This window comes from Anabrus simplex, chromosome 2 (assembly GCF_040414725.1).
Source record: "Anabrus simplex isolate iqAnaSimp1 chromosome 2, ASM4041472v1, whole genome shotgun sequence".
In the NCBI taxonomy this organism is placed as follows: Eukaryota; Metazoa; Arthropoda; class Insecta; order Orthoptera; family Tettigoniidae; genus Anabrus; species Anabrus simplex.
The window spans coordinates 1,018,575,010-1,018,863,367 of record NC_090266.1 but is presented as its reverse complement, the minus strand read 5'-3'; the positions used below and the strand labels follow the sequence as shown (position 1 = coordinate 1,018,863,367).

The 288,358-nt window shown below is 39.5% G+C and overlaps 1 protein-coding gene across 1 annotated transcript; it reads right to left on the bottom strand.

The window, feature by feature from the left end:
* Positions 1 to 94,035: 94,035 nt before the first annotated feature.
* LOC136863763 (uncharacterized) lies at positions 94,036 to 276,457 on the bottom strand. The gene is made up of 6 exons (XM_067140115.2): positions 276,440 to 276,457; positions 268,829 to 268,964; positions 213,460 to 213,593; positions 176,892 to 177,132; positions 101,886 to 101,954; positions 94,036 to 94,283 (listed from the first exon to the last, which is right to left on the bottom strand). The coding sequence occupies exons 1-6, from the start codon at positions 276,455 to 276,457 to the stop codon at positions 94,036 to 94,038; spliced, it is 846 nt and encodes a 281-aa protein (XP_066996216.2).
* Between the last annotated feature and the right edge of the window lie 11,901 nt (positions 276,458 to 288,358).

Below are 288,358 nucleotides of genomic sequence, written 5' to 3'. Positions count from 1 at the left end.
AGCGGCAATAACGTTAATAGAACATACGGCAATGATAACGAGACGGAATACAGAAGTGGATAAGACTGGCATTAGTGATTGGCGCAGTGAATGGAGTAGGGAAAATTAAATTTAAGTAAGGAAAGTATAAAATATATTTAAGGCAGAACATTAGATGGATTTGAAACAGGATTAACATTTTGCATAACGGCATAACGGTATGTCAATCAGAATTCTTTAGGAAAGTAAAATGAAACGATGATCTGTAGGAAGAAGACGTCCATCATCATGATCATCATCATCATTGTCGTCATCGTCATCATCCTAGTCACATAATGCAGAGATAGAGCACCTGCTTCTCACCTAGAGGCCTTGACGTCAGGCCAAATTTAATTCTGAACTGAAGGATGGAACGAGGTTCTCCTTGCTTCGTGAGATCAACTGAGAGACTGGCTGAGACCTGGATGCCCTTCCTGACGCCAACCTCAGTTGTGTAGCAAATGAACACGAAATGAATGATCGTGAATGAAATGGGGTAAGGAGGTGGAAGGAATCGGCTGTGGCGTATGAATATAAAATGTCCCGGCATTTGCCTGGAAGTGAAACTGGGAAACCGTAGAAAACAATTCTCAGGTCAGCCGACGGTGAGGCTCGAATCCAGGCGTTTCCAGAATTCAGGGCTTCGCTCCATGGCTGCAGCGCGTTTACACGAGTGGACACTACACTCAATAATAATAACAATGTTACCGGGGTTTGGTGGATCGCAGAGTGGTGAAAGAAGGTGCTGGGGTGAATGGGCCTATCTACAATATCAAAATTAATTTAAAACTTGAACTGAAGGTTGTATTTCTTCAAAACAACAAACTGAACAAATTTTCACTAGGTGACAATAACAATGTTATCTTAGGTACAATGCCAAACAAGGGTGGGACACCCCAGAATAGGGAATGTAACAATTTTGGGCTTCAAGCCCTCGATTTACAATTTCTGAGCTACGAGCTCAAGTTTACGAAATTTACAAATGAGGAATAATTTAGGCAAGGGCAGAAATACCCTAATTCAAGAGCACGTGCTCCAAAAATTACAATATCTAGCCTTCCAGAGGCACCATTCACTATTACAAAACCTTGAAAAGAGCTTATATGCTCTCGATTTCTTACAGCCTACTCAAGGCAACATCACATCACAATCTTACATACTCTGGCCTCATAAGGCACGATGTACAAATGGAAGTAGTTTTACACAGGGGTATCTAGTACCCAACCTACTGGGACTTTGCGGAAAAAGAAAAGGTGAAATAAATGGCCAGAACACAACCTGAATAGAAGCGTACACAGCGCTCCCAGATAATTAAATATTTAAAACCTACAGGGATCTCGGCCGATGAAACTGGGGCTAGTTCCAAACTACTGAGGTGACTCGCATGGATAAAACTTCAATATATTACAGGAAAGGAAAGGTGCGAATTCCTAGTCACCTCAAACCAAGATGAAAGGGAGCTCGAGAGGGTAACTCACTCTCTATCCGCGATTTACAGTTAAAGACTTTAATTTACGTGGCCATTACCTGGTAGATGTTCTGCCGGTCGATGAAAGAGGCGCCTCGCCCCCTGCCTTAATACACACACTCAGAAAGACGACGGTCAATAGGCAAGCAAACTCGAAAAGCCGCCTCTTATATACCCTCAGGGAAGGTTCGGGAGGATTCTGGGTTAATCCGTACACACCCTCTCATTTTTATTGTTTGAACCCAAAAGTACACTCAAAACCGAAAAAGAAGCCTGTGATAGGCTGAAAATTAATTACAGAAAATTTACGTTGGCTAGATTCAAAACTGGCGGATCGAGGCAGAAGTGTTGCAAACCTAGAATTACATTAAAAAAAACAAATGGAAGTTGAGAAAACCTATAAACACAAAATTTCTTTCAATAACACTTCGTTTACCTTGCACCAGAGTGCATGACTATAGTTTTTGGTAGTGACATCTGTGGAAAAACGTCCACACTTCTTGATGTAAACAAACATACAGCAAATAAAGCCAGTCAGTTTAGGCAACTTCAGAATAACACATTTAATACTTCGGTAGTGACATCTTCTGATTAAAGTCTCAACTTTATGTAGTAGCAATTTCCCATTTTGGTCGATAGAGGAGTTTATTAAGGCGCTTATTTTGAATGAGCGGTGTTGTGGTGTACCTCCCGGTGCTAATAATAATATAATATAATATAATATAATATAATATAATATAATATAATATAATATAATATAATATAATATAATATAATTATTATTACTATTATTATTATTAATATTCCGGGCATTCCGTGGCTCACAGAGGATTAGGAAACGCCTGCGTTAACTGGCTGGACGAGGAATTACTTAGAGAAACTTTTAGGATAACAAATTACAAAATATTATTTCCCTCCTTTTTAAAAATTGAAAGAGAATCTGACCAGACAATAGAACAGATTATTAATAAGCACGTCAGCTCTAACAATGTGTGGGATTTAAAAGTCCGAACATCAGGAACAAAACTTGCAAAATTTAGCAGGCAGTTGCATAGAAAAGTGTCTTATTGCCCTTGACTGACACAGAATATACAAGAGCATGATTTGCTCCGATCATTTACGCTACATGGGAGTCCGCGCTACCAAAATGCCATAGTCCATTTTCTTATACAGAAACTCGCTATCAGTATTATACAAATTGTTGGAAATAAAAACCCGAAAACCAAATTTGAGGGCAGAAGGGATAAAAGAGGTTTATATTGGATGGTAATAGGACTTCCTAAAAACAGGGGATGGGTTGGACGAGAAAATAAGGATAGATGTATTTTGTGTGGGAAGGGTTGGTCGGACCTGCATGTATTTAACCAACGAAGAGCCTCAGAGGAGATTAGAAAGAAAGTGCTGAATAAGAAATAGATGGAAGGTAGAAAAGAGATATAAGATCACAGCATGGTTGTGTAGAGAGTTGGAGATGGGAACATATATATCAAAATATTTAGATGCGATTAGAGCCAGATTTTTAAAGAAATTGAGGGAATAACAGGAAGAATGGTGAGAGCGAAAAAGGACAATAAAAAGACGAGAGTGATAAGATAGGAAGAAGAGGAAATGAAAGAAAGAATGAGCAAGGAGGGTTGGAGCTATGATTAGGAAATGGGGTAGTAGGTGAGAGAAGCAGGGGGAGATGAGTAGGAAGACTGGAGGAGATAGGCGAAATGGAGAGTTGAATATGAAAATGAAGTCTTCAGAAAAAGAGGTAGTAAGATTTAGATGAAGGAGGGAATTATCTTGCCCAGAGGAATGGTTACCCGCCGTGAGCAGGTTCTGCTAAGTAGAATGAGAGAGTGTATTAGATATAAGGATAGGTAATATGAAGTGATTATTATAGTATAGTGTAGTGAAGTAGTGTAGGGAATTCAAGGAGGAACAATTGGCAGAGAGTTAATGTAAAGGGAGAAAGAGTGAGTGGGAAAGAATGGATTGTTATATATCAAGAGTAGTGACTAGAGAGATGGATTGAGCAAGAATTTGGTGAGTGGAGAAGAGCATCTTCCTGAGAAGAATGGTTACCCGTCCTGAGCAGGATGATGGTCAGTAGACTGAGTGTCATATTATACACAATGTAGATACACTAAGAAGAGATTTGTATATATTGTTAAATGAATGTATTAAGAGACGTGCAGGTAATATCTAGATAGGGATGATGATGGAAAACCTTGTTATAAATAGGAATTAGGTAGGAGAAAGAAGGCTGAGAGAGTAACTGTAAAGAGGTTGTATAAAATATTAAGTTTATGGTGCTGTTTAAGGAAATGTGCAATTCGTGAGTGGATTGTAGGGTATAAGATGTAAGCAATGTGGAAGAACTCTATGAAGATGTTGTAAATTAGTAGAGTAGTAAGGAATTCATTGGTATGTTTTTGAGGTGGATGTTGTGAACTGTGGGGAGAGGACATGGAATGTTGGAGGTGTATCTAGAGTAGTCGACTAGAAAGATGGATTGAGCAAGACTTTGATGAAGGAGGAAGAGTATCTTGCCCAGAGGAATGGTTATCTGCCCAGAGCAAGATGATGGTCAGTAGAATGAGTGTTTTATTATATACAAGGTAGATATTATAAGAAAAGATTTGTATAAATTAGTGATGGAATGGATTAAGAGACTAGTTTTAATATTTTGAGCTGGGGGATGTGAAAGACTTTGTAAATGTAGAAATTAGGCAGGAGAAGGAAGGCTGAGAGAGTAAAAGTTAAAAGGTGTATAAATGTTAAATTTATGGCATAGTTCGAGAAAATGAACAATTAGTGTGTGGAGTGTAGAGTATAAGATGTAAAATATGTGGAACAAGTGGAATGTGGAATGATATAAGTGAGAAAGACTGGAAGATACGTGATGGGGTGTGTGAGGTATAAGAGGTGAAACGGTGGGGTGGGACTGAAACACCCCAAGGTAAAATAGATCAAGCATGTCCGCACGTGGGGAAAGAGGAGAAGCTAGGATGGGTGCTGGCGATGTAAAAGAAATGTGACTCGTATACAACAGGGTGGACAGACGATAAGAATGTGACGGGTCACATGATGGACTGGCTTCCCCCTCATGTGATCTGTCACGTAAAGAATGGGAGGAAAACACATTGTCAGCTAATTACCGGTGGAGTCCGATATCTGACCACACGAGGCGGGGCTGGGATTGGTGTTTCGTGCTGGACGGGCAGTTTTCCTTACCAGGGGAGATACCACGACCAGCCAGTTCTTTTAATTTAATTTTAGGCAGTAGAATACCTAGTTAGGATATTAGTGTAGATTGTAGTTAAGGTAGCATCTTATATGTGGTGCTGGATATCCGCGCATGTGTGGGATGCTACAGAGTAGATTTAATAGATTCTGAATTTAGATATAGATGATTTAGATTAAATTAGGCATAGAATTAGTTGTAGATAAGTTATTAGTCCAGTCAAGTAATATTTTCTTTATTTCCTTATACCGATGGTTTGTAACTATGGTGGGGTAATAAAAATGTAATGTAATAAACTATGTAATAAACTGTCCCTTTGCAATATCTTATGGCGCACTCAAGTTTCACCTGACAACCTATCGGTTCTCCTCATATTAAAATACCTGGTGAGTCAGCCGCGCCTGACATTTTATGCTGTTAGGCATCCCACCAGACGTCAATGGTGTCGTTATGGTCCGTTCCTCTTTGCAATATACCAAACAACAATCGCCATTAATGGATCACTGCACCACTACCGTTGCCAAAACGTGGATCGTATGCGACAGGGTGCGCTTCTGTGGTGTAGTGGTCAGTGTGATTAGCTGCTACCCCCGGAGGCCCGGGTTCGATTCCCGGCTCTGCACGAAATTTGAAAAGTGGTACGAGGTCTGGAACGGGGTCCACTCGGCCTCGGGAGGTCAAATGAGTAGAGGTGGGTTCGATTCCCACCTAACTTTAGACCACGGCCGCTTCCATCCCTCTTCCTTATCCATACCTTCCAATCTTCCCACTCCCACAAAGCCCCTGTTCAGCATAGCAGGTGAGGTCACCTGGGTGACTTACTGATCCTTCTCCCCAGTAGTATCCCCCGACCCAGAGTCAGAAGCTCCAAGACACTGCCCTTGAGGCGACAGAAGTGGGATCCTTCGCTGAGTCTCAGGAAAAACCAAGCCTGGAGGGTAAACAGATAAGGAAGGATAAGAAGAAGAAGTATGCGACAGGCATTCACACAATGCATCAATCTGTCATACGGTTATGTAAAAAGTACGTGCCAATCAGGAAATTTCAGTAGGGTTTCAATAAAACTACGTATTTGGATTCTACTTACTCAGGATTGTGTTATCAGGTGCATATGATGTCATGGTAATCACATGGAGTTCGTTTTTATAGCAAGATTGTTCTGAAATATTTTCGTTAACATTAGGCCTGTATACAAGAAACGTTTAAGAATATGCTATTTCCGTTTCTTTATGCAATGTCCGTATCTATCGTACGACAGATAATAACGCAGATGATAACGAAAAATAAGATTTCAGTCCAAGTCCCGTGGGGCATGTCGTGCATGTCACTTCAAGGTGGGCAACGGGAAATACTTAAGAGCTATTTTACTCTTTTCGATAGGAGAGATATTAAGGGAGGTATCACAAATGTTAGAGCGCCACGCCAGTGGTCAGAGATACAATATGCCACCTGAGAATTTCGCGCATCTTCGGACCAGGAACTGTACCGTAGAATATATTCGGAAATCATCATCATTCTCTCTCGACTTTGTTCAGCTTCATCATATTTCACGTTACTGCCACACGCTTTCGTACGAAATATCATTTTAATATGTCGCATTTAACTTCGCATAAATTTCATCATTATCATCATCATCTGTTTACCCTCCAGGTTCGGTTTTTCCCTCGGACTTAGCGAGGGATCCCACCTCTACCGCCTCAAGGGCAGTGTCCTGGAGCTTCAGACTCTTGGTCGGGGGATACAACTGGGGAGTATGACCAGTACCTCGCCCAGGCGGCCTCACCTGCTATGCTGAACAGGGGCCTTGTGGAGGGATGGGAAGATTGGAAGGGATAGGCAAGGAAGAGGGAAGGAAGCGGCCGTGGCCTTAAGTTAGGTACCATCCCGGCATTCGCCTGGAGGAGAAGTGGGAAACCACGGATAACCACTTCGAGGATGGCTGAGGTGGGAATCGAACCCACCTCTACTCAGTTCACCTCCCGAGGCTGAGTGGACCCCGTTCCAGCCCTCGTACCACTTTTCAAATTTCGTGGCAGAGCCGGGAATCGAACCCGAGCCTCCGGGGGTGGCAGCTAATCACGCTAACCACTACACCACGGAGGCGGCTTCGCATAAATTTCTGAAGGTAAAATGTAATCCACTGCAAATTCCCGTGCGAAGAGCTGGTAAAAATGCCATTAGCATATAAGAATATATTTTATTTCTTGTATATTTTCTATTTGAGGGTGAAGAAGATGAAGGGTATTGTGACGCTTCTCTTGGAGCAAGTTATAAAATTGCTGTATATTCAGCAAAGGCTGGCAAGCCATTTGTGGTAGGGACACTATTAAAGAGTATTTTGTTGGACGTAGTAATGAATCCTACGTTAGCTCCAGCATACAGCAGAATATCATTGTCCAGTATGACAATAACGCGGCGAATCAGCGACATTGCCAGGAATCTGCATGATTTTCCTGCATGGCGTGATCGACCACATACATGTAACGAAAGAGCTTCTAGACACTACTACAGGGGCAGATATTTTAGAAGCGGCAGAAACGGCAGCTGAAGGACTCACTTGGTAAAAGCCATTTTCCGTAACAACAGAGAGGAGTTCTACCGCTTCTGCGCTGTAAAATAAGAATGTTTATTGGCTTTCCGCGGAAGAGGCTTAATGTGCCGAATTTGCCTTCAATTCATTGTTTCGCTCACCAAGAGGCTCTTTGCCCAAATGTTACCGGCCTTAAAGACGTGGTGCGTATCGTGAACTATATTCGGTTTCACCGGCCAATCTGTGTCGGTGCGACGTAATTCAACTAGAAAAGGTTACTTCACGCTGTGGTGATGTTTCATACCGGAAGACTGAGCAAGCCACAGGGAGATCTGGTCGTACATTCGGGAGATCTTGGGTTCGAGCCCCAATGTCGACAACCCTGAAGATTGTTTTCCATGTTTTCCTATTTTATCACCAGGCAAATGCTGAGGCTGTACCTTGATCAAGGCTACGGCCACTTGTTTCGCACACCTAGCCCTTTCCTATCCCATCGTCGCCATTGGACCTATCTGTGTCGGTGCGACATAAAGCAACAAGTAAAAAAAGAAAAAAAGAAACTGAGCAGTGCTCTGGTAAGTTACGTTGAACCCATTCTAAGAAAGGTTTATATCGCCCAAGGAACGATACCGAGTCGGGATAGAATTCTTCTTCTTCTTCTTCTTCTTCTTCTTATTTCGGATATTACAAAGCTGATAGAGGAATAGGAAGCACCTGGGTTGAATGGCTGGACAGGAGACTACTTATAGTATCTTTGAGTATAACAAATTTGGACATTTTATTTCTTTCCTTTCTAAAATTTGAGAAAAAGGAATTTAATGCTATAACAATGAACGGTTGAAAATGTTAGCAACGAGCTCGTCAGCTCTAAGGATGCCTTGGACTTATAAGTCCTAAATCAGGTACAAAATAACTTGGGAGAAAACTCTCAGCCGTAAAATCACATACAAAGGGGCATAATTGCCCCTGACAGGTACAATATTGTGAAAAAGCGTAGGTACTTCAAACAGGGATATTTTATAGGAGTCTCAGCTCAAAAATACAAGAGTCTAGCCTCGAACAGGGAATCAGTTGCTTTTTTATTTGCTTTACGTCGCACCGACACAGATAGGTCTTATGGCGACGATGGGACAGAAAAGGCCTAGGAATGGGAAGGAAGCGGTCGTGGCCTTAATTAAGGTACAGCCCCAGCATTTACCTGGTGTGAAAATCAGTTGCTTTTGACACATATAATTGCATTAGGCAACACATAGGGTGACCCAACTTCTAAGTCTTCATATACGGTTGTCCCGTGTTGAGCTTATCAATTGCAAGGCTCCACAATAAGATTCATTACTGTTCCCAAAGGGAATCAAAACGAAGACAGTTACCCTAAGAATGATAGGAATATACAAGGGCACAATTGCTCATTCTACAGGGCCGTAAGGATAAAAAGAAAATGTTATACATAGAAGGCCATTAACAAAAGTCTAGCAGGCGAAACACCAGTACTCCTTATAGAAATTTCAGGAAGGACGGGAACCTAAGTGGGCTTAATGCTCAATGAAACAGAGGACAATCCCATTCTAAAAAGGGTGGCTAAAGGTGGAAAATTTAAAAGCCGAGACAAGATTTCCAAAATGGAGGTAAGTGCGGCCAGTATCCAGTAATCGGGAGATAGTGGGATCGAGCCCCACTGTCGGCAGCCGTGAAGATGATTTTCTGTGGTTTCCCATTTTCACAACAGGCAAATGATGGGGCTGTACCTTTATTAAGGCCACGGCCGCTTCCTTCCACTTCCTAGGCCTTTCCTATCCCATCGTTGCCATAAGACCTATCTGTGTCGGTGCGACGTAAAGCAAGTAGCAAAATGGAGAGCTTGAAAACATTAGTTACCCAACTCGAAAATTGAAGGAGAGACAGCTGAGTGTCACCACTCGTGCTCCTTTACATTAAATATTTCCCAGTAGGAAATAGAAATACAATCCGAAGTATGCGCAGAAGGTCCCACATTTCAACTCCCAAAAGACAAAAATACATTAAGAAACGGCTGAGACCATCCCCTCGAACTACCCGTAGGCAAGATCGCATGTCTAGGTAAATTCTGCCATTACATTGTATTGCTGAATCTTCTTCAACTGGCTACGCCCCTGCCTCCCTAGCCCTCTATGGCCTCCATCAAGTCGCAATCTCGAGCAATGGCGCAAATCACACAAGACGTAGTTCAGTAAGGGAAAATTCAAGACTAAATTAAAATACAATATGTTGATAGACTGAATTTCCATACACACCCCCGGGTTTGATTAGCTAGAGAACATAGTTACATGCATGTGATAGGTAGATTACAATAGAGGAGAAACCAGCTGAAGTGTTGGCATCTTCGGTACATTAAAAAATCCTCAGAAAAAGGTTTACCAATTACAAACAACAAACTTTCCTAACTTATTAATTTGTGTCTAGCCGAAAGATTGCGCTAACAAATAGATGGTAGAGCCATCTAACCGTGCAAGAAGAAATTATTTTTGAAAGTTCATGTCCGCTGTCTTGGATGGCCGTAGATAATGAGCACATTTTAAGTAGCCGGGGAAGGTGAACCCCTGGTAAATTATTATTATTATTATTATTATTATTATTATTATTATTATTATTATTATTATTATTATTATTATTATTATTATCGCCTCTGTGGCGTAGTGGTTAGTGTGACTAGCAGCCACCCCGATTCCCGGCTCTGCCTCGAGGTTTGAAAAGAGGTACGAGGGCTGGAATGGGGTCCACTCAGCTTCGGGAGATCACCTGAGTAGATTTCCACCTCAGCCATCACCGAAATGTTTTTCTCTGGTTTCCCACTTCTCTTCCTGGCAAATACCGGGAAGGTACCTAACTTAAGGCCACGGTCGCTTCATCTCAGTTCCTTGTCTATCCCTTCCAATCTTCGCATCCCCGACAAGGCCCCTGTTCAGCACTGAATGTAAATGCTAGTTGCTTTAACTCGCACCGACACAGATAGGTCTTATGGCGACGATGGGATAGGAAAGGCCTAGGAATGGGAAGGAAGCGGCCATGGCCTTAATTAAGGTACAGCTCCAGCACTTGCCTGGTCTGAAAATGGGAAACCACGGAAAACTATCTTCAGGGCTGCCCACAGTGGGGTTTGAACCCACTATCTCCCGCGTGCGCGCTCCTAACCGCACGGCCTGAATGTAAATGTGTAAGTGTCATCAACATATTATTATTATTACTCGTTTACAATTTATGGTCTTAACATGTCCCCTTTAACACATTTCAGTTCTCGGAATGAAAATATATTTTGTTGATAGTATTGTCCGGTGTATTAAAAGTCATTCGAACATTGGAGCTTTCCACGTCGGTCTATTCCTTTAAGACTCAGATAGTTTAAGGCAGTTCCTTGCTGTAGGGGCGGGCTGAGTTCCCTTTCATCGGAAATACCACCACGTCAACTCGACTTGCTAGACAGTTAATCAAAGAAACACTTGAAGCGTCTGGGAATGGCTGTTAGAGACTGCTTCGGATCATTTTCGATACAACCACCGATTGGTCTACCGGAGATCTAGTGAGAAACTTTAATTGATTTCAGTGGAATGTAGATCTAAGGATTACCACTCATAACGACTTATTCTTGGAATAATGATACTTTCATTATAGGCACGGATGGAGATCTGAAGACCGTAGGTAATGAGACCTTGGTTTTGTATTAAAGCGTCATATATTTTTGTTCCTTATCTCATTGCTCTCCCTCAGATAACTGTGTAAGTTCATTTCTAAATAAATAATTAGTGCCTGATAGAACGTGCTTTACCAGAACATTGAAATGTATAGCTTTTAGTGCCGGGATATCCCAGGACGGGTTCGGCTCGCCAGGTACAGGTCTTTCAATTTCACACCCGTAGGTGATCTGCGCGTCGTGATGAGGATGAAATGATGATAAAGACAACACATACACCCAGCCCCCGTGCCACTGGAAATAACCAATTAAGGTTAAAATCCCCGACCCGGCCGGGAATCGAACCCGGGACCCTCTGAACCGAAGGCCAGTACGCTGACCTTTCAGCCAACGAGTCGGACTGTACTAGAACAGTATGATGATGATGAAAATAACGATAATGATGATGCGTTTCTAAAATTCCCTGATTTTGATATTGACAACATCAATTCATGAACTAATATTTTTATTGACAAATTATGCTCCTCCACCCAATTTGTGTGTGAGGGACTGCAATGATAAAACAAGAAAACAAATAATGGCTATTTTTGGTATTTTATTCGTGACTGGAGTGAAAGAGAACGATACCATTACACTGAAGGACTATGGAAAGTAGACGGCACTGGTATGCCTATCCTAGTCTGTACTCAGTCTGAAGCCGTTTCGTTTTTTGATGCGAGCACTTCGATTTGGTAATGTACACACTCATCAAGAATGACAACAATGTGATAAGTTAGCAGATGTTAGGGAACAGCATACGAGCTTCCTGAACAATTGTCATTTCAATTATTCGCATAGTGAGTGGACGAAATGCTCGTATGATTTAAAGGGCCCTGGGGTTCTGTGATGTATATGCCAAATATGCCATAACGTATACGCCCTGTGTGACAGCAAATCATATTGCATATCTCATTTTGAGCTGCATTCCGGAATTCAGAAACCAGTTCCTCTTGTGACGTCCAATAAAATATTTGACAATTTAAAAATTTTGACTGTTTCGATGAAAAATTCGAACGGAAACGTTACCACCGACAACTACCACTTCAGTTATGAGTTAGCGACGTATCTTCATGAAAATGGCCTCACATTTTTTCATTTTCCCCGAAAATGTGTCTTAAAGTGGAATTTTGTAGGAGCAGCACTCCATGCGGCGAGCCCCCGTCCGTGCAATTTCTCAAGGCGCGTCCACCGGAGGGTTAAGGCTGGATTTAGACAAAAATATTAGAAGAAACTAAACAAAAACCAAGACAAAGAATGAAGAAGATATGTGCAAGGAAGAAAGCTGTCAAAAGCGCAAAAGCAGCTCCAAGCAACCTAAGCCGTAAATCATTTTGATTAACTTTCGTGGTCCATTATTGGAACATGGCAACAGAAGGAGAAGAAGGGTAGTGTTTCTTCTATCGTTTTTCTGACGCTCAAAAGTGGGGTCACGGGTACGATTTTTGGCGTACATTTAGACTAGGCCCAATTTCAAGCCAGTTGCTTTCTTCTGAAACCAACCCTATTTCGAGTGATGGATTGACTCATCACGTGCTCCTGTGGTGGTTGGTAGGTGCGTTGTGCGTAGATGAAAGAACGCAGTGGTCAGGTCGGTAATAGGACCCAGGACTATCAGAATAGGAGGCATCTACACTGACCATTCAGCCAAGGAGCTGTTTAGCAATAATAATAATAATAATAATAATAATAATAATAATAATAATAATAATAATAATAATAATAATAATAATAATAGTGTTGCCCCGTAGTCTTTCCTTAATACACTGGAAGGTAACTATCCGGAATTTGCGCAAATACCACCCACCTAAGTCGAGATCGATCCCGATATCTTACGAACAGAGAAACGACGATTGACCAACTGTGCCCGGTTGACGTCACCCTTTTCGGTGCAACTATATGTCTTGGAATATCAATTTTACAGATCCAATGAGATGTGTACTTGCGTTAAGTTATTCAGTAATATATTTCCAACTGATATAAGTAAAACAAAATGTCGAACATTTAAACATCTTACCACGTGTTCAGTTCTATTTTGCATCCAACTTTCCTGTTCGTCTCATAAAATACATATCACGTGTTCATGGGTATTCATGTCACAAGTGCATATCTACTAACAGCAGCTTGAACTGTCAGTCATTGTATTCCTTATTCCCTAAACGAGACAGATTCCACGCACCTTGTCGGATTCACGCTGGCTGTCGTAAACTTCATGGTGACAGACGAGTGTCATCATCAATCGGTTTACTCATTTCTGAGCGCCGTGACCTCATTTCTTCACTTCATTAGTAACTGCATCCTTAACGAGTGTACATGGTTCATGTTCTGTAACAGGAGAAGGAAGTCGATCGTGTTATCTGAAGGTACTGTACATCCTCTAAAACCATCTGGTTATGTATAAATGAGCGGAAGGTCTTCTTTCCTTTTAACAATGAAGGTGATTGCATACAAAAAACCTTCAGAAACGACAGGAACATCATTTTTCTTCTTCCGATTTTTCTCTTTCCTGAACATTTTACCAGTTTTTTACGGTGGGCACTTGATGTATATTTGGCTCATGTTTTGCGGTATATTTCGTATATGTAAAGAGGTGTGTGTTAAGGCCAGCAGAAACATTTAGTCCCCGAGCCAGAGGAATTAACCATACGCAGATAAATAATCAGCCCGGCCGGGAATCAAACCCGGGACACTCTGATGTGAAAACCACTACGTTGGCAGACCATTCAGCCAAGCCTCCGGACAGAGAAAGAAGGAATACAGGCTACTGTATATGGGAAAATAATACATATCCCCAATAAAAATCCCATACCTTAAGGAAACATGATATAAAAGTAAGTACAAATGCATTTTATTGCTATTAAACACCTACCTTTCATTTTATAGGTTCAAATAGTGCAGTGTGCCAATACATTTCCTTCGCTACTCTATCATACTCCTGTTTTAGAGTTACTGCCCATTCCTCCCGTAGTATTTATCAGTTACATAGCCCAGAATTAAGTTGTGATTTTGACAGCCGTTGTTTTACGGCATAAAACTTGCATCATTTCTTCTTAATGTCCACAAGTGATTGTGCCCCCTTTTCCAAAATGCGTTTAAATATTTTCCTCGACATACTGGTTGAATAAATATATGGGTAGTTCGATAACTGCTTTAATTCAGTTGGAAGTTATTCATTCCATGCTGATCCAAATACTCTCTAAAGCTATTTTGAATCACTTCCTTTTCTTCAAGCGTGATTAATTTAACACCCTTCCATAACGTTTAAAATTATTTATTCTAACTTCCCAACATATCTCTACGATATTCAATGTGTCTTCATGACTTGTCTAAAATGCGTTGTATTTTGACAAAACCAGTAAGTTTTTGTGATGTACTGGCGTACTATTAAATCTAGTGCGAAACCGGTTAGCTAGTGTAAACAAGAATCACGGCATTGATAAAGCATGCAGAATTGCCAGATTATTTGTTACTAGTAAATTTCAATAAGAGTATATACGCACTTAAAGTGCAATCTACTGTTGCAAAATAATAAGATCACACCTTCTTACGAATGCTGCTTCAACCTAGAGTTCCTTATAGGCTATAGTTGCAGCGATAACTTCCTTTCAAATTAATGTGTGTGTGTGAAGGTTATAGGGTGAAGTGGTAGACAGGTGGGCTAATTTCTTAAGGTAAAGGAAAACGAGGACTAAGGGTTTAAGTCCGGGAGTGGGCACAGGAGAGGTATCGTGAAGAATCGTATGAGTCACTGCAGGAAGATCACCAGAGGGAAGGTGAGGATCAGGGAAGTGTTACAGCGGAGGGGCGGGGCAAGTGAAAAGAAGAGGGTAGGGAAAGGGTAACGTAGATTAGAGGACAGGAAGACGGAGGTGGAACAGAGTAGTGAGAGAGAGAAAAGGGAGTAGGAAGTGAGTTCTGCAGGCGTCAGGGAAGTTAAGGGAGACCAGGAAAGTGGGTATCGAATGAGGAGGGTGGAGTTGAAGCTCTAGTCATGGGTAATTCAATGGTCGGGCACGTGGGCAAAGTATGTACGGAAAAGGGAACAAGGGTATAGTGATATCCAGGAATTAGGTTAAGGCAGATATTAAGGAAAATAGAAGGGCGGGAGGAGGGTAAGGAGTAGGTGGTAATTTTGCACTTTGGTACCAGTAACGTAAGGCAAGCGGGGATAATTAACATAGTTGGGGATGTTTGGGATCTGGTTACGGTATCAATGAAGACGTTTAAGGAATCAGATATGGTTACTAGTGGGATATTGTGTAGGTTGGATTGATAAGATTTCTGTGGAGATATTAAAAGCTATGGGTTAGAAAATAGTGCCATATCTGAGATACTTACTTGATTACTGCTTGCATGATGGAGCGATACTGAATGAATCGAGAGTTGCAATAATAGCCCCAATGTAGAAGGGAAAGTGTGATGCAAATAAAGCTGATATTTACAGGCCAGTCAGCTTGGCATGTGTTATTTTTAAGTTCTGGGAAAGCATTCTTTCTGATAATGCTGTACACGTTTGCGAAATTACTAACTGGCTTGATAGAAGGGAGTTTGGGATTAGGAAAGGTTATTCCAATGAGGCTCAACTTGTAGGATTCCAGCAAAATATAGCAGATATTTTAGATTCAGTAGGGAAAATGGACTGTATCGCTATTGACATCCAAGGCTTTTGATAGGGTAGATCAGGGAAGATTACTGACGGAAATGAGGGCTATAGTACTGGAAAAAATAGTGGTGAATGGGTGGATACATTTCTAGAAAACAGAACTGAGAAAATTAGAGTAGGTGAAGGGTTGTCTAATCCTGTAATGATCACGTGGGGTGTCCCTCCGGGCGGTATTATTGGACCTTTATGTTTTCTTATATACGTATAAATGTTAGGGGTACAAAAACTGGAATCACAGATAAGGCTATTTTCGGATGATGCCATATTGTATAGAGTAGTAAATGAGTTGCAGGGTTGTGACGGGGACTTACACAATGTAGTGAGGTGGAATGCAGACAATGGTATGAATGTAAACGGGTTGAAGAATCGAATCAAGTTGTAAGTTTCACCACGTTGAAATATTCTCTCAGCGTTTATTATTGTCTTGATGTCCGACTCGTTGGCTGAATGGTCAGCGTACTGGCCTTCGGTTCAGAGGGTCCCGGGTTCGATTCCCAGCCGGGTCGGGGATTTTAGCCTTCATTGGTTAATTCCAATGGCCCGGGGGCTGGGTGTTTGTGCTGTCCACGACATCCCTGGAACTCACACACCACACATAAATAAGACCACGCCCGCTTCCTTCCCACCCCTCTCCCTTTCCTATCCCATCGTCGCCACAAGTGTTATATTAATTCATATATTTTCAAAATGTGGGGTCAGGGTGCCTAGAAAATAACTAATTGTATATTTATTCCTAGTTTGTTATCTTACGCATGCTCTGATAGGACGAACTCTAGGTCAAGGTCGATTTTTGATGCCTTAGCTAATTCTATTACTAGGAAGTCCTCATGTTCAATTTCGGCTGATGTAGTGTATATAACACTAAAGGACACGTTGCAGAAGTGGAGGTGGGGGATAGTAAAGTAAGACGGGAGCTTGGCGTGGAGTCAACGTCTCAAGCCTGATGCTTCATCGGTTCATACGTGTTTGTATGCCGAGGTGTCGTGTACCGACCTCCCACGGACTCGAACCGGCGGACTGCCAGGTGGAAGGCAGCCGGGATTCGCAGCCGAGTCTAGAGCTCAAGGTGTCAGAGGAGATTAATTAGTGTTAGAATAATGATAGTCATCGACATGAGACACCTTGTAGTACTTGAGTAACTGGTAATAATTATAGTTAGATTTAATAATTGGAAAGCAGAAGGAAGCTTTCAGTTAAGTATTGGAGAGCGGTTTGTGAAACGCGCTAGCTTACGAAAGCTGTTGACTACAATAAGATATTTACTGTGTGTCAACAAACAAAGCTGGTATGCGGGCCAGGCGGACCGCCTGACGCCCGACAAAGAGACAAAACTAAGTACACGGCCAGTCAAGGCCATTACAGATGCGCTTTAGGAAAACAAGGAAAGATGAAGACAAAGTAAGACAGAAGACAGTAGTGCCTAGGTAGCAGCACTTACTGTGACAACTATTGAGAATAGCCACTTGAGGGCGCTAGTGACTGGATGATCAGTTTAGCAATGCCTGTAAGACCCAATCCCTTAGTAGGAGGTAGGGATAGAACTTTGAGTTCAGGAGCGCAGATATAATCCCTGGCCAAGATGGCGCGGGGCCTTCTTCCAGCTAGTAGTTGGTACTTGTCAGAACGATATTCTGTTCGGGCGTAGCCCAAGTGCCGTAGGGCAAGATTCAGATAGACGCGTAGTAGGACAGTAGGCGCGTGGATCAAGCTCGCTCTCTCTTTAGATCTTCACATTCAGACTTGTAAATATACTGTACATAGTAGTTTTAGTGTCCTCAATAATAAAGGACGGAGAAATAATTTCATCTTTTATTTCGGGAGTTGCGGGACGAGTCATACCTACAATTACCTCCCTACATTCCGCTCGGCAGGACAGGTAATACTTCAACATCCAACGGCCTGGTGACCAACCTACGAGATCGTCTCACAGGACAGGTAGGTCACGACAGGCACGTATAAAAATTTGGTGTCAGGTAGTGCAGGGTCCCGAGTTCGATCCTCGAACAGTGTCAACTCACCGAAATAACGTGAGAGAATCGCGACTTCGTAGAAGATTGTCCGTAAGAGAACCGCGACTTCGCAGAAGATTTCCGTGTGAGAAAATCGCGACTTCGCAGAAGATTGTCCGAACCGCGCTACCGCGTAGTTTCGTTCGTGTGCCGCGCATCGCAGAAGAGGAGCATCACTACCGCAGCCTACTAAGCCAGCCCAGCAGAGGGGTAGCAGTCCAGTAGCAGACAACGCCATCCGGTGGAGACGCAGCACTACAGCCGACTACTCATCCAGCCCAGCAGTGAAGCAGCATTGCAGATTAAGGTAAGCTGAATATTTATTTCAAATGGCACGACAGAACAGTTCAGTACCAGCAGACCAAGGCACTGAGATGCTTGACGAGGTGGAATCAGTAAGTATGAGTGGGCCTTTTGTTACAGTAGTAGAAGGACATCGCCTCATTGGACGAGAGTTTGATGGCAGTCAACCAGATAGATTGCATGAGTTCATAGCTAACGTAGATGCTGCTGTTCGTATGATTAAGGATGAGGATCAAGAGTTGTTTTTCAAGTATATTTTAACTAAGGTTACGGGCAGAGCCCGAGATAAGTTGTTGTACAGACGTGATATACATAACTGGGAGAAAGCCAAGCGGGCATTGATAGAATATTATGGCCAGCAAGGCACGTTAGATTTGTACATTTGTCAAATGTTCCAAACAGCGCAGGACCCGCGAGAATCAGTCGCACTTTGGGCGCACAAAATAGAAACATTGTCAGCTTCTTTTAGAGAGGCAATACTTGAGGATGAATTAGAGGAGGATCGTGACGCGCAGTTGAAAATAACGAGAAAAATATGTGTTGCTAGTTTCATACAAGGGTTAGCTAACCCTCGAATACAAGCTAAGGTTCAGTCAGAAAAGGGCATTACCTTCGAAAAGGCAGTTGCACTTGCTCAACAGGAAGAAACTGTAATATTGTCAAAGAAGGCACGAGAAGGTCTACAACACAAACGTAGCTCAGGGTTTAGCAAGCGCAAACCAGAACAGGAGCGCAGTGCAGCACCAAAGTGGCATACTAAGCCAACACATGCTAGTGTTAGGGTGGTCTGCTACAATTGTAGCAAGGAAGGCCACATAGCAAGGAACTGTAAGAACACAGGAACGCAGGGGGCTCACACCACACAGACCGCTAGTTCCAATACAACTACAGGGGGCACCTTCAGTAAATTAAAATGCCGCTATTGTGGGAAGTCAGGGCACATTGACCGTGACTGTAGAAAGAAACAGAGGGACAAGGAAAAAGAGGTACGAGAAACAGTGCGCATAGTATGCACACAACCAAACACAGTGACAGGTGAAAACAGAACTTGTTATCGTTGCGGCCATAAAGGGCACATACAGGTGAATTGTCGACAAGGTGTACGCACACAAGGTGCACACACTCAAGGTGCACGCACACAAGGTGCACACACTCCGGCGATGCGAACGGATAGCCGTAGATGCTATTCGTGTGGCCAACAGGGCCACATTCAGAGAAACTGTCGAAAAGCCCAAGGCGAGTCCACAGGCAGTAGGGCCATGAAAGGCCAAGCTCAGGGTGGACGCATAAGGGGCAAGGCCGTAATATACCGAGCCCAATGCGAACATTGTGATAGGTGGTCACATCGAACCCAAGACTGTTGGTTCAAAAAGAAGGGTGGCAGTACGCACGCCACGAAAACCTCCGTGGCTCAGGCGGCAAACTAGAACGGGCCCGTAGCAAGGGGACAGTTACGGAGGCCCGCACACCAGAAGGTCCCAAGAATCCTGACGTAGAAGGCACGGTGCTGATCCAGGTCGCAAACCAAGGAAGACCGTTGAGATTTTTGATAGATACTGGGTCCGATGTCAGCCTAGTTAAGAGGCAATCGGTACCCAAGGAATGCCTGATTGACGGGAGTAAATCAATTGAATTAGCGGGTGTAAGTAAGGGAATAATTTACACCCAGGGTACTGTACGTTTTGCCATTGGAAACACAAGTCACACATTTCATGTGGTAGGGAGTGACTTCCAATTAACACAGGATGGTATAGTTGGGCGAGACCTCCTGACAGATAGCGTGATTGACTATAGGGAAGGTCATGTCACCATAAGAGGGCGACAATACCCTATGGGGGCACGAGAGACGAAGGTGATCCGTCTCGAACCAAGGACCCAGAAGGTCGTTGTTATAGAAGTAGATCGGAATCTACCCTTAGGAATTATTGAGAAGGAAGAGGTGATACCAGGGGTGTACCTCGCAGGGTGCCTGACTAAATCAGCGCACCACGAAGCAGTGGTTAGTATGATGAATACCACTGAAAAGGTAGTGACTTTACACAGCCCACGAGTGCACATACAGGAGGTAGATAAGACCTGCCTAGCACAAGTGCGAAAGGTAGAGCAGAACAGTAGAGTGGCAAACGGAGAACCGGCCACACAGAAGCCCCGATCACAGCGGGTGATAGACTGTTTGCGAGTTGATCACCTCACGCAGGTAGAAAAGGAAGGGATATACGCCATCTGTGCTGAGTACAATGATATCTTCTATCTTGAGGGAGACAAACTAACTCACACTAATGTACTACAGCATGAGATCCCTACACCCCAATATCAACCTCCAATTAATGTACGACCATATAGACTTCCCGAAGCACAGAAGGGGGAGATACAAGCTCAGATAGACAAGATGCTAAGTGATGAAATTATCACACCTAGCACATCAGCCTGGAATGCGCCATTACTTTTAATTCCGAAGAAATTAGACGCCTCAGGGAAACAAAAATGGAGGGTCGTGATCGACTTTCGTAAATTGAACGAGATAACGATAGGAACCAGTTATCCCCTGCCATTAATTTCAGAACTGCTAGACGCCCTTGGCAAGGCGAGATATTTTTCGACCTTAGATCTCGCGAGTGGCTATCACCAAGTGTTGTTGAAGCCTGAAGACAGGCCAAAGACAGCATTCTCTGCGCTAGGACGCAAGTACGAATTCAGGAAAATGCCCATGGGTTTGAAAGACGCGCCAGCCACGTTTACGAGGCTGATGAACAACGTGCTCACAGGGTTAACGGGTATAAAATGTCTGTGTTACCTGGATGACGTCATTGTGTACGGGAGTTCAATCCAGGAGCACAATGCGAAGCTAAGAGACGTATTTCAAAGGCTGAGAGAGAACACGCTGAAACTCCAGCCAGATAAGTGTGAATTCCTAAGAACTGAAGTAGCATTCCTAGGACATGTAATTACTGACGAAGGTGTCTTACCAGACCCACGTAAAGTACAGGCCGTTAAGGACTTTCCGAGGCCTACCACTAGCCGCCAGATCAAGCAGTTCTGCGGACTGAGTGGGTACTATAGGAAGTTCATACCTAACTACAGCAAAATCGCGAAACCGCTGTATCAGTTAGTGAAGAAGGACGTTCCCTTTGTATGGGGAGACGATCAGGAACAAGCGTTCCAGACACTAAAGCAAAAGCTAATTGAGGAACCTATATTGCAGTATCCGGATTTTGAAAAACCATTCGTTGTTACCACTGATGCGAGCAACGAAGCGGTTGGGGCAGTATTGTCACAAGGACCTATCGGAAAAGACCTTCCAATTGCCTATGCAAGTAGAACGCTTAATAAAGCAGAAATGAATTATAGCGTAACTGAGAATGAATTGTTGGCAATAGTGTGGGCAGTAAAGTATTTCAGACCATATTTGTTTGGTAGAAAATTCACTGTTGTGACAGACCATAAGCCGTTGAAGTGGGTCTTCAACGTGCAAGATCCGTCTTCACGCCTGCTAAAGTTCAGACTGAAGCTGGCGGAATACGACTTCGACGTCGTATATAAGCAGGGCAAACAGAACTGCAATGCAGATGCCCTGAGTAGGAATCCCACTGAACCCAAGTGCCAAGCGCGAGTGGTTAAATCGGCTCAGCACAGGTCTCACTCAGAGACAACAGTAGAAACTCAGGCCTCAGATGAGAATAGAGAGGAGGTACTGTCTTCAAAACCCGAGGACGCTACGGCAGAGGGAATTGAAGCGGACGGTAGCGAGGTTTCCGAGGACGCTAACGCAGAGGAGATTTCGCCCGAAGGTAGCTTATCTGAGGAAGAGAACGAATTAGACGAAGCTGAAAAGCTAGCCATTTTGAAAGAATGTCATGATTCTTTGGTGGGAGGCCACCAAGGAATAGCGCGCACGTACGCCAGGGTACGTGAACGAATTCAGTGGAAGGGCATGAAAGGGGACATTGAGCGCTATGTACGCACATGTCCCTCTTGTCAAAAGAATAAAGGGACCAGACCAGACGTCAGGGCTCCCCTGAGAATCACGGATACCCCGAACACAGTCTTTGAGAAGATATCCCTAGACGTAGTTGACCTCTTCCGTTGACAGAGGCAGGAAACAGGTACATACTGACATGCCAAGATCAGCTGTCGAAGTACCTAGTAGCGAGTGCCATGCCTAATCAGGAGGTAGAAACCGTGGCACGGACGCTAATCAATAACGTAATAAGTATCTACGGGATACCAGAGCAGATTCTCACTGACCAGGGTAGTAATTTCATGAGTGACGTGCCTAAGACGCTGTGTAAAACGCTGCGCATTCGGAAAACACACACTACGGCCTTCAGGCCACAATCGAACGGTAGCATAGAAAGATCCCATAAGGTGCTCACGGAGTACCTAAGGCATTATGTCTGCTCAGGGGAGCAGAATGACTGGGACAAGTATTTGCCTACAGCTAGCTTTGTGTATAATACCACAAAGAGCACAAGTACAGGGTTCACACCCTACGAATTAATTTTTGGAAGGAAGGCAAATATCCCAGGTGTGCTGCAAAAGCCACCTGAAATGAATTACAATGAACACCAGAACGTGGTGGAGGAACTGACGGCACAGCTTAGGCGAAATCACGAGGCCGCCAGAAAGACTTTAATAGAGCGAAAGGAATTAGAGAAAGAACACTACGACAAAAAGCAAAATGAGGTCACCTTTCAGGTAGGTGATAAGGTTCTTTTGCACAATGACGCATTGCGAAGAGGAAAATCCAGAAAGCTAAGCCCACCATTCGAAGGTCCGTACGAAATAGTAGATGTTTCAGGGGTGAACTGCACCCTACAGATGAATAAGAAGGGGAAAAGGGTTAAGGTACATAAGAACCGTTTGAAATTGTACTTGTAGATGTGTGAAATGGGAACTGGGAAGCGAATGGTAACACACATCCTGTCTTTACCTTGCAGGTAGACAGCAGATATGGCGCGAATGCTAGAATTGTTGTCCATCGTAGTAGCAGTGATAGTCGTGACGTCACACCGCTACAGAATAGCCGGAGAAGTACTGGATGTCAAGGTGACACCATATGAGAGTACTCCAGGGGCATACTTCGACAATCAGGGTGAGATACAGTTATACCATACGGAATGGACACTAGTTACCTATGTAAACCTGAATAAATTAAGTGATGTATTTTCAAATGTCAACAGACACATACACTGGACTCAATTAATATGTACACAGTTAGAAAGAAGTACTAACCTAACATGTCAACAGGATGTTAAAATGCTAAGTGCACAATTAGATAGAATTAGGGAATCGAAGGAATTAATTACGAGGATTACTAAACCAATAGGGGAAACGGATAACACTAGGCGAAAACGAGGCCTAATTAACGCAGTAGGTTCCATCGCAAAGGCATTATTTGGAACATTAAGTCAAGAGGATGCCGATAAATATGAGTCAAAAATTAGTGAGTTAGAGCAGGAACAGATTTCAATTATGAAAATTGCAAAAGACCAGATGATAGTAGTAAAATCAACATTGCAATCTATGAACAGCACCATTTACGATGTCACAGCCAATGAGCAGAGATTAACTCAAAACATTGCAGAAATTAGATCTTATCTTGCCAATAGCACGCTTCAGATTACAGAAGCACTTAAGCAAGTTGAACTAGAAAACTCAGTGAATAGGCATTTAATTGAGATTGAAGGCCTTCTCATACAACTGTATGAGCATTACAGTGTTGTATTATCAGGTATAATGAATGCTCACGTAGGAGTCATTCAGGTGCAAATAATTTCACCAGATGATATTATTAAAGGTTATAAGAAAGCTCAGGGAGATTTCCCTAAAGGATTGTCCTTGCCATTTGATTTAAAATCAGCTTACGGCTACTTGATTTACAAGGTAGCCACAGTGGAAGTGTTCGCCAACAAAAATTATCTAGTGTACGTCATCAAGACACCCCTTACAGATAGGGTAACTTATACAATGTTTCACATGATTCCATTCCCCACGTATATGAAGAGTAATCCACACCATTTTGTTTATATTCAAGAGACCAAGGATTATATCCTTATGGACAAGGAGAAACAAACTTATGTTCAATTAGACAAAGATCAGGTAAATCAATGTAAGGTAGTAACACCCAGTTGGAGACTATGTCATGTTAAATTCCCTATTAATACAGTGTACACTCAAAAGAGTTGCGCGATCCAGTTAATTATTGGAGTTAGTCAGATTCCAGATAATTGTGATAAAAGAGTGCTTCCCGTTCAACAACTCATGTGGATACCTATCAGAGCTAACAGATATATATACGTATCCCCAGAAGAAGTTAAAGTAACATGTATGTGTAAGGATACCACCAGTGATATCAGGTTAACAGGTACTGGTATTCTTGTTTTAAGTGCAGGTTGCACAGTATACGGGCCACATAATAAAATACAAGGTGTAGGTGAAGTGAACACTACACAAAGTAAAGACTTTGTACCAGAAGTCACACTTGATTATGACTGTTGTGAACAGATAGGTAGTGAAATCAAGTTAGAACAGATACCCGAAATGAATAAGTTGTCATTAAACAATTTACTAAATCACATTAACGATTTACAATGGGCTACCCATAAGACACAAGAAGTGGAAGATATGGTGAGACAAAAAGAAGAAGAACTGCAAAGACAAATGGTCTATCAACATATTAATGTGTACAGATATATTGTGTGGATAGTTGTTGGTATCATAAGTTTAATTTTAATTTGTTACTGTTGTAATTGTTGCTGTCCGAAACTAGGGTTTCCAGCAAAGAGATGGTTTGATGATGCACGGGCTCATTGCCCTAATATATGTATAAAACAAACGGTAATCACGAAGGGAGATAAGGTTAAGACATCAGATGAGGATTTAACTATATTCCAACGTCCCAGGCGGATCCGGGGACGCCCGGAGATGTCTGCGGAGATCATGGAATTACACTCCAGGCCTGCTGGGGGACGCCCTAGTACGCCTGTGAGATCTATAGAAGCAATAGAAATAGACGCAAGTGATAATCAGAGTAGAGAACAACCTTCCCCTTCACCACAGGGTCGCCGATCCTTACGTACCGGCAACATCAGAGTATAAATAGTGTAGGACAGAAATGGACGCAACGTATGGTTGCATCCATTTCTTCCCTAAGGGGGGAGATGTCGTGTACCGACCTCCCACGGACTCGAACCGGCGGACTGCCAGGTGGAAGGCAGCCGGGATTCGCAGCCGAGTCTAGAGCTCAAGGTGTCAGAGGAGATTAATTAGTGTTAGAATAATGATAGTCATCGACATGAGACACCTTGTAGTACTTGAGTAACTGTATAATAATTATAGTTAGATTTAATAATTGGAAAGCAGAAGGAAGCTTTCAGTTAAGTATTGGAGAGCGGTTTGTGAAACGCGCTAGCTTACGAAAGCTGTTGACTACAATAAGATATTTACTGTGTGTCAACAAACAAAGCTGGTATGCGGGCCAGGCGGACCGCCTGACGCCCGACAAAGAGACAAAACTAAGTACACGGCCAGTCAAGGCCATTACAGATGCGCTTTAGGAAAACAAGGAAAGATGAAGACAAAGTAAGACAGAAGACAGTAGTGCCTAGGTAGCAGCACTTACTGTGACAACTATTGAGAATAGCCACTTGAGAGCGCTAGTGACTGGATGATCAGTTTAGCAATGCCTGTAAGACCCAATCCCTTAGTAGGAGGTAGGGATAGAACTTTGAGTTCAGGAGCGCAGATATAATCCCTGGCCAAGATGGCGCGGGGCCTTCTTCCAGCTAGTAGTTGGTACTTGTCAGAACGATATTCTGTTCGGGCGTAGCCCAAGTGCCGTAGGGCAAGATTCAGATAGACGCGTAGTAGGACAGTAGGCGCGTGGATCAAGCTCGCTCTATCTTTAGATCTTCACATTCAGACTTGTAAATATACTGTACATAGTAGTTTTAGTGTCCTCAATAATAAAGGACGGAGAAATAATTTCATCTTTTATTTCGGGAGTTGCGGGACGAGTCATACCTACAATTACCTCCCTACATTCCGCTCGGCAGGACAGGTAATACTTCAACATCCAACGGCCTGGTGACCAACCTACGAGATCGTCTCACAGGACAGGTAGGTCACGACAGAGGTCCGGTTCAGTGATTTCGACCTTCATCGCTTAATTCGGCAGGCTCGGGTACCTTGTGTTTCTACCATTTTCAACATTAGGTTTCGTCCTAGGTAGATCCCCACTCTCGCAGATGGGCAGAATAACCATGGGTGACAACCCAAATAACCTGCACGAGGGCCTCTCCGACGGGCACATGCCATTATAAGTCTTCAGTCATTATTCCGTAAGGTTATCAGCATAGAGGCTGGTTGGATCCTCAGATAGCATCACTAAAGGTCATGTAGTTTTAGAGAAAAAGCAAAAATCAATAGCGGCATCAAACTGGGGCGTTATAGGTAATAGTAGGAGTGAAGTATTTTTCCAGGGCCTTAAGCCTTCAGCATTATCCTTATCTCCATCCTAACGTGCCGAGCATAAGCAGTGTAATGATGTCAGCGTCTCATGTGGAGGCGAAGGTCCCTTAATTTGATGCTAAAGTAAGCACAGTAGGCCTTTCTGACGAATTCTGTAACAATCGACCGCTGTTTTATCGGCACGAAACTTCCACACACACACCAGAATATACCTGGACTATCCATGCAGCAACGACGTGACATGTTGAGATAAGTTGAATATAAGGGTTAACACAGTATGTCACTCACTTACAGCAAGCTATGTACGGCACTGAATGAAGCGCAGAAAGCACTGCAACAGAATGGCGCTAATCAACAAAACCCCCTGTGTTGTACAGCTTTGAATGTTAATATGTAAGGTTGCCAGATGGCACAAATTCAGAAGCTTATTCAGGGCAACTCTTCTCTTAAGAACGTAACGTATGCATTGGTGTATGTGCAGAAAAGAAGAAATATCGGCTTTTTAAAGAAGAAATATAGGATTTCTAAAGAAATGTGATATGATGCAGGGAAAATATCGCCGTATACTGTTTCAGGATACAAAAGCCATTCTAAAAATTATACAGGATGGCGGAAATGAAACCATGGCAGGTAAGTGAATCGTTAATTTAGATTTGATCTGAGATGCGAGAAAATGGTTGAACAGAATGTAATAAAATTTGCAATGTAGAGGTTAGGAATAAAGTGCTAATACGTAGACTACATAACTAATTTCATTCATGCTAGCTGAAATGGCAGTTTACGGGAAGTCTAACATTTCATTATCGTATAATTGGTTTAATAGCGGTTCTATTTAAAAATACGGCAGAAACAAAGTTGTGGAAAATTACATTTCTTAACTTTTTATCTTAACGTGTTTTTTGTAGAGGCCATCATAACAGAGGTAATCATAATTTATATTCTTGAGTTGTGAGAAAGTAGTTGAATATGATATAGATATAAGTATATACATACTTGCAATGTACTGCTCATTAGCGATTGCTCATTGTAACCTGCTGGTTAGCGACTGTCAATAGCCCTTGCTCATTAGCTCGCGCTCATTAGCAACTGATTATTGGCGCATATAGGCAATAAAGGCCTTTGACCTGCCAAGGAGACTACTGCTTAGCCAGATGATCTGAAGACATTGGAGTATGATATGGTGAGGGATGCTTGCTGCGTGAAAAGCTAGGGTTCTATCGGGTGGCCTTGACTTACAATAGATAATAGTACAAAATTTACCTCAATTCAGTGTAGAAAATCCAAGAAACGCTTCACACAGTATATCATCTATCAGAGCTAGAATCTCCAATGAACCACTTTCTCAGCGCCTAATCTAATTTCACTTCGTTTGCCGAGTTGTTTCTCAGAATCTCTGGCCTATAAAATAGTACGGAACGCTACCACACGCATAGGTCCGAGGCTTACTTTTAATTTTGAAGCCCCACATGCATTGGCCTGGATTTGAACTGATACTACCTGGTAAATGCCCGTGGTGATACGACTCAACTATCAAAACCAAAGTACTTGGCGTATATAGAAATTAAGGCCTTTGGCCTGCCAAGAAGACTTCTGCTCAGCCAGATGAACTGTAGACATTGGGGTAGGATGCAGTGAGGGCGACGCCATCCTTAACCTTATGCTAGGCTTGCACGACTGGATCCGCTACGACTCGTGCCATATGCCTGTTTAGATGGTCTTCTAGTGCCTCTGAGTAAGAGACAGGCACGCTACTCCCACACTACTCAGGTATCACAAGGTGTTAATTATATGTGAATGCAAAAGCTTGAAGAGGAAGGCATGTCCTTCCTCCAAAGAGACATCCAATGCTTACTGCCAAGTCATGCGATCATCATATCAGCCCTACTCATTCATACTTAAATCTATAAACAGTACATCGCATTCCTTATCCAGTACTCACCAACCTACACAGAAATAAGGCAAAATGTAGGTCTTAATAAAGTGAAATCAAATTAAATTGGAAATTACCGAGACTAGACAATTTTCTACAAGATAAAACCGTACAATGTACTTGAGGAAATATTATCTCGTCTGCTAATAATGCTTGCTGGGTTCCGTCGGGTGGCCTTGACTTCCAGTCGATAATAGTACAAAATTTGCCTCAGTTGAGTGTAGAAAATACAAGAAACACCTCACACAGTACACCCTCCATCAGTGCCAGAATCTCGAATGTAACACTTTCTCAATCTTACTATGGAAGGAACTAAATGTCTCATGTATCTCATTTACGAAGGTGAGTCTCTAAAATTCTTGGATTCATATCAGTGTAAATGCACAATACAGGATAACATGAGTTGGAGTGCATTAATTTTAACAGACAAACGCTCTGCTACATTGATCCTGAAAATGTCATCACATTTCATTGAACTATTTTGATGTATTATTTTATTCATCTGCCTCACAACGTTTCCTGAACTGTGGTAATACTTCTGATTGCTTGTTTTCCATTCATGGTTTATGTATAGAATCGGAATTTATTTGAATCTGTTTGTAGTAGGTTGAATTCAATCATTAAGTCTTATGGATTCGGCGATTTAGGTGATATCGTGTGGATATACAGACCTCTCTTTCCAATTCGCTATGGTTTTACATTTTAGATTTTTACACCTGATGATGGGAGGAAGATTATCGATCCACTCCTCTGTTACACCCATCACGACGCGTTTTAAAACTGTCCGATGTCTCCAACAATCCGTTATATGCTGTAATATCGTTCTTTGTGTATGTGATCACTTGTGGACACCGTCATCAGAAAATCAACCACTGTAATGTGGCATGTTTTAGTCCTTTAATCCTTAATCTTTTCTTGGGTAGCATGAGATCTAGAGCAGTCAAACACTGTAAACTTCCTTACTGGCCCAATGGCTACAAGGGAGACTTGAGAAACGTGTGTATGTATGTTCAGTCCACAGCCTTAAGGCTGGTTGGATCCTCAACAGCTCCACCATCAGCTATCATAAATGGCCTGGGCATCACTGAAGAGACGTACTAGGGAAATGAGGAGTGAGGTAGTTTCCCGTTGCTTTCCTCACCGAACCAGGAATTGCGATTATATATCAGTCTGCCAAGCCCTCTGAAATGCATGCACTAACTGACCCTATGAGCAACATTTTCACACCATTCATAGTAGGGACTGGCTGCATAAGGAAAGGTATTACTAGCACCGCTCATACCTCAGTCCCTTTCATATTGTCAAAGCCAAGGATAAGACAGAGACAGATACATGAAAGTAACAAAAATGCAAGCCTATACCAGAAGACGTAGTGCACTGTAAGCACTAGGTCCTGCCAGAAGAGGCATGAGAAACGTGTATAATCCACTAAAATGTAATTAGAATGGAACTAACTACCTCCAAATTTTTGAGGGTAAAAATATGTTGAGAGCCTAAATTAATAGGGTAAAATATATTTAGGATACACCTGTAGGCCTTCATGGTCCGTGCTAGTATTGTTTACTTATAAAGAAAGGAATTGTGCCTCATAAAGTAATTCCTTATGTGAAAATTGAATCTCAATTAATGGCAGAAATTTGAATGTTTAAAAATGATTGACTGATATCTAAATCCGTATTGACGAACTAATGGAGAAATAAAGTTCAAATTAGGCATGTGTTTTGCTCTAGTTAACATTAAGATGAACCTAGGAATAAATACAGTAGTTTATTAGATGTGAACCTACAAAATAAGGTCTTCAGACATGATGGTTTCACGTCCAGCCAGTCTTAAAAGGAATCCTATACCACAGTACTCGACACACGGTGGAATATTGGCCGTAATAGTACGAGCAACTCTCAAACTACGTGATTAAAATCCTTTCAATTTTCCATTAATAGAAGTGTGCAAAATATTCTGAATTTTTATTACGGTAGCTCATGAATAGTATTTCACTGAAAAACAAACATGAATTCAGTGAAGCTATAGTGTATTAGATTAGATTTTATGAGAAAATTATGATATGCAAATTTATTCATGGAAAGGCTTATATTTCCAATAATAGACCTGATAGGTTTATTACCTGTTCAATGAAAGGTAAAAGAAGACTAGAGAAAGTTAAACTCTTAGGAATAAGAAAGGTAGAAGCGTTCATTTCATGAAACTGAAATTTTTGTGTAATTGGCTCTCGCTGGCTCTTCAACACGGGTACGTCTGTCAGACTTGCAAACCCTTGACCACGATGAGTAACAGAGAAAGTCAGTACGCATGGTTAATGCTCTGGATTCCAAGAATATTTTTGATGGATACTCAGAATGTAAAAAAAGTATCAGATGGACGAGGAGAGTTTATCAACACTGTCAGGCTAGTGATTCTTGAACATAACTTCACATCTCACACCCTGATTGCATTCTACTTTGTAGAATAGGCTGCAGTTATGGTACTTTGTATCTCAGAAACGATCCTTTGTATGGAATAAGAATTGATTCAAGTCTGCTTTCTTTGTATGAGAGTTAAGAGTTTAATTTTCTCTCTGGAATGCAGTGTTTCCCAGAGATGTTTCGCTTTTGAACACATAATTGACGTTCTATCATCTTCTCCTACTACTGCTACTAATATTACTGGGATTCTTTATTATTATTTATCATTATCATTGTCATCATCATTATTATCTAGATTCTTAGCGGGAGTTATTTTTGTCGTTCGTCCACAGCCGATTGCAACCGCCGCAGGGCCTAGGGCATGCCAGTCACATGCCATAGTAACATCCAAATCTCGTGCCAATGGCCGCACATAGTCCGTCAGTCAGTAACAGTTTACTGTTACCAGAGCAGCGATAATTTCTGTCCTACTGTTTTGTTAGGAAATCGGTATAATTCAGGTTTTGTTTTCTTACCACGCAACATACTAATACTGCATCAGTGTTATTAGTTACATTGCGTTAGTGTGGGAAATATTACTGTAGATACTACAGCAGAGAATTATTTTGTATAACACTTATATATCAGCAAGGTCATGTTGTGAGGTGTGTTCCGCACATTTTGGTTATTAGATTTAGGGAAACAATGACAGAATTCTTAGGTGAAACTTCTTACTCCTTCCTTTATATATTTTGTATCTCAGTAACGTAATTTTAACTCCTTTTTTGAGATATTTTCTTCCTTGTGTTTAAAGTAAATGAATATGTTTAATCCCTTTACCGTTACTTTCCCTTCATATTACAAAGAATCTATTAGCCCTTTACTCATATTTTGTTATTTGGTAATGTGGGGATGCTTATTGATTATACCTGGTCATAAAATTATCCAAATCCATCCATCCATCCATCCATCCATCCATCCATCCATCCATCCATCCATCCATCCATCCATCCATCCATCCATCCATCCATCCATCCATCCATCCATCCATCCATCCATCCATCCATCCATCCATCAATCAATCAATCAATCAATCAATCAATCAATCAATCAATCAATCAATCAATCAATCAATCAATCAATCAATCAATCAATCAAAGAGCTAATATTTTCCTAAATCTACAGACAGTTCCCAATCCCTGGAGTATTCTTTGGGTTTGCTGGCGAAAAACTTCTCACAGAATTAGGAACTAGTTCCGTTATCAAAGATAAGAGTTCGCTAAAAGTATTCACGGAAAGCAGATCCAAACCACGAGACCCTTAGCAAGAGTCGAGTACACTGGAAGTTGTAGGATCTTCACCACACCTACCATACATATTATCGTCACACCGTCACAATTCCACAAATAGTTCGAGACCATAAAAAGAGACAAAATTAAGTCTGGAATTGTCCCTCTTATCCATCACCTCCTCGGTTTATATAAATATATACAGTCCTCTACCATCCATTCTCACTGGTCTCTTCTACCAGGGACTGGTAGTTCCCCGTCTGGTCGCTCAAGAGCAGATCATGAGGCAGTATCACGCCTAGATTTAGACCCATCTCTTGTAACTCTATCAGCTAACATATATTTACTAACGAAACAAATTATTTTGATGTTAAATTTTGAGGGATAGTGTAGGATTGGTCGCAATAGCCGCCAAACAGATTATCCACTATGGAACACTTCATATCAATCGAAGTACCTTCCTGAAAGTATGGACCTTTCTGTAAACGTTCCACGTCCAGAGAAGAATATCATTCAGTACCACTGGCCCAGTGGTCAAGGAGTAGCGTTCCTGCCTCTCTCTGAAAGTCCATTTTTTTGCTATTTGTTTTACGTCTCCCCGACACAGATAGGTCTTATGGCGATGATGGGACAGGAAAGGCTTAGGAATGGGAAGGAAGCCGCCGTGGCCTTAATTAAGGTACAGCCCCAGCATTTGCCTGGTGTGAAAATGGGAAACCACGGAAAACCATCTTCAGGGCTGCCGACAGTGGGGTTCAAACCCACTATCTCCCGGATGCGAGCTCACAGCTGCGCGCTCCTAATCCCACAGCCAACTCGCCCGGTTCTGAAAATCCAGCGAGCTCGAAAATCCTAATGTGAGTTTGGAAGTCGGGTCATTCAGTTCAATTGAAGGGCTATCTGATAAGAGAGATAGCGAACCCGGCACTCAAATGCTAAGTATTACGACAGCGGAAATCTTCACACTCGCCATGTGCTATCTCGATGTCTACGGGTGATTTGGCTGAGCGGCAGTAGTCCTGGCAAGCTTAAGTTCTGAAACGGCGGTATGAGCCACATTATGTTTGTGAGGTGGGGGTGGGGGGTAGTTGTCATTAATTTTCATTACTGACTGCGCAAAAATGCAATAGAGTACAAAATGGATTAGGAGTGAGGATAGATCAATGGACGAGTCTGTTTTACAAGTTTTATTTTCACATGCGGAAAATTGTGGGATAGGGTAGAATTTCTCGCAATATCCGGCAAACAAATTATCCACTATTTAATTCTTAACTTCTTCACTGTGTATACGAAGTGAGAGCAAATGACTCTCTCGTACAAATTGTACTTCTTTTGCTGATCTGGGCTCATATCCAAAACTTATTCTCTTTTTAGAAACTGTCCTTAAGAAGCAATTTTATTTTAAATGTAGTTGTTGACCAGATAATGTTTCGAGAGGATTTTTGTTACTCACAAAGCTCATTGTTCAAGAAATCTGGAATTAAAAATGTAGATGAGACTGGAATTTTCTCTTAATAGGGGCCGATGACCTTCGATGCTAGGCCCTTTTAAACAACAACAATCATCATCATCATCATCATCATCATCATCATCATCATCATCATCATCATTTCTCTTAATATTTAAATGATTATATTAAAATACCCTTTATTTTTAGTTTCAGAAGAAAAGGATAAATTGAAATTAACAATGAACGCTTTAGAAACATTTGATTATATTCTGATTATGAAAATGTGTTTTGAATTCACGAATGCCTCTGATGCATTTTTACAGGTAGTGTCCCTGCTACCAAATTTTTCGAAGTGGAATATTATTTTTTTGAAGATCTTCCTTGAACCGTGATGTACACAACTGAAATGTAAACATTTTGCTTAGAGTTATTCGATAACGATTGCTCTGATGAACGTTTTGCTAAAAATATAATTTAGTAGTACGAAATTGGTAAGAAATATCACGAAGAGGTGATTAAAGACCATACAAGAATGTTCCTGTTCCAGAATATAGCATTCTAAATACTCCAAAAGGACCCCTGATCAATGTGCTATTCCTTGCTCATTGTCTTCAGAGATGAGCTCCATTTAGGGTGGTAACTTATCTTGAATCACTGTAAATTGGAAGCAGCGGAACGTCGTTCAGTGACCGCATGTCTCCAAGAAAGGGCATGATGAATCATAATACGACGGATAAAATTTACAATTATCGATGGCTTATTTTATTGTCTAGTCTGTAATACTGCAACGACCTGACTAGGATATGTACACGTGTGCGTAGTTATTCAAGAAGATGTTGGCGACTTATGACCTGCTATTCGAGCTAGGATGCCACACTTCACCATGGACAGAGCTCGGAATAATTAACTTTCGCTTCTGGGTCCCCTCAACACTGGGTAAAACATTTCATAAGGTTACAGAGGGAACGAAGGCACTCTAGCGGTAGATAAGGGCATAGACATAAAATTGTAACTAGTTCAGATAGAGTATTTAGAAATGTATTTATAATTAAAGTATTCTCTGGACTGATTCTGAAGTTTCAGTGTTGTAAGGCCTTTGTTTCTCATATTTTGGCCTCGGGTTTTAATGTAGAATATTGTAAAGAAGAGGAAACATCGTCAATGCCATCGAATTTCATACCAAGACAATGAGGCCAGACTGTTATTTCGTTCCGCTGCACTTGTTGAAGTTCCTCTTTGATTACATCCAATAGACCGTGATATTTTAACGAGCCAACCCCTCCAATAAAACACATGGTTTAAAATTGGCTGCCTAATGGAAATAATCAAGTTGCGATGGACTTATTTACTAGTCTGGAGTTTTCAATATGTGCTCCTAACTGATTTCATCTTCTATCGATGGATTTCAATATTAAAAACTCTTTGTCTGAAGAGTCAGCGTGGCTTTTGGTTCAGATGGCCAAGGGTTCGATTACCTGCCGGGTCGGAGATTTTAACCTTAAAAGGTTAATTCTCTTAGCTCTGGGGACTGAATGATTTTTGCTACCACCAACATTCCTGTAACTCATACACCATACATAACATTATCCTCCACCGCAGTCACACGCACTTTTGTATCACTTACACGGCTGGTGCCATCCACAATCTTTGGAGCGTCTGCCTTACAAGGGCTACACCAGGCTAGCAACATCCACACGAAGTTATTATTAGTTTTAAAAGCTATTTAAATAAAAATGAATTTACTGTTAGCGCTAAGAAGCAGGATTTTACATTAGCGCAGTGTTTACAACTTCACTAATTAATTAATTTAATATTACTATCGTCATTCCTGATTAGACAACTAAACATTTCCCGTTGCTTAAGTATGCAATCTTGCTAAATCTAATTTCGGTATACACAATGGACAGCTTAACTGCGGAAATACAATATACTAACTACACTGCCTGACAAAAATATTGAAGCACAGAGAATGGAGAGGTGAAATGAAACGAAACTTCACGTGTTCAGAGTGTATGTAATGTTATTTCAGTGATTACAAAACCGAGTTAAATTTACGAAAAACTTAACAGTACGAGTTCACTTATCAGTATTACGTTGCACCGCATCTGGGCTGGATGCATGCACTGATTCGATTTGGAAGGGTCTTGTATTCTCTCCCCAAGCTTACTGACCTACAACTAATGTAACTGGTCATTGACACCCAGGATAGTGGCACTGGGAGGGAGTTGACCTCCAAGCTAGTACCTTACATATTATATCGGGGACAGATATGGGGAACTTGCTGGTGACAGGAGTACCTCAACACCCCGCAGACAGTTCATAGAGACACGTGCCAAGCATTGTCTTGTTGAAGAATCGCACACGATACTGCCATATGAGAGGTAATAAATGAGGACGCAGGATGCCAGTGACGTACCGTTTACAGTCAGATTTCCCTCCGTCACTACCAACCGATAGCTCCCCACACAATGAAGCCAGGAGTAACACCGCCGTGTCTCTCCAAAACATTGGATGAAAGGGAGCTCTCCCCAGGTCGCCGCTATACTCGCAGACAATGGTCATCCGTGGTAGTTCAGAACCACGATTCACTGCTGAACACAATGCGACGCCTTTAATCAGCAGTCCACGTTTCCTAGTCACGGCACCACTCCATATGCAGCCCTTTGTGTTGTGGTGTTAACTGCTGCCCACGCATGGGACGGTATTTCCCTAGATCGGCTGGTGCTAGTCTCCGACCAATGGTGAGGGATGGCAGAGAATATTCTCGGATGGCAGGCACGGATGTGAAGGGGTTACGATGTGCTTGGTGCGCAATACGGCGATCCTCCATTGTGGTGGTCAGAAGTGGTCGACGGGAACCTTGACGACGAGTATGCCTGTCCTCACGTTCCCATGCTGTGTACGTGTACGATGTTACATTGACATCCGACCATTTCTTCTGAGTGCTTCAAATTTTTTGTCAGACAGATTGGTTTGTCTCACGTGTTATGGCATTTTAACTCTGATGACCAGAACGGCCACAGTTTTCAGATCAATTCTTTAAAGTCTGCTGCATGTTGTTCGAGGATTGTAGTGAGTTAGAGTTATCGAATCTACTGCATCTGTGAGACCATATAATAAACTGAGGAGACATCTCAATGCATTCCATGTATAATTTAGCGGATTTTAACACTTTGAAGACATGTCGTGGTATCAGGCCTGTTACTCAAAAACCAGATGTCTGGACAGAAATGGATTTGAAAGCATCTACCACCGTCTACCATGAATTTGTGAGTTTCTCACCTGAACTTGACGACATGGGGCAGCAAAAAATATTACTGTAATTTGAGAAACTGTTCTCGATGTTCTTAGTAAGAATCCTGGAATCGGCACTAGATGATGAGTTACGCAGAAAAATATCTCTCACGTGATTTCTCACGAGGAATGTCGATATAACAACATCTGTATCCATACCATCTAAAACGTACATAAACCTTTTCACTTCAAGACTTTCCTGCACAAATAATGTTTTGTCAATGTTTTTGGTGCAACGTTGCACTAACTCTTACTTTTCAACATTTGTACTGTGAATTGGTAATGCAAATTTTGATAGATATAGAACCTTGGATTGTTGTAACCATCAAGTGTAAGTTGGAACAGATATCCACGAAATCAATCTTCCTTTTAATAGAGATTCCCCATTAACTTACGGGCCAACATTGAAGGTGACCATCTACTTCTCAGCTGGCTCTGTGCATGGTAATACGGAGATTTCCTCCTCAAATATCGACTAATTTCTTGTATGAATTACTATTGGAACACTTAAAGCATGATAGCGCTCAAGTATAATTTATTCATTGTCTCATAAGGGTCTTAATGCATACCTTCTTGATCGATGGACAGATGTAGATCGATTATATGCCCTCCTTGATATATTCATTTAAACTCATTGGACTTTAGTATTGAATAATATGGACTATTTCTTATATTCAACGACTGTGTTTCATGCAGCAAATTGTGGACTGCTCGGATTTATTCACTAATAAATAATACAACAAACGAAAGCCTTCATTCAGTGGGTGGGTTTTCGACCATTTTATGTTATTCAACGGAGTGTGGAATAAATTTTCCACTACATAACCTACTGGAGATTTGGGAAGCTCAGAAATTTCTGGACCTATATTTATGTTAACTTTTTCTATACTACATATGCAGATTCCGTTATTAAAATTGCTGTATTATCACCTGCAATAACCATGCCAGATACTCGTCATCACTGCTGTTCTACCTTTGTTTGAGTGTGAGAATCCGAGTTAATGTTAACCAGCGTAAAATGTTTTTCAACCTGTCCACCTGCCAGTTCTGCAACAGAAGATAGAACAACACGGGCCCAAGGGCTGCCTCCCTTCAGTTACCATAGTCTCCATCGTCAAACCCTTCTACAGACCATTCTCCTTTAAAACGAGTGAACTTCGTGAGATGCGATAAGTTATTTTTCTTCGACCATCTGTAACAACTCAGATGTGTTTGCAGGATGATTTTCGTACTTCGTTCGACACCTCTTTCGCAGAGTGCACTTATTATGTTGAGTACTGTATGAGAATCTTGTACCAAACCTAATATGTGAGGGACTCCGGTTCAAAACCTGCTTAATGCATTTTGGCCAATTTGGGTTATTAGTGGCGTCTGGAAATTCGGAACATAAGTTACTGAACTGCTCGAATGTATGAATCAAACTCATTTATTTAGCCATGTTAAAAGACTGTTGAATATGAGGCTCTGATGCAAAACCTGCTTAATCCACGAAGGAAGAAACGAATCTCCGTACGAAAATCTGCCTAATTAACTTACAGTTAGTAGCCATCTGTCAGGCTTCGTTCAAGATGGACGATAACAGAATAAGCTTCACTTTTTACGGATATTACCCACAGAATGGTGCAGCACGTTGGTGTGCAAGCTTTTAAAATTATGAAGGGAGCATCAAGCCACTGTCTGCAAGTCCCAATGACTCCAGAAGTAGAGACGGAATTGAGGGAAGGATGTACAAAAAATATGGATAAAGGAATAAAGTCTAAGGACTATGCAGATGTGAGGAAACGCTTTGGAACTTTACGAAAAATGAACGAGGAATGGTTTCCTTATGATTGGATATCAGAAATCAATCACGAAAATTTCATCAGTATTGCCCTTTCAATTATCAAAGTGCAAAATTATATTCTTCATGCTAGAAAGAAGATACCTTCTTGTCAGAGGGGAAAGCATCTCTCACGGCCATATTGAGGTAGCTCAAAATTCTTCAAGGAAAGGACAGACTTTTACATGCTTGTCCCCGAAACGATCCCGCATTGGAATGCCCGTCTCAGCAGCAATTTTTTTCTTATTACAAAGGCGTGGTAAATGGAGAGAGGAGAAATTTACAAGATAAACTGACCGATGCTGTTTGCGAATTACCTAATCCAGAGGAGGGTCCTGGTATTAATACACAGTTTGTGTAAAGTGTCTTGATTGTATTAAAATAACACGTACTTGGACTAAAACAGTTTGCAAACAGTATCTAAAACAGTGAAGCGCTCTTCTTTTGCATCTGATAATGGTAGTAAATTTGAAATATTACAAGCATATATTAAACCCAAAGCGGTTTTTAATGTTACTTCTGAAGTTATTTGTATGAACCCCGTAGTAAAATTTAAATGTAAATTTTTATCGATTCATTACAACTAATCTCATGTAACATACCATGAACACAGAACAAAAAAAGTACAAATAATTGAAAATTGGAATCAATTCTAATATTAACAATTATCCTGCTATACGTTTTCTTTGTTTTTCTCAAATCTATACATTATACATTTGGCAGGTTTTTAACCGGAGTCGCTCGCATATCCTCAATAGCACATGCTCTCTGACAAGACTTGAAGTGAGCAGTTACGTACCAAATCGTGATGCATTCTATGTGCAGTATTGGATTTCACCTGAGTGTTTTCACCCGTTACGCCAGGATCATTCGTGTGGATTGCCTGGTTCTAAATACCTGTTTCGATCCTTGCTGCAAGTTCTTTAAGTTACAAACACACTGCTAAGGTTTTCAGACAGTTAGATTTTGCTTGTTACCATGATCGTGTGTAGCTTCTAAAGGATGACACCAGTTGTTGTGTATTCGCGTTAATCAGTGGGAAACAGACTGAGGAAATCATTTAATAGAACTCGTTGTCGCTGTAATAAAGATTTGTTGGCTATTTGTCTTCCAAGATGTTTGAATTATATTCAAGAACTATGAAGAAACGAGCATTGAAGCATGGCACAGACGACTGACCACGTAAATCGGAACACAATTCCTCGTTGTATTATGTACGACAAAATCTGCAAGCTGAGGTAGCAGAAACTGACAGAGATATCGAACGGCTGGACGCTGGACACTGGCCGACTAGGAATAAAAGAAAATACGCTGATACCGACAAACCATTTCTCGCTTTGTGCGAAATTACGAACATTTTAAGGAGGAAGGAAACGTCCTGGACTATCTCCTGGCATTAGGCCTCAATGTAGCAGGAAATTTACAATAATATAACAGAAAATATACTATGTGACTAATAAATAATTGTGTTAATTAATTCAAGAAGTACTCCATTTCAAATTTTAAATTGTTACCAATTATCCACCAGTGACCAATTAAAATTATTACTAATAAATATACATATTTGACGAAAATGAATCAGTTACGAATTAAGGATGATCAATTATAACGACGGTAAAAAATTGTGAGGAGATACCCTGAACCCAGTTCTCATATTTTTTTCTAATGACCACTAGGGTCCTAACTACAAGTGTGTAAATTTGGTGACGTGTTACTCCTCTCTTTATCCCGTTCTTCGATCTGCTAGCTGCAAGGCACAGCGGTACCTGAGCGCTAAGACGTTGCGAATGGAGCGCAACCTCGTGTGTTCGAAAGCACCAGACATCTTGAAGGTCCTTTGTTTGTCACTTTTCCTTTTTATATCACTTAGTTATGTCTTATTATTGATTATATGTTACATTATTTTCGGTAGCAGGAATAAGATAATGTTTCAAGTACGTCACTTTTTCACTGTCGTTATTAGTGAATGAATACTCGTATTCTGTGTTTCCGATGGTACAAGGCATAAAAGGCAACATAACACAAGAATCATTTTATGAAATAAAAGTTTCCACACTGCATTTCTTCAATGATAAATTCATAGGAAGACACACTTAATTGACGTTCATGAACACGTTTCGTTCAGGAATTAATTCTGAAGCGAACCCTGATTGTGAGCAAGTGAATACATTTTCACTTTGTTATTCCATTTACTAATCTCTAGTCCTCCTTGTAATAAATATGGGCTATTTTTACCTTGATTATGAGGAGCTTTAGTTATTTAGGAGGGTAAACATCGTGTGGTTTTTAGAAGTTAGTTATAGAATTGCGTGTCCTCCCCAAGAAAAAACAATATTTTATTGCTCCCGCAAATCAGCCGAATGCTCATTTATTAATGATATCCAAATTTTCTACTCTTGTTTAATCATTGGTAATATCATTTTTCCAGACCTCTAATTGTTCTTCTCGTTTTGATAAAACTTCCACCGTATTTCTGTAATGTCTTGTACTCCAGTTACGGTGTTGTTTTGAAAGGTTGCGTTTAAAGGCACACTACGGTGTTTTCTCCGTTACTTTGTTGTTGTATTATGTATGCTACTTTGCGTTGTTGGATAACTTGCCGTGGAGGACGATTCATCGTCAAAGCAGCTTGGTTTTTATTTATTTATTTGATGCATTGTTCAACAGGCAATTCTGCCCACTTGCAGAACATTTCTATTTGTTATTTATAATGTTATAATTGTTGTTGTTGTTTAAGTCATCAGTCCATAGACTGGCTTGATGCAGCCCTCCATGCCCCCCTATCATGTGCTAACTTTTCATTTCTATATAACTACTGCATCCTACATCTGCTCTAATCTGCTTGTCATATTCATACGTTGGTCTACCCCTACCGTTATTACCACCTACACTTCCTTCAAAAACCAACTGAACAAGTCCTGTGTGTCTTAAGATGTGTCCTATCATTCTACCTCTTCTTTTAGTCAAATTTAGCCAAATCGATCTCCTCTCGCCAATTCGATTCAGTATCTCTTCATTTGTGATTCGATCTATCCATCACCTTCAGCATTCTTCTGTAACACCACATTTCAAAAACTTCTATTCTCTTTCGTTCTGAGCTAGTTATCGTCCATGTTTCACTTCCATACAATGCCACGCTCCACACGAAAGTCTTCAAAAACATCTTTCTACTTCCTATATCAATGTTTGAAGTGAGCAAATTTCTTTTCTTAAGAAAGCTCTTCCTTGCTTGTGCTAATCTGCATTTTATGTCCTCCTTACTTCTGCCATAGTTAGTTATTTTACTACCCAAGTAACAATATTCATCTACCTCCTTTAAGACTTCATTTCCTAATTTAATATTTCCTGCATTCCTGCCTTCGTTCGACTGCACTCCATTACTTCTGTTTTGGATTTATTTTCATCTTGTACTCCTTACTCAAGACTTCGTCCATACCATTCAGCAGCTTCTCGGGATCTTCTGCAGTCTCAGATAAAATAACAATATCATCGGCAAATCCCAAAGTTTTGATTTCCTCTCCTTGGATTGTAATTTCCTTTCCAAATTCCTCTTTGATTTCCTTTACTGCCTGTTCTATGTAAACATTGAAAAGGAGGAGGGACAAACTGCTGCCTTGCCTCACTCCTTTCTGGATTGCTGCTTCTTTTTCCAAGCCCCCGATTCTTATCACTGCAGACTGATTTTTATATAGATAGTAGATAATTCTTCGTTCTCGGTATCTGATCCCAATCACATTCAGAATCGTAAATAGCTTAGTCCAATCAACATTATCGAATGCCTTTTCTAGATCTACGAATGCCATGTACGTGGGCTTGTCCTTCTTAATTGGATCCTCTAAGATGGGACGTAAAGTCAGGATTGCTTCACGTGTTCCTGCATTTCTTCTGAAGCCACGTTGATCTTCCCCCAACTCAGCTTCAACTTGTTTTTCCATTCTTCTGTAAATAATACGTGTTAAAATTTTGCAGGCATGAGATACTAAACTAATGGTGCGATAGTTTTCACACCTGTCAGCACCGGCTTTTTTGGGAATAGGTATAACAACATTCTGCCGAAAATTGGATGGAACTTCTCCTGTCTCATGTGTCTTACACACTAAATGGAATAACCTTGCCATACTGGTTTCTCCTAAGGCAGTGAGTAATTCAGAGGGAATGTCATCAATTCCAGGTGCCTTGTTCCTATTAAGGTCACTCACAACTCTGTCAATCTCTGACCTCAAACTTGGGTTTCCCATTCCATCAGCATCAACAGCCTCTCCTTGTTCCAGAACCAAATTATTTACATCCTCACCTTGATACAACTGTTGGATATGTTCCTGCCGTCTTTCTGCTTTGTCTTCTTTCCCTAGAAGTGGCTTTCCATCTGAGCTCTTAATATTCATACACCTAGATTTCCTTTCTCCAAAGGTTTCCTTGATTTTCCTGTATGCAGCATCTACCTTTCTTAGGACCATTCAACCTTCAACATCCTTGCACTTCTCCTTCAGCCAGTCTTCCTTAGCTACCTTGCACTTTCTATCCACTTCATTATTCAATCGCCTGTATTCTTTCCTGCCCTCTTCGTTTCTAGCGTTCTTGTATTTTCGTCGTTCATCAATCAGGTCTAGTATCTCCTGAGTTATCCACTGATTCTTAGTTGATCTTTTCCTCCTTCCTAACATTTCTTCGGCAGCCCTGCGGACTTCATTTTTCATGACTATCCAATCTTCGCCTATTGTGTTTCCTTCAGCCATTTTCATTTAGTCATTTGCAACATATTCCTTGAAACAATCCCTCACCCTCTTTTCTTTCAACTTGTCAAGTTCCCATCTTTTGGCTTTCTTTCCTTTCTTCAATTTCTTCAGCTTCAGATGGCATTTCATGACCAACAAGTTGTGGTCAGAGTCCACGTCTGCTTCTGGGAAAGTTTTGCAATCCAACACCTGGTTTCTGAATCTCTGCCTAATCATAATGAAGTCTATTTGATACCTTCCAGTGTTTCCACGTCTCGTCCACGTATAAAGCCATCGTTTGTGGTGTTTGAACCAAGTATTGCCAAGGACTAAATTATTATCAGTGCAGAATTCAACCAGCCGACTTCCTCTTTCGTTCCTTTGTCCCAATCCGAATTCTCCAACTGTATTACCTTCTTTTCCTTGGCCTACCACTGCATTCCAGCCTCCCATCACAATTAGATTCTCGTCACCTTTTACATATTGTATTAAATCTTCTATATTGTGACCGTTCGTGGACGCCTAGTTCGAAGATGATAATAAATTTTATAATTCACTCGACTGGAATTCAGTGGTTTACATGATCCTCCACTCAGGGCATGGCCCTTCGGAAAGAAAGCGGTCACATCCTATCAATAATTAACCTGGTAATAATCCAATATCAGTCTCGAAATAATGAGTTCATTTAAATTAGGCATAAATGAAAGTTGCAATGAGAAATTGGAAATATAATAATTTTAATAAAATGAAATTAACTGACTACAATTGAACAACTGAATATGCAACGTAAAATAAATTATCCTTGTGCATCTCTTATCGCACCGTATTAAAAGAATCAAGTCCATCTTGAAAAATAATTGTCAGTCATTAAATTAAAATCTCATCATTACATAACACTGATTCACTTAAATAAATGTAAATTAATATAATGGAAAATCAGCAATTTCAGTTTCTATTCATTCATCTTGTTTGTTCATTTGCTAACGTATTTTTTAGACGAACCTGTCCTCCCTGCTCTACTTTTCCTATTACTTCATTATAACCTTCTAACTAACTGAATAATGACTTGAATTTTCTAACGGCGCATGATAAACACAGAAAATCCTTAAAATATATAATAATAGTATCATTGCTCCATAAATAAATAAATGCATGTCTCCATCCAACCAACGGCATCATATGGCTGCACCTGAAATAAAGCACCAACTACTGTCATAAATAAGTGAACGATCAAATGCCAGACGATCTGCGTTGCATCGGCTCAACTCCATCCTGCTGGAAAATACTTCTACAGCGCCAACTTACTACATCTAGCAATGCTACAAGTTGATCTACAGTACAGGTGACAATACTCCCACAATCTAATTATCGTTCGAGTAGCTTGTCCAAGATCCTACTCGTGTGTTCGTAAAATACATTCCGCTATCCATGTAATACCAAATTAAACTCAAATCAGCTCGTATGCCTAAACAATCTCTTCGAAAAGCATTCAATCAACGCTACGAAACTCGCTCATCTAATAAACTCAAACATACGCGGCGGAAATACTTCTCAATAACACTACCCTAACCATTGGCCATCTCAAAGAATTGAATTACTACCGCAATTCACCACTCAATAAATCATTCTCTAATTATACCGTCAACTAAACCTTTAGATGAACCTACATATTTTACGCCACACAATGTCCACCACATAACGAAAATACTCATCATTTCCTACATAAATGGGCTAAAATATCTTTGAAGAGCTTCACTATTATTCATACAACCATCACTGAATCGATCCACAAAACATATCACAACACTCCGCGGAATTATTCATATTATAAGATCACCACATCAAATATCTCACACATCGGTATCTCAAACTTACCTGTAGCATTCAAGATCACACTCGCTTCACAGCTGTTCCACTAACACGGTAAACAACGCAGGAAAGATCGCCTAACCCTAATATTCACCGACGGAAAACATTATTCTAATATACGCAGTAGCATTATATGACGTTAAACCAACACCGTTAGCACGTTAGAACATTCAAGTTATTTCACTTTATATCACCTGTGTGACATTTAAAAAGATCTACTTCTGCTATAAGCATCTACAAGTAAACAAGAAAGGCAAGGCTCGACTACTCATCTGACTTCGTCGCTTCTCCACAGGTATTGGTCGTCAGGTTATTTTTTCAGCCATCTCATTCATCTCGGCAGGGAGCGGATCTACCAGGATCCTACTGGTTTACTCGAACATCTCCTCTATATGGACTTTCTTATTCACAAATATAGGCAACATCTTGGGTTCAATCTGAAACTCGAACAAAATAATTAGAGCGAATTCATACAGATTTACAAGTCCACAGTTATCGATTAATACTGGCCTGTATAAATCAGTGTCGCTCAATGCTATATTTAGTTTATCAATCGTTATTTAGGCCTCAGCTTCTTAAATTTAAAAGACTTTAACTCGCATACAAGAGCTGTGCTCATTATTTGCTTTCCGATCTTTTTCTGCTACTCAATAATTAACATTGAAACAAATTCTAACTTCATTATTTACAATAATAATAATGAGGCTGCTTTCCATGAACCACATAACTATGATCCTGACTTCTTTACATATGATTTTGACATTTGAGGAAACGTTATCACGGAGATTCACAAAGGAACACATGCTACTATTGTTTATTCTTCTCCACTTGAAGTACGTCACACCACACGCCTGTTAGATGATTAACTTTATGTAATTCCCGCTCAATCCATGGCCTCCTTGACGTCTGTAATACTAGATGTAATGTCTGGCCTTTCTTCTTCTCAGCTGTTACTGCAAATATTTCTTGATACCCGCTTGCGACTACACTGTTTTCATGCGGTCCGATGTATACCACGGTGTTCTGAGCTCGATCTACCGATTCTCTTCCATAAGATCTACCATCAATTCGCGAGTTGTGTCGGCTCATATATTACGAATATATATAAATTCGCCGTGCATCAACAATTTATCTTACATCTATGCCGTCCATATGCATTTATCATAATTATGACCTTCAATGACTCCCTGACATGTAATTACACGTCATTGGAAGGTCATATTCCCCCCTTAGTTGGAGAAGAAATTTCGAACATAGGGGGAAATTTCTTATCATGTGATTCTGAATAACAAAGTTCCTTTTCTTTTTCCTCTAATGTTACCCAATTCTACCTTCATGACCGAACAACTTGCACTTATCTTCCCGATCAGAACTTATCCATTCTTCTATTAGCCCGTCATCCTCATCTTAGAGTTATCCATTGCAAAACTTAACAGGTGTCCTCTTCTCCGTCCATGGGATTTTCTTCACTCAATTCGTCGTCTGTCGTGCCATCTTCAAACACGAGATTAGTTTCCTCTTCCTCTCTGGTGATAGGAAAGTAATATTGTCGCAAATTGGCAGAATTGTATATTGACATGTTCTTTGAGTCTAAACTTTGAATCCTATAGGCGTTATTGCCTAAATCTTCTACGATCTTAAATGGTCCAATGTGTTGGTGAGCAAACTTCGAGAAAAATCTTGCTTTGGGATCGGAGACAGCAGGCTTTTCAATTAAGACATAGGTCCCAATCAATTACCAATATCTTATATTCGAAATTCTTAATTGCACCAGGTTGTTTCTTAAAAGCGCTGTCATATTTCTTCAATAGGCTTGTTATTACTTGCTTTTGTCCAGCTGTACCTCCAATTCCTTCTTCAGTCGTAGTTTCTCGCAGGTCCTCTGGGTCGTATTTCTCCATGATTTCCTCTGCTAACTGCATCACCTTTCCGGCCGAGATGTTCATGGTTTTATGTAACTCACATACACTTTTATTTTCAATTCTAGCAGTAACGTGCGTTTGTTCCTCATTATTATATCTGATCCGAATCTCCTCTCTGTTCAAATCGATAACGATGTTGTTTTCTCTTATAAAGTCTGAGCCTATTATTACATTGTGTTGGATTTTATCCATTACCAAGAACGGATGTTCAAATGTAACCCTTGCAATCTCCACCGGTACAAAAGTTTGCACCTTGCAACTGGCAACTTTGTCGGGTATGATCCCTCTTATCCTTACGTTTGCCACCGGTATGATAGGAATTTGTGCTTTGCCTTGAAGTTCCGTGAAAAATACCCTTGAAATAATGCTGATGCTGGCACCTGTGTCTAACAAAGAGTATACTCTGACGCCCAATATTGTTGCCCAGATGATAGGAAGTCCTCTTTTTATTTCAGATTCGCCCGACTGGCGGTCTTCTAATAGCTCTTCGGGCTCGAATTCCCAAGACTCAATATTGCTGATAATCCATTCTCGTTGCTTATTCAGCTGTTCACCAAAATCTATCTTATCCTCTTCAAATTCTAAGTTGGCGTTTTTTTCACCCCGTTCCTCTCTTTGGGGTTATCATCAAACGAAATTGCACCAGGATTGATTTAGAGCATCATTCCTTTGCTGTTGCTGTATTGGAGACTTGTCGCACCTACACAGTCCGCATTAATTTCCTGGTTCCTAATCGCTGCCTCCCAACGCTTTGCTTCTTGTTGGTGTTTCAATTCTTCCAGGTATTTCCTTTTTTCCTGATCGACGTCTCCATTTCGATCTTCACTCCTCTGTCCTGGTCTTGCCTGGCTTCTATTTCTCCGGTATGGCCATCTATCCCGATGATAGTTCCAGTGTGCCATTGTCCTAAATCGCGAGTACCTTCCATTGTTATTCTGAGGCGACGTCCATCCTCTATGTTGCTGGTTACTATCTTGGTCATTATATCTCTCTTGCTTCCCTCTCTTTGCACAATGGCATTGATTATTTCCTCGACAGTCTTCCTCTCGTTCCTCTGGTGTAGCGACATTCACCGATGGCTCTACGTGTCTTATTATTCGGTTTCCAACCTGCGTATTCGTACTGTCAAGTTGTCTCAGTACTGCTTCAGCATGTACTGCAGATTGTACATTTGCTGCAGTCAACAGTCGCTGAACGTCAGGCGGAAATTGTTTAATTATAGCTCGTACCATTTCTAGTTCTGTCGGTGGTGAATCTAGTTCTTTTAGACGGTGGAATTGCATAGTAAAGTAATCTGAAAAGCAACTTGGTCCACCGAGAGAGTATTTCTTTGAGTATAGCTCCAACCTAACATTCTGTTGAACGTCTATGCCCCAGCATCTCTCTAAAAACGCCTCTTTAAATCCGGTATAATCCTCGAAAACATATCTGAACGCCTTATACCATATCAGCGGCGCTCCGTCCAGGTGACGTTCTACCGCATTGAGTTGTCTTTCAGGCATTATTTTCGCCTCACGGAAATACTCTTTAATTTCTCGGATAAAACCTTGAGGAGTCATTCCAGACTTAATGTTCCCAGTAAACTTCTTCGGTCTATCCTCATTAGTGCGGATCACATTAATTATCTGGGTACCATTTCCGGTATGCGTGGCGCTGTTCTCGCTACCATCAATATTGCATATCGGTATCTCAAATTGGTAATCTATTTCGGTCTTCCCTTCGTTATCCGCTGACGATGATTTTTCTAAGGTCGTCAGTACGAGCTTCTTCGTCGTTTCGCCGTCTATTTTCATGTTCTGAATGTCCTTTTGTACGTTCTCAAGCTCATCGCTCAATTTCTTTATTTGCTGACCAGTCAGTGTTCGGTTTTTGTCTGACTCGTCGATGATTAACTGGAACTTGCTACTGATGTCTTCCTTTGCTGTGTTCATTTATTCATGAACACCCATGTTAACTTCCTCAATATCTTCAGATATCCTTTTGAACTTGTCTTCCCAGCTGGTGCTCGATTCAACGATCTTTCCTTGTATAATTACTACTTCCTCCTTTAACTCATTTAGATCGCGGTCAACCTGTGCTTGGATATCGTTCACGTTCACCTTCAGCTCGGCCTTAAGTTCGGCTAACCTTTCATTGACTTCTTTCCTGTTTTCGTTTATGACCATTGTAACGTCATTCCTCAAATTTTTCATGTCCTCTTGTATGTCAGCCTGTATCTCGGACATCCGCGACCCCAGTGCTAGCATTTCTTCTTGCATTACCTTCGAATTCTGCTGGACTATTTCAGAAACGATACGTTGGTTCTCCCTGATTTCCCTGTTGGTCGCCTCGTGCCTTTCCTGATTCTCTTTCCTCATTTCCACTGCCATTGTCTCCTGTGCTTCTCTTATTTCTTTTGCCATTGTCTCTTGTGATTCTCTTATTTCTTTTCGCATTTGATTTGCCGTTGTCTCTTGTGATTCTCTTATTTCTTTTCGCATTTGATTTGCCGCTGTCTCTTGTGATTCTCTAATTTCTTTCGCCGTTGTTTCTTGCGATTCTCTCTTTTCTTTCGCCGTTGTTTCTTGCGATTCTCTCATTTATTTTAGAGCGACTTCCTGTGATTCTTGCGCTTTCGTTACCCTTCCTGCCAGTTCTTCTAACAGTGCCTTGACTTGTGCCAACGACGCCATTATTAATGTTATGGTAACCGATCAGTAAATGTCTTTATTCTCCTACCGTTCCTCAAATGTCACCTACCTAACTCTATTCGCTATCCGATAAGTATATCAGTTGACTATTTAGGCCCTGATGGACCCGATCCCATACCGAAATGACTGATAGCTACCGCAATAAACATGAATGAACAAACAATCTGATCCTTGATTAACCGACGCAACCTTCTAATTTCTCATTTGCCTAACAGAACCTTTGCTATCATTATCCGTTGCATTCTTTTCAGGCCCCACTGTTGGGTAGCCAAAAACTATAACTCTCCTATGTGACCGTCCGTGGGACGCTTAGTTTGAAGATGATAATAAATTTTATAATTCGCTCGACTAGAATTCAGTGGTTTACATGATCCTCCACTCAGGGCATGGCCCTTCGGAAAGAAAGCGGTCACATCCTGTCAATAATTAACCTGGTAATGATCCAACATCAGTCTCGAAATAATGAGTTCACTTAAATTAGGCATAAATGAAAGTTGCAATGAGAAATTGGAAATATAATAATTTTAATAAAATGAAATTAACTGACTACAATTGAACAACTGAATATGCAACGTAAAATAAATTATCCTTGTGCATCTCTTATCGCACCGTATTAAAAGAATCAAGTCCATCTTGAAAAATAATTGTCAGTCATTAAATTAAAAACTCATCATTACATAACACTGATTCACTTAAATAAATGTAAATTAATATAATGGAAAATCAGCAATTTCAGTTTCTATTCATTCATCTTGTTTGTTCATTTGCTAACGTATTTTTTAGACGAACCTGTCCTCCCTGCTCTACTTTTCCTATTACTTCATTATAACCTTCTAACTAACTGAATAATGACTTGAATTTTCTAACGGCGCATGATAAACACAGAAAATCCTTAAAATATATAATAATAGTATCATTGCTCCATAAATAAATAAATGCATGTCTCCATCCAACCAACGGCATCATATGGCTGCACCTGAAATAAAGCACCAACTACTGTCATAAATAAGTGAACGATCAAATGCCAGACGATCTGCGTTGCATCGGCTCAACTCCATCCTGCTGGAAAATACTTCTACAGCGCCAACTTACTACATCTAGCAATGCAACAAGTTGATCTACAGTACAGGTGACAATACTCCCACAATCTAATTATCGTTCGAGTAGCTTGTCCAAGATCCTACTCGTGTGTTCGTAAAATACATTCCGCTATCCATGTAATACCAAATTAAACTCAAGTCAGCTCGTATGCCTAAAGAATCTCTTCGAAAAGCATTCAATCAACGCTACGAAACTCGCTCATCTAATAAACTCAAACATACGCGGCGGAAATACTTCTCAATAACACTACCCTAACCATTGGCCATCTCAAAGAATTGAATTACTACCGCAATTCACCACTCAATAAATCATTCTCTAATTATACCGTCAACTATACCTTTAGATGAACCTACATATTTTACGCCACACAATGTCCACCACATAACGAAAATACTCATCATTTCCTACATAAATGGGCTAAAATATCTTTGAAGAGCTTCACTATTATTCATACAACCATCACTGAATCGATCCACAAAACATATCACAACACTCCGCGGAATTATTCATATTATAAGATCACCACATCAAATATCTCACACATCGGTATCTCAAACTTACCTGTAGCATTCAAGATCACACTCGCTTCACAGCTGTTCCACTAACACGGTAAACAACGCAGGAAAGATCGCCTAACCCTAATATTCACCGACGGAAAACATTATTCTAATATACGCAGTAGCATTATATGACGTTAAACCAACACCGTTAGCACGTTAGAACATTCAAGTTATTTCACTTTATATCACCTGTGTGACATTTAAAAAGATCTACTTCTACTATAAGCATCTACAAGTAAACAAGAAGGGCAAGGTTCGACTACTCATCTGACTTCCTCGCTTCTCCACAGGTATTGGTCGTCAGGTTATTTTTTCAGCCATCTCATTCATCTCGGCAGGGTGTGGATCCACCAGGATCCTACTGGTTTACTCGAACATCTCCTCTATATAGACTTTCTTATTCATAAATATAGGCAATATCTTGGGTTCAATCTGAAACTCGAACAAAATAATTAGAGCGAATTCATACAGATTTACAAGTCCACAGTTATCGATTAATACTGGCCTGTATAAATTAGTGTCGCTCAATGCTATATTTAGTTTATCAATCGTTATTTAGGCCTCAGCTTCTTAAATTTAAAAGACTTTAACTCGCATACAAGAGCTGTGCTCATTATTTGCTTTCCGATCTTTTTCTGCTACTCAAGAATTAACATTGAAACAAATTCTAACTTCATTATTTACAATAATAATAATAATGAGGCTGCTTTCCATGAACCACATAACTATGATCCTGACTTCTTTACATATGATTTTGACATTTGAGGAAACGTTATCACGGAGATTCACAAAGGAACACACGCTACTATTGTTTATTCTTCTCCACTTCAAGTACGTCACACCACACGCCTGTTAGATGATTAACTTTATGTAATTCCGGCTCAATCCATGGCCTCCTTGACGTCTGTAATACTAGATGCAATGCCTGGCCTTTCTTCTTCTCAGCTGTTACTGCAAATATTTCTTGATACCCGCTTGCGACTACACTGTTTTCATGCGGTCCGATGTATACCACGGTGTTCTGAGCTCGATCTACCGATTCTCTTCCATAAGATCTACCATCAATTCGCGAGTTGTGTCGGCTCATATATTACGAATATATATAAATTCGCCGTGCATCAACAATTTATCTTACATCTATGCCGTCCATATGCATTTATCATAATTATGACTTTCAATGACTCCCTGACATGTAATTACACGTCATCTTCAGGTCATAATATCTTCATATGTTCTTTCGATTTCCACATCATCCGCTGAGCTAGTAGGCATATAGACCTGCACTATTGTGGTGGGAAATTATTTGGTGTCTATCTTGACGACAATAATTCTTTCACTATGCTGGTCGTAGTAGCTTACACGCTGCTCTATTTTCTTATTCATTATTAAACCAACTCCTGCATTTCCTGTTTGCTTTTGGGTTGATAATTCGGTAGTCGCCTGACCAAAAATCCTCTTCTTCCTGCCAACGTACTTCACTTGCAACAACTACATCTAACTTTAGTCTATCCATCTCCCTTTTTAGATTCTCTAATCTACCACAACGATTCAAACATCTATCATTCCACGCTCCAACTCGCAGAATGTCAGTATCCATCTTCCTGATGATCGCTCCCTCTCGTGTAGTCCCCACCCGGAGATCCGAATGGGGTACTAGTTTTCCTCCGGAATATTTTACCCGGGAGGAAGCCATCATCAGTATACCATTTATACAGAGAACTTAAGGCCACGGCCGCTTCCTTACCTCTTCCTTGCCTGTTCCATCTAATCTTCCCATCCCTCCACAAGGCCCCTGTTGAGCATAGCAGGTGAGGCCGCCTTGCGAGGTACTGGTCATCCTCCCCAGTTGTATCCCCGACCCAGAGTCTTAAGCTTCAGGACACTGCCCTTGAGGCGGTAGAGGTGGGATCCCTCGCTTGAGTCCGAGTGAAAAACCGACCCTGGAGGGCAAACCGATTAAGAAGAAGAAGAAGAAGAAGAAGAAGAAATAGATGGTTATAGATAACGTTAAGAAGGTGGCATGTGCGGGAAAAGCATCAGCCTGTCTCAAAATCTGTGCTTTGCGACAGGTTACATACTATCAACTTATCGAATGCAAGTTAACCTGTCTCCATTTCAGTACAAAACTGTTATATCAACGACTATATTATCTAATTTCAGACATTTTAACACTGACATACAGGATACATAAGATGTTGTGAGATATCCGGTTCAGAATATAATACAAAAAGGGAAAGTGACATATAAATGAACATTGAAGACGTCGGGTGGTTTTGAACCGACCAGTCTATGTAAGCTTCTTAGCCCCAAGCTATCGCAGCTTCTGAACGCTAGCCGTTCGTAGAACTTGATGTAGAGACAGGTAATCTTGCCACAAGCTTGTGACCCCTTTTTAACATTCGAACAAAATTCTTAAACTGCATTTCCTATTTCTTAACTATAGTTTATCCTGATACGAGTTTTGTTGACATCTGAGTTATGACTGTCAAGCCCGGTACTTGTTAGTAATAGTTTTCACTTAATGCCGTTGTAGTTTAGACTTACCAAGAAACAATTGACAATTTCCCTATGCTTACAATGTTAAATCATGCTTCAGAAAGGTACATTTTTCTAAAAATCTATTACAGCTATCAATTTGAAAACTGCACAGCATGTGTCTACATATCTTTGCTTGGTACTGAAATAACTGGTTTTGAGTAATATGAAATACTTTCTGATTTTTTAATTATTATTTGTAACTTAAAAATTTTGGCAATTTTGTGCCACTTTTTACTCTAATAAAATACTTAATATCTGACCTACAACAATAATAATTCTTTCAGCATGTGCACAACAACATTAGAAAGTAACCCTGAAAGTTGGAATCCTCTGTATCTCACACAACCTGAGAAAATGTTCCTTATGTATTAAAAAACAATTACTTTCAGGAAATGGACTTTAAAGTCACAGCTTTAGTGCATGCCTGCTCCATAGCTTGGATTATCTTTATACTCTTCTAGGCTTTTCTTACTAGCTCTTCTGACTTATCTGGCCTTCTGGTGCAAGTTTTTAACAGCCATTTCACCAAATCTCAGTCTTTCCAAGTCGAGTTTCAGCATGACGTCACGGGTATGAGTGCCAATGCCCAACCCCAGTCTTTGCAGCACTTCACATTTTGTGATTATTTCCCTGGTTAAATGATGCCACATCATTATATACACCAAAATGAAGTATCCTTATTGACGCAAACACAGCTTTTTGCAAATGGCTCCATATAATGCTATTTACACATTCATTAGTATATTGTGTGCGGCCATGGAAGCATTTTTCAAAAGGTTAATGTATGACAGATCCCTGAAAATAGATTGTATTTCCTCCATAATATCATATGGTAGACTGTGAGGATGACAGTAAGTTTCTTCTGTCTCTATTCCTCTGTTGAAGTTACATCAGCTGTCTTCTCCCCGTGGACACAGTCCATGCTGGAGCTTGTCATCAGTTGATGACATATCACAGAACATTACTAGTAGAAGGACTGGTTATTAAACGGTCATCAACGAAGTTCTCTTCAACTCTGGCCTTCTTCTTTGAATGAACATGCTTTTTGAACACTCTAGTATTAAGACGAGGCATAGTGGATCATCAAAATACAGTAAGAACACCGAAGTAAACAGAAACACATGTCATGTAATCACATCAACAATAAACAAAGCAAACAAATGACAGTCAACAACCAAATCCATGACAATGCTGCCAACAGTGAAATTCCACAGCAACATATTTTCCTCATCTACTTAGATATACCACTCTATTGGTATATATACAAAAATACTGCTTTCATCAGTCTAAATGTCAAATTACCTGCCTTGCGGGAGCCTGGAGCCTATGCATCATATTATAAAAGAATTAATTAAAAATACTTTCAGCAGGAGGATTATCAAAATTGATACACCATTGGAAAGGGGGATGGTCACAGATACAAAATTCAAAATAATAAAATAAAAAGTTATTTTTCATTTTTTTCGTTCCGTGTCCCCTTACGTGGGAAGGCTTTGTGTCACTGTTGTATGTAATTCTCGACTTGGCGAAGCCGTCGTCATAATTTCATGGAACTAACAGTCTGAAGAATGGTGTTAATGTTCAGGCTGACTGATCGAACATCCGCACGTTCGGTGTTTTCTCGCCACCTCTTCCTTAAAGCGGAACATCCAGCTTTCTCCCTCCCCTCCTTTCCCGGAACTTCGCTTCCTGTGGGAAGGCCGGGCACAGCACAAAGTGCTTTCAGTTAAAAGTATTTCAGAGAAAATAAACTCGGAAGAGAACACTGCCACAGAATTACCTCGGATACTCATGCTCTTCACTATTCTCCTACGATTGGATTGATCCTTCATCACTCTGTCTTCTGCAACGTCTTTTTAATAAACGTACATCTGCATAATGATGTATTGCATATGAAATTCAGATGCTAATGATGATATCAGTTTCTTACATCGACGTCATCATTCCCACGCTAAATTTAGCTTGTTGTGTATCACACGAGCTTTCTTCATCTTATCTCAGGTATTTCTGTGGTCACAGGATTTATCCTGACCGGTTTAAGTTTTAAGGTCTTTCCTGAGGCCACGTAATCTTAATGATGAAAATTACAACCCCGGGATCTACTGAGATTTAAAACTCGTCCGTGCAGATGGAAGGCCGGTAATGAGTTATTCCAGGAACCGTTCTTTCGTCCACCTTCACGAACGTCTCTGCCAATGTTACGTATGAAAATGAAAGTTTGAAAGGTATTTCGCCATAATTTCTTTTCATATAAACCACTTATTGTTTTAAATTTACTGAGGCAATTTACAAGATGAAGTAATATATAATCTAGCAAGTTGTGCTACAATTTTTCCTTAGAAGTTCACATTTGTATTTCCTTATAACTTAAAAACTATTATCATTAGTATCATCATTATGGTCATCTTACCGCAATTAATTTAACTGTCACATGAGTTCATCACATGAACTTACAGTATCATCGTCGTAGTTAGTCGGAGGGTTCTCAGTCGCAAGCCACGCCTGTGTACGAAAGTTTTCTTCATATACACCTTCTGACACTCTGTTTCCGCTATTCCTGACTAACATTTACGCCGAGAATCACACACGTCACCGTTTAGTGCCTTTATCCAGTATGCCATGTAACGACTTTTTTCATTCTTCCCGGTCTCATTTTCCAATAGTACGAATATGTTTCTCGTGCGTCTTTGTTTAGAGTTTCTCCGTTGGACTTTCAATATACCTCTAGTAATTTATGTCAAAATTTGTCCTTTGGTAGTTAAAATATTATCTTCCTTAGCGAATTCTACGCGTATCCATTATAAGGGATATGTACCAAATAAGGCCCGGCTCCATATAAGGCCCACGCCACAACCCTGACGTCATAAATGGAACTGCAACGAAATTTCCCCACGATTCCGTTAGCTCCTGACACCTTCTGAGAAGGGCAGACTCTACTTCCAAGACACCTCGTGCACCGGTCACTTAGTCGGCAGTTTTGTAACAACCCTCAACAAAGGCGAGCGCTGTTCTTATTTGCAAGGTCTGTTTACATACTTCATAACACACGCTTTCGGTTAAGTCGTGGCCTCGTAAGTATGTCTAGCAGTAGGGTAAATTACGCCCTTTAAAACTGTGGGTTTAGTTAATAAAATAAGTTTGTGTCCGCTTCTGTGGTCTAGTGGTTAGTGTGATTAGCTGCCAACCCCGGAGGCCTGGGTTCGATTCCCGGCTCTGCCACGAAATTTGAAAAGTGGTACGAGGGCTGGAACGGGGTCCACTCAGCCTCGGGAGGTCAAATGGATAAAGGTGGGTTCGATTTCCGCCTCAGCCATCCTGGAAGTGGTTTTCCGTATTTTCCCACTTCTCCTCCAGGTAAGTGCCGGGAGGTACCTAACTTAAGACCACGGTCGCTTCCTTCCTTCTTCCTTGCCCCAACCAAGGCCCCTGTTCAGCATAGCAAGTGAGGCCGTCTGGGCGAGATAGTGGTCATTCTCCCCAGTTGTATCCCCCTACCCAAGGTAACACTCTCCAGGACATTGCCCGTGAGGCGGTGGAGGTGGGATCCCTCGCTGAGTCCGAGGGAAAACCAACCCTGGAGGGTAAGCAGATTAAGAAAGAAAGAAAGAAAGAAAGAAAGAAAGAAAGAAAGAAAGAAAGAAAGAAGTTTGTATATAAAATTTACGAACAGTGTATGTGTTGCAACTACATTCAAACTTGGTGGCACCCAATAAGGCCCACACCTAGTACTACAAATAACGCCCGAGTGGGCCTTATTAGGCATATATAGTCTTTTCACACATTAAACAATATTCTGGTGTTTTAACCCACGGTAATACAGCACGAGAGCATTTCAACTAATTTTCTGGCTGGGGAGTAGTTTAGGTGGGAGAGGGCGCAAAGGGGACTAAACAAAATTTGAAAAAGATAATTTAGTATATTTTTTTATCGTAACATTTATTATGACCGTTACCGTTTGTGAATTTGCACGGTCCTTCATACTGTAGATTAATTCACTCAAGAAAATACGTGCATGTTTGAGTGAAGATGATTTGAAGAGGCCTGTGAGGGCTGTTACAGAAGGAATGTCTGTCAGGACAGCATCCAAGAATTTTGATATCCCCAAGCGATCATTATGCATTCATGTTGATTCTGGAGATGCTGTTAAGAAACTAGGATAGAAAACTTGTTTGAATGACGCACAGGAAAAATAACTTTCCCAGATGATTTTTCGTCTTGCGGGAGTAGGTTATCCAGTTACAGCCAAAGTCCGTCTGTCGTCAGCCTCTAACGCCGTAAACCAGAATGAGAAGACTATCTCCCTCCCGGAACTCACGTAGAAACAACGGATAAGGATTAGATGAACACTGTAACCTTTATAAAATTGTTGCGTCATTTTGCAAAGTAAAAGCCTGCGGGTAAATTGCTATTGATTTTCGATGGAACGTCATCGCATTTAGATCCAGATATTTGCGATGCTGGTCATGAACATGATATCAGACTCTAATCCTTGCCCAGAAACACTACTCACCTATGGACAAATCAGTGTTTAAACTACCTGAATCACACTAGGATGACGAAATTCATCACTACTGGTCCAAAAATAACAAAGCAGATGAAAAGAAAGCAATCAGCAGGCGAGGGTTCGGCAAGATATTCAGTAAAGTGTGGCCGAAAGCAACGTCCCTAGCAAATGTTATCTCCGGGTTCCGTGCAACAGGTATTTATCCATTTGACCCAAACTTAATTCCTGAAAGTGCCTTCGCTCCATCGCATCCTACGCAGGAGCGTGTTCCACCAGAAGCCTTGCCAACTGAGCCTCAGCCGGAAGAAAACTCGCGAAATCCAGAACCATCTGCTGCATCCAGCATAAGGAGACGCCCTACTGACAAGCGAAACGATTCCAGCGCAAGCATGAGTGAACAGTATTCAGTTCACGACAGTTCGATTGATTTAGATTCCAATGAAGATGATGAGGAGGAGGAGGAGAAGGAGGAGGAGTAGGGGGAGGAAAAACTCGAATCTTCTTACCAAGGTATTTTGGAAACGCCTGAATTTAAGAGGAAATCTCACACTTACAAGGCTCAAGTTGCCATAAGGGCGTTGGTTGGTGACAACAACCCAAAGCGCCATGCAAATACCCATGACAAACTAGACATAATTCTGATGAAAGAGATCTTCAGATAAATCATAAGAATATTTATTAGTTCTATAAAAGACAAAGATCTGGAGAAAACTCAGCACGTGGTAAGGTTACACCTAACACACAACAAGGAGAGTTTAGTCAGTCCGGGAATGGGGTGAAGCATAAATGATTAAGTTGGTTTTTTCCACATCTGTTGTGGAGACACAGTATCTGACCGAGTATCTGTAAAATCTGCAACAAATATGCCTATGAAGAATGGGTGAGAATAGCAGGAAAGGACACAATTCCAAATTTCATGAATCTCCCGAGTCATAAGTGAATTATTGACTGGTGTTACAATTTGCTTGAAGTCGCACCGACACAGACAGGTCTCATGGCGGCAATGGGACAGGAAAGAGCTAGGAACGGGAAGGAAGCGGCCGTGGCCTTAATTAAGGTACAGTCTCAGCATTTGTCTGGTGTGAAAAGTGGAAAGGACAGAAAAGCATATTCAGGGCTGTCGACAGTGGGGTTCGAATCCACTATTTCCTGGATACAAGCTCACAGATGCTCGCCACTAACTGCACGGCCAACCCTTCCGGTGACTGGTGTTCGTGAAGTGAAAATGCATTTTAATTTATGGTAAGTTTCTATCTTCCTATATATTTTACGGATGTATTGCAAATTATCTGAAGGTTGTAAAATAAATAAATCAATACTTTATTCGCAAAAGACACAATATAGGCCCTACTTTTACCTGAGATTGATTTTTTAAATTTACGTCAAAGGCTCAAATTGCGGATTTTGGGATGTATTTAAATTACTTTTGGGGCTAATCTATTTTACCCTGTGTCAATAAAGCGAAGTAAAGAATAAGAGCTCAGAACATTTCTTTATTTTTTAAATACGGTTGGGTCTTATTGGGGTCAATTATGGGCCTTATTTGGATAAGGTGTTCCTTATAAGGCCCACTGGCATTAGTTATTAATTTCTTTTATTGCGCATATACTACTTAAGTTAGACAACTTTTTATGCTTACATTTAATGGCACAAACACAAGTGTATATTTTACTGCTATTTTAGAAGCGTCGTCTCCCTTAGAAGAGGAATAAGAAGCGGCTAAACGTTAGGTGGGCCTTATTTGGTACAGGTAACTTTTCCCTTAAGTCTCGTCACGCTTCCCGGCAACATAATGATATGGAGTCCATCAGAACAATTTTCGTTGAGTTAATTATCCTATGCGTGCATGTAAAGGAAAATGAACCTTAAATGCATCATAATATAGAAGTGGGTAAATATGTCATATAATCCTGTATTCGTACAGTACAGTACAGTAATGATATAAAGCTCCATACTGCAGCAATATCATTTAGAGTAAACTTCTATAACCCTGAATCTAGTAATGTTATTTGTTCTACCTAGCAATAACCACTTCTGAGATTTTCACAGACGCTGATGTACGGAAAAAATGTTCTGTATAACTATTTTAAGTACCAGTAAATGAGCCAACACAGGGCTGTCTTGTTTGAGCAACGTCGAACACAAACGGACTGAGTTGGGATCGAACCCGCCCATTTCATTTCAGAACATCAACGCTCTGCCGTTCGAGCCACTCAGCCCGAAAAATTCTGAATAGATTAAGTTGTATATCCTCCGCGCCCAATGTGTACTTCCAATGCTTCATCCATGCTGTCAGTAGTCCTGTATTTCTGATGACTTATTATTTTTGTCTGTACTTTATAGGTTACGTAATAGTTAATATTAGCTTAGAAAAATGATAAGATTATTACACCGGTATCACACACATCTGTTCCAACAACGAGTGATAGTAGAATTAAAATACACTCCTCTCCTATGTTCACAAATATTTGTCATATGGTCTGTTCTTCGACGATTATACGTAATTCCTAAATTGATAGCTAATGGCTTGACCTCGCAGCGACACAGTTAGGTTTTATGGCGACGATGGGATAGGAAAAGCATAGGAGATGGAAGGAAGCGGCCGTAACCTTAATTAATGTACAGCCCCAGCATTTGCCTGACGTGAAAATGGGAAACCACGGAAAACCAATTTCATGGCTGCCAATAGTCGGATTCGAACCCACTATCTCCCGGACGCAAGCTTACAGCCGCGCGCCCCTAACCGCACGGCTAACGCTCCCGGTAATTCTTAAATTACTAGACACACATTTCTTAATTATTACCATAAAGCTAATTGTACAACTTAACACAAACCCTATACCTTAAAACTAAAATTCTTTTCTTCAGGGAAGTGCTGACAGGCAGACCTGGTGACCTTATTACTGACCCGTTATCACTCCCACATTATAAATGTAATGAAAATTTGTATGAAGCCTATCGTTATTTAATTGAAGTACAGAATGTAGGGAATGGAAGCTTCACATGTTTCACACTCAAATTCATTGAGGTTAATGCAACTAACTATCTGCCATTACCTACCTGGATAGCAGCCAATGAATCGCAAGTGGAGCCCAGGGCTATTTCAAATCAGTAATTTATTATCTGCACGTTATAAACAATACAAGGAATGAACAAAGCAAAAAAGATCCTAAGCGCATTAGCACAAACGCTGCATCATTAATTCGGAAACTCGGTGTAGAACACTTGCTGTTGTCTCGGTGAAAATCTATTCCACTATTGCCAACTTGGTTCTCTTGTGAAGTACGACACGTATGTAAATTTAATCCTATAAAGCGATTCGGTCCAATCATCTTATTTAGTTTCGCATAACCACAAACTAATCCTTCACTGTACTTCTTTCTCTTAGTAATTATTTAACTTCGTTGGAAGTATGATGTAATAAAGGGTATGTCGTAAGATCTATTGCAGAAACTCAGTAAATTATTTTGTCTTTTGCAGTCTATGAGGATTCCATAATATGAACTAAAGTAGAAATTAAATTTACTTGTGCTAAAAGAATGGAAGTTGACCAACTTCCGAATGCTTATTCCTTTCTGTATGGTCCATTTCTTGACTATGGACAAATATTTGCGGTAGGAAGGACTTTATAGCATTGAGGTTAGGGTTAGTAATTAGGGCCTGTTTAAGGTTACGTTGGAAACTTTTGAGTAATATTAATGGGAATTTTTTTATATTCAAGGAAAGAGAGTTTTGTTTACCATACAAGATTCTGAATCATTGCAAATAAAGTTGAGAGTGACACATAATTACACTGTACAATGTATTTCAATTACTCCCTATGCGTACTATTCCCGGCCATACAGCGGTGATAGTCGTGAACACACCAGAGTGCAATTATTGACAAGTGAAGTCCACTAGAAATAAGGTAAACTCGTAGAGGTTCTTCTTCTTCTCCAGTAACCAGTAATTCCTAATGGTTGATTGTGACACTTTTATTGAGTAGTTTCAGTTTTCTCCTGCGTTGATGAGTATAGGGAAGTAAAGTAACAAAACGCATCCCTGCTAGAAAAGTGTCGCAACACAAAAATGTCAGCTTTGGAGGGCAGCGTTTTAAAGGTGTAAAAGTACCTCAAAAAATCACAGAGTGCAGTCTTACAACAGTGTATTTTCCCTTGTGAATAAACATAGATTTCCTTTTTAACTGGATTTTCACTTGAAATAACCTGTTGAAAAATAGGTTTATGTAAGTAATATTATTTGAACTTACCAAAATTTTCTACTGGGATCAATAGCAATAATTACCTCAAAATCATTAGTAATTCAACACTATTGTACTTACGATAGTTTTCTTCTGGTTCTCAGTGAATTATTTGATCTATACCTACATGGTTTTTGATAAATTTTTATTGAAAAAATAATCAATGTAATAACATGAATCTATTTTTTTTTGCTATTTGTTCGAGGAGGCTACCTGGAAAGATATTTTACCCCCATAACATGAATCTACAAATGCGATAAAAATAATTAATTATAAAAATGCAAGTGTTTACATAATTCAAGCAGATTTACCGTAGAAGAAAAGAAAGATGTATTCTCAACAAAACACTGTGACAAACTTACAAGAACTCAGACAAATTAAGAGGCTTTATACAATAGTATAAGAATGAGTGTCACAAAGCTTATACCGTTATCATTTTACTGAAAATCAGTGGCAGCTGCTGGGTGTGCATTACTTGCTTTTGGCAGGTTTTAAAAGTAATTATAGTACTAAGAAGGTATCACTTTTGAGACACAAAGTTGTAGCAGGTCTTATATCCTTAGTACCGATATTTGTACCTCTCAGGGTATGCCTGTTTCAAATTTAAGCAAGTAACACGTTTTCCGTGTTGAACGACAGCTGATACAAACATTCTTGCAGATTTCTTCATCACACCCTGTCTTGGAGATAAATGACCCATGGCGGTATTTGTTCACTTTCAACACCTTTATTTCGAACCATTCTACCTCGTGTTATTCTGTATTCACTGTACAGTATTTGCCAACTTCTCCTGAAACCTTTTTCAGTTCAAAAGTCGTTAACCGTCATTCTATTTACACTGTAAGTTTTTTCCTATCTTCTTACTTTGACTACTGGCGCCCACTGACTGGGCACATATATTGGGTCACTTGGACACGTTACTCCTGGATTTTCAATGCGGGGATGCATTGAACCCCGTTAATTTTGTGTGTGCCCCTTTATCAGATATGTGTGAATTACACAGATTTACACCTTTTTCTTCTTCGAACGAAAATAGGTGATTATGTATAATTCTACCCCGCTGAATCCAAATCTCAAAGTATAAATGCTTTGTCACCTGTCGTTTTCTCTGGATTTTTATTTCTTTGTATTTAATAAAAATTTAATTCCCTTTGTAAAACTACGTCGAAATTTGTAATTATTTCGTTTGTTTGCTCATGAAATAAGATTTAAACATTGTAGAGAATAAATACGAAATGTAATGAAGTATAAAAATTTAAGGACCTATTTTGAAAGTTCCATGAAGAAATTTCACCCAAAAAAGGATAAGCACATTTTTACTCACATTTTCAACATTTCTTTCATGAGCTCGTCCTTTCTGTAACCGCCACCAGAAACCGCTTCCTTGAGGTTACAACAGTAGTCTGCTAGTATATTCTGTACCGATTTTAGTGCATATCGTTTCTCCATGACAGAAATAACCTGGTGAAATCTCTCGCTGCATTCGTAACTAACCGCGCCCAAGTTAGGTAGGAAAAGTCCAAATGCGATTAGGAAAAGTGAATTTTCAAGAAATTTTTGCATCCCATGCATTGACAACACTTTATCAATTTCTTGATAAGTTTCTTGTAGTTGTCAGCTTTTACATTTTCAAGAGAATTACAGCATACTTTTCTGAAAAATAATCATGCAAATTTCTCTTTTTCTATTTATTTATTTATTTATTTTCATTTATGTGGGAAACCAAAACAGGAAGAAGCCGAATTATATTTACAATGGAGTAGCACAAGGCAAACATAAAAAAATAAGTGGAAGAACAATGAGGAAAAACATTGAATGATAAAAATAGAGGAAAAATTTAAAAAGTAACCAAATAACTAAATAACTGTAGAGACACAAAAATTAACAACAAAACATAAAGGCAAAAGAAACAACGAGGAAAATTGAAGATTGAACGTAAAACGAAGGGAAGAACTTATAGCTAGGCACAGTAAGATAAATACGTATATAATACATAAGTAACGGTATAGTACAGTCAAATATAATATATAAAAATACATTATGTACTAAAGAGGAGACAACAATGTGAAGAAAAAACGAATATGAAGAAAATGAACTAGGTTAAGTTAAGGAAGAATCCATTAAAGGAGGCATACGAAGGAAAAATGTCCAAGTTCCTGTCAGAGGATAAAGAGTTAAGGAGGGTTGGTATGCGGATATATAAACTTCTTTGAACGAGAGATAGGCGGGAATTCGGAATATGAAGGGGCGGATTAATCCTGCTTTTGCAAGTTGGAACATGTAAGGAAAATAAGGGTGCAGGTTCAGGAGAACGAAATAAACTGTTAACAGCGTTATATAGGAATCTGAGGTCCGCTACTTTCCTGCGACTAGATAACGGGAGAAGATTTAACTTATCCAGTATCTGATTAGTGCTCAAGTTTCGGCAATCAGATACTCTGGCTCTGACAGTGGCACAGGAGAATGACTGCACGCCGTCAATGTGATTCAGATTAATGGGTGAAGGGGTAGACCAAATGGAAGACGCGAATTCAATAATCGGTAGGATGCAAAATACATAATAGGCTCGGAGGGCGTGGATATCGGTGATGTCAGAAAATCTATACAACAAACCGAAAAGTGACATTGCTCGTGAGGTTATCTTTTGTATATGGGGGACAAATAACAATTTACTGTCAAACAACACTCCTAAGCGATTTTTTCTGTTAGAGTTGGGAACAGGTTACCGACGAGGGAGTATTTACTAAGAGTAGGGGATTTACAAAGCGTAATCGAAATAGAGGAACACTTGGTAGCGTTAGGCTAAAGACGCCATGTGGAGCACCATTCAGAGAGTGAGTTAAGCCCACTCTGTAAGGAGTTTACGTCTGATAAACAATCGAATTGTTTGAATGTTTCACAGTCATCTGCAAATAGTAGAATTTCACAAGACATGGAGGATATAGTTTTAATGAGTTCGTCAATAAATAAGGCAATAAGAAGCGGACCTAGGATACTGCCCTGTGGGACGCCAGAATGTACCATAGCAAGAGTCGAACTGAACCCATCAAGAACCACACGCTGAGTTCTGGTATTGAGGAAGCTCTGCAGGAGAGTTAGGAAGCGACCATGGATATTAAAACGTTCTGAGAGTTTATAGGAAAGAAGTGCGTGGTCTACGGTATCAAAAGCCTTTGCAATATCAATGTAGCACACGTCGAGCTGAGAACCGGCATTCAAAGCAGATGTTGCTCGATGGAGAAGAGCAGCTAGATTAGTTAGGCAATTCCACAAAGTTATCATCATGAATGATCTCACAGACCTCTGACCCAATAAATGTGTCTTCTTTTAACTTACTGTCACTGACGTTACGATTCTTCTCAAGTATCCGAATCTCTCACCGTGTTTATCCAAAGCCTTAACAAAATCTTTCATCAGACATAACTTTATATGCAACGGTGGTAACAGAATCATGTTTTTCTCAAGTAGAGGGTGATTCTTAACACTTTTCTCTCCAGGAATGAAGTTTTTTCGTATGGGAATCCACAATGTTGTATTGTTTATCTTTTGCCCGGCTGTCCCATTCGCAAAGAAAGCAACAGAATTTGGTAAACACAGAATACGTGTCAAACAGTACCGTATATCAATCATTTCAAGGCCTCCACTTATCTCTCAACCATATTTTTCATAATTTATCACTGTCAATATAATGTCCATGTTTTCATGTTTTTCCTTCATGGTGAAATAACAGGCAAGGGTACTGATGAGTACTATAAATTCCCATTATGTATTCTGGGAAATAAAGTGCTGTATAGTTGGATCAGGAAAATTTGGATCGGTGTTTGAATATGATGATGATTATGTTTGTTGTTTAAAGGGGCCTAACAGCTAGGTTATCGGCCCCACATATGAATATGAGGGTCCAGGTTCGTCACCTGGAAAACCACTGCTTGGTTCTGTTTCATCCACTGTCCATTCTTTAGGAGGCTTAAGAATTGGTGTAAAATCTTGACTCATAGGTTTCTTGGCTGAAGATACATCAGGATAAAATAAAGAATTTTTATTTAGTACTATATCCCACTATGTTTGTCAAACAGGAGTAAAAATACGTAGTATGATATTTCTGTTCTGTCCATATTACAGGGTTTCCGAAGGGCAATGATATGTGAGTGCCATTAAGTTGACCTTGTAAAGTTCGCGAACAATTACAACAAATTTTACCCAGTGCCCAGACTTTCCTCTCGTCTACTTTACTTCGAAAATACAACTCATTTCGGAGATTAACGACATAAACGGTGACCGACTTAATTGCTAAACAAACAGCATTTGTAATAAAATCGTAACGTGATAGTTGTAGGGTCATGATCACTACATGTATCAGTGATAAGAATATTTCAGTTGAATATGGAGCCTATTGTTGTCAAGTAAGATATTAGATTAGCTTGTCATTGTAAGAGAATATGTAGGAAAAGTAAATCAGCAGCCTAGTTTTCAAATGACATACCATGGAATATCGTGATATGTATGTATTGCCATTCAGAGACAATCTTCAGTTACTCTTAATACAAATAGCATTTGACTTTGTGTTGAATTTGGTAGGTAACTGAAATTTAAATGTTAGTGTGACAATTCATTTATTGTTCTAGATCCAAGTGGAGGTAACACTGCCCAAGACCACTGCTACAGTTTTCCTACTCTAAGCAAAACATGAAGACGGCATATAACAGGATCATGGAAGAAATATGTCTTACCGTACTAAAGAAAAAAGTGAAGCCTGTAAAATAAATATTGTGTGAAAGGAAAAGAAAATTGAAGACCTGAGTGCAAGAACTAGCTAATAACCAAAAGTTAAGTTCTGAGAAAAACGAGAAAAACATTTAAAACTATATAAATCCTATAATTCATTAAAGATTTCAGTTTAATGTGAAAGTATATATAAATATACACTACTGTTTCAATTCTTAACCCTCTACTCCATTTAGAAATAATAAAAAAACGAGAAAATGTGTGATGGAATTATCCATATCTTGCACTCAGATGTTTTAAGGAATGTAAAAACGGGAATAGAAATTGGAGAATGAATGCCATTACATGTTTTAATGTTTAAATTATGAAATATTGAGTTCTGAAAGGCCAGTGCATGACATACATAATAAGTATTACATAAAATATGGTTGAAAACCGTTTTTAGAACTTGTGGCATGATGCCTCACTTTCAGAGCCATATTCTTCATCCTCACGTTCACATCTGAGATCAGAATACCACTTCATGTGTACAGGAGGAATATACTTCTGTGCCAATTTCATCACATCTCTGTACTTGTTATTCAAAGGCAGTGGAGTTTGGTACAACTTGTAGTTCTCTACATAATGGTTCTACACCTATTTCTTCATCCTCATCTTCACTCTCAGTTTCATTGTCTCTTGCAGCAAGCTTCTTCTTCCTTCTCCACTTCATGCTGAAATCAGGGTGCCTTCTATAACAAAAATATATTGCATTGTTGTGTGTTCAATGCTCCTACAAAATATATGTCTAAACCTAATATTTATTTAAAGCTTACCTTTGAATATTATGTGAGATTATTAAGCCCATGAGATATTCATCCTGAGCATTCTTCTCACTCATTTCGTTGAAATTCTTAAGAATTCGTTCTTTAATATCTTTGGAGAACTTGGCTGTACATTTTCTCTTACAAAAACAATCTGGAGCAACTGTCTTTGCAGGCACAAGTTTCCCTGTTGTTGATATATGTTCTTCTCCATTCAACATATTTCGTTTCCTAACATTCCTTTGCCAGTTATATTCTTTACTTGTCCTTTTCTTACTCTTTACCTAAGAAGAATCAGTAGAACTTGGTAGCGGTATCTAAAAATTTCAATCATTTATAAAAGCATAAAGTGTGGGTTTCAAACTTCCACATTTATTTGAATATAACATTTTAATCTAAAATATTGTTGTATAATACAATGTAACATTAAACTGAATATTCTGTAATATACATTCTATACATTTAACACTAAAATACAGCTCTTAATGGAGCCTACCTCTGAATTAAAGCTTGCATTTGCAGCACTTAATAACTCACTGCATTCAGCCACCTTCCTTACTCTTCTTCAGCACGAGGGCAACTGAGAGCAAGAAGTGGATAATTCCTGTTATTATCCAAGTCTTGCACTCAGAAAGGAACCAGTTGAAACTTAAAGGCCGTCTAGCGAGAAAAATAGGCACTTTCTGAAATTAACTACTACAGTAACTGACAGAGGGCAGTTAAGGCTACAAATAGAAGTCAAAAGCTAATTTTCGCTAAATGTGGTCATTATCTAGTTCTTGCACTCATGTCTTCAATTGTTGCTAGTTATGGAAAGGTGATAGATTAAACATAATCTTCGAGATTCAGCAAGTAACCTTTTATAAAGGAGTAAATTCACAGAAAAACTGGAAGAACTTAGGAAACTTCATATTAAGGAGAGCGTACATCAATATCCTGACCATGTGAGGAAGTTTGCACCCAACCTGATATTTTTTCAGCAGAAGCCTATAGGTAAGTGTGTAATTTCCCATTTCTCTTTCTCAATATGGTTGCTTCACTGGAAATATGATTACATAATTAACAAAAATTGTATCACATATTAAATTTCTGATACTGAATATTTCATATATGTGAGGAAATTTGCAAGGCTTTCATATCCAAGTGCATTACGTAAGTGAGCTACTGCGGTAGATGAAAATCCGGGATTTACAGAAGAAAGTCTGAAAAAATTGCTATTGAAGTTAGAACAAGTGAGCAACCAGTTCTAGGAACATTAAATTTGATGAGGATGGCAATTAAAAGGAGTTAATCTGGGCTGGGAACAGTGTAACAGGTTATGAAGACTCGGGGGCATGGTTGTGATGGAAATGAAGAAAGTGATGGAGCAAAGGAGGTCCTTGCATTCGTGGTCACTACTACATACACCTACATATTATATACATATACATCCTGAAAAATTCATGTTGGTTACTCCCTCGTAAGTGGCCTGTCAACTGCTATTAAGTGTAATAGTTTGATACATCCGAAAATCCCAATAGGAGGGGGTGAAAACGGGTGGAAAAAGGGTTCAATGCCTTTAATCATGATACCGGTACTTATATCTCAGAACCGGAAGATATTACAGTCCTGAAAATTGGGACTTTTGATCTCTTTTAAAAATAAAGAAACACGTATTTTTTGTTTTTGGAAAATCCAATTAATGTGAGGGCGAAAATGGGGGTGAATTTTTAAAATGAGTGTATCTATATCTCAAAACTTTGAAAGTTTACAGATGTAAAAATTGGTATTTAGAATATTCATTAAAAATAATGGAACACGTATTTTTTGTTTTCGGAAAATCACAATAGGAGGGGTGGAAAGGGGTGGAAAAGGGGTTGAATGCCTTTAATGAGGATACTTATATCTCAGAGACTGAAGATATTACAGACCTGAAAATTGGTGTTTGGGATCTCCTTTAAAAATAAATAAAAAGTATTTTTGTTTTTGGAAAAATCCAGTTAATGGGGGGGTGAAAACGGGGTGAACTTTTAAAATGAGTGTATCTATATCTCAAAACTTTTAAAGTGTATAGATGTAAAAATTGGTGTTTAGAATCTCCTTTAAAAATAAAGAAACACGTATTTTTTGTTTTCGGAAAATCCCAACAGGAAGGTTGGAAAAGGGTGAAAAAGGGGTGAAAAATTGTTATTTGGGATCTCTTTTGAAAATAGAGAAACACGCATTTTTTTGTTTTTTGAATATCTAAGTAATAGGGGTTAATCAGGATTGACAAATTGGGGTGAATTTTTAGAAAGACTATATCTACAGTATATCTCAGAAACGTAAAATGTTACACACGTAAACATTTGTATTTGGAATCTCCTGTAAAAGTAAAGAAACATAGGTGATTGTTTTGGAAACTCCAGTTAAGGGAGACTAAAATGGGGTGATATTTTAAAAAGAGCATTTCTACAGTATATCTCTAAAACTTAACATGTTACCGAAGTGAAAAATAGTATTTTTATCTCTATTGAAAATAAAGAAACATGCATCTTTTGTTTTCTGAAAAACCACTTGGGTGGAGAGGTAAAAGGGACTGAAAATGGGGTTGAATTCTTTTAATTAGGATACTGATATCTCAAAAGCTGAAGATGTTACAGACGTGAAATTTGGTATGTGGAATTTCCCTTAAAAATAAAGGAATACGTATTTTTTGCTTTCGGAAATCCACCTAAATTGAGGAGGGAAATTGAAAAATTAGTTGAATTACTTTATGAGGATACTATTATCTCAACAACGAAAGATTTTGCAGACGTGAAAATTAGTACTTGGAATCTGCTTTAAAATTAAACAAACACGTATTCTCCGAAAATCCAATGAAGGGGTGGGGGGAGGTGAAAAATTAAAAAATTAATTGTATGACGATACATCTATTAAAAACTGAAGTTGTTACAGACTAAAAAAACAAAGAAAAACGCGTTTTAGGGCGGAATAATTTTGTTGGGTGGGGGTGGGGGGTGAAAAGGAGTTGAATTCCTTTTATGTGGACACATATCTCAAAAACTGAAGATGTTAGAGTCGTGATAATTGGTATTTAGAAGATCCTCTACTATATAAGGACAAGTATTTTAACGGGAAATTCACTTAGGGGGTGGGGAGGGAGTGTGAACGGAAGTGAAAAATGTGAATTCTCTTTATAGAAATACTTACAGTATATCTCAGAACTGAAGGTAACAGTCGTGAACATTGGTATTTGGAATCTCCTTTAAACATAAGAAAACACGCCTTTTTTTTGAGAGGGGGTAAATCAACTTAACGGCCGTGGGCTGAGAAATGAGTTGAGACCAATTGATTTTACTGTTCATAATGTACTTATTCTGATCATAAAGTGATCATTTCTAATCTTTCCTTGGCTCGTTTTCAAGAACCATCTTTTCCTTTGGATTACATAAAGTTAGATTACAGTAGATTCTCCTGGCATATAAATAAAAATTTAAACACATTTTAAATAAACGATTTGAATGATATTGACCGTGCAATCGTTCACCTCTATAATAAGGTCAATAATTCACTGAAGTATATCATTCGTGTCGCCAGAAATCTCGCTTAGTTTCCTACGCGCGACGAAGGTGTTGGTCACATTTTCAGCAATGACAATGGCAGAGTATGTAATTTACCACCAAGTAGCGGTCCTGCATCTTGCTGTGGGTTCCAGACCATCAATAATAATAATAATAATAATAATAATAATAATAATAATAATAATAATAATAATAATAATAATAATAATATTCTGGACCGTCGTCAAAATGTGGGGAACGAGCTGGAAACGGGTCCTGGCCGGGTAATGCCTACGATTGCAGTCCAGCCGCGGGTTCAGTACCGCCAAGGCACCCAAGACGACACCACGCCGGATCTCCTCAAGGATTTGATCCATATTAAAATTCTTATAGAAAAGATGGCAAAGATTTAGAGACCCAACTGGCCGGGTGGAATACCTGGACCTAGCCCGGGAAATACGAAATCGATTGCTGGAAAGAAAGATTGAAAAATGGGAGGAACTTTGCCGTAATCTCTCAGAAAACGAGTCACATCATGAATTTTGGCGGATTCTATCAGAAAACGAGTTAGATCGCGAATTTCGACGGATTATATATAAAACGTTAAGCATTCGATTATAAATTTCATTATAATACCGTAGCGAAGCACGGGTATCTTGCTAGTATCATATAAAATTAGACACTGCAGGAATAAAAATAGTCACAGTGGTTTGTGATGGGACAAAGACTGACAGGGTAGTTACGGAAGAGCTGTGAATATGACTTTCCACAGAGAAACCTCAGTGCTGGTTTCTTCATGCTTGCAGCAATAGTAAAAATTTTGCATGTTTCATACAGCTCATATCCTTTAACTTGTTAGGAGAAAAGATAATCCTTTTACATGGCGCAGATTTTGAAGATGAAATGGGAATACCTGAGAAAAATGGTTAATTTGCAAGAGAAGGACGGACTTTACGCTGTAAACAAACTTTGGAAGCAGCATATTGAGTCTGATCCCAGAAAATGAATGTAGGCTTAGCTGCACAGGTTCTTAGTAATTCTGAAACAAATGCTCTTATATTTTGTGTAGACCTAGGATTGGAAGAATTTTCTGATTGTGAATATACTGTTAAATTTCTTAAGTTAATCAATGTTGTGTTTGATATTCTCAATTCTTGTCGTGCTATGAGCAAGGGAACTAAATTTTGCAATTTCAAAGGGTAACATGACTACAGTTAATATACGCGATGAAGAATGTATTAATTATTTTAAGAACTTAAAGCTTAGTGATGGGATCCCTGTTTACGAGTCATGCAGAAGAATTAGTGAATCTGGTTTAATTTTAAATTTGATGAGAGTTTGGGAACTTGCTGTTCTGTATGTGTGGCAGGAAAGTCCAGTACTGAAATTTATGTTGACCCGTAGAATGAGTCAAGATCACCTAGAGCTCGTTACTTTAAGTATCAAGAGTAGAGGGGGACATGGAAACAACCTCAATTCACTGCAGCTTAGGGAACCACATGTTTAATTGCCCAGATATAACCTTTTTCATAATGTACTAATTCGAAGAGTAGTGGCATTGAGATTCTTATAACCAACACCAATCAGAGCATAAGTTCAGTACATTCAATGATAAGTTTAAGTGATCATGACTATATTCATCCATACCAATGATTGATTCTGTTTACTGAGAGTATAGTAGAGTATATGGCAGGGAGTTTTGTACGCCAGGTTTCAAGACAACTTCAATGTATCGATTGTCTTGAAAGTCTGCTTGCCCACAGTGATTCAGAAAAGACTAGTCTAATGAAAGTAAAATATGTGAAAGACAGTCTCCTAAATACATCATATCTTAAATCCATCAGCTGATGTGTGCAAATTACTTAAATTAGCTGAAAATATATGAAGACAGAATGACCAGTTATTGACCACGTCATCAAAAAAAGTTATCCTGAATCTTCAAACAGCTGTTCTGCGTATGTTGCCATCTAGTTTGTTTGGAAATAATGATCACCTGTTCACATCAACTGAGGTGGGGGAGTAGCCTCATCATGTCTCTCTAAATAAAGATTCCTATGAAACAATATTTTAACTAGAGGCAAAAGTTCACCAACTGATATTCTTCAGAGGTCAGTAAAGCTTCTATCAAGTATTTTGCTTTTCATGGAATTCAGGGTAATTCTCCATTAAACAGTAATAATAATGTTATTTTTATGTCCCATTAACTACTTTTGAGGTTTTCGAAGACGCCTAGGTGCCGAAAATTTGTCACGCTGGAGTTCTTTTACGTGCCGGTAAATCTACCGATACGAGGCTGACGTATTTGAGCACCTTAAAACTATCACAGGATCTGCCAATTTAGGGTCAAGAGGCCAGTGCCTCAATCGTCTGGGCCAATAAGCCCGGCCCATTAAACAGTCTGCTGGTCTCCATTCACGTTAAACTCTCTTAGTGTTCATGTGTCTGTTTAGGATTGGAAATATTTTGTTTATAATCAAATCGACATTTCAGGAATGGTGCTATATCCTAATCTATTGTATATAGTATATCACCAGAAATCTCATTACTCTTAGCTACTTTTCTACTTTCAACTACTCTACTTTTTTACAAATATATATATTATCTGAAATGAATTTGCCACATTTAGTCACCACCTCAACCTGGATATTATTTTGATATCCAACTACCTTCATATACTGCTGACTGAATATTTCTACTTGACTCTGTAAGTTGGCCGTGCGCGTAGAGGCGTGCGGCTGTGAGCTTGCATCCGGGAGATAGTAGGTTCGAATCCCACTATCGGCAGCCCTGAAGATGGTTTTCTGTGGTTTCCCATTTTCACACCAGGCAAATGCTGGGGCTGTACCTAAATTAAGGCCAAGGCCGCTTCCTTCCAACTCCTAGGCCTTTCCTATCCCATCGTCGCCATAAGACCTATCTCTGTCGGTGCGACGTAAAGACCCTAGCAAAAAAAAAGTCCTGACATATACACTCCCCTTGTTTATCCATGATCCCTTCTATGTCTCTCCTGTAACCTGTTTCTACCAAAAAGTACCTATACACATCCTTCCAAGTTTCACTAAAATTCATATGACTGCCAATTATGTTTGCCATCATATAATTTTTTAACTGAATTTTTGCTAGATTCATTTTCTTAGTAAGTTCCTTCAATTTCTCCTTGATGATCAGCACATTCAAAATCCTTTGATATACCGGTATAGCAAATCAGTGCAGCTGTCAACTGTGCTGAATCGACAAGCTTCACCTGCGTCATATTGACTTCAAATCTCTATTAATTTAAAATATAGTGTGCCTTTGCCATTCCTTACTACCTTTAACAGCACATATCTTCGCAAACTTCTCATCCATTGCTTTAAACCAATCCCATAGGCTGTTTATACTTTTATTTACCATTTTCCACTGATCATGTTTACTTTTTGTTTAAACTCCCTCCTGACTCTCTTATCAACCCCATAGTATTGCCTAACAAGTCCTACTTTTACAACCTTCCTTTATGTCTCATGTATTTTTAACGACAATAAACACGGCGTCGTCATCACTTATACCATCCATCACTTCAGTTTAACTATAGAGCTAGTCTGATTATATAAGCACCACATATATGATATTTTGACATCCAGTTGGTTCCACCACTTTCTGATTCAGCCGTCAAATCTGGTCTGTAACGTTCTCAACGGGCGAGAGTTTTGGAGAACTTGATGGCCAAAGAAGCAAGTTGACATCATGAAGGCAGGCCAGAAATATCCGTGCTGTGTGAGGCCGGAAGTTATACTGCTAGTAATTTGGTTTGTCGAACTGTACTACGAAGGGAAGCATACAGAGTTGGAGGATTTCCTGGGAGTATCGCCGAGTCGTCGGGGTTCTTTCAATAACCACCAGTGGGGAACGGAAATCGTAGAAAATGCCACTCCACACCACGTCACATCTTACTGGGGCTGTGTGCCACTTCACAATGAAGTGTGGGTTACAGCGCTGACCAGGCTTTTCCAGACTCGAATTCGGCGGTCGTCTGTGCACGATTCGTCGCTTAACACCTCTCGTCTCCGATCCACGAGCTAACTTACTGCCCGTTCCAGGCAAACTTTCAAGCGTGCTCTGTGATGCTCAGGTCATAATGCTTAGACGTCGTAAAAGACATCACAACGACGGATATTACTCTGCTAACCATCTGGATATGGTAATGGTGGACTCAGAAATACCCCTGCTGCCATTATATGTCTCTGGATAGTGCGTACAGCATGTGGCACGATGAAACGATCCTCCATGCTGGTGGTCTGCCGCGGTTGACCGGAGTCTTCTTGACGCGTGTGTGTACCTTCCTGTTCCCACTGCAGCCAACACAGTTTCAGGCGGCGAGCAGCGCTACGAAACGTCCAATCAGCCGCTCTTGGTCCGACGATTCGACCCCATCTCAAACTCAACTAGCTGGTCAAAGGCTTCTGGAATGTGCTGTTGGAGCATGTTCAATAAACTTAGCTTTGTGGCTCACACTGGTACAAAGTCGTAATGCGGCGTCTTTCATCTATGAGCAACGGGGGCATATTTACGCCCCTTGTTGCAATTTCGCACAAGCAATCGTTATGGAACCCAAACAAGAGACACGCTAGCCTTTGACACTACTGTGAGGATACTTTCGTTGTACTCAAGTTACAATTCGTGGTGCGCACTTTTTTGCAAATTAGTACATTGGAATAAATTATGCAGAAACAAGCTTGTAGTTTTATGTGACTGTTGATATCCTGCCCTGAAGATGAATTTCCGTGGTTTCCCATTTTCACACCAAGCAAATGCTGGGGCTGTACCTTAATCAAGGCCACGGCCACTTCCTTCCCACACCTAGGGCTTTCCTGTCCCATCGTCGCCATAAGACCTATCTGTGTCTAAGCGACGTAAAGCAAATAGCAAAAAACCATAGGACGTGACTTCCCATTTCAAAAATCCCCCATTCATTTTACGGGACTCAAACCGCGGCTGTCCTGATGAGAATCTGGTGTCGGAGCCGCTCGGATAACATGCCCCTGTTATAATATAAACAGAAATCTTTAATCTAAACCCGGATCATATCTAAAGAATTTGCTACCTTTTTTTACGTATACTCCAAAATTGGTACAATACATTCAACTTTAGGGTGGTAGATTGTTTAGAGTCCTGAATTGCGGCTTCCATAAGCACTACACACACAGACATGTTCAGAGCATGACACCGTTTAAACGCCTGTAAAGACGGGGTAGCTCGCCATTGAGTTACATACTACGAATGCACATATAGTTATTTTCTACTATGCAAGCATATCTGTTTACTGAGCGAGAGAAATGGTCATAATGCTATGGTATTATGGAGGATAATTATTTAACGCTACAATAATTTTACTTAAATAGACATTGGTACATGCGGTAACCCTGAATGGGATCCAGTGTGTTAGACTAGCATTGATTGGTATATAATAATGTTCCTCTAGGGTACAAATAATATTCGTTATAGTTAGACGCGAGAGTTGCAGCCAGTGCCATAGATACTGTCATCTCACTAAGGAAGCCGCGTTTGAATCCTGGCCAATTCACGTAGGATTTTAAAAGTGAAAGGTCACGTTATCACGTTATTGTGGTTCGGATTCCACATAAAACTGGAGATCCCGTGACTCTGGTCGCGATATAAACATTTATGTAAAACTACAAGCTTGCTTAATTGCTTTATAATTAGGCTACACGAAGTTACACTCATGTTCATAAAAACCAGAACACCCTGAAAGACTAAAGATAGGAAGTTCATATTCACGGGACATACGCATTCGTATGTTCTAAAGAAATAATTAGCATTTAAGCATGTCGGCCGTCAGGTTCAAGGTCCACAGCGATATCTCGGCACACCACCACCGACTGGTAAAATGTGCCTGCGGCTATCGTTGTCGCGATAAACTGAAGGTAATGGACCAGTGTGACTTAAGCAGACGTGCAGGATGCCTCGCAGACGTTTGCGAGAACCGCACCGTTAAATGAGTGAGTTGGAAAGAGGGCACATTATTGGCATGAGAGAACGTGATGAATCCATCCGGGAAATTGCTGCTCGTATGGGACGAAGTGTGTCGGCAGTGCAACGGGTGTGTACAGAATGGTTCAGAGAAGGCCGTAGAACACGACGAGATGGGTCTGATCGCACCACCCAGACCACCCCCGAGAAGATCGACACCTCGTCCCAAAGGCACTGCAGGACAGATCTGCGTCCTCCTCGGATCTGGCGCAACAGTGGAACAGTGTAACACGTCGTACTCTATCAGGAGTGATAGTTCGTCGCTGTTCATTACGGTCTGGGTTACCGGCGCGTCGTCCACTTCTCCGCCTACTTTTGACTAATGTGCATAAACATGCTAGACTGCAATGGTGTATGGAATGACGTCACTGGTGACAGGAATGGCAGCCGAGAGTGTTTTCGGACGAATCCAGGTTCTGTTTGTTTGAAAAGGATGGCCGCATTTTGATTCGCCGCAGACAGGGGGAGAGGCATCACATTGACTACATTCCCACAAGACATACAGCGCCAACTCGAGGCCTTATGGTGTGGGGTGCTATTGGGTACAGCCGCAAATCACAGTTGGTGCGTGTCCAGAGCACAGTGACCAGTTTGACCAAGGTGAATGACATCCTGCGACCCGTAGCCATACCCTTTCTTCACAACACCCCAGACGCCATGTTTCAGCAGGACAATGCGTGACGACATGTTGCTGCACGAACACGTGGCTTCTTGTTGTCACAGGATGTCAGACTGTTGCCCTCGCCCGCCCGTTCACCAGACTTATCGCCAATCGATAATATGTGGGATATGGTGAATCGACGGGTGCGGCGCTGTGACCCAATGCCAATCACTAAGGATGAACTGTGGAACCAGGTCAATGCAGCATGGATGTCTATACCCCAGGACGCCATTCGCACCTTATACGCGTCGATGCCATCACGCGTGTAACAAGTTATCAGTGCCCATGAATGACCCAGTGCCTACTATGCAACAGGACACATACTGAACCTAGGTGACTGAAATGCTAATCGTTTCTGTAGACTGTATTAATGAACACGTCCTGTGAATATGAACTTCCTATCTCTAGTTTTTGAGGTGTTCCATTTTTTACGAACATAGGTGTACTTCAGATTGTAACAACATTTTCCCATGACATGATTACTTCCTAACACAAAAGCTGAGGGATTCTTTTGAGGAAACATCAACGTCAGACTTTGCAAATGTCTGCGTGCAAATCCCCGGTGAAGATAATACCGTAACTGTGTCAGAACATGTTTAACTATCCAATAAATGGTGTCCATTCGGTATATTTGCGTAATAAAGTATCTCTGCCCTTACTATTTAATACCCATTTTTTCAGTACTTGCCCAATAAACTTCCACAGTTCTTTTGTGTTAGGGACGTTACACCCAGTGTTTAGAGCTGTTATCCTTGAAGTTCGTTCTAAAAGCATGTAAGTACACTCTTTTACCGGCAAGGTGTACAAAACACCTCCACGTATTAATTATCCAAGTAATCTCCTTCCCTTCGGTCGTGCTTGCATTCGGTGACTTAAAAACAGTCTTTTATGTCAAAAATTGTAAAATTTTATCATTTTATATCACATTTAGAGTACCTTGGACACATTTTGCTAGTCCATTAAGCATATGTAGTAATATACATCACTAACTGTTGTACAACATGATCAATCTCGTGTGTGTAGAACATTGTATATTGCACCATTTTCGTTGCTTTGCCCGTAAACTTACATTAACGGGTTGCCCTATTATTTCTGTATCTACACGAGACAAAATAAATCAGTATGGTAAATGGTACAAAGTGTTGTGTTCGGCACACTTCTGCATTACAAACAATGCCACTTTTTAAGTTCGTTACGGCCCCGGTAAGGGTAATAATGGTGCCAGACCAAGTTTAACCATCCATGAAACCGAGCATGAAATTCGCTGTCGATCATATGCCCAGACTATAAGCCAGATCATTTCTAAAGGATTCATTGGCATTTAACCGCGCACAGTTCAACTCGTACAATCCGTATCGCTTTGAAGCGCCAGGTAATTGTTCCCAGATTGTTGGATTGTTTATAAGTGTGTCAGTCCAGCTGAATGGAGCTGAGTTAATCCAGCCCTCTAGAGAGGCTCTTATTGATCAGCCGGGAGACAAAAGGGCTGCTTTTAATAATGGAAAATGGATGCTTCCAGCACAACTCGCTCTTGTTATCAGATGTAATGGAAATGCGCAGCCAAAATTTTTGGGTTCACTAGAGTGTCCAGGAAAGAGAAATGTTTATTTATTACACACGGTATTAAGTGATATTAATTAAACGAATGGCAATCACACTCGGTAATGGTTTACATATTCCTTCTTCATTAAAACGGATTCTTTCACTCTTTAACTTTGCGATCGCACGATAGTGTTCAGTGTCCCATTTCAGATCATGTTCGTTCATTAGTTTCATAGCCTTTACTGTATTTAAGCTAGCTCTGTAGTGTAAGGGAAGCGTGCATGTCTTATATATCGAGATCTAAGGTTAGATCCCTGGACAGTTCAATAATTTTTATTATTCTTGACTGAGGTTTGGAACAGGGTGTACTCAGCCTCGTGAGGCCAACTGATGATCTGGCTGATAGGAGAGGCAGCGGACCTGGTCACAGAAGACAAGCCGTACTGCTAAAGATTTCGTCTTGCCTACTAGGTGTCAATATGATACCTTAAGGTCATCTGGTTGGGAAACACGTCCATGACTACACGTGCCATGAACTAGATTTTGTTTTCACTGTCTGTATGAGGTCGTACGCATTATTACTTTTAATATTGTTAGGCTATTATTATTGGTATAATTATTGTGTATTAGGCTCGTGTTACCAAATAGCTTAAAAACATTCCTATTAAACCCATAGTTCTTTTAATAACTAGTCTCTGTTGGAATTCTAAATGCTCGATGCAGGCAAAAGAGAGATTATTTATCAAAATATATAGTAATCTAAATGAATTTTAAAGCGATATTCGCTTTTAAATATTCCTGCATTTAACACGGTTATTGAATTGTAACTGATACTTATATTTTGGCTCTAACATTACCAGGTAATGGAAACTTTCAATAATCTTTCTTCAAATATTCTTGGGAATGCTGGAGCCACCCTGTCTTATATTTTTGGTTTCGACCACGATTCGAGCCTCAGCCATCTGTGTAAAGATATCCACTGTACTAATAGCGCCTTCAGTCAAATGTAAAGAATTCTGTATTTTACATTTCACGCTTCGTCCGTGCTCTGTCCTGTTGTTTGTGTAGGTGATACTCTCGTCATGTAGCCATGAGCCTGAACTTTATATCGTGAGTACATAACTTTCCTTCACTGAACAATGCTTGGATTGCCTGTTAAATATTCTGGTGATAGAGTGAATCCCTTAGCTATCAAAATGTCTTTGGAGTCAACATCACTAGACCTACACATGTATATATTTAAAAATAGTCAATTAGAAGTTCGCTTTCTACAGATACAGTTGCCTATAGTTAAGCAGATCTTTACAACGAAAATTGTGAAACAATCCAGTAGTTGAATGGCTCAGCTGCTTTTTGCGAACGACTCTCAGAAACTGCCGCTGTCTTCTCTAAGTAGTACTGTAATTCGACGATGAAGTCACCGTGGTCATCTGATAAATTAGTGTGACTGTCATGTTTCTACTTACACGTATTTGCCTCTAGATTTAGGAAACAAACTGCCAGAGCTGTAATAATAATACCATCACATTATTTACGTTGTGTTGAAAAGAGAGACCACACTACAATTTCAAGGAAAGCTAACGGCTAGATTCAAGCATATTTGTCACCCTGGGATAGGCAGTGGAAAATATGATCATAATATGTTGGTTGGTACCAATACTCTTACATCATTTCACGACATTTGGATCAGCCTTTCAGTCAGTTCGGTTTAGAGTGTTTCAAACTTCCGTAACGACCTTGTTAACTGAACCTCTCGTAAGATATCCGTTCCAGACTTGATATGAGTGCAACGTTAAATGATACAGACGCCTCTGGGCTGATCTTGAGGTGACACCACTGTACAAGCAAGATTTCTTCGGCGCTCGGCTCCCCAGTCCTCACTTAGTAGGTTTCGGTCAAGTTCGTACGTATGTGGAGCTAGCAATATTGAAATGTAGAATACGCTTTGACTGCCTCATTATCTCGTGGTTTAATTACAAATTCTCATTCTTGTCAAGCTTGCAGTAGTAGTACGATGTGTTCTAGTGATAACACCTTGTTTCAGTAGGTTTTCTGAAGTGATTAAGGGAATTAGATTATTACCACTGACTAATAAAAGTCGTATCAATACTTCAGATATTCAGTAAAATGTACAAGCAACATACATGTTAAATTAAGAAATGAATAGCAGAAGGAAGTATGAGATTTTCATCTTGATACAAACGCATATTTTCGTAAACATAGACCCCAATTTGGCACCTCGTAGCAGAAGCTTTCTCACAATTAATTCGCCATGTGTATGTCTAATATCTTGTTCTGTTACTTTTTAAGAACTTTCTATATTCAATATGACAAAATATTTAGATTTCTTCCGTAAGCTACTTTTTCGTACCTTTGTGTAAGCAGGTACAAATTTCGGCAACACACTTCTTTACATTTTTTTCTATCTCTTTTCGTTTCTCTTTCTTAATTTATATCAATAATGTGAACACGAATGAATGAAGTAAACTAAGCTCGATTGAGTATTTTTCCCTACTTGTTTGGCAATACTGCAGAAATGAACACCCAAGTTGCACTCCTCTCCCCCACTTCCCCACAAAGCCAACGTACAATAAATCTCGCACGTACAGTAGACATACTACAATTTTCAAAATATTCACCATGAATGCATATAAAGCAAGGGTGGAAATATATTTTTCCTATTGGATTAACTTCGCACTAACTCAGATTTTGGACGATAATGGGATAGAAGAGAACTAGGACTGGGATGGAAATGGTGGTGGATTTATTGAAGCTCACGTGCAACAGTTGCCTGGTTTGGAAATGGGAAACCACTGAAAACCATGTTTAGGTCTGGTGGTGGTGGGTTCCCGAATACAAGCTTAGAGCTTCGTGGCCAATACTACGGAAAGCTTAATGTACTCCATTTAGTCGGACAGTTTGTGCTCTCCTCCACATTCCCGAAATTCATAAATCGCACACAGCATTGCTCTTCAACACAGTAATATTGGTTAACAATAATTTCGGTGCTTTTAGTGCCAGTAATGGGTCTAACCTATTCGTTCCGAAGTTTATGCCCAGATTGTGTGTCTGTTTTGCTTCCTATATATAGTCTGACAAATCTTGTTATCGATGAAACGAGATTTAAGTTCACGTGTATAGAAGTCATGACTTTGATAAAACGTTATCTGGCGCCATAGTTTAACAAATTGCTGTATAAACCTGTATCAAATAATTAGCTTACTAGAACTACGGCTAACATCTGTTTTATATTACTGGGGCTATACGATATGTTTCTTGTTAAAATGGATGCTATCAGCCGCAAAACATATACTTGATTAACTAACGTCTTAGGGATTAACTTCGAAGTCACCAATCCTAAACTATAAACTGATAACACTGACACATGTTGCCTTTAATTAGCCTAATTAATTAAATGCTTGAGATACATCAACTGTATAGATTCCTTTTACCACTGCACCTTGTGACATGTTTGTGTGACAATTGGACCGCAGCTGCTGGCAGGCATGTAGCCTTCGGCTTTCCCATCATAACTCCCCTGATTAATTCTTAATCATTTTCAATATCAACCTGTTGACAGAGAAAGTCTGTCAGTTTCCTCCTCTGTCTCAGAGACTCACCAGTAGTGGGTCACCACGGGAAACGGTAGAGCTGAAACTGAGTCAGAGGTGGGGTCTTGGAACACATCCACGTTATCTCTTGAGACTAATTGAGGGATCTTCGGGGGCTGAGAGAATGGTTTGGTGAACGCGGTATCCCTAGCTGAGTCTGGAACTGCTTCCAGTGCGAGTCCTTTATCCGACTTCCCTTGAATAAATCTTGTTCTTTTTCAATCCCGAGTGCATTAGGTTTGCTAGGCCTAAGGGGTCTTTCATTTTCAGGCCTTTTGTGCCCTTCCCATCTTTTCCCAATAACTTCATTCTTCGAAAGTTTGCACCTCTACCATTTTCTTTTCTGATCAGTGCTTAGAGACGTTGGTTACCTCGTCGTACTTCCTTGTAGTCTGAGATTATATATATTTACATGTGCCAAGCTCTTTGAACATTCTTGTCTGACCTCACTTCGTCAGCTTAGGAGCTCCAATATGTTAAGTTTGCAAGACCTGTTACTAGTCTGTAATAACACTTCCGTTTCTTACAAGATATTATCTTTCAAAACCGTTTAAGTTGAAGCTTTGAGAGCCAAAGTCGAAGTTCTAAATTTTTCAAGAAAAGCATCTGAAATTTTCAAAATGTCATAAATAAGAGATTATTCATAGATAGTGGTATATTATTTTTACTGCGGAAGTTGTTCAAGTGTAAGCACAATCTGATATATTCCTATTACTTTTTCGATGCGTAGTTGGAAAGAATTATATTTAGAAAATCGTACATATCAACTTTTAGCATGGAAACTACGGAACGTGAGAAATTTAGACAATACTGCCACTATGACCATTTATTTATAAGAAATATATGATGAATACTAAGAGCTCAGACGGAAAGCCACTGCTACAGAAAGAAGACAAAGCAGAAAGATGGCAGGAACATATCCAACAGTCGTATCAAGGTGAAGATGTAGATAATTTGGTTCTGGAACAAGAAGAGGCTGTTGATGCTGATGAAATGGGAGACCCAATTTTGAGGTCAGAGTTTGACAGAGCTTTGAGTGACCTAAATAGAAACAAGGTACCTGGAATTGATCACTTTCCCTCTGAATTACTGACTGCCTTAGGAGAAACCAGTATGGCAAGGTTATTCCATTTAGTGTGTAAGACACATGAGACAGGAGAAGTTCCATCCGATTTTCGGCAGGATGTTGTTATACCTATTCCCAAGAAAGCCGGTGCTGACAGGTGTGAAAACTATCGCACCATTAGTTTAGAATCTCATGCCGGAAAAATCTTAACACGTATTGTTTACAGAAGAATGGAAAAACAAGTTGAAGCTGAGTTGGTAGAAGATCAATTTGGCTTCAGAAGAAATGTCGGAACACGTGAAGCAATCCTGACTTTACGTTTGATCTTAGAGGATCGAATTAAGAAGGACAAGCCCAGGTACATGGCATTCGTAGATCTAGAAAAGGCATTCGATAATGTTGATTGGACCAAGCTATTTAAGATTCTAAAAGTGATTGGGATCAGGTACCGAGAACGACGAATTATCTACAATCTGTATAAAAATCAGTCTGCAGTGATAAAAATCGAGGGCTTTGAAAAAGATGCAGCAATCCAGAAGGAGTGAGGCAAGGCTGCAGTTTGTCCCCCCTCCTTTTCAGTGTTTACATAGAACAGGCAGTAAAGGAAATCAAAGAAGAATTTGGAAAGGGAATCATAATCCAAGGAGAGGAAATCAAAACCTTGAGATTTGCCGATGATATTGTTATTTTATCTGAGACTGCAGAAGATCTCGAGAAGCTGCTGAATGGTGTGGACGAAGTCTTGGGTAAGGAGTACAAGATGAAAATGAATAAGTCCAAAACAAAAGTAATGGAGTGCAGTCGAACGAAGACAGGTGATGCAGGAAATATTAGATTAGGAAATGAAGTCTTAAAGGAAGTAGATGAATATTGTTACTTGGGTAGTAAAATAACTAACGATGGCAGAAGTAAGGGGGACATAAAATGCAGATTAGAACAAGCAAGGAAGAGCTTTCTTAAGAAAAGAAATGTGCTCACTTCAAGCATTGATATAGGAATTAGAAAAATGTTTCTGAAGACTTTCGTGTGGAGCGTGGCATTGTATGGAAGTGAAACATGGACGATAACTAGCTCAGAAAGAAAGAGAATAGAAGCTTTTGAAATGTGGTGTTACAGAAGAATGCTGAAGGTGAGATGGATAGATCGAATAATAGATGAAGATATACTAAATCGAATTGGCGAGAGGAGATCGATTTGGCTAAATTTGAGGAGAAGAAAAGATGGAATGATAGGACACATCTTAAGACACCCAGGACTTGTTCAGTTGGTTTTTGAAGGAAGTTTAGGTGGTAAGAACGGTATGAATATGACCAAGGTATGAATATGACAAGCAGATTAGAGCAGATGTAGGTTGCAGTAGTTACATAGAAATGAAAAAAATAGCACAGGATAGGCTGGCATGGAACTCTGCATCAAACCAATGTATGGACTGATGACTCAAACAACAACATGCACATTATCAGTCATTTTAAATAACTGCATCATGCAGCACTTCGTCTGATGCAAAATGATGTTAAGAAACGTGGACTTACCAATATTTCACCTGGAAATCGCAGAACACGAGAAACAACTGCTGCTATGATAATAAACCTACATATATATAAAATAACTTGTCCTGACAGACGGATTCATCATCGCCGAGCCAAAACTACTGGAGATAAAGAAATGAAATTTTGGGAATACATTCATATTAAAATGTAGGTGTTCGCTAAGAGAGGGTTTTTAGATATTCCGTCGCTAAGGGGTTGAAAGGGGGCTAAAATTTTAAAATGAGTGTATCTATATATATGAAATAACTTGTCCTGACTGACTGACTGACTGACTGACTGATACACCATCGCCGAGCCAAAACTACTGGATATAAAGAAATGAAATTTTGAGGATAGATTCATATTTAGATGTAGGTGCTCGCTAAGAGAGGATTTTTGGATATTCCGTCGCTAAAGGGTTGAAAAGGGGGGGTGAAATTTTAAAATGAGTGTATCTACATCTCAAAACTTTAAAAGTTTACAGATGTAAAAATTGGTATTTAGAATCTTCTTTAAAAATAAGGAAACACGTATTTATTTGTTTTCAGAAAATCCCAACAGGAGGGGTGAAAAAGGGTGTAAAAGTGGTTGAATGCCTTTAATCAGGATACCGGTACTTATATCTCAGAAACTGAAGATATTACAGACCTGAAAATTGGTGTTTGGGATCTCCTTTAAAAACAAAGGAACACGTATTTTTTGTTTTTTGGAAAATCCAATTAATGGGGGGTGAAAAGGGGGTAAATTTTTAAAATGAGTGTATCTGTATCTCACAACTTTTAAAGCTTATAGTAGTAAAAATTGGTATTTAGAATCTCCTTTAAAATTAAAGAAACGTGTATTTTTTTGTTCTCGGAAAATCCCAATAGGAAGGGTTGAAAAGGGTGAAAAAGGGGTTGAATGCCTTTAATGAGGCTACTTATATTTCAGAACCTGAAGATATTACACGCCAGAAAATTGGTGTTTGGGATCTCCTTTAAAAATAAAGAAACCCTTTTTTTGAAAATCCATTTAATGGGGGTGGAAAGGTTTTTTTTAAAATGGGTGTATCTATATCTCAAAACTTTTAAAGCTTATAGATGTAAAAAATGGTATTTAGAATCTCCTTTAAAAATAAAGAAACACAAATTTTTTTGTTCTCGGAAAATCCCAATAGGAAAGGTGGAAAGGGTTTAAAAGGGATTGAATACGTTTAATGAGGCTACTGATATTTCAGGACCTGAAGATATTACAGACCTGAAGATTGGTATTTGGGATCTATTTAAAAATAAAGAAACAGGAATTTTTTCGTTTCTGGAAAATCCAAATAATGTGGGGTGAAAAGGGGGGTGAATTTTTAAAATGAGTGTGTCTACATCTTAAAACTTTAAAAGTTTACAGATGTAAAAATAGGTATTCTGAATCTCCTTTAAGAATAAAGTAACACGTATTTTTTTGTTTTCTGTAAATCCCAATAGGAGGGGTGTAAAAGGGTGAATAATGGGTTGAATGCCTTTAATGAGGATACATATATCTCAGAAACTGAAGATATTTCAGAACTGAAAATTTGTGTATGGGATCTCCTTTAACAATAAAGAAACACGTATTTTTTGTTTTTGGAAAATCCAATTAATGGCGGTTAAACAGGAGTGACAGATTAGGGTGAATTTTTTGAAAGAGTATATCTAGAGAATATCTGAGAAACGTAAAATGTTACAGACGTAAAAAGTGGGTATTTGGAATCTCCTGTAAATGTATAGAAACATAGCTGATTTGTTTTTGGAAACTCCACTTAAGGGGAACTAAAAACGGGTGAAATTTTAAAATGAAAATTTCTACAGTATATCTCAAAAAACTTAACATGTTACAGAAGTGAATGTGGTATATTTCAATCTCTATTAAAAATAAAGAAAAGTGTATTTTGAGTTTTCGGAAATACCACTTTGGTGGAAGGGTGCGGGTAAAGGTGACTGAAAATTGTGTTGAATTTTTTTAATTAGGCTACTGATATCTCAAAAATGAAGATGTTACAGACGTGAAATTTGATATTTGGAATCTGCTTTAAAAGTAAAGAAACACGTATTCTCGGAAAATCCAATGAAGGCGAGGGGGGTGAAAGAATTGAAAATTAATTGATTTAATTGTATGAGAATACATACATCTAATCTATATATATATAAAATAGCTTGTCCTGACTGACTGACTGACTGACTGACTGACAGATTCATCATCGCCGAGCCAAAACTACTGGACATAAAGAAATGAAATTTTGGGGATAGATTCATATTTAGATGTAGGTGCTCGCCAAGAGAGGATTTTTGGATATTCCGTCGCTAAGGGGTTGAAAAGGGGGGTGAAATTTTAAAATGAGTGTGTCTATATCTCAAAACTTTAAACGTTTACAGATGTAAACATTGGTATTTAGAATCTTCTTTAAAAATAAGGAAACATGTACTTTTTTTTGTTTTCAGAAAATCCCAACAGGAGGGGTGAAAAAGGGTGTAAAAGTGGTTGAATGCCTTTAATCAGGATACCGGTACTTATATCTCAGAAACTGAAGATATTACAGACCTGAAAATTGGTACTTTTGATCTCTTTTAAAAATAAAGAAACACGTATTTTTTGTTTTTGTAAAATCTAATTAATGGGAGGGTGAAAAGGGGGGGTGAATTTTTAAAATGTGTGCATCTATATCTCAAAACTTTTAAAGTTTACAGATGTAAAAATTGGTATTTAGAATCTTCATTAAAAATAAAGAAATACGTATTTTTGTGTTTTTGCAAAATTCCAATAGGTGAGGTGAAAAGGGATTAAAATGGGGTTGAATGCCTTTAATGAGGATACTTATATCTCAGAAACTGAAGACATTACAGACCTGAAAATTGGTGTTTGGGATATCCTTTAAAAGCAAAGAAACACGTATTTTTGTTTTTTTGGAAAATCCAATTAATGGGGGGTGAAAAGGGGGTAAATTTTTAAAATGAGTGTATCTATATCTCACAACTTTTAAAGCTTATAGTAGTAAAAATTGGTATTTAGAATCTCCTTTAAAATTAAAGAAACGTGTATTTTTTTGTTCTCGGAAAATCCCAATAGGAAGGGTGGAAAAGGGTGAAAAAGGGGTTGAATGCCTTTAATGAGGCTACTTATATTTCAGAACCTGAATATATTACACGCCAGAAAATTGGTGTTTGGGATCTCCTTTAAAAATAAAGAAACCATTTTTTGAAAATCCATTTAATGTGGGGTGAAAAGTTTTTTTTTAAATGGGTGTATCTATATCTCAAAACTTTTAAAGCTTATAGTAGTAAAAATTGGTATTTAGAATCTCCTTTAAAATTAAAGAAACGTGTATTTTTTTGTTCTCGGAAAATCCCAATAGGAAGGTTGGAAAAGGGTGAAAAAGGGGTTGAATGCCTTTAATGAGGCTACTTATATTTCAGAACCTGAAGATATTACACGCCAGAAAATTGGTGTTTGGGATCTCCTTTAAAAATAAAGAAACCCTTTTTTTGAAAATCCATTTAATGTGGGGTGAAAAGTTTTTTTTTAAATGGGTGTATCTATATCTCAAAACTTTTAAAGCTTATAGATGTAAAAAATGGTATTTAGAATCTCCTTTAAAAATAAAGAAACACAAATTTTTTTGTTCTCGGAAAATCCCAATAGGAAAGGTGGAAAGGGTTTAAAAGGGATTGAATACGTTTAATGAGGCTACTGATATTTCAGGACCTGAAGATATTACAGACCTGAAAATTGGTATTTGGGATCTATTTAAAAATAAAGAAACAGGAATTTTTTCGTTTCTGGAAAATCCAAATAATGGGGGGGGGGGGGTGAAAAGGGGGCGTGAATTTTTAAAATGAGTGTGTCTACATCTTAAAACTTTAAAAGTTTACAGATGTAAAAATAGGTATTCTGAATCTCATTTAAGAATAAAGTAACACGTATTTTTTTGTTTTCTGTAAATCCAAATAGGAGGGGTGTAAAAGGGTGAATAATGGGTTGAATGCCTTTAATGAGGATACATATATCTCAGAAACTGAAGATATTTCAGAACTGAAAATTTGTATATGGGATCTCCTTTAACAATAAAGAAACGCGTTTTTTCTGTTTTTGGAAAATCCAATTAATGGGGGTTAAACAGGAGTGACAAATTGGGGTGAATTTTTAGAAAGAATATATCTACAGTATATCTAAGAAACATAAAATGTAACAGACGTAAAAATTGGTATTTGGAATCTTCTGTAAAAGTAAAGAAACATAGGTGATTTGTTTTTGGAAACGCCAGTTAAGGGGAACTAGAAAGGGGGTGAAAGTTTGAACTGAGCTTTTCTACAGTATATCTCAAGAACTTAACATCTTACTAAGTGAAAAATAGTATTTTTATCTCTACTAAAATTAAAGAAACATGTGTTTTTGTTTCCTGAGAAACCACTTGGGTGGAGAGGTAAAAGTGACTGAAAATGGGGTTGAATTCTTTTAATTAGGATACTGATATCTCAAAAGCTGAATATGTTACAGACATGAAATTTGGTATTTGGAATCTCCTTTAAAAATAAAGGAATGCTAATCTTTTGTTTTCGGAATTTCACCTAAAGGGGGAGGGAAATCGAAAAATTAGTTGAATTATTTGTATGAGGATACTATTATCTCAAAAACGAAAGATTTTGCAGACGTGAAAATTGGTATTTAGAGTCTGCTTTAAAATTAAAGAAACACTTATTCTCGGAAAATCCAATGAAGTGGGGGGAGGTGAAATAATTGAAATATTAATAGAATTGTATGAAGATACTTACATCTAATAAAAGTCTAAAGATGTCACGGACGTGGAACTTCGTATTTCGATCTCCTTTACAAACAAAGAAAAACAACGTTTTTTGGGAAATCATCTTGGGGGCGCGGGTGGAAAAGAGTTGAATTCCTTTTATGAGGACATATATCTCAAAAACTAAAGATGTTAGAGTCGTGATAATTGGTATTTAGAAGATCATTTGCTATTAAGGAAACAAGCATTTTTAATGGGATATTCACGTATGGAGGGGGAGTGTAAAAGGAAGTGAGAAAAGTGAATTCTTTTTATGGGGATACTTATATCTCAAAACTGAAGGTAACAGACGTGAACATTCTTATTTGGAATCTCCTTTAAAAATAAGGAAACACGTCTTCTTGTTTTTTTGTGGGGGCGGGGGTAAATCAACTTAACGGCGGTGGGGTGAAAAAAGGAGTTGAGACCAATTGATTTTACTGTTCATGATGTACTTATTCTGATCATAAACTGATCATTTTTAATCTTTCCTGGGTTCGTTTTCAAGAACCATCTTTTTCTTTCGAGAACATAAAGTTAGATTACAGTAGATTCTCCCGGCATATAAATAAAAATTTAAACACATTTGAAATAAACGATAGGATGATATTGACCGTACAATTATTCACCTCTATAAGAAGGTCAATAACGGACGGAAGTATATCATTCGTGTCGCCAGAAATCTCGCGCACTTACCTACGCGCGAGAATGGTGCTGGTTAGATTGTCAGCAATGACAATGGCAGCAGATTTAATTTACCGCCAAGGAGCGTTCTTGCATTTTGCTGTGTTTTCCAGACCACCACCAGTAATAATAATAATAATAATAATAATAATAATAATAATAATAGTAATAATAATAATAATAATAATAATAATAATAATAATAATAATAATAATAATAATAATAATAATAATAATAATGTTCTGGATCATCGTCAAAATATGCGGACCGCGCTGGAAACGGGTCCTGGCCGGGGAATGACTACGATTGCAGTCCGGCCGCGGGTTCAGCACCACCAAAACACCCAAGACGACACCACGCGGGATCCCCTCAAGGATTTGATCCATATGAAAAATGCTTATAGAAACAGATGGCAATGATTTAGGGACCCAACTGACGGGGTGGAATACCTGGACCTAGCCCAGGAAATACGAAATCAATTGCTGGGAGAAAGATTGAAAACTTGGAGGATCTTTGCTGTAATCTCTCAGAAAACGAGTCAGATCACCAATTTGTTCGGATTCTCTCAGAAATCGAGTTAGTTCGCGAATTTCGGCGGATTATATATAAAACGTTAAGCATTCAATTATGAATTTCATTGTAATACCGTAGCAAAGCACGGGTATCTTGCTAGTCAGCTATATAACCACAGTATCAATTCTTCTCATTGACTGAATCATGTAACAAGCACATCGTCTGATGCATACAAAGTATCATAGAATGTGACACTTTCTGGAATGACAATGTTCTGAAGGAGATGTCGTGAGTCCTGCAGCGTCTCCCTCCGCACTGGCCTGAACAAATCGCTCGGCTTAGTGGGATGTTCCGAAACGCTAGATTTCTGTCCGTTTATTTGGTTTCCACATGTGTTGCTCAGCATAGTGGACATCGTCTCCCGCATAGTTAGAAGCGTTCCACGCATGAACGTAGCACCACTCAACCGTGAGGGATGGGACATATGAGAGGGTCGACATCTTCGTTGAAGTTACAGGCTTCTATCAAAGGGGTTCCATCATCTACCATGTCATCAGTCAGTGGATGCTTCAGATAGATTACTTCAAATGGTGCAGCATTTTGTGCCTCTTTCATACATTTATCCACACACAATACACATACAGAGGCATGGAACTGTGTCCAGCCACGGGATAATGAATATTGTTATATTTTGGGTTTACAAGAGACTGCCTAAATGCAAAAAGTATATTTATGTATTCACTGTAGAAAAAGAGTTATCCGTGAAGACAAGTAGGCGTTTTGTACAACTAAGAACCCTGTTTTTCTCATTCCAAAGCAAGCAGCTCAGTACCTCATTTGGATCCTTGTCAAAGTAATGCTCACCATGTACAACAATGGTAGCCTTACCAGTTTTCGAGTCGATTATTCCAAAATAAATTGAGCAGACACAACTTGCGTTTGTAATACTCCTGTGCAATAATAGTAACTGGTAGAGGCAAGTTATTTTCAAAGTTGAAGCATACTCCCGCTGCCTATGTACCGTTCCTCAAAAGGTCTTCTACCTTCCGCAGATGTGGGAAATATGGACCAGATGTGACGAAGAGCACAGATCAGGTAAAACGAGAGCTTATGATCATGAAAGAACAACATCCATCTGGGTACGATGGAAGTTTAAAATAATTATAAAGTAATGTGTGTTTTTATGATGATGGTCATGTTAATGGTTAGACGAATGGTGTCATTTTCTGACTAACCCTGTATACTCCTGTGAGACAAATACTGTATATGTAATAATGTACACAACTTCGGATCGAGCACGCTTGCGGATATTTCTTTACCATTGATTGTGATGGGATTTCCGTTCTTTGGAAGCATAACTCTTGGGTTTGCTGCCAGCAGTGGATGTTTTTGATTGTGGATTGTACGTAATGCAATTACTACCCAGATATTTTAAACTGTAGTTATATGAGTGTCTTATGTGAACACCAGCCGCTAGAGAACACAATAAATAATCACTCTTTGATAGTACTGAATACAGAAGCTATTGCTGCGTACGTCGCACGATTAACACAAGCATAGGGAAATGTCGAGAGGTATCGAAAAGTTTAACTTTTCAGCCATAACTTCTGATGGAATAGGAAAAAAATCATGTAATGCATGTTGTAAGCATCTATATTCTTACAATAACGTACTCACTAGAATATATTAAATCACAATGAAAAGCACGGACAGTATTAGCAAATTATGAGGTCATTTCACTGTCGTATACTTGAAAAATGGAGGGCGGTATCGGACAGTCAATCTCTTTATAAGAAAAAGGGATTTTTCACATTGCTGCATCTCCCTCCACACTGGCCTGAATAAATCGCTCAGCTTAGTGAGATGCAGCGAGGACGCTGGATTTCTGTCCTTTTATTAGGTTTCCACATGTGTTGCTCAGCATGGTGGACATGGTCTCCCGCATAGTTGGAAGGGTTTCACGGATGAACGTCCGACACCAGCCGTTGTCCGATAACTCCCGATCCTCCCCTAACTGTTTCCCACTACCGGCAGCAGGGTTGCCAGCTAGACAAGTTACAACCCGGCCAAAACAATGTGAAACAGCATGCGCTAATAGCCAATCTGCAAATATCACATTCATTAGCGTTTGAAGATTCTTGATGGACTAAACAAATATTTTGTCATAAGACCATTTAATTTATCAAAACATTTGTCCACTTGCTCCTTGTTGAAGCCTGATGCTCGCTGCAAGTTGGTAGATACAGCCGTCCTCAAGCAAAGGTCCTGGTGCCTTTTCATAAAATCATAATAAAAGTCCTTTCCTGCCAAAATTTTAGTTTTATTAAACCTATGCTCATCTTTAAATTCCTCAGCAAACTGATACGTTTTAAAAATTCTGTTTTATTGAGTGGCATGAGCTGGCTGTCTAGGGTCTTGATATGCATATACCGGTCATTCTGTTCTTCATCTGAAAATGTTCTATGATAAGTCCCACTGTTCGCCGTACACACTTTCATTGGAATCCCTTTAACAGCAACAAGAGCTTTAATTCTGCCACCTAACGTGCTTTTTTGGAACAGAGAAATGTTGACTGGCCTCTGCTATATTCATTTTATTGTCCCTGACACTATTCACGGCTATTATCATATTGCCTTCTTACCATTGTCCTCGTATCTTCCCTATGTTCACCTAAAACAAAGGATAGTACTATAAGTCACCTGGACGGAACTGCAACCTATGATGTCCGATACCACACGCCAGTTTCATGTCCGATACCACCCGAATGACTCCCTTGAAGAAAAAACAGGAACTGAACGAGAACGTTCGAAAAGAAGCTGATTCTAAACCCAAGATATTACAGAGTAAGGAATACTGTTTCTGCTAATATACTTAAAATTCAATACAACTTATCCTTGTTCCTGCTACTTCTTGGTAAAAATAAATCCGTGCCAGCCGAAAATCACCCAAAAGGACAAAAATACACCACCACTCATAAACGACCCTGCCTCTCGACTGAACAGGATGTACCCAACCTTCAAACATGCAGGCGGATCTGTGAGCAACTAAACAGATTCTGCCACATGCTGCTAACAAAGACATCTTTGATTGTCCGTCACCAGCCGCTGTCCGATACCTCCTGATCCTCCCCTAACTGTTTCCCACTACCAGCAGCAGGGTTGCCAGCTCGAAAAGTTACAACCCGGCCAAACAAATGTGAAACAGCATGCGCAAATAGCCAATCTGGGCTTACAATATGTGAATCGCAGTAGGTGGACTTATAAACACATGATCAACGCAATGATAAGCATGTCTGATTCAAGAGGGCCTCAAGATGGACTTACGAACATATTCTCCCCACAGTTCTTTTCCCACATGTAGTACATGGACAAAGCAGCCCATTGCACTGATTATTTGGAAATTGCCGAAAGTGGACTTACCAACTTTTGGCTCTCACTGCTTCAATTTGTACTACGAGGACTAACTGACTGAACACGGAAACCGGTTATCATTACCACATGAAACCTTGATGTTTTGCAGAAGAATTCAGTAAAGGAACAGTGGTTGTATGCCAAATTTAACTTACGCCGCAGCTCGATTTTGCTGCGTGTCACACGTGTATTAATGTATTTTCCGTGACTTTTTGTTTTATTTCAAAACATCGCATCGCAAGACATATTCTCCTGAATATTTACTGTTTCTGAAAGACGCTAGAGAGACTCGAATTATTTGAGAATGTATTGCGTAATATTATTGGTTACTACCTTTTCTGTTTCCGTATTGGTTATCCCCCTCCTGTTACATCCCCTTACTTTCTAAAACGTATACTTGGTGGCTGGATGTGTCCAGTGTTTTGTTTCTCATTTTCTCTTTATTTCTCAGACAAGTTACTTGTCTAGTTTGCAGGGGTTCTTTTCGAACCCAAGGCTGCTGGTCTGCGAGCATTGTAGTGTAAGTCTTGAGTGTATGTTGAGTGAAAGGTTGATGGTGGTAGCAGCGAATGGGCATGTGAATGGATAAGTGCTCGTGACATCTGTGTGTGCTGTGCAAATGTGACGGGCTCGTTGCTTACTTTACACTCTTGCTATGATTGCCTGTGTGGAATTATTTCCTTAACTTTATTCTATTTTATTTTACGTAGGGAGGTGAAAACATCTTCGACAGAGCACTGTCCTGGTTAAATAGTAGACTGAGAATTAACTTTATGTGTAATCACTCGAAGTACGCTCCGGTTGGAGATTTTTAAAAGGAATTTTAATGAATTTTAACTTGTTTAGAAACATACTTCTGACGTACGTTTGCTCCTTGTAATCTTTGTAAAGTTTGTGAAATCTATAAATATATTGTAAACGTTTTGTTGCTACGCTAGGTAAATTAGATGGTAAACTGGTTGGTAAGGCTTTCGAGCCACCTTCGCTTCCTCCCTGGTTACTTTATTTTCCTAGGGTCTTCTGCTAGTCTCTTCTCATGTGTCAGCGCTGGTGCAGACGACAGCAAAGTCAATGACCCATCGTTCATGTTTGTAACCATTTACTGGGGAGAGGGATTACCCTCCATCCTCCCTCCCCAACCCCCCGAACCGTCCAACGATCCACCTAAATATATAGGGGAGAGAGAGGGATCTCCCCCTGGACCATCTCTCTGTCACCCAAATTATTGCCGGTCCACTTTGCTGCCCTGCCATTCAGGCTTCATGTCCGAGGGCGACGGACTCCTGGTGACCTGCACAGTCACTCCGCTCGATCTCAGCGAAGTGACGACTTGTAGGGCGAGCAGTCCTTTTATAGACTAGTGAGATAGGTAGTGGGGGACACAGATTGCGCTAGTTGCCATATAGGATGGTGGAGTTGGTATAGATGGTAGAACAAGTCATAAGATGGCGGTATTGAGTTTGAGTAAATTTTGATTTGTTTGTTGACAGATGGCGTAAAGTATTCATCATTTTATATTTTTTGGGGAGCGTAGTATATGCGGTAAGAGTTAATTAGATTATCACTAGAGGCCATTTGGCAGTGTGCAAGAGACTTTACTTTGAGTTTGCTCTGAGCACCAATGTCTCTAGCACGCTCTCTGAATGTGCGTGTTTACCTGTCAAATTAAAAAATGCGCGAGATCATCTGCACACTTTCTTGACAGCTGTTAACATTAAAAATACGCGCTCCTTGTTTCAAAACATACCGCCAACTTGAGATACGAACCACGATCTATCAGCTAGCAAAAATTCAAAACACGTTTGCCAGTTGTCTGCCATCCCGCTCTTATCGATAGCGCTGACCGATAATTTTTTGCATACTGCTAAATGGCCTCTAGCGAAAAACTAAAGAAAACTTAATGCAAATGCTGCACTCCCTAGGAACAAACTAATGAACTTAAAATCACGGAAATAGAACCATATTTCGGGTGGTTAGGCAGTTCTATTCCCGTGATTTTATGATCTGCAGCCGTGAAAGCCATTTTTGAAATTGTATCTACATGGGGAGTACACATTTTTGAAAACGGAGAATTCACTTCTCCTTTAGCAGGTTAGCAGTCCCTACTTGCTAACATGGCGGGACCACGCAGTTGATCTCAGATGCTTCGCTGTCCAACGGGTTTTGTACACAGTAACACAGGCACGCATGGCATTCCGTATTAAAAAGTGTCCTGAGCAGGTGGACAGAAGAAATTCCGAGAGGTGCCTCCTCAGGGCGAGCTCATCGTCAGTCGTACTGTACTTCAACAGACGACCATAACATCACTCTTCGTTACGCATCGCTATTCACCTTACTGTCCAGTTCCCTCTACAGCAACGACCACGACAGCCACCACCACTACCACCACCGCCACCGACTTCAGTCAAACAGCCGCAGCAGCTTACCTTTCAGCCGTGAGGTCTAGTTTTGCCGCTCCTAACTACCAGGCCAGATTTCTTCCCATGACACCACCTTCGCCGGGGGGGGACAACACTACAGTTCACTTCCATTTTAAGAGGTTTTCTCCATAGTCTGCTCCGGAGGAAGAACAAGCCCCACGACGCCTTGCTCTGGACCGAAACCTGCACCATCGACAGACATTACAAGTGCGCCTCCGGAGTTCACGGACGCCATCAATCAGCCCATTTCGGCCAATTCTCCACCCACCACCACTACTCCCTCTCCATTCGGACTATCATCCGTATCCGGCACAAGGCGTCCCATCATTTATTCCCGTTTGCTTCAACCTTCCCCCGTCAGAAACTCATTCATTTATACTCTCCAGCCCTGCCCCCGAGTTTCAGTCTCCCAATGCCATTTTCTCCACTCTGCTCAGATTTCACAGGCGCCGTGAGGATAAAGCGGACATCCGACGAACAACAACTAGAGTCATCATTCAAGTTAATGGGGACACTGCGGCCACTCAACTCACCACTGCAATACTAGCTCACCAAATTGGATCAAATACCCCTTTTTAACTCCTCTCTCCTCAACCCATCAAAACTCCCCCGTCCCCACCATACTACCGCTTTCTAAGCTGTGTAATACGAGGCGTTGACCCCTCTATTACAGAAGTAACAATAATCTCTGAACTTCACGCGGAAGGCATCCCAGTCCGGAAGGCATTCAGAATCAACAACTCCACGGGTCCCACCTATATGGTGAGAATTCTTCTGCCATCACCTGAAGACACAATTAGATTATTAAGGAAGGTTCAACCTTTATTTATTATTATTTATTATATTATTTTTTATATTATTAGAACCGGTTTCGACGCTTATTGCGTCATCATGAGCTACAAAAATCACAAATGGGCAAAGTACATATCATAAAAATTGCATAAATGACTCTTGCATGGCTGAATACAAATGATGGACTGCTTTTCTCCTTAAAGGCTAGAAGAAAATGAGTAAAATATGATGATGTGATGTGACACATAAAAGCGTAGTAGTTTGATGGGTGAGTATTGTGCATAAAGTTGATCTGATGCTTTGAACATAAAAGTCTGAATGTGATAATAAAACGATGTAGTAAAAACAATGTATTAAAATTGTCCACTCTTCTGTTGTTGTTCAATTAAGACACATAAGTCCAGGTCCGATGTTATATGAGGTTGGCAAGACCAACAAAAAGATTTTGTCAAGGCCGGGACACCTGATGTTAAGCGATTGAATAAGGTTGATCTTCAAATTAGTCTCAGCTCAACAAGGGTGGTGAATCTTAAAAGAAAGGAAAGAAAAACTAAGTTAGTGAAATGGAAATCTAAATGGAGTCGCGGCCAAGGATGACAGGATGTGAGACTCACCTTGTTCAGCGTGCTGTGTGTGCAGTGTGAGAAGAGTTGTGGACACGTGAGATGTCCACCCATCTCACCCATCTCATGTATTCAGCACCTGCACCTGCGTCGTCCGTGGTGTTGACCCACTAATACCAACAGAAGACATCGCCAATGAACTCCGCCTGGCGGGATTGCCCGTTCGAAGAGCTACCCGGATTTACAATGCATCTGGACTCACATACTACATCTTCAGACTCTTTACGCTGCCCAACATCTTATCGCCAATGGTACACATCTTCACGGCCGCCACCAACAGGTCGAACCGTCACGCTCTCCTCCCCGACTTTTGAACCACCCTAACATATCCCGTCACCGTCCCCGCCAGCTCCTCCATTCCATCCACCTAGTCCACATAACCGTTCTTACCCTTCCCCACCTAGCATTTCCCCCCAACATCGCCCACAACCGATCTCCTCCGTCTCTTACTCACATCCCTAGTCAATATCTCTTCCTTATTTCACATCCTCGCCCTCCAGCTTACACCTAGCACCCTTCATTTCCCCATTAGCACTCTCCTCAAAATTTTCACTCCTTAAACTCATCATCGGTATTTACATATCTGCGCACACCTCCTCATTCCTTACTTCTAATTACCTTCCTCCTCACACTACTGCTCCTTTCCCAACCAGCCGAAACTCCTGGCCAGGATGAAGGCGTAACCTTCAAGGTAGGCCGCTCCTCCCCTTCAGGGAGGGGAATGAAAACATAGGGAAAAACAGTTGATCTTCCACTGCTAAGCAGAGTCCTGGAGTGGCGTGTTAATCCAACTGATGAGCCCAAATGGCACGTCTGGGCCAAACTCTGCAAAAATTCACGTGGCCTAACCACCCGAAATCTGGTTCTATTCCAGTGATTTTAAGATCTGCGGCCATGAACGCCATTTTTGAACAAATGGTTAACTATTTCAGCCATCTGTTAATAAACAAATTAACTCTATTCCACCTGCATACCGCCAAATTATGACTTGCGCTCCCATCTATATCCCTCTCCACCTTCCTGTACGACAACTAGTGCACTCTGTACCCCCATTTCCTACTTCGTTAGTGTACAAAAAGTACTACGCACACTAAAAGTCATCATTCCTGTGAGGGTAGGTTAGTTCTGTTAGGTAAGTTCAGGTGAAATGTTGACGTTACGATTAACTTGCTGACGTCTGCACGAATCAAAAATGCTGACACATCAAAGAAAGCAAGGGCGTACGTGCAGTTTGGCGTATAGCCGCTGTTGCTCTACTACTTCCATTTCCTTTCTCACGGGACAAGTCACCTATGCGAAGGGATGTCTCCGAGTCGCTGGAGAGGAAGCGGAGACCTCAAGGATTATTTTATTGTAGACTACGAAAACAGGTCGAAATTGTTGAATGCTACATTGTTATGGTTCCAGGACGAGTTGGTGATTTCGGAAGCATCCGGTTAATTCGTCTTGTTAGATGACTGGGTGTTTGTGTTTGTCACGATACATATCACTCCATACATACAAGACGTCACAGTTCTAACCACCATAGAAACACGCAGCAGTGAATATATCCCTCGGCATAGGGTTGGCGCTAGGAATAGCCTCCAGCCAAATCCGCATGTGCAACAAAATCGTTCCCGCAATGCTACCAGAGTGTGAGAGAGGTGGCAGAAGAAGAAGGAAGTAGGTTGTGGTTCTTTATCAAACACATTGTTCTTCTACACCTACTTCAAAAATGTTGTAATACATTGTATTTGAACTGCCACAAGATGGAACCTGAGGTTGTATGCAGAGCCTTGTGGATGGTCAAGGTAGAAAGTACCGTTACAGCCAACTTTATACGTAGGCGTACATTAGAAAATTAAATTTTCATCCAGTAGTATTAATGTAAGCAATGTCGAAATCAAATTAATTTACTATGAAGTGTGACTGTTTTCAAGTGGCAGTTTATGTCTTCTGTACTTAGTCTTAGACTCCTCCTAGACAAAACCACGCGCCCTAAAGATGACTTACTGTATATTCTCTGTGAGAAGCTCAATATCTGAAGTTTTATTTAATTAGGGGTTGTTTAAGTATTTCACTTGGATGTGATCAGCAATATTCCAGATTTACGAGCACTAGAAAACGGGCTCTTTCTCGTAGAAGTTAAGAAGAACAATGCTTCCGAACTAATGGACTTGCAACAGCGGCTTCGTTACTGGAGAAGAATGAGCCCAGCACGACATATTTCCTTACTCCGCTGCCAGAAAACGAGACGAAGAAAGGAAGTGGTATAGAAGAGAGAAGATGAAAAGTAGGATATTGTAGTTTTAGTCAAAAGGAAAGCAATAATTTTGAATATTGACAAAACTCGGTGAGGGTGTGGATGACATTTTGCGGTTCAGAGATCTCTCAAAATATATGGATAGCTGCAAAAGGTTTCGGAAGTTTCTCTCAAGCCTTAATATCTACAGAGTCGTGTATTTCATCCCTCCCACTGACCTGACAGGCGGGGAGAATAAAGTAGGACAGGAGCCTCGGAGGGCAGCGGGCCAGCTCGCTGCCTGGAACCTGTACAGAATGAAATCGTATAATGGTAATCTTTGTAACTGAACATGTTCGTCACAAACTTACAAAACCTTTCTCACACTGCTAGGTCTCGATCCCAGTTCACTGACCGTAAGTGCGGTTAATAATACATATATATAGCCGAGCAAGTAGGCCTTGCGGTTAGGGTCGCGCAGCTGTGAGTATGTATTCGGGAGCTAGTGGGTCCGAACCCCACTGCTGGCAGCCCTGAATGTAGTTTTTCATGGTTTCCCCTTTCTTACACCAGGCAGATACTAGGTCTATACCCGCCACGGATCTTCCTTCCCACTCCTAGCCCTTTCCTATCCCATCCTCGCCATAAGACCTATCTGTGTCGGTACTACGCAAACAAATTGTGTAAAAATTCATAGGCTATGTAATATATTATTACTAGTAATCCCAATATCTGTATCTGTGGCCCAATCCGTAGAATGTTGCTTTAATTGTCCTTCTCTTATCAATGCGTGACATAAACGCACGAGAAAGCGAAGAATAGACGTCATATGAAAGCAAGGTAGGAATAGAGTAAGTAAGGAAGGAATAGACGAGGTTGTTGGAAATAACATGTAAAAAAAGAACAATGTGAGAAAATTTATGAATTGATCCTTCCTCATCTTTCCGACATTTCATTCTACCACCATCTCATTCTCTTCCTCCTCCTCTGTTTTATGGATTGCTAGAGGATATCTGAGATTTTATTCCGTTCTTGTTTTTTCTTATTTGCCCCCATAAAAGGAGTAATTTTTAGCCTTCAGCCCCAGCTATACGCAGTCCATACTAGTTCAGGGGTACGTGAAACACTTGTAATGAAGGATCATTCCCGCGCTGATGGCTGCACATTGGCAGTAGATCTCAGATTGTTCTTACGGCAGTAGTCATTACTTCTGTATTTTTATCATTATAGCTCAGTTCACAGTTTCCAGTGAAGATTTCATTACAATTAAGTTCTTCTTTTTACCTAACTCTTATCGTACCCTCAGTTCTGAGCATCTTGATAACCGTTTAGTTTTCTCCGTTTTCGGTTCCCGGTCATACGTGCTGCACCAGAGAGGTTCAACCCAGTTATATCCCTAATACTGTTCCATCACCGAGTCGGAACACGAACACTATCTCTCTCGCATAGTGCGTCCAAATAATTCCGAAACCCTCTGTGCACATATTGATGGTTAACCTAATCCGGGGGTTAGGTCGTTAATAATGGAATCATTTGTGCGCAGTGTTGTCCAAGGTATGCGTAAGATTCTTCTCCAACACCTCATTTGAAAATTAACGATTTTTAGGCCTGTAGTACGAAAAGTCCATGTCTCGTTTCCATAAAGGAAATCTGAAAATGCCAGTCTCATCTTCAATGGGACAAATTCATCATTACATTTTTGGCCATAGCTGCTCATATTTCCATCTCAGGAGCACCATCTATTCAATATATTCTGAATGTCGCGGATTTTGCTACCACTGGCATCTTTTGTTGACTACACTGTGGACTTAAATGTATTTGATGACTGCCTGACTTTGTGGTAAAGCTCACGTGTCTCAATTATGGTGACGATGGGACAGGAGAGAGCTAGGAGTAGGAAGGAAGCGACCGTGGCCTTATTCCAGGTAGAGCCCCTGAATTTTCCTGGCATGAAAATGTGAAACCACGGAAAACCTCTGGGCTGTCGGCAGTGGTGTTCGAATGTACTATGTCCCAAATGCAAACTGATAGCTACGCGACCAAAACTGTGAAATTTCATTGCTTGGAATTGACGCTTTAATGCCGCCGTAATGTTATAATGAGTATGTAGACTCTTAAAATTACTAAGAAACCACAATGGGATATCTTGAGTTTCTTCCGAAGTCATAAATTGCATTATTACTCGAAATTCACGAGCCAGTGCAACATCTTGCGAGAAACAAATACGTCGAAATATCCATTGCGAGCGACAAAACATTTAACAATGCAATTATTTATCTTAGAAAAGAGTATGTGAAGTTACACCGTATTCTTCAAAAAGAAACATATATAGGTCTTGGTTTTAATGGGAATAGAAGTCATGGTCTCCATAATAATACGGAATAAAGAAGAAAAACTGCCAGACTAAAAAAATATATTTAGCTGAAAGGACGTGAAATCACTTAGCAACTTAAGACGCATATTGAAATAATGTAATTTTCAAAATAAAGAAGGATGCAGACTAACAGAATATATCTTTCAATTACTGGAACTTCATCACGGCAAGTATTATGATTAATACAATTCCATCAGTGTAATACTCAAGTGCTACATTTGTAACATTTATTTCTAAGTTTCAGGTTATATTTTTGCAACAAACGAAGAGTATTCAAAATTATAAAATGTACCTGAAATATCCCAGGATGTATGTTTAAAGTAATAGACACCTATCAACCATGATGATGGGCGTATGGATTGTAACCAGTCATGAGAGTGCGATATGACCTGTGACTTGAAATCTGGCTTGCTCTACAAGAACAGATAATCGACCACTTTACATATTAATCTCTGTACATGCTCTTACTGTATTATTTTCCTATATATTGTAATCGTATCGGTAATAAATATAACCGTATCGGTAACTGACTGAGGGAATAAAGTCTTTTTCTAGCTTTCCTCGTCCGTATGGGAAGTTGTGTTGCATCCGATTCCACAAAACCCCCGACTTGGTGGTGCCGTCTCAAATATTTTGTGGCTTGGAAAATCCCCAGCTAGAGAAAGCTAGCTAAGGGAAGAACAAAGAGGGAAGACAACATTCTGATCGCCCCGCCCACTAAAATGGCCGAAATACAATAGTGCCAACTTACTAACTTGGTTTAAGACAGGATATTTTGAGATGACTGCATTACTTACTATGTAAGAGATCGGCAAGTCATGAGTCAGCATTTTAGACCTCTGACAAAATTGATGATAATGATGATGATGATGATGCTTGTTGTTTAGAGGGGCCTAACATCGAGGTCATCGGCCCCTAGTGGTACGAAATGAGATAACAACAAAAAATGAAAAGCATCCACTGACCAAAAAATGTCATGAAGAATGAATTGTTGGACATGAACACAACAAAGAAAAAAAACAGTGGATCAGACTCAAAAAAGATTGTAAATAATAGTATTAGTGACCAAGGGACCACTTATAAAGCACGATGATGCTAATGGCACTTATGGGTAGTAAAGGAGAACCATGATATTTCTCAATCTGCGGTACTAATCAAAGGTAGCGTAAACTCACGGTGTTCCAAACATTAAGGTACTACTCGCAAGTATTGTACGTCGTAAAGGTAACGCAGACCTATGGTTTTTCTCACACAATGGCGCCACTCATAGTCAACGCAAACCGATGAGGTTCCTCACCTAGGTGTACTAATCACGGGCGCCGGTATTCCCGTGGTGTTCCTACAGAGTGGGTACTAATCACTGGCAACGCAGACCTACGGTGTCGCTCGTATAGTGGTACAACTCACAGGCTACGCCCAGACACGTGGTGTCGCTCACACGGGTACAACACACAGGCAACGCCAGACCTGTGGTGTTGCACACATGGGCACGACTCATGGGTACTGGAAACCCACACTGAACCCCACTCGAGTGCTACGAATCACAAAACTATAGAGTACTAACAGAGTGGTACTACTCGCAAGTAAAAGCGACCGATGGTATTCCGCGCTTGATGGTACTAATCAAAAGTAGTTTCATGGTTCTAATACAATCATTCCATGGTCGCCCCTTTTAGTCGCCTCTCACGACAGGCAGGTGATACCGTGGGTGTATTATTCGTCAGCCTCCCCCACCCACAGGGGTGTGTGTTTGGTCCGCGAGTGGTATTTTATTTCCCTCAAGTCCGCCGGCAAGCCGGTTAGGACCCCCCTATCCGCCACCTGGGACGCGCCACGTGGGAGTATCACCTCTCCCCCTGCTACGCCTGCGTAGCAGGTTCGTGGTCTGACAAAATTATAAAGATTTATTAAAATTCAGCAATATTCTAATTGCGTCGCAGACGATGAGGTAAGCGTCAGTAGAGTAGCCAAGCTAGAAGTGGATACAGACTCAGAAAGGAAAATCTCAGAAGAGGCGTTCCTATTTTGACAAAGATATTAATCTAATCACCGATCGAATCAATCTCCGCATGTCATGGAATTATGAGTTAGACGTTTTGATGACATCACCGATGTCAGAAGACCATTAGAAAACGAGATATAGAAATTACAGTGGGGACAACTGAATACTAGCATAGCTGGCTGGGAGTAGTTAACTTTAGAAATCGTCCCAGAGCAGGGGCAGTCATTTGCTGAGGAGTGTTTGAGGGTAGCAGATGTCCGGTCGTATCGTGTGTCTGAAAGTATAAATTTCCTTTGTGCGGGAGTGATAATGAGTTGTGTCGCAAGGTAGTAAGAAGAAACAATTCGTATCCGTTATATATTGTGTACGCACATTATTTACGAACGGATAGTGTGGAAATACCGGTGATGGTGATGGTGTGTTGCATAAAGCGGTCATAGAGCGATTGAATTTCAGTATTACCGTTGAGGCTGTGTATCGCCATGTTAAAGGCGAGGTAGATAGTTCTCTATAAACAGTGCTGGAGGAGGAGGTAGAACTCGATAAACGGTGTCGGAGACATAATGGGATTGTAATAAGCAGTTTAGGAGAAATACCTTCAATATTAACTGTGCTAGTGTCGGAGACATAATTGGATTGTAATAAGCAGTGTAGGAGAAATAACTTCAATATTAACAGTGCTAGTGCCGGAGAAATAATTGAATTGTAATAAGCAGTTTAGGAGAAATACCTTCAATATTAACTGTGCTAGTGTCGGAGACATAATTGGATTGTAATAAGCAGTGTAGGAGAAATACCTTCAATATTAACTGTGCTAGTGTCGGAGACATAATTGGATTGTAATAAGCAGTGTAGGAGAAATACCTTCAATATTAACTGTGCTAGTGTCGGAGACATAATTGGATTGTAATAAGCAGTGTAGGAGAAATAACTTCAATATTAACTGTGCTAGTGCTGGAGAAATAATTGGGTTGTAATAAACAGTTTAGGAGAAATACCTTCAATATTAACTCCAGTGTCGGAGAAAAGATTTAAAAAATTCCACTATAAATTCAGTATTAACTGTTCAAGTGACGAAGGAAGACGCGGTTAATGGAACATTTGTTTGCACTAGCCACTTCCAGTGGACCCCAACACAGGAGCGTGGATTTTCAGACGGATGTCGGAAGAGGAAACTTCGAACCAGTGATCCATCGGAGGCCTATTCGAGGTTAGAACCATGGATATCAAAATATTACGATAAGTACACTGATTTGAAGTATTGTGCGGTGTTGTAAATGTGGGATTTAATTTCTTGTAAAAATGAAAATAATGTAGGATAGAGTTGTAATAGATAAATGTGAAGTTTTTAAAATAGGGAGCAACTTTGAGTCGGTCATCGTATTTCTTGTGTAGAAATAATTTAGTTGGAGGGAGAAACTTTGGAGCATGGTATTATTTTCTGGTATATGAAATTCCAATTGTTAGTAATTCATGTGCATGCGTTAGAGGAGAAGACAATCCTCAAATTTTAGAATGTTTTGAGTAATGAGGGTAAACTGTTATTTTGTTTTGGATTTCAAACGTTCTTTTTCTCTGTCTTTGGGGCATTTTATGTCAAGTCCTTACTGCATGAAGGTAGGGTCATCTATATGTCCTCGCTGATGTGTTAATAAATGGGATAGCAATGCAGTGTGATTTTAAAGAAATTTTGTTTCTTCGTAGAATAGTATAATTGGCTGTATGCATATTGTGTGATGTATGACATGCCTGGGGCTCGGTTACATGTCCTCCAAAATTAGATAGAAAATATTCTTAGAGGATAATCTCCCCACATAACGTAAATAATGGCCACGTTAATAATCTTAGTGATGTGTTGTGTGTAGGTCAGGAGGAAAACCGTGTGCGTATTTTCTGTGCGTTCGGTAAGATTGAACTCGGATCTTTCGCTATCGAATTATGTGGATTGTAAAGATAAATGAAGGTTTGCCTTGATATAAGGTAGACGTATATGTAGAGTACGTAAGTATAATTGTATCAATTGTGGTTGAAATGAAGACTACCCCGATATTTTAAGAGTCTTTAGATTCCGCGCTTTTAAATAGTGGTTTGTGTTATTTAAAACGATGTATGGCTAGCCTTTCAATAAGGGGCGGTGACCAAGTGACATGATATATGCCAGAGAAGGTGGACCTCTCCACCCGTGTCGTTTTAGGACAAGCTCTACGGAAAAGAATAAATATGTCAAACCTTACTATGGAAAGGAAAGAATCCCGTTGTTAACAGAATGAGATCTGTACTTGTATTCCCAGCTACATTATGTTCGTTTCGGTATGGAAATATGATTTATTTCAACGACGGATTGAAATGTATTTCTTTCTTCCATAAAGTGAATAGATAGGGATTTCAGTGACCCAACCCTGGTTTGTGCAGAAGAACAACGGTTCGAGTCCCAAGACAAACCCAGGATTTCTTCACACACAGATTTTCCATGAAATACGGCTATTCCAAATTCATCATATGGTCCTGAAATAAAAGGAAGATCATTCATCGAACGTGGAATTGAAAATTGAGCGGAGTCATACTTCCGATTTTAGTTATTTTTGGCCGACATGTATAGTATTATTACTATTCAGGGCTACTATTTTGTGTGTGTTTTAACAAAAGTGATTGAAATTGTTTAAAAATATGTTTCTTTTGCTATTCTCATTTGCCGTATTCTTGATGTATCCTTATTTTTCCTCGTTTCTGTTATGCCTAGAAGTTAGTATTAGAATTTTATTTTATTTTTGCCGCGAGCGTACCATGGCTCTGTGTAGCCGGAGGTTGTAACTACAGGAACGGAGGGATGTGCGGTCGAACCTCGCACGGTCTGAAAGGCATTTGTTCACCACCAGTTTGGAATATTTTATTGTTTTTCCAGATGAGGTGGCATGAGGTCCCATACGTTTTACCAATATGGCACATGGTTACAATAAGCTTTGCTTCTTTTACTTTAATGGAGTAATAACATGTGTACGCTACTTGAAAAAGGCGTTTCATGTCTTTGAAAGGTCTTCCAATCAGTGACGTTTATTACATTATTATAACATAAGATTCTTAATATATATATGCGTGTACACGTCAAATTCAATTCAATGGAAATGGGTGAAATATGCATTATGGTGAATGGGGATCCTATTTACGACATCTTGCAATACTCAAGAAAAGCCTTACTTAAGGGATTGTTAATTATAGGTTATAAAAGTGATATAACTTAATTGCTTTTGTGTACTGTAGAGGTCATCAAATGAAGTTAATATCAAACACATAATGTTCTGTTTTTGTTACTTCCATTAGAGTCGGAAATGTCATAGGCCTAATAGCTCATTTGGGAGATATTATTGGGTAAAATGAAACAGAGCTCAAATCATTGAGAAACTTCGTGGAGGTGGTAATGTAATTTTGGTATGTTTTTATCGAGAATATAATAAGATATGAGGTTATATGTTTTACATGGTGTGATAAGTCTTCGATACGAAAAGTAGTGTCACTTAGGATCCATTATGGTTAAAGTTGCGTCGTTAATAGGTAAAGAAGTGAATAAATCTTGTAAACGCGGCCTAAGGCGTATTGTGATGGCTTACATAAGGTCTCGATTATATTACTCAAAATTGGTATTAGTTGTGCTTTATTGAAATATGATTTGCGTGTAAATGACAGATGTGAGGTTTTGAAGGTTTATGTCGGATGATCATCGGCCCAGTATACCGTACTTGTTTAGATGTGGCTCATCCAATAGGTGATGTATATGAGATAATTATAATAATGCCAGGTATTAGTTGATGATATATTGTTTGGCAAAAGTGAATCTCCTCTTTAAAAATTTAAATTATGAACATGCAAAAGTTAATCGTTGCGTAAAGTCCTCGAAAAGTAGAATTAAAATAATATAATTACATATTTGGTCAATTATTGGAATGATTCCATATATTATCGTACAGAGACTCATACGTGTTGTCAAGTAACTTGTTTATTTTAGGTTATTAGTGAATACATTGTCCACCTTAATTGTGTGGCATTTGGTGGAATGCTGTTTGTTTGGGTTTATTTCGTGTTTAATGCATGATTAGACGTTATGATCTTGGGATAATGAATTTTAATGGTGTAATTTTTATTTATGATGTAGTTGTGTTGTCATCGTTGAATTTATTTCATGTTATGATTGATCTCAGTGCTTTCCAAGGTACAACATGATTTTAAGTATCAGAACTTCATTATATTTGTTTTTAAGACTATTAAATGTTGAGGTGGTATAATAATAGGGTATGAAGTAGAACATGCCTGGAAACGACTGTGAACGAAGAAATTAAGTTCACGAATAATTAATAATTCAGTCAATTACGATTATTTTGTAATATTTACGTGATAAGTGTTTCGACTTTAAATTCTTTCATTATTTAATATTCGTTACAACAGTATATTGAAATAATTAATTGATTGCTTATGCAAGCCGGTAACTTAATTATTCGTCATGACTGAGTATGAGTTCTACGTTCATGAACGTAAGTAAGAAATAATTGTAACCAGACTCGTAATATGAAATAGAGTATAATTGAAGATGTTGTATAATAATTATTTATCCATCCTATAATGATGTTCATCGATTGTTCTTCTCTAGATAAATAGAAGGATTTGTAATTTAATAGACCAGGCTCTAAAATAAATATTTAATCAAACATTTCTTTCAAATTATATACCAGCCACTTCGGGAAGACTTTAAATTTTAATTCTTTTACCTCAACCCCTGGAGATGTTTCATATCAGAATACGGAATAATGCTGCGATTAGTTATGTTGAACCCATCCTGGGGAGTATTTAGGTCGCCCAACGATGGATTCCGAGTTGTGTACAAAAACTGCACAGCCATTTGGTCGATTCACCTGTTCTGTTATGATTATTGTGTGCCTGGTTGTCTTCACTAATATTACTTACGTATTTACGTTTATATTAGAGACAATTTCGTTGAATTTCACTTCAGCGTACATTTGCCTATTCTATTACCCAGAACTTTTGAGCAGTTTCCGCTGTTCTATTATCTGCTATGTGTGAACATTGATCCAGCAATGTCCGTGATTCGATGTTCTGGAAGGAAACTTTATCTCGTTCGTAGTCTTTGCTCTCTGAACGCATTAATCTTGCACTTAGATGCAAGACTGCATAGAGGGATATAAATTAAATTTTCCCACCCACTTTAAGGGCCAAATGTTCATGTCAGTGTGGGATAGTTATAGTTCATGTTTTACTTGAACTTTTACTTTTGTGATGTGGCATGAAATTTGAAAATATGCTCATTGGAATCAATTATTTGAATATTCTTTCAATGAATCGGACTGATGAAGTATTTTGTTCAGTAATTTTTATGGTAATTGTACTCTGCAAAGTGATAACTTTTCCCAATTTAAGAAATACAAGCTCATAGTTAAAATTGCTGTGTTTAAATATTTAGGCACGGAATTGCTCAAAATAAAGGTCATCCACCTTAGCTAAAGGGATGCCTAGCTCGTTGTAGTGTATAGTTATGGAAGACAGTTGATCAAAACTTGACCATTTTTATGAGGAAAAACACAGGTAGAACTGAAAGAGATTTTAAATATGCGCCCTAGTCGAGGAAGAGTAGAACCGGTATGACCTTGTAAAGCTAGTGATAAGGCATTGGAGGTATTCAAGCTATTTGTGAATTTGAATCTGATGGCGTTGATTTTACAATGTTAATCTAACAGAAATGCACTGTGCCGCTCATTTATGCGACAGCATTGTGGCTATTATATTTCGTATACTACATATGATATAATACTTCATAAATTTCGGTTGAATTTTAGAGTGCCTGTGTTCTAATTATATTACGCTATATGTAAAGGAATATTTTAAGATTCTTACAGCATATTTCGAATTAATGTCTATGCGATTTATTTTAATTATTTCATTCCACTACATAATTTTTTGTAATAAAGATATACTGGAAGAGTTCCGACATTCGAGCACAACAGGTGATGGTGATGTCGAGTTCAAAAGTTTAATTCAGAATGTGACAATTTCGTTCCGACTATGTACTGTAGTTCAAGTTATGTTAGTGGCAAATAAAGACAGTGTGACTTGTAAATGCTGGTTTGGGGTATTTACCCCAATAATAATAATAATAATAATAATAATAATAATAATAATAATAATAATAATAATAATAATAATAATAATAATAATAATAATAATAATAATAATACCCAGTGTTTAACGTTCCTTCAAGCACATGGGCTTGATAAAATGCCGGAATGCCAGATTTTTAGCCCTGAAATGGAATTCTGTGATATGCGAGTGAATTTACTGACACAAATCTCTGGAATTCTAGCATGTTTGAAAGTCTATCTACGGTCTGCACCTTCAACGATCTCGGTCAAAGGAGATAAGTTTCTCTACTTCCTCAGCTGAACGTGTTAAGATACTTACCTTTTGAGCTTAATGGTTTCCAATTTCCACACCAGGCAAATGCTGCGGCTGTACCTTAGACCACGGGCGCTTCCTTTTCACTTCTAGTCCATTCCTATCATATCACTACCCTATCTGTGTCGGCACCACGTAAATCAACTAGTAAATAAAAGAAAATACTTACCGCACGATGAAGAGGTTCACACACGGACTCAGATTAGTTGGTTGCTTAAGGGTAGACTGTGGAGTTGCTTCACGATTCAAGAAGTCCATAGTTCAAGTCACGACTTAATCCTAAGTAACTTTCATATTTTCACACTAACACACACATTAGCAAAACATTTAAGCATAATTATTATATTGATAATTTGGGCATATTGGGAAAAATTTAATTTTCATGGAATATCTGCATAAATACACCTCACTTTTCAGTTACGTTAAACGTGTGGATTCAGTAGAACAACATATTTACAATATTCATTTGGCAGTACCTACAGGTGAAATTAATTGATATAATATTTCGTCATTGCTGTTACTGATAACGTCCGCCCCGTGGTGTAGATATAGCGTGCCTATATCCTACCAGGAAGCCATGGGTTCGATTTTCAGCCCTCCCAACGATTTTAATTCTGGACTTAGGGTTAGATCGGGGTTCACTCAGTTTCATGAGACCAACAAGAGGAGCAAACTCAGTTGCAGAAGCCAAGCAATATTTGCGATTTTGGCGTAACGCTCCCTACGCACAACTCAAAGATCGGCAGGCTTTCTGACTGGGCAGCATACGTCTATGTAGACGAAGAGACTGATTGTCTATTTCACCACGGGTTTTTGATTGATACTGATTTATGGCTTTCAAGAAACAATTAGAAGGTTAGAGCACTTAACTCACATCTTCTTGCAATAAGAGAAGTTGAAAGAGATGCAGCCTATTTGTTGCGCAACATATTGAGTATATCTAGGGATGAGTATCTTTCAAGCTAGTTCTACCATCTTAACTGGATAAGAATCGTACCCTTCGCGACTTGATAAAGAACAGATAGTGGCTATGTTACAATTGTCATATATAGGCTACCAATAAAATCAGTGTTATAGGACAGGCATCATTAGCACACGTTTATACAGATATCAATGTGATCATGCAATAAGTTCCCCAGCTTCTTTACTGGTACTAGCTGGTATTACTTTACTTCATATAGTTCAAAAAGTTCCATGGAGTTGTTAGCACGATGTATTTTTCCTAAAAATTATAAATGAAAAATGAAAACCTACAACCTGTTTTCCAGTCATTGACCGGGTCATGGATGTAAAGAATGAAACGTATATAGGCTGTTATTGCTATGGGGTCTCCACTCCCAAGTTGATTTATTAATGAATGATAAATGCTATGAAATGATAATGCAGAGTTTTGCTGAATTGAAACATGACAGGGAAAACCGAAGTACCCGGAGAAAAACCTGTCCCGTCTCCGCTTTGTACAGCACAAATCTCACATGGAGTGACCGGGATTTGAACCACGGTATCCAGCGGTGAGAGGCCGATGCGCTGCCGTCTGAGCCACGGAGGCTTACTCCTATAAATTATAGATTTAGTTAATTTGTGCTTCTTTTGTGCTTCTTTTGTGCTTGTCCGCATGAAAAGTTATACTTAATTAGAGCTCATAGTCAGTGCGGAAAACTCCTTAAACTGATTTTGCAGTTAGTTTTATTGAGAGCTCTCCAGGTGGTTGTGAGCTTAATTCCTGTTTCGTTATAAGGGCCTGGAATGAGAATGAGTGGATCATTTACGTGAAGCGAAGATGTAAGTTTATGATACAGTACATAAAAACCAAGCTCACCGGACAAAAATATAGTCACCCTAGTGCGCACGCATAGATGGATGGTTAAGTCTGTACAGATGGCACAGTGAGTGATTCCCATGCTCAACCGCACGCGCACAGGACATTTCATCGGTTTGGACGCATATGTGGCTGGTTTTATGAACACTCCCCCACCCTATTACATATCGAATGGCCTGAAACATGACCTGCCTTGAACCCCAATGAAAGTCTGTGGGACATGTTGGAAAAATGGGTACCGAGCTCGATAGCTGCAGTCGCTTAAGTTCGGCCAGTGTCCAGTATTCGGGAGATAGTAGGTTCGAACCCCACTGTCGGCAGCCCTGAAAATGGTTTTCCGTGGTTTCCCATTTTCACACCAGGCAAATGCTGGGGCTGTACCTTAATTAACGCCACGGCCGCTTCCTTCCAACTCCTAGTCCTTCCCTGTCCCATCGTCGCCATAAGACCTATATGTGTCGGTGCGACGTAAAGCAACTATCAAAAAAAAAAAAGAAAAAAAAAAAAAGGAACAGTGGGTAAAACGTCGACATGAGCATCCCAGCAATTTGGTGGAATTGCGCGATCAAATCCTCAGCGAGTGGTTTAACCTGGATGCGACGTCCCTGCACAACCGTGTGGACTCACTTCCTGACAGAATCTAGGCGGTTATCAAGTCCAGAGGCGGAGTTACACGGTATTAAACGACGCTTGTATTGATTTCTCCAGGGGTGACTCATTTTATGTCTGATGAGCTTATCATCATGGAAATTGGCGAGAATGCCAGGAAGATCGGCTACGTTTTATGACGGAAGGGAGGAAGGAAGGAAGATTACCTACCTGTCAGTTAGCTTTGTGTTATGGAGGGCTATATTGTTCTCATGAATGAGGAACTTACATGAACATGGAGTCATCCTATCTTATGCCCTCGTAGCCTTGTTGTCCCTCTACTTCTCTTACCCTCCATGGCCGAGCCTCTCTGATGTAATCTATCCTCCACTATTTGTCTTACATTAACCCTTCACCGAAACGGATTTATATGTACCCCATCCAATGAACAAATTCCTGATGTAGTCTTCATCTTCTCAATCCGAGTGCCCTCCTAGTGTTATTTCCACTAGATTTCACCTGAAATCATTTTCGTTACATTCCTGTCTATTAATTCCAAATAATAATATATATACCGAGCTCGATAGCTGCAGTCGCTTAAGCGCGGCCAGTATCCAGTATTCGGGAGATAGTAGGTTCGAACCCCACTGTCGGCAGCCCTGAAGATGGTTTTCTGTGGTTTCCCATTTTTACACCAGGAAAATGCTCGGGCTGTACCTTAACTAAGGCCATGGCCGCTTCCTTCCCACTCCCAGCCCTTCCCTGTCCCATCGTCGCCATAAGACCTACCTGTGTCGGTGCGACGTAAAGCAACTAGCAAAAAATAATAATATAAACACGTGTATACTCAGCCTTCACTCCCGTACAGTAATGTTGGTCTGAAAGCAAGCCCGGGAGGAGATTTCTTTCTTACAAAATATCATTGATCGTAACCGTGTGCTCACGGCATTAACTTTGCTGCCTTAATTCAGTTTTACTTACTTCATTATCATCTCGGAAGAAAACACATCGTAGATACTTGAAATGATTCATCTGTTCCAGTTTCGTATTTCCTACTTGACATTCAATCCTCTAAATTTCAGTATAAGTCATCACTGATCTGCCTGCAGAGATGTCACTCACGTGGCGGCATTATTGTAATATTACTCTTATATTGGTGATGCTGCTTATAAACGGTAATAAATCGCTGAGTGTGTACGTCACCTGGAAACATCTGCTGATTTTTTTCAAGTCCCTCGACCAGTGAAATACTGGTCATCATTATCCGATATCGGTGCAAATAAGAAGCAATGGCGGTCGCTGACTGTTTATTCGGTGTACAACTACGAGTGATATACATGCCCTATCCTTTCTCGACTTTGACGTTCCTCTGCAAAAAGTGTTCTGTGTGCGTCTTCCATATATCCAACATATTCATCAATTGTGTCAATGATTGATAACTGGCTGTACTTACATGAGTGAGTGTGGTTGTGTTCTCGAAATCTCCCTGGATTTTAGGCCCTATTTTCGTAGCGCCCTCTGTTGTTTCTCCCATTCGGGATTGTTGTGTTTTGCTGCTCGAGTGTTCATTTAGTACAGCGGTTTCTTCACAAGTTGGAATTAAGCTGATATTTATCAGGTCTTGGGCGTCATCGTCTCACTGATATTTTCAAATGCATGCTAGTGGTGTGTGTTAGATATAGAGCGTAGATGGAGTGATACTTGGGGAGTGTTTTTTCTCTTTGTGAAAGTCCAGTAACTTTGATAACATTGCAATATACTGCTATCACATCTGTGGTGTTTCTGAGATGTTTTCGTCACGCTCATATAGTTGTAGCTAAGTGAATGTGCGGATAAGTCCCTGCCTATCTTCGTTTGGATTTTGTGTCAGTGACTGACGGGATGTTATCGTTGTTGACGTTATGAACAAGCTCTAATTCCATGTCATCTCTCCATGCGATGTGTGTGTGTAAACTTCGTCGCTTGGCAAGTCCGCCTATAGGTACTGCTAGTGCAGCATTCTGCGTGTCTTGTTAACAATTGCGGTTGCCCTATCATAGTCCGACTAGGTAACAAGAGCGGATCAGAGTCCTATTTTGTTTACTAGACGAGTAGCGCTGGTATTGGACTCTGCCGTTCTGCTACTAGCAGAGGCAGATAAATTGCTCCTCTCTCGTGTAGTACGCTTCGGATGCAAGGGACAGTCCGGACGCACGTGGCTCGAGAAATTAAATGCTAGACAAGTCTTAATTTGTCCATGATAAATTAGGACAGTGAGGAGACCAGTCCCATTGCCTAAAATATATAACTCGCCCATATTTATTAACAACTGTCCCTATTTATTCAGTTGACATTTCTGGGAGTAAATGTAGCACACTCCTGCATTAATACTGATCGTTCCTATCCGACCATCAGTTAACCTAATCCTGTGAGTGCCCCGGTATTTGGCAATCAATCATTCGAATAGTATACTTCATATTACCTTTAAGTAGACTGCAGCTTCGAGGTTGTATAGTTGGATCATACTCAACCTGGTCTTCCGTCAGCTTCAAGGATGTGTGTATCCTGTTGTGGACTTTATGAAACCAATCAAGCATCAATGATCTGCATCTAGGACTGTCACCGAGGTGACAGAATCCCTATCAATTATTCAACTTGTTTTGAACTTATAACAGATTTATCGAAAATTTCCCGCGATAAATGATTTAAATACCTAATTCATATTCATATAGATGAATATTGCCCTAATGTGTCATCTTGAATTTTCATTTTATGACCTAGGAATATACCGCTTAGTCGAGCACTCGGTCTCCTTTCTCTCAATTTTCCCAGCCCGAAGTTCGCAAAATTTTCGTAATGCTACTTTTATGCCGAAAATAATCCCGAACAAATTGTGCTTCTGTGCATAGGATTTTTCATTTCTCGTATCAAACAATCCTTACAGTGATTCCCGTGAGGTATTTTCACAGAATTAAAAATTTAATTAAAACTGAGAGGGCTTTATGGGACGAGGAGTAAAGGATTGGAATAATGTATCAAGGGAAATGTTCGGTAAGTTTGCAAGTTCGTTGAAGACATTGAACTAAATGCTTGCTAAACAACTGATAGGGAATCTGCCACCTGGGCCACAGACCTAAATGCAGATCATTGATTGATTGATTGATTGATTGATTTCCTCTTCGTGAAACGTACACCAATTTTATCCTGTTTACCGTCACAGTATAGTATGCCATCCATCTCACCACGTAGTCGATGTCCCTTTCCAGTCACCCTGTAACTTATTTTTCCTAGTGGTTTAACGTCAAACTAACATTTCGAAGGTTTCCGGCGACGCAAAGGGGCTAGGATTGGGAAGGTAGCGGATTTGGCCTTCATTATGGTACAGCCTCAACATTTTCCTGGTGTGAACATGAGAAACCATGGACAACCACCTTCAGAGCTGCCGACGGTGGGATCGAAACCACCATCTCCCGAATGCAAGTTTCCAGCTATGCGACACTAACCCCATGGTCATGTCGCTGTTCCCGTAACTTAAGACTGCTCTACATCGGCAAAAAAGCCCCATCTGTGATTCGAGTTCTTTATTCATACCATTTATATCCATAAGAAAATATAAAGGTTCAATAATACTGCATTGCAGAACCCCGGCTTAATCTTTAATAATTAATGTTACTTACTTTTCATTCCAATAACTACTTTTATGGTTTTCGGAGACGCAGAGGGGCAGGAATTTTGTCCCACAGGAGTTATTTTACGTGCCAGTAAAGTTACCTACACGAAGCTGTAGTATTTGAGCACCTACAAATACCACCGGACTGAGCCAGGATCGAACCTGCCAAGTTGGGGTCAGAAGACCAACGCCTTACTGTAACCTCTTCAGGTTCAGATAACGCTTTACTTGCTCTTATTCTCTGAGTTCTATTTTCCTGAAATTTAACCACAATTCAGCCAGTCATTTGTCTAGTTCAATAGCCCTCATTTTCGTCAGAAGCCTCCCATTACCGGGCGAGCTGCCCGTGCGGTTGGGGGCACGCGGCTGTGAGTTTGCAATTCGGGTGATAGTGGGTTCGAACCTCAATGTTGGCAGCCCGGAAGTTGGTTTTCAGTGGTTTCCCATTTTCACACCAGGCAAATGCTGGGGCTGTACCTTAATTAAGGCCACGGCCGCTCCCTCCCACTCCTAGGCCTTTCCTATCCCATCGTCGCCGTAAGACCTCTCTGTGTCCATGCGTCGTAAGTCCAATTGTATAAAAATCTCTCCCATTATCTACCCTATCAAAAGCCTTGAAATGTTCAACAGCGATGAAGATTATTTGACCTGCTGAATCTAAAATATCTTTTATATCTTGCTTTAATCGTGCAAGATGATCCTCAGTGGAATAACCTTTCCTAAACTCGAGCTTCCTTGCATCAAACTAGTCAGTAATTTTGCAAGCGCATTTAATATAATCAGAAGAATGTCTTCCCAGAACTTACAAGCAACACACGTCAAGCTCATTGGCCTCTTTATATATATTACCCAGGAGATGGTGGGTTCGAACACCACCGTCGGAAGCCCTGAAGATGATTTTCCGTGGTTTCCGATTTTCCCATCAGACAAATGCTGGGGCTATACCTTAATTAATATCACGACAATTACTCTCCCAATCCTAGCACTTTCTTGTAATTGCATCGCCAAAATCCTTCGATGTGTTAGCGTGATGGTCAACCACTAGCAAAAAATAAAATATAAACATTCATCAACCTCTCGTTTGTACACCGGGGTTACTATAGCAACTCTCCATTCATTTGGTATAGCTGCTTCATGCGAACAGTTATCATATAAGTATATCCCAACCCATTTCCTTTATTATATCCCCACAAACCTTATCAGCCCAGTTGCCTTTCTACCTTTCAAATATTGTATCTCCTTTGTCAATATCTTATTATCATAGGTAAATATCATTAATTCGCCAGTATTAGTCACCCCTCCGTCTTGACATTTTCGTTATATCCAATTATCTTTTTATACTGCTGACTGAATACTTCTGCTTCCTGTAAGTCCTCACATGAGCAGTCCGCTTGTTCATTAATGATTCCTGGAATGTCCTTCCTGGAACCTTTTCCTAATGTAAAGTACCTGGTCATACACTTCCAATTTTCCCGAAAAATTCATATGAATGCCAATTATATTTGCCACCATTTTATCGTTATCCGAATTATTTTGCTAGTAAGTTCCTTCAACATCCCCTTACTTCCACAACCCTCCCTAAATCTATTTCTTTCTAATCCATACCACTGCTTTCAATCTAATTATTCCTCTGTTTTAATGTAGTGGGATTGTACCATTCCTTACAACGTTTAAGGGTACATACCTGTTTTCACACTCCTCAAAAATTGCTTTATACCTATCTTATCTGATGTTTACGCTTTTATTCACTATTTTCCACTGATCGTATTTAGTTTTTAAACCTTCCCGTGTCTATCTTATCAGACGTATTGTGTTGCCCAATAGCCTTATTTTTAAACCTTCCTTTCACATTTACTTTTAACTACGGCAATAACAGTTTCGTGATCATTTGTACCATCCATCACTTGAGTTTCTCCAAAGAGCTCGTCTGCGCAAGGTCTGGAATACTTTACCCTCAAGTTGGTTCCATCACTTACTGGTACAGCTGTCCTTCCCAGATGAACTCATTTACCCTTTGTTGGTTATACTTTCTGCCGTTCACGTTACCTACAAAGCTAACGTTTGGTTTGGTAAATTGAGATCACCCGCTATAATAACGTTGCTTTCTGTGTCGTTCACCACATAGATGATTATCTTATTGCGGTAAATAATTTCGCATCAACGTCAGAGTCACCTTTACAGGTCTGTACATGCCAGAAACATCAAGTTGATTATTATGTTTAGAGAAGAGTCTTACACATTCAATTTCAGTTTCTCGCCCTTAACTTTTTGTAGCTTACAAGTTACTCTTTCACCAATATGAATACTTCTCCTCCTATTGATCCTGTCCTGCCTACCACAAATACTCCGGTTTTCCTTCAGAAAGTTTCAGCACTCATAATATCACTTCTCAGGAATAATTCATCTCCAGTTACAATATCAAGTGAATATGTATCTAATAATGATGTTCCTTTCTTTACTATTGTAATGTTTATATTTTATATTACACCATATTGTGAGTGCATAACACAATTTAGTTCAAAATAAATAACTATGTTCACTCGGGAAAAGCAGAGCACGTTTTAAGCCGAACCAAGGAAATACGCTAGATAGGAGTCTTGCTACTTAACTGGCGAGAACTGTACTGCGTAGATTTATTAATAACATTATAACAAAGGAAGTAATTGAAGTTTGAAACTGGATAAAGCAAGGACGGTGAATACTTTCAACAAATTGGGTTATTTTATATTATATAACTGTTTCACATATCAACATGAATGGAGTAGATAACTTCACATAAACTCTGGGACTTAATAGATAAATAACAAGAAGAAGAAAGAAGCAACAAACAGTCTAGTAACAAAATCGAGAGAAAATAATGACTAACATGCAATGAATATCTTACAAATTTACACGGCCAGCGAATTATCAAAGAGAATGAGGGTGTAATTTATGTCAAAACCCTCAAGAGGAAAAGGGCAAGGAATGGGGAGGGGAGGACGTACACTAGACAATTTTTTTAAATAGACGATATGAATTTAATACTAAAAAAGAATTCAGGAAACAACATTAGAGGGGACATAACACAGCCCAAGAAAAATCAGATACTGTGCAAATAAGAACGAGGCTAGAACAAAAAGAATTTCAGTATAAATTTGACCATGATAGATTTCAGTTTCTATTCAGAGCTTGCCGTGACTGTGGCCTCCAGCTTAAAGGCTGGTGAAAGTCATCGAGGCGGTTACACACACTAAACCCAGCTTGTAGTTTATAAAAGTTTTTCGAATCAATCAATCAATCAATCAATCAATCAATCAATCAATCAATCAATCAATCAATCAATCAATCAATCAATCAATCAATCAATCAATCAATCAATCAATCAATCAATCAATCAATCAATCAATCAATCAATCAATCAATCAATCAATCAATCAATCAATCAATCAATCAATCAATCAATCAATCAATCAATCAATCAATCAATCAATCAATCAATCATGATCTGTATTTAGGGCAGTCGCCCAGGTGGCAGATTCCCTATCTGTTGTTTTCCTAGCCTTTCCTTAAATGATTTCAAAGAAATTGGAAATTTATTGAACATCTCCCTTGGTAAGTTATTCCAATCCCTAACTCCCCTTCCAATAAATGAATATTTGCCCCAATATGTCCTCTCGAATTCCAACTTTATTTTCATATTGTGATCTTTCCTACTTTTAAAGACGCCACTCAAAATCATTCGTCTACTAATAACATTCCACTCCATCTGTCCGCTGACAGCTCGGAACATACTACTTAGTCGAGCAGCTCGTCTTCTTTCTCCCAATTCTTCCCAGCCCAAACTTTGCAATATTTTTGTAACACTACTCTTTTATCGGAAATCGCACAGAAAAAATCGAGCTGTTTTCTTTGGATTTTTTCCTGTTCTTGAATCAAGTAATCCTAGTGAGGGTCCCATACGCTGGAACGATACTCTAGTTGGGGTCTTACCAGACACTTATATGCCTCTACTTTACATCCTTACTACAACCCCTAAACACCCTCATAACCATGTGCAGAGATCTGTACCCTTTATTAACAATCCCATTTATGTGATTACCCCAATGAAGATCTTTCCTTATATTAACACCTAGATACTTACAATGATTCCCAAAAGGAACTTTCACCCCATCAACGCAGTTATTAAAACTGAGAGGACTTTTCCTTTAGTGAAACTCACAATCTGACTTTTAACTCCGTTTATCAACATACCATTGCCCACAGTCCATCTCACAACATTATCGAGGTCACGTTGAAGTTGCTCACAATCTTGTAACTTATTTATTACTCTATACAGAATAACATCATCCGCAAAAAGCCTTACCTCTGATTCCACTTGTTTATTTATATCATGTAATCATGAGGGTGTAATTTATGTCAAAACATAAAGGTCCAATAATACTGCCTTGAGGAATTCCCCTCTTAATTATTACAGCGTCAGAAGAAGCTTCGCCTACTCTAATTCTCTGAGATCTATTTTCTAGAAATATAGCAACCCATTCAGTCTAGTCCGTTGTCTAGTCCAATTGCGCTCATTTTTGCCAGTAGTCTCCCATGATCCACCCCATCAAATCCTTTAGACAGGTCAATTGCGATACAGTCCATTTGACCTCCTATGTCCAAGATATCTGCTATATCTTGCTGGAATCCTACAAGTTGAGCTTCAATGGAATAACCTTTTCTAAAACCGAACTGCCTTCTATCGAACCAGTTATTAATTTTGCAAACATGTCTAATATAATCAGAACGAATGCCTTCCAAAAGCTTACATGCAACGCGTGTCATATTTACTGGCTTGTAATTTTCAGCTTTATGTCTATCACCCTTTCCTTTATACACAGGGGCTATTATAGCAACTCTCCATTCATTTGGTATAGCTCCTTCAACCAAACAATAATCAAATAAGTACTTCAGATATGGTACTATATCCCAACCCATTGTCTTTATTATATCCCCAGAAATCTTATCAATTCCATCCGCTTTTCTAGTTTTCAACTTTTGAACCTTATTGTAAATGTCATTGTTATCATATGTAAATTTTAATACATCTTTAGCATTAGTCTCCTCTTCTATCCGGACATTATCCTTGTAACCAACAATCTTTACATACTGCTGACTGAATTCTTCTACCTTTTGAAGATCCTCACATACACACTCGCCTTGTTCATTAATTATTCCTGGAATGTCCTTCTTAGAATCTGTTTCTGCCTTAAAATACCTATACATACCTTCCATTTTTCACTAAAATTTGTATGACTGCCGATTATGCTTGCCATCTTGTTATCCTTAGCTGCCTTCTTTGCTAGATTCATTTCCCTAGTAAGTTCCTTCAATTTCTCCTTACTTCCACAACCATTTCTAACCCTTTTCACATTCCTCAACAATTGCTTTAAACCCATCCCAGAGTCTGTTTAATTTTGTATTTACCGTTATCCACCGGTCATAGTTACTTTTTAGAAACTGCCACATGCCTGCTTTATCAGCCATATGGTACTGCCTAATAGTCCTACTTTTAAGACCTTCCTTTCTATCACATTTACTTTTAACTACGACAAAAACAGCTTCATGATCACTAATACCATCTATTACTTCGGTTTCTCTATAGAGATCATCTGGTTTAACCAGCACCATATCCAGAGTATTTTTCCTTATAGTTGGTTCCATCACTTTCTGAACAAGTTGTCGTTCCCATATTAACTATTTGCCATTTGTTGGTCATGCTTCCTGTCTTTTGTATTTACTTCCCAATTGACACCTGGTAAATTCAGATTTCCCGCTACAATCACATTACTTTCCATGTCGTTTCCCACATAGCTGATTATCTTATAAAATAATTCTGAGTCTGTGTCAGTGCTTCCCTTTCTCCGTCTGTACGCTCCAAAGATATCAAGCTGCCTATTATTTTTAGAAATGAGCTTTACACCTAAATTTTCATGTTTTTCATCTTTAACATTTTCGTAGCCTACAAATTCGTCTTTCACCGGAATGAATACTCCCCCTCCCACCATTCCTATCCTATCTCTACGATACACACTCGAGTTCCGTGAGTGAATTTCTGCATCCATTATATCATTTCTCAGCCGCGATTCAACTCCTCTTAAATATCTGGTAAGTATATATGTATTCAATTACTTAATTCTATTCCTTTCTTTACAATACGTCTACAGTTCAAGCATACTGAACCCCGCTCTAAGTCCCCAAATTAGCCAGATCGAAAGGAAAGAGGACATTTCCAAACTTATCACCCGAAATACGTATATCAAATGTTTGAGCGTAACATACGAATTAAACATGCCAAGTAGTGTTCCTATTTGCCAACACTCCTCGAATGTTGAGTAGTCCCGCTGAGTAACCAAATCCATAAAGGACGTAATGTGATAGCTGGGAAAATACACTTGCTGAAAGCCAGTTCATAGTGAAGATGATGGAGAAATCCATTATTATCGGCACCCCTGCCCACCATAGGTTGGAATACGTCGAATCATCCCGAAACAGCGGCTCTGTTCTCACCTCGCTAACCACCACTTTCATGCTGAATCAATTCTCACGCGTTTACCGCAGTAGCCTATTTATACGGATGAAACATGGGGGATGCCAGAAGCCAGATTGTCAATGAAGAGGCTAGTGATGTCAAGGTCACGTGACCTAAGGAAGTGGACGGCAAGCTGACCATCATGTTTTGTAGCTAGGTGAACTTTGACTGCTTTTCGCTGCGAAGCTTCCTCGTACAGTGTTGTGATACCCACAGAAACAGGATATATACGATGCAGGCCGCCAAAAGTTTACATGAAGAGAAGAAGGCACACGCGGGCGAGTGACCTTTAAGCAATACTCCAACAGATAAACATTAACATATTGATGTTATCATTAATTGACTTCCAGCTCTAATCACATCACCTCATTTCGCTGAATGTATCTCCCAATAACTTGTCTTGAATCCCAACGTTCTAATTCATATATACCATTGCTGTTCAAGTGAAGTTTATCTGAGTGGAGATTCCTATCTCCTACCCACCATCAGGATCTACAAATCTCAATCCCAATGTTCCATATACTTGCTCTATAGTCTCATTTAAATCCCTAATCACCCTCCAGTCAGTAACAGAATCCCACTGATAACAATCTCTACTTAAACATCTCCCTAGCTGCCATAACCAGATCCCAAATACCTCCAACTATTCCTGCTTGCTTTATGTCGTTGGTTCCACCGTGGAAAATTACCAGCTTTTGCTTATCCTCCTCCTTCCCTTCTACTTTCTTCAACATCTGCCTTAACTAATTCCTGGATAACACTATACACTGGTTCTCTTTGTTTCACACCCTTTCCCGATATGCGTAAAAATAAAGTCGCTGTGGCCAGAGCCTCAACCGCATCGACCTCCGCTCCTGATCTCCCTAATTTTCGAAACGGCTGTAGAACTTTCTTCCTTCTCCCTTTTCTACCTCTCGCAACATTGTTCCACCTCCCACTTCCTATCTTTTATTAAACGTTTCCCTTTCATTCCGTTTCGTTTCCTCTAGCTTATTTCCTGTTTCCCACTTTCCGTCTGCTGTTCTGCTTGTAATGACTCATATCGATTCCTCACCGACATTTCTCCGGAACTCACTCCTTGATAAGAGCCCTTAGCAACTTACCTTCCCCTTGAAACGTAATCCCACATATTTTCCACAAATTTCTCCCTTCCTTTCCCTTTTTGCCTGCCTACTATACCCTGTACATTAATTGCGGGAGACCTATATTCATTCCGGTCCTTATGCCTTGCCCTGCTTCTTCTATCGAAACTACATTCAGAGTTCTTTTCCGTAAAATTTTTGTCACCATATTTCACAGATTTTCCGGAGTTGCACATGGACCTGAGGTTCACTCTGCCTACACCAGAAGTGAGTAACATGTTAATTACTGGGGGAAAAGGTGTTCGGGCTTAAGCTAACCACTCTACCCCACCAGGTGCGGAGGTTACGGATAGTGGTAGCCTTTACATTCCCCTCCTCCCCTGGCCTTCATGGCCCGTATGAAGATGAACTTGCTTTGCTTACTATATTACACAGATTTCTTTACTTGAGTTGTCAAATTTTAGCGAAGAACACTAGCGCATAGTAAAAAAGGAAAAAACACACACATTACTAGTTGACTAGAATGCTTACGTTTATTACATTTTGCAGAGCTATCTGTAGTGAACCGTTTCGTAGCGCATCCGAGGACCACCTGGATGAATTCACAACTGCTAATCCCACGCTAGCACTGAAGTCCAGTAAATGCTTCCCATTCGTTATTGGCTTCCATCTCGTCCCCATGTTTACCCACCATGTTCTCATATAATTCAGTTGTATTTCCAGTTTTGGCCTTAAAATGGCCCAGTAGCACTACCCAACTCTAATCGTTAACAATTACTAGGATGTCACACAATAGCTGAAAAAACTTCTCAACTTCAACTTCATCTTCATTGGCTTATGGTGAATATCTTAACACAATTGAAGACCTATCATTCTAAATGGGCTAGATTTTATTAAAAACCAATTTAATATCATCCTTAGGTTGTATGCAGCACGGCTTTGTGCATTTTTAAAGTCTATGTCCAAAGACGAAAAAATGAGTTGCAGTCAGTTCCAATACATGGTGAAATTGCCAAGTCTATCACCTTGGTCCTTCGAAAGGAAATAACACACAGCTACTATTTTCTACTGCTATTTGTGTGGAGAGATAACTGCTGCTTCCAAAACTGTAAAAGGGCTTTGAACTTCATGTAGACATCCCTGGATGCATATGTTATTTTTAGGCCTATAGTAAACAAATAATTAGTTTCAGGTCATAGTCTTTTAACCTGTGAACGAGACATTGCTATGATTGAAATACGAAGCTCACAAAAGCTTTTAATCTTGCCTGAAAAATATTGTACACAACCACATCAAATTGCAAACATGAAAGAATGATTACCTTCATTTTCGGGTAGTAGCTGATACGTTCATCAGTACCTCGAAGATAAGCATAACTAAGGCGCCATGAATGACAATTAAAATTCCTGAAATGGTAAAGATTAATTAAACATTTAGTGAACTTGAGAAACAGGCGACTATAAGAGTACTCACGAAAGGACCATCGCATGACGATTTCGGTAAGTATGAAGTCAAAGAAGTCGAACTTGTGATGTTTTGAATATCACAACATGTACAAAATTATCAGACTGTGTAATTAATTTGAAAAATGTATATATTATTTAATTGGTGGTAGGTCATTCTAAATTATTATGCTTTTATATAGGGTTTTTAGTAATCCATTTCACATTATCATCTCATTTCCTTGTATCACGGCAATAACGTATTTTGAACGAACTAATTCTTGAGTAAGATATTGCAGCATCACCCGGATTTATAGCTTGCAGTAAATGTCCAGTAGCCGAGGTCAGGTGACCGGACACGACATGCTAATATTAGCCCATTACCAGGCAAAAGACGTCATCAAGCTTGCAATATTGCTTACCCCACTCCATAATCTGAAGGGACAGTTACAGCCTCTTAACGCCTACTTTCCGAAGTTCGCTACATGACGCTTTTATTGCCAGCGAAAGTTCAACCTATGTGGATGAGCGTTATGAAACAAGATCATGGATATAAGGCGATGGATAGGAGAAGGGATAGTAAAGCAGATCTTACTGGATCATGTGATATGGAGGGAGATTTTGGAGCCTATATACTTCAGCGACAGGAGCTGGAGAGCGTCTTTTGTTTAACAACGAAGAAAGGCTGTACGTCTTTCTTTTATAGCGGAGAACGTCTTGACATCGGATACGTTCTTAACTGCGTCGTTCACTTCGCACCTGAGCAGAGCACTACTCAATATTACTCTTATTAAGACCTGGTTATCTCAATGACTACAGATAAAGCCAATGAGAGACCAGTTTTGACTTGTCTAGAATAGGAGATATGTTTTTCTTGTACTTAGTTACGCTACATTTCTGTAATACGGAATAATAGAAGTGTATTCTCTCGATGAACGTAACCCAAGGTGGTTTTCTATATTGAAATAAAGTTTTTTACAACATTGTGTAAGAAGTGTAATAGGAAGTGTTAAAGTCAGGAAAGTCATTGTCCAATTAGTGGGCTATGCACGAATCAGAAATAAGACTGGTACCTACAACGAGAGATAACGACTCCTGTACGAGAGGTCCATAAAGCATCAGCTGCTTCATCGAAGGTGTCAGGATAACAGAGTCTACGAATGGTGAGCTAATGGCATAAATTACTGAAAGTCTCCGCGTAACAGTTCATTTTCTTAAAGTTTATTTCATTCAAATTTTCTTTTGTTTCGGTAAGTTCAGATTTCGTAAATACACAATCACGTTATCCTAATAAATAGTTATTTATATTGGTAATTTAAGAAATTCTTATTAATGATCCTTAAATTCCAAGTTAGTGTGTACGGTCAACCCAACTCTGGCAGTATTTAGAGTCTCATTACCTATTGTTATTATTATTAAACTATAGTTTTCAAGCCATAAGTTTGAAGGCTGGCGCCAATGGTATATTCTTTATGGAGAAGTAAATGAGCAGGTAATTATTTATATTAAAATTAACGTGACTAGGCACGTTAGATATTGTCGCACATCAGTGGGCAGGAGTGGGTACATCACAAACTGTGTGTGTCTTCTGAGAAGGAAAATGACCTTTATACCCTTTGCATAATGCACATGAAGAGTTATTCAAAGTCGTATGTCAAGTTTGAAACAATACATCAATGCAAAATGAAAGTTTGTTTTGAATATTTATTAGAGAAACATCCAGATGGACTTATCTAGTTCATCATTTTCTACATTTTGTCCAAACTTAGTGAATTTTATTTCTGCAGTAGATGTTATTCCCAGACAAAATTTTATTTTCCTAAAGTAAAACTATAACCTACTTTGATGAATGTATGTCATCGGCTCCAAACTGACTTGAATTTGTCTACCGGTTCTAGTTTTTATTCCCAATCTGACATTTAATTCTCTTACATTTCCTACCTACTGACATTATTTTAGACTTCGAAATGCTAATTTTCTTACCAACATAACGTGCTATTAAGACAAAATAGTTGGCAAAGGCAAACGGATCTCTACACTTCCACCTACAGAATCCCTCCCTGCCATGTCAACTAGGTACAACAAATGTGAACGATTTCAGTCTAATCTAACCCTTGTAAGTACATTGAATCACGAACTCATTCCACCATCAATTCCCACTGCAGCCCAACTGTCAACATAAATACCTTTGTTTGCTTTTTATAATTTTCATTCATCCCGCAGTCTCCCAGTACGGCGAACACATTTTCTCTCCATACTCTGTAACATGCCTTCTCTTGGTCTACGAATCATAAACATAACGGTCTTTTGCTCTCTGAGCATTTTTAATTTACATGGCTCATTTTGAAAATATTATGCGGATAAGCCCTCTGTGATCTGAAACAACACTGGTTTCCATCCATTGATCGGATCCTCCCTTCCAAAGTGCCTCTGAATGCCTTGCGTGGTATACTAATCAATTAAGTACCCAGGTAGTTACTGAACTCTTTCCTCTTCCCTTCCGTACAGACAAGTAAAATTACTGCTTTTGTCGAATCAGGAAATGACTTGCTAACATGCAGTGTTAACCTTATTAATCTCTGAAGCCATTTCATCCCCGCCTTCCCCCTATATTTTAACATTTCGGGTCAAATTTCATCCATTCCTGCTGCATTATGACAATGGACTTCATTTACAAACCTTTCCTCTTCCTCAGGTGTAGTTTCACCAATATCATTGTCCTCCTTCTCATGAGCTCGATTGCTCATGACGTCACCAGAAGGATTTCCTTTTACGTTGGGAAGTTTTTAAAAATATTCCTTCCACCTGTCCTGTGATTCCCAGGGATCTGTGATGAGTTCACCTTATTTGCCCAAAAGACTATTCATTTCCTTTTCCCTCCCTGTCATAGATTCTTCATTACTGTCCAGAAAGTTTTCCCTGCTGCTTGACCTAGCATTTCTAGGTTTTCACCGAAATCTCCTAACATTTCTTCTTTGATTAAACAATTAATTTCTTGCTCTGTTTTTTTTTCATCTCCGTACAGTTCTCTGTCTGCATCAGCCCTTGTTTGGATCCCTTTCTGATACGCCTTCCTTTTACGTTTACAAGCTGCCCTCACTTCATTATTCCACGAAACAGTTCGTTTTATCCGATCTTTACACACAGTTGTTCCTAGACATTCCCGGGCTGTTTATACTACACCATTCATTTATGCCACCCATTCTATTTCTATACCCTGAACCTGCTTACAGTCTGTTGCTTGTAAATTTTTGTTAATCATATCCATGTCCTTCCGTATAACTACCTCGTCCTAGAGGTTTTGTTCACATTCGTCTGAAGGTAGAGTTCACTCTCTCTATCCTAGACCTAGAGATACCTAGTTCACTACGGATCATCTGATCATCATTTCGTTCGTCAAGTTGTTTTCAAGTAGTCCTTCGCCTGTTGAATGGAATTGAGGCTCCGTTACACCGATAGGTCCGAGGTTTTATTAATTTCTTCTGAGCTCAATAAATTTATCCGTATCATCAAATTATCCCCGTAGTTCTGCATATCCCCCAATGGACTTCCTGAAGTCAAAATCGGTTATGATATAGTCTATTAAGGATCTGCTTCACCTACCCTCCCATGTGTAGCGTTGATTAACCTTATGCTTGAAGAATGCATTCGTAACTGCTAAACGTATACTAGCACAGAAGTTCAGTAAAGGCTTCCCATTACTATTAGCTTTCGTACATTCCCCAAATTTACCCATCACCTTCACGAAACTTCATTTCAATTTCCAAATCTCACATTGAAATCGCCAGTTAGTACTACCCTACCCTTGCTCTTCAACCTGACTACGATGTCAGTCAGTGCTTCATAAGTCGTGTCAACTTCATCCTCATCTGCATCCTCACATGATGTATATACTGAGACAATTCCCGTCTTAATTCTTCCAACTGCTAAATCTAACAGAATCTATGTTGCGTGCAATAGTATTCCTGATGAACAGTCTTACCTCACCCTCTGCTCCTCACATTTTACATCTGTTAAAATAATTTATTATCTGCAGTCTCTTCCTTGTTATCTTCCATTACCGGAATATCATTAACTCCTAAAATATCCAGACGCACTTTCGTTGCTGAATCTGACAGTTTTACTTTCTTCCTGTTATAAACCCCATTAATATTGATAACTCCCTTTCAAATGTCATTTCGTTTGCCAAGTTGTTTTCAAGTAGTCCTTCGCCTGTTGAATGGAATTGAGGCTCCGTTACACCCATAGGTCCGAGGGTTTATTCATTTATTCTGAGTTCAATAAATCATGTGAAGCAGGATACTATTTTACTTACACATATTCCCAGTGAGGATCTCTCCTCTATCGGGTTTTTGACGACTGGTGGGCGGTATAACCCTATCCGTCTGAGAACAGTGACGGCCATGACTCAGTATATCCCAGATGCCCACTCACATTCCATAGCAACTGGTATTCCGACTCTCGAGACCACTTATTAGGCCACTCAGCCGTAGTCCATAGCACGAACTGGGGTGTGACTGCAGTAACCCACACAACTATCCATTAATTAACTTTCAAATAGACTTTTTATTCTAAAGGCAACCTCTCACATGAACGACCTGACTATTTTTTTATTTCCTGAAGCCATCAGTTCATTTCCATGTCTTAAATAAAGTTCTATTTTGCCATTCTCCAATCATAGAGGGTGACTTGTTAATTCAAATCAGCCCAGAAGCAGACGTGATACTGTCTCTCATTGTTATAATAATGCATTTTACTACTTTCTGGAACTCTAGGGAATCAATGTCTTCCTTAAAAGTACTTTAAGTGGCTGTCAATGCAGGTCTTCTACTTTATTGATTAAGTCATATGGAGTTAAACTGTTAATACCCACTTTATTTTTTCAAAAAAGGGTAAAATCAATTTCATAAACTTGAAAGATATGACCTGAAACAATGTGCTTGAGGAGGAGGATATAATATGCCACATGCACTGATATATTCTTGCACTTATCTCCTTCAGAATGAACAAGGTTTTTGATTTGACATTTGTAATACAAGTGGGATTGCTTTTTAACTAATTCAGACATCGTTTGGCAGCTTTTGGTATGTAGAGGTCCTATTTTAATACCAATGAAAGGACTAGAATAAGTCCTTTTATAAAGTGCTTACACGCTACAGAATGACCTATCTCTGGATTATGCAGTAATTGATGTATATCGTAATTTGTGAGAATGACCTCGCACTCGCATGTGATGTTGGAAGTAGATGTGGAGGTTACGCTACGTTGGGGCTATAAGGGAGAGGAATATACATGTAATACTCGAAATATCGACGAATTCTTGACACCGTTCACATGGGTAGGCTGGAACAAAAATGGCACTTCCTGATTTCATGAGAAAAATGAGGTGCAAATTGGCTTAAGAGAAGACAGAAGGATTGTAACATAATAAATATTTGAAGTTGTTCGAGGATTTAGTAAATCTGTTTTCTAGCTTTAATTCACTTTCAGCTGTCATTGGATTTGTCCTGCTATTGGTACCTGTCCAGATATATTTTTAAATCAGTGAGGATGAAATTAACATTGTGTAATGGATTTTCTGTGGTGATGGTAATGGAATGCAGGGAAATATAGAGGTATGTGTTGTTTCATGACTTCAGGTGCTTTATGCCACTCCTCACGAAATCTCAATCGCAATGTGCTGTTCACTACAAATCTGTTTTCTATCATAACACACCGAGTCATTTCACCTCACATTTAACATTTCTTAAAATTAATCCCATCAACTTAATCTCCGGAACCACGGGACATTCCCCCACTTATTGTATTTGGTCTGTTCACTGTACATTCCTAGAGCACAGCCAGATTAAAACTCATGCCGTTAACGAAAATATTTATTAATTATGGCTATGTGAGATTGGTATGTTGACTGATAGAATCCTATTCATTGGCATACGCACAATGAAAATGATTAAATGATTGAAACTACTAGTTTGTAGAACTGTTCTGATTGGTCATAAGACAAATATTTACTAGTGCATATATTTTTCCATTTTACAGAGGATCAACTGGTTGTTATCCCTCTGTCTATGCTAACTAGTGTGTAATGAATTGGAATACACTCAGAATGTATAAGGCTATGTCCGACTTGCATGTGCCGCATGAAACGTGCGACGATATTGAGATGTGTCCAAACCAATGGAAGAAGAGATCAAACGAGGTAAATATATTTGCAGTGTCCTACAAAGGTGTATTGAAAGTATATTGAACCCAAATGGTTCATGTCATTGGCCTATAATATTAAAAATTGTATAAAGTTACGGGAATAATAAATAGGAGTTACACGAGATGCCGGATATATGTTGTAATCCCGCTTCCTCAAGTAGTCAGATAGTACACGTGTCATGGTCATTAGACTGCACAAGAGAGAAGCAATGGAATCTTCCACGCTAGAGAGAGAAAAAGTGCGACAGAGCTACTCAGAATTTAAATTGGTAGGACTTCTGAACAGCGAATCAAAGCACAGCGCGCTCTAGGCTGAGTAAGAAAAAATATGGACGCCAACATGAAAGCCCTACTATATTGGTAAAAATCCGCAGGGAGATAGTGTAGAAGAAGATTCAGACTTCCACGTAGTCGGAAAATTAAGACGATTTATCCTAGTAAAATATTGTAATTTATGAATGAGGCTATTAAAGACAGGATGTTATGCAACTGATCAGGGGATTCCCTAAGCTCTGCGCCGCGAGGCAAGAGCACAACAGGAACCCACGCGCGATCCAGGAGGCTCTTTCTGCATTTTGATTCGGAATGGCTCGGACGGAGATGTGTGGTGTTCGCCGTGGAACAGGAATTTGAGCATTTCTCAGCCTAACATATACTATATTTAGAACTCATAACTGAATCCGCTGGATTTATTATTATCAGAGAATTTGGAGTATAAATTGCTAATATTTCGGGATATAAAGTCTCACGTCTATAAACCTGTTTCGTCCGGTGGTAAGAACTGAAATGGCGTAAAATCGCGGGACGCTTTGCAGTGCCACGGGATGGAAATCGCGAAGTTTGCAGAGACGGGGTATTTATTAAACTGTGTCAAGATTATGATGTGAAAATGTGTATAATTTATGTATATTTTTCTTTATGTATTTTTGCATAAAAATGCGAGTGACATCGGGTGCAATGTTGTACAAAACTAGAGTCAAGAAAATGGACGTCGAGGAAGGCATTTATGTACACGGTAACGCTACCGTTGTTATGGTGTGAACCAAATAATGGGGGGCGATCTGAGGGCCTTAATGCTGTATGGCTGACATGGAACGATGCCTGATTCGATAAGTACCTCCTGATTTATATTAGTTCATATATGCATGGTACAGCTATAGTTAAATTTGTAAATAATTTTATTGCATGAAATGATTAAGTTCAATTTTTATTTTTCAATGTAGCAAGGGTTAGCTAGATATAGGGAGTAAATTTCAATACTGGTGCCTTGGGGGAGTGAGTATGTGTAGAATAAGAAACGTGTGTTGAGATATGATCTTTGATAAAAATATGACGTGTGATCTTCTAGCATGATACTCGTGTGTGTAAATATATTAATTAGAATAGATGACATTCAGTACGTGTTTATAGTCATTGGGGTATATTAGTTTTTGGCACGTTGCATGGATAATTATAGTCGTCGAGAGAGAGTTCATTGATATCATGAGGATATGAACCAGTGACCAGTCATGCACATTACAGTGGATATTTAGAGTCCGTTTCATCAATATATAACACGTATTTGACCAGTAAATGAAAATGTGCTGTGAGGGAATAGATATTCTGTCATATATTTCATTTTGTGATTTAGTTTAGCTTAGTTCAGAGTAGAACCTGTAACATTCAAATGCCAGTAGCAGGTAACGAACCAGTGATATTATGGAGCGAGATATTTGAATATAGTGCCGGAAAGCGAAGTAAATAGTTTCTAGATAAGTTATGACGAATACTGGTGAGAATTTGAACCAGTGGACCTGTAAAGTGTGTGATATACATTGTGTATTGAAAGCGTTGTATGCTAATAAATAATTGATATTGTAGCCCAAGGAGCTAAGTTATATGGAAGATGATTTTGAGAGGAACATATGGATTTAATTAGAACGGAGAGATATTAGTTTGTGCTGACAGAAATAATTGCCGTGCGTGTGGAATAAATGAATGTGATGTGTTTCCAGATAAGGTGTTCTCACTTGCTCTGCGTGTTTGTTAACTACGTTTATTAGGGTCATAAAATGAATTAATAAATGTCATTTATTAGATAATTTCGATTGAATGACGTAGGAACAGCACATTGAGGTTTAAAGATTTAATAATATTATTCGCGACATTCCATTGTATGGTAGGGAATTATAGGTCACTGTAATGTTGCGATCCAGGTGGTCGGAACTTCGATTCCCGACCAAGTCAATGAACTTGATATTCCTGGTAATTATGAATAATGACTGATTTATTTGTTGCATATGTGACTTGTATTTACCGTGTATTTGACAACGCAAATTTTGATTTGTGCTTGCAACCTTTGTGTTTGATTTTGTGAAGTGTGTTTGAGACAAAAAGGTTTAGCCCTATTGTCATAGAGTCAGTGTAGACTAAGTTTCTTTTGGTGGAAATTTAAGATAGTGTAGCTCTCTTCACTAAAATTTATATTTATTTTATGTATTAGTGAAAAAGCTGATTATGCGTATGTGAAATATTTTTTTAAATTGATAAATCAGAATGGTAACTTAATTTTACTTGCATCAGGGGTAATTCTCGATCCGGGTTGCGTTCCGTGTCAGGTGTGTATAGATGAGAGGAGGAAGCCGATATAAAAGAATGATTTAATAAATGTAATGAGTTATTAATTTTAACATTTAATATTTTTACTGATTTAACATTTTGAATGATTTAGAAAAATTTTTCTTGATTTAATGAATTTCATTATTGTAATGATTTAATCTCTAATTTTAATGACTTAATGATTGAACTTGTTGTAATGATTTAATAATTTTGATAATAATCTTTTATAATTCTATAATTTAATAATTTTGAAAGCATAATGATTTAATGATTCAGTGTCAAGTTCAATAATTTATATTCAGAAAGAACTTTATATTTTCAGTGATTCATGGATAGAAGGAAAAGTGGATACGAAGTAAAGAGTGCATGTATAGAGGAATGTATATCGAATTTCCTTTTTGTATTTCAAAGGTCACTGTAATGAAAGTGATTGATGTAATAATGGTCAACTATATTATTTCTTTTAAATATGGTAATAATCAAATATAATAAAAACCGAGATGTATTAATAAAAGGAACAAGTTGATTAAATTAATGACGGCAAATGATAATGAGATGTAATAAGAATTCAAGTAAGTGAGATGTATTTGGATGAATTAGGAATTCAGTAACAATGTTGTTTTTCATGGTGTAATTGATGATGGAAGTAAATTAATTTTATACTTAGGCATACGAATTTCAATAGATAAAGATATTAGTGAATGACTTGGAGTGATTAATTTGGTGAATTAAACCAATTTTACAGATGAATTAGAAAATAATATGGTTATAGTTGACCGGAAGGCTATGAGTGTCGTATACTTGTACGGCAAAAGGTCGTCAAATTATTTATTTGTGTAGGGATTTATTTTTTACTTTGCCAAAGTTTATCATTTTGTTTTAATACATTTTTGTTTTTACCAAAGGTTCTCATTCAGATCTTTTTATTTAATTTATCTTCTCTCTTATCCTTCCTGCTCAGTAATTTAAGGTTAGTTATATTATTGGAAGATATCTCTGGGTATTACCCGTTTAGCGACCCTGGGATTCATTTTTGCCGGTGCCATATTTCAAAGGCTGGAAGGGTAGAGGGTTGAATATACGACCATGAGCAGCATGATGATGATTGGACAGAAATATTGTTGCTGTGAGAGTTAGAATTTTTGATTTCGCTGGAAAAAATAATCCGAACTACCGAAATTTTTTTTCACTCAAGCGAAAGAATGAAATTATTGAATGCTTCTTCAGAAAGACTACGGGCCACTTCGCAAAATATAGATGATTAATCAAAATTTCGAGACGTGCAACATAATATAGTTAGAGGAAACAAATAGAATGGTTTTTAAAATGCCATAGTCGAATCGATGTGGAAATGAGTTATTCGTGAAGACTACAAATTTTCATAGAAAGATGAAGAGTACGGTACTCTTATTAATTAAAATAAAAACGACGTTTAGCATAATTGTACGAAAGGTGGTAATAATATTTCTGTTTCCATTACTTTTAGTTTGCACAAACTCGTAATTAATATAGTATAGATAAGATTCAAGAATTAGTCGGAAGTGAGGACTCACAATAACCCTAGACCTGGCGCGCTGGTTGTTTTAGTCAACCAGTGCGCTACTTTACGCCGTAATTCTTAGAACTGTCAGTCTTTCACCACCTCGCAACTAATGCCTTTGCTCTCACTCTATTCGGGAGATAGTAGGTTCCAACTCCACTGTCGGCAGCCCTGAAAATGGATTTCCATGGTTTCCCATTTTCACAGCAAGCAAATACTGGAGCTGTACCTTAATTAAGGCCACGGCTGCTTCCTTCCCACTCCGAGCCCTTTCCTACCCCATCGTCGCCGTACGACTATCTGTGTCGGTGCGACGTAAAAAAACAACTAGCTTTCACACTTGACCTTCAGTTCAGTCGAGTTTCGACAAGAGTGGAAGCGATACGTGTGTAATTATTATTGCGAACGAACTCTTGGACCCCGAAGCTGGTTGACAAAGTCAACCGTGCACCTGGTCATGTAAGTAACATTTATTTCTTTAAAATTTCCTTTCCCCTGTAATTTTTGGGAAATTAGGCAAAGTTAGGCGTAATTACATGCAGTATATTTCTATTTTGGGTCTCGTTTTGTCAATGATGAAGACATACCTGACATTTTAAGCCAGTTGTCCGATGAAGTAGAGGACTCTGCCTCGGATTTTTGGGATGGGGAGGAGGAAATTATGAACGTATCTGATCAGGATCATAACAGTGATACGGAGCAGGAGGCCGATTCGGACAGTGAGATCTACGAAGACGATAACGAAAGGGAATTTATCTTCGGGAGAGATGGAGGAACAGCGTGGTCCACGACGGACTTTTCAAAACTTATTTTGAGGGTAAAAGCAAGGAAAATTGTAAACATACTGCCAGGACCGGAAGGGGAGGCAAGGAAGGTGTTAACAGAAATTGACTGCTTCATACAGTTGATAAATGCTGAGATGGTCGATGAACTATTATACTGGACTAATTTTTACATTTCTAGGAAGCGGGAGGAAGTGAATTACAGCCGTGAGCGCAATGCTAAATTTGCGAACCGCAGTGAAATTATGGCATTGCTCGGGGGATAGGGTGTGAAAGATTTCTTGAACACGGCAACAAATTTTATTTTTCATCCAGTTTTTTGCTATTATATAATGATCATTTCATTGTATAATTGTTCAAATAATAAAATATGACCATTATTTCAATTTAATTATGTATCTACTGCTTAACTCAGTTTAAATAGGCGCAGTATTCATGTCCCCATCAGAATTAGTTCACGTGTTCTTGATTATCCATTTTAAGTACATTCATACTATTCACTAATACAAATTTTAATTTTATTTCGAGAATAACATTCAAACAAAAGATCAAACGCCGTTAAATGAAATGTTTATGCGATTGGAAGCCTGTAAACGACTGAAAACTTAACTGGTTGACGAAGTCAACCGCGCGTCCGGTGGTGTGACAGAAATAGGCGCGCCCGGTCTAGGGATAATCATTGCAAGCCGAAGTCAGTCCCACTGAAGTGGATTACCAAAATACTCCTTCAATGGTAAAATGAATGCTTGCTGACATCGGACGTCGAGCTTCACAGATTGATCACATTGAGTTTCAAACTTGACTTGCCGTTATTAAGAAAAACAATATGGTACAATTACAATTACACCTATCAACTGAAATGGTCGAACTGAAGGGAAACTGAGTTATCCTTGAAGATTACAAATTTTTACACAACAATGGAAATACTCCTATTAATTAAGATAAAAACGACGTGTTTCATACAGACTGAAGAGAATTCAACAGAGATGGTCTCAGCATTTTGATACTTGAAAATAAAGGGAGAAAAGGAATACAAGGGTTAGCTCGAAAATCCATACATAGGTTCATTGAGGATATTCACGCTGAAGTGTCAAGCTCGTTGCTGCGACATTTTATCATAATTATACGAAAACTCGTAATTATTTGCAGTAAAACAATTTTCTAGAGATGAGTACTATCTGGAAATTAGCCTATTATACATTTTAGAGTTTTATATTCTCAATTTTCAGCTAAACGTGATATTGAATGATTTAATAGTGTCGTCATTAATAAAATATTTCAGTCCAGGCAGTATAGCTGGTACAGCTGTGAGTAATTTCGAGGTATTATGGTAAAAATAATAATAATCAATATTTTGTTGACTATACTAATACAGCATGTGTAACTGAAACGAATCTATTATCTGGAAAGACTTTATGGCCCTAGATGCCAAATCTGTGTAGCTACCGTACTTATACTGTGAGAATTGGCAGTAGATTCCAAAGTTATATTGTAAATTACAAAGAAAAATACTTCTAAACGTTGATTAGTGAGGAAACTGAGGAGAAATTTTGTGGAGAATTTTGATGCTATAATGCGAATAGCAAATAAGGAATTTAGTAGATTTTAGTTCATGCACAGCAGTAAAGTCAGGCTTTGATACGAGCAGCCGAATTCATTCTGTAACATGCGAGGAGTCGCGATCGGAAGGGCGTTCACTAATTAGCAAACTAACCAGATGAAAATAAGAATTTCACTACATGTTATGACATTCAAAGTAAGTGCATCATATTCCATGTTCTTTTCTCTTTAATTCTCTTTACCTACTGAGAAACGTAACTAGGGTTATTGTGAATGTCTTGTTCTTAATAGCCTAGGTGATATTATCTTTCTTAATTTTCTAAGTACTTTTGCTGCGCAAGGAAACATATAGTACTTTGTTTTCCTTTATTATGCTCTACATCATTTATCACAGCAAATTACCAGGATGGTTTTCAGAACTGAGAGAGATCTTCTTCCACGGAGATAGGTAAAGCTTTGCACGTAAAATAATACTTTTGACACCATGTGTCAGTGCTAGAGCCGACCAAACTCTCGCTAATTTACGCGTAAGAGGACGGCTTCAAACTAACTGTCATTCAAGAGCAACTAGGACTTCAGAACGAGGCAAGCCGATATTTTCACAGCGAGTACAACTTCAGTGTCTTAGAAATTACTAGTGTAGTCAACAATAATTTTGCCTACGATTAGAAGTAAAGTATTTGCTCTATTCTCAGACCTGTTTCCCTCATAAAAGTGTGATATTTCATCTAGTATTAACAATACAGGTAGCAACATACATGCTTCGACTGTACGTTGAAACATATTCTCAATTATACGTTAAATGAATAGTATGTCTGTGTGTCATTTGTAAAATGTTAATGGATTTTATGAGTGAATTTATTTTATATGACTAATATTACTTAAAACGACTTTATATATTGAAGAAATGTTTATTAGTAAAATCACAGCATTACAATGAAAATTCCAAAATTCTATGGAATTGCAATATTTTCTCCCTGACTGAAAATTCCTTGATGGAGTGGTGTAGAAATGTCCCAGTGTAATGAATGTTATTCAGTTCAATTAAAATATTCCTTTTAATAATCTTCCTACTAATTTCTCAAATGTATTCAAAACCTGAAACTTTGTGCATATGAATTTACATTTCCACAGTTTGTTAGATACATCGGACCTAGAATGCGTCTATGGACCTGAAGAGTGTAATCAATTTCACTTTATGTATAATAGCATCTTGTCTAAACCATTTTTCGCAGTATTTAGGTACAAAAAGCTCACAACGAGAACTGTGAGTCATATGTACAGTTTCTTTCTTCGGAAGGTTCTATTTGATGGTGACAAAAATAGAATGCGAGAATTACTCTCTCGTATTAACTTCATAACCTATCCTTTACTACTCTTTCCTATCCGCAATGCTAATCCATATCAGCCATGCGAGAGTCTGATTGAGAGGTATAATCGACGAGAAACAAGAGAAAAAGAGAGAGAAGGTGGGGGGGGAGTAAAAGCTCACTTGACTGGCCCTAGTCAATGCATTTTGAGGTTTACATGCATCAAAATTCTTATCGAACTTGACCAGAAGTGTTAACTTCTATTATACGAAACACACCATGGCGACATCTATTTTCCTATCAGAATCCCTCGAAGCCCAGTAATCAAAGCTTGCCCAGATGTAGGTAATTTATCAACCTACTTCCACTTTTTAAAGTTTAAATTCGCACACAATATTAATGATGGAAATGCATAGAACTGTTGACAAGTCTGAGGCAGTGATACATGAGATGCCAACAACCTGCAGCTAGACTGTTTCAATTGATGAATGTTGTGCGATCTTAAGGTTGTTGGGAGGCGACACAAACTTGACTCAACACAAGTAGCCTATATCATAAGAGTCTTGAACATTATCTGTCATGAGAAGAGAGTTCAAGGTTTACATGAAATTATATTTTACAATGATTTGTAAAACATATTTCTTGTTAAATTTATACCGTAGATGGACTGCAGACAGATAATTACAACCATATATTTTATTTCTGTTTCCCATCTTTAGTCTAATTTTGTACTTGTGGACTTGTGTATAGTTACCTCTGAGAACTATGCTATATTCCTGCAACGTAGGACTTACCTGTAGCGATACACTCTCATTATCTCTTGTGGTACAACATCCCAAATTAGTTGTATGCCTGTTCTTAAACTGCATTTCGAGTCACTTCAAACAGCCGAGGGAAAGGTTGTAACTCTAGAACGTCGATCAAGATTATCTCCTTTGTGGTTTCTTATACTGCTTACCTTTCAGGTGAGGTGATTCATCTGCTGCCCAAGATTCGAAAAGTTATGGATCGGTGAAATAAGAAGTATCATGTACATCGTAATTGTTTTCGAAATGTAAAGGCTATTACGAGATCAGTGCTTTTTCGACATTACCAAGAATTGCATTTAACAGGACATATCCCATGTGATTGAATTTTCTTACATTATTTGTCCATACATACATCGGAGAATCTGATACTGGATATCTATCAACAAAGTGAATTCTATTCACCATGCATGTGATATATTTTAATAAATATGTAATAACTGTATCATATTCCATGTTGTGGAATAAGATTGCTCAGTGCGATTCAGCCCAAACCCGCGTAGAAGCTGATATAGGCGCTGCCACATTAAACATCCCCTAAAGGTTCCTTCGCAATCCTAGCCGCCATTAACAAGGACGTACTGGAGTAAAAAACAAGAAACTTTCAATGTTACCTGACATGCAATAAATATGATATAATTAGGACTACGAGAATTTGAGTCTTGAAATTGTAATTATACATTGTAAATATGAAGCAACCTGAGAATAATTTTCCCTCTTCGTAATACAAATTCTGTTAACTTCAGCAGAATTGTGGGAATTTCTTGGAGTTAAAAATCCTTGTGTATGTTATTAATTAGTTATCTTGAATTTGTCGGATTTACGTAATCTAAAATCAAATATATCTTTACTGTTTCCCAAAGCGGTACGAATATTTTCCTTACATTTTCCATTCCTAACATTTTTCTGTATATTGTAGAACTGAAGAGAGCTAATGGCTTCAGTGTTTCAGTATATTCTATTTTCTCGTTTTATTGAGTAACACACCCTGAAAAAAGAGTGAATTGAAAATGTATTATCACTCAATTGTAAGAAATATTAGAGTAATAAGACATATTCTGATAAAGGAAAGAAACTTACAGTCGATAATTTGCTTGAATAAGGGTTTCTTGTTAAACATAATCCTTGTGTAGTTCTTGTGTGATTCTTCCGAATTTCAGCATTTAACATCATTTTTATATCTTTTTGGCGTAGTAATAACCTATTGTAATTTACGTCTAAACGAAGTTTAGAATTATTTTAGAATAGTTATTTTATTAGAAACTAGCATGCTTATTTTAGTATTGTGAAATACTTTTCTTGTAGGGGAAATACCTCTCTAGAAATTTAGCTCTTAGTAGAATTCTATTGTTCTAACTAGGATAGACTTAACTGCAGTTTAGCATTGCAGCGTAAATATTCTTATTAGACATTACCTCGCTTGCTTTCTCTGTTTGCAAATAGTAGAAATAATAATGACAATCTGTCTATACTTATACGTATTTAATGTACCTACACATTTCTATAGTTAGCCTGTTATCTCTAGTATTTCTTACTAAGGATATCTCTGAGTAGAATAAAGGTAGCATAGTTAATTTATCAGGTAGTTTCCTGCTTGCATTTTTGTCCTGAAATCTTCGTGTAGCAAACATTATATCCTTTCTCTTTTTCTTTCAGTTCCATATTATTTAATATTTATTTGAATAAATAAAATAATGGCTGAGGGAGTCACGATTAAGGATTGTGAATGTGACTGGGAAATAGGGAAGATGAGGGAAGAGATAGCGAGTTTCAGGGAGAAAATTAGTGTTGAAACGTAGGGCAGAATTGAAGGTAGGTCTCCCTCAATCAAGGTACAATATAGGTAGACAAGTGGGAGGGCAAGGAGTACAGAATTTGTGCAAGACCGCTGGGATAATTTAAGGTGAAGGAAACAGAGGGTTACGGATTTTTCTCAGAGCGTAGGTCCAGGAGATGTTTCGGTGAGGAATCGGTATAAATCATTCCAGCTAGATCAACAGAATGGAGATCAGGGAAATGTTACAGAGGAGGGGCGGGGCAAGAGGAAAGGGAATGATAGGAAAGGGAAACGTATAGTAAAGAATAGGAAGGGGAACGGGGAACAGATTCGTAAGAGGGAGAGAATGGGGGAGGTAATAGGTACTATAGGCGTCAGGGAAGTTATGGAAAACTAGGAGAGGAGGTGATCTAATGAAGAGGGTTGGGCTGAGTTTATCGTCACGGGTGAGTCAATTGAAAGGTATGTGGGGAAAATGTGTGTATGAAAGAGAACAAAGGTAGTGCATTTTTCAGGAATTAGGTTAAGGCAGATACTGAGGAAAATAGAAGTGAATGAGGAGCATAATGAGAAGATGGTAATTTTCCACGTTGGTACCGATAACATAAGACAAACAGGGATATGTACTAACATACAGTAGTCGGGGATGTGTGGGATATGATTACGGCAGCACAGAAGAAGTTTCAGGAAGAAAAAAATTATCATTGGGATACTGTGTAGGAGGGATACTGACTGGAGGGTGACTGGGGATTTAAATGAGACTATGGAGAGGTTTGTGGGAAACTGGCAGTGAGATATATACCGTCTTACTAATAAACGGTGTATAACTTTTATACATGGTTATACAGACAAGGACCCTTGTATGAGCGTTGTATAGCAGCGAGTAGCGGAAAAAGAAACGAGTGAGCAGTTTATTTTCATGGTATTTATTGTCTGCAGTAATATAATCGTGCTGAAACATTCGACTTATCCATTTAACATTGAACATGCATTGAAAGAATGGACGATAACGTTGATGATTTTCACGATATTTTAAAGATAGAAGACATATCGTAAATAATTTAGAGGTTATGTAGGCTAGACATCTTCGTAAAGTAAAACACTTTAAAGAGACGGAATGACAATGAAAAGCTATAAAAGAAATGATGGTTGGGCGTATTTTTGTGTAATAATGTGTTACTGATTAATAGACTTTTGAAATTGCGGGTTTATTATACATTATCTGCTTCTACAAAGATGTTTCTCAAATTTGAAAATAAACAGGGACATATTCCTTGACATAAAAATGGTATAACTTGAAAACCGTACGTAATATAATTTGCGTACTTTGTAACTGAATACGCAGATATATGACGTATAAATGCCTAATAAAAACTTATTTGATCAAACCTTTCTTTTAGCTACAAAACAGTTTTTCCTTTCTTCTGAAAAGTAAGGATTTTGCAATGTGTACCCTTTTCAACTCACCGATTCAATTACAATTGCCTGCGTTTTCCGTACTATCCCAGTTAGGAGCTCTTGACCTTTTCTTAAGCTTTTCCATTTCTTTCTTGGCGTTCATTACGCAAGCCAACTGGAATTCAAGAGGACAAATTGGGTCAACCATTCGTTTATAGGCAGCGGAGTTAGGGAATGGAATAACTTAAAAAGGGAGATGTTCAATAAACTTCCAATTTCTCTGCGATCAGTTAAGAAAAGCCTAGGAACATTACAGTTAGGGAAACAGCCATCTGGGCGACTGCCCTAAATGCAGATCAGTAGTGACTGATTGATTGATTGATTGATTGATATCAATATAAGCCAATTCCCAGCTTCTCACTTCGTGTTGCCACTACCTTTTCAATCAATCAATCATCAATCAATCAATACCGATCTGCATTTAGGGCAGTCACCCAGGTGGCAGATTCCCTATACGTTTTTCCTAGCCTTTTCCTAAATGATTTCAAAGAAATTGGAAATTTATCGAACATCACCCTTGGTAAGTTATTCCAATCCCTAACTCCCCTTCCAATAAATGAATATTTGCCCCAGTTGGTCCCCTTGAATTCAGACTTTACCTTCATATTGTGATCTTTCCTACTTTTGTAAACGCCACTCAAACTTATTTCGTCTACTAATGTCATTCCACGCCATCTCTCCGCTGACAGCTCGGAACATACCGCTTAGTCGAGCAGCTCTCCTTCTTTCTCTCAATTCTTCCCAGCCCAAACATTGCAACATTTTTTTAACGCTACTCTTTTGTCCGAAATCAGGCAGGACAAAACGAGCTGCTTTTCTTTGGATTTTTTCCAGTTCTTGAATCAGCTAATCATGGTGAGGGTCCCATACATTGGAACCATACTCTAGTTGGGGTATTACCAGAGACTTATACGCCCTCTCCTTTCCATCCTTACAACAACCCCTAAACACCCTCATAAGCATGTGCAGAGATCTGTACCCTTTATTTACAACCCCATTTATGTGATTACCCCAATGAAGGTCTTTCCTTATATTAACACCTAGATACCTATAATGATCCCCAAAAGGAACTTTCACCCCATCAACGCAGTAATTAAAACTGAGAGGTCTTTTCCTATTTGTGAAACTCACAACTTGATTTTTAACCCCGTTTATCAACATACCATTGACTGCTGTCCATCTCACAACATTTTCGAGGTCACGTTGTTCACAATCTTGTAAGTTATTTATTACTCTATAGAGAATAACATCATCCGCAAAAAGCCCTTACCTCTGATTCCACTCCTTTACTCCTATCATTTATGTATATAAGAAAAGGTCCGATAATACTGCCTTGATGAATTACCCTCTTAATTATTACAGGGTCAGATAAAGCTTCACCTACTCTAATTCTCTGAGATCTAGAAATATAGGAACCCATTCAGTCACTCTTTTGTCCAGTCCAAATGCACTCATTTTTGCCAGTAGTCTCCAATAATCCACCCTATCAAATGCTTTAGACAGGTCAATCGCAATACAGTCCATTTGACCTCCTGAATCCAAGATATCTGCTATATCTTGCTGGAATCCTACTAGTTGGGCTTCGGCGGAATAACCTGTCCTAAAACCGAACCGCTTTTTATCGAACCAGTTATTAGTTTCACAAACATGTCTAATATAATCAGAAATAATGCCTTCCCAAAGCTTACATACAATGCATGTCAAACTTACTGGACAGTAATCTTCAGCTTTATGTCTATCACCCTTTCCTTTATACACAGGGGCTACTATAGCAACTCTCCATTCATCTGGTATAGCTCCTCCGACCAAACAATAATCAAATAAGTACTTCAGATATGGTACTATATCCCAACCCATTGTCTTTAGTATATCCCCAGAAATCTTATCAATTCCAGCCGCTTTTCTAGTTTTCAAATTTTGTATCTTATTGTAAATGACATTGTTATCATATGTAAATTTTAATACTTCTTTAGTATTAGTCTCCTCCTCTATCTGGACATTATCCTTGTTACCAACAATCTTTACATACTGCTGACTGAATTTTTCTGCCTTTTGAAGATCCTCACATATACACTCCCCTTGTTCATTAATTATTCCTGGAATGTCCTTCTTGGAACCTGTTTCTGCCTTAAACTTCCTATGCATAACCTTCCATTTTTCAAATTTGTATGACTGCCAATTATGCTTGCCATCATGTTATCCTTAGCTGCCTTCTTTGCTAGATTCAATTTTCTTGTAAGTTCCTTCAATTTCTCCTTACTTCCACAGCCATTTCTAACTCTATTTCTTTCCAGTCTGCACCTCCTTCTTAGTATCTTTATTTCTCTATTATAATAAGGTGGGTCTTTACAATTCCTTACCACCCTTAAAGGTATAAACCTGTTTTCACATTCCTCAACAATTTCATTAAACCCTTCCCAGAGTCTGTTTACATTCCTATTTACCGTTTTCCACCGATCATAGTTACTTTTTAGAAACTGCCTCATGCCTGCTTTATCAGCCGTATGGTACTGCCTAATAGTCCTACTTTTAAGACCTTCCTTTCCATCACATTTATTTTTAACTACGACAAAAACAGCTTCATGATCGCTAATACCATCTATTACTTCAGTTTCTCTATAGAGCTCATCTGATTTTATCAGCACCACTTCCAGAATATTTTTCCTTCTGTTTGGTTCCATCATTTTCTGAATCAGCTGTCCTTCCCATATTAACTTAATTACCATTTGTTGATCATGCTTCCTGTCATTCGCATTACCTTCCCAATTGACATCTGGTAAATTCAGATCTCCCGCTACAATCACATTTCTTTCCTTGTCGTTTCCTACATAGCTGATTATCTTATCAAATAATTCTGAATCTGTGTCAGTGCTACCCTATCCCGGCCTGTACACTCCAAATATATCAAGTTGCCGATTATCTTTAGAAATGAGCCTTACACATAGAATTTCATGTTTTTAATCTTTAACAATTTCGTAGCTTACAAATTCTTCTTTCACCAGATTGAATACTCCCCCTCCCACCATTCCTATCCTATCTCTGCGATACACACTCCAGTTCCGTGAGAAATTTTTTGCATCCATTATATCATTTCTCAGCCATGTTCAACTCCTATTACAATATCTGGTATATATATATATATATATATATATATAAAATTACTCAATTCTATTCCTTTCTTTACAATACTTCTACAGTTCAACACTAACAATTTTATGTCATCCCTACTTGATTTCAAGTTCCCTGTTCCCTTATCACCGCTCCCTAGGCTACCCCGTTTCCCTGAATGTACCTCCCTATTGCCCTTCCAAACAAATTTCCTAACTTATACATACCACTGCGGTTTAAGTGAAGGGCATCTGAGCGCAGATCCCTATCTCCTACCCACCCATTAGGATCTAGAAATTTCACTCCCAGTTGCCCACATACCCACCCCATAGTCTCATTTAAATCCCCAATCACCCTCCAGTCAGTATCCCTCCTACACAGTATTCCACTAAAAACAATCTCCGCTTTCTTAAACTTCACCCGTGCTGCATTTACCAGATCCCACACATCTCCAACTATGTTGGTACTAATATCAGCTTGCCTTACGTTGTTGGTACCAACGTGAAACACTACCATCTTCTCCTTTCCCTCCTCCCTCTCTTCTACTTTCCTCAACATCTGCCTCAACCTAATTCTGGGATAACATTCTACCCTGGTTCCCTTTTCTCCACACACTTTCCCCACGAGTTTAACACATGTCGTTATGCCGTGCTACTACGCGACTTTCCGGAAAGTTTTGCTCGTAGATAAGCAGCAGAAGCGATCATAAAGGCGGTGAACGTGTAAAATACATCAGTGAACTACAGGAAGAAATTCCTACTTGTATAGTTATACAGTACAGTTATAAGCGTTGTATATTTTTCTTACTAATAAATGTGGTATACGCATTGTATATCTATACAGCACTTATACGCTCGTTCCAAGTCGTAAGGTAAGGACAGCTGAATTAAAAAGTGATGGAACAAACTGAAGGGGGAAAATATTGACGTTGGGTTTATTAAACGAAATAACCATTATAGAGTAACATAATTCATAGATGGTATAAGTGATCGTGCATCTGTCTTTGTCATAGTTAAAATAAATGTGATAGAAAGGAATGTAGAGTAGAGCTATTAAGCAATACCATATGGCTGATAAGAGATACATGTGCAAAGTAAAAATATTATTATCGGAGGATAATGGTAAATAAAAATGTAAACAGCCTATGTGATGGCTTTGAAACAATTGTTGAGGGGTGTAAAAACAGGTATATATGCCTTTAAAAGTATTAATGAATATTATGGACCAATTATATTATAACAGAGAAATAAAGAAATTAAGAAGGCGGTGCAGATTAGAAAAAACTAGAATTTTAGTTGTGGGACTGAGGGTAGACTGAAAGAGCTGACTAGAAAATTGAATTTAGGGAAGAAGTCAGCTAAGGTTAACACGATTGCAAACAAAATTGGCAACCATATAACATTTTTTGGGGAATGTAAGTATACGTAATACATTAAGGCAGGAACAGGTTCCAGGAAGGACATTCCAGGGATCATTAATGAACAAGGGGACTGTATACGTAAGGATTTACAGAAAGCAGAAGCATTCAGTCAGCATTACGTAAAGGTATTTGGATATCAGGATAATGTCCAGGTAGAGGAGGTGACAAATACTGGCGAATTACTGAAATATACCGATGATAATATAGCCATGTATAAAATAAATACAAAATTGAAAGCTATAAAAGCAGCCGGAATTGATAAGATTTTTGTGGAGATATTAAAAGCCATGAATTGTGATATAGTGCCATGTCTGAGATACTGATTTGTTAACTGATTGCATGATGGGGCGATACTACTACTACTACTACTACTACTACTACTACTACTACTACTACTACTACTACTACTACTACTACTAATACTAATAATAATAATAATAATAGTAATAATGGCGTTCGGCCTCCGAAGAGGCCTGGTGCCGGTCTTTCGAGTTTACGCCGTATAGGCAAACTGCGCGTCTGTGAGAATTGCGCCCTTCCTATGATGAATTCTAATGATGAAAACGGCACACACACACACACACACACACACACACACACACACACACACACACACACACACACACACACACACCTCAATCCATCCAACCAACCAATGAAGGTTAAAATCCCCAACCCGGTCAGGAATCGAACACGGGGCCATCTGGACCAAAGGCCAGCATGCTAACCATTTAGCCGTGGAGGCGGACATTGAGCGATACTGAATGAATGGTGACTTGCAATAGTAGCCCCAGTGTACAAGGAAAAGAGTGATAAAAATCAAGCTGATATTTACAGGCCAGTCGGCTTGTCATGTATTGTTTGGAAGCTCTGGGGAAGCATTCCTTCTGTCGGTATTAGACACGTTTGTGAAAATACTAACTGGTTTGATAGAAGGAAGTTCGGGTTTATGAAAGGTTATTCCATTGAGGCTCAACTTGTAGGATTCCAGCAAGATATAGAAGATAATTTAGATTCAGGAAGACAAGTGGATTGCATGGCTTTTGTCAGGGTAGACCATGAGAGATTACTATCGTAAATGAAGGCTATTGGACTATACAAAGGAGTGGTTGAATGGGTTGCTACTTTTCTAGAAAACGGAAATCAGAAATTTAGGGTAGGTGAAGTGTTATCTGGGGCGTAAGGCTAACCACTCTAACCCATCAAGTGTCGAGGTTACGGATAGTGGAAGACTTTACCTTCCACCCCTACGAAGGCCTTCTTAGCCTGTACGGAGATGACAAGGGTAGAAGTGATATCTGATGCAGTAATTATTACGAGGGGGCTCCAGAGCGAAATATTATTTGAACTTCATGTGTTGTATATAAATTATATGAGCAAAAAACTGAAATCACAGATAAGGCTATTTGCGGATGGTGTTACACTGTTTAGATTAGTAAGTGAGTAGTTAGATGGGCATCGGGCAGTGGTATATTGGTAAACGTGATGAAAAGTCATGTTGTAAGTTTCACCAAGAGGAAAAGTCGTCTCAGTTTCAATAATTGTGTTGATGGGGTGCCAGTACCTCATGAGAAACACTGTAAGTGCTTGAGTGTTAATATCAGGAATGATCTTCATCGGGGTAATTATATTAACGAGATTGTTAAACGAAGGTTTACAGATATCTTCACATGGTTATGAATGTATATGGGGGTTGTAGTAAGGATGTAAAGGAGATGGCGTATATGTCTCTGGTAAGAGCCCCATTTAAAGTTTGGTTCCTTTTGTATGGGACCCACACTAGGACTACTTGGTACGAGAACTGTTAAAGGTCCAAAGGAAGTCAGTGCTATTTGTTCTGGGTGATTTACGACAAAAGAATTGTGTTACAAAATTGTTGCATACTTTGGGCGTGACAGACTTAGAAGTAAGGAGACGAGATGTTCGACTAAGTGGTATGTTTCGTTCTGTCAGTAGAGATATGGTGTGGAATGACTTAAGTATAGGAATATACTTGAGCGGAGTTTTTAAGAGTTGGGATTATCATATTATGAAGTTCGAATTCAAGAGGAAAATTGGCCCGAATATTCATCTGTAGGACGAGGAGTAAGGGATTGGAATAATTTATCAAGGGAAATGTTCTATAAATTTCCAAGTTCTTTGAAAATATTTAAGAAAAAGCTAGGTAAACAATTGGTAGAGAATCTGCCACCTGGGCGTCCGCCCTAAATGCAGATCATTGATTGATTGATTGATTGATTGATTGATTGATTGATTGATTGATTGATTGATTGATTGATTGATTGATTGATTGTCCCAGAATGCAAGATTTGATGGACACAAACACTAAATTTCCAGACGTTTCGTTGAAGAACCTAGCCTAATATTCTCAGCACTAAATCACATTTGCGTTCGGGAGTAATTTCAGTAGCTTTTGATGAACAAATGTATTCTATAACTTTCAATATTAGCTATTTAGGATTATAGATACAGTAGTTTAGTACTGGAAGTACTTGGTAAGCCTCTTCAGCGAAACATCCGTAAGGTAATATTAATGAAAATGAAATGAGGGAGATTTCTTCTTTTGCAGTGTTTCATTCCATGAAATAGTCTTATCCTCTGTAATTGTAACGATTCTATACTTGCATTGTCACTATAGTGCAACACTTGTTAAATAAATTAACTCATCACATCAAAATGTACTGTACTGATTAATTAGCCGTGGCCTCTTACATAAATATAAATATTTTATTTCATAAAATATTACATTTTTCACAATAATTTGGCAGGTAGGGCTAAGTTTGCTTACTTAGCAGGGACATTACAAACGTCCTGATCAGCACGGAAAGGAATAGACAAATTGTAATATTTCAAACAAAGAATTGTTACTCAGTGATTAATTGTTATATTATTTCAGATGCATGCATGTCAGAACATTTTACGAAAAGGAACTTATGTTTGACGATTTCAGTGTGAAGTATTTCCATTCAAATGTAATAAATATATCACGTTCCTTTTCATACCAATTACATACATTTAACTTCTAAGACGTGGTATTGCTTTACGTAAATCTTCCTCTAGTTATCGTAGAAACCACTTTAAAAATAATATAGTAAACTGATGAAATATATCGGTGAGTAGCTCAATATCTTAAGACGTACTATCTCTTTCGTTTTATATATACTCTGTTGAATTCGAACGTTGTGCTGGTGTGTATAGTTGATACTTCTTTCAATCAGTCACGACTTTTAAATACATTGAAAAGCCTTAGTTCTCGTTGCCAGTGTAGTGGATATACTGCATACGATGAGATTTATGTAATTTAATGGCCACGCTTTATTCCTCTGGAATAAAAATAGTTCTTACCGCCATTTTTTTCGAAATATTGGAGTCGCAGAGATGACATTCACAAACTTTAGTTGCGTAGCTGAGAAGAGTGGCATCCGAAGGAGGTCAAATGCAATAACTCCGCATATTTGACTTCTAGCACTTTAAGGAACTACTATTGGACTTCTCAATATCTATAGCAACTGAAATAACGTAAAATGAATAGCGCTAACGCGATGAAAATCACATTTTACGACTGAAAATGTATATTGCTTTTTACCGATAAAAGTACCTAAATCGTCTTACCTATCTTTAGCAATCCTGTAACCGAAATCATTGTTCCTTTTTAAACTTATCGGAATTGTTTGGAAAATAACATAAATATTATACTTCATCAAGGCATCACTCCAGTTTTTACGCCTTCTTCTTCTTATTTCAACTAACGTCTTTTGGTGACTGTTACACTTGTATCGTGATAGCACCCTGAATTAATACCTTGTACTTTACACTAATTTTCTCCCGAAATTATTATACTTTCATCATGACATCACTCAAGTTTAATGCCCTCTTTATTACACTAAATATGACGATGGTTGCCCAGATGTCCTTCCTCTTACATCAATAATAACACAATCACCACCACCACTTACACGAACTTTGTTCATCACCACATGACTTTCGTTTTTACACTATCATTCTTTGGTAACCATTACACTTTCTTCATAACATCACACGCATTTGTGTCTTCTTCTTCATACCAACAACAGTTCGGTAATTATTGAATTGTTACCACGATGTCATTTTGTTTTAATACCTTCTCCATTACACTAATGTACTTACATTAAATTGCTTTCAATGTTACGAAGTTTTCGTTTATATCACCAAAGAAAAATAAAGTAATTCAGAAACAGCATACATTCTGTTTTTTCCCATTTTTACACAACTTAAATGCTGGGGTTGTACCTTAATTAATGGTCACCTTTCCACTTCTAGCCCTTTACTATCCAATCGTCACCATAATACCTATTTGTGTTGGTGGAACGTAAAAAATTGTGAAAAAAGGAGCAAAGTTACGGAGGAATTTACACATAATAATTGTGACACATCTACTTCGTGAGAGATGTATTCTGAATTTACGTCATTATGCGGCAATTTCTGCTTCAACAGGATGGACTGTGGATAATATTCTTCTCCTCACATGGAATTTATTGCATACTGTCTTAGATGTTCTTCAGCAGTTACATGCTTACGGCGTACATTGAGGTCATTTCTGGCCAAGAATGAATTAATTTTGTAATTGGTAACTAATTACGATTTCTTATCCGGGAACCTGCACATATTTTAAATATGATCTGTACAACGTACATCAGAAATAATCCCACCTCATGTCATTTACTTGCTTGATCTCATTCAGTTTGACCATCATCCATACTTTCGTGTTTCCTTCGGAATGCTTATTTTCTACCTTTTAATCTAAAATAGGAATTTCATCAGCAGTACGAGTGTTGACACTCCTGATACATATATATATGCGAGGACTTTGTGAATAATAGATAACCTGTTGCGTCCCTCCCTACACCTCTCTACTTACATCAGGCACCCAAGGAAGGAAGTGGAATATGCATTTCTATTCATATGGAGCTTACACATTTTGTCATTAATCAAGTGATGTTGGGTTTGTTCTAGGTAGAAAGTTATACTTTTGTATAGAAGGGAACAGAAATTGAAATCTGAAGGACATCTGAGAATTTTGGCAGTTAGACACTTCCATCATGGTATAATTCTCGTTTAAGTTTTGCTTTCTTAAACTAACACTACCTTCAATTGCTTCCAGTCACCAAGAGTTTTCCTTCATATTCACTGATTGGGAATAAGGCACTGAAATTCAGACATACCATAACACTAAGTGTGATAATCAATTTCTTGGTATTGGAAATATGTTTATCTGGTTTTTGGTAAAATGCATTGCTCCTGCGGATAATCCTTGGTTTCTTAAAATATTTTATGTAATATTTTTTATTACGACTGTTCTTCAGAGGATTTTCATCCTATAACTGACCGGAGATTATTACGATTTCCTCTTGTGTTCTTCCATTTTATGACCCTTCAGATCTAGGGCCTAATTCTGAATTATTCGTATGTGAATTATTCGTATTGTCCTGAGTAATTATTTTGTTCATCTTAGGTTATAGGATTACGAAGTGCGCTCCAGTTCAATCAGCATAAATCGTAAGATGATGGTCCAGGTTTCATATTTTTCCATTCTTGCTGCACGAAATATTCGCGATGTACAATGTCCTTAGTGAATCACAATTTAAATGGGTAGTGACAATTCCTCTATACCGTCCTCAATACCGCTTTTTAATAATCAAATGAACTGACGTTCTTCATGAAGAAGTGAATAAAGTATTTAATTGTTTATGAATTCTTTATGTTCTTCGCGAAAGTTTAATCAGATATTTCCTGTTCCCGAGTTCATCTACTTCAAATGTCACCTTAGTATCATCCACTCCTTCCTTTAGTGTAATATCCGTTCCTTTGCTTATATACAGGGTATCAAAGCATGTTGTAGCGTAAATTGTGTCCGAGAAAAGATATAGGTTCCATGGAATGGTGTTTTACATTACTAAGTAATGTTTAAGTTCATCATGAGACTCTGAATTGTTTATGTTCCTTGCTGTTAAATTTAGTCTGCAGGAGTACGCGATATACCAATAAGTAATTATTATTATCTACTTCTCTCATGAAGATATGACATTACTCTTCTGTACACAAATCTATGAATTGGTTTTAAGAAGTACACATGAATAATATGATATATAACTTTTGTATGCATCAAGAAGTGCATTTCATCTCTAACCACCTTGCAGAAAATTGTTAGTTTTGATCGATGGAAGTAAATTGATCGGTGCTAAAGATATTCACAAAGGTGTAAAAGCATCGTGCGTAATTGTAGAGTTCAAATAGTCGCTGAATTTTAATACCGACATGATATGAAGAAAGATACTTTTATGTTCAATGCCTGACGACATTATTATGTAAACATGAAATGGTCAAGCAACTATTTCTTCATCGTCCATTGTTGATATTAACGTCTTCTATATATCTATTCAGAATTAATTCTTTTACCTTTAGCTGGAATATCGTTTCACGGATATCTTGCTAATAATGAAAGGTGCTTACATGTTATATCTTCTCAAATATGTTGCCATCACTTTTGTCCTGGACGAAATATTTTCTATTTAAAGATTGTACAATTAATGCTCTTCATATTAAGAATGGCATAGAGTTATTACAGATTATTTTCGGTTTCAGAATGGATAATTCTTCCTTTTGTAAGGGAAAATAATTTTCATTAGTGCTTACATTTACCTTACTAATATATAGAGAAAAGTAATTTTGTTATTAAAATTGTATATTAAAGTTCCTGTTCAATTATGGGTTCTTTCTTCAGTGTTTCATTGCACAAAATAATCTGCCGGTAGAAGATTGTTCATGTCATTAATATCAATATCCAATTATTGATCTTGTGGAGGATAAATAGTGGAATCAAAGTATACATTATGACTTTATTCCTAGTACTGGTATAGTAATTTAAAGTAGTAGTAATAGTAATATAAAGTGTTGAAATGTACAAGATTTCAAAACATAAGTTAGTGGTTGATTATCGACACCTAAGATGCCTGGTGGATCACGAAGGAAGTTTCAGATGAATGTAAGGGAATAATGAGTATCCAACAATTTATAAGTGGTTCTCGTGGCAACTAGTACGCGCATTGAATTGGATACTATGTACAATCATTTCCCTTTAAAATATTTCAAAGTTTTATTTGAGTGCCAAATATTACATAAGAATCGGAGAATCAATACAATTAGTATAATATCTATGAGTTCAGTCGTCCTATGTCTCATAAAAACAATGATATTTTGAGAAACGGTTATAGAAAGGAATCGTTTTAAAATCACGTCTTCTTCATGCCATTTCACAGCATTAGGCTCTTCACAGTTTTCTAAAATGTATGCGTTGTTATTTTCCTTTAGACGCAAAACACAGGGTCGCAAATATCACCTGAAACATTTCAATCCAAAGCAATTTAATTTAAGTTTGAATCACTTAACACTAAACAGTAATTCCAAGTGAATATTGTATAAACGTTATTCAATGAAGAATTAAATACTACAAAAAAGAATGTTTTGCAATTCACACAGCTCTTGAACTCTAACAGGAAATCACTTATTCATGTTATATCAATTCACAATGTTCACGTAACAAAGTCAATTAATATTATTCCTCATGGTTTTTATATTTCACAGACCACATTTTGTCGTAAGAGCACACCCTTAAAATATATGAAAACTATTTTTGGACTCCTTCAGCTATGGGCGTACTAACTATAAATGAAATATTTTCGCATCCGTTCTTGAGCAACATCGTACATAGGAGTCCACTTTCCTTACTGCAAACTTAACAATTTCCTTAACAACGGAATAAATGAAACATTAGGCAAACTATTTCCCTTCCATGTACTGGAAGAAACAACTCCTCTCTCACGTAATTTATCCACATTACTGTCCATACACATATAAGTAGGAATATGATTTAAAAACAGTAATGTTTTTCTATCAGATATAACGATGAGAAAGATTTGAAGTGTTTATACGTCAATACTTTGGAGTGCAACTATGTTAGTGTCAACGTACCTTGATATAGCAATGTGACACTACCATCTGACAAGAAATGTGATTGCCAGTTTAGTAATATAGGAATTTCCATACTGTTTCCTTATCACTATGACGAAGACGTGAATGAACTTACAAGGGCTTGGTAACTCAGTATGATAATAACATAAATTCCTAATAATGTTGTACAGTGGTAATTGCGTTCATCAACATCATAATTCACGTTGCATCGTAGGTATTATTACGAATATTTTAAGAGAGTACGGTCTTCATATATCAATGGTCAGTTTTACTAAATGTATTAGAAAGTGAATATCCATCGTTCTGCTGTCCTTAGTAATCGTAGGGAAGAGTTAATGTAAGTTTCCCCAAAGTTGCTGTAGTACCGTATATCATACAAAGAAACATCTGGCAGGATTCAACCGTAACATTAGTTCCATATCCCTAATAACCTAGTAATCGTGGAATTCGAGGATATTTTGGTCGTTCAGGCTTCTAAATTTTCAGCAAATATTAATGAATGAATATCCCTTGATGATTTTAACAGAAATTCAGTACACCTTGCCAACGTTCATAAATACTTGTGCCTTCCTTCTCCAAAATTTTTTGACACATATAATGTAACCATTTACACACCACATTTTATTTACTCGTACGACCAGGAGTTTTGTATAAAATATATACTACTGTAGAGTCCAGTGCACAGTCACTTCAATATACATCAGTATATTTCGGTGGTATCTTATCACTATGGAATGGATAAAACATGCTTCCTTTATCTTCCTTTAACACAGGAAAGCATTGCCAACTAATTAGATAAGAAACTTGGTTATTCTGTTGAGTCGCTATGTACTTCTGGAAATAAATTAAAGTTATGTAATGTATTCCAATTCAATTTTCGAGTTCCTTCATACAACGTGTTTGAATTCAACCAGTTAATCTTGGACGTTGATGTGAATTTGAAGGATATGGCTGGGAAATAGAGAAATAAACACATATACATGTACCTCCGTTCGGTGGTTTTATTTTTGCTGACAAAGAATATGGATTTGTATCATTTTATATATGCTACAACTTGTTTGAATGTGAGCATGAACAAACAACCAAGTAAACAATTAAACACACGCCATTTTCATGTGTATCCGTAAATATCTTGGCAAATATACTTTGAAATGCCAGCTTGAAGTTTGCTCTTTTAGTGGTTTACCCAGTATGATGAAACATCAAATATTGATTACTGTTCTTCATGAAATGTTATTTGGATTTACGGACGGGAAGTTATTAATATTACTGTAGGATTAATGAAGAAAATCACTTGAATTCCTTTTTTTAATTTCGAACAAAACCTAAAGGCTAAGAGTTATTACGTACTTCAATATTCTAAATTATTGGTATACTAATATTCCGAATATACGAGACAGATATACAGGAATAATCATGTATATATTTGTATACATACAACAAAGAAGGTTCTCTTCATAAGCTTCATTCATACGCAGTAACGTTCTTTATATTCATCAGTTTGAGCATTTTTCTAAATATACTGGTAAAAATTACTTCCAAACAATGGTGATATTATTTGAAATTTTCCATTCCATGCTACTAACCTTACCAACTTTTAAACTCTTTACGTGAAATTCACGTAAGAAACGTCTATTTCTTGTTTCAATCTTTGAATTTTAGATCTATAAATCACGCTATTGGAAGCCCATGGCTAAATACTGTTTTGGGTCCTCTTATATACTATCAATCTCATTTAGCATCGTTTATTTCATCATACAAAATGTTATGGTTAAGTCTAAATGTTTGGAAATCTAGCTTCCTTTAATTTAGCATGAAAATACTAACAATCAATACCTTTCATGACATCATTTCTATGTGACGTTAGTTAAATCACCATACATTTATCCATGCCATTGGGCATCGCATAATGCAAAAATACTTCACAATTTGCAACATGTAGAACACCAACCGCCAAGTGGGTGGGGTACATATTCCTCAACAATGTTGAGGTTACAAGGAGAACAATGTCTTTTTACAGCCAATTTCCAGTCAGTGATTCAGAAATATACAACATGGGGACGATTATCACGCTATCTGGTAGCCACCATCAAGCGCAGAGTGACGCACAGGATGACGATCAGATGAAATGGAGCCTCCAATCTGCATGCCGTATCTGTGAACAAGAATTGAAAAGAGGACGAAGCAAGTTAAAAGGAAATTACTTATCCGTAGTGAGACAAATTAAATGCAAGTCTTTATTAATATTTTGTTACCCGATAAGTTAGTTTGTGAAAGAAACTCCAAATGGATCATAAAATGAACCACAATTCTATGACACATTTATTTATTTATTGTTAAAGAAATTATTTTATAATCAAATAATTTAAAAATAATTGAAACTAACTGATATAAGTTTCTTCCATGTTAATGACAAACAGTTGGAATATATATGTATTGTTTCCAAGTAGACAAAGGTAAACTATTATTATTTAACACTCAGATACATCAAATGTAGGAATATGTTCATATTAACTGAATTGACAATATATTATGCGAAATACAAAAATCTATTCGTGTCAATCGCTTACTTTACCATTTTCTTTGATTCCATATACTCTATTTATAAATCCCCTGATTCCCTTGTTATTTACAATAGGTTATCTCTTCAAACACCTCACATTGTGTTTTTAAGTGAACATCACATAACCTGCTAAATGCATTAGTAGTAATGGTGTAAAGAAGAGTTTTATATGCTGTAATTTACAATAAAATTTCTTGAAATGAAAAATCTACATCACTTTACGCTCACAATCGTACTATCTTTCTACGAAGTATGATGTTCACCTTACTGTCCCTCAGCCTTAAGACTGGCGTAATACAGACCTACATACCAAAATTTTAACTAAATGTGGATGATTTGTATACAAAGGTTCCTAACGTCGAGTTCAGAGTTTTATTTATAATATGCACTACAGACAAACTCGGATGGCAAAGCTGTAAGACTCAAACCATGGTCATTGCATTATACTTGAGTGTGGTTTTCACCAAGAAATATTTACACCCCCTGAGTGCAGATGGAGTCTTATTTCAAGCACAATAAATAATTCTCCACGATGGCCCCATATTTGGGATTCCTCAATATTCTCACATTGTTGCCATTCAAAGCACAGCACTAGTTAAAAATAATCACAATTCTGCGAACTTGTGCAGCCAAAACCTCTCAATAACACAACTGTATAGGTAAATCAAGATTTTCGAGTCCATCTAATAAATAATAGTACTGGACGAGTTAGCCGTGTGGGTAGCGGCTCACAGCTGTGAGCTTGCATCCTGGAGATAGTGGGTTCGAAATCCACTGTCGGCAGCCATGACGACGGTTTTCCGTGGTTTTCTATTTTCACACTAGTCAAATGCTGGAGCTTTACCTTAATTAAGGTCAAAGCCGCTTCCTTCCCACTCCTAGGCCTTTCCTATCCCATCGTTGCCATAAAACGGTGCGACGTAAACCAATTTTTAACAATGTAATAGCAGCGGAAATGGTAAACAATCAATAATAAGGAATATTTAGAGGCACGATTTTTAGAGATGAATCCCGGGGAGATTCGGCATCATTTGCCAGGAGTTAATTTATGCCAAAATTTTGCGAATTCTGAATATTTATCCTTAAAGTACTGGTAATGCTATACAATATTTACGGGCGTGTGTTAGGACATGCTAATTACTATTGAATGAGCACTTCCGGAATATTATTATTATTATTATTATTATTATTATTATTATTATTATTATTATTATTATTATTATCCACATTATTTAATTGAAGGAGAGGATTTAAATATGACTATTTGTTAATAACCTAATACGATTCCTTATTTGTATATGAACATCGGAACAACGAGCGCAAAGTTACGTTATACGTACGTAGTACAGTCATTAAGTTCTGAGACTTGACGCCTGGAGGATAGGCACCCACACAACTCTGTGTATTGCACACTATGCAGCACTATACGGCGTACACGTACACAGAACCACATCCACCCTCAAACTCGTTGCCGTTGGCCGTTATGCACGATTGCCAACGTTGGTATAGCTGCTGGAAGCAACGCTGAAAGGAAACAACATGTTGAGTCACCAGTTATTATCCGGTTGAGGAACGTCGGATCATCGTCAGCACTGCTGATGAGGTCACCACAAGTCATCATCCGATCATCACGTTGGTCTTGCGACAGGATTCGTCGCACACTGCTCTGGGTAATACGAGACATGTTGAGGTCAGAAATTTGTGACAAGTACCATGTCTGATCCCTATTGCTGCTGCGAGATCGTCTACCGATTGGGAGCGGTTAGCACGCACCAACGTTGCAATTTCTTGGATCTTGCGTTCCGTTCGAACTGTTTGTTGCCGATCAGCCGACCAACTGTCCCGTCCTTGCACAGAACGACAGTGACACCTAAACACAACACTGCGACTCAATGCGTCCTCACCGTAAACCTGCTGCATCATTTCAAACGTCTCGGCAGCGGTTTTGTCTAATTTCTGGCAGAACTTGATGTTTGCTCGTTGCTCAAACTGTGACATTTCAAGGTCCGACTGGTGCATTCAAATCACCGTCACAACAACGACCGTACGTCTGCTTCCAGTGCATCTACTCAATTGTCTCTTGCAGGGACGAGAGACTTACTGACATGGTACCATACCACGGTGCCACCTATGCGTTATAGTGTACCACAGCGCCATCATGCGGTCAGTCTCAGAACTTAATGACTGTACTACGTATAACTCCTGACCAGCTCACTGTACACTGCTAACTGAGTTTCATAGTAATTTATAAGTTGCTGTATAAAATATTTATTATACCTTGTGTGATTTAAGCAGTATTTGATTCTACAGACAACGTGATTTCTAGCGGATGTTCATCAGCTAGTGACTTCTGCAATCGACGTAAAGTATTAAAAAATAGGCCAACATCAAACTTTTCAAAAGAATGAGGAAATTTAGGAGGGGTCTGGACCCTTTGGACTAACCCCAGCAAATGCGTCCTAGAACATTTACTTGTTGCTTTGAAGGGGATGTTACAAATGTTGTACGAAGTGTAAAATCGTAATTTATATTCATCACATTCGGAACTTAACTTCAACAAATGGAAACTTTTTAAGGGCACCACCTAATGTTTTCGACTATCTCCATAATGTCTCGGGTACTTTTTCGAGATTCACTGGCCACACTACCATATGAATTTTGCTAACTAGTTTCCGTAGCAAATGTAAAAGGGGATGAATTTAACCTGTCAAACCTAAAGGATTATTATTATTATTATTATTATTATTATTATTATTATTATTATTATTATTATTATTATTATTATTATTATTATTATTATTATTGTTGTTGTTGTTGCTTGAAGTAGTACACTCGTATTCATAAACAACCAGAACACCTTCAAAGACTATAGATAGGAAGTGCATATTCACGGGCCATGTGCATTAGTATGTTCTGAAGAAATGATTGACATTGTAACCATGTCGGTCGTCAGGTTCAAGGTCCACATCGATATCTCGGCGCACCACCACCGACTGGTAAAATGTGCTTGCGGCTTTCGTTGTCGCTATAAACCGAAGGAAATGGATCAGTGTGACTTGAGTAGATGTGCAGAATGCCTCGCAGACTTATGTGAGAACCGTACAGTCAAATGGGTTACTTTCACAGTGGGCGCATTTTTGGCATGAAAGAACGTGATGCATCCATCCGGGAAATTGCTCCTCGTGTGGGACGAAGTGTGTCGGCAACTCAACGGGTGTGTACAGATTGGTTCACAGAAGGCCGTAGAAAACGACGAGATGGGTCTGGTCACACCACCCAGACCAACCCCGCGAGAAGATCGACACCGCATCCAAATGGAATTGCAAGACAGATCTGCGTCCTCCTCGGCTCTGGCGCAACAGTGGAACAGTGTAACACATCATACACTATCAGTAGTGATAGTCCGTCGCCGTTTATTACGGTCTGGGTTACCGGCGCGTCGTTTACTTCTCCGCCTACCTCTGACCTATGTGCATAGACATGCTCGACTTCTTTGGTGTATGGAACGACGTCACTGGGGACATGAATGGCAGCAGGGAGTGTTGTCGGACGAATCTAAGTTCTGTTTGTTTGAAACTGATGGCCAAATGTTGGTTCGCCGTAGACAGGAGAGGGGCATCACATTGACTGCATTCGCCAAGACATACAGCGCCAACTCAAGGCCTTATGGTGTGGGGTTCTATTGGATACAACCACAAATCACAGTTGGTGCGTGTCCAGTGTACTGTGACCAATTTCTACTAATGAGCATGTCCTGTGATTATGAACTTCCTATCTCTAGTCCTTCAATGTGTTCTCTTTTTTATGAACGTGAGTGTAGTAGTTGTATAATATTGTCGGTAAAACATCATTTAAAATTAAGTACTATTTAATTCTGGTTTCATGTAAATTAACCACATTATTGACAGTTATATTTATTTCACAGATATGAACGACAGATGGAATGATTAAGCAAACAATGTAGGTAGACTGTCCATTCTTTCCTTTCAATTCCGTGCAGTTCGGAATCACGTATCTACAGTGTAATTAACTAAACTTCCTTTCTGGGTATGAAAACTGGCTCCGTGGAGGAGGCGTACGTGGTCGATACGTACAGTAGTTTAGTCGCACAGTGAAATTTCCACGTGCGCGAAGCGTAAACCAGATAGTTCACCAGCCCTTTGCGATGTTTTATGTATCTCACCCCTTTTACTACAAATTGAAATACATTCGTCCCTCTCCCTAAACCGGGTCGATATAATGAGAAGTGTGTTTACGGTCTAGAAGACTGCAGGAATCATGACCGTCACTATTAATTCATCAAGAGTACCTCGACCGAACCCATAGAACGAGCGCAGATGCGAAGAACACGTACTTTACAACAGGAGCTGCAGACACAAACCAGGAGCACGTATTGTACAGGCTGGAAAGTGCGCGCTGCATGTCAAGCCTCGCAATACCTCACTTGGCAGGGGGGCGGTGCTCGAAGGTTCGAACCCCATGCAAGTAACTCTTTTTAATATTTTATTTTGTTGCAAATTGCCTGGAATGTGGTAAGGTTGCATAGTTGATAGCTTCCACAGACCTATTTATTTGGCCATATAATAGGCCGTATGTATGGGATATAGTGTAGGCCTATATAGCTGGATTGGATGAGGATGAAGACGTGATGGTCTGTGGCTAGAACACAGGTGACCAATTAGCTACGTCGTACATGTTCCAAGCTTCGTAGATTACAGGTAGGGCAAATTGCGCCATTTTGGAATGATAGCAACATACGATGGCAAGGATGTATTCGACTGCGCGAACTCCCCTCTCTCGAGACAAGTCACAACGCAACATAAAGCTTATTCACTGCCTTGTGATGTATTTCAGTGACGAATATGTGGATATGTCACTCTCCTATGGACAAAGTAGGCAGAATGCATACCATGTACAACGCCTATATCAAGAACGCTTTCAATATAGACAACAACTGACAGGCATGATATTTCGAGTGTGGAAAGATGTCTACGGGCTACTGCGTCCATGGGAAGCACACAGACTGTTCGAGATCATCCCGTGATGCCTGGTCACAAAGAAGAGGTTGTGTAGGTCTCTGTCCGGCATAACCCTGACACTAGCACTCGGGCCATTGTACAGGAGACGACAGCCGGGCGTCTGTTGTAGAGACATTGCATACCCAGCAGTTTCACCCGTACAATCTGCCATGATTTCGAATCACTGGCGGTATTCTATGAATGACCCTTCAGCATGTGGATACTGATACCGCCTTATTAGCGATCATCCTATTTACGGACGAAGCGCGGTTCTACAACGATGGAACCGTAAATCGACGTAATATGGATTACTGGAGTGTAGACACTGCCCATTGGGTACGACAGGCAGCTTTTAGATAGGGGGGTGAACGTATGTTGTGGCATCGTGTTTGGTCACCTCATTGATTCCCCCCCCCCCATTTCTTTCAGGGATCTCTGATGGAGAAGGCTATCTGCGGTTTCTCCAAGATGACTTACCACCGTTTTTGGAACATGTGCCACTCCTTGACTGGTGCATGATGTAATTTGAGCATCATGGAACTCCATCGCTCACGGTATTAGTCGTCCGGAACCATCTCAATGAGATGTGTCCTGATACATGGATGGGAATAGGAGGATATGTCTCCTGGCCCGTCAGATCAACCGATCTTACGTCGCTGGATTTTTTCTGTGGGATCCTGTAAATCATCTGGTGTATACACATGAGCTGAGCAATCCTGGTCACGTTAGACAGTTCATAACTGAGACATGCCAGTCCGTTACGCTTTACATGTTGCAACGTGTCAGAAGTTCCGTGGTTTCCCATTTTCACACCAGGCAAATGCTGGGGCTGTACCTTAATTAAGGCCACGGCCGCTTCCTTCCCACTCCTTGTCCTCTAGTCCTTTCCTGTCCCATCGTTGCCATAGGACCTATCTGTGTCGGTGCGACGTAAAGCAACTAGCAAAAAAAACGTGTCAGAAGGTCCTTACGAAATCGCACACAACTTGTATCGACCACGGAGGCCGCATGTTCGAGCAAGTTCTGCGTTAAAGGACGTAGGTTACTGAAATCCTGTCACATGTTTCCTAGCCTCTTCCCAGCCAGCTCAATACCATGCGCCATCAAACCAATGACCATTTTCAGTGCCAAATAAACAAATCATTGCGTGGACACTACAACACGCCAGATCCACAAGAGCAAGGTCATTTCATTGACTAGTATTGTGGCAGGTAGTTCTTCAACGCCATACACGTGTACGTCCATCAGTTGCACACAGACAGAATCTACTCTCGTCACTGAAGACAACAGAGCGCAGTTCCCCTCTCCAGCCCGCTCTTTCACGACACCAACGTAGCTGTGCTTGGCGGCGTCGTGCTGTCAGTAGTAGTCTAGCCAAAGGCACACGTGATCGTAATCCTGCTGCAAGCCGATGGTTCCCAATTAGGGTTACCAGATGACAACGGCTCGAAAGCAGGACTTTTGAGTGTTAAAAGCAGGACAAAGTCAGGACAGCATTCAAATTGCTTAAATTTTTTGTTAAAACCATTTATTTAGCGTATCTTATTCATATTGCTTGGCCACAAGCCTCGAAAGCAGGAATTTCACTGACACCTTATTCATGTTGATTCTACTTATCAGAGCCACTTATTTTATTGAACAACTCCTTATTGACTTTTAAATAACCATAAAACTGGTAACAAGTGAAGTTTTTCATGTTAAATTTCACTGACACCAACCATTTCACAGAGTCAACACTTAACCTATTTCTTTCTTTGTTTCACTGTGCATTTATTAAGGAAAAATTCCTTCTACGTTTTCATTATGTGCAGAAATTGCAAAATACACTTCTGCCAATTTCAGTAGCTCGGAAAAACATGTAATATTGACACTATTTAGAAAACTAGACCTTTTTTATGGACTGGTTCTTTCAAGAAATTTTCATTCCGCTTTTGCACTTCAACATACTTTTAAAGATTTACAAATTGGTCAAATAATCTAACATCAACAATGTGTACACCTTTAGCACTAAGATTTTTAATAGTATCTTCAAGGTCAGTCCAGTTGAAATCTGAAGTTAAAGTGATCCATTTAAAAGTGCTGAATTCTTCAAGTGGTTGTAACCATTTTCCATGGTACTCTAGGCATGCATTATATACATCATGGACTTCTTTCATGAAGGAATCACTGTCTCCCTACAACCCTTCCTCCTTCAAATTTTTTGTCATTTCTTTCACTTTCATAGGAACAAAATTATTTGAAAAGCGAGCTTGTAAAATGCCAACAGTTTCTTCAAGTGCCTGTTTCACTTCAATAATGGAATTATTCTCCTTTTCAACATGAAGAATGTTCTCTTGAAAGACTGACATTAAAGACTGGCAAAATATTAAATACATTTCACTTAACTTATTGGTGAAAAACTTGTTCAAAATTGTTGGCGAGTTATCCACAGATAGGAAATAAGACCGACGTGCTGGATACAGTTCAAGCATCCTTTCAACAGCTGGAAAAAGTTACAACCAACGAGTCTTTGTATGCTTCAGTAGGAATTTGTAATTCACATCAACAAATTCATAAGAAGATTTTAGCTCTTCATTCCTTATGGTGAATGTAGTAAAGTAGTTGAACAGTTTTAACACAATAATTTCAACGTCACTCGACAATAAATAAACTCCATGTTGAACACAATAATGCAACGCGTGTGCTGGGCAGCCTACTCCAGTCAAGGTTTCATTAAGCTGAGAATTGAGGTTAGAAAATACATTATTATCTCCTCTTCTTTTCAGGCCACCAAATTTCGTATTGTTGTCATCTCCTCCAAAAGCAATGCACTTCTCCGAAATTCCATTTTGTTGCAGGCCATCTAACACTACTGAAGATATTGTTGCAGCTTTTTCATTGCTAACACTGTGCAGGTCAATTAACTTTGCTTGCAGCCCTCAAGTCCTTTAGTCGAAATAGTGCATGAGCACAGGAAACAGTTTTAAATTCCCATGATTGCTGCCACCCGTACAAAGACCAATGTATGATACCTCTTTGACTTGTTTAATGGTACTTTCTAGACAGTGAGGTCCAAGTACATTATTGACAATGGCCTCAGATTTCGTACGAGCACAGTGAATACTTTTCCCTATTTCAGAATCAGGAAATAATTTAGATGGAAGCTTAGACATACAATCCATACTTTTGTAGCTCCCATGATGAACAGTATTGTGGTACACAAGAACTCCCTCCGCAGCAATCGCATTTTCGTTCAGTGATGTGTTCTTTTTGAAAATGTCAACACATTATTCGAAGTTGAAGTTGATGTTCTTTGAACATTAGTTTATGTTTGCCCGTTGTAATGTGACTTTCTAAATCCATAGCTCCACGATTAGTCACAGAAACGTATGTTCCTGGTTTACATACTAGACATATGGCTTCTTCGTCAGTGCGGCCCTTTTTGAAGCATTTATGTCTTTTCTCCAATTCAGCAGTGAACTTACACTTTCTTTTCCCCATAATACATTTAACGTACCAACAGATCACAACAGATAGTGTAGAGTATATCACAAGGATTGTGGCACAACTAAGCAGCAATATGGAAGAAAATTATTTGTCTTTAGCTTCCGTTTCCGTATGCTATCGACAACTTCGACTGTCGACTTCGACCAGCGATAATATACTAGTCAATGTCTACAGGAATTTAAAAAGTTCAAGCTGCAGCTGAAGTCAAATGTTATGGAATAAGCGAGTCTAAGTTTACGAAAATGGGTTTCCAGTTGGAAAAAGTTCATTTTAACATTATTAGACGAAAATACGGGCAATCAGCAAACAATTAAAAATAAATACGGACGCCAAGAAAGACGTTAAGAATAAGGGCATGTCCTGGTAAATACGGACGCCTGGTAACCCTATTCCCAATGGTGCAACAGCAGGTGCAACATGTGATCGGTCGACCATCGCTGCTCGCAAAATGCTTCGATCTTGAAGTGCGTCTGTATTACGCGGACGTCCGGAGTATGGTCTGCGGGTGTGGGAAAGTTCCACAGACCACTGCTGAAAGCAGCGACACACCACCGATATATTTTACCCAACGTGTGCAGCAATCCATCGATACGTCTATCCAGCTTCGCGCGGGGCCGCAACTCGACCCTTGTTCAAATGGCTGCAGTTGTTCACCAGGAGCACGTACTCGTCAGCGGGGTATGTTTGTACCCTAAAATGGATGTTGCAATCACTGTTCACCTCTAACCTCAGCACAGTTACTGCCTGCATAGTCAAAATTGAGTGCGCACGAACAGGTCTTCTGATCGCAGATGTCCGTGACAAATGATTCACTAACACAACAACCCCAAGGTATGCACTTATTATACCCTGGTGCCACTGAACACAGTCTTGAGGTTGTTGAATGTCTTTCTTCCGACAGTGTATTACGTATGCAACCGTGCCACATCCCAATAAACTGGCTGTAAAAGAAAAAATACTTGCCTGGGATTCGATCCTTCGAGCACCGTTCACTATAACAACTTCCAACGCGCCAATGCGAGGCTTGACATGCTGCGCGCAGTTTCCAGCCTATGCAATGCCTGTTCCATGTTTTTATGTGCACCCGACGTCTGTAAGTTTAAGCTTGGATGCGTAACCAGCGTAACGTCATGTAAGGTTATGCGCACGCTCTTAGCCAAATAAGGTTAAGGGCACGCTCTTAGCTAGCAGCCCGCACCGCGCTGTGACTTCACTCACCGGATCAGGCTTCGTCTAGGGGCCACCGAATTCCGGATGTCGCAGAAGCCCCCAAAACCACTACTTCTGTCCATCTCTGACTGTGGTACAGCGTTAGCTTTTGATGACCTGGTGTGTGCTGCCTCAGTACTGCACCATCTGTTCGCGTGCGCAATTCTTGAGCCGTTACTACTAGGCATCGTACGAAAACGAAACCAATCGTGCTTCCATTCCATAAATATACTGTTTATAACTGGGCCTTACAAAGCTAAACAATAGCCTCTCGTACGGTCCACATTGTGTTTGGGAAATACTGCGTGTGGAATTTCCGTTTATCTGTTCCTTATTTGAACTAGAAAAACGGTTTATTCTTCACCCACGGTCCATCGTGTTCTTGTGAAGTACTGTATGCCTCAACCACGAAAAGAGTTTGTGCACCTTGACGACGCACTCCTTAAAATTTGCTGTTAACCGAGTTTCTTTGTTCTGGTTTACCTCACCAATAAATTCTTATTGGTATAAATTGAGTGAGTTTTGACTTCCTTTCTTGGAAAATGGAACCTTCAGAAACAACATACTGGATTGTATAATTACTTCTAAAATGTATTCAGAAGAAGCAATTGCCATTTTTTAATCCTACGTAATATAGCACTATGAGGCATTTTTATGATCATCAAATATTCTATCTACCTATTTATATAAACAAAAGCTCCTGTTGTGGATCATTGGTAAAAGAGGTTTCTGGATCGCAAGACTGAAATTAGGCTACTAACCCATCAGATGTGGTTGGAATTTTGGTGGACGGAATATAGTACACATGGCACTCCATGTTTTATGATGTCAGCGTGTAAAAGTTCTGCGGTGATATTTTCGGTGTTTCTGTTTAATTCTTAATATGCTTACCCTCCAGGGACGGCTTTTCCCTCGGACTCAGCGAGGGATCCTACCTCTATCGCCTCAAGGGCAGTGTCCTCGAGCGCGAGATATTGGGTCTGGGGGTACAACTTGCGAGGGGGACCAGTACCTCGACCAGGTGGCCTCATCTGCTATGCTGAACATGGGCTTTGTGGAGGGATGGGAAGATTGGAAGGGACAGACAAGGAAGAGGGAAGGAGGCGGCCGTGGCCATAAGTTAGGTAACATCCCGGCATTTGTCTGGAGGAGAAGTGATAAACCACGGAAAACCACTTCGATGATGGCTGAGGTGGGAATCGAACCCACCTCTACTCAGTTGACCTCCCTAGGCTGAGTGGACCCCGTTCCAGCCCTCATACCACTCTTCAAATTTCGTGGCAAACACGGGAATCGAACCCGGGCCTCCAGGGGTTACAGCTAATCACGCTAACCACTACAACACAGAGGCGGACTTTTCGGTGTTTACCTAATAAAATTAGTTGAATCTCAGCAACAGAATACCTAGTCCGATTAGGTTTATTACGCTATTGGATAGAGAGTTACGGGACGTCGAAATAGATACACAGGCAGACTAAATCTCTTCAAACTAAAATATCTGCACGCAATATTTTAGGCCAAGTGATTATTATCATTATTTCTCATTGTCAGGAACACTTGAAAAAATCTCTCCCGTAATTTAGAAGCAAGTATCGTTATACGTGAAGGTAAGTTCAGCGATTTACACCAAAAGCCGCGAAGAACCAGAAATAAAGTATGTTCAACCGAAGAATGGTGTCTGAATTATGCTTTTAGCCTTTCAGAACAAAATATTGCATGCATATTTTAATTTGATAGATGATTTTGACAACAACATTGATAGTGTTAATTTGGAGTGTTGATTCTGTTTATTACCACATTTCTCTCACAGAATAAGGTGAGGGATAAAGTGTACTTATGCCCAGCTCATATACTTATTAGTGGGTGACGCTGTACATTTGAGGACCAAAGATGGAAAAGGGAAGAAAGTGCCGAAATCTGAAAAATGTGTTTTTTTTGTAATAAGGCGATGTATTAGCCATGCCGCATATGGTGGTAACTTGTGCATGCCCCTCAGGTCATTAGTTTAGTTGATGAGAAGTTCAACAGGTAGAACCACAGTCCAATGTGCCCACCTGAGTTTGGTGAAGTTCGTGAAGTGAACTTAAAGTACAGAATAAGTCCTCTGGTCGAACAAGTACATGAAATCAATGAAAACGTAATGAAAAAAGACCTAAAATTTTCTGACGTAGGCTATGTTTCCATGTTCAGGGTTTATAAAATAGCGTATATTTTGTGACAGCCTAAAGTCTATGATATGAGATACTAAACAAGGGATGGACAACCGCCATCCTCAGCAGTAAGGCAATGTCTCAGATCATGGAAGAGTTGCATGAACAGCATAGAGCCTGCTACAGCTAGAACAAGCGCTCTCAGCAACAATAGACACTACCGGATGGAATAAGCCAACAGAGGGAACACCAAGTCATGCCACCATGGGCAGTATGGAGAACGATTAATAGGTTAAGAACTGGTATGGCAAGAAGTAAGCCCACCCTGAAAAAATGATGGCTGTGATTGCGGTGCTTTTCAAGGTATGGAGCATCTGTGCCATTCCCCAGTCCGGCTCCATGGCTAAATGGTTAGCGTGCTGCCTTTGATCACAGGGGTCCCGGGTTCGACTCCCGGCAGGGTCGGAAATTTTAACCATAATTGGTTAATTTCGCTGCCACGTGGACTAGGTGTATATGTCGTCTTCATCATCATTTCATCCTAATCACGACACGTAGGTCGCCTACGGGGGTCAAATCAAAAGACCTGCATCTGGCGAGCCGAACTTGTCCTCGGACACTCCCGGCACTAAAAGCCATACGCCATTTCATTTTTTACCATTGTCCAAACTGCCCTGTGCAATTTGAGTGTGAATATTTTGATGCAGTCGATGACAAGGCATTAGGAACTGCTTCATTTTGGAGCGACTTCAACATATTAGGGGAATCGGATACGATAAACTATAATTATCACCATTACTGTCTATTATTTAGAATAATATCACAGATGATTGAGAAATATTAACCTACAAAATCATATAATTTCATGTCTTTATCGTTCTGCTCATTCCATAACATTTCTCCTGTGCATGATGAAATGATATTCTTAGTGATCGTATGTCATTTGACTGACGATCACCGTTTCAACTTACGCCTTAGAACACCAATGATGAGAGGAACTGGAGGTAGAGAACAATTCAGGTTCGTGCAAATATGTATTCAGTGATTATACTGGGTACAATATTTTTACACTCACTTCAGATAAACACTGGCATTGTTCTTGATAAGCCGGCCCCGCGGTGTAGGGGTAACGTTCCTGCCCCTTACCCGGTGGCCCCTGGTTCGATTCCCGGCCAGGTAAGGGATTATTACCTGGACCTGAGTGCTGGCTCGAGGTACACTTAGCCTACGTGATTACAACTGAGGAGCTATCTAACGATAAGATAGCATCCCCCGTCTAGAAAGCCAAGAATACCGACCGAGAGGATTCGTTGTGCTGACCACACGACACCTCATAATCTGCAGGCCTTTGGGCTGAGCAGCGATCGCTTGGTAGGCTATGGCCCTTCGGGGCTGTTGCGCCATAGGTTTTGGTTTTATTGTTGTTGATGTCTGTAAATGGTGTTTACTGACACACCGTTGAAAACAGTATTTCAAGAGCTACGGTGCACTTCACATCCACGCATTCTACTGTCAACCATATACAGTACATCCGTGTCTCTAAATGAAATGTTAGCTAGGGAAAAGCAGCAGATTTCCATTATCAGCGTTATATGTATTGAATATATACCTTTACATACTCTGTCGTTTGCAGTTCCAAAATAATAAAAACACCCAACTAAACGCTGATTCCTCATACTGCGTATGGAAGAAACTGTTATAATGTATCAACTAAGCCGTGAAAGCGAACATTCATTTAAAAAGAGGAGCACGTTCATTCAACAAGACTGAAAAATGTAAAGAAAAACAAGGTCATTGTACCTCAATATTTCATTGTCGCCAACGATAAAGTCCAGTTAACGAATATTAATCTCGACCTAAATCCATTATTTCCTTAAACAAATTGGAAGAGTTAAAAAGCACAGCTCTTTAAATATATCAGGAACTTTTATATTTACGCTTGGAGGAGAAAAGATTTAATTTTACTCCTAAAATGCCAGTATTGATATGTTTAAAATACTTATATTGGACACTTGTCATCCAAAACACACGTTCGTATATAGAAACGATTGTTTCAATTCTATCTTTGGAGTTTTGCGTAACATCCTTTCTTATGGAACTCCTCCGATGAATGTAAATGAACTCGGTGAAAATGTCAGTCTTCGAACAAAATATACACTGAACTGATAAAAGAATTAGTTCTCTTCTAGTTACCATTCAGATGCTAATCTCTCCCTTGAGGATAATTTTATGGGACAATCAAAGAATTGTTTCTTAATTAATATTCTACCATTACTAATTTTTTCTTATTGGTACGTAATTTGACTGAATGATGAATCTGTAATTAAAACGGATAGCTAATACGTAATATTCATAACATTTTCCGAATGTGTGATGTATTTTCTCACCAGGCTTGCCACTTACGTAGTTTCCGAATGACTGGTATTACAGTTTCAAACCATACTCTCTTCATGTCAGAGGACTGCAGCAAGTTTTCTTTAGAATTTTTTTATAAGAATTGGTGTATCCTTTTCGTTTCGTGGTGTATACACATGTTCACTTAATTGAGTATTGAAAATCTGTAGTTGAGAAAGCGCGGTTAGAGTTTTACATGGAATTATACCTCGTGGTCATAACCCACAGAGTCTACAGTTTCAACTCTAATGCAAATTCCATGGATGAGAAACTTAATTTTGAAAGTCAGAACTTGAACAACAGGTAACTCAAGTAGAACGATGTCAAAGAGGGTAGAGCACAGGGGAATATTGTACTTGTTATAACCAATATTATAGACAGCAATATTTAAATGGACACTTAATGTTATAATGTTTACAAAGGGTTCAAATTACAGCAAGCTTTGTTCATCAGTTTTGGATGGGGTTTGATGAGGCTGAAACAACAAGCTTTGTACAGCATTGAGTGGTGTAGTTATATTTACAGAATTTTTTTTTACCACTGATGGGTGAATTCTAATACAGGATGTAAACAGAATGCAATTAACTGCCACGAACTCGTTTATCAAAGACGGAGACATTTAATGAAACACAGGAATGGAATGTCAAAAGTGAATGCAGATAAAATTAACTTATATTCTTATGACGAAGTTGTATTTCCATCTGTTGCTATTTCTTGATATAGTCTTTTTGTATATCCCTTTTCACATAGGCGTAAGTAAAATGTAATTTTCATATGTCTCAGTTTCATTTTTGATATTTGCAGCATGGTAGTTGCTGAAGTATAGTGCTGTATAGTGGTATTCAGAGCACGAATTACGAGTCTGGATGTTATAAAAGTTGTTACTCATAAGATCAGAAATGCAAGAGCATTCCGTGGCGCAGTGAGGAAAGCAATGGAAAATTACTGTATTTCTTATCTTTCCTAGTACGCCTCATGGCGACAATTTCATTGGCTTTTATGGCTCCCTTATAACTGCATAGCCTTTATTTGTACTCTTAGAGGATACAACCAGCCCATGGGCACATGGCGTATCAGACAGAGGTATTTAGTGCTAAGGAAATTTATATAGTGGACGTCGGCCTACAGAAGAGAGAAGGACGGAGTTAGACAGAGATATCTAATGAAAGTGACTGCGTTGTTTCACAATATAAATGATAAAAAAGTGTACAGCATTGAAACTGGGGTACAGAGATAAACAGGTAGAACTGGAATATAAATGTATGGGAAGACACGCATTACAAGTAGGACGCACAGATACGAAAAAAGCAAACGCAATATGTCACTGACCTAAGACAATCTTATCGAAAAGGAAAGTGGGAGGATCGAAACAATAATTTTTGGGGTGAATTTAAACAAAAATCTTAGAGGCTATTGACAAAGCCTTCAAAGTGTAAGATAAGCTGCTTGTGGAACGAAGTCCAAAAGTACATCCTAAAAACGTCGATACACCAAGGACGATAAACGGTTATATAAGTCACATAATATTCCTGAGGATAAGAGGAGTTATTGTAACTAATATTTTGAAGAATCTCTCTTTAATTTTGAGACCTGTAACTGAATTTAATGAAATATAACGCTGAGGTAGCACACAAGTTAAATATAATACACTTTCCTAATTCCTTTGTTCTATCTTTAACCACATTGACAGTTATCACCATCAACTCTGAAATGTTACGTGAATCTACCCACGATTGTTACGACCATGGCTGTTGTTCTCATGGGATAGTGGGACAGTGTACAATTATACTGAACAAGACATTAGTCATAATTTTCAAATAATAACTTCAGAGGAAACAAGAACTCTGAGAGGAGGTTCCTTTGGAAGTATAATAAACTAGCAAGAATACCTACCTAGACTGTGTGGTGCCGTGGGTCCCATGACAGGAGCTAACTGTGGGGTGTCCTCAACCAGTTCTACCTCTTCACTGCGTCGGTACAGAGTAAAGAGAGTGGCCAGGCATCGTAGCTTCCCTTTGCCGTCACGGAACACACCGCTTGTAGCCTCCAGTTCCACTGAACTCCTTGCGATCTCCAGACCTTCAGGTTCTTGTTGCAGCAAAGGAAACACTCTAGCGTGTGGAGAGTTGGAAACCTGGAACAACACAGCAGTCTGACACTTGCAAGAAGAATGGACACATTGGTGTATCTGAGGGTGAACCTAATAAAATACATTATAGCCTTGAACAAAGCAGTTAGCACTTTTTACAGCCACGGAATGTGCTGACGAAAAAAAGCAGCAAAAACAAAACAAAACAGAAGCATTCTTGAGGGTTAACACATTCTAAACTAATGTATGGAAGTTGTTCAACTGAAACATAGACATAGCTAGGAAAACTGCAAATAATCGATGGGTTAACTAAAAGGCGGCAGCACTACAAGGTTGGTGTTCGTACAATTACGGCTCAGATTGTGGTCAGTCTAACGTATTCGTCCGCTAAGTAGAAGAAATTATTGGAACAACATCAATGTTTAATGGTTACATCCAAACAAAAACAACGTGGCATGATTCAATTCTTGTGAAAAGAATGTTGTTTGAACGGGAAAACTGTCGTGAAATGTGCTTCTGCTCTACAGTAACATACGGCAAGATGCTGCAAACGCAACATTGGACAGTCTACGCTCTCATGAATACTCCCCGTCAAGATCTCTCTACTTGCGACAATCTGCTGAAGAAAGTCCTGACGAGTAAGCATCACCACCGAACAAGCTGTTCCTGATAATATGGAAACGTGGTTCAATCAGCAACCAAGTCCTCTATTAAGCGTCGTAATAGGTGCCTGAACGGTGTGGGTGATTATCTAAGGATTCCCTCGAACTATCATCAGTACCATGTCATTTTGATATACAGTAGTGTATGTTGTCCATGATATATCGTGGAAGTTTTTAAAATGATTCGGAACATTAGTTCACTGGACATGAACGTCCATTGGGTTTGTTCTGAGTGAAATTAAACCGGATCATGTAAAGCTTGACGTTTCAATAAGACTTTGATTTACATCCTCAAAATACTTTTTCTTGAATTTCAGAATTCTCCAGGGTACAATTCTAGTAATACCATACTTTTTTCGGCACACGACGTTTAACCAAGATAAATTGTGGCTGATATACTGAGCCTCAAATGTGTACATCAAACAATATGACACTTAATAACCTAATCCTTGAACCTTAATTCACGGTTGTCTCTGTCATCTAAACAGAGTAAATTCACCATTTACATGTTCTTGCACACATGGGATGTAGTACTACTTCACATGTATCGAGACATTCAAGAAAGGTTCAGTTTCCTTATCCTGTGATCGTTGCTAAACTCCGCAAATTGATTGAAGATATCACGTTATTCTTTAATCCTACAAAATCTTCTTTTGTAAAAGTCTAATGTTCTATTGTTGAAATTTAATGTTAATTACAATCGTCGGTTACGGAGAATTACAACTTTTCAAATTATTCACAGGAATTTCAATTAGACCTTTTAAAAAAGATTGAATTATAAAAGCCCGAGTATATTCTTAATTGTTATAGTATAAGTGTAAAGTATATACAATAGTTGCCGCAATGAATATTTTGTGAACAATTACGTGTTAAAATTTTCAGTAACTATGCTGAAGAATTACAATGAAGAGTGATGTTTTACGTGGATCGATACGACGATACACCTCAATCGCAAAATCACTGACCGTAACTGGCTGGCAAGAGGGTGAAGCTGCATGCGTCCCTAATAAACATACATTGAGGACTTGTTGGCGTAAGACATTCTCTGTAGAAACTAAAATCCTTATCAGTGCTACTGCGCATTCACGAGCTCTGTAGTGAGATCATTTGACCTTAATCTTGCATAATTTAACAAGCTGCTGTACACTCATTCTCACTTCCACTATGCCTAGGTACAATTTTACAATGTTAAACACCGGGCGAGTTGGCCGTGTGGTTAGGAGCGCGCAGCTGTGAGCTCGCATCCGGGAGATGGTAGGTACGAACCCCACTGTCGGCAAACCCTGAAGATGGTTTTCCGAGGTTTCCCATTTTCACACCAAGAAAATGCTTGGGATGTACCTTAATTAAGGCCACGGCCACTTCCTTCCCATTCCTAGGCCTTTCCTGTCCCAACGTCGCCATAATACCTATCTGTGTCGGTGTCACATAAAGCAAATAGCAAAAGAAAATGTTAAACAAGACAACTAAAGTGTGAAACCTTCTCAAATGTTACTTTAAATTAAAAATATAATGATAAACAAGACATATTACAATTAAAAGCGAGTCTATCCTATACGACATAAAGTAAGGAGGTGATTCAGGAGGTGGTAAGAAAGATGACAGAGCCAAGGTGTATAGTCAGATTCCCTACCAGTTTTGTACTACAACTGTATACTTCTATGACAGCAATAATGTGTATCCACTAGAGAAACTGTCATTCCTTAGTAGCGATCATAACAAACGCAATTTAAACGTAATTGTCACCAATGGGTGTGAATTATGCAGGCAGACTGTTGAGTGCGCCTCTTAGAACGGGGTCTACACAGGTTCGGGCGAGAGTCAACGCCACAGCAGTTCGAAATGACTTCCGACGGAGCTCAAGGCAACGCAACATGATGCATTCTCCTCTAAGTTAAATAAACTGTAATTAATGAACAACAGTAGTGCAATGAACCGTACTTCATGGCTTATTACTCTCCTGACCAACGCCCCAGGCACTTACATGCGATTTGCCGTACGTCACAGTCTTACACATATATCTTGATTCTCTTTTCCTATCGTTCTCCTTTACACGACGCAGAACTTCGTCAGAGAATTCGAAATGTAAAAGTACAGTTATGTAACGTCTCTTAGATACTTAAATAAATACGTATACTAAACGTTTGTTTTGGGGGTATTAAGTTTATTTACCCCATAATCTTACATTTTCCAAATGATCACGGGGTTTTCAGTAAAAAGGTGAAGGAATTTTTCATGCAGGGCCTATTCAATTATCTGAACGGCTGTAGATAAGACAGAGCAAAATAATGAACAAGTTTATCATTATGTTTTTAATTTAATGTAACATTTTCAAAGTTTTCACATTGTAGATGTCTTATTTAACATTGTAAAATTGAAGGTGAAAATGTTGCAGAAAATCTAAAATGGTCCGGGCGAAGATGTAAGTTAACGTTTATGTTGAACATTTGTTTCTACCACGTCCAATTATGTGCCATAGAAATGAAGATTGGGGAGTTATTACAAAGTAAGCTTCCCCACCACGTTCCAGTGTCCTCTTATTCTATCATTCTCATTCTAATTACCTTGATAAACTGTGATTTAAGGAATGTTAATAAATCGCTGACTGTTATATTGTAATGGTATTTTAAAAGTCACATTGAGTCATGCCCACCTTAATATGCGAATAGAGTTAATTAGAACTTCCGTCCTTTTAGCACTGTATTGAGCGTGCAACCTGATTGGTTCGTTATCTTTGGTCACTGCTTTCACTAGCGAGTGCGGGGGACCTTGGTGATTATAGGGAGAAGCCATCTTGTCAGTCTTGACCTGGTTTACGTATTATTCACAAGTTCGTGTGATGTATCCTTATATGTATTGGTCATTTCCCCTTCCGCCCCCCCGACCGTTTTGCGGTTTAAATTAAAGTGTAAATTCCCTTTATACTTTCATTTTATCTTTTCATTCCTTTTGATGTGGTTTTTATTATCTAAATCTTGATTTATCTTGTATGACTATCATTAACCGTTATTCCGTTCTGATCCCGGTAAGGGTGGATCTTTGGAGAATTACAAGGTTTAAAGTAATCCTCATGAGTGAATAGGGAGTGATTCTTAGAGTTAATAGTAACCTTTTCTTCTAAAACAGGTTATATTATCTTGTTCATTATTTCATTCTTCTTCTTCTTCCACCTTTTTCCCTACATCTGTGAGTTTGCGGGTGGGAACTGTGTAGCACATGTGAATTTGGGACTGTTTTACGGCCAGATGCCCTTCCTGACACCAACCCTATATGGAGGGATGTAATTACCATTGTGTGTTTCTGTGGTGGTTAGTAGTGCAGTGTGTTGTCTGAATCTGAAGAGAAAAGTGTTGGGACAAACACAAACACCCAATCCTCGGGCCAGAAGAATTAATCAGGTGCGATTAAAATCCCCGACAGGCCGGAAATCGAACCCGGGACCCTCTGAACCGAAGACCTCAACGCCGACCATTCAGCCAATGAGTCGAACTTGTTCATTATTTTGTTCTGTCTTATTTACAGGTTGTCATTAATTTTATCAACAGCCGTTCAAATAATTGTAGCTAGCATGTTTTTTAATTTAATCTTAATTCTATGAAATTAATACTTATTTACCGATGTAATGAAAGAGAAGTGGTTCTCAGACTTATTTTTCCTAAAACCTAATATATATTGCTCTGTGTTAATTGTAGGTGGTCAGTTATTTTATATAAACCCGTTGGAATAATTGAAGCTAGCAAGTTATCTATTTTATTGTAATTCTGCAATATTAATCATATTTAATAAATTCAAGCATTTTTAATTAGGAATGGAAGATCATTACCGGACAATGACTTAATGTAAACATTGGCACTTTAATGAAGCGAAATATTTGAGAAAAGTGAAAATCATATGCTTTGTTACAGCTGGATATTAAGGTGTTTCTTTGTTTTCATTTTATCAACTTGTTGTAACACTAACCGCTACTTAATCTGGATTTTGTTTTTAAAATAATAAAAATGCTAATGATGTGGGATTAGGTTTTGAGACTTCAACTTGAAAGACGTATTGTGGGCGTGGTCCATCTATGAAAGGACTTGATTTTAATACTCTATTGCTTCTATCTGAACAGATGTGAATTTTTCCTTATCAATTAAAGGTGTGTTGATTGACTCATTTAAAATACGATTCAAGATGTCATTATTTTTATTGATTTCACCTTGATATTATTTTCCTTTTAACTGAATTTGTGTTCAGTACTGTTGATAAGTTTTCTCCTGCCTATTTCTTTTGGTGTATTTGTTTCTTTTTAACAATCATATCCTTATTTGATTATCTGTATATTTTTCAGCTTAACAATGCTGTTATAATCAGTTTTCTTACAAGTAAAAATTAACATTATTATACATTCACAAACACCTTCTTTTCTTCTACTTAATTAATAAATATTTAAATGAAAACTTGTTTATTTACTTTCCTTTCAATGATGAAATTTAAATTTAACTTATTATATCTCTTCAGTTGAAAATGGGTGTTCTCTTTCCAGTTCATTTGGAACTTTAATGTCATCAGATTTCGAGTAATCCGCCTCTGCGATGTAGTGGTTAGTGTGATTAGCTGCCACCCCCGGAGGCCCGGGTTCGATTCCCGGCTCTGCCACGAAATTTGAAAAGTGGTATGAGGGCTGGAAAAGGGTCCACTCTGCCTAGGGAGATCCTAACTGAGTAGAGTTGGGTTCGATTCTCACCTCAGCCATCCTGGAAGTGGTTTTCCGGCGTTTACCACTTCTCCTCCAGGCAAATGCCGGGATGGTACCTAACTTAAGGCCCGGCTGCTTCCTTCCCTATTCCTTGTATATCCCTTCTAATCTCTCCATCCCCGCAAGGCCCCTGTTCAGCATGGCAGGTGAGGCAGCCTGGGCGAGTTACTGGTGATCCTCCCCAGTTGTATCCTCCGACCCAGATTCTGAAGCTCCAGGACACTGCCCTTAAGGCGGTAGAGGTGGGATCCCTCGCTGAGCCCGAAGGAGAAACCGAACCTGGAGGGTAAACAGATAAAGAAGAACAGGAAGATTTCGAGTAGGCGGTACTATTACGTAATTGGGAGTCAATAATTTGAGAAATAGTTGTACTAGTTCCAATCAGTGGAATTTCGTCCAGATAGATCGTGCAATGCCCCTGTGAATTTTAATCGGTGCACGATCTCATTGGGGCAGAGTGTAGCCAAGTTTACGTCCCCGGGTTGTGTTATATGTGTCCTTCAGTTTGGAGTCATAATCGTGGAAAGCCGGGATGGCATACATTCGTCAGTATTCTGCCATGGTCTATTCTATGTAAAGCCTTGGACATGCCATTGTCAATTCAGACTGTTTAATCTCTTGAAACTCTATATCTCGCTGGATTCCTGCAAATTGAGCCTCCATGGAATAGCATTTTCTAAACCCGAGCTGCATTCTAACAAAGCAGTTAGTAATTTCACAATCCTGTCCAACATATTCAGAAAGGAAGCTTTCCCAGAGCTTACAAGCAGCACATGACAAGCCAACTGGTTAGTAGTTACCCACCTTATGTTTACTACCATTCATTTTGTACAACGGGGCTACTATAGCAACTCGCCAGTCATATGGTGGAGCTCCTTCGCGCAAACAGAAATCAAATAAATATTTCAGGTATGATACTATATCCGAAACGTTTACCTTAAATAGCAGACGAGTCTCCAGCGCCGTACTTTTCTACTTACAAATGTCCCGCATGCAATAGTGATGCATGGGATGCCTAATCACTTGTTTTCAAAGGAGCTCTACAATGTACTGTATTTTCGATATTGTGAAACAGATAGCAGTCATTTTACTATACACGTTCTGCAAAAGGGTGAGTTTGTAAATACGCCAAAAATGCAGAACATAACTTGTAATAACTTATTAAGTTATACACATGTAGACATCCCACTCTATAAAAGGGTTGTTTGTAACAAACAAAAGCTATTACGTATTATTATATCTTCAAAGCTCAGAAAATTAAAATATCAAATTTGGATCTACCAGAACGTTTCCTTCTACAACTACTCATAGAGTCACAATAGATATGCTCAAAACATCCCCTGATGGAGCAGGCAGCGCTGAACAGGTCTCGCATTGTCTGCATGCACACGTCTCAACGTTTCAGGTCTCACTGCAGCGCAGGCCTTACGAATGAATTGTTGGAATTGCTCAGCATTTCCGGCTCAGATTAGTATACTTACGATTTGATATATCCCCACATAAAGAACTCCAGAGGGATGAGATCAGGCGACCGCGGTGCCCACTGCCTAGGTCTACCATGAACTATCCATCGTTCAGGATATCGTGCATCAGTATGTTCCCTAAGGGCTCGAAGGTAGTGAGGCGGTGCATCATTGTGATGGAACGAATGTTGCAGTACTAGCTGCAGTGGAAATTCTTCTAGAATGCTTTCTGGAGACAGGTTGGTCTCTAAAATTTCCAGATAAACCCTACCGGTAAGCCTAGCGGCTGTAAAAATGCCCAATTATATAGTCCCCTAGAATGCTACATCACACATTAACCCCACAGGAGTTGCATATGCCGTGCTCGAACCCAGTGGGGGTATGATGGAGACCAAATAATGGAGATTGTGAGTGTTTACGATGGAATCATCCGAAAAGTAACATTTATCGCTCCACATCATATTCCTGATAAAATGTGGATTGTGCTGTAATATTGCGGCCATTCTTCGGCAATATGTCACCCTGCGATCAAAATCATCTCCTTTGACTTGCTGATCTAGGTGCGCCTTATACGGGTTCTCATCCGCAGCTCTTCTTTGCCCTAAGTATCATTAAATATGTGAACGGTGTGGCAATGATGATTTGTACATTATTATTTTTATTGTTATTATTATTATTATTACCCTAAGGTGAAGTTCAACTTACAGTGTGAAGGGTTGCATTCAGAGTATTGCAGTACGTTCTGCACAACGCCAGCTTGTCCACAGATGATCCTGCCCCTGCCGGTATACACAGTACCTTGAACGATACGTTAGCTCTTAACTGCAGCTCTGTGCAGTGAAATACGTAGCAGAAGGCAGACGTCTATTTGATAAGTCGTGCGCATTCCGACCAGATTGTCCATAGATTAAATGATGTGTGTGTATTCGTCGTTGCTGAACCCACCAGCCATTACCTATGTGTAGTGCTGCTGTACTGTATACCAGCCTAGTGCTATGTGGTTACTAATACAAAGGGGCGCATCAGACGGTTAGCGTTTAGAAACATACTGCAGTCGATCGCCTGGTTGTTCTCTCTTCATATTCTGGCGAAAAATGCCTGCTGGCAGTAGTGCCCCTGTGAAAATCTGTTAGTAGATCTTCCATTCATCATTAGTGCGTTCTGAACTTACAAGTAGAAAGTACGGCGCTGGCGGGCCACCTGGTATATCCCCAGAAATCTTACAATTTCATCCGCTTTTCTAGCTTTAATTTTTGTACCTTATTTGTGTATATCTTAGTTTTCATTATTACTTCGCTTGTATTAAACACCTTCTCTACCTGGACGTTATCCCTTTGTTCAAGTATCTTTATGTAATGCTGAGTAAATACCTCCGCCTTCTGTAAATCTTCACATATACACACCCTTTTTTAACACTGATTCCTGGAATGACTTACCTGGGACCTTCATCTATCTTAAAGTTCTTACGTATCCTTTTATTTTTCACTAAAATCATATTACTGACAATAATGGTTACCATCGAACTATCCTAAGTTGACGTTTTTGCTAAATTCAATTTCCTGTTGGGTTCCTTCAATTTATACTTACTTTCATGATCATTTCTCATTTTATATATTTTCAGTCTATGCCTTCTTCTCAAACCGTTTATTTCTATCATAGTATAATGGGTCTGTACCATTCCTTACCATCTTCAAAGATACACTCAATCGCGCGAAAATTTGTCATATCGAAAGATGACTTTCTTCCAACAAGCTCCTGCCTGAAATAGTATGAATGTACTGTGCAGGTGGTAGGATTCCAAGTATCACCTATTTGGCCACCGCCTATCAACAATTTACCAATATCCTCGGGTTTCGACAACGTTGACCTTACGAGCCTGAGTGGACCCTATTCCAGACACTTATTATCCTACCACACTGGGAGAACACACATCATAAATACAGTACTTGAAGTGACCTACTTGTTCCATATTTTATTCCCGATCTGACATTCAGACCTCTTAGGTTTTTCCCCTAATTACATCACCGTAGTCTTGGAAGTGCTAATTTTCATATCATAGTCACCGCACCTACACTTCCTTCAAAAACCAACTGAACTGGGTGTCTTAAGATGTGTCCTATCATTCTATCTCTTCTTCTCGTCAAATTTAGCCAAATCGATCTCCTGTCACCAATTCGATTCAGTATCTCTTCATTCGTGATTCGATCTATCCATCTCACCTTCAGCATTCTTCTGTAACACCATATTTCAAAAGCTTCTATTCTCTTTCTTTCTGAGCTAGTTATCGTCCATGTTTCACTTCCATACAATGCCACGCTCCACACAAAAGTCTTCAAAAACATTTTTCTAATTCCGATATCAATGTTTGAAGTGAGCAAATTTCTTTTCTTAAGAAAGCTCTTCCTTGCTTGTGCTAATCTGCTTTTCATGTCCTCCTTACTTCTTCCATCGATAGTTATTTTACTACCCAAGTAACAATATTCATCTACTTCCTTTAAGACTTCCTTTCCTAATCTAATATTTCCTACATCACCTGCCTTCGTTCGACTGCACTCCATTACTTTTCTTTTGGACTAATTTATTTTCATCTTGTACTCCTTACCCAAGACTTCATCCATACCATTCAGCAACTTCTCGAGATCTTCTGCAGTCTCAGATAAAATAACAATATCATCGGCAAATCTCAAGGTTTTGATTTCCTCTCCTTCGACTGTGATTCCCTTTCCAAATTTCTCTTTGATTTCCTTTACTGCCTGTTCTATGTAAACATTGAAATGGAGAGGGGACAAACTGCAGCCTTGCCTCACTCCTTTCTGGATTGCTGCTTCTTTTTCAAAGCCCTCGATTCTTATCACTGCAGACCGATTTTTATACAGATTCTAGATAATTCTTCGTTCTCGGTATCTGATCGCTATCATCTTCAGAATCATAAATAGCTTGCTTTTCTAGATCTACGAATGCCATGTACGTGGGCTTGTCCTTCTTGATTCGATCCCCTAAGATCAGACGTAGAGTCAGGATTCCTTCACGTGTTCCTACATTTCTTCTGAAACTAAATTGATTTTCTCCCAACTCAGTTTCAACTTGTTTTTCCATTCTTCTGTAAATAATACGTGTTAAAATTTTGCAGGCATGAAATACTAAACTAAAGGTGCGGTAATTTTCACACCTTTCAGCACCGGCTTTCTTGGGAATAGGTATAACAACATTCTTCCGAAAATCGGATGGGACTTCTCCTGTCTCATACACTCTTTCGTAGAACACAAAAATGCTTAATAAGCAATTTCCTAATATTTGTTTTGAAAAAATGAGTATGGATTTGTCCAACAGTCTAGCGGTAAATAGTTGAACAGTTCAATCTATATGTTAAGAAATAAGACTTTGAATTTTCTAATCCACACCATGTATGTCCAATTGATTCTGTGTTCGAGTATTATGATTGTGTACGCCTATTCTAACTATTATTTCCGTATGGTTATGTCTTACATTTGTTAGTGTGTTATACAATGTGATTCAGCAGTCCCTTCCAATACCGTTACTGCAACCCAACCAACGTGCACAGGGTTGTAGGGGTGCTATTCCCCTGCAGGCGTACTGTATGGTATTAATGTTCAGTGAGCACATTTTGCACACGATTCTGAACACTAGAGAAATATATCATGCGTTCGCAAAACATGACGCCTTGAAATCATGTAGCACCGTCCTTTTACCATGTAACTATGTTAATGTGTCGTGCCTAGTGACCGGGTGTAACTAAGAGGGGAGGCAATGCATACAACTAGGTAACAGTGCAGTAATTAACGTCTTAAACACCGAATCGGATGGCGTATGTACCCTGTTCTCGTCGTACTACGAGCATCTTTTTAGCAGTCTAGAGTAGCGAACGTGGTTAGGCGTTCGCCTGGCAGTCGACGGAATGTGCCAGCGGCGGTGCGAATCCTGCTTCGTTCAAATATGTTCGCATAGGTATGATGTTTGAATGCGTAAACACAGGCCCACGTTTGCCACATTTAACAGTAGAACGACTCTCTTATTCATCTTGTGCCCTGCACATACCCCGCTGGTTAGTGCCTAAACGTACACGATGGAAATGGCTTCTGGCTCCTTGGCTGAATGGTCGGCATACAGCGTACTGTTCTCCTGTTCATAAGGCCTTGGTTTCAATTCAGGACCGGGCCGGAAATATTAAACATATTTGGTAAATTCCTCTGTCTCGGTGTCTGGGTGCGAGTAGGTTTAATACACATTAGACCGGGCGAGTTGGCCGTGCGCGTAGAGGCGCGCGGCTGTGAGCTTGCATCCGGGAGATAGTAGGTTCGAATCCCACTATCGGCAGCCCTGAAAATGGTTTTCCGTGGTTTCCCATTTTCACACCAGACAAATGCTGGGGCTGTACCTTAATTAAGGCCACGGCCGCTTCCTTCCAACTCCTAGACCTTTCCTATCCCATCGTCGCCATAAGACCTATCTGTGTCGGTGCGACGTAAAGCCCCTAGCAAAAAAAAATATACATTAGTACCTAGCGGTACTAATAAGTGGTTAAATGACCAGTAAGGAAGATAGAAGAGGAATGGCATCATAACAGTACATAAAGTAATTCGGAAATGATGGTAACGATGTTATTTCTCGTTCTGAGAAATAAATCAGGAACGTTGAGAATTAAACTTACGTAGAGCCTACGTTTCGCTTCCTTTGCACTGAATGAATTGAACTTCTGATAATAATGTGCTTCGAATGTACACACAGGCTCTCAAGCGGAGAATATCTTCAGCGGCAGGTGTTTTAGCTTCCCTGGACCCATTCATTTAGCAAACGTTATAATATATTCTCCATGAATTTACATTAATTATTTCACATTATACTGCAAATGTTTTCCGAAACTATGGTGTACGTTAAACCGACGTGATATGGAGCCAAATCATGCGAATATCACTAAACCAAATCCTTCTCTTTGTTTTTCCCTCGTTGGCGTGAAGCAGGACGTAAATTATACATTTTATCATTTACTGAAGTTTGTTTGTCCTGAGGAAATTTGAAATCAATAAAACATTGATTCTAATTACATCAAACAAGCTACCCGCCCCGTTTTCAGACGGGATCAGTTATGAGTTTAAGGCGATAGGTTACTTTTAACCGAGGACACAGAAGATTTCCTTGTATACAGCATTAGTCGTTTTTCCTCCAGTAATGAACACGAAATGATTTGGTTTTGATGTAATACGCGATAGGGACACGTACACATGCACATAAGAAAAACATTCTCTACTGAGATCAACTCCAGCCACGCCAAGTGTCTGACCCTGTGCTTTGTTTATTGTTATGCCAAAGCAGACTCTTACAGGGAATTGAACTCGTTTGAATTCAAAAGGCAAATCTGAAGGAATCGTACGGATTTTCGGTATTAAGTCCGCTTCTCCTGTGCTACATCCATTTAAATTAGTAGTTTAAATAATAATAATTTCGTGTAGCTATGTCTAGCCGGGTGCAGCCCTAGTGAGGCACACCCTCCGAAGAGGGTGGGCGGCATCTGCCATATATAGGTAACTGTATGTTATTGTGGTGGAGGATAGTGTTAGGTGTGGTGTGTGTGTTGCAGGGATGCTGGGGATAGCACAAATACCCTGCCCCCGAGCCAGTGGAATTAACCAATGAAGGTTAAAATCCCAGAATCGGCCGGGAATCGAACCCGGGACCCTCTAAACCGAAGGCCAGTACGCTGACCATTCAGCCAACGAGTCGGACACTAGCTTCAATGAAACGGTTTTTCAAAATTTTCACTACTTATCCCGTCCTATTTCATAACTTCGGCGATTGCATTTTACGTAAGAATATAATACGTTGTACAGTCATTAAGTTCTGAGACTTGACGCCTGGAGGATAGGCAACCGCACGATTCTGTATGTTTCACATGATGCCGCATTGCACGGCGTACACCGACACAGAACCACATCCACCCTCAAAATAGTCGCCGTTGGCCGTTATGCACGTTTGCCAACGTTGGTATAGCTGCTGGAAGCACCGCCGAAAGGAAACACCATGTTACGTCTCCAGTTATTATCCGGTTGAGAAACGTCGGATCATCGTCAGCGCTACTGATGAGGTCACCACAAATCGTCATTCGATTATCACGTTGGTCTTGTGACAGGATCCTTGGCACAATGTGCTGGGTAACACGAAACATGTTGAGGTCATCCGTCAGTATTCTGTGGCACGTACCATGGCTGACCCCTTTTGCTACTGCGAGATCGTCTACCGATTGGGAGCGGTTAACACTCACCAACATTGCAACTTCTTGGAGCTTGCGTTCCGTTCGAACTGTTTGTGGACGACCAGTACGCATATCATCTTCCAGTCTGCCCCGTCCTTGCACCAAACGTCGGTGCCACCTAAACATAACACTGCGACTCAATGCGTCCTCACCGTAAACCTGCTGCATCCTTTCAAACCTTTCGGCAGCGCTTTTGCATAATTTCTGACAGAACTTGATGTTTACCTGTTGCCCAAACTGTGACATGTCAAGGTCCGACGGGCGCATTCAAATCACCGTCATAACAACGGCCGTACGTCTGCTTCCAGTGCATGCACACAACTGTCTCTTGCAGGGACGGGAGACTAACTGACATGGTACCATACCACGGCGCCACCTATGCGCTATAGTGCATCACAGCGCCATCGTACGGTCAGTCTCAAAACTTAATGACTGTACTACGTAGGTAGCCCCATTTTCAAAATCAGCTTGTGTGGTGGCAAGCCGAAAGGATGTAAAGAATTTAGAAATTGTGTAGGATATTGAACAGCTCTTTACTATTGACTCGTAAGTATACCGAGTAATATACTTGAACACAGAGAGTGAATTTGTCATTGTGAAGTCATTCTTTCTCTGTCCTATGACACTCAAGAATCTCTTTGTTGGTTAGTTTCATTGTTACGTTATAAAGGCAGTGTTTCGAATGAAATGTGCAGCGACCTGTATTCGTTGTCCGTCTCGACATGGTGGTTTACCGGAGGCTGTATATAAATAACGAATACTCGCTGGAAAATTATAAATTATTGTATGTTCAAATAATGCTGGCCGAAGTCGTTGATAGCTTGCACGCTGGCTTGCAATCAACTCACTCGCTCCGAAGACGATCATTTACATTTCCATATAAAAGAATGGAAATTGCTCGAAGAAATGAAAACGACCTTATCTCCGAAAGTATAGCTGAATGAAAATATTTCTGTAAATTTCATTTTAATCTACATTAGTTACTTGAACCGAATAAACAATGTGTTATGATAAGGATTAAGTAAATTTAAAAGTTGTATTTAATAAACGTTTTCGACAGCAAAACTGTAAGATAAAACATTTATTGTCGGTTATGTCTTAAAGATATGTAAAAATAACCGCAAACGTTCTTGTAGAGCTTATTGTGCTGACGAATTCTTATCCTCATATTACAGATGTATCTTTAATGGTTTACCCAGCGTAAGCTAAAAATGCACACGGACGACTGTGTCATCTCCGACTTGATTCAATTAAATCCTTACTTTAAGATATATACACTTATAATGGGCTATGTGTTTAAAGATAAATATACGCTGGCGCCAACATTTTATAGACCTTTTTATGCTGATTAATTCTCACCCTCATAGTACAGATGTATCTTTCACGTTTTAGCCAGCGTAACAATAAAAGGCGCAAGAAGAACCGTTTTATCTTCGAGTTACTTCACTGGAACCGTTACTACTCGGCTTCATTTGGTCATAGATTAATATTCCTATATATAAACCTTCCTCGAGAAATTATTAAGATAATGGTGAAATCCGTATCAATATCCATCCACTGGTTCTTGAAATTAGCCGTCGCAGTCAATCAGACAGACAGACAGACAGACAGACAGACAGACAGACAGACAGACAGACAGACAGACAGACAGACAGACAGACAGACAGACAGACAGACAGACAGACAGACAGACAGACAGACACGATTTAGGACTTAATTTTATACTAATTAGAGATGAGCTCTACACTAGGTATTTCCTCCCACAATGTTGTTACTCTAGTCTGTGCTTTCCATTCTCGTAGACGTCTTGAAATTTGATAAATCTGCACCCGGTATTGAAGTAGGAAATATTAAAGGAATCATCATGTTACAAAGTAGGCTCGTTTCACTCTATGATAACGGCACAATTATATTTATGACAATATCGTTTGAACTACAAGTTTCGTGCATTTTCTATGTATTATTTGCAATTAAAATGATCATATCCCTTTAATTTATTACAGATCATATTCATGAACTGCAGTAAAAATGTATACTTCACTGTAAATTGACTTTTATGGGCTAGATTTTTTAAAATCATAATAACACAATGTAAGTGTTTTCTGAGAAGAAACGTTATTTACTTGCAAATCTTTGCCTACATGTTTACTTTCCTGATGAGTACGAGAGAGCCACAAACGTTGAGAGTATAGCGACGTATCACTGGATGTAAAGGAGTTGTCATGTTACAAAAAAATAAAGAAACATGGCGCAACAGCCCCAAACGGCCATGGCCTACCAAGAGACCGCTGCTCAGACCGAAGTCCTGCAGATTACGAGGTGTCGTGTAGTCAGCACGACGAATCCCCTCGGTCGTTATTTTTTGCTTTCTAAAGTAGGGCCGCCATCTCAACGTCAGATAGGCTCGTCAATTGTAATCAAGTAGGCTGAGTGAACCTCGAACCAGTCCTCAGATCCAGGTAAAAATCCCCCACCTGGCCGAGAATCAAACCCGCGTCCTCCGGGTAAGAGGCAGGCACACTACTCCTACACTGCGGGGCCGGCACTTACAAAAGAATGCCTTCAGAAATAATCCATACTTCTCTGTCGAACGTGCATTTTGTAGACTATGGTGAAATGAAATCATCACGTTAAATATACCTATCCAGGAAAGCACGGGTGGCTCGTGCAGTAGCGCCGTTGAGTCATTGCACCACCAATGCCAAAAATAAAGACTCTGAGATTCTGCCCCTCTCAAGAACTGTTTATATTAAATTTCAAGAAAATGCATTCAAATCTTATTCCGCCTTCATTTGAACAAGTGCGCAGACCGACATGCGCTCTGGCGGCGCTTGTCTGAGTTGTTGAGCTAGATCTCACGGTCACTGCTACTGAATATAAGACCCTGAAGAAAAAAAAGACTGTTTGGTTTTGTATGTGTTGTTAAGGGCTGAGGGAGTGCCAGTGGCTGCGTGACTAAACACTTTATTTTCATCCACTGGAGTGCAGCATGTAACAAGCTCAAGCGTGGACAGACTAGCCAAAGTCGAAACCACTTTTTATTTCAACCACTTGAGCACAGCACATGACAAGCAAAACCTAGACAAAAATCTGCGTTATCAATATAGTGATTCTGTCACTGTATCTGACGACTATTATATGTTTCAACGAAAGGACTTACTTCGTTCCCTCTTGTTAAAGCAGACACCTAGCGATTTTTTTGAAAATTTGTATTAGTGACAGGAAAAATCTGTTTCTGTCTGTAATGTAACAATCTAGAATTCTTGCAATTCATTTTGCTCTGTTTCATTAATAAAATTTGGCGACACAGATACCCATACTTAACAGAACGCATGCACAAACTATCAAAATTGTTAATTTTTCTCCTGCACATTTATGTATTTATGAATAACGTCGTTGATCTGTTTTGTGTGTAATCGTATAGAATGCAACGGATATCCCTCCCAAATTTATATATGAGTGCAAAATAGCTTTGAATTGGAAGATAACGCATTTTGTAAACTTCAGTTTCGTGGCAAGTGAAGTTGTGACCAAGTGTTTGTGCGCGTGCATATGGTGGCAATATCTATGGTTATTTACTTATGTGAGTGTCAAGCACGTATTTCTCACTGTACCGTTCTTATTAGTTCGTTTGAAGGTGTCGGAGGTCTTGGAACAAATACTTTTGGTTAGTAAGTCTACATACATTTTCTTCACTATTCTCTTTTACTAAGAGGTTGTTAATTTTTTCAATGATTTCCTTAAAACTGAAATTTTAAGAAAATGCATGTGGATTAAAGTATTTATATTAGTGTCTGAGTTTATAAAGTGGTTTCAATTGAGCCCATAATTCTACATTACAAAAGAATCGCCGCATGGCTATGTAGGGCCAGCTGCGAGAAAAAACAGCGCGCATCCATTTTGGTAAATAGTCAGCCTGCAGGCAAGTTTAGATTCATGATCCTTGCTTATTACTCACGGCGGGAGGTCACCAAAGACATCGAGCCAGAACGGGATGATTCGGTGGGTTTCGGAAATTCATAAGACTAAGGATTTGGAGATTTCTCGGCACATCATTTGAGAGGTAATAATTAATGACAATTTATGAAACTATTTGGTAAAGTTCAATCCACAGGGAAGACTATGGTTAATTACTCACATACATGAAGTTAAGTTTCTAGTCACCAGAGCGAAAACGACACGAGCCAGGGTGATCCATCCAGAAGACGCGGGAAAGTCACCCATGGAAATAATTAATTACACCTATTTGGAAGACTATGACGAGTCAGAGGATACCACCGGCGCAATCTCATGTGTAAAATTCGAGGAAATCGACCCAGGGGTACAAAAGGTGATGCTCTGTAATGCATTACCCGAGGCGGGCATTAGCGTCACAATTTTCCTTTAAATACTCCCCCTCCTCTAGAAGCCGACACTCGCAATTCATCAGTGTGAGAGGGCGGAGCTGCGTTAGTTAACTTCAGAAATCAGATAGTAGAAAAAATTGAAGTGTCGTGTGGAGATAGACTTGGGTACCTCGGAAGCCACCTGATTAAACACTAGTTAGCTTGATAAATATTAAGGTCTTCAACATTCGTCGTAGTACGAAGGGACGTTGATGTAGCTGTTTGAGATGATTCACGAACTTCCACTAGAGAGGATTTCAAAGTGTTGGAAATAAAGCATAGTTAGCTTTGGTTGACATATTAAAGTTTCAATATTTCTTATAGCCGCGTACTGCTCAAGAATTCATAAACTTCTGCGAGTGAGACATTGAGGTCTAGAAATACCTATCGTCTCGATGACACGGTTATCAACTAGCTGGGGAGGAGAACAGATGGTCGAGAAGGGTGAAGGTAAAATCGCACAGTCCTAAGTAGCAGGCACCTGGTCGAGTCGACTGAGAAATCTTTTTGTAACTTCGTCAATAACGGTCCAAAGGCCAAGAAATAGTGCAGTGCGGTTCAGATTCCGTGTGTACATAAATAAAGTGTTTTTATATTAATTTATGGTGTCTGAAGTTTAATAATATATGTCGTAATTGTACAGGAAGAATATTGTTTCAAGTGAAATGTTTATTACTATCATGATTTGTAAATTATTAGAGGTGAATATGGATAGTGATAAGTGGCCATGAGGAAACTACTCGTCAGCAATTACAGATATGTCTAAAATTTCATGTATTTGCTGTTAGAATGTAAATACTGTACTGTCCACTTATATTTTCAGTAGTTAGGCATGACACTGCGCTGCCTATAAAAGGAAATGCGTGTGTAGTTTTAAGTCATTGTCATGTTTTGTATGAAGACCCGTAGGAAATTTTGCAGGAGTGCTTTCGGTAATTTGCGTGGCCGGGAGCATATACAGATGTAATGTTATTAAAATGTAAATTTAAAGCATGTGATAAAATTCAGTGATATTAATGACCAGAATAAAATTGATATGCTGATAATAGAAATAGAAATAGAAATAGAAATAGAAATAGAAATAGAAATAGAAATAGAAATAGAAATAGAAATAGAAATAGAAATAGAAATAGAAATAGAAATAGAAATAGAAATAGAAATAGAAATAGAAATAGAAATAGAAATAGAAATAGAAATAGAAATAGAAATAGAAATAGAAATGATATTGTGTGAACTACAGTGATAATAACGTTAACTCCAGGAATAATTTGAAGTCATAGTAATATTTGTAAATGAGGACGAGAATTTAGGAGCGAAATCCAGTGAAGTAGAGTTAGGTATTTGTCAATAATTTTGCGACACTGCGTGTGTGAAAATGTGAGGTTATGGTATTTATTTTGTAGTCCGGCTCCATGGCTAAATGGTTAGCTTGCTGACCTTCGGTCACAGGGGTCCCGGGTTCCATTCCCGGCAGGGTCGGAAATTTTAACCTTAATTGGTTAATTTCGCTGGCACGGGGTCTGGGTGTAAGTGTCGTCTTCATCATCATTTCATCCTCATAACGACGCGCAGGTCGCCAACAGGTGTCAGATCGAAAGACCTGCATCTGGCGAGCCGAACTTCTCCTCGGACACTCCCGGTACTAAAAGCCATACGCCATTTCCATTTCATTCATTTTGTCTCTGAGTTCCGAGAGAATATAAGTGAAACTTAAGATTTTAGAATCTCTTTGGTGGTGATATAATTTGCATTTAAATACTATATGAGCTCAGAAAGAGAAATCGATCGGAATTTGAGAAGGGAATATTATGAGAGAAATGAGAATAATGATGTTTAAGGCAGATGTAAGTCCTATGTTTTGTGAAGAAAAACGCCCTGTAATTTGAAGTTGGTTGCCGTGAGGAAAGGCCCTATGATTTTGTGACAGGGTGTATGTAGTTACGGTGTGATATTTCAGGGATAGCTTGTATAAGAAGCGAGGTCCTGTGGCGATCCTAGATTCAATTTTCACAGAGCAAGTGCGAAAGGAATAATGTTCTAGGTGAGGTGGTTGTTACGACGCCTAGAGTTAAATGCAAGCGATATCCACGCATAAGTCTGTTCTTACTTGTATTTGTTATCCCAGATAAGATCAGTTATGTTAGCAATGTCAGTTCACCTAGAGCCACCGGCGAGTGCAGACGTACGGAGTGGAGGGTCCCTGGAGTGGGAGAAGGTAGTGTAAGTGCGGAGTGTTGGAAGTCAGCGAGGTGCTTACAGGCAATGATTGGTACAGAGCAGTACAGGGCGAGCATAGGTGGTTGGGAGGGAAGGAAGAAGAAAGAAGAAGTGAAGACAAGAAGATGCAGAATAGAACTGGATAAAATAGGACGCTTTATACTTTCTGCAGCGGTGATTTTGATATTGCTTTGGATTGGGGGAGTAGAACTGAACCCAGGTCTGACTTCCAGAGGAAATATGAGCTGGGAGGACATGGAAACAATCAGAAAAATCGTAACAGAGGTGGTAGCAGGGACATGTCCCTTCGAACAAATCAAGAACATGATCAAGGAACAAACGAGGGAGTTTGAAAAAATGAAGGGGTGGTTTCAGGAAAAGATAGAAGACACAGCTTCACAGGTGAGAAGAAATGGTGAAGAAGTTTCAGCATTAAGAGAGGAGATAGGGAGATTGGAAGAGGAGATATCGAAACTGAAAGCCGACGTAGTTGTTAACACCCGAAGTCGCAGAAATAAATGCTTATTTATATATGGAGTGCAAGAGGGTAAGAAGGAAGATAAGACGAGTATAGTTTATAAAGTAGTGGACATAATTCAGGGTAAAATGAAAATAAATTTCAGTGAAGTGGACATTGATGATGTGACAAGAGTGGGAAGATTTAGAGGTAATAGGCCTATCAAAGTGCAATTATTTTCTACACTGATGGCTGATACAGTGGTGCGTAATGCAGGTAACGTGCAAGGAGAAAAAATATGGATAAGGAGGGACATAGGAGCTGAAGAGTGGAGGAATGAAAAAACGCTTAAAAAAACACATGATACGAGCTAGGCAGCAAGGGTTGAATGCAGTCATCAGAGGATAGGAATTAGTGGTGACAGGCAACAGATGGAGGAGAGTATGGTCGGTGAATAGACTGATGGACCTAGAACGGAGGATGAAACAAGATGAGGAGGCTAAGAGAAGTGTAGTGAATAACGGGGATGACAAACGAGTGGAAGATAATAGGCAAGTGAAAGATAACGAGGGTAGAAGTGTAATTATAGGAAGTAGTACTGAAAAGTGTCAAGAGAGACAGAGCGAGGTGCTAAGTGGAAGTATGAACAACGGTAAGGAAAGAGCAGTGGACGGGCAAGGCAGGAGAGAGGCTGAAGATCAAAGGGGTGATGGGGGAAAGGAGAGTGAGCAACAAGAAGCTGAGAGAGCTGAGTGTAGTGGTGTAGTTAGACAAGATCAGGGTATAAAAGTAAGGCCAGTGTTAACCCGTGAGTACCTCGCACAGAATTTGAGTAGGAGCGCAGGGAGAGATAGAAGATTTACGGACATGATGAGAGCAATGAAAAGTAGTGAGGGTTTTGTTACAAGAAGTAAAAAACAATAATATAGCGAGTAAGTAAGTAATTAAGGGCGTGGAGGCTGAAATGTTGTGAAGGAGAAGTGGTATATAAGTTATGATATGTTATAGGGTTGAAATGTGGTGTTGGACAAGTGGTGGTATAAGATGGTGGATGGCAGTTTGTTGATATTTGGAGCTGGAGGAGTGATGGTAAATGTGGTGTTGGATAAGTGTTGTAATTTGGCTATTTGTAAATTTTGGTTTGGGGGAAGATGGAGTTTTCGGTAGGTAATTATGATGGGTATTAGGATGAGTATGAGTGTATGGCAAATTGAGCAAATTATGATATGTTATAGGGTTGAAATGTGGTGTTGGAGAAGTGGTGGTATAAGATGGTGGATGGCAGAAGGTGAGTGTATTTGTAGAAGAAGTAGAGGTGGTGGTACTGAGATTGTATTGGTGTCTGGTATAAATGCTGAGTGATGGCAGATGAGTGTGTGTTAGGGCTGAATTGTGGTGTTGGAAGTAGAGGTGGTATATGTTGAAATGTGGTGTTGGAAAGGTATGGAGATGTAGTTATGATATGTTATAGGGTTGAAATGTGGTGTTGGAGAAGTGGTGGTATAAGATGGTGGATGGCAGAAGGTAAGTGTATTTGTGGAAGGAGTAGAGCTGGTATGCTGAAGTGTGGTGTTGGAAGTATTGAAGGCTTAGTATTCAAGTTATGATATGTTATAGGGTTGTAATGTGGTGTTGATGGCTATTTAATTTTTGGAGCTGGAAACAGGTGAGTTTATTATCATTTTGTATTGTATTGGTGACTGGTATAAATGCTGAGTGATGGCAGACGAGTGCGTGTTAGGGCTGAAATGTGGTGTTGGAAGTAGAGGTGGTATATGTTGAAATGTGGTGTTGGAAAGGTATGGAGATGTAGTAATGTAACTCGGCTATTTGTAAATTTTGGTTTGGTAGAAGATGGAGTCTTCAGTAGGTAATTATGACGGGTAGGATGAGTATGAGTGTATGGTAAATGCAAGTTATGATATGTTATAGGGTGGAAATGTGGTGTGGGAGAAGTGGTGGTATAAGATGGTGGATGGCAGAAGGTGAGTGTATTTGTGGAAGGAGTAGAGCTGGTATGCTGAAGTGTGGTGTTGGAAGTATTAAATTATGATATGTTATAGGGTTGAAATGTGGTGTTGGAGAAGTGGTGGTATAAGATGGTGGATGGCAGCAGGTGAGTGTATTTGTAGAAGAAGTAGAGGTGGTATATGAGGTAGGGTCGGTGTGGTATTGCTAAAATGTGGTGTTGGAGTATTGCTGGCCAAAATTTTTGGAGGCGTGATTGGTATTTGTTATTCATTGCCGAAATTTCTGGAGATGAGAGGTAATTTTATTATGGAGTGTTATGACGGAATGAAATGAAATGAAGCAATGTTAACGCAGATTGGTAAAAGTTGCGGTATGGTTGATTGGAACGCAATGACGGAATAAGATGGCCGGGTTGGTATGCAATCATGTAATGGCTGGTTTGGAATGCAACCTGGTAATGCTGCTGCTGCAGCTTATGCTGGAGTAGGTCAGGGAACAATAGAGGTGATGAAAATGCTGAAGTAAGAAGGTTGCGTACGTGAGAGTGATAACAAGCATGGAGTTGTAACACCAGCAGTAGAAGGTAAACATTGACCAGGCTGTTGTGAATTGATGTAGATGGAGTTGGTTCTGGTATAAAACCGGGACGGTATTGTTTATTTCATTTTGTGTTATTTAGTATATAGTGGAGAGGGGTGGCTCAGGTTGGACTATTCTTATTAATCTTATTTGTTATTTATTATTATTATTGTGAACATGTATTAGGGGCTGAACGCCTGTTTTGTTCACTAATAAATACAAATATACAAATGTTAGCAATGTGTAGTTTATTTCTGACCTCATAGATAAAGTATGTAGGTGGAAGTTTTGTCCTGTTAATATTTTACGAAGCGAATTAAATCGAACTTTCGGAAACATTGATGGATGAGAAACTGATTCGATTAACAGGTAGTTTAATGAGCGGGAGTTCGTCATATAGTTAAACTTCACTGGAGTGTTTCGGTTACCATGTAATTGCACAATGACATCGCAGGTCATTTCGGATCTTCACTGCCTCAGTTTAGCCGCGAGTGATGTGATGTATGTGATTATTGTTTCCCCACTTTTAGGAGTTGTTGCATGAGATTTAGATTTTGCATTTTCTTAGTGAACTTCGTTTACATCTTTGGAACTTTGATATTGTCACATTCAATCGACTAGAAATTGTATGCGATTTAGCATTTCATTTATGTGTATGAACGTGTTGATACCTATCCTTAGGCTGGACGATAACATTAGGAAGTTTTGTAAATCATCCCGATAGTGGTGTCCAATTAATTAAACCTCGTAATAGGATTAGGATGTTGTGTACATCGATCCGATAGGGGTATCCATACATTTTACTTTACGTTTTATTATAGTGTGTGGAGGCTATATCTATAGTCATGGTAGGGGTTTATATACACTCAGCGGCACGCCTCACGACAAGTTTTGGAGGTCATTTACATATTGTGAATTTTAGGTTCGGTTTGTGAATCGGCTTGAGCGATGATTGTGTTTACAGTAGTGGATTCGGTCATGACGGTCATTAGCAGACATCATTTAGGTCACATTTAGGCTTAATCCTTACCAGCCGGAAAATGCGTCCATATTAGTGTCGCACCAGTATCGGTCGTAAGTGTAAGGGTTATTCCGCGTGAAGGTTTGATTAATGGAGACGGATCAATACAACTCAGCCACGCGTGTTCAGGCTCGAGAGATTTAGTTTATGTTATGTTAGGGCAGTACGGCGTTGGGAGATAGTTGTTCTTGTATTTATTTTTGAGGAGTTAAACTACGAATATGGAGTTATTTCGTCAGATATCGTGAAATTTATTTTATTTTTTCGTCATAATTTATTTACGTGTGGTTGAGGTAAGCAATTCAGTCTTTCCGTATTAATTGTAGTTGTTGTAAGCTGCGGATTTGCGGATTCATATCATAAAGCGTTCCTTCAAAACGCATGTTCGCATTAATATTGTCCTGCATTTCGGCAGTTTTGTTTCTTCAGAACATCTAACGTAGGATCTCCCAAAATCAAGTGTTGTTGGTTCCTTATGAACACATGATTGGGGTTAGTGCATATGAAAGCATCGGTATTTTTCTGTAACTTTAGGGTGTCACGCCAACGGCCGTAGCCGTGTTGAAACACCGGATCCCGTGAGATCTCCGAAGTTAAGCAACATTGGGCGTGGTCAGGAGTTGGATGGGTTGCCACGCGCTGTTGGCGGGGGGGGGGGGTAAGGGAATGGAGGAGCGGAAAGGAACTGGCCACCCTACCGCGCGTAAACTCCGGTTGAGGGAAACACATCTGCGGAGGTTCGGACCTGCCTTCGGACAGAATAACCCTTACCTCGGGTGTCACGAGATGACAACAAATAGTGCAAATTCTATTTCATATCTGATAATTGCGATTAACTTGTACCAAGCTCCATGGTTTGGATTAACAATTTGATAGCAACTGCTGTTTGAGCAGTGTCGATTGATGGTCCATTCGGAGGGTGTTCCCGGTATCCGGTAGGATATTCAACTGGTGGAGAACCTCAATTAAATGCAAATGTGGAGTTCTAGTTGTTGAAAATCATATTTTCCACTGATCAGCTAGTCGACTCCCAGTTACCGTCTGAGGTCAGTGTTACCCGATTTTCAGAGTTTTATAGTTTTCTGATTTTTTTCTAACCGCATATTTTTTATCAAGTTTCCATTCATTGTCACCGGGCGAGTTGGCTGTGCGGTTAGGAACGCCCAGTTGTGAGTTCGCATCCGGGATATAGTGGGTTCGAACCCCAGTGTCGGCAGCCCTGAAGGTTTTCCGTGGTTTCCCATTTTCACACCAGGAAAATGCTGGGGCTGTACCTTAATTAAGGCCACGGCCACTATCTTCCTATTCCTAGGCCTTTCCTCTCCCGTCGTCGGCATAAGACCTATCTGTGTCGCTGCGACGTAAAGGAACTAGCCATTCATTGTCAGACTTAAGTATTACTTCGTCTAAGATACTTTCAACGTTCAGAAGGCAATGTGGCTCATAACCTACAACGAATTTCGAATAATGAGGCAAATTTTGTGAGAATCTCTTCAAATTTCTTTACCATCGTGGTTTTTTAATACATTATAGTAAGTACTTTTTGCTCCTTATTTGACGTAGTTATGCTCGCCTCTGAATCCTATCGATCGGTCGATGAAGTGACCAGGAAGAATTCGGCGCACCCTAAGATTTAAGAGTCCAATATTCTACCGAATCAGCTGAGGCATACGACCGACGATGGAGTTGATAAGGTAAAGGGTTCAGTAACTTCCAAATTTATATATGTGTGGAAAATAGCTTTGAATTGGCAGATAAGGAATTTTGTAATCTTCAGTTTCGTGGCAAGCGGAATTGTGACCAAGTGTTTGTGCGCGTGCATATTTTGGCAGTAGCTATGGTTATTTATTCATGTGAGACTCAAGCACGTGTTACATTCAGTACCGTCCTTATTAGTTCGTTGAATGTGTCGTTGGAGGTTTTAGGAACAAATACTTTTGATGAGTAGGCCTACACATTTCTTCACTATTCTTTCTTCTAATGATGTTCTTAACACTGGAATTTTAAGAAAATGCACGTGGATTAAAATATTACCGCGCGGGTTGGCCGTGGGGTTAGGAGCGCGCTGCTGTGAGTTCGCATTCCGGAGATAGTGGGTTTGAAACCCACTGTTGGCAGACCTGAAGATGGTATTCCATGGTTTCCCATTTCCACACCAGGCAAATGCTGGGGCTGTACCTTAATTAAGGCCACGGCTGCTTCCTTCCCATTCCTAGGCCTTTCCTGTCCCATTGTCGTCATAAGACCTATCTGCGTCGGTGCGAAGTAAAGCAACTGGCAAGAAAAACAGATTTAAGTGTTTATAATAGTTTCTCAGTTTTAAAATGGGTTTAAATTGATAATTGATTAAAAACGGTCATTACAATAGTACAGTTATATAATGCGATTTCATGTAACATATATCGTTGGTAAATATACACTGTCTGTATTAGCGACTTAGAAAAATTTGTTTACAAATTTTGAATTTGCTTGCACTATCACTAGGACGATCAATAATAATTACTAGCTACCTGTCCTCTTTCGCAGCGAAACGGTCAGCACTATTAGCTGCCGTCCTCGCGAGCCCAGGTTCGATTCCCGGTACTGCCAGAGATTTAACAATGGCGGGAGAGCTGGTATGTGGTTGAAATGGCACATAAATCAACAGAACCGCAGCACATGGAGACTAATTACCTTTCTAAATTACACACACTGGGCTGTCTTAATACTCCCTCGCTGGGCAGCTATCCGACTTGTTACCTCTGGTGGGCTAAAAGAGGTAAGGTTTTTAGACCAGGATGTCAGAACTGTTAACAACACATATTGTTTCCATCCTCAGAAGAAGACAAGAATAATGTTTCTTATATAACTTTATCATTCGTCCATCCTTATGGCCACCATTGGGTCATGTTTGTACAACCTAGCCTATCTGTCCTTTTATGGCTCAGGCTCTCACCTTTCTCTTCGCACTCCCCTCAAATATTTACGTCTTTGAATTCTCTTTTCTCGCCTTTCCGACGAGATGTTTCGTAGTTTGTCAAATTGCTTCTCGGATGCAACCTTCATTCCTGCAGATTTCTTCTTTAAGATCGCCCTTTCCTTTTCCTGCCCCTCTTTGATATCCACTTCTTCTCAGTCTTTTCGTACCTCACTTAGCCACAGAGATTGGGTTTTATATATTTCTAGGAGAGTGAGTAGCTTGTGGGCAAATCTCTCCGGGTTCATAATCGTGATGTGACAATCAAATGCTACTCTCCTTCTCATTGCTGCTTCAGTTTCTCCACCGTTTCATAAATTTCCTGATTTGATTTCAAGCGGATGGTGAGTTAATCCCTTACTTATGAATACATCATTAATAATAATAATAATAATAATAATAATAATAATAATAATAATAATAATAATAATAATAATAATAATAATAATAATATCTGAAGCCAGTAGTTCTATATGCAGCCGAAACCCTGCCTCTAAATGCCAACAAAGGATCCTTGAAGAACTGGAGAAAAGAGAACGCAAAATTGTGAGAGGAATCTTGGGATCAAAGTACAGAAATGGAATCCATCAAAAGAGATCCGACAAGGAAGTCTACAGCAAAATAGAGAAAATTACCGACACAATCAGAAAAAGACGGGCACGATTTTACGGTCATCTGAAAAGAATAGACGGAAGAAAGTTAACTAAAGAAATCTTTCACTTTTTTTATTCAAACCCCAAAACCACAATTCCCTGGTTTAGAAATACCAAAGAAGACCTGCAAATGCTACATATCTCAGCTGAAGACGCCCTTAACGGAGATCTCTTCCGCAAGAAAATATTGACGAACGGGCTAAACCGAGACGAGCAACCGAAGAGAAGACACGGTGCCCCTTGGACAGAGGAGCGTAAGCAGGCCCACTCACAAAGAATGAGGGAAATTTGGACTCTAAAGAAGGCCAAGTTCAATGTCAAATGCAACAAGACTTAACGTGGTCCTTGATGGCCCCAGCGAATTATATAATAATAATAATAATAATAATAATAATAATAATAATAATAATAATAATAATAATAATAATAATAATAATAATAATAATAATAATAATAATAATAATAATAATAATAATAATAATAATAATTTCGTATGGCTATTTGTAGTCGGGTGCAGCCCTTCTAAGACAGACTCTCTGACGAGGGTGGGTGGCATCTGCCATGTGTAGGCAACTGCGTGTTATTGTGGTGGAGGATAGTGTTATGTGTGGTGTGTGAGTTGCAGGAATGTTGGGAACAGCACAAACACCCAGCCACCGAGACATTGGAATTAACTAATGAAGGTTAAAATCCCCGACGTGGCCGGGAATTGAACCCGGGACCCTGGGAACCGAAGGCCAGTACGCTGACCATTCAACCAACGAGTCGGACATTTCCTTTCAGTTGTTGCTCATGACGCTTAAAATATTTTATGGGTCTACTTACTGTACATGGTCTGGATGTTTTGTCTGCAAGTGTGTAAAGTGAGTACAGTATCCAAACAAAGAGCGCATTGAGGTCATTCCTGATTATTCAAAAGAATGCTGTTAAAGCCTAATGTCAGATAATAGTCTTGATATTTATGCACTTTGGTTTTGGGTGTAGAATTAATGTTGCTGGTGGGAGCAGAAGTAGATCCGAAAGAAGAATGTTCTTTGAATATATTCGTATCTTGTTCCTTATTAGGACAGAATATTTTCGAAGTTGGAAAAGTACTCGATAAATCACTCCCATGGGATCTCATTTCACCACCGCTAATCAGCCACTTATCCATGGGTATGGCGATACTTGTATCAGTTTATTTCAAATCTGACTTAATGCCTCCACTGAACAAGCTCGAGTTCATTCACTGTATTTGAACTGACTGAAAAGGCCTGGCTTAAATCGTGTTGACAATGGCGGAGGTAGAAGAATCTATTCTTGTAGTGCTGCAAGGAAATGTCAGTCACATTGTCAAGCGGCTTATTGTCATTAATGGTTGTTATGTGTTTGGTATGGTGTTACTGCTGCTGGTAGCTGGCAAAAGGGGCCTGTGTGGAAAATGTTACTAGCAACTTTTCTGAGAATTCCTGCTGGCAGGATCTACTGCTCAGTTCGTGTGAAATAAGACAGCATATGCACGAGTTCATTAGTCCTGAATGGCGGCAGGATAGCTTCCTGCCTAGGTTCACGGATATGAGAATCTGAATATAACAATATTTGTTCACGAAGTTCATTACAGAATATCAAATACAAATATTTAAATCACAGCTAACGTCCCACTTTATTAACCTCTACGCGTCCCAAACGGGCGGGGGATGCCTCCCACGTTGAGAACCACTGCAGTTTAGTCTTCCAGACCACTGCGATCTAGTCGCTTGACTCCCAGCGTCCATTTAAGCATGCAGGATATTCCCGTGTCCTTTTGTCGCCGGCAAACATTCCACCCCATACAGTAAGTAACACTGGGCGAACGTCTTTGCGGTAGATTTGAGACACAGCAGTATCTGGTAGTCACAAAGGACGCCGCCCATGACCTGGCACCACTTTAACCAGGCAGCGTTAACTCGTGCTCGTGCATCTAGATGTGTTTCACTATTAGCTGTCTTGCGAGAGCCAAAGTAACGAAACGCAGATGTCTTCGTTTGTAGAATGTCGTCGACGAATATTGTTCCGTTTGACTGAGTGCTGCAATCCAGATATTCTTTTTTTGCGACGTTTAGCCACAACCGATATGTGTTGAGCCTTGTTTTCGTTAAGCCTGTTTCTTAAATCTCTAGCCAATATAACGTCATCTGCATAGAGAAGGTTGTATGGGTTGGGTATGCACAGGATGAAGAGGATTGGTGACAGGGTGGACATTTCATCAACTTCCATTCGACTGTTAAATGGTGCTGTGACGCCAGCTGCAGAGCTGACAGAGTTTGTTTAGTTGAGTTAGAGGAACTGTACCCAACGGAGGTATTGCTCTGTGAGTCTGTACGTAGGGAGCGAATAACAGGTGAGTTCATGAGGGAAAGGCCAAATTCCTTTTCTAAATCTAGAAAGACCATATGGATCATTTTTCGCTTTTATGTGTGCCTCTCTCCCGGTAAACGGACAGCATGGATAGCACCTCTTGTTGCGGCCCTTAACGAAGCCACATTGGTTTTAATAACAGCATTGATGGATGTAGGCGTACGTCAATCATCCGCTGAAATTTTTTCATGGTATAGCAGAGGAGAAGAATTGAGCGGTAGTTGGCGCATATAGTAACAACACCTATTCTTTTGTAGAGAGGCACAGTGATACTGCTCTTCCAGGTGGATAGTACGTCTTTGTCTTCGGTGCATTTGTTTAAGAATTTTGATAGAAATTCATTTCCGCACTCCCCATGTCTGTCCAAACTTCAAGAGCGATGTTATCAGGTTCAGTTGCTTTCCAGTTTGCCATTGCACGGATGGTGGCCGCAACATCGGCAGATACTATGGGTGGAACTGAACTCTGCTCTGGGTTGACTGTGGGAAATCCTCATTACAAATTATATTAAAGTATTAACCCCCGTGTCTAAGTATATCCACCGGGTTTCGAAGGAGCTGTCCATGTTCGTCCTTGATACGAATGACATCATTGATATCTTTAGTGACACGATGACGAGGTCTAGTGATCCTATGGATATAATTAGCTCCTCAAGCTTGATATAATTAATCGTGGAGGTCACGAAAGTAATTGTCCTTGGTTGTTGTTACTGCTCGTTTGGTGTCATATTTTAGTTCCCTTTAGAGTACCAGATTGGTATCGTTCCTTTTGGTGATCATCTTCGTCTTCACTGAGCGCTGCACCTCGTCATTCCACCACCAGTCGTGTTTGTCCGTGAAACACTTTCCCGGTTCCATCAGTCCTAATATTTCTTACTCACTCGATCGGATTCATGCAATGATCACACCCCATGTATCCTTCTCAAGATGGTCATTATTCAGGAGCGGGACAGATGTTGTCTGTTAGCACTGTTGCTTTGCCATGAAGCTTCTACCACTTGATAGATTCTGTGCTGGTGACAGGCCGAAGAGTTGGGTGGAGAAGAAGCTGAAATTCAATAAACAGGAGTCTATGCTGAGGAGAGATGTAGTCTGATAGTGTAACTTTGCAGTCCATTAGTAGCCGCAGATCCTTCCTCTTCACTATTCAGTAATCGATTTGCGACTTGCGAAGACCACTGCTATATGTGAAAATGAGGGGCAGGTTTTTCTTGAAGAACGTATTTACATTTTGCCAAGTCGCATTCCAATCACGAACTTTCTTACGCACACCAAACCTGATCCACCATTTACTTATTCGAAATCACCCTCTGAGCAGCCAACATGCCTGTTGATATCTCCACCGATTAACATGATTGAAGGCGTCAATAGAGTGTATGTATGACTCAAATTCTGTATAGAATTCACCTTGTACTTCTACTGGACATCATACCTTTGGTGCACAACAAGGAACGCTGCGTAGATTGTTGACACGGTGACAACTCGGGAGCCAATCAAGCGATCGGATTTACGGTGTACGCAGGTGATGTTATCTCACAAACTCTCTTATCCGCAATCGCCACTCCATTTTGGCAGGATGCTGTGCCATAATATAAGAACTTATATCCTTCACAAGCGTCAAAGGCGTTTGCACCTTTCCACTTTGTCTGCTGGTTACAGGGAATGTCCACCCGTCGTAGCTTGAGTGAATCGGCCAACTCGCGGCTGCTTCCAGTCATTGTCCCATTGTTGATCGTCGCAAGCTGAGCAATTTCGCATTCTTTCATTAACCTGCTCCGGCCTTTGGTAGGTAACCCTCGCAGAGTTCTTTCACTGATCGGGCGGCATTGGATTTCTGAAGATTACAGAAATTAATCCCCGGCACTGCATGTTAAATTTCTTTGGTGCCACATTGGAGTCTACCTGACAAAATTCACTAAAACCTCAGCCAGTAGAGTTCTGGTTCACTAACGGAACATGAAATTAAGACACAGGCAGTCTAGATGACGGCACCTCAATAGGTTGGCACTTGATAACTAAGACGTCTGAGTTATTTTCATTATTATTTTACTAGATATTTGACACTAGGGCTAATATTTCTGTTTACAAATAAAGCATATTCAGTGAGTAATTAAGTGATTTAGGTACTTTCTGATTAACTAGAAGCACTTTCAGATACCTTTAAAGTATAAGGTTAATTATATTTTGTGATTGTCCGGAACACCTACACCTGCCAAATTGCTATGCTCACTACAGCTGACGGTCGAAGAACCCCCCCCCCCCCGAACACCCTAAAACCGCTCCCTGGATTGCCCCTGCACGTAACTGTTAGAATTTTATTAGTCTACATTGGAACAGGTGATGAAAGTTAGGTCATCACGTACTATTGGATGTTCTGCCGTTCTGACCAGCAATTCTTGTCAATTTCGATTCGTCCTAAGAACTAGCAATACCATTGGTACCTCGTCCAGTATACTCATCTGAATAAACAATTCTTTTCACTTGTGTGTCCGTGGTATTTGTATTGGTGTAAGTGGTTTCGATCTATGATAGAGATACGTCTCCGGGCAATAAATTAATATTAAACGTGGTCTAAGTTCAACCGATACTGCCTTGAGAGCAAGGTCGAGTCAAAATACAATATACTGAGACCAAGCTCGTGTTATTGGAAATGAAAACAAAATAATCGCATTTACAGCATTCCAGTTAGAGGAGGATGTAAGTTTATTACATAGACCGCTCAGAGTCATGCTAAACAAAGAACTGATGTTACATTGCACTAACCTGTTGACTTCTTCGTTAGTAGAAACCCGCTTTAAACCAGTGTCCAATAGACGTCCATTGTCCCCCAACACCCGCTACTGCTGTATCCGTCTCTTAGCAGCCCTACAGCAAGTCGCTGCCTCACGAATATTAAAACTGTCATGTTGCACGAAAGCCAGCACTTACTCACTTGACGCGTATGAACAATGTACCATATCAGAATGGAGTGAAGCATTTAGCGTCAAAGTTAGCTCGGCAAAACTTGGTGTGTACGTTGCCTGACGTCAACACCGTGTATTCTTCGTGAACAAAATATATCCTTCACGATACGATTCGAACCTTACTGTTATAGTAGGCATGGATTTCGTTGTCTACAGCTGACCCACTGTGTTTCGTGTAAGTGTGCCGTATGCGCATAATTCCATAGTGCTGTAAGCGAGTGCATGTCACTAGGAGGAGAGAGAAGTGAGAGTGACTGACACACTGAGTGAGAAATACTGGCCGTGTTGAAAACATATCCAACTTGCTGTACGAAGCCCAACACAGAGTATGTGGACTTTGTTATATTTCTCATCTCCAGAGAAGCGACAATTTTTGATTGTTCATCTATACATATGATAATATTACATAGTAGTTGTGCAGTTCTTTGTACTTTCTTCCATGCTCCGCTAATAACAAGAGCTTAAAGTTTTGATTCATTTTCAGTTTTACGAAACTCTTTCCCATCTATATATTTTATCTGACTCCTGTTATACTACAGACGTTTAGTAGGTGTGCAACTTCCATATCTTTAGTATAAAATGCATATCTTTTCCTAATTTTTTGTATTATGGCCTTAGTCTTGCATATTTCCATCAACCACCAAATTATCCCGACTCATTTCCCTTTTCTTTAACATATTATTCTTTATCGCCATACTTGTAGTTATTTTATAAGATTATACTAGTGCCTTTAGCCATTAAAATCTGTCCCTATTGTTAGTCTTTCTGTGTCCATAATAAGTGTTAGAAGGTAATATTGTAAACCACGTGGATCGATTTTTCTCTCCTTATAAGACATATTGCTAGAAGTACTGTGCACCCTGATAGAAACATCTTGGGCACTAAGAGAGCCTTAGTGTCTAGAACATAGAGTGTGGAGAAATAATGAGCAATAAACGTATTCTAGAAAGTTTCAACTGGTACGTCACATTCCTTATTCACAAATTCAGAATCTTGCCTGTGAATGCTCACTATGCTGTGTACAAGCACGCTATGCCGTGCTAGCAGTTTTGAGGAGGTGTATCATTTTGCCAATAATATCAGGTGCTGTGAATTATTGTTACCTACATACAAAGTGGGATTTTAAAGGGCATCAGTTGAGGTAGAAGTAGACATATAGTGGCTAGAGAGCTTTCTGTTACTGCCGAGCCCAGATAAGGCACTTACTGACAGCACCAATAATCAATATATCGGTTTCCCTTCACACTACCATTCTCGAGTTGACTTTACCAAAAAAAGACATCTCTTCATAAATTTATCGGTTTTCAGTGCAAGTCGTTATGCGTGATGTTGCAACACGAACGGACGATACAAATTGCCGCGTATACACCCTCACCCGATTAAAGTGAGTGCCTCTGTTGGTGCAACCAATACATGCTCACCACATTCCATTCAAACTCCCATTTATGTGGTAGTGATAATTACCACAGAGGGCAGCATTTGAAGCCAATCAGAGAGAAGAAGAGGCAGCAATTGCATATAATTCAGTTATTTTGCACGGAATTTTACATTTAGGGTCATCAACAAGATAAATCATTGTAGTATGAAACAAGAAGAGTCAAATTATGATCCACAGTAACGGAAATGTCAAGGTATTTTAGTTATTAATTTTGATACAGTGGATAGTCCAATTAGGAGGATTTAGTAGGAATTGCAGGATGTATCTTTCATTGGCGTTAAAGGGGTAACAGGATCACTCAGAAGGACGTATGGTTGATTCCTCGTCAGGACAACCTCATGGAGTATCAAAACGCCTACACCAGAAATGAGTACCAGGTTAATTCCTGTGAAAAGGGCGGCATTTCCAGTGTCATGGTTACCAACAGTGCAAGTCTATACTTTCTACTCCTCTAAGGTCCATCATGGCCTATACGGAGTTCGTTGAATTTGTAGTAGGAATGGGAGGGATTACAGAATCGATGTGTCAGTTTTGCAGGATTTCTTCTTTTAACATCAAAGGGCTCATCGCGAATTATTTGGCAATGATTTTTAATTATGTTGTGGCCAGTTCTACATTCTTAACGATAATCTGTTGCCTCGATATTGGTTAAATGTCTGCCTACTTTAATTCAGATTAACAGCCAGCATACAAAGTTGTTGTTAGCTTGAATTTTAAGTTAGCTTGTTGCAACAGAGCGAGATACAAATATCACACCAGATAAAGTGTGTCTAACCAAGCTTGCGTGGATTTTCAGAATTATCATCAATTTTCTTTTCAACATAGGTACAAAAATCACAGACATCTGTTTATTGATTCCTTAAACCCATACTTCTTTAAAATACTTGAAATATGTAATATACATCATTTACCACACTACAACTGTCTTTTCTTTAAAATATTCGGTAAGGAGATCGAAAAGTTATTTTGGGATTAAGATTTTCGAAATAATTTTAAACGGATTTATAACAGGTGCAGTGGGTTTGTCGGCTGCGAGTAGAACTCAAGTGATCTTCAACCGTATTCTCTACATGCCACCTTCAAACCTACGTGGTCATCTACTATGGGAAACTCTGCTTTATTGAAATATTCCTATGAATAGCCCTCTTGACTGAATGACTCTTTTTTCACATTTTTGGTTAGTCTTTAATAAATAGGCCCGGCAATGCTTTTCTCCATCACAGCGCACAATAGTCCCATTTATGTCCCCTGTTCATTTTTTAAGTCTCAGAAACTGACCAAGTGTCACTGGGTACTGAGAGGTGAATACGAACCTCGCAATTGCTTACCTCGACCGCCATAAAATATATCAAATAACAGTGAAGATTGAGGAATTGAAAACTTAAAATATATTCCTCTTGGTACCATTTGTCAATATCAGCGCGCTCTTTTGCCATAACCTCTATCATTAACAAACATTTCACTATAATGTGTTCTGCATTTATCTCTTTTCACATGACTGATTTTAGCATACACTCTGATAATTATAATGAAAACACATCTTAAATGTATTCTATTCACAATAAGATGCAATAGCTAAAAAGTGTGGAAAGTCAAATTTTTTTGTACGAAACATGCTGGTTTTGGAGGGAATATACATCGAATTTCGGATGTTTATTTACAAGAATTTCCAAGAAAAGGACGTGTAGACCTATATTCTTCTCCTGTGGAGTAAGCCTATGCACTTGATAAAGTTAGTAATGGGACACTCAAAGCTGTACTGATTCGTCAGTAAAAGTACGTCAAATCACAGCATGCGTATAATATACTACAGACTTAAGAAATATAAGTGCATTTTTTGTCACAATACGTCTGAGAATGTTATTCTGACCTGACAACCGAAAATAATAAAACAGAAAGAATGGTGAATGCGTTCTGTTCATTGGCTTATAGTTGACAACTCGACACACGTTTACCTATCAGGTCCTTGGACAATAAAAATGTAAATTTGCAAACGAATATCATTCCATGGGTCACTGATGGCCTCTTATTCTCTAGTTTTTACGGCAATACCAACAGCGACGTTCCACAGTATTCAAAATCCTTAAGAAAAAGCAACGAAAACAAGTAAATCTCCAATAATGAACCAGAAGAAGTAATGCGGACAAACGATCCCTAAACATACACAAATAACTATAATAATTATTATTATTTTAATGTTGATAACAAATTGTATTTTATACTGACTTGTTTTCCATTGAGGTACCAGGTGAGATTTACGGCAGGGTAAGAAGCATGAGAGGTACAGTTGGCACGGATCTTCTCTCCCAACGAATATTTCAGCTTTTCAATGCTCACGCTGGGATTGTCATCAGGTAGATCTGGAAGAGACACGCCATGAGAATTAGTTTCTGACAATGCACACACTTCTTTTATGAATAGTATCAATACTAAGCGTGTTTAAAATGAAATTACTTTTTTATATTGCGAATAATACAATGTCCTCTTTTATTTTCAGTTTAGTTATAGGGAAATTGCTGTGTCACCGAAGAATGATTTAATTAATAAGTTGTCTGAAACATTTGAGTGGTGTTTGGATCTAGGATCTGGGAATAGCTGAAATAACAGTTTATAAATTCAGCATTGAAATCTTCGAGCGCAGTACAGAAGAAATTGACGCACTATTGGAATTAACCAGGCAGAATTTTCAGAGGCTACCCAGTGAAATGGATCTACGCTTCGATCGAATTTTCTTGAACTGCAATGTAACAAACTAATTGGTATTTTCACTCTCAACACTAGGAGGTTGATTGCTGTGGCAATGATCATCGACAAGGAAAATATAACGCTTTTTTAATATTGCCTTGTCATATAGAGGCAATGCGTAATGATATTAAAATATTAATAGCCAGTTGAACTGTAGAATTCAAGTTTTATAATTCTTTGCGATACAATCTTCTAATGTTTCTTAAATAAATGAGAAGATTTTTGAACATGTATTTTTAAGAGTCACATTTTCATTAACCCTGCGGCAAACAAGCCAAACTTTTTCATCAATATTTTCGTGCGGAACATAGTTTAAGTGTATTGTTTTGGTTATATATTGTATATTCTTACATGGAAATAAGGGAAATAAATACTGTCAATTATTTGTGATGATAATAATCTCTAAGAAACAAACTCCAAGAAACCAAGAATATAAAAAAGCAATGGGAGTAATCATCTATAATATAGGAAGATGTGTGTCTGTATCCTAGTTTTAAGTATTTTCATGGTCGGGGATATCTGCGTGTGTAGTACTCTACATCTCACAACATTCCAGCTAATTCAAACTCGAATTTACGAACGTCAACCAAGTTTAGGAACCATCATTTCCATGGGAATCATTGCATACCTTGGACCAATATGAACTCCATGTTGTTTACATACTTGCGTTTTGGATAAGCTGCAAGTCACTGTGTTTTTATTGTCCTTGCGTCCTCCACACATATGACAATTTCTACACTCCCTGATCGGTTCTTCCCTATAATCTGGTTTAGGGCGATACCGAATACCAATAGTGAAATAGCTTAATACATGCAGAGGTTTCATTATTCTTTCATGTGATTTTCTGTTAGACTAAAGACGAATTTCGTGAGATTACATGCTTCTGTGGGGTGTTTACAAAGAAAACCTGTGAATTTGTTCCACGTATGTCCAACAACGACTGAAAGAAACGGGAAACTACAGCCGTAACTAACTCCCAAGGACATGCAGCTCTCTCTGTATGAATGGTGTACTGATGATCGATTCCTGCCGGGTAAAATATTACCGTGGAAAAAGGTTCCCCACTTTCGGAACTCCGGATGGGGACTACACGAGAAGATGACGAATACTGGTATTCGTCGAGACGGAGCGTTGAATGTTACAACTTTGCATATTTGTTGTAGGTTAGATAATCTGAAAAGGTACATGTATAGTCTAAGGGTAGGTGTATTTGGTATAAGTACGTTGGCCGGAAAAGCTGGTTTTTTGGTCGGGAAACTACTGAATTATCATCAAAAATCCAGCAGGGGAATTATAGGAGTAGGTTTTATAATGATTAAGGAAATAGGAAAGCGGAAAAGTTACTATGTTCAGTACATTGAACGTATTATTATCAATATAGGCACCAACCAATCCCCACCACTATAGTGTAGGACTATAGGCCTATTAGTTCAGCGGGTGACAAATAAATCGAAAGGATATATGAAGATATAGAAGATTTCATACAATACATACTCGTAAAAGGAGATGAGACTCTAATTGTTATGATACTGGAAGGCGGAGGTAAGTGACGGAAGAGATAATGCAGTAAGATAATTCGGACTGGGACAACTGAATGAAAGAGGAAGTCGTTTGATAGAATTCCTCACTGATCGTAATCTAGATCTTGCTAATACTTGTTTCAAAAACCACAAACCATGGCTGTATACGTGGACAAGACCTGGACAGATTGGGAGGTATCCAACAGACTTCGTTAGACTGAAGTTTAAGAAATTGAACAAAGGATGGAATGCAACGACGTTCATAGAGTCGGAGCGTGGAATATAATAAAATAACTAAGGAGGCAATTTGACGGAAAAGGGATTGAGGGATTGTTTCAAGGAACATGTTGCACAAGGCCTAAATTTAAGTCTGAAGGAAACATAATAGATGAAGAGTGGACAGTCCTGATGAATGAGATCAGTAGGGCTACACAAAAAGGGTTAGGATGAAAGGCAAGATCAAGTACGAATCATTGTATAACACAGGAGATACTAGACGTGATAGACGAACGGCGATAGAGCAAGAATGCAGAAAATGTGATGGGGAGAAATGAATACAGGCGAGTAAAGAATGAAGTAGATAGAAAGCCCAGGACAGATAAGGAAGTGTGGCCGAAAGGGAAGTGGAAGGAAGTTGAAGTTTGCATGGTTGTAAGAAACGTAGATGTTCAAGAGAAGAAAATCAAGGAATCCTTTTGAGAAAGGAGAACTAGGTGCATAAACATTAAGGACTATGTTGGAAAGCCACTTCCATGCAAAGAAGATGAGGCAGAAAGATGACAGGAATATATTCAAGAATTGCATCACCTCTATATATAAAAGAGCATGTCCTGAGTGACAGATTTATTATCGCCGAGCCAAAACTACTGGACATAATGCAATGAAATTTTGAGGATACATTTATATTACAATGTAGGTGCTCGCTAAGGGAGGATTTTTGGATATTCCGTCGCTAAGGGGGTTAAAAGGGGGGAGGATTTTTAAAATGTGTGTATCTATATCTCAAAACTTGATAATTTACAGATTTAAAAATTTGCATTTAGAATCTCCTTTAACAATAAAGAAACACGTATTTTTTGTTTTCGAAAATCCCAATAGGAGGGGTGAAAAAGGGTCAAAAACGGGTTGAATGCCTTTAATGAGGCTACTTATATTTCAGAAACTCAAGAGATTACAGACTTGAAAATGGGTATTTCGGATTTCCTTTAAAAGCAAAGAAACACGTATTTTTTTTCTGAAAATCCCAATAGGAGGGCTGAAAAGGGGTGAAAAAGGGGTTGAATGCCTTTAATAAGGATACTTATATCTCTGAAACTGAAGATATTACAGATCAGAAAATTGGTATATGGGATATCCTTTAAGAATAAAGAAAGAAGTATCTTTTGTTTTTGGAAAATCTAATTAATGGGGATTAAACAGGAGTGACAATCTGGGGTGAATGTTTTGTAATACTACATCTACAGTATATCAACAAATTAACCTAATATAGATATAATCTACAGTATATCTCAGAAACGTAAAATGTTACAGACGTAAAGATTTGTACTTGGAATGTCATGTAAAAGTAAAGAAACAGATGTGATTTGTTTTTGGAAACTCCACTTAAGGGGAACTAAAAAGGGGGTTAAATTCTAAAATGAGAAATTCTAAAGCATATTTCAGAAACTTAACATGTTACAGAAGAGAAAATGGTATTTTTATCTCTATTAAGAATTATGATACGTGTATTTTTAGTTTTCCGAAAAACCACATGGGGGGTTGTAAAAGTGACTGAAAAAGGGGTTGAATTATTTCAATTAGGATACTAATATATAAAAAACTGAAGATGTTACATACGTGAAATTTGGTATTTGGAATCTGCCTTTAAAGTAGAGAAACACGTATTCTCGGGAAATCCAATGAAGGGGGAGGGAGGTGAAAGAATTTAAAAAATTAATTGAATTAATCGTATGAGGATACTTACATCTCATAGAAGCTGAAGTTGTTACAGGCGTGAAAACTGGTATTTGGATCTTCTTTAAAAACAAAAAATAACGAGTTTTGAGGGGAGATCATCTTGTGGCGGGGTGGGGGGGGGGCGGGAGTGAAAAGGAGTCGAATTCCATTCATGAGGACACATATCTCAAAAACAGATGATGTTAGAGTCGTGATAATTTGCATTTAGAAGATACTTTACTATTAAAGTAACAAGTATTTATTGCCGGAAAATTCACTTAAAGCGGGGGGGGGGGTGAAAGGAAGTGAAAAGAATGTGAATTATTTTTATGGGGACATTCATATCTCAAAACTGAAGGTGGGGCGGTTAAATCAATTTAACGGCGGTGGAGTGAAAAAGGAGGTGAGACCAATTGATTTTACTGTCAATAATGTTCCTCTGTGGCTCAGGCGGCAGCGCGCCGGCCTCTCACCACTGGGTTCCATGGTTCAAATCCCGGTCACTCCATGTGAGATTTGTGCTGGACTAAGCGGAGGCGGGACAGGCTTTTCTCCGTGTACTCCAGTTTTCCCTGTCACCATTCATTCCAGAAGCACTGTCCAATATCATTTCATTTGTCATTCATTAATCATTGCCCCAGAGGAGTGCAACAGGCTTCGGCAGCCGCCACAATTCCTATCCTCGCCGCTAGATGGCGGCTTCATTCATTCCATTCCTGATCCGGTTGAATGACTGAAAACAGGCTGTGGATTTTCAGTGTACTTATTCTGATCATAAACCGATCGTTTTTAATATTTCCTGGGTTCGTTTCCTAGAGCCACCTTTTCCTTTGAAGAACGTTCTTGATTACTGTAGATTCTCCTGGCATATAAATAAAAAATTAAACACATTTGAAAAAAACGATAGGAATGAGATTTACCGTGTAATTGTTCACCTCTATAATAAGGTCAATAATGCACGGAAGTATGTCATTCACATCGCCAGAAATCCTGAGCACTTGCCTACGCGCGACAATGGTGCTGGTCACATTGTCAGTAATGACAATGGCAGCAGATGTAATTTACCGCCAACAGGGCCTTCGTGTAGAAGAAATAACATGAAATAAATGGCCCGAAAATGAAAGGAGGCGAATACTTGCACTCCTATATGTAGCTTCTTAAAACCTAAAAGGCACTAGGCCGATGAAACAGGGGCTATTCCCAAACTATGGAGGTGACTCGTATAAGAAAAATTTAAGACATTACAGAAAGGAAGTAAACCAATTACAAAACGTAGTCACCTCAAAACAATATGAAGGGGAGCTCGAGAGGGTAAATCACTCTCTATCCCCGAATTACAGTTGCAGATTTTACTTAAGTTTTTACATAAGCCGGCAGAAAATTACATATTTAGGAAATTAGGTTACATTGTAAAGGTTTCGGACCTTTCCCGCGGGTTAAACTGCTGAGCTAGCAAGAAATAAATATGTTAAACGGCCACTACCAAGTAGCGGTCTTGCATCTTGCTTTGAGGTGGAGAATAATAATAATAATAATAATAATAATAATAATAATAATAATAATAATAATAATAATAATAATAAATTGTACCGGGTGGTACACCTCTTTGCCGCACATTTAAATCTTCCGCTTTAAAGTACTCATCTACCGGAGAAACAGTTAACTTAAAACTGGACCTATTTCACCTTTTCTCTGAAGATGTCACTGTGTGAATTTCGACTTGTTTTTGTTTACTATTTATCAAGAAGTTTGAACATTCTCTCATAGATGTCACTGCCGAAAACTATGATCATGCACCCTGGTGCAAAGTGAAGGAACTTTTTGAAGAAATTTTGTACTCATAAGTTTCGTTTCTTTACTAAATTTTGTTCATTCTTTTGTGGGTTGGCAATATTTAGCTTTTCCTTCCGCCAGTTTTGAAGTTAGCCAATCAATAATTTTTGTAATTAATTTTCAGCCAATCCCGCATTTCTTCTTCGATTTTGTGTGTAACTGTTTAATGTAGCCAATAAAATCTGAGGGTGTGTCTTGATTATTCATAAAAGGTCTCGAACCTTCCCCGAGGGTTTATAAACTGTGGATTTTCTCGTCTCTCGGCCACTCGATCAACATCTAACTAAGTGTGTGGACGTAAAGCAGGAGGCGGGAAGCGCCTCTTTCATCAGGTAGCAGGTCCCATTTTAGACAGAATATTGTTATACCTGTTACCAAGAAACATGCTGCTGACTAGTATGGATCTACTGCACCATTAGCTCAGTATCTCACGTTAGCAAAATTTTTATACGTATTATTTACAGAAGAATGGAGAAACACATTGATGCTGAGTTGGGGGAAGATCAGTTAGGCTTCAAGAGAAATGTTGGAACACGTGAAGCAATGCTGACATTACTTCTGGTTTTAGAGGATTGAATTAAGAAGGACAAGCCCCAGTACATGGCATTCGTAGATTTAGAAAACTCATTCCATGATGTACAATCTGTACAAAAATCAGTTTGCAGTGATAAGAAACGGTGGCTATGGGAGAAAAGGAGTAATCCAGAAGGAAGTGAGGCAAGCCTGCAGTTTGTGGATTCTCTTTTCCAATGTTTATACAGAACATGTAGTAAATTAAATAAGAAAGGTGTTTGTTAAGGGAATCAAGATCCGAGAGAGGAAATCAATACCCTGAGATTTGCCGAGGCTCTTGTTATGATATCTGAGTCTGCAAAAGATCTGTAGAAATCGCTGACACAGACTTGGGGAAGGAGTACAACATGAAGATAAATCCAAAACAAACGTAATGAAATACGGTCCAACGAAATCAGGTGACGCAAGGAATATTAGATTAGGAAATTAGGTCTTGAAGGACGCAGATGAATATTATCACATTGGGTAACTGAATAAGTAACGATAGTAGAAAGATGGAACACATGAAGTGCCGACTAGAACGAGCAAGGAAGGCCTCTTTTCAGAAAACCGGTGTGCTCACTTTGATATTGATATAAGAACTAAAAAAATTTGAAGACATTCGTCTGAAGCGTGACGTTGTATGGAAGCGAAACATGGACATTAACTAGTTCAGAAAGAAGGAAAACAGAAGATTTTGTAATGTTGTGTTACAGAAGAAAGCTGAATGTTTTACGGGTAGATCGAATCACGTACGAGGGGATTGCAAATCGACTTGGTGAAAGGAGAACGATTTCGCGAAATTTAACCAGAAGAAGAGATAGAATGTTAAGGCACCAGTGACTTCTTCAGGTAGTTTCTGAGGGAAGTGTATGTGCTATGAACATTAGGAATAGACCAAAGTAAAAATATGACTGACGTATTTGAGTACATGTGGGATGTAGTAGTTACGTAGAAATGAACAGTTTAGCACAGGATAGGGTGGAATGGATTGCTGCACCACGGACTGATAGAAGCACCCAAAGAACAACCATAAGCTCGAAATAATATATTCTAAGAACATCGGATCCTTTCATGTTTTGTGGACGGATATGATAGGACGGGGAAATGAGTATAATAATAGGCCAACGAAAAAATGATAGTTCCAGTTATTTCTTGAACCTTTATTTTTCGTACTTCATACTAGCATGGAGCTGAGCAGAGTTCAGTTTCTCGAAGAAGCACAGCAGCCACCGCCGAAGACGCCGGTTTGAACGATGCATCTAGGACACTATCGGCTCAAGAAGTCAAGTATTCCATCTATGAACTTGAGGGTTTGGCAGTCTTATTTGCATTAGAGAAGTTCCGCCTCTATCTTGAATATGTCAAGTTTATTTAACCTGTTCTTTTTAACTAAGGCCCTGTAGGTTGGGTACTAGATACCTCTGTGTAATTAGATTTCTATTTGTAAATAGTGCCTTGTGGGGCCAGTGATTATTAGATTTTCATGCTATGTTGCCTTGAGTATGTTTGGAAAACTGAGAGCACATTAGCTACCATGCGTATACATCTCCAAATGTTCTGACACCATGGTATGTGTTCCAGTCTGTATGTGGAGCCAGACCGTGTGGAACTGCTGCTGGCGCATGCGTATACATCTCCAAATGTTCTGACACCATGGCATGTGTTCCAGTCTGTATGTGGAGCCAGACCGTGTGGAAATGCTGCTGGCGAATGCGTATATATCTCCAAATGTTCTGACACCACGGCATGTGTTCCAGTCTGTATGTGGAGCCAGACCGTGTGGAACTGCTGCTGGTGCATGCGTATACATCTCCCAATATTTGAATACCGTGATTGCTGTGGTTGCTATGATTTACTGTTGTAGCTCCGCAGTCCATTTGGTAATCGTGAATAAGTGCAGCATGTCTGACGAGAGAAGGAGAAAGTTGAGCCCGGTTTGGGTCTTTTTTACTCCATTAGAATATTCGAGTAAGGCAAAATGCGATAAAGTAGGGGGGCCAATACCCGGAAGGTCCTATTTCCGGACACCCGTAATGTACATGTGGTTTACATTTGAAATAAGCGTCAGATGTGTTTTCGAAAACGTTAACCAGATGACAGCACCCTCTTGCAGTAGAGTGAAACTGTAGTGAAAGGCAGGTGTCGAGCGGTTCTTGGTCCAGACAATATAAAAAGAACACCGTAGGATGCACCTCCTATACTTTTCCTTGACTGTATATTTATACATGTTTCCTTTTAACTTAAATTGAGAAAATGTACGACCTGAGATTAAGAGAATCTGTAGTATTTAAGATGAAACGTTTAATCAGACAATGTGTGGGTGGTAATATGTAGGTCACGGCACTTGCGATCATGGCCAAAATTTGAATGATGGACAGACTTTTTGCTATTTCCGGACGCTCGACTGTTCCCGATTCCAGACACCGATACACACCAATGATATATTCAAAGCTGGTTAATTGTACGGGTTAAAGAACCCACCGACATATATAAAGACATAATTATTAAATGCTATTACTCTTGCGTTTGATAACTATGGTTCTCAAACTATCAGTTCAACTTAGAAGGATGCCCAAGATAAAGGGATCTGAATTTTTCTTCACATATCAGTACAGTAGTGCTGTAGATACATTCTGAGATGATGAAATTACACAGTGAACGCAAGATACTACCGTATCTGCGTTTGACGGGAAGTCGCGGCAGCTTGTAGGTACGGCAGGAGTAACGGATACTGACTCATTCCACTGCTTGCTGTTTTAAGGGGCCTAACATCGAAGGTCATCGGCCCTGTCTCATTCCAAACATTAATCGTGACAGAAAAGTCAGATCCACGTTCATTATTAAGCTGTTCATTATACAGTACTTATGATTATAGTAAATGTATATCTAAGGCACAATTTTCCGTGGTGACTTGCGAATTGAGGTATTGTTTTGAAGTTTTAAAGTGGAAGGACAATTGCTGAAAAGATTTGCAAAGCGAAGAAATGGCATGGTTGGGCATCCACTGCGACATTCAAGCTAGTTAACCACGTTGCTTGAGGGAAGGTTCGAAGAGCATAATGTGCGAGGAAGACTAAACCAAGGGTTTATGGATGAGATCACCGAGCGAGTTGGCTGTGTGGTTAGGGTCGCGTAGCTGCAAGCTTGGTTTCGGGAGAGGGTGGCTTCGGATCGCACCGCCAGCAGCTTTCAAGATGGTTTTCCTTGGTTTCTCATATTCACACCAGGCAAAGTCCACAGCCGCTCCCTTACTAATGCCCTTCGTTTCCCTTTCTTACGTCACCGAAAACCTTCCATGCGTTAGTGCGACATTAAACCACTATCAATAAAAATGTATGTGAACGCGATCAAGGCCGGAAAAGACACAAGGATGTAATGAGACTTTGCTTCTGAACTGGAGAATTTGCAGACCCATCAACGTATGGGTTGAGGAGTAGAAGACTGAATTGATGTGAACGAAACAGATATAGGCCTACATTGTTCTTTGTTCAAGTATAGGGTTATGAACCACTACAATTGTTGGTTAGAAGAACAAGATCGCAAACATATTTTACTATAATAATCGACTTTTAGTCGAGAAAATCTATAAGAATTACGTAGATTCAGGGAAACTTTGAACATATGACACACGAAAAACTCAATATCGCTATACATAAAGCGTAGTAAGTGGAGGGTAAGGAGTAATAAGGCAAAACAAGAGATTGCCTATTTAATACAAAAGGAAATATTGAGAGTAATTATAATATCATTTGAAAATGTTCAGGACGGCTGGAAATATTCTGAATTTTAATAACAGAACTTGTGATACGAAGCAAAAGAGAAATGAACATGTCTGGCAATTGCCGAAAAATTTCAAGATATACCTATATCTTTCTTTCTCCCCCCCCCCCCCCCTCTCTCTTTCATACTCACACACATACTTATATATATTTACCGTACAGTATTTAATGCCGGGACTGTCCGAGGACATGTTCGGTTCTCCTGTTGCAGCCCTTGTAAGCCACACCCTCCAACGAGGTTGGGCGGCTTCTGTCGTGTATGAAAGCTGCGTATTTTTGTACTGCAGGATAGTGTTGTGTGTCGTGTGTGAGTTGAAGAAGCTTAAATCTCGGTTAGATGACCTAATCATGCCCCCTCGTAAATTTTATAGGAAGGCAAATAAAATAGTTTCAACTAATATTATGTGGACAGGGTGTATTGTATATATGAAAGGAACAGATTTAATCGAAAAATTAGTAGATGTGAAATAAAATCTAGATAATACCTCGAAAGAGGTTTAACAGTTTGCAGTACTTGTTTAAATATTTATGCCTATCGTTCTTACCGTTCTATTACCCAGAGGACCTGGATGAAATTTCCGGCCAGTTCAAGGATTTAAATTCTGCAATGAAGATTGGAACGGGGTTCACTCAGCACCGTGAGATCAAGTTGTGGTTTTAAGAGACAAGAGACCCGTTAGCAATACAGCTGAGAATTATCACTCGAATACTTGCCGACCACCTTGCTGAGCAGCAGTCGAACGAGAATAAAATTGCAGTTTTGTCCGTACACCTCAATCTTTTTCCTCATACCTTCTTCTTCTTTTACGAAATCCTCGAATGCCAAACTTTACCGCCATCGAAATATGGTCATGTCATCAAGGTAACAAGTTAAATGGCGATGATTGTCATTAATCTCGTGATTGTTTCTATAGGATTAGGAACCGCGTACGCATCAGCCCGTATTGATCAGGAAGCTTCCTACATGAGAAGGAAAACGCGAAGAAAATAGTAGAAGGAAAGGGAGTCATGAAGGATGCTCTGTTGATTTCAGATACCCTAATAACGCTGAACCGGAAATAACTTATTGCGGAGGCCTACAGCATCCTAAGGTCATACAAATGATCAACAATATCATAACATTCACTGTTAATGAGTTCTCTTTGGCTGCCAATCATTTCCAACTGTGGGTTCAACAGCTAGTAGAGAAATATAATTGAAGAACATTAGGATTAGTCAGACGAGCTCGTAAAATGTTCTTACGTCTTTGAGCAATAGGAAGACAGCGTCGCACATAGAGCCCACTAGCTGCTATGGCTTGCCAGTACGACTGCCGCTCATTCAGATGGCCTGCAAACACAGAAGTGCAACCTCAGCTGCATTTCTATCTGGTCTGTTACCTCTAACATCAGAAAGTTCTATATTTGTTCTCATAATGCTGACTGAATACCGTTCTCATCCTCAGCCCAGAATTAAAATCATTGAACTAGCTTCTGAGTAAGAGACTGGCGCAGACAGTAGTCAGGAATGTTTAATAAAATAGGTACTACAAAACTGCGAAAGATTTTATGATGAGATATATTTTAATGTGCGGTTAGAAACAGAATTACAATGTGAGGAAGTAGAGAGAGTGATAGATAAACAACAGTTGTGCAAAAGAATATATCGGATCATATTAGGTTAGAAATGATAAGTTGAGTGGTAAGGAGAACGTAGAAAGGATCCATAGAGTAACGAGATGAATATGGAATTTTAAAAGGATAGTATTGACCTCAGTAAAAGATAATAATACATTCAAAATGAGGTCAAGGAGACGATAATGAGAACTGCTCCCGACTGAAGCAGATCTTAAGCTAACGTGCCCTCCGGGTGGTGGTAAAAGAACATCATTGTTGCTGGCAGCCAGTTAATCTAATGACTATTTTTATGTGACATCCTTATAGCGTAATTTAACATACCTTTCCAGAGAGTCTACAATGTTTTAATTTTCCAGAAGGATAGCCTAGTTTGAAATACGGAGCATCAGCAGAGAAAAGTGTGAACACTTTTATAAATTATTGCTTAGTAATAAAGATTAATGTGGGTTATTGTCTATAGGATGCATGGTCTGAAAGGTTATCATATTAAGGAAAGAGATATAACGCACCCAATAACTGTAGATAAAAAGCAGAGGAACAAATTGGGATAGTCCTTATTGAGAGACGACGTACCTACCAATAATCAAAATTGATGACCTAAGGTGGAGATACTCTCTAAAGAACCAGAGAAACAAGGAAATGCCATTTGGTCCTTGTTTCAATGAAATCCTGACACTCACTTCCCCGTGGTAGAGAGGGGGCAACGACTGCATACGAAAATAATATATTATGTGCAGGCGGGTAACGAATGAAGGGACCGATTATCTCCCGGTATAAGGAGATCCCCTGTACCAAGTGCCAACAGTGAGAGTGGATGAGCGGGTATGGGTAAGGGCAATCTATTGTCCTGGGGAGGAACCAGTTTGGTCAACGGCATTAGGATGCAGAAGGCAACGGGAAGCCACTGCATTAAAGATCCTGAGAGATATTCCAATAAATCCACATGGCATTGCTGCAATGTCAAGATCGGAGCTGGCCGTGTGGATCGTCTGCCTCCGTTTGGAGACGACGTCTGAAGAAGGAGAAGGTGAAGACATACCGTAGTTGTAAGCAAAGTGAAGAAACTGACGATCACAAATGTTTATAATCATCTTGGTACTCCCAGTTCAGAATTTTGCTCAAAATCCTTCAATAGCAATAAAAAAGGAGTATTACATCAGTAACGAATGAGGCATTAAACTTAATCAAATGAGCAGAAATGAAAAATCTTCGAGATGATCTTCGATGTGATATTGCTTACTAACTTACACTATGATGGCGATGATGATGATAATAATAATAAGTATGAAAGCAACGACATAGCGAAGAACTCACAGACGATGAACAGAGAGCCTGAGATAGCCTGAGCTGAGTCTGTGGATCATTTAGTGTATTTTATTCTTTTTCTTTATTGCTAATTCCTCAATTTACTAACACAGAAGCTACAACGTTTGAATGTAGACGTACTTTTCTCTCTCTCTTGGGAGTTTAAAAATCGTTCAGTTCTTTCTAGCCATTCTGTTTCCGTAGGCGCCATCATCATTATTATCATCAGTATCCCAGCACCTCATGGATGGTGATTACTCATTACTCGTACCAGCTCACAGCACGTCCCATTTCTGTTTGTCTTGTAGTTTAACTCGCTATCACACCATGCCATATCTTATCCCTCGAGAAGTCGATACGTCTAACGAGGTTTTAATGTCAGATATTTCGCCATTCTTGTGGAGGGCACGCTAAAGATTAGCTATATCTCAGAGGCGAAACCCATTCCACTGTCTAACTGCAGCTACGTCCCCTTTACGTCCTACAACCGCCATATCATATTTCCGGCACTTAAACGGAGAAATACTCTTAACTGTATTCCTGCGAGGAAAACTTCTCTCGTGCCCTGATTCCGCTTTAATTTCAGTGAACTTGGATTTAATATGCATTATGGAGGAAAAGTAAAAAAGAAACCAAATAATTTGCTTTACTTTCATTAGGTGGGCGTCGATGAGAGATATAATACAAAGTAAAATTTTGTGAATTGTATTTTCAACCTGCTTCAATTTATTTACTTACATATTAGAATATTTAATTTATTCAATGGCTGTTCAACTGAAACCCATGTAATTCAAAGTAAGAATTATCATTAATATCATAACTACTGAGACCTACTTATACCTGATGGAAATTTAGGTACACACTACATCCACATTTGAAAAACAGTACATAATATCGTCCCGCACCTTGACTGAATGGTTAGCGCAGTGAACTTCGGTTCAGAGGTCTCGGGTTTTATACCTAGTCGACAACACACCGCATTCCTAACCAACACAGAAACATGCAATAGTGATTACATCCCTTCACATAGGCTTTCGTCAAAAAGGTATTCCGACCGTAAAACTCATCCAGATCCACACACAACAGAGGTAAGGACCAAGAAACAGGCATCCAGTAAAGAATATATTAACTGTAATATAACTTTCGTGCACTACTTGTATATTGAAAGTAACCTCAGCTTTAAGTACTGTACTCCGGCTCTGTGGATAACCGGTCACCTTGCTGGCCTTTAATCCAAGGTTCGAATCCTGGCCCGGTTGGGGAATCCCACTTTCATTGGGTATTCCCTCTGGCTCAGGAATTCGACGTATGTGCCATTTTCAGCATTGTATTCCATCCCAGGCAGGGCTACATCCTACGCGCAGATCGCCTATGAGCGTCAATTAAAAAGATCTGCACCAGGCCCTCTCCGGAGGCCATACGAAATTATTATTAATCACTGTTCACCATATGGCCTTCAGTTCCCTCTGTATGGCTAAATGATAAGCGGACTGGAGACCTGGGTTCGATTCCCGGTCGTTTAAGTGAATTTAACCTTCATTGGTTAATTTCGATGGCTCGGGGTCTGAGTATTTTTACTATCTGCAGCATTAGGATTCATCATAAGTATGACCCCATGCTCGCAGACGCCAGGCAGTAGGATAAATTGGACAGCTCGGTGGCCTCCGCCATCAACTGGCCCCTGGAACGAGACCCACGCTGTGTGATGTCACATCTTGGGTGATTAGAAATGCAGACTGATAGGTAAGAGTGCACTCTCAACCTCACATGACGTTACGCAAGCTACGTGTGCAGGCTTAACCTCATAGACCACAGACCTAAGTTCGATGCCTAAGAGTACTCAAACAGACAACAGACAGACAAACAGACTCAAAGTTCAACACCCAGGCTAACTGCATGAGAGTGTAAGCTTAACCCAGCAGACTCCAAGTCCGATACCCGGGCTTAGTGCGTAAGAGTGCAGGCTTACCGTCACGCTGACAACGTGTTAACCTTACATGGCTAAGAGTGCATGCGATAGCGGCCTCAGGCACTTGAAGCTGAGCTTGGAATTCTGAACAAAATGGCGGCTAGGCATTGTAATAACGGGACTAGGGAGATGGTGTAAGGCTTAATACGTATGCTTTACTCATAGGGGCGTAACGTTGGATGGCGACCTCAAAGACTTGGAGATGAACTTTGAATTTTAGACAAGATTGTGTCTGTGCTGATTGGTAAAGCGCTGTTGCATTTTAATTCCAGGAACACTCATTTTTTAAATTTTAACATTAGAGCTTATAGATTTGAACTCTGGAGACTTATAGAAGCCTACAGTATCGTTTATATCACTCAAAGACCAAACCCTTGTGTTTTGATCCGAAAACTGTTCACGCTACTTGCCTGATAAAAGATGTAAAGACTTACGTGATGTACTGACCACATTTCCGAGATGTAACTGGAACATAATCTTTTAAGACGTATACATGAAATAATACTCAGCAAGCACGATCCGAAAGTATTGTGTATGTATATATATATTTACTACCTGTGACAATAAAGTTCGTTAAATGAAGTCAGAACGGTCGATCCGGCAACACTGGTGACACACAACGCTGCACCTGCGTAGCAGCAGGTTTTGACCACCTGCTCCTAACGTTGTTCAGTTGAGCATCGTGTGTGTGCCGTGTAAGACCTGTTTCGTACAGTGCGTGTTTAGTGCGTTGGTTCTGAACTGCGAACAGGAACATGAACGACCAAAGGATCAATGTACAGTTTTGTTTTAAGCTTGGCAAGACACTGAAAGAAACGCATGCAATGCTGGTACGTGTTTATGAAGATGAAACACTGTCCTTGAAGTGTGTGTACGAGTGGTTCACCCGTTTATGATGAGGCTGGGAGGAGTGTTTCTGGCAACCCCCGTAGCGGAAGACCGGCGCTCGCCGTCAGTGACGAAAACATTGAGAAGGTAGGACATTAATTACGAACGATCGGCGATTAACTGTGCGCATGATACCGAATGAACTGCAGATTAACCGTGAATCCGTGGGACAAATCGTTACCCAGAAGTTAGGGAAGAGGAAAACGTGTTCTCGTCTTGTGCCACATCACTTGACTGACGATCAGAAGCAGGCACGTTTAGAGGCTTCACAGGATTTTGCCGAAACGGCGGATGCGACACCAAATTTCTTTATCTGTATTGTCACTGAGGATGAAACCTGGTGTCTCAGATACGACCCTGGAACGAAACGGCAAAGCATGGAATGGCGTTCTCTGGAATCCCCCCGTCGGAAAAGGTCAGAGCCGAAAAACCACGCATCTAACTCGCTTTGAAAGAAAGAGATTTGTCGATATTCCGAACATCCAACGAAACGTGACGAGGCTTTTGAATACCATCCCAAAGGAAGCCTTCCTGCAAAGTTTTCAGGAGATGTATCGCCGATTTCAGCAGTGCATAGTTATGGGAGGGGGGCTATTTCGAAGGGCAGTAAGGTCACTGTCGTGCATTGTTCATCTATTTTTGGTAGTACAGTACTATTCACAGAACATTATTGACACATGCTGTATATATATAGTATGTGGTTGATGAAAGTAGATTTAGGTATTATAAGTGGCGATCAGTAGTGCGTAGTGGCGAGTGGTAATTAGAAGTGGGAGGAAAAAGAAGAAAAACAGACAAGAAAAAGTACCAGGGTATGTCAATAATAAAAAAGATATAGGAACGAATTCGCAGATAAGAAACAAGGCATGTACAGATTGCTTTTTTGAATGATTCCTATAATTCCTAGTTTCAGGCTGCTAAAATGGAATAAAAATGTAATGTTTTCTCCACAAAGTGCGGGGGGACTGCCCAATTCGCCCCCTTAATAGCCGCCACTGGTAGCGATTAAAGGGATGAATTCTTTTCTCACAAAGAACAAGGTTTCATAGTAACCACGGTAACCAGTCTACGACAACCATGTACACTAAGACAAATATATCCATGATTCTATGCTTCTCGGTGTAACGGAAGGACTTTTGTTAAACTTTGGAACTATAATATCTTTTATAGACCCTCTATATAAAAGCAAAAAGTAATACATCTGGCAAAATATGGTACCTGACAAAATTTATTCCAGCTGAACGAACACAACAAATATTCATATTAAAATATATTGCATTGCATGTCACTTAACGAGGTCTGATTGATTAATCCATAAATTAAAAGTAGAATTAAGCCCAGCCATTTGACGTGAAATTTATTATCACGTTTTTGTAGCAAATTTTCTAGGAGATAGTGCTGTGGGGTATTGCGCTGTTTGAAGTTCTTCGACGTAAAATCCACCCTCGATGGGTTTTCCTTTTAGGTAATCTAGCAGATAGGTAAGTGGCTTGGTGAGCTTTACTTTTCTAATGTGTAAAATCTCGGTACTCCTGCTTGGTGTGTAATCTTTGGCGAAGATAGACTTATGTTTACTGATACGAATATAATTACCTTTACGAAAACGATGACGCTGGAGATAATCTGTTTTAATAGGATAAAAATATCGCTCAAACATGGAATATTTCTTGTTAGAAGTCGTGGTTTCGTGCCAATTGTTCTATATTCGGTATTGTTGTAACGCATCCTTTCAATTAGCAGCAAATCAATCCGGCGATACGATCCTCTAGCTGTAAATTCTCTCCACATGTTCGTTTTTAAGTTCGATTGAAACATTCCACAACGCTGGCTTTAAGACTGTTAAAAGTAAATTAATGACGCGATTTTAGATAGGCCGAAAATTCCTTGTTAAAGAACCTGTTTTATTACTCACCAGTTCTTAAAAAGCCATTTTTGAGTGGATATCGATGACGGTAAGCATGTATTTGACACCATCGTTATTATTGGCATAGGGTATCACTGCAATGAAATCGGCTTGCCAGAGGTAATCAGCTCCGCGTGAAATGACTTTGCGACGCAAATACTTAAGACGAACTGGACTGTGCAATTCGCGGGAAATTGCTGTTTTAATAGGCGAACAGTCTCCACCGTGGGAAGTAACTTTGTGATGATCGTGCTATATTTATCGCTCTTAATTACTTAGACCGGTTCTGAACGCCTATATTCGTGCTTGCATGAATATTCTGGAAGGTTAGTATTTTTCGCCAGCCTACATTAGCTTCTCAAAATTTCCTTTTCATATACAGATTGAATACATATTTTTACTATACCTATTATAATCAAAATTTATATTATTACTAGCTTATTTCATGAGAGATTGACTTCCTACACTTTCATTTATTATTTACGAAGCTGCTTTTTACGCGACGTTCCTTGTCTGAAGTTCACTCTTTACTGTCTTGCCCTTCTGCTTGGCAAATAAGTTTTCCTTAAGTCATAACTACTTAATTTTCCTATGGGGTAACACAATCTTTCGTCTACGGCAACTTCATTCGCTACGGTTCCCGAAACGTCATGAAGCCTTCCGCGACCCCTTCCTTCACCTTCCGTTCTAATTGGTTTTGTTGTTAAATATTACTGTATTTTGAATTATTTTCGATGATTACTTATTTAAAACTTTATACAGATATTCTTCTAAGGTCTACGTTTAATTCTTTTAAATATGATATGTTCATTCTTACTTGTGTTATGTAATTCTAGCTTTATTACTACATATGTTAAGTAATTGTAGTTTTTTGTTTATTTAAGCTCTATTTTTTGCATGTACTTCACCTCGCCTCCTTCAAATAAAAGGGCTGCCTTCCGACCTCGTCACTACACACTCCAGCCAACAGAATGTAGCTTACCACGTCACTCTACGAGCAACAGCACTCTGCATATCGCTTTAGGCATCAACTCTCTCCTCTCTACTACAAATACAGCACATGTTCCTTCGTATGTTCCTCGCTATCGCGGACCTTGTAGGGTTCTGTCATGAACTGATAAACTCAATGTAAAAAGTGGAGAAATTGTTCTGACGCCTGAAATAAAAGGAAATGTGTTTGATATTAATTCTTACTCCTCAATACTCTTTTAAATGAAATTGAAGAATCCTGCTGGAAGTTTCTGCATAACACCTTGATGGCCTTAGCAAAACTTCTCTCCTTCATGTTTGGAGAACTATTTAAGGATTTGATTGTAATAATTTTCAAATTATTATGGCATTTTGCGATTTTATTATTATTCCATTTGTAGACATATTTATATTATTAAATCTGCGCCTGTTCATTTTAGTGAGTCCTCAATATTAATGGACATTAATCAACATGGAGGTGAATTGCAACTGAGAGTTGCTTTTTTGTCAGACTTTTGTAAACATTTAAAAGCCAGCATGTGGCTTATGTTTAATGCTATCTTTTCAACCTACTTTTGCCTTTGTGCGTCATACGGGTAAAGTTTAATGAAGCGGAGATTGTTATCAATGGAATACTGTGCAGGAGGGATACAGACTGAGGATTTAAACGAGACTATGGAGTGAGTATGTGGGAAACTAGGGGTGAGATTTCTTGATCCTAATGTGTGGGTAGCAGATAGGGATCAGCGCTCAGATGGCCTTCACTTAAACCGCAGTGGTACGTGTAAGTTAGGAAATTTGTTTAGAAGGATTATAGGTAGGTACATTCAGGGAAAGGGGGTGGTCTAGGCAGTGGTGGTAAGGGTACAGGGATCTGGAAGTCAAGTAGAGATGACATAAAGAAGTTAGTGTTGAACCGTAGAAGTAGTGTAAAGAAAGGAATAGAATTAAGTAATTGAACGGATATATGCTTACCAGATATTGTAATATGAGTTGAATCATGGCTGAGAAATGATATAATAGATGCATACATTTTCTCAGGGAACTGCAGTGTGTATCGTAGAGACAGGATAGGAATGGTGAGAGCGGGAGTATTCATTCTGATGAAAGAAGAATTTGTAAGCTACGAAAAAGTTACAGATGACAAACATGAAATTCTTGGTGTAAGGCTCATTTCTAAAGATAATAGGCAACTCGATATCTTTGTAGTGTACAGACCGGGACAGGGTAACGCTGACGCTGATTCAGAATCATTTGATAAGATAATCAGATATGTGGGAAACGACATGGAAAGGAGTGTGGTTGTAGCGGGAGATCTCAATTTACCAAATGGGAAGGTAATGCGAACGACAGAAAGCATGACCAAAGAATGGCAAATAAGTTAATATGGGAAGTAGAGCTGTTTCATGAAGTGATGGAACTAACTAGAGGGAAGAATATTCTGGATGTGGTGCTGGTAAACCAGATGAGTTCTATATAGAAACCGAATTACTAGATGGTGATAATGATCATGGAGATGTTTTTGTCGTAGTTAAGAAAAATGTGATATAAAGTAAGGTCTTAAATGTAGGACTATTAGGCGGTACCATATGGCTGATAAAGCAGGCATGAGGGAGTTTTTGAAAGGTAACTATGATCGGTGGAAATCGGTAAACAAAAATGTAAACAGACCCTGGGATGGGTTTAAAGCAATTGCTGAGGAATATGAAAACAAGTTAGCACCTATAAATGTGGTAATGAATGATGGACACCCACCTTAATGTAACAGAGAAATAAAGAGTCTAAGACGGAAGTGCAGATTGGAAAGAAAAAGTTAGAAATGGCTGTGGAAGTTACGAGAAATTCAAGGAACTTACTAGGAAATTAAATCTAGCAAAGAAGTCAGCTAAGGATAACATGATGGCAAGCATAATTGGGAGATATTTTGTGAAAAATGGAAGGCTATATACCTTATACCAAGTACTTTAAGGCAGAAACAGGTTCGTAGAAGGACATTCCAGGAATCATTAAATGAACAAGGGGAATGTGTATGTGAGGATCTTCATAAAGCAGAAGTATTCACACAGCAATAAGTAAAGATTGTTTGTTACAAGGATAAATGTCCAGACAGAGGAGGTAATTAATGCTAAAGAAGTATTAACATTTATATGTGATAACAAAAACATTTACAATAAGATAAAGAAGTTGAAAACTAGAAAAACCGCTGGACTTGGTAAGATTTCTGGGGATATACTAACGACAATGGGTTGGGATAGAGTACCATATCTGAAGTATTTATTTGATTATTTTTGGCATGAAAGAGCTATACCAAATGAATGGAGAGTTGCTATATTATCCCCTGTGTATAAAGAAAAGGGTGATAGACATAAAGCTGAAAATTGCAGACCAGTAAGTTTGACATGTATTGCATGTAAGCTTTGGGAAAGCTTTCTTTCTGATTATATTAGGGATGTTTGCGAAATTAATAACTGGTTCGATATAAGGTAGTTCGGATTTATTAAAAGTTATTCCACTAAAGCTCAACTGGCGGGATTCCAGCAAGACATAGAAGATATCTTGGATTCAGGAGGTCAAATGGACTGTATTGCGATTGACTTGTCTAAAGCATTTGATAAGGTGGAACATGGGAGACTAGTGGCTAAAATGAGTACAACTTGACTAGACAAATGGTGAATGAAAGAGTTCTTGTAGTTGTGAGAGTCATCAGTCAAGAGGCTGGTTTGATGCAGCACTCCATGCCACCCTATCCTGTGATAACCTTTTCATTCCTACATAACTGCTGCATTATAAATCTGCTCTAATCTGCTTGTCAAATTCATACCTCGGTCTACCTCTACCATTCTTACCCCTACATTTCCCTCAAAAACGAACTGCATAAGTCCTGGGTGTCTTAAGATATGTCCTATCATTCTATCCCTTCTTCTCGTCAAATTTCGCCACAACGATCTCCTCTCACCAATGCGATTCAGTACCACATCGTTCGTAACCCGATCCATCTCACCTTCAGCATTCTTCTGTAACACCAGATTTCAAAAGCTTCTATTCTTTTTCTTTCTGAGCTAGTTATCGTCCGTGTTTCACTTCCATACAATGCCACGCTCCAAACGAATGACTTCAAGAACATTTTTCTAATTCTTATATCAATATTCGAAGTGAGCACATTTCTTTTCTTAAGAAAGGCCTTCCTTGCGTGTGCTAGTCTGCATTGTATGTCCTCCTTACTTCTGTCATTGTTAGTTATTTTACTACAAAATATTCATCCACTTCCTTTAAGAGTTAATTTCCTGATCTAATATTTCTTGTATCATCTGACTTCGTACGACTGCAGTCCATTACCTTTGTTTTGGACTTATTTATATTCATCTTGTACTCCTCACCCAAGACTCCGTCCGTACCATTCAGCAACTTCTCCAGATCTTCTGCATTCTCATATAAAATAATTATATCATCGCCAAATCTGAGGGTTTTGATTTCCTCTCCTTGGATTGTGATTCCCTTTCCAAATTCTCCTTTCATTTACTTTACTGCCTGTTCTATATAAACATTGAAAATAAGGGGGGGGGCAATACCGCAGTCTTGCCACACCCATTTCTGGACTGCTGCTTCTTTTTCATAGCCCTCGATTCTTATCACTGCAGACTGATTTTAGTATACCTAGATTGTAGACAATTTTTCTTTCTCGGTATCTGATCTCGATCACCTTCAGAATCTCAAATAACTTGGTCCAATCAACATTATGAAATGCCTTTTCTAGATCTACTAACGCCATGCATGTGGGCTTGCCCTTCTTTATTCCACCCTGTAAGGTCACACGTAAAGTCAGGATTGCTTTACGAGTTCCTACATTTCTTCTGAAGCCAAATTGATCATCTCCCAACTCAGTTTCAACTTATCTTTCCATTCATCTGTAAATAATATGTGTTAGAATTTTGCAGGCGTGAGATACTAAACTAATGGTGCGATAGTTTTCACACTTATCAACACCAGCTTTCTTGGAAATATGTATAACCACATGCTGCCTTAAATCAGATGGCACTTCTGTCTCATACATCTTGCGCACTAAATGGAATAACCTCGCCATGAACATTTCTCCTAAAGCATTCAGTAATTCATGCCATCAATTCCAGGTGATTTGATCCCAATTAGGTTTCTCAAAGCTCTGTCGAATTCTAACCTCAGAATTGGGTCACCCATTTCATCAGTATCAACAGCTTATTCTTATTCCAGAACCATATCATCTACGTCCTTACCTTGATACAACTCTTGGATATGTTCCTGCCATCTTTCTGCCTTCTCTTCTTCCCCTAGAAGTGGTTTTCCATATGAGCTATTAATATTCATACACCTAGTTTTACTTTCTCCAAAGGTTTCCTTGATTTCTCTGTATGCAGCATCCACCTTTCCTAGAACCATACAACTTTCAACATCCTTGCACTTCTTCTTCAGCCATTCTTCCCTAGCTGCCCTGCTCTTCCTATCCACTTCATTCTATAATCGTCGGTATTCTTTTCTGCCCACTTCATTTTCTTTTACTTTCGTCGTTAATCACTCAGGTCTAGTAACCCTTGAGTTATCGATTTATTCTTAGCTGATCTTTCCTTTCTTCCTAACACCTCTTCAGCAGCCCCACTGACTTCATTCATCATTCTTCTTCTACTGTGTTTCCTTCAGCCTTTCCATTCAGTCCTTGTGCAACATGTTCCTTGAACCAATCCTTCGCACTTTTTTCTTTCAACTTGTCTAGATCCCATCTTACTGGATTCCTTCACTTCTTCAATTTATTCAACTTCAGATGGCATTTCGTGACCAAAAAGTTGTGATTAGAGTCCACGTCTGCTCCTGGGAAAGTTTTGCAATCCAACAATAGGTTTCTTAATGTCTGCCGAATCATAATGAAGTCTATTTGACAGCTTCCAGTGTTTCCACGTCTCGCCCACGTGTACAGCCGCCGTTTGCGTTGTTTGAACCAAGTACAAGCAAGGACTAAATTGTGATTGATGCAGAATTCAACCAGCCGACTTTCTCTTTCGTTACTTTGTCCCTATCCGAATTCTCCTACTGCACTACCTTCTCTTCCGTGGCCTACCACTGCATTCCAGTCTCCCATCACAATTAGATTCTCGCCACCTTTTATATACTATCCTAAATCTTCCATCTCTCCATATATTTTTTCAATTTCCTCATCACCGGCTAAACTAGTGGGCATATAGGTCTGCACTATTGTAGTGGGCATCGGTTTGGTGCCTATCTCGAGAACAATAATCCTTTCACTATGCTGGTCACAGTAGCTTAACCGCTGCCCTATTTTCTTATTCATTATTAAACCAACTACTGCATTTCCTCTGTTTGATTTTGTGTTGATAATTCTGTAGTCGCCTGACCAAAATTTCTGCTCTTCCTGCCAAGGTACTTCACTTACACCAGCTACATATAACTTTAGTCTATCCATCTCCCTTTTCAGATTCTCTAAACTACCACAACGATTCAATATTCTAATATTCCACCTCATTTGCAAATAAAGAGGTTTTGATTTGATTTGATTTGAAATAAGCTACAAGATTGTGAGAAACTGCAAAATGACTTCCCTAATTTTGTGAGATGGACAGCAGGCAATGGTATGACGATAAACGCGGTTAAAATTCAGGTTGTGAGTTTCGTAAATAAAAAAATTCCCCTCAGTTTTAATTACTGCTTTGTTTCGCTAGGGGCTTTACGTCGCGCCGACACAGATAGGTCTTATGGCGACGATGGGATAGGAAAGGTCTAGGAGTTGGAAGGAAGCGGCCGTGGCCTTAATTAAGGTGCAGCCCCAGCATTTGCCTGGTGTGAAAATGGGAAACCACGGAAAACCATTTTCAGGGCTGCCGATAGTGGGATTCGAACCTACTATCTCCCGGATGCAAGCTCACAGCCGCGCGCCTCTACGCGCACGGCCAACTCGCCCGGTAAATTACTGCTTTGAGGTGAAAGTTCTGTATGGGTGTTATTATAGGGTAAGATCTTCATTGGGGTAATCACATAAATGGGATTGTAAATAAAGGATACAGATCTCTGCACGTGGTTATGAGGGTGTTTAGGACTTGTAGTAAGGATGTAAGGGAGAGGACATGTAAGTCTCTGATAAGACCCACACTAGAGTATGGTTCCAGTGTATGGGACCCTCACCAGGAATTTCAAGAAATGGAAAAATTCAAGGAAAAGCAGCTCGATTTTTTCAGGGTGATTTCCGGCATAAGAATAGCGTTACAAAAAAGTTGCAAAGTTTGGGTTAGGAAGACTTATAAGAAAGAAGACGAGCTGCTCGACTAAGTGGTGTGTTCCGCGCTGTCGGAGGAGAGATGGCGTGGAATGACATTAGTAGACGAATAACTTTGAGTGGTATCTTTAAAAATAGGAGAGATTACAATATGAAGAGAAAGTTGGAATTCAAGAGGAAAAATTGGGGCAAATATTCTTTTATAGGAAGGAGAATTGGGGATTGGAATAACTTACCAAGATATATGTTCAATAAATTTCCAATTTCTTTGAAATCATTTAAGATGTCTAAGGAAACAACATATAGACAATCTGCCACCTTGGCAACATCCCTAAATGCAGATCAGTACTGTTTGGTTGAAAGGTATTGAGTGGTACTTCTATATTTTATAAACTTTTAATAGTCAACGTTTGGCTTAAGTTTAATATTAACTCTTGCAATCTAGTGTTGCATTACGACGTCAGACTTCGGTGTTATAATTGTAAAAATGTTAAGTCACTGATCGGTGGTCTTCAGCTTTTAAGATCAAGAATGTTTATAAAACTCGCCTTTCTGGTCAATATATTGTCAATTTCAGAAACTGAGTATGTATTAACGCCCTCTAGTAAGCTACTAATGAATTCTAAATGTTTTGTAATATCTTTGGTTCCAGCAATCCCCTAATTTCCATATCTTGTTATCTACTGCTTGCCTCCTATCCGATGGATCTTCCATTCTATACACTAAGGGATTTCCGGTACAGAAACGTCCAAACCTCTGCAATAGGCATTCGTGGCAAATAAGATGAACTTGTACTTGATGAGACCATCTATCTTTATCACAACCGTCGCTATAGAGAAGAAGCCCAAACAGAAGCTCCAGAAGCCCCTGTGTTGATTTATTTCATGGTGATTGTATTATCGCTTATTTTAATATCCGAATCGCCAATGCGAAAACTCTTGTTCTCGGTTTTCATGGTAGAGCGTTTTACCAGAAATGGTGAAATTTTGATTTGTTTGTGATATTCCGGCCTGCAAAAGGGTTCAGATAAGGGAGTGTCTTTTTGACGCCGTAGGCGTTGAACGATGACTGGTGCTGACAGAAACTGAGGCTCCTTTACAGGAGAAAACACTTCTTCTTCTTCTTCTTCTTCTTCTTCTACATCTTGGTCGTCGAAATTCTGCGTTGCGTGTGCCTTCAGCTCCTTACCCAAAGTCTATGTTGTCTTTAATTCTTTCGCCTTCGGCACTGGTTTCGATATTGATTACATTAACGTTTCTAGTGGTGATTTAAATGCCTTTGACCAAATGTTCACTCTCCGGATGCATGCATTTGAGTTCGCAAAATTTGCATAGAAAGTAATTTCTAGCACTGATGGTGTGCTGTTTCAGTTTCTTGCCACCATGACTTTCCATGATGCCAATCTCTAGGTTATAGTTGAATAAAATCATCGAATAATCCACGGTAGCGACCCTCATCGATTTCACTCTGTTTGTGGATAAGGAGACAGCCATGGCGATGGGCATTTCATCCTATGGCACACAACTCCGTAAAGGCGATAAATGACATGTCAGTCGTAGACGAAGCGCATATTTCGTTCATGTTGTCGAAGTAGAAAAATAAAATTTTCCTTATCGCGAATCAGTTGTTTCGGTATTCGAGAATAGAGGTAGAAACAGTCTGCAATTTTAGGCACCCCAAACTAAAATATATGCCTTTGGTGGCAGGACCTAGTGTTTACAGTGCACTATGTCTTCTGGCATAGGCTAGAGCAATTTTGTTACTTTCATAGATCTGTCTCTGTCTTGTCCTTGGCTTTGACAATATGAAAGTGACTGAGGTATGAGCGATGCTAGTAATGCCAATCCTTATGCAGCCAGTCCATGCTATGAATGGTGTGAAAATGTTGCTCATAGGGTCGGTTGGTGTATGCATTTCAGAGGGCTTGGCAGAGTGATATGTAGTAGCAACTCTGGCTCGGTGAGGAAAGCAATGGGAAACTACATCACTCCTCATTTCCCTAGTACGCCTCTGGAGTGATGCGTAGGCCATCTCTGACAGCTGATGGCAGAGCTGTTGAGGATCCCCCCAGCGGAATCGCTGACGGACTGAACATACACACAAACTAAAATATGCTTGGATGACGGCCTTTTATTCCTTCGATACATCGTTGCAAATCATGAGCGAGGCGGGTGTAATATTATCTGGAGAAACGACGACTTCATGCGCTGCGAAAGCAAAATAACACATTTTTTTCTTTTTGAGCGCAGACATGACCTGTTCTGAGAACACGTACAGTGGCTGATAGAGTGAGGCAAAGATGTGGATATTCTGAAAGCGCACTTTATTCAACGAAGCAATCAGAGTGATTAGTAGGTTTCCACAACCCGATGGTGCGACAATGAGACATCGAATGGTTGTGGGAAAAAAGAGTTCCGTGATGTTGTTCTGTCAATGCTGGAATATAAGACACGAAACAACGTCCCCGATGGGAAGTGATTGCGACTTCATGGCTAGAAACTTTTATACACTACATAGAACGAATGTTGTTGTTTATTCTATTATACCATACATATAGCTCATTCGACGTTAAGAAAGTAGTATTGCTCTTATGGACCTACAGGAAGTGAACACACCCCCTCTTAGACGCCCACAATTCTTCGAGATCAAGGAATATTTTAATGTACTTTGTAATGTATTGCGAAGGAAAGAAAATAGACGGGGCATGTTTTTGCCCGTGAGTTGTCAAAATAAATTCTGAAGCTTTTATATTTCATAAATACGTTTACAGGGAGGAATCACAATGGCGGTAACAGCCATCGCTTTGTTGCCTTTCTTCATTTTCCTTCTGAGTTGCTCCGGTACATGCAACGCGCAATCCATTACGCTGTGAATCGCTGGCAGCTTGTCACTGTTGTACAGATATCATCTATTTATTAATATTCTTGTATTGTTGTTACTGAAGATTTTGATGCTGTGGCGAGCAACGATTCATCACGACACGACTTGTACTAGTACAGAAATTCGCTCTGAATTTTATCTGCGCATGGTTCTGTTACGAAAGGCATTTAGCTTTTGTTTATTTAGCGGATTTTATTCCTGCTACATTTTCACCACATTTTCACAAGCGCATTTTTGTATTACCATTATTTCGTTGGGCTATATTACGGCACAGTAGTACCCGCGTTGCCTGGACAAATTTATTAAATGCATTTAACTGCATCCCCAACCCCGAGCCTATAACAATAATCTGTTGTCTATTTCCTCCCAGTTTGCCTTAAACTACAGCACTGAGCTTCTGTATGTGCAGAAGTTTACCCATGTTGCTGTAAAAACACAAATAAGCCGCCTCCACCAACCCCCACCCCCTTTACAAAACCCTGTACCTTAGATTTTAAAAAAAATGCGGTGTAGATTCTTCCTTCTTTTATTTTGAACTTAAGTACTGAGTTTCACCAATATATATGCCACGGTTTTTCCATGATACCTTTGAGCAGAGCCGTTCGATATGGCAACCCTGTAGTCATAAGAGCAATACTGTTTTCTTAACATGGAATGAACTGTAGACAGAGTGAAGAAGGATGTATTTGTAAGAACACTATTGACTAAACGATAACGTGTAAAACATCGTACGCGGGGAACGACCCGGCAAATAAGCGATATGTAGATTCCGTTCTATTACAACGGACGGTGAATTTAGGATGTGCACCTCGAATCGTAGAAGAAGTAAAGCAAGGCAGCGATCCAGCGAATAAATTATGTGTGGCTACAGTGATATAAAACACACATGACGAATTTCGATACCGCGGTGCGATTTGAGGATGTACCTAAATAGGACAACGATCGGGTGAATAAACGGTACGTGGATGCGGCTATAAAACAATGAATCACCGGGCGAGTTGGCTGTGCGCGTAGAGGCGCGCGGCTGAGAGCTTGCATCCGGGAGATAGTAGGTTCGAATCCTACTATCGGCAGCCCTGAAGATGGTTTTCCGTGGTTTCCCATTTTCACACCAGGCAAATGCTGGGGCTGTACCTTAATTAAGGCCACGGCCGCTTCCTTCCAACTCCTAGGCCTTTCCCATCCCATCGTCGCCATAAGACCTCTTTGTGTCGGTGCGACGTAAAGCCCCTAGCAAAAAAAAACAAAAACAAAAAAAAACAATGAATCAATTATTTAAGAAGCTCGCAGCCTATGATTTTCTTCTATTGCTAACGATCTGGCCACTCGATGATGAGATTTTGAAGAATAGATGAATTCACATGTTAGCATCTCGCAGCTATTATTTTCGTTGTTACGATGGTTCTCTTCGCATACTGGCACATTATCCAGACATGAGACATGTTGAATTTCTATGGAATAATACAAATATTCTAGAGCCTCCGTGGCTCAGACGGCAGCGCGTCGGCCTCTCATCGCTGTATATCGTGGTTCAAATCCCGGTCACTCCATGTGAGATTTGTGCTGGACAAAGCGGAGGCGGGACAGGTTTTTCTCCGGGTACTCCGGTTTTCCCTGTCATCTTTCATTCCAGCAACACTCTCCATTCTCATTTCATAGCATTCATTCATTCATTAATATATCACTTTGGGAGTGGCGACCCCATCGTACTAATAGCCTATATCTGCTTCATTCATTCCATCCCTGACCCGGTCAATGACTGGAAAATAGGTTGTAGGTTTTCATTTTCAATACAAATATTCTATAGAATTTTGAAGGTGTAGTAAAACCAAATGATACTCTAACATGTTGTTGCACTGTATCGGAAGAAGAGTACAAACAGGGGAAAGAAACCTATGACTTTCCACTATACGCTGTGCTTAAGTATACGGTAGATAGACGATAACGATGGTGTATGTATGTATGTATGTATGTATGTACGATTATGAATCTCGCTTGAGACAGTGATGGTGTATTATAGAGTGTAAAACATATTCGTGTAAAAAACGTGGTGAAGCAAGGCTACTTCCAAACACAAAAAATACGGATAAAAAACAGAAGAGGAATATGAGTGAACTACGGCACGTTTTATAAGAATAGCCGGGAGAAAATCCCCAGTTGGCGTTAGAAACATCGATACATGTAGCATGAGCACACGTCAATCGTAACAGAAGAAAATAATTTCAAAAACGCACGCGTAACGTTCCCGTCCCTAAACGAGGTGGATTCTTCCCGATTCTATTTCCCAGGCTTGTTGCACTTGGTTCATTTCTAGGCGGTGCGAGTGCCGTCGCAAAGGCTACAAAATCTGCCAAAGATGCCAACCAACAGCTCGAGGAATTTAAATGGCATAACGAAACTACGGAAGCTATTCCGTTGTGTGGAAAAGGCGTAGTCATGAAGCTGCACCCCCCCCCCCCTACAAAAAGGACTCAGTGTCCAAAAACCGTATCTGAAATACACTGCGGCGACGGGGAATGATCCCCGAGGAAGTTATAAAATAGACAAAAATGTTGACAATTCCCCATTTTCGCGGTGTGTATATGCGCGACCGATTACCACTACGCCAATGACACTACAAAACCACAGTCACTAATCTAGACGATAGTCATTAGTCATGGTCCGGGAACTCATTTTGTGGCTTACTTAAAGCGAAATAACTCCGTTCACTACTTCGACAGATATGGGAACTTTCCTTCCCCAGCAGAGCTCGCAGGGTATATCGGAAGCAGTACGACGGTAAATTATAATGTGCAATACGAGCAGAATTTTAACAGGCAGGACTGTGGTCGTCTCTGCCTCACTTTCCCGTATAATACCAGCTTAACTAATTCAAACTCAAATTAATTTTGGAGCGATTTTTCAATCTCAAGTGTTGAAACGCAGTAACTTATTTATTTGCGCGCTTTTGAAATAAAACGAACATTTAATAAAATACATCATCCCTATTATAATGGAAGATCACAGCTGAGGGAGTTACATACATACATACATACATACATACATACATACATACATACATACATACATACATACATACATACACACATACATACATACATACATACATACATACATACATACGTACATACATCTTCATTATAGACTCGTTTTCATCGTTCAGTCCGCAAGCCCATGTTATTTAACTAACCGCCGCCACACTCCTCTGTTTTAACTAGTTCTGTGGCCTCGTTTAATTCTACATCTCTTATTTTTAAATCATTGCAAATTGAGTCTGACCATCGTCGTCTTGGTCTCCCTCTAGCCCTCTTACCCTCCATAAGAGTCCATTATTTTCCTATGTAACGAACACTCGTCCATTCGCCTGACATTTCCCCACCGCCGAAGCCGGTTTACGCGTTCAGCTTCAACCGTCGAGTTTATTACTAACTTAGCCTTTATGTCCTCATTCCGAGTACCATCCTGCCATTGATCCCATCTGTTTGTACTAGCAAACATTCTCGCTACTTCCATGTCTGTCACTTCTAGCTTATGAATAAGATATTATGAATCCACCCAGCTTTCGCTCTCATAAAGCAAAGTCTGTCTGAAAACAGACCGATCTAAAGATAGTTTATTCAGTGAGCTCTCTATAAACAAAGCTCTCTTTTCATTCGGTCTATGTCCCCTTCATGCCATGATAAGAACATTTGAATATTTATTACATGTTTCTTACCGTTTATCCTTCAAATTCTGGCAGTTTAGGGACCCATAAACGAAGGTACTTTTGAGAAAGGAAAAAGGAGAATCCAACTTCGTTTAAAGAGAAAATAGGCCTCATTGTTCAACACCCACAGAAGGGTTTGGATACTCCATGATGGAAATACGGACAGAAGGTTTTTAGCTCATCCCAAGAAGACTTCTGAAATAACAGGCATTGATGAAACAGTTATTAGGAACCTATCTGTAATTCGACATTTAGTGTCAAGTGGCAGAGTCATTGATGTAGACAGGCTTAACAGTCTCATTTGCGATACCAAAAATTTATACCTAAGGTTATACAGGTGGTATTAAATACCAAGCTGTTTGCAAAGATCGCTAGTCCATGGAGTTGATATTTAGTGTTAGCCCTAGGAATATTTTCGAAAGAGCCTTTAGAAGCCATCCACAATGTCTTCCGCTACACTAGGTTCAAGCATACACGGAAAACTTCTCGATCCAGTACATGTTTAGACCTGATGACACACATGATTATTGTATCGGACCCTACTGTATCCTCACACAAAAAGAAATTCGTAAAGAAAAGGTTGGTAGATACAAATCTGCGCATTTATTTTAGAAATGATGCTGGCCAGCTCCATGCCTGTATGGACAACTATGATTTCGTAGAAGGAAAATCTAGACATGTTGGAGTCATATAATTAATTCATTTGCACTATATTCTCAGTTTTGTTACTAATGATTACAAGTCCTTGTAGTGTACAAAGGGGTATGATGCAGGTCTGTTGGAAGAGATCGTATTTTCTATATGTTTACAGTTGAAACGTTCCACGACGGCAAATATGTTTGTTTAGGTCTAATTGGCCAGTGAGCACGTTCACAGATGATGAACACGTGAAGAAATCTTAATTTTGACTTTTTTCCCACTAGGTATAGTCCTATGTAATCGCCGCACTATGTGCCTTCCAGATAATATCAATCACTGACTGCTGTTTTAGCTTAGGTTATCGCAATAGTGAGATATTGAGAGCAGCTCATTATTGCATTTAACAAGGCATTTAGGAACAGATCATACTGAGTTATTGATTGCAACAATTGCATTAATTGTTTTATCAAATAACTCAATGTAGCATTGAAAATTGTTCAATGTTGTGAGCAAAATGGTCTATTTATCCCAATTTTTTTTGTAAGATATATCACTATTACGTTCATGCGACGATATTTTTTATATTCGGAAAGTTGACTAAATGTGACATGTGAGGCACAGCGCCAGACATTGTCCAACGAATAGTCTTAGACTAAATATATGCTAAGGATCATGGAAAGGCGTTTCAATAAATGCAAATAAATATCTGAAATGAAATAATCGCGCAAGTAATTAGTCTGGAAGTAGGGTTAGACTATAATATTCGCACCTCTTCCGATTTAATTGGACCTTTACTTTTGTTCAAAGTATTTCGTTCAGTTGAAGACCTCCCCGGAATAAGGATGTAACCAACAAAATCTTGAAAAGTGAGGTTTCAGTGGAAATAGGGTTATCATCACACCTCTATGTCGTGGTAAGATCATATGTCTTACATTTGAACTTCAGGCTGGTTTACAGCCAACATGACTGGACAGTAGTTCAGTTGCTTCATCACCAGGTGCAATTGATCACTTAAATATTTTGTTGTTATTTCTATTATTATACTACTATTGTTTACCGCCATCTGTGTTCCATCTGCATGTACAGAATTTCTTTTCTGTTGTATACAAACGTAAGACATACTTGCAGTTTACTTTAAATTATATCACTTCCAATTCATACATTCTTTATAAAACCGTAAGTTATAACAATAAAACATTGTTTTAATAGATGCGCGCATTTGTACACTTGCATATGCAATTGGATCAAGTAGTGTACACCACGAAGGAAATCCCAAAATTAATTTTCCTCTCTCCTGAAAAAGAACTGATTTGTTGGTTACATCCTTATACCGAGGAGAGTCTTCAATTGATATTTAGACACTCATTTAGTAAAATCCATATTTTCATACTTCATAGACTACAAATGCTACTTAAAGGAAACCCTGCATGCTTAAAATACATTCAATACCATTCGTGAAGTGATATTCGCACTGCTTGAAGTCTATAAACCATTTATCAAATTCGCATATTTGATTTATTACGGGTTTTGCGCTATATATACTACGTTTCACTGAATGTTTATGAAATTATATAAAGACTTACAGTATATCAACAACATACTTTCGAATCTCTAACGTAAAACGTATTCATTCGGAGAATACTTTTTCTTAACCATTAGTCTTTAAAATTTAACTTACATGTATTAAGGAAATTACTATTGGTTAATTGTTGTATATACGTACACACACTATCATGCAAAATGATATGCAATTATGTTCAATAACTGTTTAACAACGATGAATATCATATGTCCAAAAAAAATTGATATAGAAAACGTGCAACCATCATAAGACAGAGTGGAACCCGCTGTGAGGCATACCTAGACTTATTTCACCAAATTAAAGCGGGAAATATATTCCATACAAGAACAAATCAATTGAAGAATGTAGGATAACGTTTTGCCTCATAAAGTGGTACCTCACGCTTTAAAATAATATACAATTAGTGGACGTGGTACAAATTGAATATCAATAAGCTCCTTATATCAGGAAACAAAAATATATAAGATTATCAGAAAATTTCACGTGTATCCTTCGAAGTGGAACAACATCTTCGTGAAATAAAGTTACGTATTGATTTGTCACTTTTTAAACAACAAGAACACAAAAAAAATGATCGTCCCTATAAATTACATTTAAGTTCATCTCAACACTGCAAAGCTAGTGGAAATACGGGTATTGTAATAACCGAACATTCAATTATGGCATTTGATAAGGTGAGCGATATCAATAAGACGCCACCCTAGCCCCTTTCTCCCACCATTTCCAGGCGAGGGATCTGGTAACTTCTTCAACTCAATTAAGGGAACATATCCAATCTCGTTATAGCTATAAAGTACGGAGGATGTACAGGAACCAGTGGAAAATAAAGCCTGAGCCTGGTGACTTCATCGCGGGTTGTTCAACGACGGTCGTAGTCTAAAAGAAAGTTACAGCAAACGTCAGTTGTGTACTCCAATATATTGATAATTTTTAAAATGATCTAATTCTTCAGCAACAGGAGGAAAATAAAATCCATTGCATGTTCTTTTAAGATAATATTTCGAGCGCAAAGAAACTGATTGTCACTGTGTACATTGTACGAAATTCACACAAGTACTTAAAGGAATCGTCACCTTTCTATTACACAAAACAGTAGTTAGTAGATGGATATGTTTACGTCTTCCTCAGCTGGCTACGTGACTTCTGAATTGTTGCGAATATCCCACTCTCAATGGAATCTGGTCTGCATTTTTCTTTTTAATAGCGTGAATCAGTAACATCTTTTTTCAGTTGATGTGTATGTACAGTCAGTCTTTGAATTGAAACTACTACTGCGGTTAGGACCGTATCGCTGTTTTGTGTACCTTATGTGAAAGTTGCCGACGTTTCGAATACATTTAAGTGCTCTTTGTTAATGCGGATGATGTACCCCTACCCGATTCGAGGTAGTTTCCGCAAGCAGCTAAAAATCCACTTTCCAGATAAGTAAAATCGACCACGTCGATTGGCAGACTGATTAACATCACATAGTTGGATTCAAATATTTAGTAATGTGCTTCAAATTTAAAGGAACAGTGACTTATTATATTTACACTACCGCTCATTAATTTCAATACACCCTGGTATTTGAGATTTAAAACACAAATCAAACGTTATTCCTCACAAAAATAATTATATTAACTTACACATATATAATACAATCACAATCATTATATTTTACTTCCATCAAAGTCTCCTCCTTTGGATTTAATGACTGCCTCACAAACTCGAGGCAAGCGGTCAATCAGTTTCTGTAGGTATAGTGAATCTATGTGATTCCACACATCCTTAACAATATTCCAGAGATATTTCTTGCTGGATATATTAACTTCCCAATTCATCCCAGACCATTTCAATGGGATTACAATCGGGCCTTTGGGACGGCCATAGCATATATTTCAGTACTTTCTGTTTTTCCTTTGATGCAATGTAGTTCGTACAGTATGCCGACCAATGTTTTGGGTCATTATCCTGTTGTAAGGTGAACCCTTTCCCTATTAAGCGTAATCCACTTGGTACTGCATAATACTGAAGTATGCGGTGGTACTGCTTCTGATCCATACATCCTTCTATTTTCACAATGTTGCCAACTGCATCTCCGGCAAAACATCCCCAAACCATAATTGAACCTCCGCCGTGTTTAACTGTAGGTAGAACACACTGGTGGGCTACCCTTTCCCTTACAAATCGGCGAACAAATATTCTCCTTCTGATTCCAAAAATCTCGAACTTCGATTCATCGGTGAATAACACCTTCGTCCAAGTTTCCGATGTCCAATTACGAAGTTTTCTAGCCCATTCAAGTCTCTTCTGTTTAGAAGGCCTTAGAAGGAGTTTTCTTGCTATGACACATCCTTTCAAGCCGGCTTCCTTTTTACTGTTGCAACATATATTTTTGTCGTATTCATTTCTACCAATTCTGCACGAATTTGGGGCGCTGTTTGGAACCTATTCCTCTTACTGGTAATTCTGATATATTTATCATCATTTTAGTTGTTTTACGAGGTCGTCCTGGTCGTGGTATGTCCTTATTGCTACCTGTTGTCTTCTGGCGGTGAAGGGTGTATAGGGTGTATTGCACTCTCCTATAGACTCACTAACTGTTTCGCAATTTGGCGAAGAGATAAACCTGCTTGGCTAAGTGCTACAATTGCAGCACGTTTTTCTATGGATATCTCCACTCGTGGAGCCATACTAGCGATGTGCACACTTCAACTGTCACGAAGGAACTGACATGCAGGAACCACATGTTATGTATCGTAGCAATGTTTACAGTTCGCTGCAGATATCACATTACTACAGGGAACAACATAGATGCACCAAATGCGGCGTCCGTCGGCAAATAGGTAAACAAACATATCCGATAGGTACACAACGTTTATGTACACAACATTGGTTGTTGGGTACTATTGTATCTCGATGACCACAAACAAAAATCATGTCATGTGTACAACTGTTGTACTATTCCTTTGCTTCCTCAACCGCACCCACGGTATTAGACCTTATCTACAGAGAACGAGATGTCAATTATTGGGTTATTGGGTGTATTGAAATTAATGAGCGGTAGTGTAGATATAAAGTTTTCAAAATTAGTAAATCATTCGTCTCTTCTACTAGGTTAAGGAATACGTCAATAATAATTAACTTGTTGTTCTTCAGTTGTCGATAATTTTAAAAGCTGATATGAGTACCTAATAAACTGAGTCTACTAGGGAGAAATACCTGCGAGGTATCATGGTGCACACAACAGCTACGTACACAGATCTGTTATCATAATTTGGATTCTACTGAATTTCTGTAATATCAGAATATATTACAATCATTTTAGTTCAAGGATGATAACTGAAATAAAAACCAAACCAAACCCCATGGCGCAACAGCCCCGAAGGACCATGGCCTATCAAGCGACCGCTGCTCAGCCCGAAGGCCTGAAAATTACGAGGTGTCATTTGGTCGGCACCGCTAATCCTCTCGGCCATTATTCTAGGCTTTCTAGAATGGGATCGCCATTTACCATCAGATAGCTCCACAATTGTAATCACGTGGACTGATTAGTCAAAAGTGATAGAGTATAAAACTTCGCAAAAGGGCAAATCATTTGGTGCTACATGGACCTGTTGCTCTGCAGGAGGGAACAGTATGACTAGCAGTGACTTACTGCACTCAGATACCCATTGCTAATAATGCACCACAAAATAAACAAGCCAGTCGCAACACTCCAATCATTTGATAAAAGACACCTCCAGTTACTGTAGGCGTCATGACCTCAGAGGTCAAAGCGAGTGTAAAGAATCTACCGAAACGTTCCAGAGCTCTGCTAACCTGACCGCAAAAATTCCCAATAACAGATTCGCGAGTGATCATTCATGCCATCGAGTTTTCATTTTAGGGGGAGAATTTTTGTGAAACACAAAACCCGCATCTGAATCAACGTGTTAGCTGATCCTAACAAGCAGATGGAAACAATATTCCTAAGAAGATCGCGTGGTCCAATTTCTCAGTTTGCTGTGCTTAGAGTCACCCCAAAATTCTCCCACGCCATCATTGGAGACGAAAAACTCTATATAGTATACAAAACATGAGCGGTAAATGATTACGTTCCATTTATCCGATGCCATATACGTACCGGATACGGGCATGGTAGTATGGACTGCTAATTGCAAATGTGCTGTGCCTATTGCCTGCAAGATCATGACATTAAGGAATGCCCTACGTGTCGGGCGAAAATGTGCTGATTTTCTTCGACACGACATTAGATTGACAGATCGTAGAAACTTCACTCCAAACAATGTTAGCCACTCATCTACGTCTACCGAATGTCCAATATATAAAAAAATTTGTGAAAATTATAGTATCCAAGCCGAACTCTGGCTGAAATTCACATATTCCAACAGAATTTATACAAATGCACCATAATTAGGTGACTCTGGATTTGACGGTGACACACCTACTGATGGCCTAACACCTGCAGTATTACGTGTGCAAGAGCCTAATTGAAGACATAATTCTGCTACAGGCTTCAGAATGGGACTGACCACTTTTTCCATTTTCCTCTCCAACAACGAAGATCAGAGACCAATAACAGCAGTTATTACCACCTCTCAGCCTGCGTTAAATTTTATACAATCTTGTAGACCCGACTGCATCGAGCGTATACCTCTTGGATCTCAGTATGTCCATATTTGCAATATTTGCGGGGTGATATTGGATCAATTCTGTTTTCCATAGGGTGTGAGTGAAGATCTTTCCAACCACTCACTTCCAATTACAGGTGATTTTAACGCAAAACATCAAGCATAGGGCAGTCTGTTTACTGATGAAAGTAAACTCTATGAACTGTCTTGCTCGCTGCACTCATTTTTCCTTAATAATTGCAAAACACCTAACTGCTGTAGAGATAACTCGACTAGTTTTATTGACGTCACTTTCTGTAACACTTCGTTGTTACTCCACATAGCAGCCTGGCACGGTAGAGGTAGAAAGAATTTTTTAGATCACAGACAAATTTAGGTAAGATTACGTTCCACAGCATCCATAAGGTCTTTGACGCCTGATATCTATTTAACAAGAAAATAAATAGAACATTATATGGAATCGATTCGAAGAACTCGTGAAGACTGATCTTGCACACTTTACTGAGTGGATTAGCACGTGCAGGAATGAAAGGGACGATAATGAAGTAGTGGAAAATCACACAAATAAAATAAAATAATTACATATGTGATTGCCTTCTCCCACTACTTCAGGTGTAAACTGAACAAGAAATTGTTGTGGAATAATTGTCTAACTTCACTGTGAAATCAGACACTGACATGTGCAGGACGTATGAATAGATCAGGATATGAAACACTACGTCATTGACACAAAGGGGATATCTATAAATCAAATCAAGGTACAGGCAGACCATACAAGCAAAGCTACACTCCAGGAAATAGTTTGGTTCTACATCGACAGCCCATAATCCTTGAAACATTGTCTAAAAGACGTGTAAAATACTTGAAAATCTCAACCAAACACTGATAACTTTGGAGACAGAAGATGGCTTCACGACGACACCACAAGAATCACTAGCTGCACTGAGTGAAGCTTTCTTCCCAGAAGTTACAGTAGATAATGTATACCAAGTTTATATTCGTCAACAATCTTCCATATCTCCACCTACATATAAAGGTATCCCCTTCAGTGAGAAAGAAGTCGACCGACCTATCCGAATGCAAAATGATAAGAAAGCTCTTAGTCCTGATGCGATTTCGGCTAACATCTGAAAGCATGTTCATTAGGCTTTTCCAACTCTGTTTATGACTTTATTGAACTTGTGTCTATCTTTAAGTGTCTTTCCCGACTGCTGGAAAATGGCACCAGTGAAAGTAATTCCGAATCGTTACTGTACAAAGAAAAACACAACCAAGGCCTTCCGTCCCATTAGTATACTTAGTGCCAGTCTTGGGAAATTTTTGATAAGCTCTTAGTTGGCAGAAAGCTTTACTATTTATACAAAAATGTTCTGATGAGTGTTCAATAGTACGGCATTACTCCTAACAGATCCATAGAAGACTCTCTCCTCAAAGAAACAGACTGAATTAAGGACACATACAGAGAGCAGATGTTTGGACTGCTTTTTCCACTTGACATTTCTGGAGCTTTTGACAATGCTTGGTGGCTTAGTACTTTATTCCAGCTTAAAATCAGAAGGTGTCAACAAAATCTGTTCAAATTATTTCAAAATTATTTTACAAACAGACATGTACAGCTGAAACATGCTCACACCACAGTGACAGTACAAACAACTAGAGAATGTCCTCATAGATTATCGAGCAGTCCAGGTTTGTGGAATATATTGTACGACGTTCTGTTATCACAACGTATTCCCGCTGGTTGTTCTACAATCGCCTACGCGGACGATGCACGCATATTATTTAGAGCCAGAACTATCAGCGAGTTAAATTCCCAAGTGATCAATGCTCTGAATATAGTAGCTGCTTGGGGCCGTGAGAACAAGCTTAATTTTAATCCATCTAAAACCACTGCGATGCGATCATGAAGAAAAGAAGATTTGATGAGCGATTAATTTACATGGACAGAAAGCAGATGAAATTAGTCAATAAACTGTCGTACTTAGGGTAATTTTAGACAGAAAATGACTTTCCGGGCTCACCTCAATAAAGGCTGCAAGACACTTAGAGGGCTGACTTTTGCAACCAGACCAACCTGGCGAATGGCTCTTCTGCACTGGATATATCGGTAAGCTTTTGAACCAGTAATACTAAATTGTGTGTCTGCTTGTGGAGATATATTAACCAAATGCTGGGCTCAAAATAAGCTATATCAGATTAAAAATGGCTTTGCACTAAGGAAAATAAGAGGATACCGAACCTTTTCCACTAACGCTGCTCTTGTTATCGCCGGTATAGAGCCAGTATTTCTTAGAGCTAAGCACGAGGTATAAATAACTTATATTAAAAATACCATATGGGCGCTCTTGGTATATGCTTCACCAACATGGATAAGATGAGTAATTTTCTTGAGTTTGGCCACTCAGATGTATACCACGTGTGCGTTACAAATGACGACTGTGATGCAAGACACGATTTTAATATGTATAAAGAGATGGATCTCGCTCTATCGACACGAATAATCAAAGTGCACTAGCTGGTTGCTCCTTCGTAGTTTTCGCTGGTAACAACGAAGAATTCGGCAAAGGTTAAAAGTGGCTCCTACAACTAGTGTTTTGTCAATTCGAGCTATTCGCTCTAGAACAGGCTGTCAGATGGTGCTCTGATCTTCGGAAATGACCGAAGATATATAGTGATTCTCAGGCCTCAGCCAAAGCAGTAACTGATATGTACAATCTAACCCGATTGCTGTAAGCACCAGAAGATTAGTTCAGAACAGCTCCTTGCATATTGTGCCCTTTTCAAGGCAACAACTGCGGTGAACTCTTCCTTCTTCTGTGCGCCGGCTGCTCCTGTAATAAATGACATTTAAATGATACTCACCGCTGCATGTAGACTCTTCTTCCTCAGTCGTGGACCGTCCGCTATCCCCGAAGATAGGCCACCCGTCGATCAAGGAGTGAGGAAATGAAAAGTAGGGGTAAACTAACTATAAATGACGGTACCCAAAGACTGAATTAAAATTTAAATAACAAACAGATTTATTGAATAAAGTGCAAAATGCCAAAAATGAAAGTAAACTAAACTGGTGAGAAATGTAAACAAAGTGAAATAAATGAAACTAGAAAATTAAATATTGAGGATCTGCCTTACCATAACACCATTATCTGCCTAATAAACTGACTGAAGGTCAATCAAATTAATTAAAATATTCCAGACTATGTTTACACTGTCTCCAAGACGATGACGTGAATAAATTTAAAACTCTGGTCAGAAATACCACCTCACTTGAAATACAGAATTATATTACGTAGAAAATATCTCAAAATTAATTAGAAGTAGATGAATCATAATAAAATAATTAGTTACGTCATCAGTCCACTGACGCAGAGGAGTTATCAAATCTTTAACACATGTGGCTCATTTGGGAAAACACCCAACTTTAAAATAATCGTGGATTGCACCAACCAAGTGTAATAAATAAGGAATAATTCAAAGAAAACAGTCATGAACATCACACTTCATTTACCACATAACCACTGTCTTATTCAAACACCTCGTGATTAAACAAAAGAAATTATTGAAACATGAATCTGAGTGTCACAATCACTCATCTAATTTTTAAACTTCACTTGCATGACTGTGATAGACTGGACTTCTTAAAATAATCCAAAAGATTAGGCCAAGTGCCTCATGTTTACGTTTCAAATGACAGCGATCCTTGTACATTAAAATTTTACTGACTTTGCCGCTTACTGCATTTCATTATAGATTCATTATTTGTGGTACCACCACTAGATGGAGGCAGATGCCATCTTATTTACCTCATTCATTGCGGCAGTTTTTATACAATTGGTTTATTAAAGATCGCTTCATTTCTTAAATAAAATGTAGTGGATTTTTAAAAGGTTTGGTAATTACTGAATGTCTGGTATGAGCATACCACTACTATGGTTTTTGACTGTGACCTAATCGATGATCCGTTATCCTAACACATGAAATCTTATTTACATAATTAAATCTGTTAACGGAGAAACACTGCTCCAACAAAAGAAATACAGAAATCAAACTAGCCTAACTACACCTATCTATTTACATCAAATCAAATATAAATAATTCACATACGATCACATCCTACAAATAAACGGTAATAGAAGTATGCTCAGAAAGAATAACAAATAAACAAAACTAGATCCCAACATCGCGGCCTACTGGAAATTAATAAGGATGGAATGCGCAAAATAAAATCGGAGTCTCCAGAAAATATACCCCGCTGCGAGTAGCAAAAATATTGTGAATTTGACGGCAATCTCTAACCTCAGACGACAAATGTCTGGCCATGACACTACTTAACCTTTATGGACAATAATTACTGTTATTTCATGTCATTCATGACTTTACATGACTATCAAAATACACATTGACTCGTCGCTCTGCTCACATGTACAATGGCTAGCGTATTTGCCGAGCATCTACTTTCCCTGGAATTATTTAAATAAATACAGGCTTCTGCCTACAGTCATAACCCATGTCGTAACACATTTAATACTCTTGGTTAAATTATTCATCTCTCAATTCTATTTTACTCATCATTAATCTCGACGTAGTACTTCATAATACGGCCTCGCTCGTATCCGGCGGGCGAAATATCTGTCGTGCACATCACTATTTCTTACGACAGTTCATGACATGGTCCAAATATCACATTTCCATTATCAACGTAGATCATCAGGGATATTACTCATTTAGCTCGATCTCTCGATCATTCTCTGCTTCACATATCACAAAATATCAGAGCTGACTCATCAATGGCTTCCTGGTACTCACTGTTTCTAAAAAAAAATGACGAGATTGCCTCTCAAAAACACAGATATTGAAAGATGTGTAACCGCAACTACACAGAAATAAATACTCGCGTCTACAAAATCGTCGCAACAATACACGGGATAAGAACTACCAGAAATGGTCATCTGAAGGATGACTCCACAACATAAAACAAACTGAATGCGCAATATAGCAAAAGAAACATTAAAATCAACAAGGCGGCGTCTACAAAAATCAAAACTCCAACAGAAATATGACTCAAAACCAAAGTTAAAATAACATGCTGATATTATAATTATTACAAATCGGCGTTACACTCATTGAGATCAAATAATAGAGCTTCCTAAATTGTCAAAGTGGCATACTACAGAAATAATCCATAACAAATACGCAAACACATCTACATAAAGGAAGTGCACAAATAACCCTAGCTGAAAGTGCAACATTATTATTATTATTATTATTATTATTATTATTATTATTATTATTATTATTATTATTATTATCGTAGTTATATATTATGATTATTAAAATGTGAACTATTTACATTCCTACTTAACAGTGTAAGCTACATTGATCATCGATTAGGCACGGTCCTACATATTTATTTACATTATTCTATTGATGCTCATACCTGGGTGATGGAGGCATGTTGGATTACACTCCGGACTCCGTCATGGTGAATTAGAATTCCATCTTGAAGCTGATGTGGTATTCCAAATTTTCACACACGCAAACTTGACACATTTTTATCATGCCGTTACACACGCTTACATTAACATAAACACCCGCATTTCTCGCACTCCAGTGAAGGTTAGACGATAGCACTGCAGACTCCCGTCGTGAAGTTGGATGTTCGTCTCCGCTACCTGCCTGAAAAAATCACCTGCTGATCTGCACACCGCTCTCTCAGCCTTTGTTTACACACAGCTTACCGATCATTCACCCCTACGGACCACAACAGTTTGCTCAAGGTCTACCACTGCGGCCTTCATTAAAGAAAAGTCATTCTCCTCCCTGTCTGCCTTTACTAGTTTCTCCCCGCAAACATTTCGCTTGCCCAAAATAGTTTATTAAGTGGTATAAGCAAGCTAACGTACAGTTTCCAATGATGTGGAGAAATTTTATGCTGATTGTCCTCCCAAAAACGAAGACAAAAATAGCTTTCCAACAAATGACAAACTACCCGTGGATTAGAGAGGTTTTATGTAATTATGCTGAAAACATGGACTTGTCCCTCTCGACTCGTGATGTGAGTTCATTTGAGCCAAGTGTTGAAAGTGTAACTATTGCCTGTTATCTCTGCATAAATAGTAAAAGTTTGTTAAAGTGTTCATTTCTGAAATGTTACTCTCTTCAAGTAAAATAATACATGGCTCTCTCAAAATGCCAATAAGTGTCTCTAATCGCTTTCTTACCAGCCAAAAGTAAAGCTGACTAACTGAATTAGCTGACACACCTTAAACACACTGAAGATTCAACTAACTCACGAATACAGAATGCAGTGAAATACACAGTCACACCGTCACTGTGCCACTGTCACTCTCTGTCACACTGTCATACTGACACTCTAGATTCACTGAGGATTCAACACCCTGGTCGCTGGGCTTTTGTAATGAGTTCTCCCCCCACCTTGAAAATAGTTCTGTGGAAGGGATGTGGCGTAGTGATCTAGCCCTCGGGAGCGCTTTATCGTACATCCGTAGGTTAAATTTTCAAAATTTATGTACAAAAACTTCCTAATTTCGGTCTGACTTACTTGTTATATTGCGCCGTGGGAAACGATCACAGGATAATCCACACGACGGTGCGCGTCACCGGCGTTATTTTCTTCCAGCGAATGGATCCTTCCCGCCATGACAGTTCAATCTCCTGGGCGATACTACTATTCCGTGTGAAGTTAAAATTCTATTAATTAGGCACTAATTAACCACACTTTCGCACTGATAAATTTCCAAATATTATAAAGAAGTCAGGACACTGTTTTTCACCACTACTCCGGGCTTCAGATAGTGAAATACTGACTGTAGATTCCCGCTATGACAGTTCATTCAAATTTAGAATTTTGTGATTGGCTGAGACTTTCGCGCTCTTCGTAGCGTGGATGCTTCCATTTCCTCCCAAGGGTTGGTGGGTATTGTCGTTGTCTCTTTGTCCTTGCTAAGTAGGTCAGGCCTCAACGCGTGATTTTCTCGTGGGAACCAAGTAGAAAGTTGTCACTCCTAGGCGGTACCATAAAATTTATTGGATGCCGTACTCAGGGCGGTTTACAAGTTGGTCGTGCTCTAAGAAGAGTTTCGTGGATTTTACTTGCCGTCAGACTGGCGCCAGAAAGTTCCTTTGTGACTGCTAGATTCACAGCCTACTGTAGTATTCCATATGCGAAGTATTCAACTTTTAATTTGTAAATTAATTACGTAAATTCTCTTATGGGTGCAATATATACATAACGTAGGTCAAGGGCCATACAGTAATAGAAGGTGGTGAACGAGCAGGACACCTTGCCAAAGCCGCAGCACAAAATGAGGAGGAATATAGCTTCAGCGTCATTCCCTTACCTTTTGTTAAATGGGAACTTTGTAAGGAAAGCATAATTGGACGGAATGTGATTTCGACCAGCAATAACAACGGCAACAACACGAGAAACCTCTTTCTTCAGTGTTCCAGCGACTCGAATCTAATTTTTTTCAAGGAGTCTTCCATCTGTAGCCAGTTCATTAGCGGACATGGCGAGTTCAGAAGTTACTTTCAAAACTTCAGGATACAGATAGCAGACAATTAACAGTGCCAGCGCAGAAATGTTGAACAGACAGTTCATCACCCTTTAAGCAACTAAAATATATGAGAATTTTATGTAATATTTCCTTCTTTTTCTTTGTAAAATTCTAACCCTAATATACCTTTTGTATAATAGGGTTATCCATATCGGAGATTCAATAATAAATAATAATTACTCTCAACGTTCCATTTTGCCGGTCAGACACAGCAAGCTTCACATCGCTAGTGTTGGTGGGTTTTTCTGCGAAACGTGTTTCGAACTTATTATGGGGATAGATGTGAACCAGACACTGTGAAAACAGAGTTAAGTTGAATTGTATATATTCACACATGAAATATTCTGAGACAGGAGGGTGTGTAAGGGGAGAAATTTACTTATCTGGTTTTTCGATCAGAAGTTTTCGTAACAATAGGTTGCACGATATCTAAGGATATATTTTTCTAGACAGAACGCAACGAATCACATGACCCCTTATACCCGCATACAGAACAGGCTATGAGACTCAGAATATGACATAGCTCCATTTCTGCCTGAAACTGACGTATCTGCTTTTTCACGGGCGGTATCGACAGGTCATTTGAAGAGACCAAGGGCCAAGGGAACGGGGAATTACAGTACTTCCATTGTGGACTACATGAAAAAGGAATGAATCTAGACAAGTCTAGACACATAATTTAATACGATGCTGCATATCTTTGCCTTGAGATAACACATCACTTTCCACCTATGTACTTGAGACGCAGATTGTCGACAGAAGTAGTATTACGGCATACCTTCAACAGTAGAGTAATTCAAACACATACGCCAGTGATGACTCTTTTACCAAACAGATGCAAAACAGCCATATGTCTAAAGGTACTCCTTCCAACCCGTCAACATCTACGCGTACCAAACACCGTTTATTTTCCGTGGGTTCTCCCCACAAAACAGAAGAATTTGACCTTGGAACTAGAAAGCATTTTGACTCTTTTAATCGTCAGAGAGCAGCATGTAGGCAAGGCCATACATTTATTAAACTGAGAATGAAGACGACAAATGAAGGAACACCGTCTGAATATCATTAAGGTTGACGAGACCGGTTTGTAGAGACTGAAAATTATAACAAGTACAGGTACTTCATAACATTATTGAAGTGGTGTGAACAATAGGGAGAATAGATACATCCCCCGTCCAACTGGCCTCCTTTTACTTATATACACTGCCTGCTGGAAAGATAAGCACCCAGAAGGATTGGCCCAATATTATCCCATTTCGGTATACATGCATACCATTGATGTGTGAGTAAATGATTGGATTTATAAGGATCTGTAATGTGTCGAACGCGCACCTGAGTGCATATATGATGGTACCGCCCTGTGGTTGATAAGTTGTTCCCAGTCAACTGCTGTGAGGCAGACAGTTAAGCAAGATGTACAGTACGAAGCACCCGAAATGCCTCGCAGACGCGTTAGACAGCCTACCCACCAAATGGCAGCATTTGACAGAGGCCGCACTGTGGGACTGCATGAGGCTGGTTGGTCGTATCGTGCAATTGCCAGGCATGTGGGCAATTCAGATGTCACAGTGGCCCGATTTTGGACTCATTGTGTACATGAGGGCACCAATCACGTCATACAGGTTCTGGTCGACCAAGAAACACCACCCTGAGGGAGGACCGTCGTATGGTGCGCCAAGGATTGCGGGATCCCATAACTTCGGTACCCGCCATCCGCGAACATGTGCTGAAGACTCTAAAACATCCTGTGAGTTTCCGCACTGTGTCTCGACGACTCACATCCGCCGGGTTGGGGTCCTCCTGCCCCATGCGTCAGTTGGCATTGACACCAGAACACCAACGCCTGCGTCTAGGGTGGTGCCTTGCCCGGGAGGCATGGACAGAGGAAGACTGGCGTCACATCATATTCAGTGATGAATCATGCTTCTCCATAACCTCCGATGACCATCGTGTGTGGGTATTGTGGCGTCGATGGCTGAGGGCAGATGCTGCCCATTTTCTTGAAAGACACACAGGCGTAATCCCTGGCATGATGGTGTGGGGAGCCATAGAATAATCAGTCAGCACATAGGTTGAGAATATCATATAGTCACTTATTAGAATAATTTAGCTGCAATTCATTAAACGTTCACCGAGAATTATATCAACAATTATTTCTACACAAAATTATAAATAGCGTCATAGATAGTGGTGATCTACAGCCAGAATACATTTTAACGTAAGCAAATCAAGCTTGCGTAGCCGGACGTAGTTTTACTGTCCTGTCCCTTATCCGACACTTTAACACTGTTAATCATGCACCTGACCTGTTCGCAAATGTGTGTGCCTGCACATAAATATTTAGTTCTTCCTACGTATGAAATCAGGAGCCAGTAATTGCAGCACTATCTAATTGTGATCTGCATATACAAGATTTTAGACCTATTGTTGTTTTTGTCATTTTGTTCTAAATTTATCATAATTTTCAAAATCTATTGTTAATTCTTCGTGATCTTTTTTCTGCTTTGCATTATATATCATAATACTATATTTTGTAATGTCTGTTGTAATTGGAGTTCAGACATGAGTCATAAATAAATATGCTTTCAGGTCACCCCTAACAGTGCTTCGGCAGACTTTGACGTCACTGGCATTATGCGTCCGCACACCTACCCCTTATGGCACAGCACCCTGGGACAATATTCCAACAAGATAATGCCCGTCCACACACAGCACATTTGTCTGTGGACTAACCGAAGAAAACCCGTAAACTTCGAGAATTGAAACAAAGTTCTTCAATAACTAAACTACCGGGCGAGTTGGCCGTGTGGTTAGGGGCACGCAGCTTTGAGCTCGCATCCGGGAGATAGTGGGTTCGAATCCCAATGTCGGCAGCACTGAAGATCGTTTTCCGTGATTTCCCATTTTAACACCAGGCAAATGCTGGGTATTTATCTTAATTAAGGCCACGGTCGCTTCCTTCCTATTCCCAGGACATTCCTGTCCCATCGTCGCCATGAGACTTATCTGTGTCGGTGCGAAGTAAAGCAAACAGCAAAAGAAAAACTAAACTTCGAGAAATGAAACAAAGGTCTTGATCACTGAAGACGTATGGAATGACAGCGGAAGAGGACTCCGTCCCAGTACCAACCTGCGCGATCTGGAGGGACAGCTACGACAACTGTGGACGAAAGTGCCACAGGAGAGGAACGAAAGGCTGTTTAGACTGCTTGACACCATTCCGAACCCCATAATGTTCGCATTATGCCCAGCGGGGGTGTTGCGATACCCTTCTGACCTGGCGCCAACTTTCCACCTGTTCCTCACCGAAGAAGTGGCTCCGCGATTTAGGTCACGTAGCTATCAGCCTGCATTCGGAAGGTAGTGGTTTACAGCCTGATTGTCAGTAGCTCTGAAGATGGTTTTCCGTAGTTTCCCATTTTCCCACTAGGCAAATACTGGTTCTGCACCTTTATTAAGGCCAGGGTCACCTTCTTTCTACACCTGGCCCTTTCCTTTCTCATTGCCGCCATAATACCTACTTGTGTTGGTGCGACGTAAAGCAAATTGCAAAACGAAAGACACTTTATGATCCCAGTAAAATAGTAATACTTTCTCTGTCCCAAAATAATAGTCGCATTCCGTCAACGAGCTTGTATTCTTAACAACGGCAACGTAATAGCAATTTAAGCACAGAACAGTGATGTTTGCTCTGTCGCAGAGCATATAAACTGGTTTAGAAGTCTGGGACATATGTGCATAACCTTGGTAGGCGGTCACATGAACTGAGGTGTTCAGATTAACGCAAGCAATCTGTGAATGCAGTGGTATTGACGTGAATCAGACGCTTTGTGTGTACAATAGATGTCAATACGTACCGTTTACATATTGTACTTGCAGTGATAAAGTGCCATTGAAGAAATGGGAAGAGTGAAAAATATTGATGATGATCAGAGGAGGGCCATTTATGAACGTTTACTTCGTGTAAGTAATAATGGCATCTGGCAAAGAGGTGTAATAAAGGAAAGTGCTGTGAAATTTGCCGTTCATAGAGCGCATATGGAAACAAGGTGAGAACTCCATTATGACTGACAACATTGCTGCTGATGTCTCCGCTAGAATGAAAGGGAGAGTCCGTGGAAGAAGAAATGAATAGATCAGGATAGACTTTAAAACATGCATTAATAAACGTTTTATGGGCAATTTTAGCCTTTTGGGAATATTACCTGACGTGATTGAATGATTTATTTTATACAGTTCTTCTCTACCTGGATTGTGAAATTACATTGCTTGAATCCCTACTGTCAGCTGGAATCGGCCCACGACCAGCAGTGCTGCAGATAAGTAAATGCGACGGTCACGTGCTAGCTCATACATTATTCAAGAGCGTTAAATTACATATGTACTGGGCACGAGAAACTAGTAAACAAAGGGAAACATTTACAAATCGCTTGAGACTTAGAAATGTCGTTTCCAATCTTATGAGAGGCCAAATAGAAGCTGCATAAGGCAAAGGTCCACCTTAGTGGTGTACTGGTTAGTGTGATTAGCTGCCACCTCCGGAGGTTAGGGTTCGATTCCCGGCTCTACCACTAAATTTTGGAAAGTGGTACGAGTACTGGGACAGGGTCCGCTCAGCCTCCGGAGCTCAAGTGAGTAGAGGGGTATCGATTCCCATCTCAGCCATTCCCGAAGAGGTTTTCCGTGGTTTGGCACTTCTTCTCCAGGCAAATGCCACGATGGTACCTAACTTAAGGCCACTGTCTTTTCCTTCCTTCTTCCTTGCCTATCTCTTCCAATCTTCCCATCCCCCACAATGCCCCTGTTCAGCACAGCAGGTGAGGCCGCCTGGGTCTGGTACAGGTCCTCCTGCCCATTTGTATCCCAGACCATATGTCTGACGCTCCAGGACACTGTCGTTGAGTGGAGATGGGATCCCTCGCTGCGTCCGGGCAATAAGAAGCAACCCTGGGTGATAAACGGATTACATAGAAAAATAACACTCCCAGTATAAGATACAGTATATAAAAATAAGAAAAAGTTCGGTCAGAATTACCTGTTAAGTAGTCTACCCAGCCTGTTTCACAAATGTACTTGTGCTTGTAATCTCCATATGCACTCACAGTGGAAGTACACGAAATTTTCAGCTACCTGCATGATGACATTTGACCACGTCTCTCCAAAGGGACCAGGAATTCAGACTCAAAACAGGGCACCTCGTGTGGACTATGACCTACAGTAGTAAATCCGGAATCAACTATCATTTCTCCGTAGAACCCCAGCGAGCGACTAAATGGATCAATAAATCTTTCCCTGTAGTCAGTCATATTGTGAATTTCTTTCGAATAGCACTAAGTGTGTTTGAATTCGAAGATAGTGGGTTCGAATCCCACCATTGGTAGCCCTGAAGATGACTTTCCGTGGTTTCCCATTTTCACACCAGACAAATGCTGGGGCTGTATCTTAATTAAGACCACGGCCACTTCCTTCTTAGCCCTAGCCCCTTCCCGTCCTTGCGTTACCGAAAACTTTCAACGTGTTAGTGTGACGTTAGACCTGGTCGACTATCAAGTTAACTACGAATCTTCAAAGACAACTGAAATACTAAAGTTGAGAGGACGTGAACCGTCGGACCGAACAACGATGGTCTAAGAAAGTCCTGGGAAAGGAAACTTGCATGCGAATCGTCCACCTCCATGGCTAAATGGTTAGCGTGCTGGCCTTTGGTTCAAGGGGTCCCGGGCTCGATTCCCGGCCAGGTCTGGAAATTTAACCTTAATTGGTTATTTCCACTGGCCCGGGGACTGGGCATGTGTGTCGTCCTTAAACAGAAAGTACATGAAAAAGGAAGAGAGAACTAGGAAAAAAGAAACAAAATATTTAGAAGAAAAAATCTGTAATTTTGAAGTTTGATCAAAACAAAGATAACAGCAGTAAGACCCACGACATGGATGCAAGTGTCTGGTATTTAAAAGCGGTGTAGATATTGATAAATTTGAACTTCCCACACTTTCTCAAGCCCTTTCAAAAGACATCAGGACATTTCCTAGATTAAATATGAAAAGAAACCAAAGCAGGTAAATATACGATAGATCAGAGAAATCTTATGAACATTTTTGCTGACATTAACCCCACTAGGGCCAAGGTTTGGTTGTTACACAGAGGACCAAGGATTGAGGACATTTAAGGCCCATTCTGAAAAATGTGCCAAAATTGCAGTTTATGCTGAAATAAATTATGAAACCCTATTAAATTAATAATTTTAAGGAAAACTTCAGTATAAAATATTAAATTAAATTCGCCCAAATATTAATTACAAACAAAAATCAAATATAAACATCTTTCTAGTCTTTTTCATTGTCATTTCCAGGCTCATGTTGTAAACAAATTACACCTTTGTTGCTATGTTTGCCACAAACATGTTTCAAACACTTTACACAAACAACCTTGGACTTCCCTAATTTATCACTTTTCACACTTTTTGCCACAACTTGAACATAGCAGTAGCATGTTCCGCGCTCGTTACCACTTCGCGGAGCTGCCGTAACTTTGGTGTACTTTCCAGCTTTCTGCCCATTGCATCTTCCATAGCACCAATTACTGTTTTATTGATGCCGGTAAGGTTCTTTGTTCGCTCTTCAATGTTGGATTTTATTAGATCCAATGATAGCTGTCGCAAAAATTGAAGGCTGCGGATAGGATGCTCCTCTTTCCATTGTGGGAAGTTCAAAATGAACAGTGTGAAAATTTGTATGTAAGCAATGTCAATTATTGTGAAGAAAATAGACAGCGGTCATGTTCTTCCTCCTGTTTTCACGGAGTAGTTCCCAGCCATCTGGTCAACTGTGTCAGCCACTCCTTGGATGCTGTTTTAAAATAAGACCATATCAGGCTTGTGTTTGTCATCGTGACTTACATCTTCTCCTGTGTGTTGGGTTGAAAGCATGATTAGATTACGTTCAGGTTTCTCCTTTAAAATGTAACAAACAGTTGTCACTGGTGGAGTGTTAGAATCACTGTCAGTGAAAGCAAACGTAGATGAATGAGTAGGTCTATTTTGTGCATTCTTCTGTTTCTAGGGTATATGATTCCGATTTGTCTGCAAAATGCCTACTGAAATAAGGTGAAAAACATTCCATAATGTCTCAGCAAATTCAACATATGTGTAGTACCTGTCTGTTGTCACATTTTTACCAGACTTCGTTATAGGCTGTGCAAGCCTAGTGACCAATACCATAAAACCCCTTTCAGTTCTGGGTTCATTTTCATTTTTCCCCGGCATATACTTCCATTTTCAGAACGTACCTCGTTTCCGCATCACACAACATTCTTAATGAAATGCCATATTTACCAGGCTTGCCTTTCATAAAATCCTTAAGTGGACATCTCCCCCGAAGCAAAAACATTATTTCGTCATGGTCACATTCACTCCAGGGTAATAACGTTTCGGCAACAATGTATTCATCTTCTCAAATAGTTCTCGTAGAGCTGCAAATTTCTCGGTTACTCTACGGTTTTCCCTTGTAGATTTATCGTCAAATGTAAGTAGTTCGGTGATTTTTTTGAATCTACTATGGCTCATGGTACCAGAGTAAACAGGGCGGCCATATAGTGTAGAACACATATCATGGTAATCAATCTTATTGTCTTTGTTAGCTCGCATCACAGTAAGAAGCTCTACATAAGCTAACAATTCCTTCTCAGTTACTGGTGACAAATTTCAGATGACTTTATCGTCAAATGTAAGTAGTTCGGTGATTTTTTTGAATCTACTATGGCTCATGGTACCAGAGTAAACAGGGCGGCCATATAGTGTAGAACACATATCATGGTAATCAATCTTATTGTCTTTGTTAGCTCGCATCACAGTAAGAAGCTCTACATAAGCTAACAATTCCTTCTCAGTTACTGGTGACAAATTTCAGATGACAGCCTCTTCATTAGTATGATGTAGAATAATGTGTATTCTTTCTGGAGTTAAAAAATACCAAATAATTCTTTGGCACCATTTGTTCTACCATCTCGTCTTAGACCTTGTCTTTCTCTAACTATATTTGTCACACGCCTGCTAGTAGCACGTCCAGAGTTCAGTATGTATTACCTTCTACTCTTACATATATACGTAGGGCCACTAGAATGATAAGACACGGTGTTATCACTTGAATCTTGGGAAATGAAATGTCGTATAGCTTTTAGTGCCGGGATATCCCAGGATGGGTTCGGCTCGCCAGGTGCAGGTCTTTCTATTTGACTCCCGTAGGCGACCTGCGCGTCGTGATGAGGATGAAATGATGATGAAGACAACACATACAGCCAGCCCCCGTGCCATTGGAATTAACCAATTAAGGTTAAAATCCCCGACCCGGCCGGGAATCGAACCCGGGACCCTCTGAACCGAAGGCCAGTACGCTGACCGTTCAGCCAACGAGTCGGACAATCTTGGGAAACACATGTAGATTGATTCTCGTCACTGTCATAATCATATGCAAATTTGTTCCACATTGTCTTCACATTCACTTTACTCATCTGGAGAATATTTAGCTGAAAATCGTCCTCCTTTTCCAACATTCTGTTCACTTCTTCGTCACTAAATTTATGTCGACTCATATTTATTCACTGTACATACATCGCCCAATGAACAATGTGTAAACAGACTACTATATCTGTAATGTTACAAGCTTGTCTTGTCTTTATTGATTTAATTTCCATTGTTGCGCATTATTTCCATTATCTGCGCATTATTGGAACCTATATGAGAAAGGCTGTCGTCAATACCCATAGTATTTTTAAATAGACAAATCGGTCCTCAGTTGTACCAAAGGAGGGCCTCGCAGGTACATAGCGTTTTTGTTTACCTTTCTACGGTAAAAAAAATGCTTTAAAATAATTTACTTTATTATGGTAGTCAACTTATGACTCAAATAACAACATAATTAATTCTCAACAATTAAAAACAATATATCAAATTACAAAAAGCAATTTATTCTGACTGTGAGCCTCCAAGCCCCCACCCCCTGGTCCTTGTAAGGTTAAGGGGTATGGGCGCTATCAACAGTTCAGTAATACCAAATGACATCTGGAAGAACATTGACTGAAATTTAAAAGAGTCATTCAGACCTGCCACACCATCCAGATTTGTAGCTTAGATCCCACGTTCGTTCTTATTTAACAATAATCAGGAAAATAATGAATTCGCAATAAGGCAATTCTAGTTATTCGTTAATGGCACTCTTTTACGGCTTCCTTATGTTTGCGTTCCCCGTCGACATCCATTGTAGTGACACGAACGAAAGGCTTACATCGATGTGCATGCGGTTTCTATTATTTACATGGAGAAAAAACTTACCAGCAACAATCATTAACGCAGACTTGATGACTGTGTGGAAGAGTGGTGCATCAGCTGAAACCTCGCACTTGTAGAAGCCTGTGAGATCACGTCGTACATCTCGAAGTGTCACTTCTCGGGCATTTGACTGAGAGATCTGAAACAAGGGATAAAATGAATTCATTCATAAGGTACATTGATACATTTCTTGACAATAACTGGCAACTGTCCTTTATATTTCCCCGCAACAAATTTCGATGATATTCATTCAAACTTAAAATTCATTATGTTGTATTGATTTTCTTCTAACCACAACATAAGTGAACGTAAAAATTTAATCTCCTTAGTCTCCATCCTTATGCTTTCACTTCTTGGCTCCCGAATTGCCTTGTGACAAACTGCGTTGCAAAATAATGTGCTCCGTCAATGAAGTTATTCGTCATAAGAGTCTAATTATTTATTCGTCAGCAGTCATTGGTAAATACTTGCGAGTCTTAATGTTAAAGACACATTCCATATCGAAGTCATACAAGCGGATACCGATATGTCCGATCAGTTTACATATATTTTCCGCATCGTACAAACAAATTGGGTTTGTGAGATGCTTGCAATAATAAAACAACAAGAAGAGTTTGGAGATCCATATCACTCATAAGCAACTATTACAAGGGTTAGAGGATGCGACAAAGAAAAACTATTGGAACCTTCTTGCTTAAGTTCTGCCTAGGGGGTATGCTTGCTACCATAGTCACGAAACCGAGCGAACTTGACGCGTAGTCTTCAGTTTTGTGCCTGCCGCCTAAAGTGCTGGTACAGTACGAAAAGTGAAATTATCTGAAACACATTGTGAGAGTGAATTAGATACAAATGATGAACATGTTTCATGTGTTACGGGCTGTCATGACACTCTGAGCGTACTTTCTTCTGGTAACTGTAATCCTTCATCCTAAAGAGCTGAAGAGGAAAATGTTCTTAGAAGAGAATCGTAAGTAATTCCTACCCAGCAAAGGTAATACACACATCCATGTAAAAACGGCCGTAGAAGACGCTGTCGAACGCAATATGTCATCCTCTTTATTGCACGATCTTTCTTTTTTTTTTTTTTTGCGCGCCGACACAGATAGGTCTTATGGCGACGACGATCTTTCTTCATCATCATCATCATCATCGTATAGTTTCAAGCAATGCATCCGGAACCAAGTACACGACGATTTTATCCTATGGGGAATTACCTCAATTGATGAGGTCTAAGATACTGCAGAGGGGTTGGGGTGATCAAAATGAAAGCTTCCTATTTACTGGAAAAATGACTCGATGCACTCTTTGAAGATTTTCCTTCACACTCAATGGCAAACAATTTAATTACTTTAAGCTACATATTTTTTCTGTACGCCAATACTTTTCTATTTCCACGTTTTTGCCGTAACGCTGATTTGGCTGACCAATTGCTTTATGAAGGTAATAAAATTCTAATGTGGTAATTTTACTGATAAATATACCATTAATTTACACACGACCCTACAAAATTGAACCTTGTTATTGGTGAATAACGGTCAGAAAATCACACTTTAAACATTACAGAATATTTACGCACGAAGAGGATAAACGAAACAGGGATAATTTTCAGAAGTGAAAGTGAAACCGTTTAGAATAACGTTATAATATGACATAACGACTAGTTTATTACTCTAGTTACTCGCGACAATATTATGGGTTTAATATAATAGAAAAACAACGGATAGCTATAGATTTATTAGAACCGCAGATGTTATCGTGGAAGTTCTGTTCATAACACAAACGCGCAAATAAACTAAAGAAAATTCAAAGAGATGTTTTCACATTGAATAGATGATAGAAATAACTGACAGCACTTGTCATAAATGTATGATAACTAAAACGCCGATTGGTAACCGGAGAAGATCGACCGACTGGAGTGTGGACAGTATTTGAAGGCGAGGGGATGCGGGAGTGCTTATTACAGATGTGCCGCTCATGTACCTCATAGCCGTGACCGTGGAATAATAACAGGAGAGAGGATGTTGGTTAGTATGGCTCTATCGGAGCAATTCTTACTAAGGAGCATATCTTGAAAATTGGAAGGAAGCATGTCAATCTTTACGTTTTCATCACGTGCAGCTATCTAGCGAACATGAGGAGAAACAGTGTAAAAACACACCTCAGCTAACAAGGGTCAGTTAGTGTGAAGCTGTTGTTAATTTTGTTTTTAGGAGGTTAGAGTATGGTAAATCATCAGTGCTATTGACTGAGTCGTAAAATATCTTATAAATAATTGGTTTTAGTGTAGGAAATATATTACTGTGTGTGCTATAACTGTAATGGTTAGGTCAGAATAAGGGAAGAAACCCTGGGACTTGATATAATTTAAAATAATAATAATAATAATAATAATAATAATAATAATAATAATAATAATAATAACGCTGGTCCTATGTTTCCATAACTATTTTTACGGTTTCCGTGGTGAGGTACCAGAAATTTGTTCCTTATGGTGTTTTTTGCGTACCGGTAAATTTACCAACTCGAACCTAAAGTATTTCAGCACTTTCAATTTCTGCCGAACTAACCCGGGTCTGAAACCCATTAACTTTGGCTCAGAAAGCAAGTACTCAAGTGTCTGAGCCATTCATCAAGGATTTATTTCCTGTGAGAAGGGAAATACTCCGGGAGAAAACCAAGCTCACCGCAGCCACGTCATTAAAGATTATTATTATTATTATTGTTATTATTATTTGTAGTTTCAATGCGAAAATATTAGAAACGGTTTTCAACAGATACATCAGTAATGGCTTGTCGTATCAGAAAATGAACATCACAAAAATATTGAAAGTAGGTTTTCCTACAACTTTTGTAATACAACTTCATTTTTTTAAAAATCGTTGAATAAACTTGAGCAGGAAAAATTTAGGGAGCACTGTCCATTCCGCACTCTACGCAGAATAATGCTGTAATTTTTAGCCTAGTTTTATTTTCGACTTGTCCTCCACTCAGACATCAAAATTCATAACAGCTTAAGCTTTCACGGGCTGCGTCTCGTTAAATGCAGAAGAAATTATTGTACAAGGTGGTAGACCATAATCGAATTCAGGTGGTAGTAGCTACTACAGCCCCATTCATCAACGTTCATATCAAATCCTTCTCATGGGTGTGGCTTGCTATTTTACAAAAAGACAAACAGGAAAAAAGTGAAACCGAAAGTGAGTTATTTTTCACCTGGAAGTCTTGGTGAAAAATTTAACATATACAGATATAAAGAAAATCTGGAAGATTTACGCATACTTATCTATATCTGTAAATTCCCTATTGTCCAGTGTTCAGCATAACATGAAGAATTACCCCGAACATGTAATACAAACAGAATTGAATTGGTGAAATGACCATCGTGCTTACAATGAAGACATTGCCGGTGCAGACTGGATCAAAGTGAATTCCTACTCCAAATGCATCCAGTGACTCTTTTATTGGCAGTGACTCACTAGAAAAAGAGAGAGGAGCGAAGCCTCTTTACGGTGAGGGTGGCTGATCGTTGTTTTGGACGTTCTCTGGACAGACTACTACCAACAATTACTTAAATTTTGTTTTGTTACTTCCACTTGAAGATTAAGGTAAGGTTTTTTTTTTGCTAGTTGTTTTACGTCGCACCGACACAGATAGGTCTTACGGCGACGATGGGACAGGAAGGGGCTAGGAGTGGGAAGGAAGCGGCCGTGGCCTTAATTAAGGTACAGCCCCAGCATTTGCCTGGTGTGAAAATGGGAAACCACGGAAAACCATTTTCAGGGCTGTCGACAGTGGGGTTCGAACCTACTATCTCCCGAATACTGGACACTGGCCGCACTTAAGCGACTGCAGCTATCGAGCTCGGTAAGGTAAGGGTTATTCTGCCCGAAGGCAGGTCCGAACCTCCGCAGAGGTGTTCCTGAGCCGGAGTTTACGTGCACTTGACGATTGAAAGATCCTTAATTCGTTACGTACCGAGCTCGATAGGTGCAGTCGCTTAAGTGCAGCCAGTATCCAGTAATCGGGAGATAGTGCGTTCGAGCCCCACTGTCGGCAGCCCTAAAGATGGTTTACCGTGATTTCTCATTTTCACACCAGGAAAATGCTGGGGCAGTACCTTAATTAAGACCACGGCCGCTTCCTTCCAATTCCCAGGCCTTTCCTATCCCATCGTCGCCATAAGATATATCTGTGTCGCTGCGACGTAAAGCAAAAAAAAAAAAAGAATTCCTTACGTACTCTGCCATTATTCGCAGTTTCCCCTCAAACTTCTGTTTTTTTAAATATGTACTTTTCATTTGTGTTAATGGTCATATTATTCATATAATGAAACAGTGTATACTGTATTATTTATTGCTCTACTTAAAACTATAGACCACTTTTCAGCATTTCTTCGATTATGACTTCAATACAGCATCGCAATGATATTGTTAATTTACATTCAGAATAAATCTCACATTTGAGGGCTGGCTGTGGTGTGTAAGGCAAGCAGAGTTAAAAATTGGCAACATATGCATTATTCTAGGAACTGTTTTGTTTTTGCTAATGGTTTTACGTCGCACTAAAACATTAAACGTTTCCGAAGACACAAGGATTGGGAAGGGCTAGAAATGGGAATGAAGCGGCCTTGGCCTTAATTAAGGTACAGCCCCAATATTTGCTCGGTGTGCAAATGTTAAACCACGGATAACCATCTTCAGGGCTGCCGAAAGTGGGGATTGAACCCTTTATCTCCCGAATGCAAGCTCACAGCTGCGCGACTTTAACCGCACGGCTAACTCCGTCGGTTGTTATCAATTTTACGTAAGGCCTACTATTCAGAAATTTTAACCACGTTTCATATAGTAAAATACTTTTGTTTCGTTCTGAAATATTTAACATGTGCGTAGAAGAACGTTTTATCTTAGAATGACAATATTAGTACTGACCCACTCGGATGAATTCTTCGCTTCCAAGTCACTCGTGCTCCTCAAAGAATATCGGACTACCGTCATAAATATGTGGAATATTAAATGAATATTTTGTTCGGAAACGCAAAGGATTTGTTTCATATCTACCATGGAGAATGTACAAGCTTTTCGGTCTGTTCAACAATACTGGAATACAATCGCACTTATAGCTTGTGGAGGACTTACGTAATAATTCAATGTACAGTTCTTTTTTTTTTTTGCTAGTTGCTTTACGTCACACCGACACCGACGATGGGACAGGAAAGGGCTAGGAGTGGGAAGGAAGCGGCCATGGCCTTAGTTAAGGTACAACACCAGCATTTGCCTGGTATGAAAATGGAAAACCACGGACAACCATTTTCAGGCCTGCCGACAGTGGGGTTCGAACCTACTATCTCCTGAATACTGGATACTGGCCGCACTTAAGCGACTGCAGCTATCGAGCTCGGTAATGTACATTTCATATTATAGGTTATACCCTCTGAATTGAGTCTGAAATCGGTGAACTCTGGTCGCGTTTGTCATAAGGAATAGAAAACAGATCTGCCATGGAATAATCGGAGTTATAGTTCATTTAGTCCCGAAGTACGAAGAGTAGGAAGGAAACAATTTCACATTAATAATGATGTATGGTCTCCGCAAAGGCCTGGTGAAGTTTTCTCGAGTTGACGCCAGTAGGTGACCTGTGTGCCTATGAGGATGGGAGTCTAACATTGAAGACGGTACATACACCCCCCCCCTCGAGAGCCAGAGGAATTAACCGATGAAAGTTAAAATATCCAACCCTACCTGGAATCAAACCCAGGGCCCCTTGGACAAAAGGCGCTAACCAGTTATCCATGGGGCAGACAATTTCACACGTAAGTGTGCTTATTGCATACTTACTGAGAGACCTGAACAATTTTGTCGTGTACCGACCTCCCACGGACTCGATCCGGCGGACTGCCAGGTCGAAGGCAGCCGGGATTCGCAGCCGAGTCTAGAGCTCAAGGTGTCAGAGGAGATTAATTAGTGTTAGAATAATGATAGTCATCGACATGAGACACCTTGTAGTACTGTATAATAAGTATAATAATTATAGTTAGATTTAATAATTGGAAAGCAGAAGGAAGCCTTCAGCTAAGTATTGGAGAGCAGTTTGCGAAACGCGCTCGCTTACAAAAGTTGTTGACTAAGAGCGGAGACTTGTTGATCACAACAAGGTATTTACTGTGTATCGACAAACAGAGCTAGTATGGCAGCGAGCCGCCGAAACCGACAAAGAAACAAAGCCCAGTGCAAGGCCATTCAGGGTCAGTACAGATGCACTAGGGAAACAAGGAAAGATGAGGACAAAGTAAGACAGAAGACAGTAGTGCCTAGGTAGCAGCACTTACTGTGACAACTATTGAGAATAGCTACTTGAGGGCGCTAGTGACTGGATGATCAGTTTGGCAATGCCTGTAGGAGGTAGGGATAGAACTTTGAGTTCAGGAGCGGAGATATAACCCCTGGCCAAGATGGCGCGGGGCCTTCTTCCAGCTAGTAGTTCGTACTTGTCAGAACGATATTCTTTTCGAGCATAGCCCAAGTGCCGCAGGGCAAGATTCAGATAGACGCGTAGTAGAACAGTAGGCGCGTGGAACAAGCTCGCTCTCTCTTTAGATCATTACATTCAGACTTGTAAATATACTGTACATAGTAGTTGTAGTTGTCCTCAGTAATAAAGGTCAGGTAAATAATTTCATCTTTTATTTCGGGAGTTGCGGGACGAGTCATACCTACAAATTACCTCCCTACAATCCGCTCGGCAGGTCAGGTAATACTTCAACATCCAACGGCCTGGTGACCAACCTACGAGAACGTCTCTCAGGACAGGTAGGTCACGACAATTTGAACGTTAATGTGCATCCTGCATCTACGGTGCCCACGCGCCGTGTGTTGGTTAACAACTCAGTCCAACAAATTTACTCTTAATTTTTGCCTCAAAATTGATTTAAAGGAAATAGCGTACATTCCCTTTTATCTTCAATTTGGAATGCGAAGATCCACTCCTGTGTATTAACTTAAAGATGAGCTGCTACAAATGCCAATAAAATGTGACTGAATGTGAAGCCAATTTCGGTGGACATTCTCTTTCTTCAAACAGACTACTACCAACAATTACAGTACTTAAATTTTGTTTCGTTACTTCCACTTGACGATGTACGAATATTGCAGCTAATCCACAAGTGGTCGTCCCACTGCTGCGCGTTTGACTAGACTGAATGTCCACGCGCTAGAATTGTTTGTAGCCTAGGCTATGCACAGGGCTTTCGCACGGGGTTTCAGTATATTGAGCCTGCTGCCCCTGCAGCACTCGGCAGCTTCTCCGACTTTTAATTTCTTGCGGGCAGCTGTTGCATGCATCGCAATGGAAACTTCCACTGCGGGTCGACTACCCGTTGTACTGTAAAGTCCGTATCTGAAGCACCCGGTGTATGGCTGGACTGGTCAGTAAGTAACGCTACAAGCAGTCTGACACGATGAATCTATTGATCACAGACGTAAGAAACAAGACTTCCATCCAATGATCATCTCGGATATGAATCTGATGTGAAATACATCTCTCACAGTTCTTTATCAGGCATTTACTGGATCAAGTCAGCTTTTGAAGGTATTATTATTTCGTCTGGTAAGATAATACCTTCTCCTGTTCCACCATGCGGTAACCGACTAGGATGAAGAATTTGGAAGCAGGCTTTTATTGTCTGAGTTTCTTTCTTTTTTGCCATTGGCTTTACGTCGCACCGACACAGATACGTCTTACGGCGATGATGGGAGAGGAAAGGGCTATGACTGGGAAGGAAGCGGCCGTGGCCTTAATTAAGGTGCAGCCCCAGCATTTGCCTGGTGTGAAAATGGGAAACCACGGAAAACAATCTTCAGGGCTGCCGACAGTACGATTCGAACCCACTATCTCCTGAATGTCCGCGTTTTCACTATATCATAGAATTGTATACAAAACTTAATTTAAATAAACTTCTCAAGCTTAGTTGTATCTACGTTTGTTTTTTTAAGTTACAACTTTACGAGATTTGTTAAGAAGGAAGCCATATTTTCTAATGTCGACTTAGTTAATGTAACATTAAATCTTTTCAGTGTGCCTTGAACACTAGTTATAAAACACATAACATACACTGACTGACAGAGCAAATGCAACACCAAGAAGGAGTGGTCAGAACTTTATGCCAATTGCAGGGTAGACTGACGTCACTGAGGTATGCTCATGATGTGAAATGCGCCGCTGTGCTGCGCACGTAGCGAACGATAAATGGGACACGGCGTTGGCGAATGGCCCACTTCGTACCGTGATTTCTCAGCCGACAGTCATTGTAGAACGTGTTGTCGTGTGCCACAGGACACGTGTATAGCTAAGAATGCCAGGCTGCCGTCAACGGAGGCATTTCCAGCAGACAGACGACTTTACGAGGGGTATGGTGATCGGGCTGAGAAGGGCAGGTTGGTCGCTTCGTCAAATCGCAGCCGATACCCATAGGGATGTGTCCACGGTGCAGCGCCTGTGGCGAAGATGGTTGGCGCAGGGACATGTGGCACGTGCGAGGGGTCCAAGCGCAGCCCGAGTGACGTCAGCACGCGAGGATCGGCGCATCCGCCGCCAAGCGGTGGCAGCCCCGCACGCCACGTCAACCGCCATTCTTCAGCATGTGCAAGACACCCTGGCTGTTCCAATATCGACCAGAACAATTTCCCGTCGATTGGTTGAAGGAGGCCTGCACTCCCGGCGGCCGCTCAGAAGACTACCATTGACTCCACAGCATAGACGTGCACGCCTGGCATGGTGCCGGGCTAGAGCGACTTGGATGAGGGAATGGCGGAACGTCGTGTTCTCCGATGAGTCACCCTTCTGTTCTGTCAGTGACAGTCACCGCAGACGAGTGTGGCGTCGGCGTGGAGAAAGGTCAAATCCGGCAGTAACTGTGGAGCGCCCTACCGCTAGACAACGCGGCATCATGGTTTGGGGCGCTATTGCGTATGATTCCACGTCACCTCTAGTGCGTATTCAAGGCACGTTAAATGCCCACCGCTACGTGCAGCATGTGCTGCGGCCGGTGGCACTCCCGTACCTTCAGGGGCTGCCCAATGCTCTGTTTCAGCAGGATAATGCCCGCCCACACACTGCTCGCATCTCCCAACAGGCTCTACGAGGTGTACAGATGCTTCCGTGGCCAGCGTACTCTCCGGATCTCTTACCAATCGAACACGTGTGGGATCTCATTGGACGCCGTTTGCAAACTCTGCCCCAGCTTCGTACGGACGACCAACTGTGGCAAATGGTTGACAGAGAATGGAGAACCATCCCTCAGGACACCATCCGCACTCTTATTGACTCTGTACCTCGACGTGTTTCTGCGTGCATCGCCGCTCGCGGTGGTCCTACATCCTACTGAGTCGATGCCGTGCGCATTGTGTAACCTGCATATCGGTTTGAAATAAACATCAATTATTCTTCCGTGCCGACTCTGTTTTTTCCCCAACTTTCATCCCTTTCGAACCACTCCTCCTTGGTGTTGCATTTGCTCTGTCAGTCAGTGTACATGTGAAAAATACACAGTATTAAACAAAGAATGACATGTTTCGTGTAAAAGAATGTATCAGAACACTATAAATCATGCGTATATATACACAATACTGTTTACGTTGCTTACACTCGTCAATCATTGAGAGGTGGTGATATTATGAGTCAATAATAACAAATGATGATTGTAGTAGTACTTAACCGTCACCTTATTGACTTACAGAAGTGTTTCTGTACTTATCTAAGCTGCTAATAGTCCGTCGTCTTCAACAACTGCTTCTGGACTGTGGTCATGAGTAGCGAAGCTGAGAGGTGAGTGGAAAATTTCTGCAGGCAATGAACTCTGTTACGTGGAGAGGGGAGGGGAAATGGGAGAGTGAGGGGAGTGTTTTAATCCATGCTTTTGTCCATTGAAGAGGGGACGGTTATTTTGCTTCTTCATGTTATAATGTATTTTTGTGCATTAGCAAGTTAATGACTTTCATTAAATAAAGTATGGAATTGAATTACCAAGTATCTTATAAAACAGTACTTTCATTGATAAATAATAAGCTAAAACCCGTCTCGAGTGGCGAAAGACACTGCGTAAATTCAGAGGTTTCGCCCCACAGGAGGAAAACTCTGACTTAGATGCCTGGAATGTGGTTTACGACATAATAATATGTAGTAAAGTCTATGAATTTACGCAGCGTCTTTTGCCATTCCATACGGTCTTTTGGGTTATTATTTATCATTAAATATAATGTCCAACGATATACTCTCTAATTCAATTCCATAACTTATTTATCAAAAATCGTTAAATTACGTTTACTCCTTAACATACAGAAATACAACCTGTGACAATAAAGTTCGGTGTATAGTCCTGTACTATCAACATAGATGATCAATGGACGATAGTGACCTTACTGTCCTTCGAAATAGTGCCCCCCGCATAACTATGCACTGCTGATATCGGCGATACATGTCCTGGAAACTTTGCAAGAATGTTTCATTTGGGACGGTGTTCAAAAACTTCGTCACGTTTCGTTGGATGTCAGGAATATCGTCATATATCTTTCCTTTCAAAGCGAGTTTGATGCGCGTATTATCGGCTCTAACCTTTTTCCGACGAGGGGATCCCGGAGAACGCCATTCCATGCTCTGCCGTTTCTTTCAGGGTCGTACCTGAGACACCAGGTTTCATCCTCAGTGGCAGTTCAGTTCAAGAAATTTGGTGTCGCATCCGCCGTTTCGACAAAATCCTGTGAAGCCTCTAAATGTGCGTGCTTCTGATCGTCAGTCAAGTGATGTGGAACAAGACGAGAACACCTTTTCCTCTTCCCTAACTTCTGGGAAACGATTTGTCGCACGGATTCACGGTTAATATGCAGTTCACCGTTATCATGCGCAAGTTAATTGCCGATCGTTCGTGATTAATGCCCTCACCTTCTCAATGTTTTCGTCACTGACGGCGGTCGGCGGTCTTGATGTTATCTGTTGTCAGAAACACTTTCACGGCCTCCTCGAAAACGGGCGAACCACTCGTACACACACTTCAAGGACAGTGCTTGATCTTCATAAACATGTACCAGCATCGCAAGCGTTTCTTTCGGTGTCTTGCCAAGCTTAAAACAAAACTGCACATTGATCTTTTGGTCGTTCATGTTCCTGTTCGCAGTTCAGAACCAACGCACTAAGCACGCACTGCGTCAAACTGGTCTTCCACGGCACACACACGATGCTCAACTGAACAACGTTAGGAGCAGGTGGTCAATACCTGCTGTTATGCAGGTGCAGCGTTCTGTGTCGCCAGTGTTGCCGGATCGACCATTCTGACTTCATTCTCAAAACTTTGTCACAGGTTGTATATTGTACCATGAAGAAGCAGAATAACCCTCCTCACTCCAGTGGATATAAGCATGGCCTACAACACTACCCTCATTCCCTTACTTCTCCTTCCCTCTCAACGGACCAGAGCTCATTGCCCACATAAATTTTCCACTCACCCCTGTACTTGGCTACTCGACAAGCTCAAGAGCACGGTCCGGAAGCAGTTGTTGAAAGTGACGGACTATTCAATAGCAGCTTACACAAATACAGAGACATTTCTATAAATTAATAAGGCGACGGTTGAATAGTACCAATATCAATATTTGTTATTACTGATTCATAATATCACCAACTGTCAACAATTGACAAGTTTACGCAAAGTAAACACTATTGTACATATTTAAGCAAGATTTAAAATGATTTGATATAAGCTCTCCTCTTCCGTTCGTTCCAGTGTTCCGTCATCATTGCAATGTGCTTTATTCTTCTTTCCTCAGACCACATTGGACCGGGTTTCCTTTTCAATCTTCCTTGGAATCCTGCCCTTCTGAAAACATTTAAAAACTTCTCTTTCTATAGCTTTCCCGTCTCTTACTTTATATATCCTTAAAATATTCTTGACCCCTTGTATCCAGCTCGTTTTTGACTTTCCTGCCAAAGGTACTTAAATATCCGTTTTGTCGATCTGCTGTAATTCATTCTATAGATATATCCAAAAACAGCAATATCCTTCTTCTTATTGTTTCTGTTCTGTTATATTTCTTTAATACTTTTTATTTTCCAGTTTTCTGTTGTTTTCGTTGGTCCTAAACGTTTCTCACGATTCTTTTTTCTAATACTACCTGTTTACCTACAAAATAGTTCAAAACTAGATATTCACCTGCTTGAAGACATTCTGGTTTCACCGAGGTATTTTAGTTCCTCATTTTAAAATTTTTAGACAAGCATTCCTTGTTGTAAAACTTCTTAGTGATGTCACGCTTTTTCTGTCTTATGTAAAATTTCTTCTACAGCAGTTTGTTCTAAATCATTTTCATTAATTAATTTCCCCGGGAATTTGAATTTCTTCCTTTATTCGACTAACATGATTTGTCAAAGATTTTGGAGCGTTCTTTATGTTCGTAATAAATTTGTTTATGAATGGGGTTCACGGTGTGGGTTACTGTAGACACGTCCTAGTTCATGAACCATGCACAACGTGTGAGTGGCCTAGTAAGTGATCCTGAGATTCGGGATACCAGTTGCTCTCTTTTCACAGGCGAGTGACACCGTGGATAACCTTTGGCGAACGAAATGGAATTAAATATGAAGTTATTAATATTAAAGGGGCTTATGGACGAAAGAAAGTAGAACTGGCTGAGTCTGAGAAGAGTATGCATCTGGATGTGCTAGGAGTAAGTGATATTGGGGTAAGGGGAGATACCGAGGAAGAGATAGGAGATTATAAAGTGTACTTGATGGATGTTAAAAAGGGAAAGGCAGAGTGTGGGGTAGAGCTTTCCATCAGGAATACTATTTCACGCAACATAGTTTGAGTTAGGCATGTAAAGGAGCGAATGATGCGGTAGATTTGGCAGTTGCAGGAATTAGGACTAGAATTGTGTCCGTGTATTCACTATGTGAGGGTGCAGATGAGGATGAAGTGGACAAGTTTTATGAGGCATTGAGTGACACCGTAGTCAGGGTCAACAGCAAGGACAGGATAGTACTAATGGGCGATTTCAATGCGACAGTTGGAAATCGAATCGAAATCGAACTGAAGGATACGAAAGGGTGATTGGTAAGTGTGGGGAAGATATGGAAGCTAATAGAAATAGGAAGCGCTTGATGGACTTCTGTGATAATATGTGTTTAGCAGTTACGAATACATTCTTCTGTTCATCGCTACACATGGGAGGGTAGGGGAACCGGATTCATAACAGACTATATCTTAACCACCTTCAAAATCAGCAAATCTGTTTGGTATGTACGGGTTTTCCGTGGAGTTTTGGATTTACAGACCACAATCTGATATGCAGTGAACTAGGTATCTCCAGGCCTAGGAGAGAGAACGTGAAATGTGTCTGCAAAAGATTAAGGGTAGAAAAATCTCCAGGACGAGGGTATTAGACAGAAGCACGGGAATATGATTTGTGAGAAGTTCCGAACAGTGGACAGTAAGCAGGTTCAGGATATAGAAAGACAACGGCTGACATACAGGAATGCTGTAGTAGAAACCACAAGCGAATGCCTAGGAACAACTGTGTGTAAAGATGAGAACAAGCGAACATCTTGGTGGAATGAAGAAGTGAGAACAGTTTATAAACGTAAAAAGAAGGCTTATAAGAAATGGCTCCAAACAAGGGCTGATGCAGACAGGGAATTGTACGTAGATGAAGGAAACATATCGTAACAAATAGTTGTTAAATCCAAACGAAGTCGTGGGAAGGTTTTGGGAATAACCTAGAAGGGCTAGGTCAAGTAGAAGGAAATCCTTCCTGGACAGTAATAAAGAATCTTAGGAATGGTGAGAAAAAAGAAAATGAACAGTGTTTTTGATAATGCAGGTGAGATCATAACAGATCCTTGGCGTCAGTTCACCTTTAGCAAGCAACGAGTGTAGGCTTGTTGAGTGGGGAGCGCGGAGAGACATGGTGGGCATTGAGCAATACCGGGCGGCGATCGGGAGCTGGCAGCGAAGGCTGAAGAAGACGTCGATGCGTGCGGCAAGCAAGGGAGTGCGGGGAAAGTTGTGCGAGGTGTTACTGTTAGCGGCGGTGATATTCATGCTACTAGTTATAGGGAGTGTAGAGTTGAACCCCGGCCCAGTGGATAGTGTAAACATGAGTTTGGAGGACTGGAGGAATATGAAGAAGGCGGCTGGAGAAGACATTAGAGAAAACGACAGTATAAAGGAGATTAAGGATTAAAGAAAAGACCAAGTTAATAAATTCGAAAATATGGAGGTACGGCTCCAAGATCAAAAATGAGAAGCACAGTCGAAAAGGTAGGAAGTAATAAAATTGAAATCGAAACGTTAAGGGAGAAAGTCAAAAACCTGGAAAAGGAGGTGTATATTTTGAAGAAGGTGACGGAAAACATCATATTCATATATGGGCTGCAGGAAGAAAGGAGTGAGAATAAAGTGAAAATTATATACAAAGTGGCAGAAGTCGTACAAAATAAAAAGTAAATACATTTTAGTGAAGCGGACATTGACGACATTGTGAGGGTAGGAAAATATAAAGGAACGATACCAATTAAATTGAAGTTAATATCCACTCTAATGGTGGACACAGTGCTAAGAAATGCAAAGAACTTGCAAACTGAAAAAAGGAAGAGAAGGAAGAGCGAACTTCAAACTCTGAAAAAACATTTAGGGAGAGCCAGGCTTCGGGGTCTCAGGGTGTATATTAAGGACCAAAAGTTGGTGGTTCTAATGGTAATTGGTGGCGTGTCTGGTCGGTGTCAAAATTGAAAGGCATGGAGGAGGTGCTGCAACACAAAGAGGACCTAACAACAAGGCAAGATGGTAGGCAGGTGGCTGTTCAAGAGGAGAGTAGTAACATGGAAAGTTCTAACGAAGAGTCAAGTCAAGTGTTGTGTAGTGCTGTGAGAGTGCAAATACGAGTTCTCAGGAGCAGGAAGTGTTGTTGGATAATGTTCTTTAGAAAAAGCCGATACAGATGTGATGGTTTGAGGGTGGAAAAGAAAAGACGAGGCACTATGATGAAAGGGAGAAGCAGGAGCCTTAAGGATCTTGGGGCAACAAAAATAAAGGTATAGAGGAAAAGGAATGGAAAGCGAATACCAAAATGTCAATGTTTGATGGAATAGAGATAGAAGGGGAGAGGGAGACAGTGACGAGAAGCAAAAATAAAGATGGAAGTGGAGAAGGCAGGGAGAAAGAGTTGTAACTAGACTGGAAGATAGGCTTTGTTAATATCGAAGTTCTATTGGGCAAATTAGGTAATATAATAGTGAAAAATTTAATAGAAAGCTCTGACATTGTAATACTCTTGGAAACTTGGCTAGAATTAGGTAAGGAGGTAACTTGGGTGGGTGGGGGACGTTTACAGTTAGGCATTAGTCAAGAAAAAAATGAATAATAAGGGGCGTTCGCCCTGAGGAGTTATTGTGCTAATTAAAGAAGAGATTAGTGAATTAGTAGAGGACATTGAGAGCAAGTTGGAAAAAGTTTTGTGGATAAGATTTAACATGGGTCAAGAGGTAGGAGAGAAAAACAAGTATGCTTGGCTTTTGCCTACTGTCACCCCAAAGGATCCCTATATGAAAACGATAAGTTTTTTGAGGAATTACTAGTAGAGATTAGTGTTATTAGAGGGATGTATGAAGAGGATGGAATATTATTACTTGGAGATTGGAATGCCAGAATAGGTGAGCGAAGCGCAATGTATAGTAAGGAAGAAGGGATGACAACAAGGAGAGGAAGCGGAAGTAATGATAGGAAATTAATAGTTACGTTGGAAAACTCCTGGAATTCTGCGAAGTAGGGAAGTTTTTCATCTTAAATGGTTGTTGGGAAGGTGAAAAAGAAGGAAAATTGACATATATTACGGAACAGGGGGGTTGTGTTATTGACTTAGTAATAAGTTCGGAAGATATGTTAGAAAATATAAAAAGGATAGAGGTTGCCCGTTGGGTTGAGTCGCATCATACACAGGTATGGGTGAGAATAGCGAGAAGGATAGAGAAATTAAAGGAATGAGACATTAAAAGGTACTTAGATAAGGGTATTGTTTACACTAAATATATTTGGACAGAGAACACAAAACGGGAACTAGACGACCTTATGAAAAAAGAGATAAAATTAATTAGATGTGGATGGGAAATGGCTTTAGAGAAAAATAACATGGAAAGAGCATTGGAGCTAATAGAATATCCAATAAAAAAGGTGTCACGGGCAGTCAAAGGTAGCAGAAGAGAAAAGAGTGAAAGTGGAGGGTGGTATAACGAAGAATGTGACGTTTTTAGAAGAGCAATGATGAGAGCATTAAACGAGCATAGAGCAAAAAAGAGAATGAAGAACGAGAAGTCTTTTGTAGATTAAGGAAGGAGTACAAACTTAAAATTGCTAAGTAGAAGAAGCTATGTATGAAGGAACAATCAGAGGTAATAAGTAGGGAATGCAGGATAACCAGACGGAGAGAATATGGGAGAGAATAAATATAATTAACAAACGGGGGAAGAGATACGATAACCCGAATATTGATTATGAACAGTGGGTGATATATTTTAGCGAGTTATTAGGAGGTAGAGATAAATGGGAGTATAGAGAAAGAAGGCAGGTCATATGGAGTAATATAGAAGTAAGTATACATGAACTCGATAAGGAATTTACAGTAAAATAAGTTCGTGAGATGATAGGTAAACTGAGAAGGAGATCGGCGGGGGTGGATAAATGGTATCACCAATATATTTTAGAAAGAAGTAAGTAACTACAGCCAGATGGAGGAGGGAACACTAAAATTAGTTAATATGATTTTTAATGCGAGTAAAGCACCAAAAGTGTGGGAATCCGGGATTATTTTCCCAATATATAAAAAGAAGGGGAACAAAAACCTCCCGAAGAACTACCGAGGGATAACTATTTTAGACTCACTGAGCAAGATCTACACAGGAGTCTTGGCAAATAGGTTAAGAGTTTGGTCTGAAGAAAATGAGTTATTATCCATGTTCCAAGGGGGTTTCAGGAAAGGGAGACAAAATAACATCATGACAATCAAGGGGATAACAGAGAGGAAAAAGTAGGGGAAAATTTAATTAGCAGGCCGATAGAGTGCATGGTTGGTTTAAAAGAAGGATGCAAATTATTGCCAATATTATTCTTAATATTTATAAACGACATACTGGATGGGCACGGAGGAGCAAATTGGGCTGTACCGGTAGTGCACAATTTAGAGATTCCAGGTTTAATATTTAGAATATTTAGGAGTGCTGTTAAATAATAGAGGAGGTTGGTATAATCATATTAAGAGGGGTACATTGAGAGGGGTTGCGGCTCTCTAGTTAGATAGATATATATATGAGTAGGGAAAGAAGTAGTGTATTTCTAGCAGCCATTGATTTCGAAAACGCTGTTTACACGGTGAGTAGAAGAGCGTTAATAAAAAATTAGGGAGGTTGGTAGTTTCTAGAAAGATGACTCGAGCAATATACCAGAATGTATACTGCAGTGTCAAAGTAGGGGAAAATTTGATTAGCAGGCCGATAGAGTGCATGGTTGGTTTAAAAGAAGGATGCAAATTATTGCCAATATTATTCTTAATATTTATAAACGACATACTGGATGGGCACGGAGGAGCAAATTGGGCTGTACCGGTAGTGCACAATTTAGAGTTTCCAGGTTTAATATTCGCGGATGATATAATACTAATGACTCTAACAAGAGGGGATTGCAGAGAAGTATGAATACCGAGCTCGATAGCTGCAGTCGCTTAAGTGCGGCCAGTATCCAGTATTCGGGAGATAGTAGGTTCGAACCCCACTGTCGGCAGCCCTGAAAATGGTTTTCCGTGGTTTCCCATTTTCACACCAGGCAAATGCTGGGGCTGTACCTTAATTAAGGCCACGGCCGCTTCCTTCCCACTCCTAGCCCTCTCCCGTCCCATCGTCGCCATAAGACCTATCTGTGTCGGTGCGACGTAAAGCAAATAGCAAAAAAAAAAGAAGTATGAATAAATTAGCGGAATACGCAAATAAGTGGTCTTAAAATTAACTGTGTTAAAGGTGTTAATTATGAGCAAGAGGAAGAGGATAAAAATATATAATGGAATGGATGATAAGGGAGAGAGAGAGTAGAGGAAGTTGAGATGTTAGAATATTTAGGAGTGCTGTTAAATAATAGAGGAGGTTGGTATAATCATATAAAGAGGGGTACATTGAGAGGGGTTGCGGCTCTCTCGGCGGTGAAAATTCTAGAGGGTAAATACCCAGGGATAAATGATAAAGTACTGAGATTAGTGTTAAGGACATCAGTACTAAGTAGAGCTTTATATGGGGTAGAATTATGGGGACTGGAAGGGAAAAGGGATATTTTGAATCAAATTATATACAAATTTTGTTAGATAGTTGTGGGACTACCACACCGTACAGCTAATATAGGGGCGTTATTAATTTGGGGTGAATATTTAAAGGTGGAATGCGCTAATGGAGTATTGAACTATTCGATGCGATTCAAACAAGGAGGGAGAGGTCTTGTGCTACAGGAAGCATACAAATAAGAAATGACAGGTGTGTATGCCGATTGTTGGCTGTCAAAAATTAAAAGTTATATCGAGAATTTTGGGAATGGGTTATATTTGGCTAGAGACATGGAAGGGCAAAGAGTGTAGAAGTCAAAGGGCTATGATAGCAAGAATCAAGGATATTCAAATGCAAATATGGATAGAAAAATGTAGGGATAGAGCTTCGCTTAGTTTATTCTATAAGGTATTACGATTTTCCAAAATAAACATAAGATATGAAGACAGGAAGATGAACGGTGGTCTATTATGGTGGCTTATGGGATTGTATATAAACAAAGGATGAATTAGGATCAAAGAGAACACACGTCGTATTCTATGTGAGAAGAAAAGCCGATGACATGCATTTAATAGGTTTTGTAATGAAATACAAAGACTAAGGACAATGTTTCCAAGCACAAAAACAGGAGTTGTGTAGACAAAATGATGAACGAAAAATTTTAGTAACGATAGTGAAACAGCGGAATAGTGGAGGAAACTTGAATAAGATTTTATGTCCAGTTAAAAATTATATCTAATAAAAGTGAAAGGTATTGTATGTTAATACAGATGGTTAGGATGGACAAATAAGTTTCGAAATCATTGGAATGAAACAGAAAGGCCACCAGCATAATAAGGGCAGTAAGTCGATGTGCACTCAGCGGCATGCATTGCTTTGACAAAGTGGTCTTTTTCTTTCATTCTTTCAGTCTACTTGTTATGTAACCTGATTGCAGCAATTCTTTCACATTTGTTAGCCAAGTGCCGACTTTGCTGATTAATGTTTATTTGTTTGACCTTCAAGTTCCGTAACCTTCGGAAGACAGGTTACACTTATTATTTCACCTTGTACATGTTTGTTTAATATTCATAACTTTATACTAGTTTTGTTTTGTGCAAGCACAGGGTATGAGTTGGAGGAGAACTCTGTATAGACCCTTTTGAAATAAATAAATAAATAAATAAATAAATAAATAAATAAATAAATAAATAA

What these genes read in the sequence shown, in the direction of transcription:
- LOC136863763 (XM_067140115.2), bottom strand. An exon ending in GGTACCTCAATGGAAAACAA is followed by an intron (nt 177,133 to 213,459) that starts GTCAGTATAAAA and finishes GTGTTGTTCCAG; the next exon opens with GTTTCCAACTCTCCACACGC. An exon ending in TTATTCTCCCCGCCTGTCAG is followed by an intron (nt 94,284 to 101,885) that starts GTCAGTGGGAGG and finishes TGATATTTGCAG; the next exon opens with ATTGGCTATTAGCGCATGCT.